Genomic DNA, 288,358 nt, shown 5'->3' with positions numbered 1-288,358 from the left:
AAACACTTAAAGCCATTTGAAGTAGCTAATGAAGTGTAGGCACTTTTTCAAGAAGTCTCATTACTTCTCTTTATGTGTGGTGTGCTCTTTCACTTGTACTCTTTTGTTTCTCTCTCTCTGTGTGTTTCAAATCCACACAAGTTAGTTCCATTATCCCTGGGCATCCATCTGAATCCTGAGTGCTGCTCCAGGTCTTTAGAGGGGAGTAATTCCTCTGACGTGCTCCTGTCCTCCGCTTTGCATGACAAAGGACTGCAAAATCAACCTAGGGATTATGAAAGGGAGAGGACAGTGTTTTATATAGGTGTGTCTGGCTGGGCCGAGGGGCTGGGAATGTATTGAAACGGACTGATGAGAGATTCTGCAGCGCAATCGTTTTTTGGGATGGCGCAGATCACTTTAATAGTCCCACCCACACACACACAGCTTTGTGTGCACTGCACACTCACACACATTGGCACATTAAAGTGCACATCAATCCACACACAATGCACTATCATGCCTAAAGTATCAGGTTAAAAACACACAGACCAGACCATCCTCAAAACCCCAATGTGACGTGCTACCTTGCAACACTCAACATCGATATAACCTTCGATTTCCAGGATGGGGGAAGCCATTTAAAGCTTAGTCTGTACCACCCAGACAAGATTGTTGCTGTGCATCATTGTCTTCTAAGCCAAGCACACAGCTAAAGCGAGTTTGAGGAATTATACCATTAAACATGCTGTCAGGATGTTGCAGCGATACACTTAAACCTACCATCACCACAACACAAGGGTGAAAATCAGAGATCTATCAATCGTACAGGAAGAAATTCAGATACTTTTATGAGTGCAATTAACAGATACAACACGGCGCCCACAACTAATGTCGTTGGCAGAGGAGGTTGAGGGTTTTAGACACTGTAATCCTGACATAATGCATTCAGAATTGAGCCTAAGTGGGTGAAGGCCTGGCGCTGAATCAAACTGCTGTGTGTTTTCTTTACCTTTCACACTGCTAAGACCCGGCACAGCTGCCTCTTTGATGAGGCCATTCCTCTAACACACAAGGACAGGATATCCTTCAGGAGAGTGGGAGTATGGCGGTGTGTATGTGAATGTATGGGGGGTCTGGGGGTCTTTTGCACTCCCTTTTACTACAGTTGGTCGAGCGGATGTAGAACATGGAAGTAAAGACCACGTCCTAAAACCAAATCAGGAAACACTTGACGGTTCCCCGTACTCTGATCTCACAAATGCAATAGTGGTGTAGTGAACCCCTGGATTAGACATCATTTAACAGTATTACTGTATAACAGTAATGAGACAGAAAGCATTAATGGCTCGCAGTAATTTACCAGTACTAGATTGTAAGGTAGCTCTAAGAAAACAAGGAAAGTAAAATGTAATTGTTTAGTCAACGAGGATGTTAGTTTTGTGAGGATGCAAGCGAGTTTATAGGCCGTCAGTGGCCTCAAGGTGATGTGTGTAATAATTAACCTGGAGTAACAACCCCCACCCCCCGCAGCTAATGGCTGTAAATGGACAGTCACCAGAATCAATGCATCATTTTCTGGAGCCTGACCTACTTTCTTTTCTTCACGGAAACCAGCAGATCCAGGGCTATTGATAATACTGTCTTGATTCATTACACCAGAACAAAAAAAAAATATTTCCCCAAGACAACCAGGGGTTTGGAATAAAATGTGGTATGGTCCTTTTATCATCTGGGTTGATGTATAATGTGATTTTGTCTAGCAAGATAAATGGGCAGCAGTGTGCTGTAGTTACTAGGGAGAGGTAAACAAAAAGCTGCATTTTACATTATGCTGGGTCAGCACATTCCCTGAGGGCAAAACTGGATTGAAATAATGTAATTCAAACCAGTGTCTACTGGGATACTAGTCAGTAGGGGTGGTGATGTTGGGAGGCAGTGCAAACAGGTCCTTTTAGCCAGGCTGTCTGGATTGACACAAGCCCCTGATAGAAAGGATAGGACAGGAGACAGGTAGACAACCTCATTGGATCTGACGATAGCGGCAGTAGATGTCTGCTCCCTTTCAGACCCCCAAGTGTCACTTGCTTTATCCTCAATGTGAAGGTGTGTTTTGGTGGCTCAGCTGTGATCTATTTAGCGGATTGACTTGTTGAGCCAACACCCTGTTCCAGCTAAGCTAGACCTGGCCAAGCAAGGGAAGGCCAGCAGCACTGGCCAGAACAAGATAATAATATCATGAGCTGTTATCAAAGAATGGCTCGACTTACCACACACTTTGGGCAATATAACTCCATTTAGCATTGTATGGTTTTTAGTATTTCTCCGTTTAGATCTTGATCTGTAAGGCGAGACGGAGCACGGCAGGGGAAATTCTGTGCGTTATGTTCAGAACTCTAAGCAGTCTGGTGGCAACACAAAGCGTCTTGAACCACTAAAGTCTCGTCAAGCCATCAACACAAAACCACTACCACAGAATGTGCTATAAAATGCCTTATTCCAGCATGACAAAATAGGTTGATAAAGCACCCTGGAGTCTGGCACCATCCAGTCTAGCACCCTTTGGCAGAGCACAGCACTATCAGATACAGTAGCAGAGTAAAAACCACCTTCACTGCGCACATTACAGTGCTATGGTGTGTATTGCATTGACAGCTTGTAAAGCCATTTGGCAACATCTTTACCCGTGTCAGAGTGGCCCTACAGATCAACAGATCTGCAGTAGCCGAGGCCTGTACTGTAAAAAGAGAGTGACGTTGATTGCTGCACTATGTCTCATTAAACAAGATCAAGGATAATACGTTGCGTGTCCCTCACATCCACACCATAACTCCTGTGGGGCTTCTAGAATCCCATCATGGAATGCTATAATGTCACCAACAATGAGGTGCAGATGAAAAGTGTCATCGCCATGGAGATGTCTCAGAAGTGTGCAGATAATAGAACATTTGATTTTCAGCCAGAATAGTTTTTGTTGTCAAGCGCGACATTAAAGACAGGGGGGCCCTGTTATTACAGGCTTAGCAGTCTACACTCGAAGTACAAAGAACCGTAGTGGATTTGAAACAGAGAGAGAGAAACAGAGAGAGAGCTGCTCTGTGTATAACCCACAAGTCTAAGACCTGTCTAAGCTGGGGGTACTACTAAGCTATATGGAATCGTTGCTATTTGATTTGGAATTTTAAGACCCCTTGAAGTATCCCCAAAAATATTTGTAAAAAAAATACCTGATGAAAAATTTTGGGGGGGACTTATTGCTATTAGCCCATACAAATGCATTGAATAACAGATTCACTACATGGAACAACAGATTTTTTGGGGGACTAAAGGAAGTTAGTTCTGAAGTGTCTGTCCTATATCTGAGAGATATAAGAAAGATCAGGAAACATAGTTTGAATTTAAATTTTTACATGTATTTAACCCCTTATTTTGGCACTAAACAAACTCTATATATGCTTCCACATATTTTTTCAACAGGGACCGGGGGACCTCAGATGAGTCTTGTGAGCCCCGTGGACGTCCTAAACTGACGTGTTCGTGAGAGTCTCACCTTTCCACAGATGGTTCATATTAGTGTGTAGGCCAAACAGTTCAGACGATTTTGTGAGAAGACCGATTTTAGGGATGTCTCATGGTCTGACAAACACCGCTCTAGCTCTGTCACCTTCCACCGCAGTTGCGGAAGTGCGACATTGGCGGATGTGGTAGATTGCGATGCATCCAATGCAAAAAGAAGAGATTTCTAGCTTAAACTGACAATTTGTTATTATGCTAATTATATTTCCATGGGGGAGCGCGGACATCGACCTTAGGGGGATAACCTACCATCCACAATGCCTGTAAGATCGCCCCAAAAAGATTCCCATAACACTTAACAAACTAGGTGTATAGCTAGTGAGAAACTAGGTGCATAGCAGCATTAGACCCTCGTGCTATACTGTATACCAGAATATGAACTGATTTACAAGAATGTAAAAAAAACTTTAAATTAATACCGTATCAAAGGGAACCAATTTCAGGCAGTTTGTGTGCCATTATAGCCTGATTTCATGTCATTTTTCATAGAGTAGTGAACTCACATTCAATCAAATTAGCTTTTCACAATTTACCGAATCTATGTGAAATCTGATGTCTTCAGGGAGCAGGCCTATATAAAACACCACACTAGCTATTAATCAATCACATGGGCCAGACGGCGTGTCTCTCAAGGCTCTGACAGACACACAAACCCACATCTCAAAGAATGTGACGATGCTGAGAGAGGGTGTGTGTATATATATATATATATATATGTGTGTGTGAGCGAGACAGAGACCTATGGATATGGAGCAAGAGAGGGCTGAGAGAGAATATATATATCTTTTTTAAAGAGCGAACAAGAAAATGGAAAATAAAAAAATGAAAGGTTTGAGGCAAGTGTTGTCGATAATGTACAGATTGGGAGCTTTGGAATACAGAGGATCTTTCTCATCACTGCTGTGTCTGTTATTACGGTGACGATGGAATCTGTCAAATGTTCAGATGCTAGGCTACTTGCTAATTATAACATTAGAAATACTGTAATGTCTCGTCTCATTTGAGGATGACTTGGCATAGAATTTCTTCACTAGCCGTACTGTAATCAGAACAATGGATGCATCATTTAGATGTAAGTCAGTCTGATGTGCTCCTCCATCAGGCCTTGATCCAAAGAAGAAATGCAAGGGTAGAGAAGGGTCTGTAGATGGTTCCTACAGCCTGGTAAAGGTTGTGTCCATTCCCTGAGAGACATGTTAAATCCTATTAGGAGGATGAGTCTTCTCTACGTGAGACAGCCTCCGCTTAGGCTATAGGCAAAACCCTTGAACCCGATGGCAGTGAGCTCTGGAGAGGTTGTGGTTACGAGGTGAGCCCTGGTTAAATGTTAACTATTACAGGCATCCCAGAGGTGAAGTAGGAGACCGAACCTTCAGCCTGATTGCAGCAGAACCACATGAGTGTGTGTATTTCAGCAGCTTAGACAAATTACAGTATGGGATAAGGACCGTCTTCGCTGCACTTACTATGGTTGTGGCCTACCAACAAGAATGGTTTGAAGTCAAAAGCAAATAGGTTCCTTTCTTTCTGAGAGAAGCAGGTTGATGGTGAGGAGCCTTCGTTGTGTGCAAGGTGTAATTGTAGCCCCAACAAACTGCAGCATTAAATTCTGTGGGCCTCTGTCGTAAACTCTGTACAGTCTAATGAGCCCTCTCTCTGCAAACTATTGACTTCCCACATCCTTGCCCCTGGGGCGAAAAACCTAGGCATTCATACAGCAATTAGTGAGGGGTCTGCTTTGAACACTGCTGCTCAAGCGAGTGACACCCATGTTTACAAGATGTCTGTGTGGAGCAACAAGCAGGCCACTGACATGATGAGAAGAGTGGGGCTGCAAGTGAAGCCGTTATTCAAGGATCTCTGAAAGCGGAGCAGGGGTGAAATTAGTTTCCAAAAGCAATCCCCCATTCCGTCCTCTGTCCAGTAGCCCTGCAAACACACTAAGCACAGTCCTTTGGAGCTCAGGAAATGGAAAGAGAAAAATGTCTGTCCACAGGCAAACCATCTACTGCTAAGACTATAACGCCAGCTTTCCCGCTCTTGTGTTTCTCTGAAACAGAATTGTCTTTTCTGCTTAGGAAACTGCATTTAACTTGCTTATAATTACATTTGCAGTCAGACAAGGTAACCATGGTTCAGAGGTGAGGGAGCAACCGTCCAAAACAGATTAACACACCCCCACATACTGTAGTTTGAAGGGCTTATTGACTGAGAACTTGACTCTTTCCTCTACAGGCCAAACATGGGCGAGGGTTTGTGTGGATACAAACAATAGGCTAACCACAAACACATTCAAAACATGAGGCAGAGGGATAATAAGAGAGGGAGAGGAAGAAGGCGGCCATGTTGTTTGCATGTAAAACGCCTCGCACCCTTTCACTGCTGCTCCAATATTGCTATTAGAGACCTGGCTCTGTCTGGCTGTGTGACAGAGTAGTGACTGAGTGGAACCAGACGAGGCCAGCCAGCACCTCTAATTAAAGTTAAGCAGCACTAAAACATTAAGCTCGTTGAAAAGAAGAGGAAGCGAGGTACAGAAAGGGCCTTGCTTTTTGGTCGATCACTCAAGAGTCTGGGTGTTCCTGGTAACATATCGTTATAGTGAGGTTTCAAATCTCAGAGGTTAATGCAAAGCTAATTAGCCATCAATTAATTAGCCTTAAGCATAAGATCCAGAAGCTATTTGGGATAAGGAAATAAGAAATACTATGTTACTAAATGCTTACCCAGTGGACAAAAAGATGAACAGGGAGAAATTGGCACAATTTCCAAAATCAACTTCTCACTAATGAGCTTCTAAGCGCTAAATACATGCTACATTGTTTACAAAGTACCCTACTCAGAAGTGTTAAAGACAACACTGGGAGGGGGACTAATTACTTTTAATGTTATAACTTACAACATGCAAATAGCAACCAGAAGCCTTCACAAATGACTTATTTTCTAATCTGAAAAAGGAGAAGCTTAGATTTTGGAACAACTGATTGTACAGAATTGGTGTGTCTCCATCTGGACATAGCTTGGCTGTCAGGTAACCTAGTTGCTATCTTCATTTGGTGATAAACAACCTTGCTTGACACTGGCACTTCTGGACCTCCTAATGGAAACCATGTGTTTATCCGAAAATGAAGTGTCCTTGGCAGGAATAGACACAGTGAGCCAAAAACCACACAGATACAAGGACTGTTTGGATTCCTAGCTAGCCTAAATATTATTTGACTACAAACAGATTACTTTTACCACTGTGATGCGGAACTAAACAAAGGTTCTGTACCTAGCAAGAGCTTCACAGGATCCTCTAGCTGCCATCGTATGTCCTTTGATGTGGAGTCAATGCCTTTCTACCTGGTAAAATGTGTTCCTTCTCCCCCTGCGAGTACATCTATATGAGCATGTCAACAGCCACAAACTCCCTGTAGTCACCGAGAGGACCAATAGGGAGACAACCCTGACCAAGATAAAGGTTTAGAGCCAGTGCTTAATTTAAGCCGGATCCTGCCGGATCAGGATCAAACAGGATCCGGCACCTCTCGGATTTTACTTTATTCCGGCACCTATTTGCCTGGATCCGGTACCTCATGATTTATTAATTGTTTGTACTGTAGACATTCTAATGAAAGCAATCAGCGTTAAATCAAGTTGCCTTCTAATTATTTATCCCACCCCCAGAAAGACCATGTAAAAGCACAGTGATCCTATCCTTCTGTGTAATCATCCTCTCCTAACACACTGATTTCAGACCTGCTCTCTTATTTGTACATAGAGGTTATGGGGAGGGCTGGTTGGGTAATTAACTGATCTTGACACAGCAGGTCTTGGTAGTCAACTAGTGAAGAGGTCCCTACGTAATCATATTATGTAGCCGAGGCTAGTCGTCTCTCTACTGAATTTGAATCGTGGGAAAGCCAAATTAAAAACAGATAAGAAAAGGCAATCGAGTTTAATGACATTTTTGTCCAAAAATCCTGAAAAAGATGGTTAAAACGAACCCAGAACGAGTCAGAGTACTGTCAGTGCCAGAGGAGAGGAGCATCACCACTGGCACCTCCACTAGTTAGTAGACCTACTAGCGAGTCAGACTTAGCGGGAGAAGGGGAGCTGTGTGTGTGGGGGGGGGGGTCAGTGCAACCACCGATGAAGTGCTCAGAGCAGGTGCAAATTGCAGTTCAAGAACAAGCAGACGTATAACCCCTGGCTTGTCATGCAGAATTAAAAGTTGGGCTGGACAACATGCAAAAAGGTGGGGAGCTTCTGTCTAGAAATGACTGGAGGGATTGAACTAGCAAAAGAGTGGGTGGAATGTACAGTAAATAAAACAAAAAAACAAAGAGCCATCAGAAAATAGTTTTTTGGACATGCCCGAACCAAGGTGCATTTGGTGGCGACGAGGCTAAAGAGACACCCAGGTTATAGTTAACACTACAGAGTCTTCAGAACAGCCGTAGAAGGAGGCTAAACGTCACAGCCACTGGTTCACTCACGGCTTTGCGCAAGAAATTGACCCTCAGGAGTTAAATGGACTTGGGGAGAGTCATTGTAGGAGGTTTTGAAAACTAAGGTAGGATTTTTTTTCTTCTGTACTATGAAGGTAATCTGAGGCAGGAAGCCTATTTGTGTGTTCTGCTGTAGCCTATATTGATATATTTTATTTGAAGATCTATTCTGAAATTGTGATATTTGTTCTACTGCTACATTGATGTCTTGAAAATGATATGAAAGTCAGGTCTTGTAAGCCCCACAGCTGAGTATGTATGCATATGGAAGGTGTTCTGCAGTGCTTTCTAAAAATGTTGCTGTACATTGATGTCTCAAAAATTAGGACTTGAGTATAGCTGCTGGGCTTACACAAGTACAGTGGGGCAAAAAAGTATTTAGTCAGCCACCAATTGTGCAAGTTCTCCCACTTAAAAAGATGAGAGAGGCCTGTAATTTTCATCATAGGTACACTTCAACTATGACAGACAAAATTAGAAAAAAAATCCAGAAAATCACATTGTAGGATTTTTTATGAATTTATTTGCAAATTATGGTGGAAAATAAGTATTTGGTCACCTACAAACAAGCAAGATTTCTGGCTCTCACAGACCTGTAACTTCTTCTTTAAGAGGCTCCTATGTCCTCCACTCGTTACCTGTATTAATGGCACCTGTTTGTACTTGTTATTAGTATAAAAGACACCTGTCCACAACCTCAAACAGTCACACTCCAAACTCCACTATGGCCAAGACCAAAGAGCTGTCAAAGGACACCAGAAACAAAATTGTAGACCTGCACCAGGCTGGGAAGACTGAATCTGCAATAGGTAAGCAGCTTGGTTTGAAAAAATCAACTGTGGGAGCAATTATTAGGAAATAGAAGACATACAAGACCACTGATAATCTCCCTCGATCTGGGGCTCCACGCAAGATCTCACCCCGTGGGGTCAAAATTATCACAAGCAAAGCAAAGCAAAAGCAAAGCAAAGCAAAAATCCCAGAACCACACGGGGGGACCTAGTGAATGACCTGCAGAGAGCTGGGACCAAAGTAACAAAGCCTACCATCAGTAACACACTACGCCGCCAGGGACTCAAATCCTGCATTGCCAGACGTGTCCCCCTGCTTAAGCCAGTACATGTCCAGGCCCGTCTGAAGTTCGCTAGAGAGCATTTGGATGATCCAGAAGAAGATTGGGAGAATGTCATATGGTCAGATGAAACCAAAATAGAACTTTTTGGTAAAAACTCAACTCGTCGTGTTTGGAGGACAAAGAATGCTGAGTTGCATCCAAAGAACACCATACCTACTGTGAAGCATGGGGGTGGAAACATCATGCTTTGGGGTTGTTTTTCTGCAAAGGAACCAGGACTACTGATCCGTGTAAAGGAAAGAATAAATGGTGCCATGTATCGTGAGATTTTGAGTGAAAACCTCCTTCCATCAGCAAGGGCATTGAAGATGAAACGTGGCTGGGTCTTTCAGCATGACAATGATCCCAAACACACTGCCCGGGCAACAAAGGAGTGGCTTCGTAAGAAGCATTTCAAGGTCCTGGAGTGGCCTAGCCAGTCTCCAGATCTCAACCCCATAGAAAATCTTTGGAGGGAGTTGAAAGTCCGTGTTGCCCAGCAACAGCCCCAAAACATCACTGCTCTAGAGGAGATCTGCATGGAGGAATGGGCCAAAATACCAGCAACAGTGTGTGAAAACCTTGTGAAGACTTACAGAAAACGTTTGACCTCTGTTATATACCCTTTGTTGGCAATGACAAAGTTTTGAGATAAACCTTTGTTATTGACCAAATACTTATTTTCCACCATAATTTGCAAATAAATTCATTAAAAATCCTACAATGTGATTTTCTGGATTTTTTTTTTTCATTTTGTCTGTCATAGTTGAAGTGTACCTATGATGAAAATTACAGGCCTCTCATCTTTTTAAGTGGGAGAACTTGCACAATTGGTGGCTGACTAAATACTTTTTTGCCCCACTGTATGTGGGCATACTGCAGTGACATCTAAAATGCTTTGAATTAAATCAGCACCTTGGAGAGTGCTGTCCGTTTCACCACCGCATACAGTAGGCTACTTGGCTGTTTACTCTGTCTGCTGCGCTGCTACGGTACCTCAGAGCCCCAAGGATAATCAACCCCCCCCCCCCCCCCCTCACTATGTGTTCCGGGACCTCCCGATTTACAAATTAAGCACTGGTTACAGGGGTTAAGTAGTGGTACTGAAACATGAGGACTAAAATGACACGTAGGCACAGGTGACCGACCGGCAGATCAAGTTAGTGGGAGTCACAGAGGTACTGGACACTCCATTGAGAGGTCTTTGAGGAATACTAGATGGGCTGTAGGAATGCATGTCAGGTCTGTCAGTAAGACTTGACTATCAACACCAGACACTGGCTGATTCAATCCGCTGCAACACGAGGGCATTAGAAGGAAATACAAAAAATATCTGACAGCTAGGGTTCTATTTTTCGTTTAAATTATTCATAGATATCGATTCTTCTTCTTCGCTGCTGGAGTTTTTGTTTTCAGGTGGAGGAGGGTTTAGGTGCTCAGTGGGTTGTCAAATCAGATATTTCTGTACCCATACACTGGTAGAGAGCAGAGAGTATATTCATCATAATCCCCCATCATCATCAATAACAAATGTAACCAACATCAACATCATCATCATCAGACCCGTTCAACCCGTAACAGAATGCCCAGGTTCTCAGAAAATAATCTGTTTTCTGCAGCCTGGCAGATCATCTCTCAGTACAGTTGTGTTCTGGAGTTTACAGGCAGTGTGGGAGGACCAGAAGCCAAGGTTTCAGCTTACGCAGCCGGTCAGAATGATGCATGAGGACAAGATGAGGTAAGGTGAAAAACAGAAAGAGAGATGGAAGGGGGGGGGTAGAGAAAGAAGCAGTAGAAGAGACCTAGAATAGTGACTGATCTTGGACAACTTTGAAGTAGATAAAGTACATTCTTTGTGAGCACTGAACTCAAGGGAAAGATGTACAATGAGATGAGGGAATTCAGGGGATTACTATACCTCCCCTAGGGGGTGTTGAGTGGCCTATAGATGCATAAGGGCTGTGGGTGTGGAGGGTGATGAGGGGGTTTGAAAAGAGTGGTAGTGGGATTACATTGGCTTCATCACTCAAGCGATCAAACAGGAGGGGGAAACGGCATCCATTTGGAAATGTGCCGGTGTGGGGGGGCTTTGTCTATGGTGTGTATATTTTGTGGGAGTGTACTACTACACACCTGAGTGGATAAACCTCCTGACAGTACATATGTCTAACCCATCAACTAAGCAGTCACGTAAACGACGTGAAATATCGCCACTGACAGATCTGCTGCAGTCTGCATCAGGTGAGACCCCCGCCGAGCGACCGCCCACTCCTGCTTCCACTGTGTATCCAACCGCCTCGAAAACAAATCTGCTTCATGCCGCGGCTCTCTGTATACAAAGCCGGTTTACTGTTATTGCTGTACTCAGACACTCAGTCCTCCTGACCATGAAAAACAGGGTGCTCTGTAATTACGCCAATCTTATGTTCGTTCTCCCTCTCCGCACTTCCCCTCCATCTCTCCTCACTTGTGTCTGTGCTGTTATGTTCAGTGATTAGGTGAAGAGAATAAGAGAGAAAGGGAGGATATTAAAAGATAAATAAAAAGGGAATGAGAGAACAGGAACCGAGAACTAGCGAGTTACAGCATGAGAAGTAGCGTGAGAGATGGAAGGAGGTGTTAGCGAATACCGAGAAAGATGTGTGAGAAAGAGAGGGAGGGCTGTGACTATGTCAACGGCCATGATGGCACGAATTGTCAGACAAAATGTCCACCATGAGCTCCTATCCCTGAGGAGCGAGAGTTGTAATGTTCCTGCTGTATGAAGCGAGAGGCAGGCAGTTTAACAGCGGCTTGGCCTGCTCCGATTTGCAACTAAAAGAACATGATAATTGCTCATGTTGCTGCCGGCCCGATGAGTTTTTTTTTTTTTTTTTTTTTTTTTTAATTTTATCCCCTTTTCTCCCCAATTTTCGTGGTATCCAATCGCTAGTAATTACTATCTTGTCTCATCGCTACAACTCCCGTACGGGCTCGGGAGAGACGAAGGTCGAAAGCCATGCGTCCTCCGAAGCACAACCCAACCAAGCCGCACTGCTTCTTTAACACAGCGCGCCTCCAACCCGGAAGCCAGCCGCACCAATGTGTCGGAGGAAACACCGTGCACCTGGCCCCCTTGGTTAGCGCGCACTGCGCCCGGCCCGCCACAGGAGTCGCTGGAGCGCGATGAGACAAGGATATCCCTACCGGCCAAACCCACCCTAACCCGGACGACGCTAGCCGAATTGTGCGTCGCCCCACGGACCTCCCGGTCGCGGCCGGCTGCGACAGAGCCTGGGCGCGAACCCAGAGACTCTGGTGGCGCAGTTAGCACTGCGATGCAGTGCCCTAGACCACTGCGCCACCCGGGAGGCCCAGGATTGTCTAATCTTGAGTGGCAGTGTGAGCTTCCAATGACATGAGCATCCAATGACACAATGTAAACGGTTGGAAAACGAGGGCTGAGGCGCTCTGTCAATCCAAAATGCTTTGCTGTCCACCCAGACCCCCAAGAAGACCGATAACTAATAAGCACTCCAACGCCTGAGTGGGTCTCAGCAAACAGACCAGGCCTCATGCAGACAGTCTAATTGGCTATCGGAGCTAAATAAATTGTTAGTTGTAGTGAATGTACATGACAGCACAATCATGCTGGGGGAAATACAGTATGCGTCAAGGACGGCTTGTTTTGCAAATCATACAGGGGAGAAAACAATTCACTTAACCTACAAGATATGCAGGTCATAGGTGAAGATTATTTGGTTTGACAGCATTTGAAATTGAGCTGCTCATGACAACAGCGAAGGGTAGAACAGTTAAGTCTAAATTAATTCATGTGCATAAAAGCAAGCTGACTTGCTTCAAGACAATTAAAAACAGCAGACATTTGAGAAACAGATGCCTGTGCTTAAAATAACACACAATAGCTTTGTCACTTGATCACAGGTGGCGAGCTAACACCTTAATCACAGCGGTGCTCAAAAATGAGACGTCACAGTGGTTCTCGGCGGGCGATTTTAACTATTTTAATGCGCCAGAATGTTTTAAAGGCTTTAGGCTAATGCTAAATGCTGAGCAGATGAATAGTCCTTCTGATACTTTTCATAAACACGTCATTAGCAAAAGCTTGAAAGCATTTACTAGGTTAATCGTATGAGTAACGCAGTAGCTATGTCATCAAGGAAAGGTATGCAGCAGTGGCGCTGAGTTGGACCACTTGAGCATGGGTTACGAAATCTTGCGGAGCGATTTTATCCATGGAAGTGGACCCTAGGGATCTATCACGCTTACCTGATTCTAAAGGTTGTGAGAAGTCATTATTAACCCCTTTAAAAGGCATTAGGTCAGTCTCTAAACCTTCACATAAAACATCGGTAATGTTTTCATCCCTCCATGCCCCATGTCCTCTTGAGTAACAAACAGATCAAACCACATGCAAATCATGCGAGGTTTACATTCTAATCTCTTGGAATCCCCAAGAAATGGTCAAACAATTAGCTAGGCACCAGCCTATCTGTTCATTTGACATGTCAATAAAACGAGTCACTGAAAATACACAGTGAAAGACTTTTCCAATTATTCTCTCCATTAGCCGGTATGATTATATAAAACATAGGCCTACTACAGAAGTGCCTCTAGAAATCAATTGTTACATTAATACATATTCATTTAAGATAGAAATACACCAGAAACCATTCAAAACGGTCTTTGTTTTATGGATTTACATCTACATATGCACCACCACCACCACCATGAAAATCCAGTCCCTGTCGGTTTCTTTCACACTACCCCATTCAGCCATCACGTCTTATGCAAACAGCACCATATCTCTTACTCCCCTTGACAACAGCTACAAAAGAAAGAAGTCAGTCGGCTGCCTCTCAGCTAATTGCCCTTCACCTAGCTCCTCCCTCTTCATAACAGATCAAAGGTAATAATCCTCTGCCAATCCACTGTGGTGCGCCTGCCATCGCTGTTGTTATGCTCATTATGGCCTCCTTGAATTGGCCGGGCTGGATACGCCATTCGTTGTATCCTCCTCCTCGCCCGGCCCTTGTCCGTTCTAAAGAAAAGGGACCTTGCGACGGTCTCTCAAAACGCCAAGGTCTCCTCCAGCCACACTGGCTCCATTTCACAGCAAAACACAAATTTCACGGCTGGGCGGCCACTGGATAATTAGATGAGCCTTGAGTGGACATGGTGATGCTCGCCTCAGCTCTGTGAGAAGAAAACAAGACAGTGTTCTCTAAAGAGAGGCTAGGGAGAGGGCTACTGAGCTCAACACAGGGCTGGCTTTGTTTGGGTCTCACTTGTCGCTTTATTGCATTAAATGAGTACGGGATGTGTGGCAATTCTTGGTGGAAGTTCGTCTTTCTGGTTGTTGCTCCATGCAGTTTTGTGTGTTATTGGAGTCGTTTGATATCGTTTGATAATGAATTCTAGCTTGTGGCTATAGGAACATTGAAAGGAGAGCTTTGTTAAGTACCTGCCTTGCTGCTGTTTTGAAAAACCAGGTACATGTAAATGACATAGCATGTGTACATTTGTGAGAGATGGGCTAAGTGTATGGCTGGATATACAACTGACCCATCATCTTTGACAGCTCCAATTTTCCAATAGACATTGAAGTTTCTGTAGAGAATGTAACTTTTTATGAATTTAAGGTAAAGTGTATTTAGGCTTAAAATGCAAAAAATAGTGCATTCTTTTTCACAAGGAATATAAAACTGCAACACATGTGGAATTACCATTGCCTACCGTACCTCTGCCAACAGTTCTATCTGGGGAACTATTACCATTGCCTACCGTACCTCTGCCAACAGTTCTATCTGGGGAACTATTACCATTGCCTACCGTACCTCTGCCAACAGTTCTATCTGGGGAACTATTACCATTGCCTACCGTACCTCTGCCAACAGTTCTATCTGGGGAACTTCTACCATTTCTTGGTCGTAGTTGGAACAGTGTAGAGAAAGAGTAGTTTGGACCTGAGAGAGGATGTACATTTATAGAACTTGAACAGTTTCATCCAGACCGTATAAAATGGGGCCATACCCTGCTGTTGCTTCCCTATCAAAAATGTCAAACGTGGTTTTGTAGAGTTGACAGTTAGGCTACTTGACTCTGTTACCTTTCATCTGAACTATCTGTTGCGATCGGGAGAGCGGGCCATCAGTTATTGTTTATAGTTATTATCGCGGAGCGCGGCTTGGAGCGAACGCTTCAAACATATTGTGTAATGTGAATTGTAAATGATCGCGGCCATACGGATCCTCATAGGCCAATTATGCAATCGATATGGTTAATATGTAATTCAATTAATTACATGTACACATGAAGACAATTGAAAGGGTGAAACGAGAAACGTCATTGTTTGCTAACTGATCGACTTTGATATCAAACTAAAGGAGATTATAGATTGAATGACCATTCACTGTTTGTATTTATTTCATGATTTATGATAAATAGTTAAGAGCCTAAATGACTCACGGGTGATTACTATTGACTTCTTCATGAACTGGATTGTTGAATTCCCTAATTATGTTAATAATGAATGATTGTTATGATTTGATCTTTGTGATTATGAATTTGATTGGATACATGTTATTTTGTTTCCTTTGTTATGCAGCACAGACTACTCAGTAAATATACCACTTTATGGTTAAAGGAATTCCTGCCTCAGTCTCATCCATTCCTCTGTCACCTGACACGTGACCACCTGTTCACCTTCACTGTCAGTCATCCTACCTGTCCAGCTACCCACACAGATTCCACTAATCTTTCAATGGTAGTTAGTCAAAAGTTAGTTGACAGTTAGGCTACTCACAATGGACCAACTTCAACCAGATATTCAGTTTCTCACAGTCATGAACACTGTCCCTGTGCTCAGACAAAACTGGCATTGTTTGTAGCGACTGTCCCCAGACTTTTTCTGTGGTATAACATGACATCTAAACAATAGCACATGACACGCACATTACATGAAAAAAATTGTTTTTGGGATGTAGGCTGTGGGGACTTACCATGAGTGGGAGACAAAGGCCTCACAGTGAGACGGGTGGGGCAGCGACAGGCTCAAGCCTAAGCCCTTCTCCCATCTCCCAACTGATGCACTCTGGTGTATCTGCAAAAGAGAAAACATCAGTCAGTGATTCAGTGTCAACTGTCAGCATTACAGCCAACCTTTGCATAACCCGCTAACTGAAAAACACAAGTCTCATTTCCGATTAAAGTTTATATTCTCAGACTGCATGGCAGACAACATAGGAGTTTAGGATTTTTAATTAAGACATTCGCTTCATATGAATATGGGGCACAGTAACACATGGTGAAGTCAGCATGTGGACACACACCACAGACTCCTGCATTTCTTGCTGTTTGGTGTTTTAGGCCGGGTTTCTGTATAGCACTTTGAGACATCTGCTGATGTAAAAAAGGGCTTCATAATACATTTGATTGATTGACTCCTCCCCTGGGAGAAGAGAGGGATAGATTCTGCCAAGGCCGAGCTATGAAAAACATCGTAAAGAAAATAAAAACTCAGATCTGTCAGAATCATTTTTCAACATTCTGGCCCCGTTCCTGGACATCCTTCGTTCTTTTACTCTTTCTCCTCCCTCCATTTTGGTGTTCATGTCTTTTTTTCCCTCGAAGGCGCACCTTGACCCCTTACATGCTGACTACACCGCTCGCGTTGCAAAATTAATTTAGAGCTGCATGGTATTAAATTATTGCACCCACATTGCTTGCACGCACCAACAAGCGTCTGCGTTGCCAAGGGCTAAAGTCGAAGTCAGTTCTATTTGTGACGCTGATCGCGCTGCAAGTCCTGCCTCTCCCATCTCCTCATTGGTTTATTGAACCATATACCCACGTGCCATCTCCTCATTGGTTATACCCATGTGGGTGACTGAAAGACGAATGGAGGTCGGTGGTGGTAATACACCTTTTATGAAAGTTAATTGCCAATTGTCATATACAGTTGAAGTCGGGAAGATTACATACACTTAGGTTGGAGTCATTAACTCGTTTTTTCAACCACTCCACAAATTTCTTTTTAACAAACTATAGTTTTGGCAAGTCGGTTAGAACATTTACTTTGTGCATGACACAAGTAATTTTTCCAACAATTGTTTGCAGACAGATTATTTAACTTATAATTCACTGTGTCACAATTGCAGTGGGTCAGAAGTTTACATACACTAAGTTGACTGTGCCTTTAATCAGCTTGGAAAATTACAGAAAATTATGTCATGGCTTTAGAAGCTTCTGATAAATGATGTCAATTAGCCTGAGTCAAATGGAGGTGTACCTGTGGATGTATTTCAAGGCATACCTTCAAACTCAGTGTCTCTTTGCTTGACATCATGGGAAAATCAAAAGAAACCAGTCTGGTTCATCCTTGGGAGCAATTTCCAAACCTCTGAAGGTACGTTCATCTGTACAAACAATAGTACGCAAGTATAAAGACCATGGGACCACGCAGCCGTCATACCACTCAGGAAGGAGACTCGTTCTGTCTCCTAGAGATGAACGTACTTTGGTGCAAAGCAAATCAAAGTGCAAATCAATCCCAGAACAACAGCAAAGGACCTTGTGAAGATGCTGGAGGAAACAGGTACAAACCTGAAAGGCCGCTCAGCAAGGAAGAAGCCACTGCTCCAAAACCATCCTAAAAAAGCCAGACTGCGGTTTGCAACTGCACATGGGGACAAAAGATCATACTTTTTGGAGAAATGTCCTCTGGTCTGATGAAACAAAAATAGAACTGTTAGGCCATAATGACCATCGTTATATTTGGAGTAAAAAGGGGGAGGCTTGCAAGCCGAAGAACACCATCCCAACTGTGAAGCACGGGGGTGGCAGCATCATGTTGTGGGGGTGCTTTGCTGCAGGAGGGACTGGTGCACTTCACAAAATAGATGGCATCATGAGGACGGAAAATTATGTGGAAATATTGAAGCAACATCAAGACATCAGTCAGGAAGTTAAAGCTAGGTCGCAAATGGGTCTTCCAAATGGACAGTGACCCCAAGCATACTTCCAAAGTTGTGGCAAAATGGCTTAAGGACAACAAAGTCAAGGTATTGGAGTGGCCATCACAAAGCCCTGACCTCAATCCTATAGAAAATGTGTGGTCAGAACTGAAAGCAGAGCAAGGAGGCCTACAAACCTGACTCAGTGACACCAGCTCTGTCAGGAGGAATGGGCCAAAATTCACACAACTTATTGTGGGAAGCTTGTGGAAGGCTACCCGGAATGTTTGACCCAGGTTTAATTGTTTAAGGCAATGCTAGCAAATACTAATTGAGTGCATGTAAACTTCAGACCCACTGGGAATGTGATGAAAGAAATAAAAGCTGAAATAAATCAATCATTCTCTCTACTATTATTCTGACATTTCACATTCTCAAAATAAAGTGGTGATCCTTACTGACCTAAGACAGGGAAGTTTTACTAGGATTAAATGTCAGGAATTGTGAAAAACTGAGTTTAAATGTATTTGGCTAAGGTGTATATAAACTTCCGACTTCAACTGTAAGTCCAAACAAGAAAAGGACTGGGAGGAGGAGAGATGACTAGAAACGAGTCGGTTGACCGTTTTATGTGTGGATTAATTGTCGGAGTAGAGGACCTTGTGCATTTCTGGTAAAATAACTCAACGTTTACATCCCAGGACAAATTAGCTAGCAACAGCAAGCTAGGTAAATAAGACAAATTAGCTAGCAACTGCAAGCTAGCTAGCTAAATTGGCATAAATGTTTAACGCTTTTCGACTCTTCCCCAAATTAATATAATTGGTTCAGAGTTTGTTTGATATTTTAACCTGCGTGTCTTGATCGCGTTTGGTGTGGGGGAACAAAATCAACTTGCGCTCGATGGCTCGGGGCCTGTTTGGGTACGGTGTTACAGCGCATGGAAAGTTTCCAAATGTTCCGCACAAGAGGAGACATTCATAAGGGGCCTTACCTCAGGTTTCTAAAAGTGAACTCACGGGCAACGCTAGGCTCCTTTGTGCATGCAACACACAAGCCCCGTACGTTATTGCGGTGTGTGATACAGATACAACTGAGCTATAGCCAAAACACCAGAGATGACAGCTGAGAAGCGGAGGAGCAGCCCAGTAGACTGGAGCGAGTCAAGGGATTTTAAGTAAGCGACACCCGAACCTGCTCAACTGCAAGAAAGTTGCACATCCTCTATGATGTCATGATTTCCCCCAAGGTATCAAAGGTCCCAATCTCTTGCAGCACTGGCTTTTATGATAACAAAAGAAAGGCTGCGTTACACATGTATGGTCGAGTGAAATATAACTACATGTGGAAGACTAACACAATGCTCAGACTCAAGAGGCTTGCACAAACTGTACTGGCTGACATCTCATGTGGAATTGATGTGGTATTTTCGCATTCAGGTACTAGTCGAATTCAAACAATGTTTAGCAGTACTCTTGGCTATTAAACTGGCCAGGAAAGGCAGAGAGCAGAAGGGAGAGAGAGAAGAGTGAGGACAGAGCAAGAGAGGCATGCCTTTGTTATTTATGCTTTATAGCTGTTGACAGTGCAGAGTGATCCAATACTAGTCAAAGTGAAGAGATATTTCCCCCAAGAAATAAGTTACATATAAGGAGACGCACCAACACACATGCACAGGCGAACACAGTGGGATATTATTCAATACCCTGAATCCACTAGGGGAATGGGGTGATTTTCCAGTTAGGTTATTTGTCTTTGGCTGAGGGAGTAAGCTTAGAGCCCCTCCACTCACCCACAAGTTCAGTCATCCAAACCAGAGAATGAAAGTAAGAGGATGCATCTCAATAGTCTAAAGTAGCTCTCTGACTGAATTTAAAAAGCAGAAAAGATTAAAGAATTTAGCCTAAAAGCTACTGGAAATTATCTTTCACCTCCACACATCAGAGCAAAGGAAAGGAAGGTGCTTGGACAATTGAGTTGTATCGAGTTGAAATCTGGACAACGTACAACAGGTTGGCAGCAAAACTTCAAGTAGCCTACACCATCATCCACCCACCACCAGACAATAGCAAGGCCAGAGTTAGCCATATTACAGTGAATGCTTCAACCAATACTCACTCTGACAATGCATACTGATTCTTACTCAAGCCACAAAATGTGTTGGTGGGTTGCGATCCGTGGGTCCCTATTCAGTTGAATGAGAGGGCAACTGAATTGCTGGGGAAGGATTGAGAGGCGATAGAGAGATCATTCACTTTGTTTGAGAGGGCAGCCCTTGACTCCTACATCTTCTGGCGGGTGTTGGCCCCGGGCGTGGAGGAGAGAATATGGGATCTGTCACATATGCAAATCCTGGCTACGAGTCGCTGGGCGCTCTGAACAATACAGACATTATGTGAAGAGTTTATAGGAAAGAGAGCGAGGGAGATTCGGGTGGTGAGAGCAAGGATGAGTGAAGTGGAGATAAATACAAAAAAACGAGGGGAAGTTATAAAACAGGCTGTACATGAAGATGAAAGACCCAGATGAAGGGGCAGACACGCACACACCTGGACACACACACACAAACGCTATGCTCAAAGAAACCACAGAGAATGAGACAAGCCACACACAGCACAATGGACAAAGTCAAAAGGAGAAAAAAAATCTCCACCCACCCATAGACAGATACTCAATCCACACACACACGACAGCATCAGGAATCCAAAACATGTTGTGAGACTGAGCACCCTGGGATTTGGGATTTGAGCAGGGAGCACAACCGCAGGGTCACGCTGCCATTACGACAGGATTGGAAAGAAGGGGGTGAGGGTTTGGAGTCGCTGAGCACAGCACTGGGATTTCCACACTGGAGAAGCTCTGAGGTGTTTGTTTGTCCTGTGTTTAACAGAGCCCCTCTCGACCACAGGGCACCAAAGACCTCCAAGTCAGTGAAGCGTGGCAACTCTAGTCACAGTATCTTCACAACGGAATCAAATAGCTCTTACAAAAGCAGCTTCAACTCGTGCTACATACCAAATGTAGGCCTACTAGCTAATTAACATCACGAGATGGGACATGGCTATAGAAGGCTATCCAGTTCTTGAGTTGTCATCAGCAGTCCTGAGGTAAAGGAGACTAGAGGCTGTTCTAGGGCTGCCACATCCAAACCTCTTTCTGCGTGGGCACCATACTCCTACACAGAGTGATGAAAATAACTTCTAAGCTCCAGACGTTTGGGTGGCAGTGTGTGTATTGCACTTACGGTATGAAAGCCTCGATTGTTGCTTCCTCAGAGTAGAGCTGGCTGAAGTGAGTTGTATAATGGTACGCAGACAGAAGGATAATGAGGTACGGCAAACCAAACCACACAGCCAACAGTGAATAGATTCTCATTCAGATCCTCATTCTTACTGGGGACATTTACTGAAGAATGGAGACGTTAGAGGCAAAGAGTCAATTGTTTCCAGTATCTGGCCTGGTCCCCAGATGTAGCATTATGTGGCCCTCCAGAAGCTGAGCAATGGTTAGCCTACATTTGGATGTCTTTTTTGCAAAAACCTTATCGGTCCATTTGTGTTTTGATACAAAAAACAGCTCAGTAATGAGATGTTACCAGGATTAGATATATTTGTGTTAAAAACATTTTGAAGGTGCTGAAAAACCCAACACCTTGTAGATACAATAGATATCACAGTTTCAGTAGAGCACAATGACTTGGCACTTTGCCAGCTTAAGTTTCCCAAGTGCTCCACTAATTTTAGCACAGCTCGAGTGTTAGATGGATGACCCCAACTCCCTGGTGACTCCAAGGTTCAGTGAAGTGGGGGGGGGGGGGGGGGGGTGAGAGAGGGAGGTGGAGATGGAGGGAAGGTGGGTGTCATTCCGTAAGTCTGGATAACTCTGGTCTAGACACGCACACTAAAGCTCAGGATCGGAGGAAGGGAAGGGGGGAGGGGGCTCTCAGGCAAACCATCTGTCTTCGAGCTGATCAAAATCTTGATTACAAGATGATGTGGAGTGGGAGTCGGATAGCCTGCATCTTTAGGATATTCATCCTAAACACTACTGAATAACCCACAGCGCATGGGTCATAGGATGCATTCAACAGATACATCCTGTGTACCATTCATGTTTGTGAGATGAGAGGATAGTATGCTCTGTAGTGTACACCAAAAACTTGCATCCTTTCTCCAGGAAGTGCACTTCAGATTTTAAATGGCCCTCGATGTGTCCTGTTTGACCATTTTGAAATTTATAGATTTTAGTCTTATCAATAAATGGTCCTGCATCTCCTTAACAGGGGACTTGACCCAATGCCTGCTACCCATAGTATATATATTTAGGCCACTCTTTGTTTGCGTCAAGGGCACTGGGCAACAGAAGGTCAGAGGACAAGCACGACATGGATAAATATATATGGGGATGAAGAATTGAGGGGAGTACAAAAACCCCTCCTTGCTGTCACAATAGCCACATAGGCCAGTGTTTGCAGTCACTTCAGCCAAGTATAATTTCTGTGCAACTTAAAAACAAAACTAAATATTTGTGGTGGACAGAGAGACACTAAGCTTTAATATCTCTGGCGAGATGAGCCATCAGAATATTCTGGTTCCTCATTCTATTTTTCATGTTCTGACTGCATGATTTTCTTTTCAAAAGGGTTTAATTTATTGCTTGCCTTCTTGGCTATCAGACCGGAGGTGACAGCCAGACAAGAAAACAAATAAGAGAAGACTCATTCCACACAGAATGAAACTCAATGAAGCAGATTCTCTTCCTCCTCAGAGCACTGCTGCTATTCAGTACTCACTGCCCCCTTGGCAGACTGCATTTGTCATCCCTTAGTATGAAATAACATTGGTCCCCCCACTCCTACCCCTTATGTTCCCCCTGACACCCCTCTCAGCCATCCAACTTCATCTCTCATTCCCTTAAAAGCAGCCTGATCTGCTCCTATTTCCTGTTGGCCTGCTGTGCCCCTGCCAGGGGGGCTTAGCAGGGTTAACACCCCAGGCAGAGGGGCAAGGGGTCTGTGGCGAGGGAAGGGCTTGGCGAGAAGCAAGCCCGGTTCTTTCTGTGGTCAGTGACAGGTCAGTAAAAAGACCCTGTCAGGGCTGATGCACGAGGACAGGCAGAAAAGAAGGGAAGGAGAGGTGACAGGCAGACACCCAGTCCTCCATCCTCTTAGCATTCTGCCAGGACCCAACACAGAGCCAAGGGTGTGTCAGATGTGTCAGTCAGGACCGACCTTCCTGCGGTCGCTCCACCAGATTTCCTTGTCTGTATGTACCGAGCACATTTAATATCAGTCTTTCCCAGCAGGGGGTTCTTGTTCCTGGGCTTAGACCCACATTTTAGCCATGCCTCCCTTCTCCTGGATCCTTGTCTCTGGCGGCACAGCGTGATCTGTGCATTATATCCATCTGTGCTTTGGTTTCATAAAGACGTAATTAAGAGCTCCTCTCAGAGTCCAATAATAACTACTTAATTTTGCGTAAAGTTATGCATCATATTCTCAAAATGTTTTGTGTTTGGAAAGAACATTACCTAGCTTGCTATTAAAACCATTTTAGTCATTTGACGACTTCCGTATTGAGCGAGTCACTGGCTTGAACTTGCAACTTGCAGACGTGTTGCTGTGCGTTTTGTCGCCAACCTTACTTTGCTACCTGACAACTTTACGATTTTTACTTTTTAATCACCGTTTATATTTTTAGTTTTTCCCTCAACTTTTTTCTTTTCTTTTCCCATTCAACTTTTTCACTCCGGACGCTTTATCTGGACACGGTTCATCAGGACCTCCAACAGCCGAAGCTAAGTAGTAACATTAACATGGTGCCTTCTAATTGCAGTCGCTGTACTCATAATATACAGGAGAACGATCGCCTTACGGCGAGGATAGCTGTGCTGCAAGCCCAGCTTCAGACACAATCGTTAGGCACGGGTAATTTCAGTGTAGGAAAGGATGAAACAGCGTCTGTGCCACCAGTAAGTACAGATAGTAGTATAAATCCCCTCGCACAGTCCCCGCAGCCGGACAACTTTCTCATGGCTTCTGGAGGGAAATGCTGTAGGAATGCTCAACCGGTGTCGCTCATTCAGCCGACAGAAACTTTCAACCGGTTTTCCCCATTAAGCAGCGAGTCGGAGTCTGAGGCCGAGCCTTCTCGTCTCTACTCCTCCCGTTACGGGGTCTGAGACGCCGAAGCTTCCCACCATTAGCTCTGACAAATTGAAAACCCTAGTCATTGGCGACTCCATTGCCCGCAGTATTAGACTTAAAACTAATCATCCAGCGATCATACACTGTTTACCAGGGGGCAGGGCTACCGACGTTAAGGCTAATCTGAAGATGGTGCTGGCTAAGGCTAAAACTGGCGAGTGTAGAGAGTATAGAGATATTGTTATCCACGTCGTCACCAACGATGTTAGGACGAAACAGTCAGAGGTCACCAAGCGCAACATAGCTTCAGCGTGTAAATCAGCTAGAAAGATGTGTCGGCATCGAGTAATTGTCTCTGGCCCCCTCCCAGTTAGGGGGAGTGATGAGCTCTACGGCAGAGTCTCACAACTCAATCGCTGGTTGAAAACTGTTTTCTGCCCCTCCCAAAAGATAGAATTTGTAGATAATTGGCCCTTTCTGGGACTCACCCACAAACAGGACCAAGCCTGGCCTGCTGAGTAGTGACGGACTCCATCCTAGCTGGAGGGGTGCTCTCATCTTATCTACCAACATAGACAGGGCTCTAGCTCCACAATGAAATAGGGTGCAGGCCAGGCAGCAGGCTGTTAGCCAGCCTGCCAGCTTAGTGTAGTCTGCCACTAGCATAGTCAGTGTAGTCAGCTCAGCTATCCCCATTGAGACTGTGTCTGTGCCTCGACCTAGGTTGGGCAAAACTAAACATGGCGGTGTTCGCCTTAGCAATCTCACTAGGATAAAGACCTCCTCCATTCCTGCCATTATTGAAAGAGATCATGATACCTCACATCTCAAAATAGGGCTACTTAATGTTAGATCCCTCACTTCAAAGGCAGTTATAGTCAATGAACTAATCACTGATCATAATCTTGATGTGATTGGCCTGACTGAAACATGGCTTAAGCCTGATGAATTTACTGTGTTAAATGAGGCCTCACCTCCTGGTTACACTAGTGACCATATCCCCCGTGCATCCCGCAAAGGCGGAGATTTTGCTAACATTTACGATAGCAAATTTCAATTTACCAACAAAAAAAATGACGCTTTCGTCTTTTGAGCTTCTAGTCATGAAATCTATGCAGCCTACTCAATCCCTTTTTATAGCTACTGTTTACAGGCCTCCTGGGCCATATACAGCGTTCCTCACTGAGTTCCCTGAATTCCTAATCGGACCTTGTAGTCATAGCAGATAATATTCTAATTTTTGGTGATTTTAATATTCACATGGAAAAGTCCACAGACCCACTCCAAAAGGCTTTTGGAGCCATCATCGACTCAGTGGGTTTTGTCCAACATGTCTCTGGACCTACTGTTACGCACGCCTCTGAGAAGAGGGAACGCAACACCCTGCTACAACTCAACTCTCCGTGAAGCGAAAGAGGTATGGACCGTAGGTGCGAGAAAGGACGACAAAGGCAGAATTTACCGTTTACTAGGATTTATTTTCTACACGGTAATATGGGGAAAAGGGGCTGGACGGAACCAAAGGAAAGAAAGTAAATATCAAAGCTCCCCCTCTCCTATCTAACCTGCCTACCCACTTAACTTACCTAACTTAGCACCACCTGGTGCCCTAACCAAAATACAGGGGGTGGTCCGCCCAGGTCTTACCTAGTGTGCCTAGACAGTAAATATACTACGGGTATATGTATGCCCGCGGGCCTCTTGCCTAAGCACTCCCAAAGTGCCTTCCCCTTCCACCCTGGGAACAAATGAAACAGAATAATTATTAACAATTTCACAAACACTCACAAACACAGGACATAGCAAAGCTGCTACCAACAACAACTAATATAGTACATACCAACACTTTCTGATACACAACCAACACTTTATCACAATCTAATTCTCCAGAAAAAAAATCTCTCTCTCTCTAATCTTTCTCATCATCTTCTTTCTTCTGAACAGAACACTGGTTTTTATATCTTCTGGTGGCAATGGTGATTAGAGTCAGCTGCTTCTTGACGAGGGGGCGGGGTCAGCTCCAATCATCAATTAGCCTGGGGTCGACCAATCAGCTGCTTGGGGAGTTACAGGAATTTCTCCTGAAACACACACACTCAAATACAAACCAGAACACAGAAACTGGGGAACGTAACACCTACTCACTGCCACAGTCATACTCTGGACCTAGTTTTGTACCATGGAATAAATGTTGTAGATCTTAATGTTTTTCCTAATAATCCTGGACTATCGGACCACCATTTTATTACGTTTGCAATCACAACAAATAATCTGCTCAGACCCCAACCAAGGAGCATCAAAAGTCGTGCTATAAATTCTCAGACAACACAAAGATTCCTTGATGCCTTTCCAGACTCCTTCTGCCTACCCAAGGACGTCAGAGGACAAAAATCAGTTAACCACCTAACTGAGGAACTCAATTTAACCTTGCGCAATACCCTAGATGCAGTTGCACCCCTAAAAACATTTGTCATAAGAAACTAGCTCCCTGGTACACAGAAAATACCCGAGCTCTGAAGCAAGCTTCCAGAAAATTGGAACGGAAATGGCGCCACACCAAACTGGAAGTCTTCCGACTAGCTTGGAAAGACAGTACCGTGCAGTATCGAAGAGCCCGCACTGCTGCTTGATCATCCTATTTTTCCAACTTAATTGAGGAAAATAAGAACAATCCTAAATTTATTTTTGATACTGTCGCAAAGCTAACTAAAAAGCAGCATTCCCCAAGAGAGGATGGCTTTCACTTCAGCAGTAATAAATTCATGAACTTCTTTGAGGAAAAGATCATGATCATTAGAAAGCAAATTACGGACTCCTCTTTAAATCTGCGTATTCCTCCAAAGCTCAGCTGTCCTGAGTCTGCACAGCTCTGCCAGGGCCTGGGATCGGGAGACACTTAAGTGTTTTAGTACTATATCTCTTGACACAATGATGAAAATAATCATGGCCTCTAAACCTTCAAGCTGCATACTGGACCCTATTCCAACTAAACTACTTAAAGAGCTGCTTCATGTGCTCGGCCCTCCTATGTTGAACATAATAAACGGCTCTCTATCCACCGGATGTGTACCAAACTCACTAAAAGTTGCAGTAATAAAGCATCTCTTGAAAAAGCCAAACCTTGACCCAGAAAATATTTTAAAAAACTATCTGCCTATATCGAATCATCCATTCCTCTCAAAAAAAAATGAAAAAGCTGTTGCGCAGCAACTCACTGCCTTCCTGAAGACAAACAATATATACGAAATGCTTCAGTCTGGTTTTAGACCCCATCATAGCACTGAGACTGCACTTGTGAAGGTGGTAAATGACCTTTTAATGGCGTCAGATCGAGGCTCTGCATCTGTCCTCGTGCTACTAGACCATCGATCACCACATTCTTTTGGAGAGATTGGAAACCCAAATTGGTCTACACGGACAAGTTCTGGCCTGGTTTAGATCTTATCTGTCGGAAAGATATCAGTTTGTCTCTGTGAATGGTTTGTCCTCTGACAAATCAACTGTACATTTCGGTGTTCCTCAAGGTTCCGTTTTAGGACCACTATTGTTTTCACTATATATTTTACCTCTTGGGGATGTCATTCGAAAACATAATGTTAACTTTCACTGCTATGCGGATGACACACAGCTGTACATTTCAATGAAACATGGTGAAGCCCCAAAATTGCCCTCGCTAGAAGCCTGTGTTTCAGACATAAGGAAGTGGATGGCCGAAAACGTTCTACTTTTAAACTCGGACAAAACAGAGATGCTTGTTCTAGGTCCCAAGAAACAAAGAGATCTTCTGTTAAATCTGACAATTAATCTTGATGGTTCTAAAGTCGTCTCAAATAAAACTGTGAAGGACCTCGGCATTACTCTGGACCCTGAGCTCTCTTTTGACGAACATATCAAGACTGTTTCAAAGACAGCTTTTTTCCATCTACGTAACATTGCAAAAATCAGAAACTTTATGTTCAAAAATGATGCAGAAAAATGTATCCATGCTTTTGTTACTTCTAGCTTAGACTACTGCAATGCTCTACTTTCCGGCTACCCGGATAAAGCACTAAATAAACTTCAGTTAGTGCTAAATACGGCTGCTAGAATCTTGACTAGAACCAAACAATTTGATCATATTACTCCAGTGCTAGCCTCCCTACACTGGCTTCCTGTTAAAGCAAGGGCTGATTTCAAGGTTTTATTGTTAACCTACAAAGCGTTATATGGGCTTGCTCCTACCTATCTTTCCGAGTTGGTCCTGCCGTACATACCTACACGTACGCTACGGTCACAAGACGCAGGCCTCCTAATTGTCCCTAGAATTTCTAAGCAAACAGCTGGAGGCAGGGCTTTCTCCTATAGATCTCAATTTTTATGGAATGGTCTGCCTACCCATGTGAGAGACGCAGACTCGGTCTCAACCTTTAAGTCTTTATTGAAGACTCATCTCTTCAGTAGGTCCTATGATTGAGTGTAGTCTGGCCCAGGAGTGTGAAGGTGAACGGAAAGGCTCTGGAGCAACGAACCGCCCTTGCTGTCTCTGCCTGGCCGGTTCCCCTCTCTCCACTGGGATTATCTGCCTCTAACCCTATTACAGGGGCTGAGTCACTGGCTTACTGGTGCTCTTTCATGCCGTCCCTAGGAGGGGTGTGTCACTTGAGTGGGTTGAGTCACTGACGTGTTCTTCCTGTCTGGGTTGGCGCCCCCCCTTGGGTTGTGCCGTGGCGGAGATCTTTGTGGGCTATACTCGGCCTTGTCTCAGGATGGTAAGTTGGTGGTTGAAGATATCCCTCTAGTGGTGTGGGGGCTGTGCCTTGGCAAAGTGGGTGGGGTTATATCCTTCCTGTTTGGCCCTGTCCGGGGGTATCATCGGATGGGGCCACAGTGTCTCCTGACCCCTCCTGTCTCAGCCTCCAGTATTTATGCTGCATTAGTTTGTGTGTCGGGGGGCTAGGGTCAGTTTGTTATATCTGGAGAACTTGTCCTGTCTTATCCGGTGTCCTGTGTGAATTTAAGTATGCTCTCTCTAATTCTCTCTTTCTCTGCTCCAGTTTCAACTGTTCTGCCTGCTGCTATGGAACCCTGACCTGTTCACCGGACGTGCTACCTGTCCCAGACCTGCTGTTTTCAACTCTCTAGAGACCGCAGGAGCGGTAGAGATACTCTTAATGATCGGCTATGAAAAGCCAACTGACATTTACTCCTGAGGTGCTGCACCCTCGACAACTACTGTGATTATTATTAATTTGACCATGCTGGTCATTTATGAACATTTGAACATCTTGGCCATGTTCTGTTATAATCTCCACCCGGCACAGCCAGAAGAGGACTGACCACCCCTCAGCCTGGTTCCTCTCTAGGTTTCTTCCTAGGTTTTGGCCTTTCTAGGGAGTTTTTCCTAGCCACCGTGCTTCTACACCTGCATTTCTTGCTGTTTGGGGTTTTAGGCTGGGTTTCTGTACAGCACTTCGAGATATCAGCTGATGTACGAAGGGCTATATAAATACATTTGATTTGATTTGATTTAGTGTTACCACGTTTAACTACACTGAGGTTGTAAAGCTAGATGTAGTTTCAAATCCCTAGAGAAAGGCTGTCAGTATAAGAGTTACCACAGCTCAGTCCTGTAAATTTAATCCCACAAAAAAAACACTACATTAAAAAAAAAACTAGTAAGCATCTTTCTCTCACACCCAGCAATAGCAGAATGCAAGTAGCAAACTTAATTACTGTTAACACAGAAAATACCAACCGGGAGCTTGGAGGTACCCATCAGGGCAACAATGATTCTCTCCAGCTCCGATAGCATATGGCACCAGTCATCATAAACAAATCATTTCAGGAGTTGCTGAACAACACATTGTTTGCTCTGAACTAATATAAAGACATTATTTAGATACCTCAAAATCAGTGAATTGCCTCGTGCATATAAGTCTGATGCCTAAGCAGAGACCTGGACCTTCATCTGTGGGGTTCTGAGTTGCTGCCAGTTCTCCAGTGTACAGCAAAAAAAAGATCAGAAAGGCATCTGATATCTCTATAAATCCAGTCTCAAATTTGCAGTGAGGTGTTCAGACCAGAAACGTCCCATGACATTGACGGCATATCCAAACAACACATATCCCTGGTCTATCCTGAGGACTTGGGTCATTCCTTGAGTGATCCTCAAGACCAACAGTCCAAAGATGTCAAGTAGACAATAGGACACTAGAAATGATGTGAGACTACTTTGTGGGTCAGGATGTGCCAGAGAAGGACCAGAGTATGATGAGATAAGAGCCTTCTCTGGGCTGGAGGAGCTCTACTGGCACCTCCTTTAAAATTAGCCATCCCCCATCCTTTACCATCCCTTCCAAAATCCATCTCATTAAGTCAATTACACATCGGCGTGCCACCAGAGCGGAAAATTGCAATTTCACAGTCAGTCCCTTGGGACTGTGAGGAGTAGCACTCTGCCTGGCGAGACTGAAGTCTCTGTGTGAGCAGTCAAGGATGAGGAAAGTCATAGGTGCTGTGTTTAAGACGTCTGAGGAAGCCTGGAGAACTTTGACATGTCTTGCTCTGAATAGCCTGAGGGGATAGTAAGTCAGTGTTGGAAGGTGGCAGAAGACGCCAGTACTGTAGTCAGACGTTGCCACAGGAAGTGTGAGAGGATGGGGATTCACACCTGATGGTCTATGTCTGACAACTGGGTCAGGGAGAAGACTGGCTGCATAAGAAAGGGGAGGCTGCCAAGAAATCTACTGGCCATATAAAGGGAAAGGGAGATACCTAGTCAGTTGTACAACTCAATGCCTTCAACTGAAATGTATCTTCTGCAATTAACCCAACCCCTCTGAATCAGAGAGGTGCGGTGGGCTGCCTTAATCGACATCCACATCTTCGGTGCCCGGGGAACAGTGGGATAACTGCCTTGCTCAGGGGCAGAAAGACAGATTTTTACCTTGTCAGCACAGGGATTCAATCCAGCAACCTTTCGGTTACTGGCCCAACTCTAACCACTAGGCTTAAAGCCACTCAAGCTAAGCCCAAACAAATTAATGATATCCCTCCAACTGGGAGGTGTTAATTTCCTGACATGCAAAGCCCTTAGAGGGGAAAAAGTATATTCTACTGAATAATCTCAAATGTCATTTTTTTCCCCCATGAGGAACAATCTCTCAGTTACTCTAAACTGGAGCGTCATGATATCACTCTATTCCGTGATGTCCTTCTAAACTGAAACTTGAGTGAATGAAATGAGTCATTGCATTTCTCAGATTTTTCTTCATTCCTCGAGGTTGAAGTCATCCAGGTTATTAAAACAGCCTATTGTAATGGTTTTTGGTATCAGTAAACCATGATAGATGTAATTATTTTCATATAGGCTTAGACTGTTACGCCACTAGTGATGGTAATCAATACAGTAACATATCGGGATATTATTTTTGATATTTTGTATCGTTTTGAGAATATCACAATACTATTTTTGCGCTAGTTGGCTGTACCAGCACCAAAACTCCATTATTTTTCCTTCATAGTTTGTTCTCCCTCTTCTTTTTACAATAGGGAGCCAATTTATTTACAGCACTTTTATTTCCATGATTGAGCAAAAATGATTTTTTTCACGGCTCTTGTCCATCTGCAGCAGACAAGGTGTTTGGAATGTTTGGAACATCGAATCACAATAAAATCACAGTACCAAATCGCAATACATATAGAATTGTGAGAATCGCAGTACATATCATGCACCCAAGTATATGAGATAATATCGTACTGTAAGGTCCATGGCAATTCCCAGCCCTATTCTAATGTGATTTTCTGGATTTTGTTTTAGATTCCGTCTCTCACAGTTGAAGTGTACCTATAATAAAAATTACAGACCTCTACATGCTTTGTAAGTAGGAAAACCTGCAAAATCGGCAGTGTATCAAATACTTGTTCTCCCCACTGTATATCGACGGAATTAATCGAACAAAATGACCATTTGTGATGTTTATGGGACATATTGGAGTGCCAACAGAAGAAGCTCGTCAAAGGTAAGGCATGAATTATATCTATATTTCTGCGTTTTGTGTCGCGCCGGGAGTGTTGAAATATGATGGTCTGTGATTGTTAGCTGTGGTGCTATCCTCAGATAATAGCATTGTTTGCTTTCGCCGTAAAGCATTTTTGAAATCTGACACGTTGGCTGGATTCACAACAAGTGTAGCTTTAATTTGGTATATTGAATGTGTGATTTCATGAAAGTTTAACTTTTATAGTAATTTATTTGAATTTGGCGCTCTGCATTTTCACTGGATGTTGGCCAGGTGGGACACTACCGTCCCACATATCCCAGAGAGGTTAACAACAAATGGTGGAGAGTTGACTCCTTGCATGTCGACTACCAGTGTCGACTCCCATTTCGGAGTGTCAAGATTAGATTCCACTAGGAATCGACTCTTAAATTCCATATTTTTGGAAAGGAAGAGACTAGTTGCTGTACTTCCGAGAACAATCAAAGCACTTGCATCTTTCATAGCGAGCTAGCAAGGGACGAGAGAGAGCGGTACAGTATAGGCAGGTCGGCCACCAGGCAGACAGGCCTAGTGCATGGTTCTGACTATCTAGCAGCAAAAAAAAGACAAAAAAAATAAAAGGCTGAAAAAACATGGTGCGCATCCGTCTTGGTAATCTGTCTTGCATGCCTCCCAAATTCACCAAAGTAGCCTAAAGTTCCTCTTCCTCTCTGGTTTTATTTAAATTACACAACTTTCCCCAGCCCTTTATAGCCTATCATCTAGTTAGGCTATAACAAGGAAAATAAAGTTTTGTGATAACTGCACTGATTGTAAGTTTGTGGGGCGATCCTGATTTTGTTTAATCGTTTTAACGTATAAACGTTCACACCCCTAATGTGAGGCCTAACCCACTGAACGAGATAAGGAGGTGCATGAATTTGTTTCTTTAATTTGCATGACAATTTGTTTGCCACCATCCCCAGAAGGCATTGTTCATGCTAGCGCGTACAAACAAACCAAAAATAATGGTGGAAAGATATTCATAATTTTTTCATTTTCCCTTTGATTGCTCAAGCATTTAACTTTTTTTTAATAGACAAGAGAAATAGAATCTACTCTTTTAGGTAAAATAACAATTAAAACCATGAAACACTCACTGTCATTTTTCTCACTGTAAAGGTGAGGATAATGGAGGGAAAGGGAAATGGATGACATCTTCAGAAACATTGACCTTTGTTAACTCTGTGGTAGACAGACACATAGTGAGCTTCAATGATGGTTAAAAATGAGATTGAGCTGGAGCTGAGCTCCAATGTTGCTAAGAGATTTTACTAGGCCTAATTCATCTCCTGGAAACAGTGTCTTATCCATTTCCTTTGCCCCTAAAGCATGGGGATATGGTTGGCATGTCTTCCCTAGGTGCATCTTCCTAATGAAACCCACAGTAACCTCAGGGGGACATCTGCTGAGCGGGCCTCACCAGTGCTCTCCTGGAGATGGCACTAGATTGGAGTGGGAAAGTAGGAGCCATTCCTCTAAAAGTCAATTAAGAACTCATTAGCCCATCCATTAGCAGACATCGGCCCTGAGGCCCCCTCTCTCTATATATACGCTCTGTGTATAAAAAAAATAACCAAATAAAAAAAGGGACCATATACATGATCAGGTAAAATAATAACCCAATGTTCATCTCCCAGGACAAACTGCTAGCAACAGCTATCTAGCTAAATGTCCATAAATGTTTCATGCATTTCAACCTGTCCCGAAATTAATATACAGTATATTCAGAAAGTTTTTCAGACCCCTTCACTTTTTCCAAAATGTCTTACGTTACAGCCCTATTCTAAAATGAAAAAAAAAATGTTTACTTCAACCTACACACAATACCCCATAATGACAAAGCGAAAACCGGTTTTTAGACTTTTTTTATAACAGAAATTAAAAACACAAAAACACCTTATTTACATAACTATTCAGACCCTTTGTTATGAGACACGAAATTGAGATCAGGTACATCCTGTTTCTATTGATCATCATTGAGATGTTTCTACAACTTGCTTGGAGTCCACCTGTGGTAAATTAAATTGATTGGACAAGATTTGGAAAGGCACACACCTGTCTATAAAGAGGTCCCACAGTTGACAGTGCATGTCAGAGCAAAAACCAAACCATGAGGTCAAAGGAATTACCTGTAGAGCTCTGACACAGGATTGTGTCGAGGCACAGATCTGGGGAAGGGTACCAACACATTTCTGCAGCATTGAAGATCCCCAAGAACACAGTGGCCTCTATCATTCTTATAATGGAAGAAGTTTGGAACCACCAAGACTCTTCCTAGAGCTGGCTGCCCAGCCAAACTGAGCAATCGGTGAAGGGCCTTGGTCAGGGAGGTGACCAAGAACCCGATGGTTACTTTGACAGAGCTCCAGAATTCCTCTGTAGAGATGGGAGAACCTTCCAGACAACCATCTCCTCAGCACTCCACCAATCAGGCCTTTATGGTAGAGTGGCCAAACGGAAGCCACTCCTCAGTAAAAGGCACATGACAGGCCGCTTGGAGTTTACCAAAAGGCACCTAAAGACTCTCAGACTAGTGATGTATTGAATACATTTTTGGATGATACTGATAACCGATATATATTTTTTAAGTTGCGGCATTTTAAGCATTCTAGTACAGTTAAACAGTTAACACACACATGGACGCAGCGGTCTAAGGCACCGCATCTCAGTGCAAGAGGCATCACTACAGTCCCTGGTTCGAATCCAGGCTGTATAACATCCGGCCGTGATTGGGAGTCCCATAGGGCGGTGCACAATTGGCCCAGCGTCATCCAGGTTTGGCCGGGGTAGGTCGTCATTGTAAATAAGAATTTGTTCTTAACTGACTTGCCTAGTTAAATAAAGGTGTAGTTGGTTCTGGTATTTGAACCTGTGTACCATGATCACATCTAGTGGGGATAGAAAAAAAATACACACACCCGGTGTAAGGAAGCCTTTTGGTGTAGCCTACTGTACCAACCAGGAAGATCTCAATCAAATAAGATCACCTGGCAGAGCTTTGCTCTAATAGCTGCTGCCGAGTGAGCCATCAAGATCAAAGAACAGGGAGAGCTCAGTTGCAGTGCATCTACCTATTTTCTTGCAATGGTCTGAGGTTTGTTTTAGGACGTGGAAAAGCAGATAAGAGTTCATATTAGTGTGGCAAGAATAACATGAATGACACAAGTTAGTTTTAAATCATTTGTGAAACATCCTTTTGATTGCATGGCTGCACTGAAGTAGCAGCCTGTATCACATCCACAGTGTATACTGACTTGTTCATGGAAGTGGCCAATCCCTTCTCCACTCCCACATCTATAATGACCTGAGCTTCTGGATGACGGAGAGGAGAGCTTTAGCAGAGTAGGCTGTGGAGCTCCTGCGTTGGAGGTGCTTCAGTGTCTCTGTACTCCGGTGCAACCCAGGGCGAAACGCAGCCTACTCCCCCTCCCTCCACCGCACCCTCTTCTATCGCTTCTCTCTACCTCTATCTCTCTTCCTAGTCCCACGCTGAGGATTGGATGCTGGACCAGAGGGGCGGAGGGGTATTTTTAGCCAGCACCGTGTGCTGAAACAGCAGAGAGCCCTGTGCCCTAGCAAGGACAAAATCCACCATCCGGAAGAGGGAGAGAGAGATTGGAATAGAGAGAAAAAAAGATATATTCAGAAGAAAATTACATTTCTGTAGCCCCTGAGGAAAAGGCTTTAAAGAGGGGAGCCGGTGTCACGTCTAGAGACACCGATAAAGATGAAGATACATTTATCTCTAATATTCTGTCCAGGATGATGTTTAACTGCATTTTTTCTAAGAGGAAAATGTAGGCCTAATCCAATTTATATTTATGCCTCCAAAATAGCACACATAAATTGCATTATCTGCCTATGCCTTGATTCTAAGGTTAAACCATTCTGAGAAGAGCCATGAAGTCTGAAATATCTTATGCTAATATGTCTATAAATAAATGGCCTATGAGAGCACACACTTGCGCATCAGCAAGAGTGAAAGCTGCAATATCAGTCTCCAGCAACCCATTTTCTATATTTGAGTGCATCTCGTGTCTGTTCATACACTCCGTACTTATTTGGACAGCGAAGCAAAAACATACATTTTGGATTTGAGAGCAAATGTTTCATATGAGGGTACATAATGTCCCCTTTTATTTTAGGGTATTTTCATACATATGTTTTACCATTTACAAATGAAAGCACTTGACCTTCTGAAGTTGTCATAAATATTTGGAAAAATTCACGTGTATTAAAGTAGTCGAAAGTTTAGTATTTTCTTCCATATTTCTAACACGCAATGACTACTTCAAGCTTGTAACTCTACAAACTTGTTAGATTCATTTGAAGTTAGCTCATTTTGGAGTCACTTTTTTGTGAATAGAATGTTTTTTAACACTTAATGTGGATGCTATAATCATGAATGCAGAGTGGCGCAGCAGTATAAGGCACTGCATCTCAGTGCTAGAGGCGTCAATACAGACCCTGGTTAGATTCCAGGCTGTATCACAACCGGCCGTGATTGGGAGTCCCATAGGGCGGCACACAATTTTCCCAGCGTCGTTAGGGTTTGGCCGGGGTAGGCCGTCATTGTAAATAAGAATTTGTTCTTAACTGACGTGCCTAGTTAAATAAAAGGTTAAATAAATAAATGAGTGAATCCTGACTAATGATGAGTGCAAAAGTTAGAAACGCAAAATTATACCCCCAAGACATGCTAACCTCACCATTAACAATAACAGGGGAGGTTCCATTTTTTTTTGGGGGGGGGGGGTTATGATATTTCTAAAACAGATATACATGAAAATACCCTCACATAAAAAGGTGACATTCTGTACTGTAGCCTCAAAACATTTGATCTCAAATCCAAAATGCTGGAGTACAGAGCCAAATTAAAATGTTTTAGCTTCACTGTCCAAATAAATACGTAGGGGAGTGTGTGTGTCAAGGTAAACAGCCCTCATTGATTGAGTTTATAGCTGAAACGAGGCAAGCCACCAATGTGTGTCAGTGTGCTAATCTCTGCATACAAGAGGAGAGTAGGGATGATAGGATCGAGCCTCTAAGCCTTCTTAGCCTGTGCCCAATGCTAATGGCTGAGGGAACAAAGCAACAGTAATACTAATCTAATACTAGTCTATGTTCCAAAACAGGACAAAACAGTTTTTTTACATATCAATGGAAATAGGCCTAGCTATTATGTATGGCCAGAGAATATCATCAGGGCCCTCTGTGTCTGCCTGGTTGGAAAGCTCCATCCATCTGCCTTCATAACAGATCATTTGTCCTCCTGTATAATTTCATTTTTTGACTCCGAGTCAAACCAAGCTTTAAAATCCCTTGGGTACAACGCTGAACAATCCCTCACTCGTGCTCAGAGAACAGCCAAGAAAATTAGGGATGTAGCCTAAAGCGAGTAAAAACCAAACGAAAAAGCCCTGGCCTCATGTTAGCCTGTCGATTCCCCTGACCAGCACCCTAGCCAGAGCTTCTTAGGAGCCACTGTTTTGAGAGAGAATATAAGGCAGCCTTTGAGTGGTGACTTGAGCCACTACAGATGTTATCTGCCCTGGGGCTAATGTTGCTTGTAAGCCTTGGTAAGAAACTCCAGTTTTACCATCTTGTTAAAGTGCACTCTCGCATACACACACAAAGATATGCTGCTCGCCATGTCTCTGCTCTGCTTCTATCGGAGAAATGTGTCTGAGGGCCAACAGGGTGTTGTTTGTAGTGCTGGCTTCAGACACTGCATGTCTGTATTTTTCTTGTCGTACCAGTAAAACACATTACACACAGCTACGAAAAAGCCAAAACAAATGTACCCCCATAACGCACATAAGCCTAAGGGTGTTTGCACTATATCAAAAAATATGTTGTTCCTACAACAGAAAGCCATCAAAGACTCCTAGTGACAGCTTGCGGTAGAGCCCTCCGTTTCTATATTCTAGTTATGATAAATGCATACTCTCAAAGTTAATGTATTGTCATATCAAAGAGGTCCAATGCGGGCTGGCAAAGACATCTTCGTATCAGAGATTGGTCAGCTGTTTGACTACAGTGTTGATGAAGTGCGCACGCTGCAGAATCAGCAAATTCACCAAGGTTTGACACAGCCAGCACCATAAAGCAGAGATTAAATAAATATTGGGAGATCAATTCCAGTACAGGCTGCAGAGGCTCCATGCTAGTGCCTTCCAGGTCCCTTCTGGCTATTACCCTACTGATTCCAGTCCAGGCAGAAGGATCAGCCCGTGACTGGCGGTGTCCTCTCTGTCTACCTCTCCTCTCTAATCTTAATTTCATCCCCATCTCTCTGTTTGGAGGTGGTTTTAAACCGGAGTTGTTTAAAACCAGGTTATGACAAATCAGGTTACGTGTTGTGAAGCTAGCCACAATAAGGATTAGGCACAATAGTGGAATTTGAGGATTGCCTTCAAAATAAAAGTATGTCATTGACAGTGATGCAAATGAACACAAATAGTAGAATTATTGGTGCAACCTAGTTTCGGATGCCTCAAAAGGAGTATTGTTCTCGCTTCATCCAAAACAATAACATGCAGCCTGTTTCAGCTGAATTGACCATACCTCATTTACATAATGGTTTTGGGAAAATATCCCTTCAAACTGTAGTTCAGATGCTGCTGACCTACATCTTAAGCTCAGCCTCAGGCCTCCAAGACCAGGATCTGATAAACACCAGCAGGATATTCATTGGTTGTACCTTTCATAACAACAGTAGTGGCCATATTGATCCAGAAGAGAAGGAAATGCACCAGGGCACTCTGTAGCCCAGAGTTACAAAACCTGGTGATTCAGAGCTGATTGGGCAGACCGGCCGCGGGCCAGTTGATTGAGAAATTATCGAAAACCACCCTGGAGATGAATGAAGGGTAATTCAGAGCTGATTCCTAAAGCCATTGCCATCATCCCACCAGGCTGAGAAACAAGAATCAGAGATGAGGCAAGTTGAAGAAGAGCTTTCATCGTGGTCGTGCATTACACTGCTGCTGTAGCTCTTTCTGGACTGGTACAAACCTGCTGGCAGCAGCCTCCATATATATATATATATATATATATATATATATATATATACATACATACACACACACACACACACACAGTTGAAGTCGGAAGTTTACATACACTTAGGTTGGAAAAAGGGGGATGCTTGCAGGCTGAAGAACACCATCCCAACTGTGAAGCACGGGGGTGGCAGCATCATGTTGTGGGGGTGCTTTGCTGCAGGAGGGACTGGTGCACTTCACAAAATAGATGGCATCATCAGGATGGAAAATGATGTGGATATATTGAAGCAACATCTCAAGACATCAGTCAGGAAGTTAAAGCTTGGTCTCAAATGGGTCTTCCAAATGGATAATGACCCCAAGCATACTTCCAAAGTTGTGGCAAAATGTCTTAAGGACAACAAAGTCAAGGTATTGGAGTGGTCATCACAAAGCCCTGACCTCAATCCCATAGAACATTTGTGGGCAGAACTGAAAAGGTGTGTGGGAGCAAGGAGGCATACAAACCTGACTCAGTTACACCAGCTCTGTCAGGAGGAATGGGCCAAAATTCACCCAACTTATTGTGGGAAGCTTGTGGAAGACTCCCCAAAACGTTTGACCCAAGTTAAACAATTTAAAGGCAATGCTACCAAATACTAATTGAGTGTATGTCAACTTCTGACCCACTTGGAATGTAATAAAATAAATAAAAGCTGAAATGAATCATTCTCTGTACTAGTATTCTGACATTTCACATTCTTAAAATAAAGTGGTGATCCTAACTGACCTAAGACAGGGACTTTTTACCAGGATTAAATGTCAGGAATTGTGATAAACTGAGTTTAAAATGTATTTGGCTAAGGTGTATTTCTAACTTCTGACTACAACTGTATATAGCAACGTAATCAAGGTATGAAATTACTTTTATTTCAAATACAACCTCTTTTTGGACTTAGTTGTGGTGAATTTGCAGTGTACAAATATTATAATCATGTCCTGGACCCCTGAACAGCCGCACCGACCAAAATTGTCCCGTGGTTCAATCTAGTAGCCTACCCCTGGTCTATACTGTAAGTTGGCCAATCTCCACAGTCTTTACTGTAGTACTGTTAATATTCATACAATGGTAGTATGGTACATACTATGATGTTTCTTTGAAAATCTGTATGTTTCTTTCCAAGTAGGCTATAGGCTATTGCAGGGAATAAATTAGATAAATGACTGATAAAGCAGCAGCTGTTACGTAAACAGTAGAAGAAGTGCACCAGAAGCCGGTTTTAGGAACAGGTCGAGTAAACAGAGGGCATAGTCTACATCTGTCTATTCTCCTACTGTAGGAGGGCCACACCCTAAAACAGAAACAGGTGACACACACAGAATGGTGTCTTCTTGTATAAACACCTGGAGAATACTTTAAGATAGTGTTCTGCCTATGGGGCTGGCTGTGGTCAGACCTGCCTGCAGTCTATGGAGGAGAAGTCTCCACTGTTTAAAGAGCTATGTAGTGTAGGCCAATTGTAACTCAGCCCATGAACCTCCATTACAGCACTAAGCTCTCCATCTCCTCCACCATGTTTTTGGGACTGTTTTCGTTTTACCCTCCCATTCTTTTCAGTACATATTTGCCAGCGTTCTCTCTGTCCCTCTCTGTTCTGTATCTCTGTCTGGGTATTGTATGTTGGCCCCCTCCCTGTCCCTGCCCTTTCTCTGCTACAATCTCATTAATTATACAGCAGAGTGCAGGAATCCACCAGCCCCAGTGGGAGGTCACTGCTCCACTCCACCAGTAGGAGATACAGAACTGGCTGGCTTTCCTCCGTTCATATAGACAAACGGTGGAGACGCTACATACGTTAGCTATAGCAGTTATATAGCCTAGATTAAAATCAGCACTCCTCTGTAATCTAGTGTTAGGTATAGATGGTATGAAGAGAGAAATGCAGCAATAAAAACAAAGGCTTCTGAAAGAGCCCAGATTCTCCCTCTACTCTGAATTTCAGTAGATTGTCTCCTTTTTTCCTTCCCCGTCTCCAGCGGAAGCAACAGAATGGGGATGTGGTGGAGCTCACCCCCCCTATAAACCTGCATAATAAACAGGCCCGTGCTGATCACATGGGCTCGTTGGAGGTAGTTCAAAGTCAATGATCACTGGAGGCTTATGGAAGGCTTGGTGGGAATGAGCTGATGAGAAACATATGGAAAGCTGTGTGCTCAGGGGACAGAGGCTGATGCTATTACCTCTGTAATGAGGGGAGGGAATGGGGAGCAGTGGTCACTGCGGGTTGCCAGTGTATATGGACAATGGCCATCTCCTAGCACCACGCACAAATGGTCACATTATGTAGATGTGGGAGGAAAGATAGGAGGCAAAAATCAACCATTCTATGCAGGGTAATGGGCTAAAAGTGGTGGCCGCTTTCGCAAGGCCAGCAATTAGGTTCCATGCCCATGTGAGGCATTAAACCTTAAAACAGCATGGCTCGGTGGCGCATCCACTCACTGAACCTGACTTGAAGACATTTTATCTCTATCCAGTCTTCAGCACTATGATATGGTTTTCCTTCATGGAACAGACAAGAATCCCATGTGTGCACTGTGTCTAGCATAGTGCAGCGTATGCCGTAATATAGAGATGTATCGTCCAGCCCTGCTCTTTACAACTCAATCCTGCAGGGGACCACTAAAGCAGATACCCGGACGGTGCTACCGAAAACTATAACAGCTGTCTGTTTGGGGATCATGTCAGTTTCTGATTATCTGCAAAAGGAAACAGATGTCTAGTGGTAAAACGCTCATCCTATATAACTACTGCCGTACACACCTTTTCTACTCATATACTGTCCATACACACCATTATCTACATATACACTGAGTGTACAAAACAGGAACACCTTCCTATTATTGAGTTGCACCCCCTTTTGCCCTGGCACCTACTACCGAATCCCTTTCAAAAGCACTTAAATATTTTGTCTTGTCCATTCACCCTCTGAATGGCACACATACACAATCCATGTCTCAATTGTCTCAAGGTTTAAAAATCATTCTTTAACCTGTCTACCCCCCTTCATCTACACGGATTTAACAGGTGACATCAATAAAGGGAGACAGTGTTTTGAGACAGTGTCTATTGTTTTGTATTGTTAGATATTACTTCACTGTTGGAGCTAGAAACATAAGCATTTCACTGCACCTGCAATAATATCTGGAAAATGTGTACGCGACCAATAAAATTTGATTTGAAAACAGATATTCAGGGTCTACTCTATAAAACTGGAGGGGAAAATAAATCATGGCCACCTTGAAGTTTTTTTTAATTTTGTTGTTACTTCAAAGTCGGGTGAAGGACGAAAAGCTCAGATTTCGAAGACCGCAAACACCAACAAACATGGGCTAGATGCTTGCTGTTTAGGCCTATCCATCAGAGAGAATTAGAGAGGTGCAGATGAAAGAAACAATACATGAGCTCATAATTACCCATTTGGAGAACATATTTACAAATTGAGATATTAGAGATTGAAACTTACACCCAAAAGAGAAATAGCCTATTGGATTAGATGTTTCTCTAGAACAATCAAAACGGATTGTGTTCTCATACTGAGTACGACCAATCATCACAGATTAGTGTAGCCTCCAGATGCACCACAGATAGCCTTCCACAGGAATGCACAAGATTGCTCTTTAATGGTCAGTCTTGATTGGTTCTACCAGGAAGCGGAGCGTCTGACTAGGCTCTTTTAAAAAACAACCATACAAAAGCACACACATAAAATGTGCGCACACACACAGCCTTACCTGGTGCATGATGTTCTGAAATCAATAACAGATTATCTATAAATCAGCTTTTCAAATGGAAGTAATTCCGAGCCATGGAGAGGCTGTATTTTCAAGTGCAGGGGGAAAGGAAGGCACTGAAGTGCTTCAGTTCAAATGTAGGCTAGGCCAATATACATCTAGAAGCAAATTCTATGCACTCCAGTAATTTTAGAAATAATATCCAACATATAAAAATATGTCGCTTGACCAGATTGACTATGTCAATGCCAACCACCATGCAAACCACAATCTGTACCCCCTCGGGCAAAGGTGTTTAGAGGTGACAGCAATATGTCTGGTAAAAAAAAAAAAAAAGAGGTTACTGTCCAATGTAACAACTTAGAAAGACCGATGAGAACAGGTGATCAAATACTTATGTCATGCAATAAAATGCAAATTAATTACTTAAAAATCATACAATGTGATTTTCTGGATTTTTGGATGTTTTAGATTCCGTCTCTCACAGTTGAAGTGTACCTATGATAAAAATTACAGACCTCTACATGCTTTGTAAGTAGGAAAACCTGCAAAATCGGCAGTGTATCAAATACTTGTTCTCCCCACTGTACATGAATAGTATTTCAATTGACTGATTTCCTTATATAAGATGTAACTCAGTAAAATCATTGAAATTGTTGCAATCATATTTTTGTTCAGTACATGTACGAGGTCTCTGAAGACGAGGTGGCACCATGGCATGGATGGCGGGAACGAGATGATGGCCTCAGGAGAGGGGAATAGAAGAGGGAGGAATGGGATCAAAACAGCCATCTGATCAGATCAGAAGGCCCTGGTGGCACGCTCCATTGGAGACGACATGTACTGGGACTTCAGTGGAGTCCTGGAAGTCTGAGCTAGAGACTGAATAAACCTGGGGGTGAGGTTGCCAGAAAGGATCTGTAAGATACTCCTCTTCAGTCTACCTGCAGTGCTAGGTGCAACATACGCCAGATGACACTACCAATCCTGAGCTTGAGTCGGCTTCATTTTAACATGGAAAAAAGACAAAAAGGAGAACAATTATGGCTTTGTTAATGAGGAGACTTGAATTAAATTGGTCTCAAAAAGTAGAATATAAGCAAACGGATAATTTGTGAAACTGAAAGATGTGAATGTTTGAGCTGATGTAAATTAGGCTAATTCCATGATGGAGCCGGCAGCCGTGTCACCTTGACATGGTTGAATCACACTGGCCTCCTGATGATGAGCGGTGACAAGTGCCGCTTCCTGGAGTGACTGCAGTCATCCCTCACCGATAACATTTATGAGAATTTACAAATCTATTCCATTAGGCAAACGCTGTGGTCCAGTGAAAACGGCTGCATTCACAGCTGTTTTTCTCCTCTGCATAGCAGGTGACACATTGCTTGCTGTAGTGTAGACAGTATTGTTCAGTGGTCCATTTAAATTAAACTGCTGTGCGACAGAAAAATAAATAGAGGGATGTATTTCTTTAACTCTTTCTAAAAACAAATTGCACTGCACCAGAGACTTGGTTGTCTGACGCTAGCTGAATTATTTCCCCCCCATCATTCAGCTGAGCTCTTATGGTGCAAGTCAACACTTCTTCAAATCAAGTTGTTTTGAAATTGCTTACTGAGGAAGGAGAGGATACAATGGAACCACTTATATGTCAACATGCAAGGTAACTCAGCATTCTCTTGAAGTCCACAACATGACCCCCAAGTAAAATTTGTGCATACAATGTGACTATCAATTAGCAGGGTTCAGTGGTGTAAAGTACTTAAGTAAAAAAAAAAAAAAAAAAACTTTAAAGTACTACTTAACCTCTCTGGTACAAGTGGGACACTAGCGTCCCACCTCGACAACAGCCAGTGAAATTGCAGGGCGCCAAATTCAAAACAACAGAAATCCCATAATTAAAATTCCTCAAAGATACAAGTATTATACACCATTTTAAAAATAAACTTCTTGTAAGTCCAACCACAGTGTCCGATTTCAAAAAGGCTTTACTGCGAAAGCACACTGCGATTATGTTAGGTCAGCACCTAATCACAGAAAACCATACAGCCATTTTTCCAGCCAAAAAGAAGAGTCACAAAAAGCAGAAATAGAGATCAAATTCATCACTAACCTTTGATGATCTTCATCAGATGGCACTCATAGGACTTCATGTTACACAATACATGTATGTTTTGTTCGATAAAGTTCATATTTATATCCAAAAATGTCAGTTTACATTGGCGCGTTATGGTCAGAAATGCATTGTCTCAAACAAACATCCGGTGAAAGTGCAGAGCCACATCAAATTACAGAAATACTCATCATAAACATCGATAAACGATACAAGTGTTAAAAATACGAATAAAGATAAACTTCTCCTTAATGCAACCGCTGTGTCAGATTTCAAAAAGGCTTAACGGCGAAAGCACACTTTGCGATTATGTTAGGTCTGCACCTAGCCACAGAAACCCATACAGCCATTTTCCAGCCAAGGAGTGTCAAAAGTCAGAAATAGCATTAAAATTAATCACTTACCTTTGATGATCTTCATCTGGTGGCACTCCCAGGTCTCCATGTTAGACAATAAATGTTTGTTTTGTTCGATAACGTCCCTCTTTATGACCAAATACCTCCTTTTTGTTCAGGCGTTTTGTCCAGTAATCCGAATGCTTAAGGCGCGTGCATTAATAAGTCCAGACTAAAAGTTTTTTTTAAGTACAATAAAGGTTAGTAGAAACATGCCAAACGATGTTTAAAATCAATCCTCCGGTTGTTTTTGTCATAAATAATCAATAATATTTCAACCGGACAAAAGCTTCGTCAATAGGAAAGGACAAACAAGAAAGGCGCGTTCCCGAACAGGCACATGGCTGATGAATGGAAATTTCCATTGGCCACTGATTGAAAGTGCTGTATCTCCCTCATTTTTCAGAGTAAAAGCCTGAAACAATGCCTAAAGACTGGCCGCGTGTAGAGGAAGCCATAGAGACCGTGAACTGGGTCCTAAGTCTTTGTATGGTGGATAGGCTTTCAATGGAAAAACAGCCTTTCAAAATAATAGTACTTCCTGGTTGAATTTTCCTCTGGTTTTTGCCTGCCATATCAGTTCTGTTATACTCACAGACATTATTTTACCAGTTTTGGAAACTTTAGAGTGTTTTCTATCCAAATCTACTAATTATATGCATATCCTATCTTCTGGGCCTGAGTAGCAGGCAGTTTAATTTGGGCACGCATTTAATCCAAAATTCCGAATGCTGCCCCCTACCCTAGTGAAGTTAAGTAGTTTTTGGGGGTACCTGTACATTACTATTTATAATTTTGACAACTTTTACTTCACTACATTCCTAAAGAAAATAATGTACTTTTTACTCCATACATTTTCCCTGACACCCAAAAGTACTCTTTACATTTTGAATGCTTAGCAGGACAGAAAATGGTCCAATTCACGCACTTATAAAGAGAACGTCCCTGGTCATCTCTACTACTGTGAAATGCCACCTTAACTGTGTGGCAACACAAAAATCTTTGGCAATTGAAACAAGAAACCGAGTTTGATTGACTAGGGCCAGTTCTTATCATTATTATAAGGGAGGGGTATTGGTCTGTGCTTTAGTAACCCCAAATAATCCAAACATTCTCTCTCTCTCACTCAGGATGGTGACTCAGGATTCGATATCAGGAAATAATCAGCATTGTAACCAAAAGTCTTGTCTGCTGGTATCTTGGAACCAGATTGACGTTGGCCCACATAGAAGAAACAACAAAACCACAGAGCCAAAGCAAACAAAGCATTACTGACCCTGATGTGTGGTCTCAACAGGAACTTTTAGCCTCCTCGATATTATTAGCGCTAGTTGAGTGGCACTGACAATTAAATCTAGCCCACAGGACTGCATGCTGCATAGCCCTAGACGAGAGAGAAAAAAAGTGCCTGACCTCAAAAACCTCCCTCCTCCCACTCTGTCTATGGGGCCAGCTGAATTGTGTCCTGTAGGAAGTCAAATTGGGCATGGAGATAAGAGCCAGGCGACAGCAGAGAGCCCACCTGTAGGAGGTTGTGGGTAATTGAGAGTCAGGGGGTCAGGCTCTCTCACAAGTTGGCCTGGATTCAACTACAAAAAACGGTCACTTACAACAACTTCCTGCTTTTTGAACTTGAAGGACCTCTTTAGGTTATGTTGATGGTTACAGTCGGTTACAATCCTTTTATTGTGATTCCACACAAAAAAAATTAAGGAGAGATGTCAATTGTCTTTCCATAGTTTGGATGCATAGGCACCCAATTCCGTAATAACATTATGTAATAAATGACATAAATGGGAAAACTTCTGAGAAAGACTGTCCTTTCACAGTATTCAGCCAAATGTATTGAAAGCCCATTTCGGAAGAGTAGGACAAGCCAAACCTGCTGCTCGAACATACAGTCCGTCATACTGCGCTGATCACAGCAATATGCCATCTCCAAATGTGACTCAAGAGGAAAATCTACTTGCATGTCAGATTCTCAACCATCTTATCGCTGCAGCAAACACCAAAAGGTGAAACAGCTGTGACCATTGATAATCTCATCCCAATCAAAGCAAAGGGAGAAAGGTGTGCGTGAGTCTAACAAACAGGCAGCCAGTAAGATAAACCTGAAGTGGGAGGCTTGGGAGCAAAGGGATGAATTGAGATGGTGTTAGTGGATACAGCTTCACTTCATGGCATGGCCTTTAATGACCCTGCAGTAAAGGCATGGCAGCAGCTCAAGTTTTCCTCTAAGCATTGGAGGTGTGGCAGTTATGGGGACTTACTACATGCGAGAGTCACAGTAGCTCACCAGGCACGCAGCACAGACTTAAATGTACATATCTGACTGCAGACAGACAACGCTGTGTGACTGTGTTTAATAATCAAGGTTCCCCTAAACAAAGAATAGCAGCCGTGACAAATCCATAACAATGCCCCCCTTTATAATGTTGTGCAAAGAATCCATTTATCAGTCAAATACTCTACTAGGCTATATGATTGGGCTGCAACTGAGGTATAAAAAAACATCTAAATCAATCTTACATTGTTTCATAACATTCTACTGGAAAATGGTTTCAGACATTTTTAAAAGGATGCATTAAATTGCTTGGCACAACAGTCTTAGTTGTGTTGACTTTACTTTCCCATCATAGCGGTATATCTTGGTAGCAGCCAGGTGTTAGTGGTAGTGCACTCTTCACAGGAGAGGTGCTTCCTGAGACTGCATTCTCTTCAGACATTTAAGGAAAACCCATTTAACCTCAGTCAGAAGAGCTTATTAGAGCAATAAGCTTAGGGAGAAAAAAAAATCTGTGTATTCAACATAACTAAGGTAACCTTGTAAACCTGTAAGTATACAAGTAGGAGGGCCTCCCGAGTGGTGCAGTGGTCTAAGGCTGTACCACTAGAGATCCTGGTTCGAGTCCAGGCTCTGGACACTCATGGGGCAGCGCACAATTGGCCCAGCATCGTCCGGGTTAGGGGAGGGTTTGGCCGGCAGGGATGTCCTTGTCCCATCGTGCACTAGCAACTCCTGTGGCGGGCCGGGCGCAGTGCACGCTGACACGGTTGCCAGGTGCACGGCGTTTCCTTCGACACATTGGTGCGGCTGGCTTCCGGGTTAAGTGGGCATTGTGTCAAGAAGCTTGGGTTGGGTTGTGTTTCGGAGGACGCACGGCTCTCGACCTTCACCTCTCCCGTATGGGAGTTGCAGCGATGAGACAAGACTGTAACTACCAATTGGATACCACAAAATTGGTGAGAAAACATGATAAAATATATAAGAAGAAAGAAAGAAAGAACACAAGTAGGCCTATGGCATCAAGACTAGCAACTTTGAGAAATTACACTGCTCAGGACTGCTATTTATTGTACATCAGATCTAATTGGCTTCCCTCAGCAGCCTGTACAAAATCTTTTCACTCATTGCATGTTAAAAGGGTACTATTAATAAAAGTAAGTCAATGTCATAAAACCTTTCACTTGGTCTAGTGGGGTCCCAGTTCACTATTGTTTTGCTAAGGCCCTTCCATACTCATTCATCATAAAGATCCAAGCAGCCACTCCAGCCGGTAAATCAATTGGCTGAACTGAATTATGATTTTGTCATTTCCTCAACAGACACCCCAATCTGGGACAATTTCATCATTGCTGCTGTCTGCTGCGACAGCTGGCCCTATTTCTGTGAAGTACCTTGCTAAAGCCCCCAACCCTAGACCCCAAACTGCACATCCATTTCCCTAATCACTTTTCCACAGCCGCCCTCCGGCACGTGAATGAAAGTTAAAGAAATTGCTATGCGTCAGTCATAAAAAATATCACCCTGGAGGCACTGGCCAACTGTAATTATTTAATCTGGGTTGTGTTTTAGTTAAGATAGCCTAGCCAGTAGGCTGTCTGACAGTATTTGATTCATGGCCCAACAATGTTTATAAGTAGGAGAAAGGGGGCTTTAGCTGTTTAGAGGGATGGTTCACCCAAAACACAAACTCACTTTATCTTATTGATTTTAGGCTACCTCATTTTATGGCGTCACCATGAGGCAATTTGAGCATGCTGTTGGAGACTGCTGTTAGGAAACTGGATTAGCAGAATAAGTAAACAAACCCAAATAGTGGGTCCCTGTGTCAGTGTCCATGGACTACTCTACTGTAGGTAGCCTATCCATAACGGTCACTTCAAGAAAGATTGAGGAGTGATTGAGGAAAAGTTGTGACGAGTGATTGAGGAAAAGTTTTGGGAATAAAGGAGGTCGCATAGAGTCGTTTGAGTGAATAATTGATCACTGAACGTCAAAGAATGATTGTACAGTAGCCTACTGAAGCAGTCTCAGCTGCTAGGTCTATTCACACGGTCAAGCCATCAAGCATGTGCGCAGGTGAATTCACTGTTGAGCGTGCATTCCACCTGTCAATCATTTGAACCACTCTGTCACCTGCAAGCATAGACATTAAAACCAGTAGATAGTGATAGATCTGACATCATCCGCGTATTGCTATGCAAAACTCCCGATGACGCATGAAGCCAGAAGTATTTGAAGTGGGCCATACTGCTGAATTGGGCTGAATGGCAACAACAACAAAAACGCTAAGGATTATGGTGAAAGTGGCAGTAACTAGCAAAGGATCATGGTCGATGTAGTCGATTTCATCCTGCCTGAGAGAGTCAACCCAACGCTGCTGGGTGCACATGCAAAGAGCGTGCATGGGGGCGTGAGCCTCCCCGTAGCCTGCCAGTCCGTAATAGTTCTGTGTCAGCACGTGGTCCTGTGTGACGACAAATGTAGTAGTCAGAACAATTCAATATTTCATTGAATATCTCGATTTGTAGCGAAATATAAAATAATTCACTGCGGGGATCAAACTAATTTTAGAGCCCAAAACGGCAGTCCAATATATTTTTTTAAAAGACCGCTCTGGCGATCGTAATTTACATAGGCTTTCTAAATTGCCATAAATGTTTAATGCTTTTCGACCTGTCCCCAAATTAATATAATTGGTTCAGAGTTTGTTTTGATATTTCAACTTGCTTGTCCTGATCATGTCTGGTATGGGGGGCAAAATCAACATGCGTGCGATGGCGCAGACACACGTTCGGTCTGGTCAGCGTGTTAGATTACGCATTTTCAAGTGCAACGTTAATAATGATGGTTTTGGGAAACAGCTCAGAGATTTAACTATGCTCCTACGAAGGTTCTAACGATGAACTTAGCCTTAAAGGGACATTTATAAATTGTTCGACTTCATAATCTCCAGCACAATCCCAACATCAACAAAACATAGAAATGTGCCATTTGACATATATTGATGTTGGAGTGGTGCTGGAGATGATGACTATGAAGTATTTTTTTTAAACATTCCTCTTTAAGATGCTTTTGGGAAACGCCTAGCTTCTTGAAACGGGTCACATACGGGTCACATATGATTGAAATAAGCTTATAGCCTACTGTATGTATGTATTTATATATATATTATTATTTTTATTTTTTTAAATAAATTTTACCCCCTTTTCGTGGTATCCAATTGCTAGTAATTACTATCTTGTCTCATCGCTACAACTCCTGTACGGGCTCGGGAGAGACAAAGGTCGAAAGCCATGCGTCCTCCGAAGCACAACCCAACCAACCCGCACTAACCCGGAAGCCAGCCGCACCAATGTGTCGGAGGAAACACCGTGCACCTGGCCCCCTCGGTTAGCGCGCACTGCGCCCGGCCCACCACAGGAGTCGCTGGAGCGCGATGAGACAAGGATATCCCTACCGGCCAAACCCTCCCTAACCCGGACGACGCTAGGCCAATTGTGCATCGCCCCACGGACCTCCCGGTCGCGGCCGGCTGCGACAGAGCCTGGGCGCGAAGCCAGAGACTCTGGTGGCGCAGTTAGCGCTGCGATGCAGTGCCCTAGACCACTGCGCCACCCGGGAGGCCCTGTATTTATATTTTAATGCAGTCAACTCGGTTTTCATCTTAAGTATATATATTTTTAGGAACATATACCCACGTGGGTGATTGAAAGATGAACTAAGGTCCACACTCCAGTCCAGTTGGTAGTGCAAAGTTGGTAGTGGTAATGCACCTTAAAGTTGGTTGCCAACCAGCCTAGTGGTTAGAGCGTTGGACTTGTAACCTAAGGGATGCAAGATCGAATCCCCGAGCTGACAAGGTAAAAATCTGTCGTTCTGCCCCTGAACAAGGCAGTTAACCCAGTGTTCCTAGGCCGTCATTGAAAATAAGAATATTTTCTTAACTGACTAGTTAGATAAAGGTAAAATATTTATTACATTTTTTTATTTTTTATTAGGTTAAACTCAATGTTTATATTCCAGGTCAAATTAGCTAGCAATAGCAAGCTAGCTAAATTGCCGTACATGTTTAATGCTTTTCGACCTGTCCCCAAATTAATAGTTGGTTCAAAGTTTGTTTTGATATTTCAACTTGCTTGTCCAGATCGCATCTGGTGTGGAGGGACAAAACCAACATGCGCGCGATGGCGCAAACACACATGCGGTGTGTTAGATTAATCGTTTTCAAGTGCAACGGGAAATAGCTCAGAGATTTAACTATGCTCCTACGAAGGTTCTAACGACGAATTTCGCCTTAAAGTGCCATTTCTAAATTGTTATTCATAATCTCCAGCACCACAACAACATCAACAAAACCTAGAAACACGCCATTTGACATATATTGATGTTGGTGTGGTGCTAGAGATTACATTTCTCTTTAAGATGCTTTTGGGAAACCAGACCCAGTTCTGTCACCACTGGAAATGTAATTAACACATAACCCATAATGGCAGTAATGCATTCACAACCCCCATGCATTTTAAAGTAAACTGGCGCTAGGACATTGAATGCACTAAGATTAAGCATTTATACATTTGGTTTACAGAGCCATTCAGCAAATGCCATGGTATAATTCACCAAGGGTATAATGACTCTTAATACACAGCTTCTCTATTTAACTAACGTTAGCCAGGGAGGTAGCTGTCATTCTAAATTCAAAGATGTTCAGCAAGCCAGTTTGAGGCGTATGGCGAAGGGATATTCGTCAATAAAAAATACACAAAAGGGGTTTCTTTGTGTAACTGAATGGCCACATTGTTCACTGTGTGGCTTTAGGTTGTACAGCTAAATATAACTACAGTAAAATACATGTTCGAAAATTACATGGTTGTCAAATAGCGAATGCTAACTATGTTAGTTTGCTAGCTACCTGCAATACAATAGATGATTGGGACACTTCGATGCGGATATATAACAAGCGCTAGCTAGCTAAGACAGTGCAGCACAGCAGACACCGAACGCTAAAGAACATCACATTATTTGGCTAGGAATAACGTTATTCAGCCAACTCATTCGAATTTCGTGTTTCAAATGTAGCATTGTCATTCGCTGTCACGTACCTTGATTTTTTTCACCTCCTCCACTGTCAAATAAGCCGAGGCAAGAACGTCCCACTGACCATTAAACCCGTGTCAGTATCGTAGATAAACGTCAGTGCAATGGCTAGCTAACGTTTCAGCAAGATTTCCAGTAAGCAGCTGGACCACAACACAGCCTACGCGAGGGTGCGTAAAGATTCGACGTGTTCGATCGTTCCGTCCTTCTCCCACTGAGGCACCTCCTACTCCAGATTTTGAGGGAGGATAAAATCCCGGAATTGCGCTCAATTTGCCTCCAATAATAAGTGAAGAAGAACGATATACCATTCATTATGCGACTGCATTAGAAGGACCAAACATTGCTACGAAGATGTTTGTGTGTGTTGAAAACGCTCTCATAATGTCGCATGAGGCTCGAGGGGCTGCTGAATTATTCATGAGGGGGCGGGTGCTCAGATCCTGCGTTCAAAAACAAGTGGGAAGGTGGTATTTTCGAGAGGGTGCAATTGCAGCCCACAATGTGGGGGCGTTCCTGCACGTGGGAATTCCTGAATCTGCAGGAACTCCTCCCTATACTTTTATTGGTCCATTTTTAAGTTAGGACAGGTGGAAGGCAGTAGGTGGCGTTAATGCACAATAACTTTGGATATCAGCTGCCGATAAACCCCACAGAAGAAGGGGCGGGGGCGACAATGGTAGCTAGCTAGCCGTACACCAGTGGTAGACAGCGTCCTTCGCCCCCCCCCCCCCGTCGGGCACTGTTTTCTTCGCAGTTCTGTTGACGAAACGAGGGCAGGTGTTCGGGAGGCGGGAGTGAAGGACACTGTGTGCTAGCTTAGCCAGCTAGTCCTAAGGAGGACTCCGGTACACAGCAGGCGGGAGGCGAGGGCAACACCGTGTGCTAGCTAACTAGCAAGCTAGCACATGGTGTCGCTAACTATCAAGTTAGCTTGTTAGCTAGCACACGGTGTCGCCCTAGCCTCCCTTATGCTGTGCTTTAGACAGTGTCCTTCGCCCCCCTGTCGCACACAGTTTTCTCCAGTACACAGCAGGCGGGAGGCAGGGGCAACTCCGTGCGCTAGCTAACTAACTAGCAAGCTAGCTAGCACATACTGTCACCCTAGCTTCCCATCTGCTGTGCTAGCGGGAGGCGGGGACGACCGGTAGACAGTGTCCTTCGCCCCCGCCTGTCACGCACAGTTTTCTCCGGTACACAGCAGGCGGGAGTGACACTGTGTGCTAGCTAACTAGTAAGCTAGCACATGGTGTTCTGTTTGGCAGGCGGGAGCGAAGGACACTGTTTACCCGCTAGCTAGGAAGGAGGACTCCAGTAGGCGGGGGTGATGCTCGGGGGGGGGTGCGTTCCTGATGGAAAGCCCACATGGAAAGCCCACATGCAGGAACGTCCCATATTGCGGGCTGCAGTTGCCCACTATTGGTATTTACCACATACTGACTGGGAAAAATCCCACTTGAACGCCCCTCCAACTCTATCATCCCTGAGCTACAACTTTTCCCACATGCTGACCTCTCACGTCACCTACTAAGAAAATTAGGATACCTCGATAACAGCATTTTTGGCAGTTAAATGCAACAACAAAATATTATTTATTAAAAGCAATCTATTAATATGGTTTTTGAACACTATACTTTGTTTACAAGCATGATAGTTGTGCTTTTAGTTTATGCTTGACGTAGCTTGTTGGCCATTAGTCAATCGGCGTATCTCAATGAGTTCAAAGCATGTGCACGCATCCAACTAGTATTTACAACTTCATAACTGGTAATTTCCACCTTCCCACTTGGTTATGAATGCAGCATTGTCAAAGTAGCATTCTGTAAAATGCAAGGTCATGTCAATCAAATGTACATTATTTACGGAATAACTCTGTAGTAACAACATTGTAGGTACATAGGTCCTGCTATGTAATTGCAATTGAGGTTATTTACACAAGTGGAGGGAGGTCTTGTGGGTTACGTAGCCAGTGTCTCCAATCTCGGAATGAGTCATGCTGGCTTCGTCTGACACACACACACTGCTGCAATCTCAGAGTTTTGTTTTGTCTAGGAAAGTTTTCTCATAGCGAAGATGATGATATCTGTCTGAGATCCACATACCTTGCTTACTCCTGCTTTACATGTGTGTAATCTCTGTGAATCTTTGTGTGGGAAATACTATAATACTCACATATCGCAATACCCACATACTATAGAGATGGAACACTACAATGTACAATCTAACAAATTAACATCCTCTCACCCATCAAATCAAACTTTATTTGTCACATGCGCCGAATACAACAGGTGTAGATCTTACCGTGAAATGCTTACTTTGCCAGTCACAAGTTGGAACATTAAGCTAACTATTTCCTAACTATTTCCTTTTTCTTTTGATTCAACTACCTCTTACCTATTGTATATTACCAGAATGAATGTGATAAGATAATGAGGGTGTCACGACTTCCGCCGAGGTCGGTCCCTCTCCTTGTGGCGTTCGGCGGTCGACATCACCGGTCTTCTAGCCATCGCTGATCCATCTTTCATTTTCCATTGGTTTTGCGACGTCACCGGTCTTCGAGCCATCGCTGATCCATCTTTCATTTTCCATTGGTTTTGTCTTTATTTTCTACACACCTGGTTTTCATTATCCAATTACATGTTCATGTATTTAACCCTCTGTTTCCCCCATGTTTGTTGTGCGTGATTATTTCTATGTTCAGTTCGGTTCATTATGGCTGGTTTTTCGACGGGTGCTGTGTTCACCCGTGCGTAATATTTACCGTTGGTTTTTGGTCAAGTGTATTTGTTTACCTTGTGCCTTCATTGTTTGAGTAAAGTACGTTGCTCACTCATTTTGCTCTCCTGCGCCTGACTTCATGCACCAGCTACACTCACCTTCTGACAGAATCACACACCAAACCATATGGAGTCAGCAGGAGCAGACAACCCCGGATTAGGGGTCGAGGAGCGCGTCCAGCAGCATGCGGCCATATTACAACATCTCGGCATCGCCATGGATCGCGTCCTGCAGAATCTGGACCACTGGGAGAGAAGAGGAGTTCCTCCAGTGCCTCCACCATCACCACCAAGGACACCACTACTCACCCCTCCTCACCCGGTCCCAGTGGGATTTAGCTCGATCTTCCGAAGGAGTATGATGGGACGGCTGCGGGATGTCAGGGGTTCCTACTCCAGCTGGAGCTCTACCTAGCAACCGTCCACCCGGCTCCTTCGGGCTGAGAGAGTGTGTCCGCCCTCGTCTCCTGTCTCTCGGAGAACGCCCTGGAGTGGGCCAATGTTGTATGGGAGGAAGGAGAAGCGGTGTTGGACCAATTCGAAGATTTCACCCATCGCTTCCGGGCAGTTTTTGACCACCCGCCTGAGGGTAGAGCGGCAGGTGAACGGCTCGTCCAACTTAGGCAGGGGACGAGGAGCGCACAGGAGTTCTCTCTGGACTTTCGGACCCTGGCCGCCAGCGCGGGATGGAATGACCCTGATCGATCACTACCGTTGTAGTTTGAGCGAGGACGTCCGTCGGCAATTGGCCTGCAGGGACACCACTCTCACCTTTGACCAGCTGGTGGACCTGTCCATCCGGTTGGATAACCTGCTGGCTACCCGCGGATGTCCAGATCGGGGTCTGTCGATTCCATCCCCCAGCACCACAGCTCCTACGCCCATGGAGCTGGGAGGTGCTGCACGTAGGGCGATCGGAGGAGGGGCCGGTCCATGCACCATCTGTGGCCGCAGAGGGCACACTGCCGGTCGGTGCTGGAGAGGTTCCTCTGGGAGTCGAGGCAGCAGGCAGGGCACTCTTGTGTCACCCCAGGTGAGTCGGCACCAGGCTCACCTAGAGCCCTCAAACACATGTTTGTGTATATTAATTTTCCTGAGTTTTCCCCGCATTCCCAGCATAAGGCGCTCGTACATTCAGGCGCAGCTGGGAACTTTATTGACAGATCATTTGCCCATAGTTTAGGGATCCCTATTGTTCCAGTGGATATGCCCTTCCCAGTTCACGTCCTAGATAGTCGACCATTGGGGTCGGGGCTATTTAGGGAGGCCACCGCTCCACTGGGCATGGTGACGCGGGAGGATCACAAGGAGAAAATCAGTTTTTTCCTTATTGATTCTCCCGCGTTTCCCGTGGTGCTGGGTATACCCTGGTTGGCATGTCATGACCCCACTATTTCGTGGCAACAGAGTGCCCTCACGGGGTGGTCACGAGAGTGCTCGGGGAGGTGTTTAGGGGTTTCCGTCGGTGCGACTACGGTGGAAAGTCCAGACCAGGTCTCCACCGTGCGCTTCCCCTCTGAATATGCCGATTTGGCTCTCGACTCAATTACCACCACGGGGAAGATTATGCGATAAATCTCCTGGTTGACGCAGCACTTCCCAGGAGTCAAGTGTATCCCCTGTCAGAAGAGGAGATGGCGGCTATGGAAATATATGTCTCCGAATCCCTGGAGCAGGGGTACATTCGGCCCTCCACTTCACCTGCCTCCTCGAGTTTCTTTTTTGTGAAGAAGAAGGATGGAGGTCTGCGCCCGTGTATTGACTATCGAGGCATCAACCAGATCACGGTGAGGGACAGTTACTCCCTACCTCTCATAGCCAGTGCGATTGAGTCAATGCACGGGGCGCACTTCTTTACAAAATTTAATCTCAGGAGCGCTTACAACCTGGTGCGTATCCGGGAGGGAGACGAGTGGAAGACGGCATTTAGTACCACCTCAGAGCACTATGAGTACCTCATCATGCCGTACGGGTTGATGAATGCTCCATCAGTCTTCCAGGCCTTTGTAGACAAGATTTTCCGGGACCTGCACGGGCAGGGTGTAGTGGTGTATATCGACGACATTCTGATATACTCCGCTACACGCGCCGAGCATGTGACCCTGGTGCGCAGGGTGCTTGGTCGACTGTTGGAGCATGACCTGTACGTCAAGGCTGAGAAATGCCTGTTTTCCCAACAGTCCGTCTCCTTCCTAGGGTACCGCATTTCCACTTCAGGGGTGGAGATGGAGAGTGACCGCATTACAGCCATGCGTAATTGTGACGTCCTGACCATAGTAAGCTTTTATTTTCTATGGTAGAGTAGGTCAGGGTGTGACTGGGGGGTTGTTCTAGTTTATAATTTCTATGCAGGGTTCTATGTTTGATTTTCTATGTTGGTGATTTGTATGATTCCCAATTAGAGGCAGCTGGTTATCGTTGTCTCTAATTGGGGATCATACTTAAGTAGCATTTTTTCCACCTGTGGGTTATGGATATTATTTAGGTTTCTGTGTAGTTGCCTGTTTAGCACTGCATTGTCGTCACGGTTTGTTTATTCTTTATTTTGTTTTTGTATTTGCTTAAGTTTCACTTTCATTAAAATTATGTGGAACTCAACGTACGCTGCGCCTTGGTCCGACCTTCATTATTACGAACATCGTGACAGTAATTGGCCAACTCCCACCACGGTAAAGGAAGTGCAGCGGTTTCTAGGGATTGCCAACTACTACCGGAGGTTTATCCGGGGCTTTGGTGAGGTAGCGGCTCCCATTACCTCACTGCTGAAGGGAGGACCGGTGCGTTTGCAGTGGTCAGCTGAGGCGGACAGGGCTTTTGGTCAGCTGAGGGCTCTGTTTACCTCGGCTCCCGTGCTGGCTCATCCGGATCCCTCTTTGGCGTTCATAGTGGAGGTGGACACGTCCGAGGCTGGGATAGGAGCCGTGCTCTCTCAATGCTCGGGCACACCACCAAAGCTCCGCCCCTGTGCCTTCTTTTCGAAGAAGCTCAGCCCGGTGGAGCGAAACAATGACGTGGGGGACCGGGAGTTGTTGGCTGTCGTCAAGGCTTTGAAGGCGTGGAGACATTGGCTTGAGGGGGCTAAACACCCTTTTCTCATCTGGACTGACCACCGCAATCTGGAGTACATCCGGGCGGCGAGGAGACTGAATCCTCGCCAGGCAAGGTGGGCCATATTTTTTACCCGTTTTGTTTTCACCCTATCCTACAGACCAGGTTCCCAGAACGCGAAGGCAGACGCACTGTCCCGGATGTATGACACAGAGGAGCGGCCCATGGATCCCACTCTCATACTCCCGGCCTCTTTCCTGGTGGCACCGGTAGTGTGGGAGCTGGACGCGGACATCGAGCGGGCATTACGTACAGAGCCCACTCCCCCCCCAATGGACGTCTGTACGTTCTGTCTGCTGTCCGCGACTGTTTGATCTATTGAGCCCATACGTCACCATCCTCTGGTCATCCGGGCATCGGTCGGACAGTGCGCTGTCTTAGTGGGAAGTACTGGTGGTCCACTTTAGCTAAGGACGTGAGGGTTTATGTCTCCTCCTGCTCGGTGTGCGCCCAGTGCAAGGCCCCTAGGCACTTGCCCAGAGGGAAGTTACAACCCTTACCCATTCCACAATGGCCGTGGTCGCACCTGTCGGTGGATTTCCTAACGGATCTTCCTCCATCACAGGGTAACACCACGATCCTGGTCGTTGTGGATCGTTTCTCTAAGTCTGTCGTCTCCTCTCTTTGCCCGGTCTCCCTACGGCCCTACAGACTGCGGAGGCCCTGTTTACACACGTCTTCCGGCACTACGGGGTGCCTGATGACATAGTATCTGATCGAGGTCCCCAGTTCACGTCAAGGGTCTGGAGGGCGTTCATGGAACGTCTGGGGTCTCGGTCAGCCTTAGCTCGGGTTTTCACCCTGAGAGTAACGGGCAGGTGGAGAGAGTGAACCGGGATGTGGGTAGGTTTCTGTGGTCCTATTGCCAGGACCGGCCGGGGGAGTGGGCGGCGTTCGTGCCCTGGGCAGAGATGGCCCAGAACTCGTTCCGCCACTCCTCCACTAACCTCTCCCCCTTCCAGTGCATACTCGGGTACCAGCCGGTTCTGGCGCCTTGGCATCAGAGCCAGATCGAGGCTCCTGCGGTGGATGACTGATTTAGGCGCGCTGAGGAGACCTGAGACCTTCAGCGGGCCATGAGGCGCCAGAAAACCTGTGCAGATTGCCACCGCAGTGAGGCCTGGCTCTCGACCCGAAACCTGCCCCTCCGCCTGCCCTGCCGGAAGCTGGGCCTGCGGTTTGTGGGGCCATTCAAAGTGCTGAGGAGACTGAACGAGGTATGTTACAGGTTACAGCTTCCCCCCGATTATCGAATTAACCCCTCGTTCCATGTGTCTCTCCTCAGGCCGGTGGTGGCTGGTCCACTCCAGGAGTCTGAGGTGCGGAAGGTTCCTCTGCCCCCTCTGGACATCGAGGGGGCCCCGGCGTATGCAGTTCAATCCATACTGGATTCGAGGCGTCGGGCGAGGGGCCTTCAGTACCTCGTGGAGTGGGAGGGGTACGGTCCGGAGGAGAGATGCTGGGTGCCGGTGGAGGATGTGTTGGACCCATCGATGCTGTGGGAGTTCCACCGTCTCTATCTGGATCGCCCTGCGCCTCGCCCTCCGGGTCGCCCCCGAGGCCGGTGTCGGCGCGCGTCAAGGGGGGGTACTGTCACGACTTCCCCCGAGGTCGGTCACTCTCCATGTACGGGCGGCATTCGGCGGTCGACGTCACCGGTCTTCGAGCCATCGCTGATCCATCTTTCATTTTCCATTGGTTTTGTCTTTATTTTCTACACACCTGGTTTTCGTTATCCAATTACATGTTCATGTATTTAACCCTCTGTTTCCCCCATGTTTGTTGTGCGTGATTATTTCTATGTTCAGTTCGGTTCATTATGGCTGGTTTTTCGACGGGTGCTGTGTTCACCCGTGCGTAATATTTACCGTTGGTTTTTGGTAAAGTGTATTTGTTTACCTTGTGCCTTCATTGTTTGAGTAAAGTACGTTGCTCACTCATTTTGCTCTCCTGCGCCTGACTTCATGCACCAGCTACACTCACCTTCTGACAGAGGGTAGAGAAATGATCCTTGCCCTGCTGCCAAGTGTAGCCTACAGATCTAAAAGACATAAATCAAATTATTTTAATTTTGGAAAGAATGTAAACATCTGGATCAGTCCTAGGGGTTGATCAAACAACAACGGTTTCTGAAGGCCTGCACCTGGAGGTAAGGTGAAGAGAGACATGCAGACGAGGCTGGGATGCATTTCTGTGCTATCTTCTCATCATAATGCAAATGTATGATTCCCTTATCACAAACCAGAGATAGGAATGCCATTTCTCTTGGTCTCTGGACTATGTTTGAGAGATGCCAATCGTTCATGGGAACACAGTGTACGAAATACATCTGGGGTTGGACATTAATTACCTAACAATGGCCTATTCCCTCTCAGTGGACTCAAACAAAAGATAGTTATGTTCTAGAATGTATTTATTCTATTTTTGTAAGTCCTCCAAGGACCACACACATGCCATGCTGTCCCAAAAAATAGATACTATAGCTTACTGAAGCCATTTTTGCAAACCCACTGAACCAGTTCTTCAGCACACAAATTAACCGTCAACAATACCGTGGCCTACATACTTACTCTTTATGTAAATCAAGTGAATCATGTGACAACATGTCTGGTCAAAGTATCCACACACATCCTTTCATCTGTGATTTACATGCATACACAGACTAACAAAGAAAGACACATTCCTTTTGAAATGCAATGTGTTGAGTCAAAAGACTGTGCCAGGCCAAAGTAATGGACAAAGTAAGGAAAAAGCCTAACGCAAAATAGATTAGATTCCCAGTTGTTCAGTGCCAATGCTTAATTGAATAAAACGGCGGTGATTGATAAGTCGGGTTTGCTGGCTGAGGCTTTGAACTGGCCTGAAAGAATGGATGGGATTTTAATGCTTTACCGCAGTGTTTCCAAACCATTTCTTGCTTAAGACTGATGACCAGTTCCTCTTTGTGAAAGTCCCAAATCAGCTCTTAGCGCCTTCAAATTGTGTCAATGATTACCAAGCTGTGCTGTTTGTTAGCTGCCTACACTAATATATCTTAACATTTCTATACACCCAAAACATTGTATTGAATGTGTCAAATTCTGTTTATTACGATGTCAATGCATGATTTGCATCTCTGCTCTATAACCTGGAGTATAGCCAAGTACAGAGAGGTTATAGAAAAGAGGAACGCATTAAATATGACAGTGGAGCCAGGCAGGCAGATAATTACAATAAATAAATAAAAACACCCATAACATGGTAGTGACTTAAATAGAAAGAACAGGGAATGAACCGTGCTTACTTAAATATTATTTGTTGGATATGTTAAACATTGTGTATTTCCCTGTAGATTTCAATAGATTGTTCTCCGTTTTACTGTATAAGGTCCACAATTCAACCTATCTTGATTTGAAATTGATACTGGAAATTCCTGGAGTCCAACTCCGCTCAACAGACAATGCCTGCCAGCATGCAGTAGGCAGCCGTTCCATCAACGTCAGTCGGTTGACATTGACTTACTGGTTTAAGTTGCTTCTCTTAATAAAAGTAATACCTGAGAAGGTCACGAGCCCCATATATCTAGTTAAGGGAGCCCTAACAAAATGTCACTTCCCACCTGCCTGGGATGAAAAGGCAAACTCTGATGAAAAATTGAATGGGCTGTTTAAGGAATCTTCGACCCATCCTCCCACATCAATACAACCTGAGGCCAAATTGAATTACATGTAAGTCTCCTCACACATACACACACACACACAGTAGGCCTCTTCATTCCTCTGAGACATATCTGCAACACACAAAATGATTAAGTTGTTTACGTTTGTTGGTTCCTTTGATCACAGGATAGATTACACATGCTCCAGACCCCCAGTCCCATTACACACACGTTATTAAGGTCTATTCTTTTTTTCAGCATTTCCATTTTTAGTGCCATTAGGTCCCCCAGGTGGGTATCGGGGACTGCTGCAATAATCTAAATTGGATTTCCTTTCCTCAAGGCTGCACGTTTCATACCCTCCAAGTCAGATCTCCCTGGGTGTCTGACTATCTATTAATCTAGCCCGCCCAGTTCATTTATTTTGCCCTGGCCCCTGGAGAGGAAACCCTGCCAGCCCTCCCTGGCAAAGCAGGTTGCTGCTGTTTACTTCCTGTCCCCTGTTGAACCTCTCCTGAGTCCATGATTAAACAGTACGGTAGCCTTAGTAACAGGCTCAAAATATAAACAAACCTTAAGGCTCACTCAAGCACAGTTGGATTCATTATTTGTCAATGATTTGTCATGTGTCTAACATCATCTGTCATGTTTCTATGTCAGATTTGAGGGCTATGAATATAAATCTTAAAACAATTATATAAACATTCCCATAAACTATTGATCTTATGCCAATATCTAGTTAGGGGATTTAAGACATGTCTATCAGATGAGTAGAGGAACAAGAGGTCTCCTAGCTTCTAGGAGCAAGTTAGTAAATGCTTATGATTACTTTTGCTCACTGTATTGAGGCTGTGTGCCCTTAATCAGGAAAATTCAATCAGTTCAATTCAATCAGGTTGAATCTTCATGACAACATTACCCTTCATGTTGAACTGAGTGGGTTTTACAACATGTTGCAGCATTAGACACAAGATAGCAGAAGGAAGGTTGAATATTTTGGGGAGTTTCGGATGTTGCTTATCCTGTTGATATTCTCTTTCTTCCTTGGAAGAACCAACCTCAGGGGTGGTTGAGATGACATTGGTGGAGCCCCCCTTTGTGGGTGCTGGAGATAGAAGGCTTATTTTGAGCTCCAGGCAGCATCCTTCCTATTGGTCCATGCCAGCTAAGCACCATCAGAGACGGAGCACATGCCAATTGATCCTGCTAATCATTTTATCCCACTCTGGTATATCTGTTTTGGAGGAATTTGGGCCAGCCATCAGTGTCACATCAAAAGTTGTGATTGAAATGGGTATAACTGCTAAATTATCTCTCTTCAGCAGGAACTGTCTTGTAATTTAAAAAAAATATTGTCCTTCAATTCATATTCATTTGTATGGTATGCACTATGTAGCCTGTGTATGCATATGACTTTGCCGTTGTGAAGGTCATTGTGAATGCAGTTATTGACTATATGATTTATTTATTTACTACGGTTTTCATCATGACAATCTTGTGTCATTTCACAGTGTGAATGGAGAGGAGGCTAGATTTCTCCCCAAATCATCAAATCAAATCAAATGTATTTATATAGTCCTTCTTACATCAGCTGATATATCAAAGTGCTGTACAGAAACCCAGCCTAAAAACCCCAAACAGCAATGCAGGTGTAGAAGCATGGTGGCTAGGAAAAACTCCCTAGAAAGTCCAAAACCTAGGAAGAAACCTAGAGAGGAACCAGGCAATGAGGGGTGGCCAGTCCTCTTCTGGCTGTGCCGGGTGGAGATTATAACAGAACATGGCCAAGATGTTCAAATGTTCATAAATGACCAGCATGGTCAAATAATAATAATCACAGTAGTTGTCGAGGGTGCAACAAGTCAGCACCTCAGGGGTAAATGTCAGTTGGCTTTTCATAGCCGATCATTGAGAGTATCTCTACCGCTCCTGCTGTCTCTAGAGAGTTGAAAACAGCAGGTCTGGGACAGGTAGCACGTCCGGTGAACAGGTCAGGGTTCCATAGCCGCAGGCAGAACAGTTGAAACTGGAGCAGCAGCACGGCCAGGTGGACTGGGGACAGCAAGGAGTCATCATGCCAGGTAGTCCTGAGGCATGGTCCTAGGGCTCAGGTCCTCCGAGAGAGAGAAAGAAAGAAAGAGAGAGAATTAGAGAGAGCATACTTAAATGCACACAGGACACCGGATAAGACAGGAGAAATACTCCAGATATAACAGACTGACCCTAGCCCCCCGACACATAAACTACTGCAGCATAAATACTGGAGGCTGAGACAGGAGGGGTCAGGAGACACTGTGGCCCCATCCGATGATACCCCCGGACAGGGCCAAACAGGCAGGATATAACCCCACCCACTTTGCCAAAGCACAGCCCCCACACCACTAGAGGGATATCTTCAACCACCAACATCCTGAGACAAGGCCGAGTATAGCCCACAAAGATCTCCGCCACGGCACAACCCAAGGGGGGGCGCCAACCCAGACAGGAAGACCACGTCAACAACTCAACCCACTCAAGTGACGCACCCCTCTTAGGGATGGCATGGAAGAGCACCAGTAAGCCAGTGATTCAGCCCCTGTAATAGGGTTAGAGGCAGATAATCCCAGTGGAGAGAGGGGAACCGGCCAGGCAGAGACAGCAAGGGCGGTTCGTTGCTCCAGAGCCTTTCCGTTCACCTTCACACTCCTGGGCCAGACTACACTCAATCATATGACCTACTGAAGAGATGAGTCTTCAGTAAAGACTTAAAGGTTGAGACCGAGTCTGCGTCTCTCACATGGGTAGGCAGACCATTCCATAAAAATGGAGCTCTATTGGAGAAAGCCCTGCCTTCAGCTGTTTGCTTAGAAATTCTAGGGACAACAAGGAGTCCTGCATCTTGTGACCATAGCGTACGTGTAGGTATGTACGGCAGGACCAAATTGGAAAGATAGGTAGGAGCAAGCCCATTTAATGCTTTGTAGGTTAGCAGTAAAACCTTGAAATCAGCCCTTGCCTTAACAGGAAGCCAGTGTAGGGAGGCTAGCACTGGAGTAATATGATCACATTTTTTGGTTCTAGTCAGGATTCTAGCAGCCGTATTTAGCACTAACTGAAGTTTATTTAGTGCTTTATCCGGGTAGCCGGAAAGTGGAGCATTGCAGTAGTCTAACCTAGAAGTAACAAAAGCATGGATTAATTTTTCTGCATCATTTTTGGACAGAAAGTTTCAGATTTTTGCAATGTTACGTAGATGGAAAAAAGCTGTCCTTGAAACAGTCTTGATATGTTCGTCAAAAGAGAGATCAGGGTCCAGAGTACCGCCGAGGTCCTTCACAGTTTTATTTGAGACGACTGTACAACCATCAAGATTAATTGTCAGATTCAACAGAAGATCTCTTTGTTTCTTGGGACATAGAACAAGCATCTCTGTTTTGTCCGAGTTTACATCATCATCCAATAAGGCATGCAAAAATGGTTTCATTTGAAGAGTGTTCGGTCAGGTCATACTGTACGCTGGTCCATAAGTCTCTCACAGTCACTTTGTGTCTTCTCAACTTGATCAGTGGAACTTTAGTTGCTGTCTTGCTACTGTGACACAAGAATAAAGAGGGACAAGGTGTCTTCTCTATGAATGGTATGCAATAGTGACGGTGTGTGTGGTCACTGTGTGTGTGATTCTGTGTGTTGGAGAGGTGATCATCACCAACTGTTAAAAAAACATGGCACTCTCTGCATGGCAACGGGGTAGCATAGCAACCAGTTGCTAGGGACTGGGGCTAAGGCGAGCCCCCCCCCCCCCCCCCCCGTGGTGTTGACGTGAGTCTCTGGCAAGTGAACCGTTAAAAGGAGGAATTCCCCTGTGACAGTGGGCTATCGCATGCCACAAACCTGTTGCCATGGTGACCAGTATGTGGAGGTTGACGGTACAGACGACGGGGACCATTAGCTTCAGTGGAAGAGGGTCCTGGAGGGGGGCAGGATGTGGGCGTCTGTCTCATTGAAGGGCGAGATGCCAACACACACAAGTGAGGGTCAACACACACAAGTGAGGGTGTGGTAATTGTGACACCCTTTCTAGGTACCACCCAGTCTCCATTGGCACATCTGACTTCACACTGATAACAATTATTGTGCAAATGTCAGGACAGCAGCCGGGTGGATATGGGTTTATTTTTGGATCAACACTGAGAATAGTGAATTATCTACAGGGCTGTACTTTCTGAATCAAATCAAATCAAATCAAATGTATTTATAAAGCCCTTCGTACATCAGCTGATATCTCAAAGTGCTGTACAGAAACCCAGCCTAAAACCCCAAACAGCAAGCAATGCAGGTGTAGAAGCACGGTGGCTAGGAAAAACTCCCTAGAAAGGCCAAAACCTAGGAAGAAACCTAGAGAGGAACCAGGCTATGAGGGGTGGCCAGTCCCCCTTGGTGTTTTCCCTCTAAACATACAGTAGTGTCTGTGTATATGCATCTATTAGACAGGTTCAAACCACTGATTGTTTGGTGGTACAGTACATTTACCATTGAAGTCTTGTTTCAGTTTTGACTACAGTCAGTGGTAGGAAGGTAAGAGGACAATTGTCATCACTATATCAGAACAGGAGGAGAGAAGTGGTGACCCTTTGCTGGCCTCCACTGGCAAGAAGAGGAACAGGTGCCGAAAACTTCACCACATTCAACCAACCATATGTGAGTCAGTCAGGTACATGAAAAGGCTCTTGTAAAAGCCTATCTGGACATCAAGCTCCACATCCAAACATGGGGTTCTGTTTGAGAGGGAAAATCATGGATGGAGCTATTTTTTGATTGTGTAGAGAGATCAAAAAAATAAAGAATACAAAAAAGAAACATTGATTACCTTACTGGGGAAGAATGTTGCTTTTGGCCGGTGAGCAGGTAATTGATTTAGTTGTGAACGAATTGCCTCTTCAGACGAAGAGGAAGGACTGCATGAGGACTCTATCAGCACAGTAGAGTGATGACCTGACCTGGCATAACAAAACAATAGGTGCCAAATTTAGCTCCACACCACACCTCTAAATATCTACAGTATCTACATACTGGATCTCTAACTGGATCGGTGCCTAGCACCGGGTCAATCCAGGCGGGTGTTTTTATATAAGAACCTTCCCAGCTGGTAACCCAGACTCCGCGGTAAAATGCAACACGCCTGGTACTCCAAAGTATCTTGGGAATGTGCGATGTTAAAAATAGTTGGTACTTGATGCAAAGCAGAACATTTCTGCCCTATAAAAAGCTCCCACAGAGGATATGTGAAAGATACAGGCCATGGCAGATAGCCCTTCTAGCATGCCTTTCTCTGTCATCACAATGTGTGTGGGATATCTAAGAAGGGCGTGGTTAATAGAGAGATGTGTGTGTGTGTATGTGTGTGTATGTGCGTGTGTGCTTGCTTGCTTGCGTGTATGATTGCTTTGCCTAAATGAGCCCAGATTGTAGATCAGAGGAAAATATAATGTTTTCATAACCTCAATATTGTAAAAACTATCTTAATATTGACTTTAGAGGGCAGTGAGTATCATTGTGTCTGAATTAACTATACTGTAAAATCTATAAAGTATTATAACAGTCTATAAAGTATTATTAACCCTTATTAACTATTTACATTTATAAATCCCTCATAAAGGCTTCTTTAAAATAAATGTCAACTCTTTTTTTTCTTTTTGTAACTCAAGAGAAATGAACAAATGTATATATTTTAAATATTTTTCAATACAATTTAACATTTTGTAACAATTTCTGTAGTATCATGTTATGAACCATAAATGTTAGTTAAGTTCGACTCACTTTTGATGATGTATTGATTTTTTAGGAATGTCGGTCTACGTGAAGTCCACTGAGGTTTAAGAACGGTTAAATCAGCACACTGAACAAAAGATGAGATATAAATACATATTTTAAACTAACAGGTTAAACCCAGATTTTCACTCTTCATTCAATATGTGTGATTTCTGCTAAATGTCTTAAACCAAATGAGCTTACAAACATTGAGCCATGTATCATTAATATTTTATAAAATAAGATTACAAAACGTAGAAAAGCATTGTGACATGTACTGTATGGAGAACATTCCTTTTCAAGGCTGTTACTAGCTGTTGTAAACTCTCAAAAGGAAATGTGGATGTAACCTCCGTGGCCTCTGCAGGCTTCTATAGCATGTTGCTGGGTCAGGGGGTTGAACAACGGAGCTAGGAATTCTTTAGGTTTGGTCAGGTATAAAAGAAAGGGTTAAACCAGGTAGGAATCAGTTCAGGAGCAGCACAGTGAGCAAACATGTCCACCAGCATGAACATGGGCAGGGTAAGTTTAAAACCAAAATATATACTTACATTTTCATAAATTGTTATGCAAAATACCTCTAGTGTTCTAGCACCCCTAACTACAACATTAAAGTTCTTTAAAGTTCCTACATTTCTCAAAAATGTTTGTTCATAAAATATTTTAGTTCATAGAAATTATCCCTTTTTATTTTCAGATCGTCTTCTACGAGGACAGGAACTTCCAGGGTCGTTCCTATGAGTGCAGCAGCGACTGCGCTGACATGTCCTCCTACCTGAGCAGGTGCCACTCCTGTAGGGTTCAGAGCGGCTGCTTCATGGTCTATGACCGCAACAACTACATGGGAAACCAGTACTTCATGAGGAGGGGAGAGTACTCTGACTTCCAGAGTATGATGGGAATGACTGATATCAGGTCCTGCCGCACGATCCCCATGGTAGGCCATATGATATTTAGTCTGCTGTTAACAGCCCCACTCCAAGTAGCTTTGTGATGTCCATAATCACACTAATCATATTGGCTCTGTGACGCTTTTCAACAGTCTGATGTATTCAGTAATTCATTCAACATCTTCTTATTTCCTCCTAACAGCACAGAGGATCCTACAGAATGAGGATCTACGAGAGAGATAACTTCGGAGGTCAGATGCACGAGATGATGGACGACTGTGACTCCATCATGGACCGTTACCGTATGTCCGACTGCCAGTCCTGCAACGTGATGGATGGCCACTGGCTGATGTACGAGCAGCCCCACTTCAGAGGCAGGATGATTTACATGAGGCCCGGAGAGTACAGGAACTTCAGGGATATGGGCATGAGTGGCATGAGGTTCATGAGCATGAGGCGTATCACTGATATGTGCTAGATATGTTATGTTGACCAAATAAAAGTGATTGGTAATTCGTAAAAATTGAGTGTGCTACATCATTTCAATATTTGTTGTTTTGTGTTTCCATCTGTAGGTATGATATAATTCAGAACTATTATATAATAGAACTGACACCTGACATTTGATAATTGATGTTAAGGGGGCATTCATCATCATCATTCAGACATTTCTATTTCCCAATAGTTGTTTTCATTTTTACCTGAAAGATATGCGTAACATTTAACTTCTACCCTATACCAGGGTATCCCAAACTCGGTACTGGGACCCACATGGGTGCACGTTTTGGTTTTTGCATTACGTATTTACTGTCAAAAAGCATTGAAATGAATGTCCTTTAGATGATAAAAAGAGATTTTGATGTTAACACTAAAGCATTAGTCAACTTGTAGAGCTAACAAACTTAGCTAATCATACACGTTGTGCTACTCCACAAACACTACTCTAATTCATTGGCCAACATCGAGCCAGTGTACAATAAACGCTAATACATATTGATACAATTTACGAAAGCTTTTCTCTCTACATCATTATACAACTCCAATTACAAAGGTGCCACGGTAATTGTCGATAAACAAAGTAAGAAAGTGTCAAGTAATTGCATATAAAAGTAAAGCCAATCATCAGTGAAAAATACAGTCAAATCAAGACAAAGTAAATAAATAAATGTAAATGAAGCAACAAAAGACTAATATAGAGACTTCAGTTTGATAAATTACCCTCCAGCTATATTATTGGTCCTGTGTGGTTCAGTTGGAAATAGTGTGGCGCTAGGTTGGTTTCCCTCAGGGATTACATATACTGAAGTGTATGGACTCACTGTAGCGTACATCACTTGGGATAAAAGTGTCTGCTAAATGGCATTTTATTATTAATATTAAAATATGTAACATTAGCAATATTGGTGTGATTTCTATGACGCTCATGTTGTAAGTCATAGAACGATAATTGTTCATGGAGAACATCCCCCTCTGTATGTTTTCAACATAATCCTTATGACAGCCTTTGTTTGTGGTTGCACTACATGTTTCATATTTTAGATTTTCTGTTTACATTTCATGAAGACTTCCAAAAGCTCTCAGTGGCAATTTCATTGTTTTTGTGTTCACATACAAAACACAAGGACGTGCTCCATTAGTTGAAATCACCACCGTGCAATTGATTGTGGGTCCAAGCAGCACTCATTGTGGGTCCAACGCAGCAATATGCTGATGTTTAATGGCCTTGCCTCATTGGAAAACTGTGTACTTCTTCTCAGTCCAAGTAAAGAAAAAGCCTTAAATCAATTTAGCTCAAAATAGAGCTCATTTCAATCCACAAAAAAACTTGGTGTTAGGTAGATAACCTAAAAATTGGCGGATGACCTCGTGTCAACAGATATAATAGTTGGTACTTGATGCAAAGCAGAACATTTCTGCCCTATAAAAAGCTCCCACAGAGAATATGTGAAAGATACAGGCCATGGCAGATAGCCCTTCTAGCATGCCTTTCTCTGTCATCACAATGTGTGTGGGATATCTAAGAAGGGCGTGGTTAATAGAGAAATGTGTGTGTGTGTGTGTGTGTGTGTGTGTGTGTGTGTGTGTGTGTGTGTGTGTGTGTGTGTGTGTGTGTGTGTGTGTGTGTGTGTGTGTGTGTGTGTGTGGGATATCTAAGAAGGGAGCGGTTAATAGAGAGGTGGATTAGTAGAGAGGTGTGTGTGTGTATGTGTGTGATTGCTTTGCCTAAATAAACCCAGACTGTTTCATCACATTGTTTGCTGTAGATCAGGGGAAGATATTATGTTTTCATAACTTCAATATTGTAAAAACTATCCTAATATGGACTTTTGGGGGCAGAGAATAAAAAAGTTGGACTTAGAATTGTCACTCACGTTAAATATGAGTGAATTAACTATTTTACTATAAAGTCTATAAAGTATTACAACAGTCTATAAAGTATTATTAACTGTTATTAACTATTTACAGATCATTTTATAAACCCTTTATAAAGGGTCCTTTAAATAAGTGTTAACTCTTTTCTTTTTAGGTTTTGTAACTCAAGAGAAATTAACAAATTTATGGATTATTGATGTATTTGAAATATTTTTCAAACACAATTGAACGTTTTGAAACAATTTCTGTAGTATCGTGTTATGAACCATATATGTTAGTTAAGTAACAACTAATTTTTTATGATATATTGACTTGTTAGGAATGTCGGTCTACGTGAAGTCCACTGAGGTTTACGAACGGTTAAATCAGCACACTGAACAAAAGATGAGATATAAATACATATTTTAAACTAACAGGTTAAACCCAGATTTTCACTCTTCATTCAATATGTGTGATTTCTGCTGTCTTAAATCAAATGAGCTTACAATATAACATTGAGCCATGTATCACCAATATTTTATCAAATGTATCTTTCAAATAAGATTACAAAATGTAGGAAAGTATTGTGCAATGTACTGTATGGAGAACATTCAATTTCAAGGCTATTACTAGATGTTGTAAACTCTCAAAAGGCTTTATGTTACTTTGTTTGAGAAACAGACAATTGAGAAACAGTCTTTCTAAAGACACTGAGGGATCCAGTCACTGGAAATGTGGATGTAACCTCCGTGGCCTCTGCAGGCTTCTATAGCATGTTGCTGGGTCAGGAGGTTGAACAATGGAGCTAGGAATTCTTTAGGTTTGGTCAGGTATAAAAGAGGGTTAAACCAGGTAGGAATCAGTTCAGGAGCAGCAACCAGCAGCACAGTGAGCAAACATGTCCACCAGCATGAACATGGGCAGGGTAAGTTTAAAACCAAAATATATACTTTAATTTTCATAAATTGTTATGCAAAAGTCCTCTTGTGCTCTAGCACCACCAACTACAACATTACAGTTGAAGTGTGACTGAATATCATTGCAAATGTCTCAAACATGTTTGTTTCATAGAACATTTTAATTCATAGATATTATCCTTTTTTATTTTCAGGTCGTCTTCTACGAGGACAGGAACTTCCAGGGTCGTTCCTATGAGTGCAGCAGCGACTGCGCTGACATGTCCTCCTACCTGAGCAGGTGCCACTCCTGTAGGGTTCAGAGCGGCTGCTTCATGGTCTATGACCGCAACAACTACATGGGAAACCAGTACTTCATGAGGAGGGGAGAGTACTCTGACTTCCAGAGTATGATGGGAATGACTGATATCAGGTCCTGCCGCACGATCCCCATGGTAGGCCATATGATATTTAGTCTGCTGTTAACAGCCCCACTCCAAGTAGCTTTGTGATGTCCATAATCACACTAATCATATTGGCTCTGTGACGCTTTTCAACAGTCTGATGTACTCAGTAATTCATTCAACATCTTCTTATTTCCTCCTAACAGCACAGAGGATCCTACAGAATGAGGATCTACGAGAGAGATAACTTCGGAGGTCAGATGCACGAGATGATGGACGACTGTGACTCCATCATGGACCGTTACCGTATGTCCGACTGCCAGTCCTGCAACGTGATGGATGGCCACTGGCTGATGTACGAGCAGCCCCACTTCAGAGGCAGGATGATTTACATGAGGCCCGGAGAGTACAGAAACTTCAGGGATATGGGCATGAGTGGCATGAGGTTCATGAGCATGAGGCGTATCACTGATATGTGCTAGATATGTTATGTTGACCAAATAAAAGTGATTGGTAATTCGTAAAAATTGAGTGTGCTACATCATTTCAATATTTGTTGTTTTGTGTTTCCATCTGTAGGTATGATATAATATAGGCCAATTATATATACTACTGGTCAAAAGTTTTAGAACACCTACTCATTCAAGGGTTTTTCTTATTTTTACTATTTTCTACATTGTAGAATAATAGTGAAGACATCAAAACTATGAAATTGTCACGGACGTCAAAGGAACAGGACCAAGGTGCGGCGTGGTCAGCGTACATTTTCTTTTATTTAGGTGAATACGCCAACAAAACAATAAACACTACAAAACAAACCGTGAAGCTTAAGGCTATGTGCCACAAACAAAGTCAACTTCCCACAAAGACAGGTGGAAAAAAGGGCTACCTAAGTATGGTTCTCAATCAGAGACAACTATAGACAGCTGCCTCTGATTGAGAACCACACCCGGCCAAACACAAAGAAATAGAAAACATAGAAATAAAGAAACTAGAATGCCCACCCTAGTCACACCCTGGCCTAACAAAGATAGAGAATAAAAGCCTCTCTATGGCCAGGGCGTGATAGTACCCCCCCCCCCCCCAAAGAAGGTGCGGACTCCGGCCGCAAAATCTGACTCTAAAGGGGAGTGTCCGGGTGGGCTTCCTTTACGGCGGCAGCTCTGGTGCGGGAGCTCTTCCGCCTCTGGCTCCCCCCACTTTGGTGGCGCCTCTGGTGAAAGGAACCCTCACCGCCAACCCCGGACTGGGCACCCTCGTTGCGGACCCCGGACTGGGCACCCTCGTTGCGGACCCTGGACCGAGGCTCCGGACTGGAGGCCGTCGCTGGAGGCTCCAGGCACCCTCGCTGGGGGCTCCGGACTGGAGGCCGTCGCTGGAGGCTCCGGACCGGAGGCCTTCGTTCCATGACTCCTCACTGGAGGCTTCGTGCCATGGATCATCACGGGAGGCTTCTTGCCATGGATCATCACTGGAGGCTTCGTGCCATGGATCATCACTGGAGGCTTCTTGCCATGGATCATCACTGGAGGCTTCGTGCCATGGATCATCACTGGAGGCTTCTTGCCATGGATCATCACTGGAGGCTTCGTGCCATGGATCATCACTGGAGGCTTCGTGCCATGGATCATCACTGGAGGCTTCTTGCCATGGATCATCACTGGAGGCTTCGTGCCATGGATCATCACTGGATGCTTCTTGCCATGGATCATCACTGGAGGCTTCGTGCCATGGATCATCACTGGAGGCTTCTTGCTATGGATCATCACTGGAGGCTTCTTGCCATGGATCATCACTGGAGGCTTCGTGCCATGGATCATCACTGGAGGGAGGAGACGTGTGGGCAGTCTGGTACGTTGAGCTGCCACAGGGCTCACCAGGCTGGGGAGACATACGGGAGGATTAGTTCTAGGCGCAGGCACAGGATACACTGGGCCGTGGAGGCGCACTGGAGGTCTCGAGCTAGGAGCCTGCACAACCCGTCCTGGCTGGATGGTTACTTTCGCCCTGCAGATGCGGGGCGCAGGCACAGGACGCACTGGGCTGTGCAGACGCACCGGAGACACAGTGCGCAGAGCCGGCGCAGGATATCCCGGGCCGTAGAGACGTACTGGCGGCCAGATGCGCTGAGCCGGCATCCTCCGACCTGGCTGGATGCCCACTCTAGCCTGGCTGATTCGGGGAGCTGGAAGGTAGCGCACCGGGCTGTGCACGCGCACTGGAGACACCGTGCGCTCCACCGCATAACATGGTGCCTGACCAGTACGATGCTCGCCACGGTAAGCACGGGGAGTTGGCTCAGGTCTCCAACCTGACTCAGCCACACTCCCCGTGTGCCCACCCTAGTCACACCCTGGCCTAACCAAAATAGAGAATAAAAGCCTCTCTGTGGCCAGGGCGTGACAGAAATAACACATATGGAAACCAAAAAGGTGTTAAACAAATCAAAATATATTTTATATTTGAGATTCTTCAAATAGTCACCCTCTGCCTTGATGACAGCTTTGCACACTCTTGGCATTCTCTCAACCAGCTTCACCTGGAATGCTTTTCCAACAGTCTTGAAGGAGTTCCCACATATGCTGAGCACTTGTTGGCTGCTTTTCCTTCACTCTGCGGTCCGACTCATCCCAAACCCTCTCAATCTGGTTGAGGTCGGGGGATTGTGGAGGCCAGGTCATCTGATGCAGCACTCCATCACTCTTTTTCTTGGTAAAATAGCCTTTACACAGACTGGAGATGTGTTGGGTCATTGTCCTGTCGAAAAACAAATGATAGTCCCACTAAGCCCAAACCAGATGGGATGGCGTATCTCTGCAGAATGCTGTGGTAGCCATGCTGGTTAAGTGTGCCTTTAATTCTAAATAAATCACTGACAGTGTCATTAGCAAAGCACCTCCACACCATAACACCTCCTCCTCCATGCTTTACGGTGGGAAATACACATGCGGAGATCATCCATTCACCCACACCGCATCTCACAAAGACACGGCGGTTGGAACCAAAAATATCCAATTTGGACTCTAGACCAAAGGACAAATTTCCACTGGTCTAAGGTCCATTGCTCGTGTTTCTTGGCCCAAGCAAGTCTCTTCTTCTTATTGGTGTCCTTTAGTAGTGGTTTCTTTGCAGCAACTCAACAATGAAGGCCTGATTCACGCAGTCTCCTCTGAACAGTTGATGTTGAGATGTCTATGTTACTTGAACTCTGTGAAGCATTTATTTGGGCTACAATTTCTGAGGCTGCTAACTCTAATGAAGAGATAACTGCAGCAAAGGTAACTCTGGGTCTTCCATTCCTGTGGCGGTCCTCATGAGAGCCAGTTTCATCATAGCGCTTGATTGTTTTTGCGACTGCACTTGAAGAAACGTTCAAAGTTCTTGAAGTGTTCCGTATTGACTGACCTTCATGTCTTAAAGTAACGATGGGCCATTGTTTCTCTTTGGTTATTTGAGCTGTTCTTGCCATTATATGGACTTGGACTTTTACCAAATATGGATATCTTCTGTATACCCACCCTACCTTGTCACAACACAACTGATTGGCTTAACTTTTAAGAAGGTACACCTGTTAATTGAAATGCATTCCTGGTGACTACCTCATGAAGCTGGTTGAGAGAATGCCAAGAGCATGCAAAGCTGTCATCAAGGCAAAGGGTGGCTATTTGAAGAATCTCAAATATATTTTGATTGTTTAACACTTGTTTGGTTACTACATGATTCCATATGTGTTATTTCATCGTTTTGATGTCTTCACTATTATTCTACAATGTTGAAAATAGTAAAAATAAAGAAAAACCCTTGAATGAGTAGGTGTTCTAAAACTTTTGATCGGTACTATAATATAATTGTAACGCTAGGAGAATGATGGGTGTAGAGTCAGGCGCAGAGAGAGCAGAAGTTTACGGGAACAAAACGCTTTAATGTCCACAGTGAAAACAGGAACAGGTACAAAAGGGGTGACGCCAAAACACAGGCGCAAACACAACCCACAGACCAACTGTTTAAAATAAACTGGACAGCGAAAAACCCACAATCAAATAATCCACTCCTGACGTAACATGAACACACAATAAGCCCGCACAAACACTAGCGGGCGAAACTAACCTAAATAGTACACCTCCCAAAACCCCAACAAGAAACAGGTGAAAACAATTAGACAGACATAAACGAAAAGGAAAAAGGGATCGGTGGCAGCTAGTAGACCGGCGACGACGACCGCCGAGCGCCACCCGAACGGGAAGGGGAGTCACCTTCGGTAGTATTCGTGACAGTACCCCCCTCCTGACGCGCGGCCCCCGCAGCGCGCCGACACCGGCCTCGGGGACGACCCCGGGGGCGAGGTGCAGGGCGATCCGGATGGAGGCGATGGAATTCCCTTAGTAGACTTGGATCCAATATATCCCCCACCGGGACCCAGCACCTCTCCTCCGGCCCGTACCCCTCCCAGTCCACGAGGTACTGCAGGCCCCTCACCCGGCGTCTGGAGTCCAGTATGGACCTTATCGTGTACGCCGGGGACCCCTCTATGTCCAGAGGGGGCGGAGGGACCTCCGGAACCTCACCTTCCTGCATGGGACCAGCTACCACCGGCCTGAGGAGAGACACATGAAACGAGGGCTTAATACGATAATACGAAGGAAGTAACAATCGATAACACACCTCGTTTATTCTCCTCAGGACTTTAAATGGCCCTACACACTGCGGACCCAGCTTCCGGCAGGGCAGGCGGAGGGGCAGGTTTCGGGTCGAGAGCCAGACCCTGTCCCCCGGTGCAAACACGGGGGCCTCACTGCGGTGACGGTCAGCGCTCTTCTTCTGCCGTCCACTCGCCTGACGCAAAGACTCCTGGACGGCTCTCCAGGTCTCCTTAGAGCGCTGCACCCACTCCTCCACCGCAGGAGCCTCGGTCTGGCTCTGATGCCATGGTGCCAGAACTGGCTGGTACCCCAACACACACTCAAATGGTGACATGTTGGTAGAGGAGTGGCTTAGTGAGTTCTGGGCAATCTCTGCCCAGGGGATGTATCTTGACCACTCCCCTGGCCGGTCCTGGCAATACGACCGCAGAAACCTACCCACCTCCTGGTTCACTCTCTCCACCTGCCCATTACTCTCCGGGTGATACCCCGAGGTCAGGCTGACCGAGACCCCCAGATGCTCCATAAACGCCTTCCATATTCTGGACGTGAACTGGGGACCCCGATCAGAAACGATATCCTCGGGCACCCCGTAGTGCCGGAAGACATGGGTAAATAGTGCCTCCGCAGTCTGCAGGGCCGTAGGGAGACCGGGCAACGGGATAAGATGGCAGGACTTAGAGAACCGATCCACAACGACCAGGATCGTGGTGTTCCCCTGAGACAAGGGAAGATCAGTAAGAAAATCTACCGATAGATGGGACCACGGCCGTTGTGGAACGGGGAGGGGTTGTAATTTCCCTCGTGGCAAATGTCTAGGAGCCTTACTCTGGGCGCACACCGAACAGGAGGAGACATAGAATCGCACGTCTCTCACCAAGGTAGGCCACCAGTACTTCCCTCTAAGACTTCGCACTGTCCTTGAAATACCCGGGTGACCTGACGAGGGTAGACTATGAGCCCATCGAATCAATTGGTCACGAACAGCGAGCGGCACATACCTACGACCCTCCGGGCACTGTGGAGGCGCAGGTTCCGCCCTTAGTGCCCGCTCAATGTCCGTATCCACCTCCCATACTACCGGTGCTACCAGCTTAGCCGCCGGAATGATGGGAGTAGGATCGATGGACCGGTCATCAGTGTCGTATAGTCGGGACAGCGCGTCGGCCTTAGTATTAAGGGAACCTGGTCGATACGAAATCGTAAAACGAAATCGGGTAAAGTACATGGCCCACCTTGCCTGACGAGGATTCAGTCTCCTAGCTGATCGGATATACTCCAGATTCTGGTGGTCGGTCCAGATGAGAAAAGGGTGCTTAGCCCCCTCAAGCCAGGGTCTCCACACCTTCAGAGCCTTGACCATGGCCAACAACTCCCTATCCCCCACATCATAATTCCGCTCCGCTGGCCCGAGCTTCTTAGAAAAAAAAGCACAGGGGCGGAGCTTCGGTGGCGTACCCGAGCGCTGAGAGAGCACAGCCCCAACCCCAGCCTCGGATGCGTCCACCTCAACTATGAACGCCAAAGAGGGGTCAGGATGCGCCAACACTGGCGCGTCGGTGAACAGCGCCTTCAAACGACAGAAAGCTCTCTCCGCCTCTGCGGACCACTGCAAGCGCACCGGGCCCCCCTTCAGCAGTGAGGTAATAGGGGCCGCCACCTGACCAAAACCCCGGATAAACCTCCGGTAGTAATTGGCAAACCCTAAGAACCGCTGCACCTCCTTTACCGTGGTCGGAGTCGGCCAATTACGCACGGCTTTTACACGGTCATCCTCCATTACCATCCCCGAGGTGGAAATGCGATAACCCAGGAATGAAACGGCTCGTTTGGAAAACTCACATTTCTCTGCCTTCACGTACAGGTCATGCTCCAGCAGTCGCCCAAGAACCTTGCGCACCAGAGACACATGCTCGGCGCGTGTAGCGGAGTAGATCAAGATGTCGTCAATATACACCACTACACCCTGTCCGTGCAGGTCTCTGAGAATCTCATCAACGAAGGATTGAAAGATGGCTGGAGCATTCTTCAACCCGTACGGCATGACGAGGTACTCATAATGGCCAGATGTGGTACTAAACGCGGTTTTCCACTCATCTCCCTCCCGAATACGCACCAGATTATATGCGCTCCTGAGGTCCAATTTTGTGAAGAATCGCGCCCCGTGAAATGATTCCACCGCCGTAGCGATGAGAGGTAGTGGGTAACTAAAACCCACAGTGATGGAATTTAGACCTTGATAATCAATACACGGACGCAAACCACCCTCCTTTTTCTTCACAAAAAAGAAACTCGAGGAGGCGGGTGACATGGAGGGCCGAATGTACCCCTGTCCCAGAGCCTCCGTGATGTATGTCTCCATAGCCAACGTCTCCTCCTGGGACAACGGATACACGTGACTCCTGGGGAGTGCAGCGTTTACCTGGAGGTTTATCACGCAATCCCCCTGTCGATGGGGAGGTAATAGGGTCGCCTTCCTCTTACTAAAGGCGATAGCCAAATCGGCATACTCAGCAGGAATGCGCACGGTGGAAACCTGGTCTGGACTCTCCACCGTTGTCGCACCGATGGAAACTCCTAAACACCTGCCTGAACACTCATCAGACCACCCCTGGAGAGCTCCCTGTCTCCACGAAATCGTAGGATTGTGAATAGCCAGCCAGGGAATCCCTAACACCACCGGAAACGCAGGTGAATCAATAAGGAACAGACTAATCCGCTCCTTATGATTTCCCTGCGTCATCATATCCAGAGGTATCGTGGCCTCCCTGACCAGCCCTGACCCTAATGGTCGACTATCTAAGGAGTGCACGGGGAAAGGGGGGTCTACCTTGACGAGCGGAATCCTCAACCTCTGGGCGAGTCCGCGATCAATAAAATTCCCCGCTGCGCCTGAATCGACTAGCGCCTTATGCTGGAGAGATGGGAAAAACCTTAGAAAATAGATTAACAAAAACATGTGACCAACAGGAAGCTCTGGGAGAGTGTGGTGCTGACTCACCTGAGGTGACCGAGGAGTGTTCTGCCTGCCCTCTCAACTCCCAGATGGATTCCTCCAGCACCGACCGGAAGTGTGCCCTCTCCGGCCACAATGGGTACAGGAGGAGCCTCCTCCTCCGGTCTCCCTAGACGCAGCCCCTCCTAGCTCCATAGGAATGGGAGCGGGGGGGGGCAGGAGGTGGAACTGACAGGACCCTCTCAGAACGTCCGCGAGCAGCCAGCAGATGGTCTAGCCGGATTGACATGTCGATCAGCTCATCCAAGCTGAGCGTAGCGTCCCGACAAGCCAGCTCTCTGCGGACGTCCTCCCTTAGGCTACACCTGTAGTGGTCTATCAGGGCCCTGTCGTTCCACCCTGCTCCAGCAGCCAAAGTACGGAAATCCAGCGCAAAATCCTGCGCGCTCCTCGTCCCCTGCCGGAGATGGAACAACCTCTCACCCGCCGCTCGGCCATCCGGGGGATGATCAAACACAGCCCGGAAACGGAGGGTGAACTCCAGGTAGTGACCCCTCGCTGAGTCGGGTCCATTCCATACGGCGTTGGCCCACTCCAGGGCCCTACCCGACAGGCAGGAAACGAGGACACTCACGCTCTCCTCATCCGAGGGAGCAGGCCGAATGGTGGCCAGGTAGAGATCAAGTTGGAGGAGAAATCCCTGGCACCCGGCCGCTGCTCCATCGTACTCCCTCGGAGGCGTGATGCGCAGGACGCTGGCACCGGCTCCCGCTGGAGGAGATGGTAAAGTTGCTGGTGGGAGGGTAGGTGGGGTAGTAGGGAGACCACTCCTCTCCCAACGGTCCATCCTCTCCATCATCTGATCCATTGCCGAACCAATGCGATGTAGGATGGACGTATGATGCAGGACTCTCTCCTCCATCGTGGGGAGAGGGGTGGTCGCTGCTCCTGCTGACTCCATCAGTTGGTGCGGGCTTCTGTAACGCCAGGAGAATGATGGGTGTAGAGTCAGGCGCAGAGAGAGCAGAAGTTTACGGGAACAAAACGCTTTAATGTCCACAGTGAAAACAGGAACAGGTACAAAAGGGGTGACGCCAAAACACAGGCGCAAACACAACCCACAGACCAACTGTTTAAAATAAACTGGACAGCGAAAAACCCACAATCAAATAATCCACTCCTGACGTAACATGAACACACAATAAGCCCGCACAAACACTAGCGGGCGAAACTAACCTAAATAGTACACCTCCCAAAACCCCAACAAGAAACAGGTGAAAACAATTAGACAGACATAAACGAAAAGGAAAAAGGGATCGGTGGCAGCTAGTAGACCGGCGACGACGACCGCCGAGCGCCACCCGAACGGGAAGGGGAGTCACCTTCGGTAGTATTCGTGACAATAATTGACACCTGCCATTTGATAATTGATGTTAAGGGGGCATTCATCATCATCATTCAGACATAGTTGTTTTCATTCCCAATAGTTGTTCCCAATAGTTGTTTTCATTTTTACCTGAAAGATATGCGTAACATTTAACTTCTACCCTATACCAGGGTATCCCAAACTCGGTACTGGGACCCACCTGGGTGCACGTTTTGGTTTTTGCATTACGTATTTACTGTCAAAAAGCATTGAAATGAATGTCCTTTAGATGATAATCCAAGATGGCGCCATCCAAGATGGCGTAGCAGTCAGATGTCCTTTGTCCTCGTCCTGTCCCGTGTATATATATTTTATATATTTTCTTCGCATTTCTTTTTATATATATATTTTTTCTTCTTAAAAACTCAACTTCAAAACACTCTCCGGCAACCCACCTCACCAAATGTGGTGCGGATCTGTTTTTTTCCTCAAAGGTATTATTCACCTCGTATCCGAAATCTACAACAGAAGCTAGCCAGAAGTTAGCCAGCTCACAAGCTAACGTGAGTAGTTCAGCTAACCACAGCTAGCGCTCATCAGCTATCCTTTAGCTCGGAAAACTATTGCCAGTTTCGTACAACGCGACTCAGACCAGAGCATACCAGACCTATTTTCTCTCCATATCCCCGGATTTTTTACCGCAAGCTCTGGACATTTACACCGGGATCTTGCAGCTAACTAGCTGCTATCCCGAGTGACTATTGGCTAACATCAATTCCGGAGCAAACACCAATTATCCCGGAGCTAGCCAGCTGAAGAGTTCCATCAGCCACTCCCGGGCTACAATCACCTATCCGGACCCGTTTTACTGCCGATGCGGAGCCCCACCGGGCCTTCACGACTGGGATACCGACGTTATCTGCCCGAGGGAGTTATTCAACTGGCCCCTCCATCGCGACGTAACCTGAACGCCCATATGCTAACTGCGGCCCGCTAATCGTTAGCTGTCCTGAGCATATCGGCTGTTATCTGAACAGGTCTATCGAACAATCTTCTTAGGCCACTATAACTATTTTGACAATTGGATTGGTCCCCTCTACCACACGGAACCCCACTAATCTACCGACGGAAATGCACGGCGTGGCTAAAAACAGACCTCCATCTTCTGCTAGCTTGCTACCCATGACTAGCTGTCTGAATCACGAAGCTAGCACCAGTTAGCAAACACTATTCTACAATTCACAACCTCTCTTTCGCCATCCGGCTTGGATTCTCTGTCGACACGACCACGTCTGGTCTGCAGACGATTACCCCATCCGCTGTGCCCTCAACCGGCCTCCGTCTGAGCAGACCCCCTCCGTCTGAGCAGACCACCCCCCGGGCTACTAACTTTAAACGCCGCGGGCTAGCTTAGTGGAGGCCTCACTGCTCCATCTACGGCTGCCCCCTGGACACTATGATCACTTGGCTACATAGCTGATGCCTGCTTGACTGTCCATTAATTCATGGTACTCCATTCCGTTTATTTGTGTTTTATCTGTCGGCTCTGTGCTTTAACTCAGGATCTGTGTGTAGTTAATCCGACCCTCTCTGCCTAGCCGTCGCCATTTTTACCTGCTGTTGCTGTGTTAGCAGACTAGCTGCTGTTATCTCACCTGTTGTTTTAGCTAGCTCTCCCAATCAAGACCTGCAATCACTTTATGCCTTATTGTATGTCTCCCTCAAATATCAATATGCCTTGCATACTGTTGTTCAGGCTAGTTATCATTGTTTTGGTTTACAATGGACCCCGTAGTTCCACTCTCCGTACCTCTGATACCTCCTTTGTCCCACCCCCCACACATGCGGTGACCTCACCCATTGAGACCAGCATGTCCAGAGATACAACCTCTCTTATCATCACCCAGTGCCTGGGCTTGCCTCCACTGTACCCGTGCCCCACCATACCCTGGTCTGCACATTATGCCCAGAATCTATTCTACCACGCCCATAAATCTGCTCCTTTTATTCCTTGTCCCCAACGCTCTAGGCGACCAGTTTTGATAGCCTTTAGCCGCACCCTCATCCTACTACTCCTCTGTTCCTCGGGTGATGTGGAGGTAAACCCAGGCCCTGCATGTCCCCAGTCACCCTCATTTGTTGACTTCTGTGATCGAAAAAGCCTTGGCCTCATGCATGTCAACATCAGAAGCCTCCTCCCTAAGTTTGCCTTACTCACCGCTTTAGCACACTCTGCCAACCCTGATGTCCTTGCCGTGTCCGAATCCTGGCTTAGGAAGGCCACCAAAAATTCTGAGATTTCCATACCCAACTATAACACTTTCCGTCAAGATAGAACTGCCAAAGGGGGAGGAGTTGCAATCTACTGCAGAGATAGCCTGCAAAGTTCTGTCATACTTTCCAGGTCTATGCCCAAACAGTTCGAACTTCTAATTTTAAAAATTAATCTCTCCAGAAATAAGTCTCTCACTGTTGCCGCCTGCTACCGACCCCCCTCAGCTCCCAGCTGTGCCCTGGACACCATCTGTGAATTGATCGCTCCCCATCTAGCTTCAGAGTTTGTTCTGTTAGGTGACCTAAACTGGGATATGCTTAACACCCCGGCAGTCCTACAATCTAAGCTTGATGCCCTCAATCTCACACAAATCATCAAGGAACCCACCAGGTACAACCCTAAATCCGTAAACATGGGCACCCTAATTGACATTATCCTAACCAACTTGCCCTCCAAATACACCTCTGCTGTCTTCAATCAAGATCTCAGCGATCACTGCCTCATTGCCTGTATCCGCCACGGGTCCGCGGCCAAACGACCACCCCTCATCACTGTCAAACGCTCCCTAAAACACTTCTGCGAGCAGGCCTTTCTAATCGACCTGGCCCGGGTACCCTGGAAGGATATTGACCTCATCCCGTCAGTTGAGGATGCCTGGTCATTCTTTAAAAGTTACTTCCTCACCATATTAGACAAGCATGCTCCGTTCAAAAAATGCAGAACCAAGAACAGATATAGCCCTTGGTTCACTCCAGACCTGACTGCCCTCGACCAGCACAAAAACATCCTGTGGCGAACTGCAATAGCATCGAAGAGCCCCCGCGATATGCAACTGTTCAGGGAAGTCAGGAACCAATACACGCAGTCAGTCAGGAAAGCAAAGGCCAGCTTTTTCAAGCAGAAATTTGCATCCTGTAGCTCTAACTCCAAAAAGTTCTGGGATACTGTAAAGTCCATGGAAAACAAGAGCACCTCCTCCCAGCTGCCCACTTCACTGAGGCTAGGTAACACGGTCACCACCGATAAGTCCATGATAATCGAAAACTTCAACAAACATTTCTCAATGGCTGGCCATGCCTTCCTCCTGGCGACTCCAACCTTGGCCAACAGCCCCGCCCCCCCCGCTGCTACTCGCCCAAGCCTCCCCAGCTTCTCCTTTACCCATATCCAGATAGCAGATGTTCTGAAAGAGCTGGAAAACCTGGACCCATACAAATCAGCTGGGCTTGACAATCTGGACCCCCTATTTCTGAAACTGTCCGCCGCCATTGTCGCACCCCCTATTACCAGCCTGTTCAACCTCTCCTTCGTATCATCTGAGATCCCCAAGGATTGGAAAGCTGCCGCGGTCATCCCCCTCTTCAAAGGGGGAGACACCCTGGACCCAAACTGTTACAGACCTATATCCATCCTGCCCTGCCTATCTAAGGTCTTCGAAAGCCAAGTCAACAAACAGATCACTGACCATCTCGAATCCCACCGTACCTTCTCCGCTGTGCAATCCGGTTTCCGAGCCGGTCACGGGTGCACCTCAGCCACGCTCAAGGTACTAAACGATGTCATAACCGCCATCGATAAAAGACATTACTGTGCAGCCGTCTTCATCGACCTGGCCAAGGCTTTCGACTCTGTCAATCACCATATTCTTATCGGCAGACTCAGTAGCCTCGGTTTTTCTAATGACTGCCTTGCCTGGTTCACCAACTACTTTGCAGACAGAGTTCAGTGTGTCAAATCGGAGGGCATGTTGTCCGGTCCTCTGGCAGTCTCTATGGGGGTACCACAGGGTTCAATTCTCGGGCCGACTCTTTTCTCTGTATATATCAATGATGTTGCTCTTGCTGCGGGCGATTCCCTGATCCACCTCTATGCAGACGACACCATTCTGTATACTTCCGGCCCTTCCATGGACACTGTGCTATCTAACCTCCAAACGAGCTTCAATGCCATACAACACTCCCTCCGTGGCCTCCAACTGCTCTTAAACGCTAGTAAAACCAAATGCATGCTTTTCAACCGTTCGCTGCCTGCACCCGCACGCCCGACTAGCATCACCACCCTGGACGGTTCCGACCTAGAATATGTGGACATCTATAAGTACCTAGGTGTCTGGCTAGACTGCAAACTCTCCTTCCAGACTCATATCAAACATCTCCAATCCAAAATCAAATCTAGAGTCGGCTTTCTATTCCGCAACAAAGCCTCCTTCACTCACGCCGCCAAACTTACCCTAGTAAAACTGACTATCCTACCGATCCTCGACTTCGGCGATGTCATCTACAAAATAGCTTCCAATACTCTACTCAGCAAACTGGATGCAGTTTATCACAGTGCCATCCGTTTTGTTACTAAAGCACCTTATACGACCCACCACTGCGACCTGTATGCCCTAGTCGGCTGGCCCTCGCTACATGTTCGTCGTCAGACCCACTGGCTCCAGGTCATCTACAAGGCTATGCTAGGTAAAGTGCCGCCTTATCTCAGTTCACTGGTCACGATGGCTACACCCACCCGTAGCACGCGCTCCAGCAGGTGTATCTCACTGATCATCCCTAAAGCCAAAACCTCATTTGGACGCCTTTCCTTCCAGTTCTCTGCTGCCTGCGACTGGAACGAATTGCAAAAATCTCTGAAGTTGGAGACTTTTATCTCCCTCAACAACTTTAAAAATCTGCTATCCGAGCAGCTAACCGATCGCTGCAGCTGTACATAGTCCATCTGTAAACTACCCACCCAATTTACCTACCTCACCCCCCATACTGCTTTTATTTATTTACTTTTCTGCTCTTTTGCACACCAGTATCTCTGCTAAATTGTAATTACTCGATTTATTGCCTACCTCATGCCTTTTGCACACATTGCATATAGAGTGTATATAGATTCTCTTTTTTTCTACCATGTTTTGACTTGTTTATTGTTTACTCCATGTGTAACTCTGTGTTGTTGTCTGTTCACACTGCTATGCTTTATCTTGGCCAGGTCGCAGTTGCAAATGAGAACTTGTTCTCAACTAGCCTACCTGGTTAAATAAAGGTGAAATAAAAATAAATAAAAAAAAATAAAGAGAGATTTTGATGTTAACACTAAAGCATTAGTCAACTTGTAGAGCTAACAAACTTAGCTAATCATACACGTTGTGCTACTCCACAAACACTACTCTAATTCATTGGCCAACATTGAGCCAGTGTACAATAAACACTAATACATATTGATACAATTTACGAAAGCTTTTCTCTCTACATCATTATACAACTCCAATTACAAAGGTGCCACGGTAATTGTCGATAAACAAAGTAAGAAAGTGTCAAGTAATTGCATATAAAAGTAAAGCCAATCATCAGTGAAAAATACAGTCAAATCAAGACAAAGTAAATAAATAAATGTAAATGAAGCAACAAAAGACTAATATAGAGACTTCAGTTTGATAAATTACCCTCCAGCTATATTATTGGTCCTGTGTGGTTCAGTTGGAAATAGTGTGGCGCTAGTTTGGTTTCCCTCAGGGATTACATATACTGAAGTGTATGCATCTCCAATCCAAAATTAAATCTAGGATTGGCTTCCTATTTCGCAACAAAGCCATCTTCACTCATGCTGCCAAACATACTCTCGTAAAACTGACCATCCTACTGATCCTTGACTTCGGCGATGTCATTTACAAAATAGCCTCCAACACTCTACTCAACAAATTGGATGCACTCTATCACAGTGCCATCCGTTTTGTCACCAAAGCCCCATATACTACCCACCACTGCAACCTGTATGCTCTCGTTGGCTGGCCCTCACTTCATACTCGTCGCCAAACCCACTGGCTCCAGGTCATCTACAAGTCTCTGCTAGGTAAAGCCCCACCTTATCTCAGGTCACTGGTCACCATAGCAGCACCCACCGGTAGCACGCGCTCCAGCAGGTATATCTCACTGGTCACCCCCAAAGCCAATTCTTCCTTTGGCCGCCTCTCCTTCCAGTTCTCTGCTGCCAATGACTGGAACGAACTGCAAAAATCTCTGAAGCTGGAGATTCTTACCTCCCTCACTAGCTTTAAGCACCAGCTGTCAGAGCAGCTCACGTATCACTGCACCTGTACATAGCTCATCTGTAAATAGCCCATCCAATCTACCTCATCCCCATACTGTATTTATTTATTTTGCTTCTTTGCACCCCAGTATCTCTACTTGCAAATTCATCTTCTGCACATCCTACCATTCCAGTGTTTAATTGCTATATTGTAATTACTTCACCTCCCTGACCTATTTATTGCCTTACCTCTCTTATCCTAACTCATTTGCACATGCTGTATATAGATTTTTCTACTATATTATTGATTGTATGTTTGTTTATTCCATGTGTAACTCTGTGTTGTTGTATGTGTCGAACTGCTTTGCTTTATCTTGGCCAGGTCGCAGTTGCAAATGAGAACTTGTTCTCAACTGGCCTACCTGGTTAAATAAAGGTGAAATAAAATAAAAAACTCACTGTAGCGTACATCACTTTGGATAAAAGTGTCTGCTAAATGGCATTTTATTATTAATATTAAAATATGTAACATTAGCAATATTGGTGTGATTTCTATGACGCTCATGTTGTAAGTCATAGAACGATAATTGTTTATGGAGAACATCCCCCTCTGTATGTTTTCAACATAATCCTTATGACAGCCTTTGTTTGTGGTTGCACTACATGTTTCATATTTTAGATTTTCTGTTTACATTTCATGAAGACTTCCAAAAGCTCTCAGTGGCAATTTCATTGTTTTTGTGTTCACATACAAAACACAAGGACGTGCTCCATTAGTTGAAATCACCACCGTGCAATTGATTGTGGGTCCAAAGCAGCAATCATTGTGGGTCCAAAGCAGCAATATGCTGATGTTTAATTGCCTTGCCTCATTGGAAAACTGTGTACTTCTTCTCAGTCCAAGTAAAGAAAAAGCATTTAATGAATTTAGCTCAAAATAGAGCTTATTTCAATCCACAAAAATGTGCATGTTATGTAGATAACCTAAAAAATGGGCAGAATAACAAGCTTTTGCTGCATCGATATCAGGCACACCATTTGCAAAAACTCAACAAGCCAAGAAGTATCTCTGATAAGACTGAAAGGCAGAAGCTCAACAGCATTCAGAGCAGTCTTCCAAGATTTTTACATAGTAAAAACTTGTCATCCCAACCCAAATGCTATTGTCACTGACAAATATGAAGTATTCTTGTACACATTTTTACAATGGCCTTCCCATTGAGCTTACATATTACAGTAAAGGTCTGTGAAATATGTATCGTTTTAAGAGTAAATTGAAAATCCATTATTAATGTGTGCTCCTTACTTTTTAATGACTGGCTCAACAACAGTTCCCTTGGCAAATAGTCTGGGTAGCCATTTGAGGTCTCCTTGGCAACCACTTCATTTATTCACCTGTTGCCATTTCAAACTTGGGCTCTTGAGTGGCACAGTGATCTAAGACACTCCATCTCAGTGTAAGAGGTATCACTGCAATAACTGGTTCAAATCCAGGCTGCATCACATCTGGCTGTGAATGGGAGTCCCATAGGGCAGTGCACAATTAGCCCAGTGTTGTCTGGGTTAGGCCATCATTGTAAATAAGAATTTGATCTTAACTGACTTTCCTATTTACATTTAAGTCATTTAGCAGACGCTCTTAACCAGAGCGACTTACAAATTGGTTAAATAAAAAAACTGTGGAACGCCTCCAAGCAATTTTCCCCTCATAATTTTCAAACATGAACCTTTTCAAACGCACATTGCCCTTTATAAGTGTCAATTGTAAGTCGTATACCAGCTACAGACTTCCTTGTCTGACTTGCATACATCACTAAGGTACCTCCAGTGAAAATGCCATTCAGCATCATCCCCAACTGCATCAATATGCATTGGATAAACCATCAGAAGTTAAATAATATTTTCTTGACCTTAAAAAGCACTCAAAAAGCATCAAGAGAACTCCATACGTGGTGATATGAATGTAAAATAACATCAATTGCACTTTGCACAACAACCATCACGATTACATGACAATGCAAAATAGTATTCAGTGATTTTTAAATATGTTGTAAAATATTTTTTTAACACTTATAGTGATGTATAGGCAATATTGAATTCAGTCCACCCAGTAATAAATAAAATGTAATTGAGAGCCATAAACCAACCAGTGCTCCCGCACATTGGCTAACCGGGATATCTGCAGTGTCCTGCCACCCACCACCCGCCAACCCCTCTTTTACGCTACTGCTACTCTCTGTTCATCATATATGAATAGTCACTTCAACCATATCTACATGTACATACTACCTCAATCAGCCTGACTAACCGGTGTCTGTATGTAGCCTCGCCACTGTATATAGCCTGTATTTTTACTGTTATTCTATTTCTTTACTTACCTATTGTTCACCTAATACCTTTTTTTGCACTATTGGTTCGAGCCTGTAAGTAAGCATTTCACTGTAAGGTCTACACCTGTTGTATTCGGCACACGTGACAAATAAACTTTGATTTGAAATGTACACCCAAGTGTGCCCGGTTGTTAGCCAGTGCAGCACTGCCCTCTAGTGGATAAATGGCCTCCTGACAAATGTTCAAAATGTAGAAGACCACTTCTCTTTAAAAAAAAGTCTATTTTAACATACTTTATACACAAACCAGGAAGAATACATTACAATGCATTTGGTACATTTAATAGTCCATTACATACAGGCCAAACAGCATGAGAAGCACTGTGGATAGTATGCTGCTTGCGCTATACTAGACCTTTATTCAACAGCATTATCTGCTCTACAGCCTTCATACTGAGGCAACTCCTCTTTTTATTGAACACATCTCCAGCTTTGGTGAATATGCGCTCGCATGGCACAGACGAAGCGGGAACGCTGAGGTATTTCCGAGCCAGCTGGAACAGGTGCGGGTACACCTTGGAGTGCTTCTCCCAGTAGTGCATGGGGTTCTCCACTCGGTTCAGGTACGGGTCACTGAGGTAGTGTTGTACCTCCACCGCTGCGTCTGCCGTGCTGCTCTGAACACTCTGTGTCTCGCCCACTTTACTGTCAAACATCTCCCACAGACCCCCATCGTGGGACTTAGACGGAGATGTTGCCATGGAGAGGGAAGCGGTTTCCATTGCCCAGGAGGTGTGGGGTGATGTCGTGGAGGGCGTCGTCGACCCGGTGGTGGACGGCGGCAGAGTGTCGTCCTTGTCCGGATTTATCCGGATTAACGAGGCGCACTCGGAGGTGAGGAGCTTCACCGCCTCCTGAGCGTAGCCTTGGTTCCCGAAGGCCAACATTTTAAAGCGCGGGTCTAGGAGAGCAGAGAGAGCCAGGATTGGCTCGGTCTCCACCATACTGCAGCTCATCTGAAGCTCCCTCTGTAGGTTAGACGCCAGCTGTGTAGCCGTAGGGTGTATGATGGCACCGTGCTTCTTCTCAAGTGTTATCTTCAGCATCCGGACAAGAGGAATTACCTTGGAGGCCGAGACGCGTTTCTCTGAGGCGAGCTCAGCTGTGGCCTGGTTGAAGGAACCCAGCACTCCGAGACACTGGTGGATGACCTCGTAGTCAGCAGATCCCAGAGGGATGATGTCCGTGTCCAGGGTGCTGAGAGCAGCAGCCACAGACTCCCTCTGATCAAAGACACGTTCCAGCATAGAAAAGCTACTGTTCCATCTCGAGTCCACTTCCTGGATCAGCTTCTGCTCCGGCCTGCCTAGCTGCCCCTGCACCTCGGCTAACCTCATCTCTGCGTTCTGATTCGACTTGAAGAAAGCCACGATAGCTCGCGCTTGGGAGCGGATGTCCTGCAGCTCCAAAGTAGCCTCCATGGACCTCTTAATCACAAGGTTCAGGACGTGTGCAAAAGAGGGCAACTGGAGGATTCCTAGTTTCTGAACCGTGGCTACCATATTTTCGCTGTTCTCTGTGACAAATGCAGCAACCCTGCTGTGGAGACCCCAGCTCGCCACCAGTTGGTTTTTGGCCTCCTCAATGTGGATCACTTTGTGGTTTTCAGGCAGCTTAGAAATCCCAAGGAGGAAAGTGGATAACTGGGCATTTTCTGCTACCAAATGCCCTGTCACTGAAATGTAACTGTGCTTGTCTATAGATGTCCACATGTCCGAAGTCAGGCTGACAAAGTCAGAAATTACCATCTGAGAAACAACATTATCATTGATGAATTCACACCGAGACCCCACCATTTTCTTCAGCGCTTGCTTGTTTGGAAGATTGTAGCTTGGGTCTAGCTTTTGGACGAAAGCAGCGAATCCCTCTTCCTCGACTACTGAAAATGGCTGGGTGTCTTTAACCAACATGTTGACTAGGGCATCATCCAGGTCCTCTTGTCTGGTGGTCCTGACTGTGAAATAAAACAGTATAATCAATTCAAATTGAATTAGATGTACAATGAATGCTAATCTAAATATAATAATTGATTGAAACAGGATGAAACCATCAATCCTAAAGGAAACATACCTTGGATGTGGTGTCCAGCAGCAGCATTGTTTGTAAACATTGAGTTTAGTCCTGTAGTACCAGAGAACGATGAGTGGACTCCAGAACTACTAATTATTGAGTTAGAGAACGTTGAGTGGACTCCAGATGTTGAGTTGCTTGTGCTTGAGTGGGCTCCAGATGTTGAGTTGCTGTACCAAGCCTCGCTTGGGTGCCTTGATCGTAGGTGCCTTAACATGGCAGAGGTGTTTTTGTTGAAGCTAAGCCGTTGTGAACAGAGGGCGCACTGGACCTTATTGGGTGTCACTAGAGTGAAGTGGTCCCACACCAGTGAGAAGGCTCTCTTAAACTCAGTCATCGTCTGGCCTGCAAAATAAAATAAACAACTTCATCAATCATCTTGCCGCAGCAATGTAGTAAACAGATCGAAATTATTTTGGTTGCTGATGGGAAACAACTGTTACTAGGTGTAAATAATTAGGCTTGTGTGGGCTACGTGTAACGTTATTAGAAAATGTGTAGTGGGCTTGATTTACAATACGAAGGAAAAGCTGGAAATCTAGCTAACGTTACATTTCTACTAATCTGAACAGCGCTTGTTTGTAGCTAGCTCAAACATGACAAACATAAACCTCAAACATGGCAGAAAATGAAATAAAAGGATCAGGATTGGAAGTCACAACGTTACACCTTCAGCTGACATGATGGGGTTCACACGTTTAGGTCTGTACTAGCCATAGAGATCCATTCTAATGCTATGGTGCTAGTAACTAGTTAACGTTAGCTAACTGTGTGGGTATGTTGAGCAAGGCTTAGGTCTGCTGGACAAGGTAAATGTCGGACAAGTAGCTAGCGTTGTGTCTGTGTTTGGCATCGTCATTTTATTTTAAAACAACAGGAGTGCGTGGTTGCAAATATTAACTTACCTTCTTTGATTATTCGTATGAATGTAAAATATAGTCATTGAGCGCTGTGTGCTTCTGAGCGCGCGATTTGATGATGTACGTCGCAGAATTACGTCACCTCCGATTTTCGAACCGCTTACTGCCAGTTGTGCTAGCCAGCTGTTTTGTCCGATTGAGTGGGTGCGTGCGAGTTTATGTCAAGTCCGATGGTCACCGCCTTTCAAAGTGAGTTACATTATGGGGATAACATTGTCCGTCTAGCGCCTACATGTCGACTGCATTAACTTTACAGAAATCATGTGATCAAAGATCATTAAGTTTTGACTGCAGTCGACAGCAAGTTTCTGCAGTTGCTCTTCACCAACTTCATCCTGCAGCCATCGCCTGAATTATGGCAGGCTCTAGTGTCAACCAGTCATTACAGTGTTGTTTGACCCACCTGAATGTGACCAAAGACATGACTGGAACAGTAATTGATTGTACAATGAACACACATATGATTTCAGTTTGTGAGTGTGTAATATGGGGTTTGGAACCATATTTATTTCGACATTGTAATGAAAACTTTCTTTATCAACACTTCCATGTTGATCTGAGCCTTGCTGTTGGAATACCACATTAGTGTCCAACTTTCGGATGTCACAGATGCACCGACTTCACTCCTTGACTTGTCTTTTGCCTTACTACTCAAACGTGTCCCATGTCTTTTCTGACATTAGAAAAAGTTGTTTCAAATCTTAGTTTCAAGTATATTAATTTTCATTAATCTATTGACAGTCTGTATTGTAAACTTTTGTCACAGTTAGTCTATGTGCTGGGACTGCTCAAACCAGACCCTATAGGCTGGGAATTCCACGATAAGGGAATTAGGCTTTGACTAAGATTTTTCACTTTAAAATGTATTCCTAACAAAAAACATTGCTTTCAAAGTTTAACAAACCATACAATTCTTTGCACAATGACTACTTTTAACAATTTACACAGAACATTTCACAAAAGCACATTCACTGGAAGAACTGTGCAGATGCAAAGTCTCCCTCAGTTTTTTATGCGACCATGTTTAAAAAATATATATCTGCTCCGAATTAAAATTCAAAGATGTCTGTAGAAAGAATGGGATGTCAGCTATGACATGACACCTTGAGTTTGAATACATTTAATTTGGTTATTGAATTACAATAGGTGAAGTGGATTTACATCCGGTAACGGAATTAAGGTAGCAGAATTACATCATGGGTTCCTGATCTGTACAATACAGAAAAGCATTATTATGGAAAGGGAAATCTTAATGCTACAGCATGCATTGACATTCTAGATTATTCTGTGCTTCCAACGTTGTGGCAACAGTTTGGAGAAGGCCCTCTCCTGTTTCAGCATGACAATGCCCCCGTGCATAAAGCGAGGTCCATACAGAAATTGTTTGTCGAGATCGATGTGGAAGAAATTGACTGGCCTGCACAGAGCCCTGACCTCAACCCCATCGAAAACCTTTGGGATGAATTGTCGTGAAGAGGGCACGACAAAACCTATTCCCCCTTAGGAGACTGAAAGGATTTGGCATGGGTCCTCAGATCCTCAAAAGGTTCTACAGCTGCACCATCGTGAGCATCCTGACTGGTTGCATCACTGCCTGGTATGGCAACTGCTCGGCCTCCGACCGCAAGGCACTACAGAGGGTAGTGCGAACGGCCCAGTACATCACTGGGGCCAAGCTTCCTGCCACCCAGGACCTCTACACCAGGCGGTGTCAGAGGAAGGCCCTAAAAATTGTCAAAGACTCCAGCCACCCTAGTCATAGACTGTTCTCTCTGCTACCGCACAGCAAGCGGTACCGGAGCGTCAAGTCAAGGTCCAAGAGGCTTCTAAACAGCTTCTACCCCCAAGCCGTAAGACTCCTGAACACCTAATCAAATGGCTACCCAGACTATTTGCATTGCCCCCCATCCCCCTCTTTTACACCGCTGCTACTCTCTGTTGTTATAATCTATGAATGTCACTTTAATAACTCTACCCACATGTACATATTACCTCAAGTAACCGGTGCCCCCGCACATTGTCTCGCTATTGTTATTTTACTGCTGCTCTTTAATTACTTGTTACTTTTATTTCTTATTCTTATCCGTATTTTTTTAAACTGCATTGTTGGTTAGGGGCTCGTAAGTAAGCATTTCACTGTAAGGTCTACGTTGTATTCAGTGCATGTGACTAATAAAATGTGATTTGATTTGAAAGCTGACTGCGAGCCAGGCCTAATCGCCCAACATCAGTGCCTGACCTCACTAATGCTCTTGTGGCTGAATGGAAGCAAGTCCCCACAGCAATGTTCCAACATCTTGTGGAAAGCCTTCCCAGAAGACTGGAGGCTGTTATAGCACCAAAGGGCGGACCAACTCCATATTAACGCCCATGATTTTGGAATGAGATGTTCGACGGGCAGGTGTCCACATACATTTGGCCATGTAGTGTAGCTTTCATTTGACACACAATTTGATATGCTCCTATGAACTTCACATGTTGGTGCTCATGGGTCCTTTTAGATGGATATGCCCTAAAGCTACGCCTTGTAAGGCCGATATATGATGGCTCTATAGTCAACGTTACAGATTGGCTAATGGAAAACGCTGCCCTATATTTTTCTACTAACCTGGGCCGTTTCGCAAAAGCATCTTAAGGCTAAGTTCGGGAGGCAGCGCTCAGGATTCCCTCTGAGGACCAATCTCCCCCACCCTCACTGCGCTATCAAAATCCTATTTTTTTTATTGCATACTCTAATAACCTATGAGATACACCTACACAGTGCTATTCCATACATAACTCACTTGAGCACAGTACACAACTCTTCAAACAAGGTTTTAACCTATTAGAGTCAAGTGCTTCATTCTATATCTAGAGGACTCCTGATATCTCCAGGAGTGATAAGTATATTTATTTTTTGTCTTTATCTGTTGTGGTCTAGTACTGTCTTTTTGCTAGTTATTTACAGATGATCTCATTTTGCTCTTTAGTAGCTTTGCCAACTATGTGTGTGTTTTCAAAACCTGTTCGCACCTATCTCTGTAGACGTTAAAGACTCTCCCCACCCCTTGGCTTCAACCCTTCTAATTTAGTGTACCCTGCGTGCACAACACATGTAAAATTCTGGGTCTCTGGCAGCGTTTGGAACTGCCGATCTGCGGTCAAGAACACCGAGTTCATCTCAGCCTATGCTGCCCTTCTTTCCCCTCCTTGCCTCTTTTCACCTCACCCTTTCCCAATCCCCTCCAACTCACAAGGCAGGCAATACGCTTGACTTCATCTTTACTAGAGGCCGCTCGCCTACTAATCTCACTGCAACCCCCCTCCAGGTCTCTGATCACTACTTTGTTTCCTTTTCTGTCACCCTTTTCTTCAACCCTAACCACTCAGCCCCTACCCAGATGGTCATGCACCATCGCAATCTTTGCTCTCTCTCTCTGCCACTACTCTGTCCTCTTCTAACCTATCATGTCTCCCTTCTGCTCCATCCTTCTCCCTCCTGTCTCCTGATTCTGCCTCTTCGACCCTACTTTCTTCCCTTTCTGCATCCTATGACTCGCACTGTCCCCTTTTCTTCCTGCCAGTTCTGCCCTCCCCTCCTGCTCTGTGGCTGAGTGACTCATTGTGAGGGTACAGAACAGGGCTGCGGGCAGCTGAGCGAGGAAAACGAAACTTCCAGAGGACCTGATTCAGAGGACCATCCTACCCATGCTAGATTACGGAGACGTAATTTATAGATTGTCAGGTAAGGGTGCTCTCGAGCAGCTAGATGTTCTTAACCATTCGGACATCAGATTTGTTACCAATGCTCCTTATAGGACATATCACTGCACTCTATACTCTTCTGTAAACCGGTCATCTCTGTATACCTGTCGCAAGACCCACTGGTTGATGCTTATTTATAAAACCCTCTTAGGCCTCACCCCCCCCCCCATCTGAGATTTCTTCTGCAGCCCTCATCCTCCACATACAACACCCGTTCTGCCAGTCACATTCTGTTAAAGGTCCCCAAAGCACACACATCCCTGGGTTGCTCGTCTTTTCATTTCGCTGCAGCTAGCGACTGGAACGAGCTGCAACAAACACTTAAACTTAAACTGGACAGTTTTATCTCAATTTATTCATTCAAAGACTCAATCATGGACACTCTTACTGACAGTTGTGGCTGCTTTGCGTCATGTATTGTTGTCTCTACCTTCTTGCCCCTTGTGCTGTTGTCTGTGCCCAATAATGTTTATACCATGTTAGGTGCTGCTACCATGTTGTGTTGCTACCATGCTGTGTTGTCATGTGTTTCTGTCATGCTATGTTGTTGTCTTAGGTCTCTCTTTATGTGTTGTGTTCTCTTGTCATGATGTGTGTTTTGTCCTATATATTTTTTTTAATGTATTTGTATTTTTAATCCCAGCCCCTGTCCCCACAGGAGGCCTTTTGCCTTTTGGTAGGCTGCCATTGTAATTATAAATTTGTTCTTAACTGACTTGCCTAGTTAAATAAAGGTTAAATAGATAAAATAAATAAAAATAATCCTTTAACTCCCTCCTCTTTACGTTCTCTTCCTCTGTATCCGCTGCTAAAGCCACTTTCTACCACTCTAATTTTCAAGCTTCTGCCTCTAACCCTAGGAAACTCTTTTCCACCTTCTCCTCCCACCTTAATCCTCCACCCTCTCTGCGGACGACTTTGTCAACCACAACCAAAAAGGTTGACGACATCCGCTACTCATTCACTCAGCCTATTGAGTCCCCTGGTCTCCCTCACACAGAACTATCCTACGCCTTGACCTCGTTCTCCCCTATCTCTCCAGATGACATCCTGCGACTAGTGAGGTCTGGCCCCCCGACAACCTGCCCGCTCAACCCCATCCCCTCCTCCTTCCTCCAGACCATCTCTGGAGACCTTCTCACGTCCCTCATCAACTCATCCCTGACCCCTCTGACTTCAAAACGGCCCGAGTTGCTCCCTTCCTCAAGGAACCAACACTCGACTCTTCTGACGTCAACAACTATAGACCTCTATCCCTTCTTTCTTTTCTTTCCAAAACACTTGAGCATGCTGTCTCTGATCAACTTTCTCGTTATCTCTCTCAGAACGATCTTCTTGGCCCTAACCAGTCAGGCTTCAAGACGGGTCACTCAACTGAGACTGCTCTTCTGTGTCACGGAGGCTCTCCGCACTGCCAAAGCTGACTATCTCTCCTCTGTTCTCATCCTCCTTGATCTATCCGCTGCCTTTGACACCGTGAACCATCACATCATCCACTCCACCATCTCAGGGCCGGGCGTCTCAGGCTTTGCACACTCTTGGATTGCATCCTACCTTGCAGGCCACTCCTACCAGGTGACGTGGAGAGGATCTGTGTCTGCACCACGTACTCTCTCTCACTACTGTGTCCCACAGGCCTCGGTTCTAGGCCCTCTCCTCTTCTCTCTATACACCAAGTCACACGGCTCCATCATATCCTCACATGGTCTCTCCTATCATTGCTATGAGGATAACACTCAACTACTTTTCTCCTTCCCCCCTTCTGACACTCAGGTGGCGACATGCATTTCTGCGTGCCTGGCAGATATCTCAACCTCGACAAGACAGAACTGCCCGCTCAAAGAACTCTCCATCATGGTTGACAACTCCACAGTGTTGCCCTCCCAGAGTGCAAAGAACCTTGGTGTGACCCTGGACAACCCTCTGTCTTTCTCTGCAAAGCAGTGACCCGCTCCTGCAGGTTCATGCTCTACAACATCCGTAGAGTACGACCCTACCTCACACAGGAAGCGGCGCAGGTCCTAATCCAAGCACTTGTCCTCTCCCGTCTGGACTACTGCAACTCGCTGTTTGCTGGGCTCCCCGCGTGTGCCATTAAACCCCCGCAACTTATCCAGAACGCTGCAGCCCGCCTGGTGTTCAACCTTTCCAAGTTCTCTCATGTCACCCCACTCCTCCACACACTACACTGGCTTCCAGTCGAAGCTCGCATCCACTACAAGACCATGGTGCTTACCTACAGAACAGCAAGAGGAACTGCCACTCCCTACCTTCAGGCTATGCTCAAACCCTACACCCCAATCCAAGCACTTCTGCCACCTCAGGTCTTTTGCAATTCCCGCTTAGCCCACTCTTAGCTTCTATCTCAAGGCCATCAGACTGTTAAACAGCCACCACTAACATTGAGTGGCTGCTGCCAACATACTGACTCAACTCCAGCTCACTGTAATAATGGAAATTGATGGAAATTGATCAAAAATGTATCACTAGCCACTTTAAACAATGCCATTTAATATAATGTATATGTATATACTGTACTCTATATCATCTACTGCATCTTGCCATCTTTATGTAATACATGTATCACTAGCCACTTTAAACTATGCACTTTTATGTTTACATACCCTACATTACTCATCTCATATGTATATACTGTACTCGATACCATCTACTGCATCTTGCCTATGCCGTTCTGTACCATCACTCATTCATATATCTTTATGTACATATTCTTTATCCCTTTACACTTGTGTGTATAAGGTAGTAGTTGTGGAATTGTTAGGTTAGATTACTCGTTGGTTATTACTGCATTGTCGGAACTAGAAGCACAAGCATTTCGCTACACTCGCATTAACATCTGCTAACCATGTGTATGTGACAAATAAAATTTGATTTGATTTGATTCTCTGTCCTGGCACCCCAATGGTGGAACCAGCTTCCCCCTGAAGCTAGGACAGCAGAGTCCCTGCCCATCTTCTGAAAACATCTGAAACCCTACCTCTTCAAACAGTATCTTAAATAATCCTCCTCCTCACCTCGACCCACCACCCCAAAATTAAGTATTAAAATGAAACAGCACTTTTACTTGACCCCGCCCCTTTCTAGCTCTCTACTGATAGCTACATTATTGAGGAAAAATGTACTTTCTATGCCTGTGCTGTGATATGTGGTTGTCCCTCCTAGCTATCTGAAGATGAATGCACTAACTGCTGCTCTGGATAAGAGCGTCTGCTGAATGACTAAAATGTAAGTACTTCCCTCTGGACAGTGGCCCTGACAGTAGCCTACATTTACAATCACCTGTGTCAGGGTCCTGGTATAAATCAAATGTATTTATATAGCCCTTTGTACATCAGCTGATATCTCAAAGTGCTGTACAGAAACCCAGCCTAAAACCCCAAACAGCAAGCAATGCAGGTGTAGAAGCACGGTGGCTAGGAAAAACTCCCTAGAAAGGCCAAAACCTAGGAAGAAACCTAGAGAGGAACCAGGCTATGAGGGGTGGCCAGTCCTCTTCTGACTGTGCCGGGTGGAGATTATAACAGAACATGGCCAAGATGTTCAGATGGCCATGTTCAAGATGGTAAGTTGGTAACCCTTGACTCTGGCTCACATTTTGCCCTGAAAGCCACTGTGATGGCTCCCTAATGTATGCCAAGAGTCTTGAAGTTGAAGTGTGTAAGCCTACTGAAAACAACACACAATGACGGCCTCCCAAGAGATTGACACAAAATAGTGCTTCATACAGACTCAAAGCAGGCACTGACAGAAATCACCAGTGAGACATGTGTTTACTGTCTATCTAACAATATTGTGATCAAATATGACTTGTTTGCCATGTTCGCTTGTCAGCTGATTATTTTGTCAACATCAAGTTAGGCAAAAGCTAATCAGAATAACAAAACAGAATAACAATTTCCCTCCTTTGAATGTGGGTTTGTTCCTGTCTCATTAGAAAGGGAACCATTATCCAAAATAGTCACAATCTGGATGGAGTCTTGTGAATTTCTGCCTCCACAAAAACATACTTATTATTTTCACACATTTGATATATTTTCCCTAGGAACATAAGCACACTTTTACTAACTTAAACTCACTGCTTAATTTGTAAATTGCGCAACGTTGTAGCCCAAGAACGCATGAAAAGAAAAATCACTTTTATAATAAAGCATTGCATGCACTATCATCGCCTTTGCGTACTGGCATAGAGCAGTAGAGTATAGAGGCGATTGCAGAAGTTACACACTTGGGGAAATGTTTAGTGGCCTAGGGTCCGGGAAAAATGGCCTTCATAAACGCATTTCATACAATTCTACATGATTTTAGATGACTGGAGACTTTAGCCGAATATTTTTTAATACCTCACAAATTATCGAAATGACAGGCTGTACTTTGACACTGACAAACTGAGAATCTGAAATCAATGACAACGACCTTGTCTTGAATCCATCACATCTAGCCCAGGCCTAGGTGTGTGGAGACACACACACATATTGTACAAAATACATTTGTCCTAAAAAAGCTTTCGTTTCACTGACTCACTCAACGATACGCAGCTCACTCACCGGTGATGGCCGATGCGCTCGTGCCAAAAGCTTACCTCTCTCTTGTTTTACTTTGTAAAACAATGCTGTTCGCTCAATAGGTCTATTTGGAAGTTGATAACTTGCTAGTCTACAGACAGAATAGTCTTCTCTATTCATCAGGATCTGTGTTGTCCCGCGATTGTATTTGAAATATCGTGAAAAGCCTGTTTTGGCTGACAGCAGTAACTCTATAACTTTGGCAAAATGTATTTAAATGTATCAGGGGGTCTGTGATACCTCCAGCATCCTTCCCGCGGCTATGATTCTATAAGGAAATAAATTATTAAGTGTAAAGCTGGAGAGATGAGAGTTGCATGCTGATATATATCAGAGCAGGGAAAGAGATAATAGAAAGTGACTCTCATTCTAGTTCTGTGAGGCGCACTTCTCTCTCTCATCACAGCAATGGCCACGCGTTGGTCTATTTGGGCTACAACGTTGCGCAAACCATCCGGCTCAAATGAAGCACTGCTTAAACTCAGTATAAAACATTGGTTAATAGGGCTTAATGGTTAGTTCATACATCAGTGAAAGCAAACAACAAAGCCACCTAGCCCTGTTGTTGTAGCTCCAGAGTTGACACACTCCCACATGCTGATGTGTGACTTGTTGACTGTAAAGAGAAGAGTTGTAGATGTGACCCTACTCCATTTTTCATTTTGTTCTGTCAGAGCAGTGTAGGCAGACTTTGAGATGCAGCCTTACAACATGGGTCTGTGTTGTTCCAGATAAGCCCACTAGGTGGCAACATCAATGCACTCCAAGTACAAGTGTAGTTCTACATTACAGTACTATGTCATTACATACTTTAACAAGAGCCGGGAACATATGTCCTTAATTTACCACATGAGTAGGTTAGGTGGGAATTTCACAGTATTGCTGTCACATACTCAGTTTTATTGGAGCGTTGGTGACCTACAGTAGGAGGCGAGGCAAGGATAGGGAGCCATTTATGAGTATTGGGACACAGCATTGGACACCTTAGGCTGCGTTTAGACAGGCAGCCCAATTATGATATTTTTTTCACTGATTGGTATTTTGACCAATCACACCAGATTTTTTCTCATCAGATCTTTTTCAGAGCTGATCTAATTGGTTCATCTAATTGGTCAAAAGACCAATTAGATCAGCTCTGAAAAAGATCTGATGAGAAACGAGCTGATGAATACCAGTTAGTGGAAAAAATATTGGAATTGGCCAGGGATAATATAGGGTATGTGCATAGTGATGGTCATTAGCATCCAACGAAAGGCGGCCTCTCTAAAAAGCCCACTCACTTTGAATGTATTTATCCCTCTTCTGTCTGAAAGAGCCATAGCTTTTGTACTTGCATGCGGGCCCTGCTTGAGAAATTGTATGACCGGCGTGCTACTTGTCCATGTTTATTGAGTATGTTAACAACCTGGCAATATTCACCCAATGCCTTGTTTACAACTGGATTATTGTGGTATTACTAGGCTACATATTATCATCCCACCTAAATGCTCACTTTAATATTCTGTTCACACTCAACAGTTCACGTTGCTTTCCAACTGGTGAGCTTCCCTCTGTGTATGTTGGAATAACCTTTCACAGACTTATGGCAGGCATTTATGAGGATTGCTAAAGCCCTTGGAAAAGTTGCAAAAGCCACTAAGCTTTTAATGTCATATCATATCAATTTCCTTGACCTTCAAAAAATAGGACCTCTGTTTATTATTCCCCTGTCAAGGCCCTGCCCCCTGCCCCGTGTCAGCTAAAGCAGAAAAGAACAGAGTGTATTGCACTGCCCGCCTCATGACGGGAGATAAACAAACCATACAACAGCAGAGACAGCAGACAGAGAAGGGAGGACGATGCGCTGCTTTTTAGCTGGAATTGTGAAGAGCGCTGCGATTAGCACGTCGTCTACCGTGTGACCCATTTCCATGCTGTTTCATGGGGATTTCTGTGCTACTCTTCTTTTCTGGAAAGATGACTCTGCAGAAGCTCTCATCAAACATGAGTGATTAGCATTCGTGGGTGGCCGTCTGCTGCCATAGGAGCAATGTGTTCCTGCAGATAAGCTCCCCCTCTGACTGCTCCTCTCCCCTGATCCACACAGCCTCTCTGTGAAGCTCATGTGACAGGTGGGGGACGGCTAGTTTAAGTCTCCTGGCAGTGGTTGTGAGGGCTATATCAGGTGCTGGGACTTGAGCTATCTATCTCCACGGTGCAATCTCTTACACACACAAACACACACACACACATAGGCGTACACGCACACACTCATGAGGAGGGGATAAACAAAGAGTCACTGGCCCTCTGTCTGTCTGTCTGTCGGGCTGTTTGTGTTTTACAGCGGCAGGCTGAGCACCTTCATCAGTGTCTGTGTCAGGGATTGTAAGCATATGGCAACACACCCCGGTCTACCCAGGAATCAAAGCCGTAGCACATGCTCTCACTGGCTGGGGAGACACTGACTGGAACTTCCCTGGCTAGAATCCTTAGTGTGAAGGGAATGGGGTCAGTATATCGCACAAGTCAACAGTAAGGTGTGTGTGGCACTCGGCTAATGTGACCTGAAATCACTTGGCCACACAACGCTAAGCCGCTCCTTCCTCTTCGTCCCAGAAACCTGCTAAGATGAGGCCTCGGTCCGTGTCAGGGTGCTCACGTTAACCCTGGAATGGCCTGACACGCTAAACCTGGAATGGAGGAAATGTGTGTGTCTGTGGTGGAGAGTGACTGATGACGATAATGTACCTACTGGGTGTGTTTTACATATCTATTCTTAAGCTTTGAGTGATATGCTACTACTGTGTTATATCACAAGTAACTGATGAGAATTTGTGAGATGTGTCAAACAGACATGAATAAACACCCTTTCCTATAACCACTATGCTATTACCCTTCCTTGACTAAATCTGCACACAACCCAACCCCCTATTACTGAGTTCATCATCAGACAAAAATACATGACTGATGAGGACACTGTTGTAAACCTATTTTATAAGACAGTGAAACCTCTTTCAGCTTATCTGTATTGCTTTTGTCTCTGTGATTTAATTTCCTATTGAAGAGATTAGGTAGGTATAGCCTAGATTTAGATGGTCAGCTATCTTTGTCTTTGGCTTAATCCAGACTTCTTGATGAAGCCTATTTCTACAGTGCCAGGATGGCAGGCTGCCAGACAATTTTAGTCTGTTGCAACTTGACGTTAAGATGGATTCATTCGTTTTGCTGTAGTCATTATCTCCATTTGTATCCTACCCACTATTTCAAGTAGTTCACAGTGCAACATTATGTAATATTGCTAAAGATCACCACAGTCAACACCACAGATAAGTGGATAGCTCCTGTCCTGGGAGCAATTACCTCAGTAAAACAGTTATTATTATTAAGTTAATATACGTTTTGATGACTCTTGTCCTCTGTTATCGTAATAATTACCTTACAGTAGGCATACTGGTACCTTACAGGCGCCTTATGGTAGAGAAATTAAAATGTAATTATCTGGCAACAGCTTTGTTGGACATTCCTGCAGGCAGCATGCCAATTGCACGCTCCCTCAAAACTTGAGACAACTGCACATTTCAGGGAGGCCTTTTATTGTCCCCAGCACAAGGTGCACCTGTGTAATGAGCATGCTGTTCAATCAGCTTGTTGATATGCCACACCTGTCAGGTGGTTAGATTATTTTAACAAAGGAGAAATGCTCACTAACATGGATGTAAACACATTTGTGTACAAAATATGAGAGAAATAAGCTTTTTGTGGAATGGAAAATAAACGTTTTGTGTGTATGGAAACTTTCTGGTATCTTTTATTTCAGCTCGTGAAACATGGGATCGACACTTTACATGTTGCGTTTATATTTTTGTTCAGTGTACATTCAAGGGAACGATAGCTTCACAACCTATAATAGTCTATGGTTGCAGGCAAAACACAGATCCGAAATGTGGTTTTGGGGGTGGAGCCCATTGAGCGTTCACTGTGCGCTCGAGAAGTCTACCCGTTGTTTAACAGCGTTAATCAACATTGGGAGCGGACAGTTTGAAGACGTGCGACCAGAGACACGGTTTGAGGAATACTCGGATTGATGTGATTTATTTTTCGTCTGTCTATGAGCAAGAACACGACCAAGTAAATTATATTTGGCGGATTTAAACATGCACTTTTTACTAGGGAGAACTCGAGAACGACCTTCATTCAGGTTGAGGTGAAGAGACTTGTCAGCACACTTGTTGATTTGTTAAATATTTTTTTGTATTATTAGCCAATAGTCTAATAGCCTATAGTTGAATTGAACATACAAAATCGAATGTATAAGCCAAATATGTAGACACTTTATCTGTAGCCTGTACTTATTTTTGTCTCATTTGGATTTTTGTAGCTTTTTGCCAGTTTTTATTTTTCGACATAATTCACATTCCCTGCAACCTATGATGTTCCCTTGTCCCGTTTATGTTTTTGAATAGCCTTCGTTCGGATTTGCACTATCCACAAGTTGGGACACAAGACCCACCTGTTGCATTTCGCGGCAAAACTCATAAAACAGACATGTCACAGCTTGAGGTCGACATGGCCGGACTGGGTTTCTCCAAATTACCTGCTGGGTTCGACGCCAACTCCTGTTTCCCTGGCCGAATACCACCAAGGCGGAGGAGACACTCGGCAAACTCCAGGAGAAACTCGTACAGGTTGAGCAAAATAAATACCTTGGATTTGGAGCTTGAAGTTTACGATGATGCCCCTCTCTCCAAAACTCACTCCTGGTCTGCTGATGATATTTTAGCAGAAACAGCGGCAGAGGAGAAAAAGGTGGACTCATCAGTACCAGCCTCACCTGTCTCAAGCCCGGGAACGAGCACGTGCTCACCTCCTGGTACCCAAGCATCAGACCCCAAACCACCTTTTGATACCTGGGACGCGCCACAGCCCAGCTCGCAAGCACAGCCCAGCTCGCAAGCACAGGGCACAAGTTCAGATTCCGAGGAAGAAATCACTGACAAAAAGGTAACTTTATCTCGAGCTCCATTTGAAAGCAAACGGGAGCAAGAGGAAAAGGATGAAATTGAAACCAAAGCCGTGGCGACGTCACCTGATGGAAGGTTCCTCAAATTCAACATTGAAATTGGGAGAGGGTCGTTTAAGACGGTGTACAAAGGCCTGGATACGGAGACAACAGTAGAAGTGGCATGGTGTGAGCTACAGGTAAATAATGAATTTGCTATGTTTTGTGTACAGATGGGGAAAACTCAAAAGAACACACATCATTCTCTTAAAATCTTATTTGGGCCACCGCAAAAAATAGTTTACAAAGGCTTTCGCTCAGCCAAACAAAGTTATCTCTAAATTGTGGAGTGGGTACCATGTGTGCTGTCTTGCTTAATTATCTGGGTTCTCTGCTACATGTGACAATGACATCAAATGAAATCCCAAGTTCAAGAACATTGGTAAACTGAGACACTAGAAAACATTTAAAAAAGAAGGTCAAATGAAAAAAAGGACAAAAAGACATCTGCTCATTTCACTTCTTTATTGTCGGGGAAGGCTAATGTGTTTAGGCAGTTATGCCTTCATCAGATCAAGAAGTGTGCCAAATCCATCGTTTTTTTATACAAGTGTTTAGGTGATAATTACAATTGCCCACACCTTCTCTCGACATTATCAGCCACTCAGATAAGATGCCATACATGACTTCATTTATAATCTCTATGCTATTTTGGTTTCGGCCTATCAGTTTTTGTCTGCTGTTTTTGAGAACCTGTGTGGACCTACTGAGTTTAAAGCTCTCAAAGTAATCATACAAATAGCCCTATAAAGGACACTGCGTTTCAACACATGGGTGTCTTACATACAGTGGGTTTTGATCAGAGGCGCTTGCTCTTGAAAATGCTTCGCTCCAGTGCATCGCTTCGCTTGAAATTTGCATGAAGTAGAGGAGAGCAAAAATGTTTCTACCACTCCGCTAGCAGAGTTCTCGCCGCTCACCTTCCCACAATCCCCTGCATATTTCTCTGAGTACCCTCGTTGAAAATTAATAGGGGCGGAACTTCTCCTGCTGAATTCGTTGTTGGTGAAAACAGCAGGAGAAGTTCCACCCCATACGTTTTCAACGAGTACACACAGAGAAATGTGCGGGGGATTGTGGGAAGGAGAGCGGCGAGAACCTAGCTAGTCGTGCGAAAGAAAAAGTTGAGTTGTGCTCTACTTTATGCAAATTTCAAGCGAAGCGAAGTGTTGGAGCGAAGCTTTGGAGCGCAGCGTTGTTAAGAGGAGGCGCCAACTCTGGTCAAAACCCAGTGCTAGGTGGTTACAATTCCGGAGGCCAAAAAAATAACTGGCGAAAGATTCTAAGGGGGGGTACTTCTTTCCCAAAATCATGTTACTGACGGCAAATAAACAATCCACAACTCTTCGTCTGCATTGTATAATGTGTGAATATCTGTACTTCTCCAAACTGGCACCTATAACTCGGCTGTGATATAGAGAGTGGTAGGAAGCGCATCTTGCGAGCTGTATACCACAGCAGAGTTATCAAGTGATTTGAAATGTGTCTTTCAAACCACTTGATAGTTGATAATTGCAGACAGAATACCCACATCATTTCATTGAAAGGATGTGGAAACAACATTGATTCTATCAGTGTGTGCCCAGTGGGTAGGAAACAGTTGCCCCACTTAGCTTTCATATGCAGATCACCTGCCATCAATTGAGGCTTCAGGAGTTTTGTAGTAAGGAAATGTTATGATGTCTGATAATCGAAAACAAACATTGTATGATTTTAGTTGCATTTTAAACAGTTATCCACAACTGAGTATCAACACTGACGTTGAAGCAATTGAAAAATTGCAAAATCAGTTATAGGCCTATTTTCAACTGGGAAGCATATTATAAGTGTCTTTACTTACTTTAACCCCTTCATGAAGGGCACTGTGCTGTCACTGTTAATGCATATAAAGCCTATGACAAGGGGTGAGGTTGGAATGTTTTTCTATCATTGTTTCGCTGAATGCACACTAACAATTGACACAAGGGATTTTAGTCCAGACCAGATGCGGGGTGAGAATGGTCTTAATGATCATAAAATGCTTGCATTGTCTTAATGATCGTTTCTCGCTAATTGTCACAATCCCCATGACAAGTAGTATCCTAGCAGCTGTCCTATGACTAAGAAGTGTGGGCAATGGGGTAAAGTGGGAGGTTTGGGGGGGGGGGGGGGGGGGGTGCATTACAAATTTTGACAAATACAGATGAAACACAGCAATAATTAAAACAAAGTCTACACTCAACAGAACAGACTTGGTTTGCTTCTATGAAATCCCCTCCTTGCGCCAAATTCCATGGCCATATAAAATCCGTAACTCAGTGCATGATATAGAGAGGATATCTGGTTTACCTGTCCATGGCAAGGCTTGCTTGCATGTTAAAGCCTTCACTAATCAATCAAAACCTTTAGACACTCATTCAAATGACACAGTTAAAGAAGAATAGATATTGCTTGGGAGATCTTGTTCTCAAGAACACACACTCATACAGCTGTGTTTCCTTTTTCAAAATGTCAAGATGTCAGTGGGAATCAGACCCATATTTTTTGCAGTACACATCTAGTTCGCATTAAAAAAAAATTAACCGTTATTTAACTAGGCAAGTCAGTTAAGAACAAATTATTATTTACAATGACAGCCGAACCCGGACAATTGCGCGCCACCCTATGGGACTCCCAATCACGGCCGGTTATGATACAGCCTGGAATTGAACCAGGGTCTGTAGTGATGCCTATAGCACTGAGATGCAGTGCCTTAGACCACTGCGCCACTCGGGAGCCATATTGAGTGACCTTTTACCATGGCCAATGATTCCTAGATACTGTTTCCATGTACTGTACTGAGGAAAAGCCCTTTTCATGCTGAGAGTACCAGTACATTCTGTAATCTATCTATGTGTGACCTCATAGTGGGAAAGCTGAACCTTTTGGTGGTGCTTGGGACAGAGAGATGAGTGGTAGTGTGACACTCAGGGCCTGACTGTCATCCTGCCTGGCCATTTCTCTTTTCATTGAGAACCACTGGCGCCAGCCAGCACTCAACCAGAGCTGCTTCTCACACCCAAATTTGAGCAATACTAGTTTAGAACAGATACACAGCAAGCAACTTGTTATTACATGTGTTTGTAAAATTTGCAACACATTCATTCATTCACAGAAATGCTTATTACTGAGACTGACTGCCTGGCCTCCCGTTTATCTTCTAACACCTGCCACTTGCCCAAGATCAAGATTACTCACACCAAAGTGACAATCAAGATCAAGATTACTCACACCAAAGTGACAATCATTCATTTTCAAGTTTCAAGTTTTTATTGTCACATGCACAAGTACAGTAAAATGCCTTTCTTGCAAACGCAAAACTAATATCAGCATAGCTGTGCCCAGGAGTTCCACCACCCTAGAAGACAGATTTAATATATTTATGTTTCACTCGGAAATTATTATGGTAAAGCAATCAGTGTTCAGGACAGATCCACCATCTTTAAAATGCCTATAACTCATCTTAATCTCTCCCAATGTCCCTCAGCAGAGCCTCCACTGACAGCTTGCAGAAAGTTGTTTATAGCAGCAGCAGACTCCCTGGCCAGGCAGCAGCCATTGTAACAGGAGCCGCCCCCAACCCTCCAGGGGGCAGCTGGGAAGCTGGAGGGAATAGCAGGGACCAGGAGGCGTCATTCTAAAACAAGCCACATGATATAGTACAGGGGAGTGAAAGACGGCAGAGACTGGTGTGTCTTTATGAAACAGGTTTTGTGCACTGAAAGACAAAGTTGGTGGTGCTGCACTGACCTGTTGAGTGTCGATGTTTGTTGGCTACAGGGTTTGCAAGCAGGATGAGCAAGGTGCAGGGAGTCAGTCAACTCGGTTGAACAACCTCCTCAGCAATCAATCCAATTTCAATCAAATATATTTTATAAAGCCCTTTCTACATCAGCAGTTGTCACAAAGTGCTATACAGGTACTCAGCCTCAAACCATAAAGAGCAAACAATGCAGATGTAGGCGGAAAAACTCCCTAGAAAGGCAGGAACCTAGGAAGAAACCTAGAGAGGAACCAGGCTCCTAGGAGTGGTCAGTCCTCTTCTGTCTGTGTCAGGTGGAGATTATAAGAGCACATGGAAATTAAGGCCAGATTGTTCTTCAAGATGTTAAAATGTTCATAGATGACCACCAGGGTCAAATAATAACCACAGTCGTTATAGAAGGTGAAGCAGTTCAACACCTCAGGAGTAAATGTCAGTTGGCTTTTCATAGCCGAGCATTCAGAGGTCGAGACAACAGGTCCAAGAGAGAGAGAGAGAGTCGAAACAGCAGGTTCGGGACGAATTAGCACGTCCGGTGAAACCGGTCAGGGTTTGATAGTGGCAGCACGACCGGGTGGTTTGGGGACAGGGACAGGTAGTCCTGAGGCATGGTCCTAGGGCTCATAGAGAAAGATCGAAGTTGCAAGAGAGTTCTTCTGACTCCCTGGCCTAAAACAAATCACACTGTGCATAATTACAAGGTCTCTCTCTCTCCCTCTCTTGGGAGTTCTGTAATGGCCCTTGAGTTCCTACCTCCAGAGTAACTAACTACATGAGTAAACCAGAACAACAACCTGCCCAGGCCATGTATAGTTACTGTGTGTGTGTGTGTGTGTGTGTGTGTGTGTGTGTGTGTGTGTGTGTGTGTGTGTGTGTGTGTGTGTGTGTGTGTGTGTGTGTGTGTGTGTGTGTGTGTGTGGTGTGTGTGTGTGTGTGGTGTCCTTCTTTATCTGTCCTATGTTTGTTGGGCTTTTCTGTTCTCCTTTGTTTGCTGTACACTTCACACACTGGGAGTTTCAAGGAGAAGCCCTGCACTGTGGAATGTCACCACAAGATTGATTGTAGCAGCACCTGGGTTAGGGTTAGGGTTGTGTTGTTGTTGTTTTTTGGGGGAGGTGAGAGGGTAAATCACACGAGGCCTGCCATGAATATGTTCTATGTTGTTGTGATGCATTTGATTTGTCATAGCAGTTGTTTATGATTCCCAATGACATCTGTTATGTAAGTATTAAGACAGCGCTGGCCTTCTGACCGAGGCTTTAGGTCAAATGTTGACATAATGTCCCCTTATGAGGTATGATTACATCAAAAATAGACCAATGCTTATTTAGGCAACACTGCCTAGAAATATAAAATCCGTATCTCTTGGATTTTTCCTTTCTTTGTCTTATCTCTGTGCACTGATTGAACTTCATGCTGTCTGTTCCTGTGTAAGAGTAACTCAGTGCATGATATAGAGAGGATATCTGGTTTACCTGTCCATGGCAAGGCTTGCTTGCATGTTAAAGCCTTCACTAATCAATCAAAACCTTTAGACACTCATTCAAATGACACAGTTAAAGAAGAATAGATATTGCTTGGGAGATCTTGTTCTCAAGAATACACACTCATACAGCTGTGTTTCCTTTTTCAAAATGTCAAGATGTCAGTGGGAATCAGACCCATGGGGAGAGAGAGAGAGAGAGAGAGAGAGAGAGGCCGCTTATACAAAGTATGAGCTGAACTAACTGAACCCTCCCTTACCCCACCTCTAGAAGAAAACAAGGAGGGTTTTAGGCCAGAACTGACATTAGCTGTAAAAGCATTTGCCATACTAAACATGGGACTAGGATTTACAAACCCCAGACTGAGGCCAGGAGTCCATTGAAGTGTCTCTCAGTCCCTCCGTCACTTGAATAAGCGTATTCCTGTGCCACACTAGGTGACAAGAGACTTGGTGACTAGTCTGGAACTTCCCTGGCTGGTAGCCCCTAATAATAAGCGTCCTTTACCCCTATATATTTCCCAAACAAAGATTTTTTTCCCTCCCGTGGTGTTACTGTTCTCCAGGGGACACATTCTTCTGCTGCTCCAGCTGGAACCTTTTTTTTCCGTCAGCCTTTTCCACTTCAGAATGTCGCTCTTAACGCCTGTGGAGTGATTGAGCTAATCCGACTTTCCCTCTTCATTTATTTTACCCACAATACCCAGTTTAATTAGCCCTGATAAATTGCTGACGGTCTCTACAAGGGCTACCATGGTGATGGTGGTCTGCTCTGACCCCCCACACCCCATCCCTAAACGTGTGTAAGCGAGACAAACACTACCGTACTCATGGGCCTTCAGCGCAGCTAATGAGACTGCCCAAGGCTACCGGTAGTGATGCCACCGTGGCCACTGCTGACTACGTGGCTCTTATCAAGGATAACACCGACTGGCTGGCTGAGTGACTCAGCCTCTCAGCAGGCTTGCCCCCACACCCCCTGTCCATTCATTACCATGCAGTTTAGGGCTCATAATGTTTCATTGCCTTCACTGAGTGTGAAGGAAAACAGAGGGGAGCACTGCACACACTCAAGCAGCACTACATCCGTTTGGCTCTGGTTCATAAGCCGTGCTAACTGTGAAAAAAAGCAAACACCATTTAATTAAAACTGTCTATATTTAGGGGTCAACTGGTTTAATGGGAGTGCTGGCCAACATGTCCAGATGACTTGAATGGAGCCTGCTAGCAGGAAAGCAAATCATCTCTCCTTCACCTGGGGCAGATTCAGTTTGCACAATGTTACATAACACTGCAGCCATGGAGGTAGAAATTGATTATAAATGCGTATTACTTCTATGATATCTATCATGCAGTGCTCTTAGTACTGAATATAGTCCTCATTCATCTCAGACTGCTTGATTGGTTGTGGCTGGGTTAGGGGTGGGAGGTGGGGCAATTTTGGTGGGACAAAGTAGGTGGGAACTAGCTTTATCTTTATGTGATGTCTGTGTTTTATGTACGTGTTGACGACAGTCCCCCTTACACAAGACATTCTCTGTTACGTTTTGGGAAATGGGGCTTGGACGCCAGTTCTCATGGGGAACGATAATGGACACTGATCCTGTCCGATACAACTCATCCAATACATTCATAAATACAGTGCCTTCGGAAAGTATTCAGACCCCTTGACTTTTTCCACATTTTATTTCGTTACAGCCTTATTCTAAAATGGATTTTTTTTTAATCCTCAGCAACCTACACACAGTACCTCATAATAACAAAGTGAAAACAGGTTTTTTGAAATTTTAGCAAATTGATTCAATATAAAAACCAGAAATACATTATTTACATAAGTATTCAGACCCTTTGCTATGAGACTCAAAATTGATCTCAAGTGCATCCTGTTTCCATTGATCATCCTTGAGATGTTTCTACAACTTGATTGGAGTCCACCTGTGGTAAATTCAATTGATTGGACATGATTTGGAAAGTCACACAACTGTCTATAAAAGGTCCCACAGTTGACAGTGCATGTCAGCAAAAACCTAGCAGAGACCGGTCGAAGGAATTGTCCGTAGAGCTCAGAGACAGGATTGTATCTAGGCACAGATCTGGGGAAGGGTACCAAAACATTTCTGCAGCATTGAAGGTCCCCAAGAACACAGTGGCATCCATCATTCTTAAATGAAGAAGTTTGGAACCACCAAGACTCTTCCTAGAGCTGGCCGCCCGGCCAAACTGGACCTCAGACTGGGGCGAAGGTTCACCTTCCAACAGGACAACGACCCAGAGAACACAGCCAAGACAACGCAGGAGTGGCTTTGGAACAAGTCTGAATGTCCTTGAGTGGCCCACCCAGAGCCCAGACTTGAACCCGATCAAACATCTCTGGAGAGACCTGAAAGTAGCTGTGCAGCAACGCTCCCCATCCAACCCGACAGAGCTTGAGAGGATCTGCAGAGAAGAATGGGAGAAACTCCCCAAATACAGGTGTGCCAAGCTTGTAGCGTCATACACAAGAAGACTCAAGGCTGTAGTCGCTGCCAAAGGTGCTTCAACAAAGTACTGAATAAAGGGTCTGAATACTTATATTTTTTTATAAATGAGCAAAAATGTATATAAACCTGTTTTTGCTTTGTCAGTATGGGTTATTATGTGTAGATTGATGAGGGAAAAAATAACTTTAGTCAACATTTAGAATAAGGCTGTAACGTAACACAATGTGGAAAAAGTAAAGGGGGTTTAATACTTTCCGAAGGCATTGTACATGTTTCTTTTGTTACAAAGAAATTGTTCACTATAGATAAAATGCAGTAGTTGGTGGACAACAAGTTGCCTTAAAGGGACCTCGTCATAGCTCTCTTGTGTAATTCAAACTCAGCATTGCACCACTCCTGTCCCTCCCATGCCTCGGGTTGGTCTCTCTCAGAATCCTTGGAATGGCCCTTGAGGAGGGGCGGGTGAAACCGTTACTACCTCCAGAGTAACTAACCCTAAACCTGATTGAACCATAACAACGATGTGCCCAGGCCATGTATAGTTTGTGTGTGTGTGTGTGTGTGTGTGTGTGTGTGTGTGTGTGTGTGTGTGTGTGTGTGTGTGTGTGTGTGTGTGTGTGTGTGTGTGTGTGTGTGTGTGTGTTGTGTGTGTGTTGTGTGTGTGTGTGTGGTGTCCTTCTTTATCTGTCCTATGTTTGTTGGGCTTTTCTGATCTCTTTTGTTTCCTGTACACTTCACATACTGGGAGTTTCAAGGAGAAGCCCTGCACTGTGGAATGTCACCACAAGATTGATTGTAGCAGCACCTGGGTTAGGGTTAGGGTTGTGTTGTTGTTGTTTTTTGGGGGAGGTGAGAGGGTAAAGCACACGAGGCCTGCCATGAATATGTTCTATGTTGTTGTGATGCATTTGATTTGTCATAGCAGTTGTTTATGATTCCCAATGACATCTGTTATGTAAGTATTAAGACAGCGCTGGCCTTCTGACCGAGGCTTTAGGTCAAGTGTTGACATAATGTCCCCTTATGAGGTATGATCACATCAAAAATAGACCAATGCTTATTTAGGCAACACTACCTTTTGTTGATTATACAGTGCCTTGCAAAAGTATTCATATCCCTTGGATTTCTTCACATTTTATTGTGTTGTGGGATTGAAATGGATTTAATTGTAACTTTTTGTCAACATCCTACACAAAATACTTGAATGTCAAAGTGGAAGATTATTATTATTTCTTTTTTAAGATGAATAGAAATATAGTTGTTGCATAAGTGTTCAGTCAATACATGTCAGAAACCCCTTTGGTAGTGATTACAGCTGCGAGTCTTCTTGGAGCTTTACACACCTGGATTGTGCAATATTAACCCATTATTCATTCCATAATTCTTCAACTCTGTCAAGATGTTGATGATCATGGCTAGACAGCAATTTTCATGTCTTGCCATAGATTTTCAAGCAGATTTAAGTCTAAACTGTAACTTGGCCTTGTGTTGTAGCTTATTGATCTGCTGAAAGGTGAATTGGTCTCCCAATGTCTGGTGTAAAGCAGACTGAAGTAGGTTTTCCTCTAGGATTTTGACTGTGCTTAGCTTCATCCCGTTTCTTTTTATCCTGAAAAACTCCCCGGTATTTGCGGATGTCAAGCATAGCCATACCATGATGCAACCACCACCATGCCTAAAAATAAGGAGGCAGTTACTCAGTGATGTGTTTTGTTGGATTTTGCTCCAAACATAAGTCTTTGCATTTAGGCCAAAAAGCATATTAATTTGCTATATTTTTGTGCTGTATTAGTTTAGTGCCTTGTTGCATGTTTTAGAATATTTCTGTTCTGTTTCTGTCATTATTGTTGAGTAACTATTTTTTATTTTTTATTTATCCCTTATTTTAACAGGTAAGTTGATTGAGAACACATTCTCAGGAACGACCCGGGGAATAGTTACAAGGGAGAGAGATGAATGAGCCAATTGAAGCTGGGGATGATTAGGTGACTGTTGGTATGAGGGCCAGAATGGGAATTTAGCCAGGACACCAGGGTTAACACCCCTACTCTTACAATAAGTGCCATGGGATCTTTAGTGACCACAGAGAGTCAGGACACCCATTTAACATCCCATCTGAAAGATAGCACCCTACACAAGGCAATATCCCCAATCACTGCCTTGATGCTTTGGGATATATTTTTTAGACCAGAGGAAAGGGTTCCTCCTACTGGCCCTCCAACACCATCTGGTCTCCCATTCAGGACCAACCCTGCTTAGCTTCAGAAGCAAGCCAGCAGTGGGATGCAGGGTGGTATGCTGCTATGTTGATTCAGCTTCAGTTTTCTCTTATCACCTTCAGTTTTCTCTTATCACAGCCATTGAACTCTGTAACTGTTTTAAAATCACCAATGGCCTCATGGTAATGTCCCTGAGCAGTTTAATTATTTTCCTGCAGCTCAGTTCAGAAGGATGACTGTATTTTGATGTGTCTGGGTGGTTTAATACATAATCTAAAGCATAGTTATTAACTTGATCATGCTTAAAGAGACATCAATGTTTGATTTGTTATTGTTACCCATCAATCACAGCCAACAAGTGCTCAGCATATGTGGGAACTCCTTCAAGACTGTTGGAAAAGCATTCCAGGTGAAGCTGGTTGAGAGAATGCCAAGAGTGTGCAAAGTTGTCATCAAGGCAAAGGGTGGCTACTTTGAAGAATCTCAAATATAAATATATTTTGAATTGTTTACCATGTTTTTGGTTACTACATGATTCCATGTGTGTTATTTCATAGTTTTGATGTCTTCACTACTATTCTACAATGTAGAGAATAGTAAAAATAAAGAAAAACCCTTGAATGAGTAGGTGTGTCCAAACTTTTGACTGGTCCTGTATAATTTTTCTTCCACTTTGACATTACAGAGTACTTTCAGTAGATTATTGACAAAAAATGTAAATTAAATCAATTTGAATTCCACTTTGTAACAAAATAAAAGAAATACAAGAAAGAAATACAAGGGGTATGAATACTTTTGTAAGGCACTGTAGAGGCATGAATGGGTTTTTGTAGTATTTCTTTGTAAACTCGTGTAGAAAATATCAACCCCTCCCATTGTGGTCTCTTAAACCGTGAACCAGGTGTCCCGTCAACACGTATCCATTATGTAGAAGAAGAGCAACAGTGCCTCAGCTCTGTACTTTTCCTTTTGTTGTCTGACTGAAACCTGCTAAACATACCGGCTAAAACCACGAGTAGTTCTGTTCCTCAACCAACCAATATAACCCATTGCATGTGTAAAACTAGCCTAAATATATGCTGTGATCAGTTTTGTTTTTACTTGTAGTTCCTAATTGACTATAAGACGAATTTGAAACATGTTCTGATTCTGTTTTCAGGTCAAAATCAGTGCCCCTGAACCTCATTGTCTATGAAGTTACAAAGACGATTTGCATTGGTACAGACCAAGGCACACATAACTTTAGGAACAGAGTTCATGCCCGCTTTGTGCTGATAAACTATTATTTTAAGCCTCAAAGTGGACAGGGATAATTGACAAATTACCATGGCAGATGTAGGCTTCTATTTTATTTATTTTATTTTTTATTTTACATTTATTTAACCAGGTAGGCCAGTTGAGAACAAATTCTCATTTACAACTGCGACATGGCCAAGATAAAGCAAAGCAGTGCGACAAAAACAACAACACAGAGTTACACATGGGATAAACAAACATACAGTCAAAAACACAATAGAAACATCTATATACAGTGTGTGCAAATGTAGTAAGGTTAGGGAGGTAAGCCAATAAATAGGCCATAGTGGCAAAATAATTACAATTTAGCATTACATTGGAGTGATGGATGTGCAGATGATGATGTGCAAGTAGAGATACTGGGGTGCAAAAGAGCAAAAAAACAAAAACAATATGGGGATGAGGTAGTTGGGTGTGCTATTTACAGATGGGCTGTGTACAGGTACAGTGATCGGTAAGCTGCTCTGACAGCTGATGCTTAAAGTTAATGAGGGAAATATAAGACTCCAGCTTCAGTGATTTTTGCAATTCGTTCCAGTCATTGGCAGCAGAGAACTGGAAGGAACGGCGGCCAAAGGAGGTGTTGGCTTTGGGGATGACCAGTGAAATATACCTGCTGGAGCGCGTGCTACGGGTGGGTGTTGCTATGGAGACCAGTGAGCTGAGATAAGGTGGGGCTTTACCTAGCAAAGACTTATAGATGACCTGGAGCCAGTGGGTTTTGGCGACGAATATGTAGCGAGGGCCAGCCAACGAGAGCATACAGGTCACAGTGATGGGTAGTATATGGGGCTTTGGTGACAAAACGGATGGCACTGTGATAGACTACATCCAATTTTCTGAGTAGAGTGTTGGAGGCTATTTTGTAAATGACATCGCCAAAGTCAAGGATTGGTAGGATAGTCAGTTTTACGAGGGTATGTTTGGCAGCATGAGTGAAGGTGGCTTTGTTGCGAAATAGGAAGCCGATTCTAGATTTCATTTTGGATTGGAGATGCTTAATGTGAGTCTGGAAGTAGAGTTTGCAGTCTAACCAGACACCTAGGTATTTGTAGTTGTCCACATATTCTAAGTTAAAACTGTCCAGAGTAGTGATGCTAGGCGGGCTGGCAGGTGCAGGCAGCAATCGGTTGAAGAGCATGCATTTAGTTTTACTAGCATTTAAGAGCAGTTGGAGGCCACGGAAGGAGCATTCAAGCTTGTTTGGAGGTTTGTTAAGACAGTGTATACAGAATGGTGTCGTCTGCGTAGAGGTGGATCAGAGAATCACCAGCAGCAAGAGCGATATCATTGATATATACAGAGAAAGGAGTAGGCCCGAGAATTGAACCCTGTGGCACCCCCATAGAGACTGCCAGAGGTCCTGACAACAGGCCCTCCGATTTGACACACTGAACTCTATCTGAGAAGTAGTTGGTGAACCAGGCGAGGCAGTCATTTGAGAAACCAAGGCTGTTGAGTCTGCCGATAAGAATGCGGTGATTGACAGAGTCAAAAGCCTTGGCCAGGTCGATGAAAACGGCTGCACAGTACTGTCTTTTATCGATGGCGGTTATGATATCGTTTAGGACCTTGAGCGTGGTTGAGGTGCACCCATGACCAGCTCGGAAACGAGACTGCATAGTGGAGAAGGTACGGTGGGATTCGAAATGGTCGGTGATCTGTTTGTTAACTTGGCTTTCGAAGACTTTAGAAAGGCAGGGCAGGATGGATATAGGTCTGTAACAGTTTGGGTCTAGAGTGTCTCCCCCTTTGAAGAGGGGGGATGACCGCGGCAGCTTTCCAATCTTTGGGGATCTCAGACAATACGAAAGAGAGGTTGAACAGGCTAGTAATAGGGGTTGCAACAATTTTGGCGGATCATTTTAGAAAGAGAGGGTCCAGATTGTCTAGCCCAGCTGATTTGTAGGGAATTCCGATTTTGCAACTCTTCCAGAACATCAGCTATCTGGATTTGGGTGAAGGAGAAGCGGGGGGTGGGGCAAGTTGCTGCGGGGGGGGGAGCAGAGCTGTTGGCCGGGGTAGGAGTAGCCAGATGGAAAGCATGGCCAGCCGTAGAAAAATGCTCATTGAAATTCTCGATTATCGTAAATTTATCGGTGGTGACAGTATTTCCTAGCCTCAGTGCAGTGGGCAGCTGGGAGGAGGTGCTCTTATTCTCCATGGACTTTACGGTGTCCCAAAACTTTTTGGGAATTAGTGCTACAGGATGCAAATATCTGTTTGAAAAAGCTAGCCTTAGCTTTCCTAACTGACTGTGTATATTGGTTCCTGACTTCCCTGAAAAGTTGCATATTGCGGGGGCTATTCGATGCTAATGCAGTACGCCACAGGATGTTTTTGTGTTGGTCAAGGGCAGTCAAGTCTGGAGTGAACCAAAGGCTATATCTGTTCTTAGTTCTACATTTTTTTGAATGGGGCTTACTTATTTAAGATGGTGAGGAAAGCACTTTTAAAGAACAACCAGGCAACCTCTACTGACGGGATGAGGTCAATATCCTTCCAGGATACCCGGGCCAGGTCAATTAGAAAGGCCTGTTCGCTGAAGTGTTTTAGGGAGCGTTTGACAGTGATGAGGGGTGATTGTTTGACCGCGGGCCTCTTACGGATGCAGGCAATGAGGCAGTGATCGCTGAGATCCTGGTTGAAGACAGCAGAGGTGTATTTAGAGGGCAAGTTGGTCAGGATGATATCTATGAGGGTGCCCATGTTTACTGATATAGGGTTGTACCTGGTAGGTTCCTTGATAATTTGTGTGAGATTGAAGGCATCTAGCTTAGATTGTAGGACAGCCGGGGTGCTAAACATATCTCAGTTTAGGTCACCTAACAGTACGAACTCTGAAGATAGATGGGGGGCAATCAATTCACATATGGTGTCCAGGGCACAGCTGGGGGCTGAAGGGGGTCTATAACAAACGGCAACAGTGAGAGACTTATTTCTGGAAAGGTGGATTTTTAAAAGTAGAAGCTAGAACAGACCTGGATAGTATGACAGAACGCTGCAGGCTATCTCTGCAGTAGATTGCAACTCCGCCCCCTTTGGCAGTTCTATCTTGATGGAAAATGTTGTAGATGGGGATGGAAATTTCAGAATTTTTGGTGGCCTTCCTAAGCCAGGATTCAGTACATCAGGGTTGGCGGAGAGTACTAAAGCAGTGAATAAAACAAATTTAGGGAGGAGGCTTCTGATGTTAACATGCATGAAACCAAGGCTTTTACGGTTACAGAAGTCAACAAATGAGGGTGCCTGGGGAATAGGTGTGATGCTGGGGGCTACAGGGCCAAGGTTAACCTCTACATCACCAGAGGAACAGAGGAGGAGTAGGATAAAGGTATGGCTAAAGGCTATAAGAACTGGTCGTCTAGTGTGTTGGGAACAGAGAATAAAAGGGGCAGATTTCTGGGCGTGGTAGAATAAATTCAGGGCATAATGTACAGACAAGGGTATGGTAGGATGTGAGTACAGTGGGGGTAAACCTAGGCTTTGAGTGACGATGAGAGAGCTTGCATCTCTGGAGACACCAGCGAAGCCAGGTGAGGTCTCCCCATGTGTGGGGTGTGTGACAAAAGAGCTATCTAAGGCATGTTGAGCTGGACTAGGCGCTCTACAGTGAAATAAAATGATAACTAACCGAAACAGCAGAAGACAAGGCATATTGACATTAGAGAGAGGCATGTCTAGCTGAGTGATCATAGGGTCCAATGAGCAGCAATAGGTGAGTCCGGGAGCCGTTCGGTAGTCGCTACTATGCTAGGCGAGCGGGAGGCACGGCGTTCAGAAAGCTAGCAGGCCGGGGCTAGCTGAAGGGTCTTCGGTGACAACGCAATGGAAAAGCCTGTTGAAACCACATCGGACGATTACGTCGGCAGACCAGTCGTGGTGGATCGGTGGGGCTCCGTGTCGGCAATAAAGGGTCCAGGCCAATTGGCAAAAGAGGTATTGTAGCTCACGAATTAGCGGGTATACCTCTTCGGCTAGCCGGGAGATGGGCCTAGCTCGAGGCTAGCTCAAGGCTAACTGGTGCTTGCTTCGGGACAGAGGCGTTAGCCAGCGATAGCCACTCGATTGCAGCTAGCTAGTTGCGATAATCCGGTGTAATGGCCCAGTGCTTGCGGCAGGAATCCGGTGATGTGGTGGAGAAAAGCAGTCCGATATCGTGCTGTGCAGACTGGCAGGTATTGACCGAGCTAAAGCTGGCTGGTGACCGAGCTAAAGGTAAAGTCCGCTAGCCGTGGCTAACAGTGACTACTAGCTAGTAGCTAGTTAGCTGGCTAGCTTCTGATAGAGGTTCCAGTTAGAACGTATAAAACTAGCAGATCCGTACCACATTGGGTGGGGCGGGTTGCAGGAAAGTATATTTAGATCGTAGGTGGAAAGTGAGATTAAAATCTAAAAAATATATACAAAAAAAAACGATGAGACTTACTAGACAAACACACGACCGACTGCTATGACATCTTGGATTCTAAAACATTCTATAAATGTGCTTGGGATAATGGGTGAGATTCTGTTTAGTATGCTTTGCTAATCCTCCACTGGCACCTTTGCCAATTGAATAACATTATCATATTCCCTTAGCATTTTTTAAATTCACAAACATCACTTTTTCCCTCCTTTCATATTCTTACAGAGCAGCATGGATCAGAGGAAAGTTTTTCAGAGCTTGTTTTTTTCAGGCAGTGGAAACTAAGCGCTTGCTGAAACTCTTTAAATGCTGTTCAAACTGTATATAACCTGTCACAGTGTGTATCACGACTCGTGAAATTTGCAACTCAGCATTGTATGTACTGTGGATTGCACCCTTCAACATGGCTCTTCCTCTTCTTATCTATCTAACTACCAGTAGAGAGAGCGAGATAGAGACTGAGAAGTAGCCAGTAAGATAAACGTGAGGTGGGAAGGAGAGAGAGAGCAGAGTTTAATAATTTTAACTGAACTTAGAAGTCCCTGTGTGTCTTTTTTAATCACCTCAGCTTCGCTATGAATGACGATTGGGTTCTGAAAGCCTCCATTCCCATAGCTGTCAGAGTCTCCGAATTGAACGTGACAGTATTAGTACTACGAATGTAGAGCTGAAAAGTGACAATCTAGTCTCTGAGTTGAAGGCTATTAGCAGTACAAAATGTTAATAGAAGTCAAGTTGCGATTTCCATGGTTACCTTAAGAGATTTCACCTGTTCCTTAAACAAACAGTGAACAACTGCCATGATTCAAGAGCTGCGTTAGCAGACCAGAGAGAGAGAGAGAGAGAGAGAGAGAGAGAGATAACTTCCACAAAGCTGTGAACGATCTGAGAGACAAGGCAAGAAGGGCATTCTATGCCATCAAAAGGAACATAAAATTCAACATACCAATTAGGATCTGTCTAAAAATACTTGAATCAGTTATAGAAACCATTGCCCTTTGTGGTTGTGAGGTCTGGGGTCCGCTCACCAACCAAGAATTCACAAAATGGGACAAACACCAAATTGAGACTCTGCATGCAGAATTCTGCAAAAATATCCTCTGTGTACAACGTAGAACACCAAATAATGCATGCAGAGCAGAATTAGGACGATACCCGCTAATTATCAAAATCCAGAAAAGAGCTGTTAAATTCTACAACTACCTAAAAGGAAGCGATTCCTTAACCTTCCATAACAAAGCCATCATCTACAGAGAGATGAACCTGGAGAAGAGTCCCCTAAGCAAACTCGTCCTGGGGTTCTGTTCACAAACACACCCCACAGAGCCCCAGGACAGCAACACAATTAGACCCAACCAAATCATGAGAAAACAAAAAGATAATTACTTGACACATTGGAAAGAATTAACAAAAAAACTGAGCAAACTAGAATGCTATTTGGCCCTAAACAGAGAGTACACAGTGGCAGAATACCTGACCACTGTGACTGACCCAAACTTAAAGAAAGCTTTGACTATGTACAGATTCAGTGAGCATAGCCTTGCTATTGAGAAAGGTCGTCATAGACAGACCTGGCTCTCAAGAGAAGACAGGCTATGTGCACACTGCCCACAAAATGAGGTGGAAACTGAGCTGAACTTCCTAACCTCCTGCCCAATGTATGACCATATTAGAGACACATCAGATTACACAGATCCACAAAGAATTTGAAAACAAACCCGATTTTGATAAACTCCCATATCTGCTGGGTGAAATACCACAGTGTGCCATCACTGCAGCAAGATTTGTGACCTGTTGCCACAAGAAAAGGTCAACCAGTGAAGAACAAACACCATTGTAAATACAACCCATATTTCTGCTTATTTATTTTCCCTTTTGTACTTTAACCATTTGTACATCGTTACAACACTGTATATATACATAATATGACATTTGTAATGTCTTTATTCTTTTGAAACTTCTGTGAGTGTAATGTTTACTGTTCATTTTTATTGTTTATTTCACTTTTGTATATTATCTACCTCACTTGCTTTGGCAATGTTAACATATGTTTCCCATGCCAATAAAGCCCCTTGAATTGAATTGAATTGAATTGAATTGAGAGAGAGAGAGAGAGAGCACATAAAACACATTGTGAAACACATTGTGAAACACTATCATAATATGTTCCTTGTCCTCCTGGTTCCCCAGCCACCCTGTCTAATTACCAGTTAGGCAACAGGTAAATGGCAGACCATACATGAAAGTCACAATCTCCTTTGAGCTGTACTCCTTTGAGATAATTTTCTGCCGGTCGGATGACAAAAACATTTAGCTTATTGAAAAAAACTACAGCAGTTCCCCAAGATAAAGTGTACTTTACTCTCTCTCTCTGTCACGGTATAGGCCATTGGGAAACCCACACAAAAAACTAGATGGAGAATACGATGGATTGACATTACGTCAAATTCATATTTTAGTTTATACTGGGCTATATTGTGTTCTTTGCATCCTGCCATTCGGAGTTTGTTTGATTCTCTCACAAGGAGATACCACTAGCTCTATGTCATTACCGGCCATATCATGTTCAATGAGACAGTCCAGTTTTTTCAAGTTCTCTACTGGAATTTGGAACTTTGGAACTGCTGGAACTTTATCAATTCATAGTACATCTTTTTTTGGTTTATATTGTGCTCCAGATGGACAAAGGTTACTTGCTTCAAAGAACAAGAGCCACAGAGGTTTGACAACTCATTTTGAATCGGCCTGTTTTAACACCTCGGATGATGCCTTGTCCGTCGGTTGTAAATGTTTTTCATATTTCTCGTTATCTCGTCACATTTTTTAGCTAGACATTAATTACCTTTGCCTTCAGAAATATATAATTCATGTTTCTCTGATCTGCTGTCTTTTAGAGTATTTTACCTCCTTCAGTATCTTCTCAATAGGGATCCAAAATTCACTATAACTTAATATGGATGGTAAAAGCTATTTGTGTTACCCATAGTGTCATGCCCTGGCCATAGAGAGGCTTTCATTCTCTATTTTGGTTAGGCCAAGGTGTGACTAGGGTGGGCATTCTAGTTTCTTTATTTCTATGTTTTCTATTTCTTTGTGTTTGGCCAGGTGCGGTTCTCAATCAGAGGCAGCTGTCTATCGTTGTCTCTGATTGGGAATCATACTTAGGCAGCCTTTTTTCCTTTCGCATTTGTGGGTAGTTATCTTTGTTAGTGGCACTAATGCCCTGTTAAGCTTCACGGTCGTTTCTTTGTTTTCTTGTTTTGTTGGCGACATTTACTATAATAAAAGTAAATGTACGCTCAACACGCTGCACCTTGGTCCACTTCTTCCGACGGGCGTGACACATAGACCCTTATGACATCTCTTCCTAAAAACAACGACTGGACGTAGACCAGTTATTTTCCAACCCACCATCCATCTTTCTTGTACTCTGTCCTCCCCTCTCCTCCTCTCTCATGGTCTTTGTCGCTGTCTCTTTTCCCTCTCCTCCCATGGTATCTATCTCTTTACTGCATTTATTGCCTATACTGTTATTACCTCCCAAATCATATAGTGTAAGGGGAACAATCTTGTACAATATATTCATCGTCACATGTGAGCCTGGCTATATACCTGTATAGTGTGTGGATAGCAACAGTTCCAACGGTACTGTCATCATCCTTACATGTCCCTGACCTTAACACCCTATTGGTTAAACAGGCTCAGGGGTCCTTATACACTTACAGTTGAACATGTGTACATGGATGTATCATGTTCTGTCTAGACATTGACATACTCAGAAGGGAGTTGTAACAGACCATTCCATCTAGATGTTCCTGGCAGTCGACACTCGACAGATTGAGCAAGAGCGACGCATATCGGAAATATCATGTGTCAGTACAGTAATGGGCTACATACATATGAGCGAGATATTCAGGTATAATAAATATGTGACAAAAGATATTGCAGTTTAATCATTTTATGACCTCACTAAACTCAAAGAAATGGGTCACTTTACTTCGTATCATTCTGAGCTCCTCTAGGTTATCTGTGAATGACCCGGGGTCGTAGTTCCACAACTCAAACCATTAATTTTAACTGCTGAGTATTTTCTTCTATAGTTCCACCCTTTACTTTCCAAGTGAACTGCATTAAAGGTGTCTCCACGTGTCACAAAAGGTATAATGAAATAATAATTGAATTGTCATTGAGCTTTGTTTTGTGCTATTATAAGAGTGGGCATGCTTTTGCAGTGCTACTAGCATGTAGTGTTCTTTACTTGAGTGGCAGACGGTTGGTTCTTGCCAGTTGCCATCACCTGTATATGTAATGACTCATCAAACCTCCCAGTTTTACATTCAACACACCTGGACATTTTATCACAAACACCTATGAGCTGTCATGACGTTTACAATGATGTTTACAAACAACAGAATATCTCAAACGTCATTCATATTCATGATTCACTCCAATTACAGGCCTGAAAGTCCCATTGTTTTTAGCATGGAAGCGCGCCTGAAATATGCCCATTGTTTACTTCAGTGTAATGAAAAGAAACAGCTGTTTGTGGGATTGGGATCTGGTCCACGCTCAGCATTATTAACCTATTAAACCATGTGACTGTCCCGGCAGAAGCCCAATATACAATTAAGAGTGTACTTATTTCCTGGTTACACGCACGCACACACACACACACACACACACACACACACACACACACACACACACACACACACACACACACACACACACACAGATTGGCACTGTAGAGAAAGCTTGAAAGCAGAGACACTCAGATACTGACACACAGGGTCGGCTCTAGCCTTTTAGGGGCCCTAAGCGAGATTTGGCCCCCCCCTTTTTTAAAGTGAATTTCCTGCAATTGTACACATTTTACCATTGGGCAGAGATTTTTTTTTGCAATTTTATGACAAATTTCATGCAATTCTACTCATTTTGCCATGGGGCAGAGAGAAATAAATTGCAGTTTTACAGCTAATTTCTTGCAATTCTACACATTTTGCCAGGACTTATGCCATGTTAATAATATCTGAGTGAAAGTGACTAACAAAATCAATGGGGCCCCTGGGCACATGCCCTGCGTGCCTCATGCCCTGTGTGCCTGGTCGATATTTGGCCATGATTAATACAATTTTAGATGGCTGGCTATAATTGACCAATCAAGGAATTGTTAGCTGACATGGCTAATTGACTGACTGTCAAGTGACTGACATAACAAGAGAAAAATTGCTGATCCACAACCAAATATCGAACTTGTGCCTTGTATATTCTGCTATTTTAACTCTCAACAATAAGTTGAGACCCCAACTGAGGTCCTAAGAAATGTTTTATGATGTATGTGTATGTTGGGGGCCCCCTAGCGGCTTGAAGCCCAAAGCGACCGCTTATGTTGCTAATGCCTGGAGCCGGCTCTGCTGACACATCATGCACATCCTCTGTTTCAGATCATCATGCTCCATTACTCATTGACAGGACAGGACGGATAGACTGCACCGTTACCACTGCTGGTGTGGTTCCTGTTGCACTTGTGGATCTGTTTAGATGCAAATATCCATCTGAGGGTATTTCTGTCTGATTTATAGTAGCGGAAGGAAGTCTTATACGACAGTTGCCAAGAAATAACTCCTAGTGAATCAAAATCGTAGGAGCTAAGGACTCTTTATATTAGCTGTGAGTGTTATCAGCTTAGCCAAGCTGCTTTATCAAGCCAAGGCTCTTATTTTGAGGGTCTGCAGTGCATATACAAACAGCCCAGGATTGGGAGTGTTACACGGAATCCAAACCGGCTGCGTGTGTGCGCCATCGTGGATACATTTATTTTGTCCCTGTAAGGATTTGGGTGTAGCTGGTGCAGAGGAGTCAGGCGCAGGACAGCAGAGATGAGTAACACAAGGAACTTTACTCAAAATATCAAAATACGTGAAGTAACACCAGGCCCACAAACAACGGACCGAACTTACAATAAACAAACACCCACAAAAACCATGGGGAAAACAGAGGGTTAAATAATGAACATGTAATTGGGGAATTGAAAACAGGTGTGTAAAACAAAGACAAAACAAATGGAAAATGAAAAGTGGATCGGCGATGGCTAGAAGGCCAGTGACGTCGACCGCCGAACGCCGCCCGAACAAGGAGAGGGACCGACTTCGGCGGAAGTCGTGACAGTCCCCCCAGACCAAACGCGATCACACGCAGGTTAAAATATCAAAACAAACTCTGAACCAATTACATTCATTTGGGGACAGGTCGAAAAGCATTTAACATTTATGGCAATTTAGCTAGCTAGCTTGCACTTGCTAGCTAATTTGTCCTATTTAGATAGCTTGCTGTTGCTAGCTAATTTGTCCTGGGATATAAACATTGAGTTGTTATTTTACCTGAAATGCACAAGGTCCTCTACTCCGACAATTAATCCCGTGTGGCTCAGTTGGTAGAGCATGGCGCTTGCAATGCCAGGGTTGTGGGTTCGATTCCCACGGGGGACCAGTACAAAAAAAGTATGAATGTATGTACTTGTAAGTCGCTCTGGATAAGAGCGTCTGCTAAATGACTTAAATGTTAAATGTAATCCACACATAAAACGGTCAACCGAATCGTTTCTAGTCATCTCTCCTCCTTCCTGGCTTTTTCTTCTCTTGACTTTATATTGCGATTGGCAACTTTCATAAATTAGGTGCTTTACCACCACTGACCTCGTTCGTCTTTCAGTCACCGACATGGGTATAACCAATGAGGAGATGGCACATGAGTACCTGCTTCTATAAACCAATGAGGAGATGGGAGAGGCAGGACTTGCAGCGCGATCTTTGTCACAAATAGAACTGACTTCTATTTTAGCCCTTGGCAACGCAGATGCTCGTTGGCGCGCGCGAGCAGTGCAAGTGCAATAACTGAATAATATAGATTTCTAAATTTATTTTGCAACGCTCACGCACGCGACGCGAGCGGTGTAGTCAGCCTGTTACTGTGTGGTGGAGTGGAACTTGACTATGAGTGTCACGTTCCTGACCTGTTTTCTTTTGTCTTGTATTTATTTAGTTGGTCAGGGCGTGAGTTGGGTGGGTTTGTCTATGTGTGATTTTCTATGTTGGGATTTTGTGTTCGGCCTGGTATGATTCTCAATCAGAGGCAGCTGTCAATCGTTGTCCCTGATTGAGAATCATACTAAGGCAGCCGGGGTTTCACGTGTGTTTTTTTGGGTGTTTGTTCTTGTGTCAGTGTTCCGCCACACAGGACTGTCACGGTAGTTATTTTGTATCGCATGTTGTCGTTGTTAATTATTAAATCACTATGGAAACTAGCCACTCTGCGTATTGGTCCGATCCGTCTCGCCTCTCCTCGTCCGAGGAGGAGGATTACGACTGCCGTTACAATGAGTGTATCTCTTTCACCCTGAATTAGGATACTAGGTGCTAAATGTATATTCCCAAGTTTCCAATGTAGGTGCACAGGTCGAGAGAAAAATGTGAGTAATCAGACAGTGACACGTTCAATACCGCCTTTCACACTCTTGTCTGCATCTAGCTGATCTAGGGTGTAATCATTAGTCCAACAGTTGCAAAATATACTTTATTTTGGACGAATTCAAAAATGTTTATCCCTGTTTCGTTCCAGTTGCTTACATTTTTAAGAAAAGTTTTTGGATAGAATCGGCGGAATGAATACACCCGTGATCACACGCAAACACAGTTCACTTTCATAGTAGCCACATAAAAACAGCATGATCATTTTGCTCGTTGTAAAATTCCTTCTCGCATCTACGCGCTCTCCTCCTCTCACATTTTCCCTTTGCTTGTGGACTTCAGTGCACAACTCATTAGTTGTCTGTGACCAGGCAAAAAAACCTTTCCAAGCCAAACCTTCATATCATAACCATTAACTGCTACACACAGCCTACATCGTTGTCACCATATTAGCTAATGTCATAGCTAGTCAACATAGCTACTAGAACTAACATGTTAGTAAACCCGCTACAATCATGCAGTACAGTGTACAGTCAGCCAGCAGTTTAGCAATTACCCCGGCGGGCCCAGTGGCAATAAATTAATAAAATCAAAAGCTTATCTTGAATTGGAAGAGTTCCAGTATTGGATAGCCATAGCCAGCTAGCTAACATAACATCCCTCTCTGAGCCGGGTGTTTGAGTTGGCTAACCTAGCTAGCTGCATTCACTAACTAAGGGAAAGTGGAAGAAAAAAAATACAACAAAATATAGCTATCTCTCTCTCTCTCTTGCTTCTCCTTAATTTGTAAATAAATACATTTGTTAAAAAATGTGTTCAACTACTCACCACATTTTATGCACTGCAGTGCTAGCTATCTGTAGCGTATGCTTTCAGTACTAGATTAATTATCTGATCATTTGATTGGATGGACAACATGTCAGTTCATGCTGCAAGAGCTCTCATAGGTTGGAGGGCATCCTCCGGAAGTTATCATAATTAGTCTATGGAAGGGGGTGAGAACCATGAGCCTCCTAGGTTTTGTATTGAAGTCAATGTACCCAGAAGAAGACAGAAGCTAGCTGTCCTCCGGCTACACCATGGTGCTACCATACAGAGTGATGTTGAGGCTACTGTAGACCTTCATTGCAAAACAGTGTTTTAATCAATTATTTGGTGACATGTGAATATATTTAGTATAGTTTTATCTAAAAAGGATAACTTTTTAAATGTTTCACTTAATGTTTCACTAAATTGATGTTAATGTTTCACTTAATGTTTCACTAAAGAGCCTCCACTGTCCCACATGTATTTTGTGTTTCTCAGTGTAGCTTCACTCCTGTGACCAGAGGTTGACTTAACATTTAGCACAAATTGATCTCCTTTAAAAAATCTGCAGATGGGGAATCTGGTAATTTTTTTACTTATTTTTGTGACTTGATTTTCAACATCCTTCTTGCAGTGACAGTGTTATGTTTGATGAGGCATAATTGTAATTGGAGATGGCCTCTGGCTCCATCCATTTGGGATTACCTGAGGTCAGAGTGACACCAAACCAGTAAACAAGGAGGAGGATAATTGTAATGGGATTTAACGAGCAGAGCTCCTGGTAAGACGATTCAGGAGGGTGGTCACGTGTGCTAGCAAGGCAGAGGTCCCTGGGTTTGAGCCTCGGTGTGAGCCGAACAGGAGGAAGTGGTACTCGCTAAGCAGGCAGCGTGACATCCTTTACACCAGCATGATCCCATTCATATCATACACCCTTTAGTTCTGACGCTAAATGGCTTATCTAGGATCAAACTCTGCGATCAATAGTTCTTAACCTCAGACTTATCATAACACATTTACTATTAGTTGCTAGTTGTTAACCTATTTCTAGTTTAGTTCAACTGATTCAAAGTGGCAGGTGTGAAATTATCTGAAAATTCTATCTGCTACAAACTACCTATCAAAGTAAAGCCCTACAATATTTACAGTATCAGTGTTCAATAACTCCTGGATCTGGTAGTTCAAAGCGAATCTTATCACCCTGTGTTTTAGTGTTTAACAGACACATTCTTGTTTCTCTGGTTTTTCTTTCTTCTCCTGGTGGACATAGTAATCCTGTAGCTCTGACAGGCTCTGCTTCCGTACCTCCAAAGGCACTAGTTAAAGCCCTTGACGGGGAACATCTGTAGGGTAAAGATGCACCAGGCTTTTCCAGAGAACCCGGAGGCTTTACGAGACAGAGGCCGGTTTAATGAGACATTCTCCACTGCTCTGGCCAGGGCTTTGGAATTGCCCGTCCCTGACGCACCCTCGCACGGCTTGATTTTCTATGGAGAAACTTGGGGGGGGGCTTCAGGCCTTCACCTTTTACAGGCCCGCTTTATTGTCATTTACTGTTTACTTCTTCCTTGGATACAGTTCAGTCTTTGTCTCTGTATTGATTTGTACAAAGAATGGTCTGGTGTGACAGTATACGGAAAGTGTTGTTGAATCAACTTAATGGTGACATTTATTGGTGAAGACACATGTGCACTGGTCTATGCCTGGTACCATTTGTGTCAAGTTAATAAGAGACCAGTGATGTATTGATTTTTCTTTCAATGTGTCACTCATTCTTATCATTTTCATACATAGTCATTCCGAAACCTTTTATTCATCAACCTGTTTGGTTCATGTCAGGTTCTAAGCAAATACATAACTTTGTGAAAACATTAGTCTGTCCTAGTGACATGGTTTATTATCAACATAGCCGTTTACAGATACACATTGTCAGGGTTAAAACAGAAGATCCTACACCTCCTCCAGTCCCTCCACCCTGCAGATCTTTTCTGTGCTCAGAGACAAGGAGCGAGCCAAGGAGCAAGCAAGGCATGCTGTGAGTTGGCCCCAGCCCCCAAGGTCGATGAGGGAGATATGTCAGTTTCCTTATCAAATCAGCTGTGACTCGCTTTCTCTCATTGTTTGTTTTTTCCACCACTGATGTTTTCCAACAGTCGAAACATGCAACGTCAGTGCTTCCTTGGAGTGTGAGTTGAGTAGTGTTAGTAGTGTTTTTTGAATCAGTTAGCCCCTATGACATCAGTTTCACTTGTCTTAGTCAGTGATATCCTCTTCACTACGTCTTAGCTGCCCCCCAATTAGGAACCTGAATGGCTTTAACAAATCAAATCAAATGTATTTATATAGCCCTTCTTACATCAGCTGATATCTCAAAGTGCTGTACAGAAACCCAGCCTAAAACCCCAAACAGCAAGCAATGCAGGTGTAGAAGCACGGTGGCTAGGAAAAACTCCCTAGAAAGGCCAAAACCTAGGAAGAAACCTAGAGAGGAACCAGGCTATGAGGGGTGGCCAGTCCTCTTCTGGCTGTGCCGGGTGGAGATTATAACAGAACATGGCCAAGATGTTCAAATGTTCATAAATGACCAGCATGGTCAAATAATAATAATCACAGTAGTTGTCAAGGGTACAACAAGTCAGCACCTCAGGAGTAAATGTCAGTTGGCTTTTCATAGCCGATCATTGAGAGTATCTCTACCGCTCTTGCTGTCTCTAGAGAGTTGAAAACAGCAGGTCTGGGACAGGTAGCACGTCCGGTGAACAGGTCAGGGTTCCATAGCCGCAGGCAGAACAGTTGAAATTAACAGAGGTTCAAGTTTTCAGTCTGGCAGATATCTCTCTCTCCTCCCTTGGATATTTATACCCCAGTGTGTGTCCCTCCAGCTGTTATTTACCTGAACAAACACCACAGCCACAGGGACTCAGTTAACCCTAAATGGTTTGTGTGGGTCATCAGAGCCACAGAGAAGCACCAGTATACCTTGTCTCTGTTTGGCTCTTGAGATTCAGGAAGGAGAAAAGTGGCTGTAGGTTAAAGACGTACCCTGAGGCACTCCGCACAAAAAGACCCAAACACAGAATCTTATGTCTGTTTCATGGCCTTTCACTGTCAATAGCGAATGTCTGTCAGTTTGAACTGCAATCAAGTGCAAATCACTACAGTAGTGCAGCAGGTTTCTCAGCAAATCTCTGCAGGTGGATTTGACTGGTTTGTTTTCATGGGAATTAAGATTTGTAATTTACCGGTAGTTAAATAGTTTAATACTATTAGCTCACGAGTCTCTGATCTCTACCAGCCCCTAACCTCTAGTTAGTAGTCCATGTATGATGAATTGCCTAATAACCTGCGAACACATTCATTCCCATGATGGCTTCATAGCTAATTAGCTGCTAATAGGCTACATACAATGTGCCTTATTCTAAAGTGTTACTTATCAGGATCTTTGACAACAACCCTTCCCACTCCCACCACACTCTCTCCCTTCCCAGCTGGTTGTGGGTTGCCAGGCCCTGCAAACCACCAAACAGTGCTTATGTAAGGGTGAGGTGGCATTCGCCGGCCAAATACCTCCTGGCTTTGCGGCGCATGCCGACATCCTCTGGGACTAATAATATCCCCCTTCAGCGTCCCACAAAAGGGGGCCAGGTCCCTCCCCTCTCTGGGTTAGTTTTTGGAGGCTGACGCCTCATGTGATTTGAGGACACTCGGCCCAGAAGTTAAGTTTGACCACCCTAGCATGGAGAATGTAGGGAGTGTATGCAGTTCAGACAGCAAGCAAAGTGACCCTATGTTTCCTTGGGATTACATAGTGGCAACTAGCTGTCCAGAACTGTCTGGATTTGGAGATTCACTTTGAATCTTCTGGGATACATCCAGGCTGAATCACATCCGTCCGTGATTGGGAGTCCCATAGGGTGGCACACAATTGGCCCGGCGTCGTCCAGGTTTGGCCAGGGTAGGCTGTCATTGTAAATAAGAATTTGTTCTTATCTGACTTGCCTAGTTAAGTAAAGGTTAAATAATAAAAATCTGATTGTCTGTAAATATAAGTTAGTACATAAATGTTATGATATTAGTTAGATTAAAGAAGATATGCAAACATGTTTTTGGACAGTTAGTTGTTTAGTAGTTTCTTGTGCTCCTCCCTGAAGCTATGGTGGTCTTATACAGATTCTTACAGTAACTGACTGCACTACTGCTCAATCAGTAATCCTGCCTAGAAAATAGCTAAATGTTCTCCTGCCTCAGAGGCAAACCTAAAGCACAGTCATCTGAAGTAAATACATTTTTCCTAATTGTAACGTAATGTACAATAAAGCATTGTTTCTCTACTAATTTCAAAAAGACTGCAGTGTTTAACTATAAATGTTTCACAGAGTCTCATCTGTAACTGCTGGAGTTCTTAAAAGAACCTGACGGTTCCGACTGGACTCGCTGAACAGACGTTTGGTATTTTAGATAAATCTTTGTACCTCCAATAAGTATGAAATGTTACGTTTGGTATGGTTACCAAAGACAGAAGGTTCCTTAAGACAGAAACGATAGGAGAGAGGTTGGTCAGGGAGTATGGGTGGACGTATACTTCAACCATCTAGCAATCCAAAGGTTGCGTGTTCGAGTCGTGTCGGGGACAACTGTAGCATTTAGCTAACTCTTCCCCTAACCCTTATTCTAACCTTAACCCAATAAACCTTTTCTGTAAATTCTCCTAACCTTTGTCTTTAGTTCTCAAAACCACCAACATAAATTCTCGCTATAATTCTCCTTTGTTATTCCGATGCAACCTGGTCTCAGAGAAATAGGTATAATACAAGATCATCAGAGATGTATAATAAGTTACATCATCCAATTTGTATGCTATTGTACAACTGGGAATGACGTATGATATTGTACGACCGCTATTCCATTCATAATGTAACCTAACCTAACATAAAGTATCATACTAAATGGGAGGACAGAGTTACGTACCAAATCTTACGAATTGCCCTGAGGTCAGGTTGCATGGTTGAAGAAAAGGGGCATTGGTGTCACTGTGACACGGTGTCAACTCCCTCAGGTTAAAATCAGTGTGTCCTCGAGAAAAAACAGGTTGTTCCTGATAAAGATTAAAACGTCCACTCCTTCACTCTCTCACATACATTGCACACAAACATGCACAGGCTTCACGGTGCTGCATTTTTGTTTCTGGTATTACTTTTCTGCTGCAGTCTCTACCTCAGGAAAGAAGGCATTAACAGTTAAAGGGCTGTTTTTTTCTGCTGCCTTGCCAGGGTTTTTTCTGGATCAAACTGGGGCTTAGGTGGTGATGGGTGTGGCGAGTGCGTGGCCATGGTCATGGCCAATGGTGAGGTCATCAACCGAAAATCTTCGAGGCACTCCTGTTGGCCATAGTGACACATTTTTTCATGTGGCGGAGATAAAATGTTGCAGTTTTAAAGCAAATTTTCTGCAGTTCTACATTTTGTATAACTGTTATTTATTGTTTTGCTCCTTTGCACCCCAGTATCTCTACTTGCACATTCATCTTGTGCACATCTATCACTCCAGTGTTTAATTGCTAAATTGTAATTATTTCGCCATTATGGCCTATTTATTGCCTTACCTCCCTTATCTTTCCTCATTTGCACATACTGCATATAGACTTTTTTTCTATTGTGTTATTGACTGTATGTTTGTTTATTCCATGTGTAACTCTGTGTTGTTGTTTGTGTCGCACTGCTTTGCTTTATCTTGGCCAGGTTGCAGTTGTAAATGAGAACTTGTTCTCAACTAGCCTACCTGGTTAAATAAAGGTTAAATATTATTTTTTTGCCATGGCTTATGCTTTCTGAGTGACTGAAATATTATAACAAAATCAATGGGAGTCCCATGTCATGACAAAAATACTCCTGAATGCATAGTTTGGGAAGTTTTTATTCTCCCTGATTGTCTAGCTTTTATTTTGGTGATTGTAAGTTGTCACAGATGATCTTATTAAAACATGTAAAGGTTCATTATATTTTCTACATAGTTTTTATCTGGTTTTAGTCATTTAAGTTTACACTAAAAAACGTTTTTCCATACGGAAAATTACTGTTTGGACATAGGCGGCCCGTCAAGACTTTTCTATGCAGAAAAAACCCTGTGTGCTCTTGGCATCTTTCTGCCAGAATGTGTTCAACAGCACCGTCATCCAAGAAAAAACGACTGAGAAACCACAGCCACTTGGACTGATCTCCTGCTAATGATTCAGACATAGACCCTTTATCCACTCTGTATGCATTGACAGAAAACATTCCCCAAAGCTACTGTTAATCCAGCAAGCATTCTCCTTAGTATTGGTTCCTTTGGTGGACACTAGCCAGTGTCTATAGCCAGGGCACAGAGCCACTTACTGTAAGGCACATTCTCATAGTGCTATTACCTATTTTGGGCTGAATTCTGACGTTCTCTCATAGCTCCTGGGCACTGTTCTCGTTCTTAAAGATCTTTCCCTCCTAAAAGCTTGACTTTGTCCTGGTCAAGTTTGGCACAGCAGGACGTAGGTATATTAAACCACAACTTTGAAAGGCCTAATCAAATGTGAGCAGTATTTTATTTGAGTTATGGAGCCAGTGAGCTCCCCTCGCTCCCATTCACTTTCAACAGAAAATAAAGCTCAGTTTCCTGTTAGATAAGTCATACTCAAACTAGCAGGTCCAGGAACAGGCGCGGAGTGCACCTCTTTCTATAGGCAGATAAGACCCAATGTTGTTTGGCTAGTCTGTGGTCAGATCGTCATAGCAGCCCACAAGCTACAGTATACTCTACATATCTCTATTTGGAGCCGAACAGTGATTTGACACTATTACAGAAATAGCATTTTCTGATGAATACAGCCATTCATTTTTTTCTTAGACAGCGACCCAACATTTTTACATTACAATGTTGACAGCCAACTCCATGGAAAACAACTGACAGAAGAGGATCTGTACAATTTCTCCTAAGAAGTGAGCCATCCTGTATGTATATATAGTGGGGCCCGAAATGATTGACACCCTTGATAAAGATCAGCAATAATTATATTATTTTATACTAATACAATACTCAGATAAATGCATTTTGTTGAACAAGTAATTGTTTATTTTCTCAAAAAGTTAGGGGTCAAAACTATTGACACCCCTAAAGATTCTTATAAATGAAGTAGTCAAATGTTTGGTCCCATATTCCTAACAAACAATGAATACATCAAGCTTGTGACTCTACAAACTTGGATGCATTTGCAGTTAGCTTTGGCTGTGTTTTAGATTATTTTGTGCCCAATAGAAATGAATGGTAAATAATGTATTGTGTCATATCGGAGTCACTTTTATTATAAATTAGAATATGCTACCATGATTACGGATAATCCTGAATGAATCGTGACTAATGATGAGTGAGAAAGTTACAGACACACACACTCAAACACACTCTTACACATGATCTTCATGAACTTTGCCGATGGAGCCAGATCAAAGTTGCAGCAAATCAAAGTACCCGTCTTTTACTAGAATTGGTGGCAGAGAGCTAGAGCTGGTAAGTTCACTGCTTCTGATGGCTCCCTACTAAATAATTTCACTGGCTGGTGTTTGATCACCAAATCCGTTCCTGGTGGGTTGAAAGAGATCTAGAGAGATGGGGAGAGTGAGATGAAGTGATTGAGTGAGGAGCCTCACACAGCTGTTTTTCTTTATGTGGGGTTCATTCCTGGAGGCGGCAAACCCAAAAATAGGTTGTCCAGTGAAGGAAGAAATCAACCCCCTGCTCTCTACCCCCATCACCCCTCCATCCCCCCACCAGCCAGTCATGACCTGCTCCCACTGCCACTCTTACATAAGCCAGGTGGCATCGTTGGACATCCCGCATCATCTTGGCTCTCTGTGAACTTAGTAAAATGGCCCTAGTGTGTGCTGTAAACAGGACAGCCCTCATTCAGGTTGACTTTGGCACCCACTTTGCACTGTCACTGTGCGTTAGTGTCACGATGCCCGGGTGCCAAATTCTACCAATAGTGCTCCTTGTTGTTGTGAGCTTGGCTCCTGGATCAGGACACTTGACAGAAAATGACAGCTTGGTGTTTGTGGACAGAGCAGGCATGCAGTAGGACAGCCTGTGTTCTGAGTGGGACAGCAGAGGGCAGTGAGAACTACTGCCCTGATATCCCCGCCTTATTGTTGCGTAATCTTTAGAGTGAGTGTGGACAGTTGGTCTCCTACAGCACTTGTCTCCTGGGAGAGAGAGTGAGAGAGAGGCGTCTGTCGCTTTGTGCTGAAAACAACCGGCGGGGCTGTTGTCGTGTGTAAAAACCCCATCCATCATTTTGGAAACACAAACAAACACACGCTGCTAAACCTCTCTGAAACAATCACTTTCCTTTTCTCTATAATTGATGCATTGATTTCTGAAAACTCTGCTCTAACCCCCTCCAACAACATTGAAGCTAGAGAACACTTGGTGCCATTAGAGAACTGTTACGCGTCAGTGTTTCCAAGCCCCTGGTAGAGTAATGCGTGCCTCATGAAAGGGCTGGGGATGGCAGGTTTCTGGCTTGGCACAGCTCTTCCTCTTTGGTCTCTGGCACTGGTCTTTTACGTCTCCTCCCACCACAGGCTGATAGTTAGAGTACTGGCTACTGTATCAATACCGTCATCTATTCACATCTAGATTTTTGTATATATATTTAAAGCTATATCTGTTAATCTGCAAGTATTATGCAGTAACCTTATGCAATGAAACCCAGCCCCCTATAATTACATTGAGGGGCCTAGATACATTTGCATCGTTGCATAATAGATGACTTAGCATTGGCCTGTACATTGTGTATTATATACTGTATGTTTGTGTCTCGTCCATTTAACCTCTATTTTCAATACTTCTGTATATAACAATGTATTCCCTTCTTCCCTCTCTTAATGCTATATTTGTGTCTACTCTATTGTACCTCTATAACCTACTATGTGTACAGTCTCACCACTATAATAATGTATTCTCCTCTTCCTTCTCCAGACGCGGAGGCTGACGAAGGTGGAGCGCCAGCGTTTCAGTGAGGAGGTGGAGATGCTGAAGGGGCTGCAGCACCCCAATATCGTCCGCTTCTACGACTCCTGGAAGGACAACTGCAAGGGCCACAAGTGCATCCTTCTGGTCACCGAGCTCATGACGTCAGGCACCCTCAAGACGTGAGAAAAAGGGATACAATTTGTATGTATCTACGTCCAGTTTGAAGGAAGTTAGAGGTAGTTTCACAAGCCAATGCTAACTAGCTTAGCACCAAGACTGAAAGTATGCTAGCTGTACCCAAAGACTTAAAGTCTTTGTGCTAAGCTAGTTAGCATTGGCTCACAAAACTACCTTTAACTTCCTTCATACTGGAGGAATATACATACAAATGGTTTCCATGAGTTCATCTGACTCTCGGAAAATAGATAAAGCTCTTCATTGCCAAAATCCCAAACTATCCCTTTAAGTCCATCCCCACTGCCTGAGTAAATAGCAAATGGGGAAAAGTATGTGCCATTTTCCTACGTCATCTCCTTGTAAAAGGGTGTGCAAAAGACTCAAAGCAGATATGCTTTCTTCTGTTCATGTTAGTGAATCTACTGAATTGGTGTGGCTAACATCTGTCGAAATTAAGTGTCACTCTCAATTTGAGCATGACAGGAGAAAATTGTTTCCAGAGACAGATGGAATGGAAAATGCTACCTCATCCACAGGCTCTCAGATTCAGTGTGAGCACCCCTGGTCTGTGGTGCTCTGTAACTTAGTAACACTTGTACTGTTGTACCCCATGGGTCCAATCTCTTTGTTGGTTGGACACCAGGGTTGCGGGTTTGAGTCCTGCATAGGCCGCATGTATACCTCATATCAGCCTCACCCTGCAGGTACCTGAAGAGGTTCAAGGAGATGAAGCTGAAGCTGCTGCAGCGCTGGAGCCACCAGATCCTGAAGGGCCTCCACTTCCTCCACACCCGCAACCCGCCCATCATCCACAGGGACCTCAAGTGTGACAACATCTTCATCACCGGCCCCACAGGCTCCGTCAAGATCGGCGATCTGGGCCTGGCCACACTAAAGAGTGCCTCGTTCGCCAAGAGTGTCATTGGTGAGTCTCCCAACTATCCACATCCACTTCAACTGACACTCAGCATGATGGAGTGCATCAGGGCTCTATTCTAGACCTTGTGACTATTAAATATTTCTACTAAAGTTTTAAAGTGAGACGTACGTAATAGTTGAAACCTCATATAGGATGTTAAAACGTTTTGCCACCTACAACACTTACTCTTTGCTATTTGCTTTAATGTCTTTTTAAAATGTTATTACAGAGATGCAGTATTGTGTGAAACGGTTATTCAATATTTCAATGAATAAATCATACCTTCCAGTGGCAATCACTCAGTGTCAAATAGAGTCCCAGTCTCACTGCTACCTGTGTACTGCTGTCCCTTTAGTGTGGTGTGACCTTAAACTGGAGCAACTGTAAATAAAGCCTTCAATGCCATGTTTTAGGCTGGCCACTGTGTTTATTTATTTGGCTAGGTGTTTATATTTATACTGTCATGGTGCATGACGGCTAGTCTTTGTAGTGACGTCAGCACGGCTGCCCAACATGTTCTAATCTATCTCACTGCTATCACAGTGTTTGGTCTCAGTGACTTTTTAATAGTGTGGGTCATCTAAGTCCCATTTGGGAACCTTCAAACCTACAGACGTTTAACATTTGTTTTACATTATCACGCTAGTATAAGATTTTGTGTTGTATCAATAAATAACTTATCTTTTGATTACCTCTGCATTGTTTCTGTACTGCTGTAACGCACTTTAGGCGTAGTGGGTGCGGAGTCAGGCGCAGGAAGCAGAAGGTACAGAACAATGTTTTATTCCGGCACAGAGAAGAATGTTCACGCCAATACCGGGCGCACATACAAGACCGGCCCAAAACCAGGACCCAACCAGTCCGGAGGAAAAACAAAGGGAAACACACTACCACAAACATACACAGAGGAAAAATAAGCCCGCACAAAGAGTAGGCGGGCCTTACCGGCTTAAATAGCCCAACTAAAAACCTAAACAAGAAACAGGTGTAACCAATAAGACAAAACCAACAGAAAAGGGAAAAGGGATCGGCGGCAGCTAGTAGACCGATGACGACGACCGCCGAGCGCCGCCCGAACAGGAAGAGGAGCCACCTTCGGTGGGAGTCGTGACAACTGCCTTGATTATTTTTTTCCATTTGAATACACTTGTACTGTAAATGAATACCAGAACAGTTTGTTGCCAATACACATTTTCCGCACTGTATTACAAGGCACACAGTTGGCTACTTGTTCCAAAGTGGTCAAAGGGAGAATGAATAAAGCCACTGTATTGTGAAGTGTAACTGCAGTTGTCAGTGAAGTAGGACCAGATTTTGCGCCATTCACATAACCACTACCATTAAACCCTCTCCTCACCTCACTCTACCCCCCATCTCTGTAGGGACTCCTGAGTTCATGGCTCCAGAGATGTACGAGGAGAAGTATGATGAGGCGGTGGATGTCTATGCCTTTGGGATGTGCATGCTTGAGATGACCACGTCTGAGTACCCCTACTCTGAGTGCCAGAACGCTGCCCAGATCTACCGTAAAGTCACCAGCGTGAGTGGATTTCTCTGTCTCTGGTGGATTCTGTGTCCAGTCCATGTTGTTCAGTTTGTCTGTTGTTTCGCTAGATGTCGGTCAGATCTGAAGAGAAATTTGACCATCTTTCTGGTTGCAGTTTGCAGTTTGACAGCACCACTTGTTCAGTGTAGTGCTGCTTGCCTCTGGGAAGAGGTAAGCAGGAAAGAGGCATTCAAAAGGCGTGCAACATGTGCAAGGATCATCATCTCTTGTTCCTTTCAACTAACTGCTGTTCTCTCTTTCTCTATCCACCCCCCTCTCAGTCTTTCTTTTGAAGTTGCTTGCTCTGCATCACTAATGTGACACAAAAACACTCTCAATTACATACTCTCAATTGAGCATTTTGTAGGTCTCTCTTCATTGTGAATGCCACACTTCCATCCCATCCGGTCTCCTAAAATAGAAACCCCCACGTTGTACCCAACCCTGTTATCTCTGTTACTGAGTGTTTATCACACCACTAATGCTAATCTACCATCTCTCATTCTATGCAATGTTGCTGTGACATTTCTCCTCAGCAGAGTCAATTACAGGGTCTCTGTGGAGCTATAATGGTATTTACCAAATGGACGCCTCTCTTTCACTGCTATAATCAGTTGTTGCACCGTAACGACCAGATTTGGAAGAGCTGAAGGGCTCGGACTTGATTGCTAATTACTGGAATTGGAATTATGCTTTAAGTCTTTTACTCCACTCCACAATTCTGGATTTCTTTGCGGTCATTTGGCCAAACAAACTGAAATCCCCAAGGACGATCATGCACGTCGTGGATTAATTTACATGCAGCTCTTCCAACTTGATTGACGCAGTAAGAACCCACGTATTAGCTGTGTGTATGTGTGTGTGTGTGTCTGAGCACGCTACAGCCCTGGAACAACATAAGCAGTATTTAGTGCTAGAGTCCAAAGGAGTGTTATAGCTTTGAGGAAGCAAGGCTCTCACTCCGTTATGGGTTTTCTGCCAGAACCACAAAAGCAGTTCTCCAGCCAGCCTCTGTATTCAGACGTTCTCCCCAGCCAGCCTCTGTATTCAGACGTTCTCCCCAGCCAGCCTCTGTATTCAGACATTCTCTAGCCAGCCTCTGTATTCAGACGTTCTCCAGCCAGCCTCTGATTTCAGACATTCTCCAGCCAGCCTCTGATTTCAGACGTTCTCCAGCCAGCCTCTGTATTCAGACATTCTCCCCAGCCAGCCTCTGTATACAGCCGTTCCCCAGCCAGCCTCTGTATTCAGATGTTCTCCCCAGCCTCTAAATTCAGACGTTCTCCCCAGCCAGCCTCTGTATTCAGACGTTCTCCCCAGCCAGCCTCTGTATTCAGACGTTCTCCCCAGCCAGCCTTTGTATTCAGACGTTCTCCAGCCAGCCTCTGTATTCAGACGTTCTCCAGCCACCCTCTGTATTCAGACGTTCTCCCCAGCCAGCCTCTGTATTCAGACGTTCTCCAGCCAGCCTCTGTATTCAGACGTTCTCCAGCCACCCTCTGTATTCAGACGTTCTCCAGCCAGCCTCTGTATTCAGACGTTCTCCAGCCAGCCTCTGTATTCAGACGTTCTCCAGCCAGCCTCTGTATTCAGACTTACATGCTTACTTGCACTGTTGTTTCTTATTTGTGTTGACCTCAGCAGATAAGGATCTCCATGCTTCGTACATATCACAGTTCTAATTCAGCCATGGGGCTTGACCTATAAAGGAAATGAATAGCAGATTATTACTGAGACTACAGCAAATGGCCACCATTCTGCTCCTACACTTGGCCACTGACTGACATCATTTTATGACAATGTCTGTGTCATCAAATGATCTTGTTCCCTTTCTCAGAGCTATATATTTATGCTATGATAGGAGAGCTGTATATCTTTGTTTACCTGATGGTGAAAGAGGAACAAAGTGGTCTATTGCTGGAATGATATCACTGTCATGTTTAGTAGCCTTCACCAACAGGACAAACAGTGGATATTATATATGGCTCAAGTTTCCCCTGTGCTGTGTGACGTGTGAGATGAGATATTATATGGTGTCTGCACAGAAAGACCTATTTGCTTTTCCTTCAGGTGAGATACATTGCCTTTTCAAGTAGGTGTAAAAGCTTTGTCCTCCCTCATTCCTGTGTGTGTGTGTGTGTGTGTGTGTGTGTGTGTGTGTGTGTGTGTGTGTTTTGCATGTGTACGAGTGTGTATTGTGTGTGTTTGCGCATTCTCAGACACATTCGTTGAAATGTGTGTGTGTCTGTGTGTGTGTCTGTGTGTGTGTGTGTGTGTGTGTGTGTGTGTGTGTGTGTGTGTGTGTGTGTGTGTGTGTGTGTGTGTGTGTGTGTGTGTGTGTGTGTATTTGTGTCTGTGTGTGTGTGTATTTGTGTCTGTGTGTGAACGTGTATCAGTATGAGCATGTGTGTGGGCGGCGGAATGACGCCAGTGTGTGGGTGCACAAAAGCCAAGACAGTGCCCCCAAGTAACTTTCAAAAACAACAGAGTAAATCCTTTAGCCAATACACCTACAGCAAGTTAACTTGGACAGTAACACTGTCTTGTCTGGAAGTTTACAGAAGTTCTTACAGAAGCAGAACATTACCCAGTGCGTCAGCTGACGAGGGGTTGCCGCCGCTGACAAAGGACATTGATACGGTGAGCAGAACTGGCCCAGCATCACTCCTCCAACTCTTCAAAGCCGTCTCTGTGCTGTGGTCTGACTGAGTGTGTGAGGAGACAGACACAGCCTTGTGACCAAGGCGTTAGCGGATGCCCGCTGCGCCTCTTAAAAAGTAGGTACTACCAGTTTACTGCGGTGTATCTATGGAGGTTACTGGCCTGTTAAAAGTCGTCATAAAATCGATGATTGTAAGGTGGTCCTCATAAGAATGTACTCTAATTGGCTAAGGATATGTACCTGTAAAGCCACCTAGGGACTTCCTAGGATAGGATAGCTGGTGCCAGCTATATACAGTACAGTACCAATTGGATACACAGGACCTTCCCTAAGACAACAGTACTAAGGCAGGTGTTTAAAGAGGTATACTCAAGGAGTGGCATACAGGTTACAGTAATCCTTTCTGGGGGGAATCCCAATTTTAAAGGTTAATGTACACAAACTTAAGTCACTCACTGAAGTTTTATTTCCAAATGTGCCCCTTTGTTATCTTGAAAAAGAGGCATGTATTGACTGTGTACTATCTACTCAATAATAGATACACTACATGACCAAAAGTATGTGGACACCTGCTCATCGAACATCTCATTCCAAAATCATGGGTATTAATATGAAGTTGGTCCCCCTTTTGCTGCTATAACATCCAGAACCTCTTCTGGGAAGGCTTTCCACTAGATGTTGGAACATTCCTGCAGGGACTTGCTTCCATTCAGCCACAAAAGCATTAGTGAGGTTGGGCACTGATGTTGGGCGATTAGGCCTGGCTTGCTGTTGGCATTCCAATTCATCCCAAAAGGTGTTTGATGGGGTTGAGGTCAGGGCTCTGTACAGGCCAGTCAAGTTCTTCCACACTGATCTTGACAAACCATTTCTGTATGGACCTCGCTTTGCGCACGAGGGCATTGTCCAAACTGTTGCCACAAAGTTAGAAGCACAGAATCGTCTAGAATGTCATTGTATGCTGTAACGTTAAGATTTACTTTCACTGGAACTAAGGGGCCTAGCCCGACCCATGAAAAACAGCCTCAAACCATTATTCCTCCTCCACCAAACTTTACAGTTGGCACTAGGCATTCGCCAAACCCAGAATCGTCCGTCGTACTGCCAGATGGTGAAGTGTTTCATCACAGAGAACGCATTTCCACTGCTCCAGAGTCCAGTGACGGCAAGTTTTACACCACTCCAGCCGACGCTTGGTATTGCGCATGGTGATCTTAGGCTTGTGTGCTGCTGCTCAGCCATGGAAACCCATTTCATGAAGCTCCCGATGAACAATTATTGTGCTGACGTTGCTTCCAGAGGCAGTTTGGAACTCGGTAGTGAGTGTTGCAACCGAGGACATACGATTTTTACACACTTCAGCACTCGGCGGTCCCGTTCTTTGAGCTTATGTGGCCTACCACTTCGTGGCTGAGCCGGTGTTGCTCCTAGATGTTTCCACTTCACAATAACAACAGTTACAGTTGACAGGGCAGCTCTAGCAGGGTAGAAATTTGACAAACTGATTTGTTGGAAAGGTGGCATCCTATGACAGTGCCAGGTTGAAAGTCACTTAACTCTTCAGGAAGGCCATTCAACTGCAAATGTTTCCAAAGGAGATTGCATGGCTATGTGCTCGGTTTTATATACCTGTCAGCAATGGGTGTGGCTGAAATAGCCGAATCCACTAATTTGAAGTGGTGTGTCCACATATGGTGGTGTGTCCACATATTCAATGTGCAGAATACAGAATATTATACATTCCCATTGATCCTACCAACAACCTCAAGACATTCGTGATTTCACATGGTAAGGAGAAAATTGCATTGTAGGATTCTAGGAATTCCAGGAACCTTTGTCGTTCCCCCACACAACATATTACCATTAAACAAGAAGTCACCAGGGTTTAATGAAGGCTTCAACGAACAGGAGTTCCTGGAGGCTTACCAGAGTGTGTAGTTAACATGGCTACCAGCCGTCTAACCCTCCCTCCTCTATCAATTGTCCAATGAGTAACAAATGACTGAATGGCGAGAGTCACCTCTGTGATGAATCTTGTTGAATCAAATGAGTAGATCTCAAGCGCCACTGAGCCATTCATTCACCTTTCTGGAACAATTGCTAAGAGGATAAAGCTAAGAGGCTTGTGTGATTTCAGTAGGTCTGTGTGGTATGGTGACGTTTACATCACAGTAATGGGAGGTGTGATTGAAAGTCATTGCCTGAAGCCCCATACCTAAGCGCACAGTCTTCACTGAGTGGCAGTCATATTGTTTTCAACATGGGGTCCAACTATGGGGTGAACAAGGTCTTACCATGCCTTGATTCAGACGGGTTGGGTTAAATGCAGAAGACACATTTCAGTTGAATGCATTCAGTTGTACAACTGATTAGGTATCCCCCTTTCCCCTTATTGAACATGATCTGACTCCATGCAATGACATCTTGAGGGCCAATTAAAGGCAATGGGAGAGTCAGACTAATCCGTACATTGCCAACTTCCTACGTACTGCCCACAACACCAAAACCCTCCTGTGCTGCTATGGGGGTACATTGCCTGTTTCCCTTTTTAGTTAGAAAGTGAGGGTGTGAGGGAACAGACACCCCTGGCCATGCCCTCTCTCCACCACCCCTGGGCTGGCCCTCTCTCCACCACCCCTGCGCTGGCCCTCTCTCCACCACCCCTGGGCTGGCCCTCTCTAGCCTCTACTATTTTCTGCCTCCCAACCAGCCAGTGTTGTGTAGATTTTGTAACTCCACAGCCCCACCTCTATCCCTCTACTCCACTGCTGGGTTATAATTAGCTAGCAGAGCCATGGACGCCACCACACCATCACTGTCCCTCCTTTCTGCCCACACACACCGAACACACATCAGGCAATAAGGAGCTCTGACGCACTTCCTTTCTCTGTGTGTGTGTTTGTGGTGTGGGGGTGTTAAAGGATCTGCCGCTGATCCAGAAATGTTCTATTCATGCTGATTGTGTTTGAAATCAAATCAAATCAAATTGTATTTGTCAAATGCGCCGAATACAACAGGTGTAGACCTTACAGTTAAATGCTTACTTACTTAATCAACAATGCAGTTTTAAGAAAATAATAAGTGTCAAGTAAAAAATAGATAAGTCAAAAATTCAAAAATTCAAAAAAATAATAATTAAAGAGCAGCAGTAAAATATAAATAGCGAGGCTATGTACTGGAGGTACCGGTACAGAGTCAATGTGTGGGGCACCGGTTAGTCGTTTATTATGTTTCAGCGCTTGTTTCCAGTGACAAAGAGAGGGAGGAGGGAGATTGGTGAGATGAAGAGAGACATAAAGAATAGAGAACTTAATTAGGGTGTTATAATTGACATAGATATCCCTGTTTTAGTGGTCATCTCCCAAAGCAAACCATACTAACACACGTACTCTACACACACGTACATTGTAAAAATGTTGTACTGTTTTATCTTTTGTTTTATATGTAATGTAAGTGCCTTAATGTGTTTGGACCCCAGGAAGAGTAACTGCTGCGTTGGCAACAGCTAATGGGGATCCCTAATAAATACAAATTCAAAATACAAAGACCCCTCTCAAAGAGAAAAGAATAAGATTGTGAGAAACAAACATAGACGGAGCTCTCTCTGTCTGTCTTGCCGTCTCTCTCTCTCTGTCTTGCTGTTTCACTCTCTGTTTCACTGTCTCTCTCTCTGTTTCGCTGTTTCTCTCTCTGTCTCGCTGTTTCTCACTCTGTCTCGCTGTCACTCTCTGTCTGTCTCGCTGTCTCTCTCTGTGTCTCGCTGTCTCTCTTGGTCTCGTTCTCTGTCTCGCTGTCTCTCTCTCTCTCTGTCTCGCTGGCTCTCTCTGTCTGTCTCGCTGTCTCTCTCTGTCTGTCTCGCTGTCTCTCTCTTTGTCTCACTGTCTCTCTCTCTCTGTCTCGCTGTCTCTCTCTGTCTGTCTCGCTGTCTCTCTCTTTGTCTCACTGTCTCTCTCTCTCTGTCTCGCTGGCTCTCTCTGCCTGTCTCGCTGTCTCTCTCTTTGTCTCACTGTCTCTCTCTCTCTGTATCGCTGTCTCTCTCTTTCTGTCTCGCTATCTCTCTCTTTGTCTCGCTGTCTCTCTCTGTCTCGCTGTCTCTCTCTCTCTGTCTTGCTGTCTCTCTCTTTCTCACTGTTTCTCCCTCTGTCTCGCTGTCTCTCACTGTAATATCTAAGTAATCTAACCTAACAATTTCACAACAACTACCTTATACACATACATTTTTCCATTATTCAAGTGGCTAGAGTTGAGTCAGTAGTTGGCAGCAGCCACTTAATGTTAGTGATGGCTGTTTAACAGTCTGATGGCCTTGAGATAGAAGCTGTTTTTCAGTCTCTCGGTCCCAGCTTTGATGCACCTGTACTGACCTCATCTTCTGGATGATAGCGGGGTGAACAGGCAGTGGCTCGGGTGGTTGTTGTCCTTGATGATATTTTTGGCCTTCCTGTGACATCGGGTGGTGTAGGTGTCCTGGAGGGCTGGTAGTTTGCCCCCAGTGATGCGTTGTGCAGACCTCACTACCCTCTGCAGAACCTTGCGTTTGTGGGCGGAGCAGTTGCCGTACCAGGCGGTGATACAGCCCGACAGGATGCTCTCGATTGTGCATCTGTAAAAGTTTGTGAGTGTTTTTGGTGACAAACCGAATTTCTTCAGCCTCCTGAGGTTGAAGAGGCACTGCTGCGCCTTCTTCACCACGCTGTCTGTGTGGGTGGACCATTTCAGTTTGTCCGTGATGTGTACGCCGAGGGACTTAAAACTTTCCACCTTCTCCACTATTGTCCCATCGATGTGGATAGGGGGCTGCTCCCTCTGCTGTTTCCTGAAGTCCACAATCATCTCCTTTGTTTTGTTGACATTGAGTGTGAGGTTATTTTCCTGACACCACACTCCGTGGGCCCTCACCTCCTCCCTGTAGGCCGTCTCGTCGTTGTTGGTAATCAAGCCTACCACTGTAGTGTCGTCTGCAAACTTGATGATTGAGTTGGAAGCGTGCATGGCCACGCAGTCGTAGGTGAACAGGGAGTACAGGAGAGGACTGAGAACGCACCCTTGTGGAGCCCCAGTGTTGAGGATCAGCGGGGTGGAGATGTTGTTACCTACCCTCACCACCTGGGGGCAGCCCGTCAGGAAGTCCAGGACCCAGTTGCACAGGGCGGGGTCGAGACCCAGGGTCTCGAGCTTAATGACGAGTTTGGTGTTAAATGCTGAGCTGTAGTCGATGAACAGCATTCTTACATAGGTATTCCTCTTGTCCAGATGGGTTAGGGCAGTGTGCAGTGTGATTGAGATTGCGTCGTCTGTGGACTTATTGGGGCGGTAAGCAAATTGGAGTGCGTCTAGGGTGTGAGGTAGGGTGGAGGTGATATGGTCCTTGACTGTCTCGCTGTCTCTCTCTCGCTGTCTTGCTGTCTCTCTCTGTCTCGCTGTCTCTCACTTTGTCTCGCTGTCTCTCTCTGTCTCGCTGTCTCTCTCTTTCTGTCTCGCTATCTCTCTCTTTGTCTCATTGTCTCTCTCTCTGTCTTGCTGTCTCTCTCTCTGTCTTGATGTCTCTCTCTGTCTCGCTGTCTCTTACTCGATGTCTTTCTCTTTGTCGCTGTCTCTCTATGTCTGTCTCGCTCTCTCTGTCTGTCTTCGCTGTCTCTCTCTCTGTCTCGCCTGCTCTCTCGCTGTCTCTGTCTCGCTGTCTCTCTCTCTGTCTCGCTGTCTCTTACTCGCTGTCTCTGTCTCGCTGTCTCTCTCTCTCTCTCTCTGTCTCGCTGTCCCTCTCTCTCTGTCTCGCTGTCTCTTACTCACTGTCTCTCTTTCTCTGTCTCCCTGTTTCTTTCTGTCTCACTGTCTCTGTCTGTCTCGCTGTCTCTCTCTCTCGCTGTCTCTCTCTCTGTGTTTCGCTGTCTCTCTCTGTCTCACTGTTTCTCACTCTGTCTCGCTCTCTCTCTCTGTCTGTCTCGCTGTCTCTCTCTCTGTCTCTCTCTCTGTCTTGCTGTCTCTCTCTGTCTCTCTCTGTCTCGCTGTCTCTCTCTCTGTCTCACTGTCTCTATCTGTCTGTCTCGCTGTCTCTCTCTTTGTCTGTCTCGCTGTCTCTCTCTGTCTTGCTGTCTCACTCTGTCTCTCTGTCTCACTCTGTCTCTCTGTCTGTCTTGCTGTCTCTCTCTGTCTGTCTCGCTGTCTCTCTCTCTGTCTCGCTGTCTCTCTGTCTCGCTGTCTCTCTCTTTGTCTCGCTGTCTCTCTCTTTGTCTCGCTGTCACTCTCTCTATCTCGCTGTCTCTCTCTCTGTCTCACTGTCTCTGTCTGTCTCACTGTCTCTGTCTGTCTCGCTGTCCCTCTCTGTCTCGCTGTTTCTCTCTGTCTCGCTGTTTCTCTCTGTCTCGCTGTCTCTCTCTGTCTCGCTGTCTCTCTCTCTGTCTCGCTGTCTCTCTCTCTGTCTCGCTGTCTCTCTCTGTCTCGCTGTCTCTCTCTGTCTCGCTGTCTCTTTCTCTGTCTCGCTGTCTCTGTCTCGCTGTCTCTCTGTCTCTGTTTCGCTGTCTCTCTCGCTGTCTCTCTTGCTGTCTCTCTCTCTGTCTTGCTGTCTCTGTCTCACTGTCTCTCTTTCTGTCTTGCTGTTTCTCACTCTGTCTCCCTGTTTCTTTCTGTCTCGCTATCTCTCTCTCTGTCTCGCTGTCTCTCTCTCTGTCTCGCTGTCTCTCTCTCTGTCTCGCTGTCTCTGTCTGTCTCGCTGTCTCTCTCTGTCAGTCTCGCTGTCTCTCTCACTGTCTCTCTCGCTGTCTCTTTCTCTCTCGCTGTCTTTCTGTCTCTCTCTTTCTGTCTCGCTGTCTCTCTCTGTCTCACTGTCTCTCTCTGTCTGTCTCGCTGTCTCTCTCTCTGTCACGCCATCTCTCTCTTTTTCAGTTTAGCTGTCTCACTCTCTCTCGCTTTCTCTCTCTCTCTCTGTCTCTCTCACTCTCTCTCGCTTTCTCTCTCTCTCTCTGTCTCTCTCACTCTCTCTCGCTTTCTCTCTCACTGTCTCTCTCTGTCACGTTCCTGACCTTATTTCCTTTGTTTAGTCTTTGTTTAGTTGGTCAGGACGTGAGCTGGGTGGGCATTCTATGTTTTGTGTTTCTATGTTGGGTTTGTTGTTTGGCCTAATATGGTTCTCAATCAGAGGCAGGTGTTTGTCATTGTCTCTGATTGGGAACCATATTAAGGTAGCCTGTTTGCACTGTTGGTTTGTGGGTGATTGTTTCCTGTCTTTGTGTTCTGCACCAGATAGGACTGTTTTCGGTTTTCACATTTATTGTTTTGTAGCTTGTAGTGTTCACGTTATTATTCTTTATTAATCATGTTGAACACTAGCCGCGCTGCGTTTTGGTCCTCTCCTTCATCCCAGGAAGAAAGCCGTTACACTCTCACTGTCTCTCTGTCTCTGTCTCTCTCTGTCTCTCTCTGTCTCAGTCTCTACGTTTATCTCTCTCAAATTCAGATTGCTTTATTGGCATGAAATACAATTGGTAGGTATTGCCAAAGCAGTATAGTGGTACAGCATTTCAGTAAATACAGTGCAATGCAATGAGGATAATAAAATACAGTTAATTTCAGTAGTAATAATAATAGTACATATAATTAATGGTCATGGGATGTCCCTCAGACTATGGCAGTCATATACATATCTGGCAGTAATATTTGCGGTTTCTCCCTCAACCGGAATAATTCCCAGCTATATGTTGTTGGTAAATGCACAGAGGTTGGGAATTGATTGAGATTTTTTTTTAAAGATACTCTTATTTGGGAGTATTTCTCACAGTAGAGGAAAAAGTGCATCTCTGTCTCTACCTCCCCTGTCTCACTCTCTCTCTCTCTCTCTCTCTCTGTCTCTCTCTATCTCTCTATCTATGTCTCTCTCTGTCTCTGTCTCTCTCTCTGTCTCTCTCTCTCTGTCTGTTTCTCTCTCTCTGTCTGTCTCTCTCTCTCTCTCCCTGTCTCTCTCTCTTTCTGTCTCTCTCTATCTCTCTCTTTCTGTCTGTCAGTCTCGGTCTATCTCTCTCTCTGTCTCTGTGTGTGCACATTTATGCATGTGTGCATAATTAGAGTAGCCGTGTAGTTCACACAATTAATGCTTTCCGTCTCAGGCAAACTCGCTGTTTTAGTGGTCTCTCTGTCTGTCTCGCTCTCTTGCTATCCCTGTCTCTCTCTCTTTGTCTCTCTCTCTCTGTCTCTCTCTCTGTCTCTCTGTCTCTCTCTGTCTCTCTCTGTCTCTCTCTCTGTTTCTGTCTCTTTCTCTCTTGCTCTCCCTGTCTCTCTCTCTCTGTCTCTCTCTGTCTCTCTCTGTCTCTCTCTGTCTCTTTCGCTCTCTCTCTCTTGCTCTCCCCGTCTCTTTCTCTCTCTCTCTGTCTCTCTCTTTGTCTATCTCTCTTTCTGTCTCTCTCTCTCTGTCTCATTTCTATCCGTCTGTGTGATTGAATCATGTTATAAGGAACATGCGTGTACACGTGTACACAGACCTGTGGCCCATATCCTCACACACATGTTTCATACATGTACATACGTTTCCCTGACTGAGATAGATTATGGTTCTACTCTAGTTTTGATCTCAGAACCACTAGCATTATACCCTTGTTTTAGCAGCAGGGAGCCAGCCTGTAAGCTTTGTATTAAAAAGGCCAGTAGCGCAATAACTTTTGCAGTGGTCTGCTCATAAAACTTCAGTCATCAAGTCATAGTATTTCCATGGGAAACATTTTCAATTTGATCGTCATTTATTTATTTTACGTGAGAAGATTAAAGCATCCACATCAAGCTATTTTTCAAAGGGCTTTCTGAGTGCTAGAAGTCAAGAAGCTATAGCACAATGGAAAATGGAGTCTTTTCATCTCATTACACAAGGTCACTGTTTGTTTGTGTTAGAGGCTGATGTCACCGACCAACAAAAGCCACTGTACAGAGCAGGCTCTGTGACTCCTCCCTAAGCCTCTCTAAAGACTGAAGGGTTTATTCATGTCTTCAGATGGTTTTCATATCAGCCATTAAGACGGACATCATTTAGCTTTTTTTTCTCTACATTTTTGTTGCTTAGATTGTCTTGTTTGTTTTGTTATTATGTATTTTCCCTTCCCTTTTCTCTTACGCTGCAATTATCTGCTCGGATAACACCAGAGAATTCGATAGAGTCCATTTTCCGTTAGTAAGTCCCGCTGCCTCCCCTCACTTTAGTGGGAAAAGAGGGCATTTCGTCACCACCGGGAAAAAAACACATTTTTCAAATCACACTGGTCCTCTCCAATATTTTATTTTTACTGCTACGTATTTCACCCTATTCGTCACATGGAACCGGTTGAGCAACTTAAAGTTCCTCCACAAATTTGCCACTGTGTTCTTTAATCCAATATAATGTCACATGGTTTTTATAGTCTTTTTTTGAGGAGTTATGTAATAAAAACAAGCTGCATTACATCACTCACTTTGTGCAGACAGGTTCCTTTTGCTGAAAACCTTGTGATCAACTCCGCTCACCCTCTGTGCTCTGTGTTAAACGATTTATGTGTGTGTGTGTGTGTGTGTGTGTGTGTGTGTGTGTGTGTGTGTGTGTGTGTGTGTGTGTGTGTGTGTGTGTGTGTGTGTGTGTGTGTGTGTGTGTGTGTGTGTGTGTGTGTGTGTGTGTGATAAACGCGGACCAGGCTTCCCATTTCGTATCTCGTTGCCATCATCTTGTTGTTTCCGCCTCGTACATTTTACATGGAGGAGGTTTACCTTGCTTTTCCGCTCAGTAACTCCAGACCTTGACCCTCCAGGCCTTGTTTAATCTGTGGAGGCCATGGAGGCGACAGACTGTGAAATAGTGGTATTTTCCTCTGTCGGGGAGACTTATCACCTCAATGAAATGTGTTAATCTCCTCCGCTAGACTTGCGTGTTCTGTTCATGAAGCTTCAAAGGGGAGAATGACTCAATCGTTTCTTGTGGTAAAACCTCTTCTTGAAGCGTTTATCCTCTTTCCACCCACACCATGTTTCCCATCCTTTCACAGAAAAGACCTGTGGTCTAGTGATGTGGCCGTGTCTGTATACGCGTGTGGTTCTGTGTGTGACATTGGCTTTATAGTGTGTGAATGTGTTTGTTCATGCATATTGTTCAGTAGGACACAGCCCTGTTGGTTGTTTCTCTCACCCTACCGGAACTCCCTGCGCTGTGTCTGGTGATAGTTACCTCATAAACCTAAAGAGCATATTGGCCATGCATCACCTCTAAGCATTAACACACAGCATTACAGGAAGTATCCCATTTACCTGTGTAACCCAGTCATTGTATTCACCGCCACACATGCTAAGGCTACTATGTAGTGAGTATCTGACTGCTGCTTGGTATTCATGCTCACGCTACGTTAGCTATTAGCTAACAGCCCCATAGGAAGTCTCGCTCTATTTGTATCCGGTCACGACAGCTACTGTATGGACACCTGTTATACCCATCACTATCCTCTAGATGGTTTTGTACATTTTGTATTATGTCACTGAACATTTGTGTCTAAACCAAATAAACATGAGCTATGAGCTGACTGCCCTTTAGGAAACCACATGGTAGTTAGTACTCAGTGCTCTGCACCCACACAGACCTGCATGCTCTCGATGGGTTTGGACATTATGTATCATGACCTGAGTGTTTGTGTACAAAACCATTAGCTAACAGGCTAGCACCGCAATACTCTTACACACACCACCACTCTCTCACCACATTTGAACTTTAGTTCTAACTGGCCGTAGAACTCAGAGAGAAACTTAACAGTGAACGAGTTGGGACACAGTCAAACCCTCCTCTTTGTGTGTGCGTTGGTGCGTGCGTTTGTTCGTGTTTGTTTGTGTGCATAGCCATGCTCCATTATGTCTGAACTCTATGACGATGGCCCACAGAGAATGTCTCTGACGGGAACACCCTGTTTTTTGACATTGTGCCCCTGGGCAGGGTGTCCGGGCAACTGTTACCAATGACATCACGACCTAAAGTTATTGATAACAACGAAACCTTTAACTCCATTTAGACATTTATAATATATATATTTCATATTTAAAGGTATTCTCCCCAGGAGATCTACCAATGTGAATAGAGGATGTACATCTACTGTGTCTCTGAAGCATAGAGACACACTTATAAAGTATTCCATCCATCATAGTGGTGTAGGGAAGGCTAGGGAATAATCTCCACATTGTCCCTCACTCCTCACTCCCGTATCACCCTGGCTCCTTTAGGACAGAGTAGGTGAGCGGAGTTGAGCGGTTGGCTATCCCGCTCATCGCTCATGGAGCAGTGCTTGTCCACCACTTCGGCACTCCACGTCCTTTCCAACCGCTCCACTAAAAACCTCTTTTTCTCACAGAAAAAAAAACTGCCTCTCCAAATTCGCTCCATTCATTAAAATCACAATTTAACCAACACCCATCTATTTTTGTGGCTACCTGAACCTACCATTTGGTTTTGAAGTATTGAAACCAAACCATATACAAGCATTTCGCTACACCCGCAATAACATCTGCTAAACAAGTGTATGTGAGCAATACATTTGTCACGATCGTCGTAATGAGGCAGAAGAGTGGACCAAGGCGCAGCGTGAGAGAAATACATATTTTATTTTCAGAAGACGAAACACGAAAACGAACACTTTTACAAAACAAAACAACAAACGACCGTGAAGCTACAAACGTTAGTGCATACACCAGCTACAAACGTTAAACATAGACAATTACCCACAACAGCCCAATGCCTATGGCTGCCTTAAATATGGCTCCCAATCAGAGACAAATGAATGACAGCTGTCTCTGATTGAGAACCAGTCAGGCAACCATAGACATACCTAGAAACCTACACTCAACACAAACCCATACACTCTAACAAAACCCCCTAGACACTACAACCACCCAAGACAAGACAAAAACACAAACATCCCCCCTGTCACACCCTGACCTAACCAAAATATTACAGAAAATAAAGATAACTAAGGCCAGGGCGTGACAGTACCCCCCCCCAAAGGTGCGGACTCCGGCCGCAAAACCTGACACAGAAGGGGAGGGTCCAGGTGGGCCTTCCTACGGCGGCGGCTCGGGTGCGGGACGTGGCCCCCACTCCACCATAGTTAATACCCGCTTTGGTGGCTCTGGCAGATCCTGGCTGGCTGACGGCTCTGGCTGGTCATGGCTGGCTGACGGCCCTGGCTGGTCATGGCTGGCGGACGGCCCTGGCTGGTCATGGCTGGCGGACGGCCCTGGCTGGTCATAGCTGGCGGACGGCCCTGGCTGGTCATGGCTGGCGGACGGCCCTGGCTGGTCATGGCTGGCGGACGGCCCTGGCTGGTCATGGCTGGCGGACGGCCCTGGCTGGTCATGGCTGGCGGACGGCCCTGGCTGCTCATGGCTGGCGGACGGCCCTGGCTGCTCCTGTCTGGCGGACGGCCCTGGCTGCTCCTGTCTGGCGGACGGCTCTGGCTGCTCCTGTCTGGCGGACGGCTCTGGCTGCTCCTGTCTGGCGGACGGCTCTGGCTGCTCCTGACTGGCGGACGGCTCTGGCTGCTCCTGACTGGCGGACGGCTCTGGCTGCTCCTGACTGGCGGGCGGCTCTGGCTGCTCCTGACTGGCGGGCGGCTCTGGCTGCTCCTGACTGGCGGGCGGGTCTGGCTGCTCCTGACTGGCGGGCGGCTCGGGACAGACGGGCAGCTCTGACGGCTCGGGACAGACGGGCAGCTCTGACGGCTCGGGACAGACGGGCAGCTCTGACGGCTCGGTACAGACGGGCAGCTCTGACGGCTCGGTACAGACGGGCAGCTCTGACGGCTCGGTACAGACGGGCAGCTCTGACGGTTCGGTACAGATGGGCAGCTCTGACGGCTCTGGGCAGACGGGCAGCTCTGACGGCTCTGGGCAGACGGGCAGCTCTGACGGCTCTGGGCAGACGGACAGCGCAGGCGGCGCCGGATATACCGGACCATGCAGGCGTACTGGCTCCCTTGAGCACTGAGCCTGCCCAACCTTACCTGGTTGTATGCTCCCCGTAGCCCGACCAGTGCGGGGAGGTGGAATAACCTGCACTGGGCTGTGTAGGCGAACCGGGGACACCATGCGTAAGGCTGGTGCCATGTATGCCGGCCCGAGGAGACGCACTGGAGACCAGACGCGTTGAGCCGGCTTCATGGCACCTGGCTCAATGCCCAATCTAGCCCTGCCAGTGCGGGGAGGTGGAATAACCCGCACCGGGCTATGCACACGTACAGGAGACACCATGCGCTCTACTGCATAACACGGTGTCTGCCCGTACTCTCGCACTCCACGGTAAGCATAGGGAGTTGGCGCAGGTCTCCTACCTGACTTCGCCACACTCCGTTGTAGCCCCCCCAAGAAATTTTTGGGTTTTACTCGCGGGCTTCCAGCCTTGCTTCCGTGCTGCCTCCTCATATCGCCTCCTCTCGGCTTTAGCTGCCTCCAGCTCTTCACGAGGGAGGCGATATTCTCCCGGTTGTGCCCAAGGTCCCTTACCTTCCAGTATCTCCTCCCAAGTCCAAGAATCCTTTATGCGCTGCTCCTGCTGCTGCTTATCACGCTGCTTGGTCCGAGTTTGGTGGGTAATTCTGTCACGATCGTCGTAATGAGGCAGAAGAGTGGACCAAGGCGCAGCGTGAGAGAAATACATCTTCTTTTATTTTCAGAAGACGAAACACGAAAACGAACACTTTTACAAAACAAAACAACAAACGACCGTGAAGCTACAAACGTTAGTGCATACACCAGCTACAAACGTTAAACATAGACAATTACCCACAACAGCCCAATGCCTATGGCTGCCTTAAATATGGCTCCCAATCAGAGACAAATGAATGACAGCTGTCTCTGATTGAGAACCAGTCAGGCAACCATAGACATACCTAGAAACCTACACTCAACACAAACCCATACACTCTAACAAAACCCCCTAGACACTACAACCACCCAAGACAAGACAAAAAAAAAAAACATCCCCCCTGTCACACCCTGACCTAACCAAAATATTACAGAAAATAAAGATAACTAAGGCCAGGGCGTGACAACATTTGATATGATTTGATATGATTTGAATGAAAAGTATTTTAATAAACATGAAAAGGTGAATGTAAGAAGCGCTCATCATTTCAAATAGGCAACATGTCATATTAAACAGCATATTAACACTCTAAATAGGTCAGGCGCCAGGCAGAGACTAAGAAGGAACAAAAATTATTATTTAGGCTGTATTATTTCAAGGCTATAGCTACAAAGAAATAAATTGTGAAGCATTTGCGAATGTGACACACAAGGCTGGTAGGGAGTCAGGGACATTAAGCGCTCAGCATTTAAACAACATTTCGTTGTACTAAATAATTATAGTCTATAAATTGCCTACATAGGCTGTGACTTACTTAAGCAATAAGGCACGAGGAGGTGTGGTATATGGCAAATATTCCACGGCTAAGGACTTTTCTTATGCATGACTGTCACGCCCTGACCTTAGAGATCCTTTTAATTCTCTATTTGGTTAGGTCAAGGTGTGACTAGGGTGGGCAATCTATGTTTTCTATTTCTTTGTTGGCCGGGTATGGTTCCCAATCAGAGGCAGCTGTCTATCGTTGTCTCTGATTGGGGATCATACTTAGGCAGCCTTTTTCCACCTGTAGTTTGTGGGATCTTGTTTTTGGTACTGTGCTGTTTAGCTCTACTAGACGTTACGTTTCTGTTGTTTTTTCGGGATTCATTTAATAAATTAAAATGTATGCCTACCACGCTGTACCTTGGTCCGATCCTTCCATCGACGATCGTGACAGAAAATCCCACCTCAACTGGACCAAGCAGCGTGCCCGGGAGGAGATGGCATTCTGGTCTTTGGAGGAGGTTGAGGAGAGAATAGCCTGGACTTGGGAGGAAGTATTGGAGAGATACAAGACCCTGCCATGGAAGCAGGCGGAGGCAGCGAAGGAGGATCAACGACAACTCCAGGGTTCGCAACCACGACGCAAGCACGAGAGGCAGCGCCCAGATTTTTGCGGGTGAGGGCACACGGGGTGGTTGGCGGAGCCATGTTTCAGACCAGAGCCAACTCCCCGCACTCCTTTAAGGAGCGTGTGACCGTTCAGGCACCATGTTATGCGGTGATACGCACTGTGTCTCCAGTGCGCATTCACAGCCTGGTGCGCTCGGTGCCAGCTCTCCGCACTTGCCGTGCGAAAATGAGCATCCAGCCAGGACGGGTTGTGCCGGCTCAGCGCTCCTGGTCTCCAGTATGCCTCCTCGGACCACGATATCCTGCGCCGGCTCTACGCACTGTGTTTCCAGTGCGCCTTCACAGCCCAGTGCGTCCTGTGCCAGCGCCCCGCACTTGCCAGGCTAAAGTGAACATCCAGCCAGGACGGGTTGTGCAAGCTCTACGCTCTAGACCTCCAGTGCGCCTCCACAGTCCAGTACGTCCTGTGCCTGCTCCTCATGCTCGTCCTGAGGTGTGTGTCACCAGCCCGGTACCACCAGTGCCGGCCCCACGCACCAAGCTTCCGGCGACAGTTCCCAGTCCAGAGCTTCCGGCGACAGTTCCCAGTCCAGAGCTTCCGGCGACAGTTCCCAGTCCAGAGCTTCCGGCGACAGTTCCCTGTCCAGAGCCTCCGGCGACAGTTCCCAGTCCAGAGCCTCCGGCGACAGTTCCCAGTCCAGAGCCTCCGGCGACAGTTCCCAGTCCAAAGCTTCCGGCGACAGTTCCCAGTCCAGAGCTTCCGTCGACAGTTCCCAGTCCAGAGCTTCCAGCGACGTTTCACAGTCCAGAGCTTCCGGCGACGTTTCACAGTCCGGAACCTCCTGTGACGGTCCACAGTCTGGAACCTCCTGAGACGTTCCGCAGTCCGGAACCTCCTGAGACGGTCCACAGTCCGGAACCTCCTGAGACGATCTACGGTCCAGAGTCCCCGGCGATGATCCACGGTCCGGTGCCTCCGGCGACAATCCACGGTCCGGTTCCTCCGATGACGTATCCACGAGCGGAGTGGGTACTTCGCCCCGCACCGGAGCCGCCCCCGACGGTAGATGCCCACCCGGACCCTCCCCTATTGAGTCAGGTTTTGCGGTCGGAGTCCGCACCTTTGGGGGGGGGGGGGGGGGGGGGGGGGTACTGTCGCGCCCTGACCATAGAGAGCTGTTTATTCTCTATGTTGGTTAGGTCGGGGTGTGATTAAGGGTAGGTTATCTAGGGGAATTATATATCTATGTTGGCCTGGTATGGTTCCCAATCAGAGGCAGCTGGTTATCGTTGTCTCTGATTGGGGATCATATTTAGGTAGCCATTTCCCCATTGTGATTTGTGGGATCTTGACTATGGATACTCTTGCCTGGCTGGGCAGGGATGTTTTTATGCAAAATAACCCAATCAAAACAGAAAGTTCCTTGAAAGTTGGAATATGCCAGGCCTATTGGGCCAAAATCAATTATGGCCTATTGTATAGATAATGGAACAAAAATGAAAGAATCCTTTAAGAGATCAGATTATTATTTTAGAAATACTTTGCTACAGTGACACACTTAATTAGCTATCCACCTCATTCCTTTCTTTTAGCATATGCATGTAATAATTAGCCTACACCATCATGCTTTCGGGAAATTTGTATTTTCAGATTCCACAATGATTCTTTAGTTGTGGACACTACATCACCACACTCCCTCTCTTGCTCTTGGTCCTCATCTTTGTAAGTCACCTTGATTTTGCACCTGTGTGTTTCTTTATTAAAATATTTAGGGAACTCCATGACAGTAGCTAAAGCAAGGGGTTATAGCAGCACCCAAGTAGACTACAAATGCATGCTGGGCCGGGCATGCCCTGAGCTCGTGAAGTGAGCTCTACTGGAACGGGCGCGAAGGCCGACGCTCCAGCCTTTGGGAATCTCGCTCCTCACTCCAGTCAAATTGGGCACGCTCCACTCCCTGCTCTGCTCCAACTCCACTCTGCTCACATACTCTGCTTCAGGGGTCCTTCTGCCTGCGTCAGTCCTCTCCTCTCCCAAATGGTGGAGTGATTGACGTCGGTGACATATTTAACCGTTCCTCTTTTCCCCTCCTTCTTTCTCCTCACAGGGAATTAAGCCGGACAGCTTCTTCAAAGTAAAAGTCCCTGAGTTGAAAGAGATCATAGAGGGATGCATCCGCATAAATACAGACCAGAGGTAGAGTAATCAGATAGGAATTCTCTTTACTCACCTTACCTCAGACATCCGCATTCAGTCTGTCACTGCGGGGGTGTGGTATCAAATGTTGGATAGATTCTAGGTCGAAGTGTGTGTGTGTGTGTATTCTTAATGTGTGAAAAACATTAGACAGACAGTTTTGTTCCTCCTAGACAAAGGATATTATACCTGTCAGGCTAGTTTGTCTAGACTCTTTGTCGCTCTCTCTCCAACATTAATCTAAGGGCACTGACATTGGAACAAAATAAATTGTATCAGTCTCAGCCAACAACTGTGTAAATGCCCTGACGAGAACAGTTTTATGATTAAATTAGTTTTATGATTAAATTTTCTAATTTCTCATTCTCTTTCAAAGCATTGATCGAATGATGTTGTGAGCTAAAAATAACAGTGAGAAACGACTTCAGACATACATAATTCAAATGTTGCCACATTACTATGGCGAGGGAACTGGGTGACACACACATCGACCATCGTTAATGGTGTCAGGTTTCAGGCCCCCTGGGGTTCTAATGAGATGATACCTGACCTGCTGTTAAATAGGGGGGCACATTACATTACACACCTATCCATCTCTCTCCTTTGGCTGTGTGTCAATAGTCTAAAGTGGCACAGAGTCTAACTCACCACATCCACCCACCTATAGTTAAATACTGTTGTTTTTATGTTTAGTTAATGACTATAAAAAGAACAGACTGCGAAAATACAGTAATATCCAATGGATTATAGAACTAAGAAAACAGTGGCCTCTCCAGGTACACCATCCAAGACCTGCTGGAACACACCTTCTTCAAGGAGAACAATGGCGTCCATGTTGAGCTGGCTGAGGAGGACGACACGGTGAAGTCTGGCCTGAAGCTGTGGCTGCGTATGGACGACACCAAGAAGCTGCATGGGAAGTACAAGGACAACAACGCCATCGAGTTCCTGTTTGAACTCTACAAGGATGTACCCGAGGAGGTGGCCCAGGAGATGGTGGGTTGTTGATGGATTTCCGTACCCCTTTCACATTTTGTGGATCTCAAGTTCACTGATTGCTCTCACCCTCCCCCCTCCCTCTTCCTAATCTTCTCCCTCACCCCCCTTTCCTTCCCTATCCCTCATCCTCTCCCCCCTCTCCCTAGGTGGTGCTGGGCTTCGTCTGTGAGGCAGACTACAAGCTGGTGGCCAAAGCCATCCGGGACCGCGCCACCGCCATCAAGCGGCAGCGGGAGAAGCAGCGCCGGATAGCCGAGGAGGCCTTGCGCCAACAACAGGAAACTGTCATTGAGGAAGAACCAGAGTCGGCCCCCGAGCCAGAACCGCCCACCCCCAAACCTCAAATAGGCCTTCCCATCAAACCGCCCAACCCCGCCCTTGTCTCGTCACCCCCTGACCAGAGTCCGCCCACTCCGACGGTGTCGAGGCCGGTGATGTCCGTGGCTAACGGCTCGGTGGATTCGGGGATAAACGCCAGCTTCACAGCAGAGACGGAGGAGCAGGAGGCAGACCAGCGGCTGCACTACAACATCAGACACGCCAGCTACTCCTCTGCCACATGTGAGGATACACTCACTATACCAGTGGTTCTCAAACCTCTCCTTCGGGGACCCTCGGACGTGAACTAGCTCAACTGATTAATCTATTCAAGGGCTTGATGATTTGTTAACAAGTTGAATCAGGTGTGCTAGCTCTGGATTGGCTGGTCGTCCCCGAGGAGAGGTTTGAGAACCGCTGCACTATAGTGCAATCACATGGTTATATATAGCAGAGACATTTATCCCAACCTTGTGTCGTTTCGTAGCTGAGCTCCTGAAGCTACACATTTGCCCACAGACAGCATGTACAGTCGAGCTTCTCACACAACCTTCAAGATTAGTACCTGAGGCACATACTCGCTGATATATGTGGAAGGTTTAGCCAAAACATGCTTCAAACATTCATTGCTGACATGCTCATGCCCTGGATTCGGTATTACAGTATCACAGCTGCACTGTGTGTGCATGGGCCCACGTGTTTCCTTATATCTGTACAGCTAAAGGGGTATCAGTGGAGGGTGTATTGGAAACTGTTGGCTCAACAGACTTTGCCTAGGGCACGTGCTACATAGCCCTGTGTAGATCCCATGTGTTTTTTATATATCTCTTAAGTAGACTAATCTTTTGCAGTTGTGCCTCTGTCCATTTGTTGTGGTTACTCTCGAGCCCTGCTAATCCATGTAGCCGTCCCTCACGGTGCCTGTTAGTGGAGCCCAAAAAGGACCCCTCCCTCAGGACATGTTAGGATTTTTCTTTCATTATCAAATAACAAGAAACATTGAGTATATTATTATTAATTAATAATATTATTATTATTATTATTTCCAGACAAGACATATCCTTTACAGTATATGTTGAACACAGTCAGGGGTACATGACATAAAGAAGAGATTGATAACATGTTAACGCCTGTATGTCTCTTCCCTCCCACTTCCCTTCCTTTAACCATGATGTCTCCATGGCAGCCGACTGCGAGATGGACGGCTACCTGAGCTCCTCTGGCTTCCAGGATCCCGGGGATTCCCCTCTCCAGCCTCCTGTTAACTCCGCCCCTTCCTCCATCACTCCTGTTCCGTTGCCCCTGGAGATCCCTCGCATCGAGGCCCTGGCCATCAAGGCTCCTCCCCCTGACGCTCCACCAATCCCGAATCTCTGCTTTCCCTCGGTAGGTAGCATGTATGAAGGTCTTGAAGTTTATATTTCTATGTATGTAGAGCTCAACAGTCCAAATATTAATTATCATGACTTCTTATAACTGTTATATTTAAGCAATAAGGCCCGAGGGGGTGTGGCATATGGCCAATATACCACGGCTAAGGGCTGTTCTTACGCACAACGCAACGCGGCGTGACTGGACATCGCCCTTAGCCGTAGTATATTGGCTATGTATCATAAACCACTGAGGTGCCTTATTGCTATTATAAACTGGTTACCAATGTAATTAAAGCAGTAAAAATAAATGTTTTGTCATACACATGGTATACGGTCTGATATACCATGGCTGTCAGCCAATCAGCATTCACGGCTCGAACCAGCCAGTTTATAAAATGTGTTATATCCAGTTAGGACTCTTAAACAACACCTTACCAGGAAGGTTTCTGGGCCCTACTAGTTATATAGCGGGGATATGTGTTTATGATTAGAGTGATGAGTGGATAAGCCATTAATACCCAGAATAGCCATGAGTGTGTAATTTTAGCACCCTACCTCAACAGACAATTCTGACCCTCTGTCCCTCCCCCAGAGTATCGCTGTATCCAACACTATCATGCCCCAGTCAGGAAACGCCAGTGGTTTCTCTTCTCCTGTCGACAGGTAACCCAAACACATGTAGAACCCCTCTGCCATGATGAGGGTATAAAGAAAGGGTATAAAGAAAGGCAAAGGCCTGCACCACACACCTTATTGCCATTATCTAAGTATAATGTGATGTGTGTATGGCAGTGTTGCATTCAAGACAACAAAGGCCCAACAAAGGAACAAACATTTCAAATGTACTATAGAAGTATACAACCACTATACAAGCACTTTGCTGCTTTTAACTAGTTAAATAAAGGTTAAATTAAATAAATAAATGGTGACCTTTAGTTAACACACAATTCCAGTAGTATCCATTAAAACAGGACAGGTGTGTGTGAACTTGAAGGCGATCTTTTATAGAGCATGTTCTCTATCCCCATGGGAAATAGCCAGTGAGTCTGACATGGCGAACAACACTTTGATGAATGATGCCACGTGAATGTCTGTTTAAAGCGCTCCATTGGAGTGTGCTTCCCTTTCTCCTGTGACTCACCTAACACACACACACACACACTCTCTCTCCCCCATCCTCCCCCTGCCCTCGTCCCCCAATCACCCCATTTCCTGTGTGCAATTAGAACGAGAATGGAGCAAGAGGCATCAGAGCACTTCCTTCCCTTCAGGTGCCTTTCTGACTGTAATCCATAATGGTCTCGGGGGAGAAGGTCAATGGTCTTAATAGGCTTTTCCTTCTGGGAGCTGGGTGGGATGGAAATAACCTTTTAATAGGAGTTAGAAGACTCTCAGTGGTTTGTTTGGTCATACACTACAGCCTCATTAATAACCAGTTCATTATTAGTTGTGTAGTATAAATAAGACTAGAAGTAGACATTAGTAGTAGTAGTTGTTGTTGTTGTTGTACTTTCAGTAGTAGTAGTAGTTGTATTGGTACTGCAAGTGCTAGTAGTTAACATTTTTGTAGTGGTGGTAGTAGTGTAGGTGTTCTTATAGCAATAGTTAGTATTATCAATAATAAAAGGACAGTGTTACATCTCCTGGTCAGTTGTTATAACCCACTTCCTGATTATCCCCACAGCTATGCCTCTGATGTGACGTCAGGCTTGAGTGATGGCAATGAGGGCCTATCAGAAAAGAGTGCCAACAAACGTACCGGTACCAAGCTCTTCAGGAGGAGAGCCCGCTCACGCTTACGAATCACTGGGGTATGGAATGTCTGTCTGTCTGTTTCTCTGTCTCTGTCTGTCTGTCAGTTAGCAGTTGTCATGAATTAATCACATACAAAGAGGATTGCAATCCAAGTCATCCTTGGTCTTGTCAAGTGGCTACGTGTTCTGAGTGGATAAACACTTGTTTTTCTCCTTGTCCTTCCAGTTGTCTGACAAAGTGGACCGTGTGGTGGAGTGTCAGCTCCAGACTCACAACGGTAAGATGGTGACCTTTAAGTTTGACCTGGACGGAGACAACCCGGAGGATATTGCTGCTGTCATGGTGAGTGCACTGTGTGTTTGTGCGTGCATGCGCGTATCTTCAACTCAACTAATTCTTATCCACTGAGCTACTGTAAGCTCATCCAGTGTTACAAAACATCAGGCTTTTTTCAAGCAGAACTGTAACTTCCCAGAGAACACAGAAGAACACTGTGCTTGCTCCTTGAGAATATAACATCTAATTATCCAATCAATGAAATAGTGTTTACTGTGTAAGAAAGTGAAACTGACCATGGATTCCAGCAAGATCTCTCACAGTTTTGGAAAGAATGTTGTTTGGCCTGGGAAAGCATGGTTAACGTTTTTGATTGAATATGCCTCAGTCATGGGGGAACATTTCCCTAGTTCTTAAAACTTCATAGCAGTTGCTCACATCATGGAGTTGATGGGATTAAAACAAGCTGAAAATGACCGGAGAGAACAATTTTGCATTGGTGCACTGCAAAAAGTGAAATCTAAACAAGCCGAAATATCTTATATTGAGTGATAATTCATACCTGTGACGCCCTGACCATAGAGAGCCCTTGTTTCTCTATGGTGTAGTAGGTCAGGCGTGACTAGGCGGTATTCTAGTTTTTAATTTCTATGTTGTGTTCTAGTTTATATTTTCTATGTTGGTGTTTTGTATGATTCCCAATTAGAGGCAGCTGGTAATTGTTGTCTCTAATTGGGGATCATATTTAAGTAGCTATTTTTTCCCACCTGTGTTTGTGGGATATTATTTTGTGTTCGTGCATGTGCACCACGAAGTCACGTTCCGTTGTTCGTTTATTTGATTTATTGTTTTTGGCTTATGTTTCACTTTGGAATAAATATGTGGAACTCAATATCCGATGCGCCTTGGTCCCGTTCTTATGACAACCGTGACAATACCAAGAGAAATTATTGGCAGATTGCTTATTTTAACCTATAAAAGGCTTAATACAAGTAATTTATCTTGTTTCAAGATATTTTCCAAGATATTTTACCTTAATATGAAATAGTATAACATATCTTGAAAAATGTCTTGAAATGAGATAAATTACTTGTATTATACCTTTTTTTGGTTCCATAAGCAAAATTAACTGCCAAAATAATGGAAACACTTCAAATGAGGGATACAAAGTATACTAAAAGTAGGTGCTTCCACACAGGTGTGGGTCTTGAGTTAATTAAGCAATTAACATCCCAAAAATGCTGGGCAGGCCATTATTTTGACTAGCATGGCTATGCCTCATAGGATGACAATGCCCCCATCCACAGGGCACGAGTGGTCACTGAATGGTTTGATGAGCATGAAAACACTGTAAACCATATGCCATGGCTGTCTCATTCACCAGATCTCATGTCACGACTCGAGGTCGAGGCCCCCATTGTTCGGGCGGCGCTCGGCGTCGCCGGTCTTCTAGCCATCATCGATCCATTTTCCATGTGTTTTGTCTTGTTTTTCCTCACACCTGGTTTCAATTCCCTCAATTATTTGTTGTATATTTAACCCTCTGTTCCCCCCATGTCTTTGTGTGGGATTGTTTATTGTAAGTGCATGTGCACGTTTTCTCTGGTACGCAACGGGTTTTGTACCCATTTGTTTGTTTTTCTGGTTTCCGGTGGTTTTATGAATAAAACTGCTCTGTTGATTACTCAGTTTTGCTCTCCTGCGCCTGACTTTCCTGCCGCCAGTTACGCACTCCCTTACATCTCAACCCAATTGAACACTTATGGGAGATTCTGGCGCGGTGCCCGAGAGTGTTTTCCACTACCATCAACAAAACACCAAATTATGAAATTTCTTATGGCAGAATGGTGGCCCAACACCCTATTAAGACACTTTATTTTGATGTTCCACTTTATTTTGGCAGTTACCTGTACAATGCACTTGGAATTTCAAGACCTGCGAAACTAGTATCAAAACTAGTTGAAAGCTATCGACTCACTGCTCCAATAGCCATCTGCCTAAGTGGTAGCCCTGACACATGGCTATAGACTCCTATAGCGGCTAGGAGTCTACAGCCATGTTTCAGGGCTAGCTAAGTGGGTGTCTGTTATGAAATCCTGTCAACAACAAGCGAAGATGATTGTTTACTCACGTTCAAAATATTCCTCTCTTTCTTCCCTAACTTAGTCCATCTGTGTCCGTGTTTGTCTCAATCGTCAAATCTGTCAAATCTAACTGTTCCTTCACTCATATCTGTTTTATTGATTGAATGATTAATTTACTGATTGATTGACTGATTGATTTAACTCCCTCAGGTCCACAATGAGTTCATCCTTCCCTCTGAGCAGGAGGGCTTCATCTACCGCATGCGTGACATCATCAAGCGTGCAGAGGCCCTGATGAGGAGGGGCGAGCCCCTGAGTCTGGGGGACGCTGCCCACCAGCTCTACCCCTACCTCAGCGAAGTGGGCACCCTTTCCGCCTCGCAGGTCAGTGCCATAGAAATATACATAATTGGTCAGTGCCACGATGCCAGGTTTTTATTTAACCAAGTAGGTTCTCATTTACAACTGCGACCTGGCCAAGATAAAGTAAAGCAGTGCGACACAAACAACAACACAGAGTACACATGGAATAAACAAACGTACAGTCAATAACACAATAGAAAAAGTCTATATACAGTGTGTGCAAATGGCGTGAAAAGGCAATAAATAGTCCATAGTAGCGAAGTAATTACAATTTAGCAAATTAACACTGGAGTGATAGATGTGCATATGATGATGTGCAAGTAGAAATACTGTTAATACAGCAGCGGTTAACCACTGCTGCCCATTGTTGGCATGGTCCACACGTGCATACAGCTATACACAGACCAAACACAACACAATACAGTGTGTTAAAAACCTGTACTATTACCACCAGTAGAACCTGCTTATCAATCATTTGTGAAGCATCTATGTAGGGTTCATGAAAACTTAAGCGTTAAAAGTCTTATATTTTAGTTACAAAACCAATAGTTACAAAACCAACCATCTATACTGAACAAAACTATAAATGCAACATGAATGCAACAATTTCTAAGATTTTACTGAGTTTGGGTTCATATAAGGAAATCAGTCACTAGAAATAAATTCATTAGGACTTAATCTATTGATTTCACATGACTGGGCAGTGGTGGGCCTGGGAGGGCATAGGGCCACCCACTTGGGAGCCAGTCCCAGCCAATCAGAATGACTTTTTCCCAACAAAAGGGCTTTGTTACAGACAGAAATAGTCCTCAGCACCCACCCCTCCCCCTCCTCAGATGATCCCGCAGGTGAAGAAGCCGGATGTGGTGGTCCTGGGCTGGCGTGGTTACTTGTGGTCTGTGGTTGTGAGGCCGGTTGGATGTACAGCCAAATTCTCTAAAACAACGTTGGAGGAGGCTTATGGTAGAGAAATGAACATGAAATTCTCTGGCAACAGCTCTGTTGGACATTCCTGCAGTCAGCATGCCAACTGCACGCTCCCTCAAAACTTGAGACATCTGTGGCATTGTGTTGTGTGACCAAACTGCACATTTTAGAGTGGCCGTTTAATGTCCCCAGCACAAGGTGCACCTGTGTAATGATCATGTTGTTTAATCAGCTTCTTGATACGCCACACCTGTCAGGTGGATGGATTATCTTGGCAAAGGAAAAATGCTCACTAACAGGGAAATGAACAAATTTGAGCACAACATTTTAGAGAAATAAGCTTTTTGTGCATATGGAACATTTCTGGGATCTTTTATTTCAGCTCATGAAACATGGGACCAACACTTTACATGTTGCATTTATATTTTTGTTCAGTGTATATAAGTGGTGCACACCTCCAGTCCTTGAGGGCCACAGTCCTGTGTTGGCCACAGTCACAATTTAACAATGGGATTGATTTCTACCTGGGAAAGGAGGTATTGGCACTCTCCAGCTAATCAGTAACATCAATCAACTGCCTGGTGAAAAATCGAATCAGCACGACTGGAGAACTCAAAGACCAGAGATATGCACCCCTGAGACAGATGGTTGGTTTTGTCTGTTGTTGTTTTGTAAGTTGTGCACTTGTTGGTCCCACTTACAATGAACAACAACTTTAAGGCCCTGGGTTATTTGCCCCTGATCTTTAGAACAACTTAACAACAAAAGCAAGTGCATGGCAATCCTCTGCAGCAAGACAGCATATGACATGGAGTGATTTTAACGGTTGATTGGTTGACTTGCTTTGTGATTGTATTTCAGCCAAACTTACACGCACATGGACTGGAACGGACACATTCCTCTTCATCTTTGCCCGGTAAGGAAGATTCCCTGTGTGCGTGTGCAATATATGTATAGATGTATGTTTCTATAGTGCCTATAGAAAGTTCTGCACCCCCTTGAACTTCTTTCACATTTTGTTGCGTTACAAGGTGGGATTGAAATATATTTAATTGTATGTTTTTGTCATTGATCTACACAAAATACTCTAATGTCAAAGCGAAAAGAAAATTCTACTCATTTTTACAAATTAGTAAAAGTTTAATAACTAAAATGTAGTCGTTGCATAAGTATATACCCCCTTAGTTTAGACTACCCCTTCCTCTGTCCCCCATACATACAACATCTGTAAGGTCCCTCAGTCTGGTATTGAATTTCAACCACAGATTGAACTACAAAGACCAGGGAGCTTTTGGAACGCCTCATAAAGAAGGGCAGTGATTGGTAGATGGGTAGCAATAACAAATCAGACATTGATGATTTTACAGCTACACCTACAGTTCAATGGCTGTGTTGGGAGAAAACTGAAGATGGATCAACAACGTTGTAGTGACTCTACAATAATGACCTAAATGACAGAGTGAAAAGAAGAATACAAATATACAGAATACAAATATTCCAAAACATGCAGATGTATGCAACGAGGCACTAAAGTAATACTGCAAAAAAAACACAGCAAAGGGCTACAATTTTTGGCCTAAATGCAAAGCCTTATGTTTGGGGCATATCCAACACAACACATCACTGAGTAACTGCCTCCTTATTTTCAAGTATGGTGGTGGCTGCATCATGGTATGGGTATGCTTGACATCGGCAAAGACTGGGGAGTTCTTCAGGATGAAAAAAATGGGATGGAGCTAAGCACAGGAAAACCTGCTTTACAGGACAATAACCTACAACACACACAAAATCTACACTAGAGTTGCTTACAAAGAAGACAGTGAATGTTCCTGAGTGGCCAAGTTACAGTCTTGACTTAAATCTGCTTGAAAATCTATGGCAAAACTTGAACATTGCTGTCTAGCCATGATCCTTGACAGAGCTTGAAGAATTTTGAGAATAATAATTGGCAAATATTTCACAATACATGTGTGCAAAGCTCTTATGAGACTTACCCATGAAGACTCACAGCTGTAATCATTGCCAAAGGTGTTTCTAACATGTAGCAACACTCAGGGGAGTGAATACTAATCAAGGTATATGAGTGTTTTATATTTCATTAATCTTTGACAAATGTTAGAATTTTTCTTCCACTTTGACATTACAGAGTATTTTGTGTAGATCGTTGACAACAAATTACAATAAAATCCTTTTTAATCCCACTTTGTAACACAATAGAATGTAAAGAAATCCAAGGGGATGTATACTTTCTTTTTTTTTTTAAATTTTTTATCCTCTTTTCTCCCCAATTTTCATGGTATCCAATCGCTAGTAATTACTATCTTGTCTCATCGCTACAACTCCCGTACGGGCTCGGGAGAGACGAAGGTCGAAAGCCACGCGTCCTCCGAAGCACAACCCAACCAAGCCGCACTGCTTCTTAACACAGCGCGCCTCCAACCCGGAAGCCAGCCGCACCAATGTGTCGGAGGAAACACCGTGCACCTGGCCCCCTTGGTTAGCGCGCACTGCGCCCGGCCCGCCACAGGAGTCGCTGGAGCGCGATGAGACAAGGATATCCCTACCGGCCAGACCGTCGCGGCCGGCTGCGACAGAGCCTGGGCGCGAACCCAGAGACTCTGGTGGCGCAGCTAGCACTGCGATGCAGTTCCCTAGACCACTGCGCCACCCGGGAGGCCGGGATGTATACTTTCTATAGGCACTGTATGTCTGTAACTATAATGTTTTTGCACATTGTACTTTAGGGACCATAATGGAAATAATTATCTGACTTTATTGCTCTATCCCTGTCACGTTTGTAAATGTATGTACTGTGTGTATATGTACTTTTTTAACCGGCTAATAAAATCAATCAATCAATCAACTGAGATGAATTGGTAACCGAAGCAGCACAGTGACGTCCATCACATATAGATTTGTCATCAGTCCCCACAAACACATCGATATGGTATGATCAATGTCACTTTGGTGTATCTGCGCATGTTTAAGGGTTTATTTGTCTCTTTGGGCCAGACTTTGCTGAGGGCAGTGTTGCTCAGCTCCGAGGCTCGTCTCCTGTGGCGCCTGTTGGAGACTTCTACATCGACCCAAAGGCGGTCCCTTCTGTTCGTCCCCTCCGCTCTCAGTCCTTCCAGACCACGTCAAGTACGTACCACACTCCAACCCCAGAAAAACTGTCTGGCTGCTCACCATCAACCACAGAAACAAAAACCTTTCATTTATAGCTGGAATCCTTAATAGGTGAAACTGCCATGTCAGTTTGGGATGTTAAAATAACAAAAAAGTTACTGCAAACAGTAACTCGGACATCAGACTTTGAGTCTTAGACTTTGAATGATTATTACAGTAGTAGTCTGAGTAGCGGTGTTGATATACTTTGATATTGCCAAAGTATACTGTATATTTGTTTACCAATCGGGCATTGAGATAGGCAGAATAAGAAGGAAAGAAGATTTCCATTAGAAACAATAGGCCGTCTGGCAATTGGAGACAAAACATGTGATACTCTATACGGGCATATATGGGCATAAGGTTATTCGAAGAACTGGTATCCCCACTCAGACACACCCACTCACCTCTAGTGTTCAGGTTTACTGTAGAGCAGAATGCTATCAGCCAGCGCTGTGCGTCACTTCCTCCTCTCAGGCAACTCAGAGTCTGAGTTCGCCCCACAGCAGGGTCCCCTGGGTATTTACCTCAACCACCCAGAGGAGGGACGGTTCAGGCCTGAATGCCCTCTCTTATTCTCTCTCTCTCTCTCCCCCCCCCTCTCCAGTTGCTCTCTCAGAATGTTTACTGACCGATCCAGTGGGGATTTTCCCACTCTGTCTCAGCTCTACTTAGAGTTGCCATTCAGTCTCTTTTAACAGGTGTGAGGTTTATGTGCAGCTGCAATGTGAAAGAGGAGTTAAGTGAGTTACATAATCCATCCATCATTGACATGTTTTAGCTTTTGTTTATTTTTGTGGTCTGTAATTACTTTTGACACTCTGGGCGAGTCAAATTTCCTTTTGACTGACATGCCTTGATTTCATGGGAACCTGTGCTTAACTTCTTGCCGCATGGATCCCTTTAGCGGGATCATTTTCGTAAACAACCACTGAATTGCAGAGCGCCAAATTCAAAAATAATACTAAAAATATTTATAATCATGAAATCACAAGTGAAATATACCAAAACACAGTTTAGCTTGTTGTTAATCCACATATTGTGTCAGATTTTGAAAATATGCTTTACAGCGAAAGCAATCCAAGCGTTTGTGAGTTTATCAATCACTAGACAAAACAGTAAGAACAGCTAGCCCCAAATTAGCTTGGTCACGAAAGTCAGAAAAGCAATAAAATTAATCGCTTACCTTTGATAATCTTCGGATGTTTGCACTCATGAGACTCCCAGTTACACAATAAATGTTATTTTTGTTCGATAAAGATTAGTTTTATTACCAAAAACTGCCATTTGGTTTGCGCGTTATGTTCAGAAAACCACAGGCTCGTTCCGGTCCTGAAAGGCAGACAAATTCCAAAAAGTATCCGTAATGTTCGTAGAAACATGTCAAACGTTTTTTATAATCAATCCTCAGGTTGTTTTTAACATACATAATCGATAATATTTCAACCGGACGGTAACCTATTTAATACTACAGAGAAAGAAAATGTCGAGCAACATCTCTCGCACGCAGGAACTAATCAAAGGATCAAATCAAAGGACACCTGACGCGTTTTGAAAGATCTCGCTCATTTTTCAAAATAAAAGCTTGAAACTATGTCTAAAGCCTGGTCACAGCCTGAGGAAGCCATTGGAAAATGAATCTGGTTGATACCCCTTTAAAATAGAGGGGCAGGCAACGGAACAGTCATTTTTCCAAATAAAAAACACTTCCGGGTTGGATTTCCTCAGGTTTTCGCCTGCAAAATCAGTTCTGTTATACTCACAGACAATATTTTGACAGTTTTGGAAACTTTAGAGTGTTTTCTATCCTAATTTATCCCAATTAATTTATCCCAATTATATGCATATTCTAGCATCTGGACCTGAGAAATAGTCTGTTTACCTTGGGAACGTTATTTTTCCAAACATAAAAATTCTGCCCCCTAGCTGAAAGAAGTTAACTGAGCTGAAGTTGTGCTGCAGAATGATATCTCTGTCCATTGGTAAGATTGAAAAAGGAAGGAAGTATCTACATTTGTGAGAGGAAAAGCGAATGTAACCAATACTGTGTCACTGTATCTGTATCTGAGTGAAAGTAGGTCTTTCCTCAGGTGGTCCAGTTTGATTTATGTTGTAAATAACTGATTGGTTACTTTAGATGTGGTGCTAGGCAGAAGGGAATGCTGTCTATTTAACATGAACTCTTTAGAACAGGTCTTTATTCTGTTTGTGGATGGAACCCATTCAACCAGTCATAAGTCAGATTGTTCCCCTACTTATGAGTCTAACCCCAATATTCCTTATGCGTCTTGCAGATTCTTCCCAGACCTTCCACCCGTCTGCTTCCCATTACTCCCAGTATTCCCACCCCGAGGCCGTGCCCCCCATGATGCCCCTCAATCAGCTGCCTCCCCTGCCCCAGCAGTACCCCAAGCCCCCCTATGTCCCCAACACCCACTTCCCCTTCCCTTACCCTGTCACCCATAACTCCTCAAAGCCCACCAGCGCCACCTTCACCCCCGAGACCCTCCACCGGGTCCTAAGCAACTCCAACCTCTCCTCCTCTTCCCCATCCCCTTCCTCCTCCCCGGCCAAGCCGGCCACCCCAGGGCAGCAGCAGAGGGGTGAAACGTTACCTCTGAGCGGTGAGGTAGTGGGCAGTACCCCCCAGTCTACCCCTCCAGCTCAACAGCAGCAGAACCCAGGCATGTGGCCCCCAAACAGCCACAACCAGCCCCTCTTTTCCCTGGCCAACGTGTTGTCCCTGGCCATGAGCGTGGCCCAGTCCTTCATGCCCCCCACCTCCATGCCCAGCGGTCTGAACCCAGCCCAGTCTGGCTCCTATCACCCCTCCATGTTTGGCCCTCCCCAGCTGATGCCAGGGGAGGGCCCCTACCAACCCCAGGGCAAGATAACAGCAGGCCAGTATCTGGACATGTGCCAGCAGTATGCAGACACCCAGGCTCTGCACCAACAGAGCCTGTTGAAAGCCAACGTAGTCCCAGGGTCACCCCAGCCTGGCGGACTAGTGGATGGGACTGCTTTCAGGCAAGCTGGCTCCAGCCTCTCTCCTCCAGGATCCAGGGCGAGTCCCCAGATGTATTGCCAGCTGGGGCCCAGGGTGGGGTTCCAGGAGCAGACAGACAGCTCAGCCTCCACCTCTATCACCAGCTCCCCCTCCTCCTCAGCTCCAGACAGCCCACAGAGCACCGTGAGTCACTTAATAAATATGTGCTCATATACATGAAGAAGAAGTGTATACTGTAGGATATGAATTTGCTTCAACCTGTGTTGCCTTACCTTTAAAACCTCAAACCTGTTCCTCTACAGTGTTGTATAGATTAGACACGCCTGTAACATGTTTTGGCATAGTGTATTATTACAGTACTGAGCTGGTAAAGCTGAAAAAATGTTGTTGTTATTTTACCCTGCAGGTGTCTTCACCCAGGCTAAGAACCTCTTCACCCCTGGTGGTGTCAGAGTCGGGAGCAAACGCTGCCAAAAACAGACTGTCACCTATCTCTGAGGGTAAGCTCTCTCTCTCCATGCCATACACCTTTTCATTGTGTATGCATTTGGCATGATGAGCTAATAATAGTCAATCACGTCAATTCATTTTTAATTCATGTACATTTTTAAGCACTGTCTGTTTCCAAGGTAGCCGATATGTCAGGAAAAACCACATTGTATTTTTGCACCTGCTGTGTCCATGGCAACTTAATATACGATACTGTGGATCATTAATTTATCAATTAACTTTTTACTGTGTACTTGTATGACCCCAAGGTACTCTCTCAAGCAACATGACTTAAATCATTGTACAGTTAAGTCTGCCCCCCATGTGCCCAACCTGTAGTATGAACTTTGATGAGAAATACTTTGTTGTGTAGATGAGTAGGTTGGCTTAATGTCAATGACTTTCTAGACACCATTATAATGGGTGTCAATTACGTAACGGGACATAACTCTCACTCTCCCCCACTCTCTTCTTCTCTCTTTCTCTCTCCCTCCAACAGAGAAAAAGCCTACAGTTACCGTCGGCCGTTTCCAGGTCACACCCAGCAGAGAGATCCCTGCAGCCTCCGCTAGCCCTGCCCAGGATCCTCCCCAAACCCACCCACAACACCAAACCCCGCCCACAGTCACCGTTAGCACCACCCCTTCCTCCCGGGACAGTGAATCTGATACCAGCACCGAGGAGCAGGGGGGCGAATCAGAAAGCAGCATTAGCACTGTAACCGTGTCCCCTCCCCAGCGATCCCCCGGCGGGCCCCTGTGTAACATAGACATCGCCCACTCCTTGTCTGGAGGCCCTAAGCAGACAGAGCAGGAGGACCAGCAGGAGAGTGAGGAGGAGCCCGACAAAGAGCCCGACAAGGAGCCCGACAAGGAGCAAAAGGAGGGAGAGGAGGATGAGGAGGAGGAGCTGAGGAGAAGGGGGGGCCGGAGGCTGAGCCTGAGCCTGTGGGAGGGTACAGCGGGGAGCCCCCAGTTTAGCGGGAGCAACCTGAACCAGCCCTGGATGAGCTACACACGCAGCGCCTCGTATGTCAGCAGTGACGAGACAGAGAGCGAGGACGAGAATATGTGCGAGGAGCTACAGGAACTCAGGGAAAGGTGAGTGGAGGAGAGGAGGCGCACCATTTCTGTTTTTGAAGTTAAGTCTCTGAGGTTGTGAACAAACACACAGTCAAAGTAGAAAACGTTGTTCCACCAATCAAGGTCACCGGTTCCTCCCCAGTCCTCCAAAACAAAACAAACGAGTTATGGCCACACTGTTGATAGGAAGTAGAAGTGTGTCTTTATCACTCTAGTTGAATTAAAAAGACTTCAAAGAACTGTTGACATCAACATGTGTAATAAGGTCATAAGCATTGTCATTCAGTGGAGGCTGGTGGGAGGAGCTATAGGAGGATGGGCTCATTGTAATGGTTGAAATGGAATCAATGGAACGGAGTCAAACGTGGTTTCCATATGTTTGATACCGTTCCATTCCAGTTATTACAATGAGCCTGTCCTCCTATAGCTCCTTCCACCAGCCTCCACTGTCATCATTAGAGCATGACATAAGGTTTTGAACATTCTTAGAACTTGGTTTTTCAACACCAAATGGTCATTAAACCAAAATGATCTTCCAAACTCACGACCTGACTGTGAAAACACCAATTCAAGCTAACTTAATAAAACTCTTCTTACCCCTGACCTTGACCATCTTCTCCTTTCTCAACTCTTTCTCTGTCCCATTCACTCTCTCTTGTATTCTCTCCTCCTTGTCCTATATTCATGTTCTGTGCCCTCTCTTTCTTCTTCTTCTCCCCTCCCTCTCTCTGTCCTTCCTCCCTTCCCCCTCTCTGTTCTCTCTCTCTCTCAGGCACCTGTCAGAGGTGCAGGCCCTCCAGCTCACTCAGAAGAGGGAGATTGAGGCACTGTATGAGCGGATGGGAAAGGTGCCTCCCCTTGGCATCATGTCCCCCGCCGCCATGCTCAACAACCGCCAGAGGCGCCTCTCCAAGAGCGGCAACTATCCCGGCTCGCGTAGGAACAGCCTGCAGAGACTGGATATACTGCCCCCTGCAGGTCAGTTGGTATTGTAGTAGTTATGTTGCTGTCTGGTTGGGAGTTCGTTATGACTTAGCTATTCCCTCCATGTCTTACAAACACAGGGATCATGCGTAAAAACTCAGTCAGTGGCAGCAGCAGTGGCTCTCAGGAGAGGTCCAGTAAAGGGGTGACCTTTGCCCCCGACTACAACCGGATGGTGAGCAAGCACCCTGTCTGACCCATGATCCCTGAACCCTGACCGTGTCAGTCTGAACAATAACGTAGAACATTTTGACAGGTGTAATCCTTCTAAAAACCTGTGCAGTGATGAAAATAATATGTTAACGTAGTCACCTTGGTTTTTCTTTGTTAACCTGCTTGGTTACTTGAATACACTACGCCCTCTGACCTCTAACCTCTCTCCTACTAGTGAGACTCGTCTCCCTATGTGATCCAGAGGACAGGGGGTTGGGGCAGGTGATACTGTGGCCAGCCGCCTCCCCTCCCAACCACCAACCAGGAAGAGAGGGAGCCCAATGATGACCAATAAGTTGCCAAGCCCAGTGCTGAACAGATAGCTCCCAGCCTGAGCCTTGGGATGGGGAAACCGGATGGCCAGAAGACATGGGCCTTTTCTCAATTGGATTTGCTCAACTCCTGCATCCTCTGTCCTCTCTCCTCTGTCCTCTCCTGCCTCCTTTTGAAAAGGGTAATTGAGGAGAGGTAGCAAGGAGAGTGAACGAGGACGAAAATGCGCTTGTAAGAAATTAGACTTCTTCTCCACTCAGGCAAATGATGTTTACAGGGGTGGATCCCAAAACAAATGTGTAGAGTGATAAAAACAAATGAAGTTAGTTGTTCAAGACATTTTATAGATACAACTATACGTAGCATATTGTTTGTAAACATGTGCATGCTTTTCTCCATCAAAAAAACAAAAGCTGATTCAAAGGGGGTGTGGCAGATTTCAAAATTATTCCGTGAAGGACTCAGGTAGGACACACATGACTATCATCCATGAAAGATGGCTAACAAGGAGGAAGAATACACTTCTGTTTGCCTCGACCACTTAACAGTTTCTGAGTCACGGAAGAGAGAGGACGAAGGAGAGGTTGGAGGACGGACTTTATCCCAAATGAGAAAAGGCCATGGTCATCCACACAATGGGCCTCACTAAACACTCCTAACGACGATAGATAAGGATCTCATTGTCAGAGCACCAAAGCACCCTATCTGCCATCTGGTTCATGTGCAATACCATGAGTTAGTATTGTGACACCAAGCCAAGGAAGTCCCCCTCCCGATCTTAAGGATGCTAAGCTTTTATAGCTGTGTGTAGCGTCAGGTCAAATGGAAAGTGAGGATAGGAAGGCTAAAGGTGTGTGTTCCTGCGTGTGCTAGCCCTGGAAAACACACATCCCAGAAGCCCTGCTCTCTCCTGCACCTCGTCATCCAACTGCTGCAAGCAGGAACTCCCCTTAATACAATATGACCCTATTCAATCCGAAGTGCTGAAGTTCTGCTTAATGTTGCGATTGACAACTAAAGGCAATGTTCCTGCGGTCACGGAGACTATTCACGGTAAACGCTGCATGTCTGCTCAATCTGAAAAAAACGTAACATTTTTACGCGGGTCATCTGCAATACTTCGACGATATGCATTGAATCCAGCCCTAGCTAGACAGTGTTTTACTGTCCAGATGTTATGAATCAGGAGATAAGATAGCTTTAGCAGGATGAGATGTAATCATTGCCTTCAAAACAGTGTATTTGTAGGGTTTATAATATTGCGTAAGGAATGAGATGAACAAATATGCATCTATCTAATGTATTGACCGGCAAGTCAGGTAAGCAGTTTTCCATTTTGTAGCCCCGCTTACTTGGTGTGCCTGGCGAACTAAATCAAGTACACCTAAATAAGAGTCAATCCAAGCTGCCTGCAAGTATCAGCAAAACATCAGAGCTGTCTTTGGTGTAAACAAATGTTAATGAAGCAACACAAATCACACATGGTGCATGAAAAACTAAATGTCACTTTATTGAACGTACACTGAACAAAAATATAAACGCAACATGTAAAGTGTTTGTCCCATGTTTCATGAGCTGAAGTAAAAGATCCCAGAAATGTTCCATATGCACAAAAAGCTTAGTTCTCTAAAATGACATTTGTTTACATCCCGGTGAGTGAGCATTTCTCCTTTGCCAAGATATTCAACCCTCCTGACGGGTGTGGCATATCAAGAAGCTGATTAAACAGCATGATCATTACACAGGTGCACCTTGTGCTGGGAACAATAAAAGGTCACTCTAAAATGTGCAGTTTTGTCACACAACACAATGCTACAGATGTCTCAAGTTTTGAAGGCATGTGCAATTGGCATGCTGACTGCAGGAATGTCCACCAGACCTGTTGCCAGAGCATTTAACGTTAATTTCTCTGCCATAAACCGACTCCAACTTCGTTTTAGACAATGTGGCAGTACATCCAACCAGCCTCACAACCACATACCACATGTATGGCGTTGTGGGGTGAGTGGTTTGCTGATTACAACGTTGTGAACAGAGTGTCCCATGGTGGCGGTTGGGTTATGGTATGGGCAGGCATAAGCTACGGACAACGAACACAATTGCATTTTATCGATGGCAATTTGAATGCACAGAAATACCGTGACGAGATCGTGAGGCCCATTGCGAGACCCATTTTTTGTTAAGGTATCTGGGACCAACAGATGCATATCTGTATTCCCTGTGAAATGAAATCCAAAGATTAGGGCCGAATGAATTTATTTAATTTGACTGATTTCCTTATATGAACTGTAAAATCTTTGAAATTGTTGCATGTTGCGTTTATATTTTTGTTCAGTATACAAACACTCCAGGTCTTATAATATACTACACGTTGTTCATTTGTTACTCACTCTCTATGACCTAGTAGTAAAGATACTGGGTGTCACTTATCAGCCTTCATTTTTTTTAAGCATAGAGTGGACACTTATGCTTTAAAAACGTATTTTATCTTTTTAATCTATGGATTGATACAATGCACTTTCCATAGGGGTCGTTCACTATTGCTATTGAACAATTGCGTCCCTATAAATAATAGCGGGGTAAAGATGTATAGTTATATATTTTAAATCGGTATGCGTGCCTATGCATTTAGTGTTGGTAATTATTTGATTAATGACAAAGATCTGAAGCTGTGAAGAATTCTGAGCTATTTGCCTTAAAGTATGCACATGGGGAACGATTATATTACAACACATGAAATATATTACCCAGATTGTGTTCTTCTAAATCAAGACATCAACAGCAAATATACAATATATATTTAGGATGTCATGAGCTCTATTTTGTTGTCAATCATGTTTCTAGAAAACATACTGCCATGCAGATTCTGTGCCTTTACCATTTTTTTTACCTTTCAAGCGTGATTGTTTCCTAAATCATATTTGTAAATATTGCTAATAAATGACTATTCAACATCCTGCACTGTTTTGAGTTTTCTTTCCCTGTAGGTTGATGTCCAAAATCATCACGCATTGACTTTAAAAACTCAAAACGGATACACCGTCAAGTAAGTAAATAATTTATTACACACGAATCATCTGATTGCAGCTTTACGTTTCATTTCATTCTATAACATCATCCGAATATCATGGAATAGCCCAACACGTAAGCTTTCTCCTATATTACGAGGCCAATTAGTTGCACAATACACAAACCATGTAATATTCTTAAACAACCTCTTATTATATAACAAGTTATATTATATTCAGAAACCAGTTTGCAGGGTATCCAGGTCTAGAGCATGTGCATGGTTACATCTATCTCTACAATGCATATTGAAATAACAGAAATTGATAGGAGCCTCCACCTTTCAAAAACAAGTGTGTATCTTTTGGCCACAGTTGCTTATGGCAGATTGACAGTCCAGTCCCGTGTGAGCTCAGCTTCCACTGTTCCTGTGCAGGTGAGGGAGCTGGGAACATCACTAAGAGTTGGTCCCGGTCCTGGGGCCTCTGATGTAATTGATCTTTGCCTCGTTATCAATGTCCTCCATGATCCTCTCCTGCTTCACTGAGAGGATAGTGTAGCTGACTGAAGACAAGAAATGGTTAAGGCCACAAAACAGGCAGGAGTAACCTTTGCCTTTTTCCTCTCAAAGAGCATTTCAGTATATTTCTGAGAGTTGTGGTTTTCATTACAGTGCCATATTGAGTGCTGTGGATCATTTTAGAGCAGTGAGAAATGATAAGACACACACCACACGCAAACTAGCTAGGAACCTATTTGGTGACCATGACATGCTAACATTAGCAGTTAGCTAGTTAGTAGCTATGAAAAATATTACCTAGTCTCAGACCATTAACACTGGCAAGAAAGGCGTTACTTAGATCATGTAAAGCGTAGACCAGATCATTTTCGACCAGGGCTATAAAGTGCAACCATTTTGGTTGCATATGCTCCTAAATTTTTTGTTGTGCGACCTGCCATTTTATTTTGGGAGCACCGTGCACCTAGAAAAATAATCACACAGACAATAATTGTTGTAATGATTAAGCTTCGCTGTACCGTTGTATAAGTGCCCTAGAGATAAAAGTGGGCGTAGATTCGTTACTGTCATGACTGCACCATTACTACAGCAAAAAATGTCATGAATTGACTATACATTCATAAACCATTTCGCTCTTAGAGACCGTGTACAATTTTCAATGTAATGTACCCAGTGGTGTAAAGTACTTAAGTAAAAATACTTTAAAGTACTGCTTAAGTTGATTTTTTTTTGGTATCTGTACTTTACTATTTATATTTTTGACAAGTTGTACTTTTTACTCCATACATTTTCTGTGATACTCAAAAGTACTTGTTACATTTTGAATGCTTATTCCAATTCACACACTTATCAAGAGAACATCCCATGTCACCTCTACTGCCTCTGATCTAGCGGACTCACTAAACACAAATGCTTCATTTGTAAATGATGTCTAAGTGTAGGAGTGTGCCCCTAGCTATCTGTAAATGTAAAAAAACAATATAAGGAATCTGGAATCTATTTTAGCAATACTTCCTCAATTCCTGACTTGGAAGACAGCGCATGTCTTCTAAACGTCAATGGCTAGTTGCAGGTGGTTTGTTAGAATTTATTTAAAAAAATGTTTTGCTCCAATAAGTAATCCAGCAATGTGTATGCTGTCATCTTGTCTATTTAAAATCTTCTCTCATTGATTGAGACAGCTGGATGTCCACCCCAAAGGCCCTATATCTGGGTCGCAACTTTGGTTTTAGAAGTGGGGGGGACAATTATTTAATTTTTTTATCCAGTGGGATACACACTCCAAACAGCCTACCTGACCGCACGGAGGCGTCCGCATGGTCCTAAAGCACACCATTGCTTTGTTCTGTATCACATTTCAATGATAAAACTGGGGGACAAAAATGCAATTTCAGTATGTGGCCCCCCCTTCCCCTGTGAAAGTTGCGCCCCTGCAATATTGACCAGATACTCAGTAGCCGCTCTAACAATTAAAATAAATGTCTTGAAAAATGAAAGGCAGTCAGGAGGCGGCAAATCAGGTGGGCCCATTTTAGCCAATGAGAGAGCATATGCAAGTGAACAACAGGTACAACTCCGATATAGTCTTTTTTTCTCTGAGTTGGCAGGATGTCATGTCCTCCTTATATCAGTACACTTGTACCAACCTATGCTTTACAAAACTTATTTTCAATGAGCCAGATGTAGCAAATAAGCCACTACATTTTTTGTTAACCAAATTTGACACACATTGACCTCCATACAAAAACTCCTCAGGTAGTGAGCAGAAAAAAAGGAAAACACCACCTGCTGGAGAAGACAGATTTGGGCCCAGTAATCCATCTTGCTTCACCTCTTCCTCTCTGACACTCACCTGTCTCGATCAATGACTGTTCGTGCTAACTTGGATCCTTAGGATGTCCCTACCCTTTATATTCACTTTAATGGGGGGGTGGTGACTTCCAAGGAATCCAGATTGCAAGGATCATCAATGAGAAGATTTGAAATAGACAAGATGGTGTACACATTTATGCTTTACTTCATGGAGAACATTTATTATTTAATAAGAGCATAATCTAAATTGAATGGTTCGAGCCCTGAATGCTGATTTGCTAACAGCCGTGGAATATCAGACGGGTATGACAGAACATTTATTTTTACTGCTCTAATTACGTTGGTAACCAGTTTAATAGCAATAAGGGTTTGTGATATATGGCCAATATACCACGGCTAAGGTGCCTATTGGCCATATACCACACCTCCTCGGGACTTATTGCGTAAACAAACCACTTGCAACTAGCCAAGGAAGTTTAGAAGCATGCGTTGTCTTCCAAGTCAGGAATTGAGGAAGTATTGTCAAGTAAATGTTTGTCAAATTCTCTGTGTTATGCTTTACACTAAGTAATAACCGCTATCATCCAGCTGGAACAGTTGTAACGTTAAAGGTCCGACTGAGATATGTATGACACCCTAGATGGAAGGATACACATGCCGATGACAAACGCCCCGATAGCTAGTCCAGTTATGCGGTTGCGACTACGTATTTTTAGCGCGTTTTTCTTCCAATAGTCGAGATCTTGTCTTTTCCTGAGAAGTTGTTTCTGTGCCGCTGTAAGTTGCTCCTTAGAAGCAATCTCTTCAACTCCTTCAGCCGCCATTTCAGTGTTGTTATGTGTCTGATAGAAGTGACGTACGTTTTTTTTACATTCTTTGGTTTGTGACTACTGGACAGCCCAACAACTGGTGCATTTCCGCCCTCTATCGTTTTGGAGTAGCCTACAAAGCCCACACATTCTGGCTGCGTTCCAGCACGTTTTTATTGCAGTCGCGCTGCGCAGATCACCAATTAGTGGAAAGTAGACTTTACTCCAGCCATTCACAATTCATTCAAATTATATTATTCTATCTAAACGTTGTCTTCAAAATCAAATCAAATGTAATTGATCACATAAACATGTTTAGCAGATTATATTATGGGTGTAGTGAAATGCTTTGCAAATACTTTCAAAACCTTTGGGTAATGATTTGCAGGGTGTTATAGGCTAATTATTGTCATCACGTTGTCAATTTCATTCATCCTCAATCATTTTCAAGGTAAAATAAATAATTGTAAGTGAGGACTTGGTGGACTGTATATTCTTTAGGTTAGGTTTTACTTCATGTGTTCATTCCCGTGTGCTGGTAGGGCACAGATGACAGACAGGTAGGATTCCAGTTGAGGCAGTTTAATAATGCTGAAGATGCACCGCACAGTGTATGTAGTATGAATGGGCTAAGGCACTTAGTGGTCTGGCGACTTGCTTTAACCAAAGTGTGTGTGTGTGTGTGTGTGTGTGTGTGTGGTATATGAACAAGGACACACACTGGTCTTGGCTAACACAATGAAAGCTAACTGGTGGGAAAACACAAGGATGGCTGTAACTTTCTCTCACTTGACTACTGATCTTCTTCTCTGAGCTGTAGATCGCCCAGCATGCTCTGCTCCACTTCATCGGTGGGCAGAGCTACAGCTACATTTGATGAACTAACATTACTGATATGATTAACTACAAATACTTCACAGCCTTTTGGACAGAAACATTGACAGAAATGACATTCTTTTATTAGAAGAACATTCATTTATAAGATGAACTCTTATGTACAGAGAAAAAAGTTGTTCAAAATATCTTGATATATTGTTCTTATCCTTGTTCTGTAATAACAATAATACTATAAAACAGCCATAAGGTACAGTTATGCTCTATCATAATATATTTTCATATATACTGCCCATAATGTACAGCCACGTTATGCATAATGAACCACAATATAGTCGCAAGTGGTATTCCTTGATAAATTCGCAGCCTTTTTCTAAATTAGGAAGTAATCAAATAACTGTACAGTCAAGGCAGTGGTATGTTATTTGGATGGCTCGCCAAAAGGAAAGCAACAACAACCATTTTAATTGGTTTGATAAACAATATCTCATAGTTGTATTGTTGATAAGGTAACATTTGGGAAGGTATACAATATTTAAGCTTTTTCAAAGACTTTATCATATAGTTAAGAGGTCATCCACTAAAAAGACCAATCTGTCTCAGATATGTCAATCCAAACCATGGATACAACATCAGAATATTCCCCCAAATACATGTACACCTACATGTAATATATATTTTATTTGTAAAACTAAACATGATGCCTATTGCCAGGTATTGTCAACGGATCCATGGTAAACTTTGGTATGTCAACATGTTCATCCATTTTCCCTTTTTCTCTCAACTTCCTTTTTTGTCAATGTTCTTGTGAGTGGAAGTACCAAAACAGATGGATGACTGGATGGGTAGACAGCACGAGTTTGAAACTTGGGATGAAAGTTGAAGACTTGGAGCTACCACAGTTAAAGGCTAGTTCACTGACAGAAAAAAAACTCCCTTTACCAAATCTAGCAACCCATGTAACCATCAGTCTTTTCCCAGGACTTAGCAACCCCCATTGTCTCCGTCCCTCTTGACTCATGGATGTCATAGAAAATGTCTCAGCTGGGGGCAAATACTGTCTCAAACTCTTTGAGGATGAGCTCCACAATCTGGTTCTGGAAGACCATGTAAACGGTGATGTTGGCCGACTCAGTCTGGGGTCTGAGTAACGTAGGGCCAAACACGATGGCCACATTCTGGACTGACATACGGTTCTTTTCCCCAAACTCAATCACTCTGGAAGAGAGGAAGAGGGGATGAGGAGAAGAGGGAGTGAGAGGAAGTATGAGGAGGTTGGAAAGTGTTTAGTATATCAGTTATTTATATCATTTGTATAGTTTTATATAAAACATAGAATTGTATATATACAGTTGAAGCCGGAAGTTTACTTAGACTGGAGTCATTAAAACTTGTTTTTCAACTATTCCACAAATTTCTTGTTAACAAACTATAGTTTTGGCAAGTTGGTTAGGACATCTACTTAGTGCATGACACAAGTAAATTTTCCAACAATTGTTTACAGACATGTTATTTAATTTCTAATTTACTATATCACAATTCCAGTGGGTCAGAAGTTTACATACACTAAGTTGACTGTGCCTTTAAACAGCTTGGAAAATTCCCAAAAATGATGTCTTGGCTTTAGAAGCTTCTATTAGGCTAATTGACATCATTTGAGTCAATTAGAGGTGAACCTGTGGATGTATTTCAAGGCCTGCCTTCAAACTCAGTGCCTCTTTGCTTGACATCATGGGAAAATCAAAAGAAATCAGCCAAGACCTCAGAAAAAAAATTGTAGATCTCCACAAGTCTGGTTCATCCTTGGAAGTAATTTCCAAACGCCTGAAGATACCACGTTCATCTGTACAAACAATGCTACGCAAGTATAAACATCGTGGGACCACGCAGCCATCATACCGCTCAGGAAGGAGACTCGTTCTGTCTCCTAGAGATGAACGTATTTTGGTGCGAAAAGTGCTAATCAATCCCAGAACAACAGCAAAAGACCTTGTGAAGATGCTGGAGGAAACGGGTACAAAAATATCTATATCCACAGTAAAACGAGTCCTATATCAACATAACCTGAAAGGCCGCTCAGCAAGGAAGAAGCCACTGCTCCAAAACCGCCATAAAAAAGCCAGACTATGGTTTGCAACTTCACATGGGTGACAAAGATCGTACTTTTTGGAGAAATGTCCTCTGGTCTGATGAAACATAAATAGAACTGTTTGGCCATAATGACCATCGTTATGTTTGGAGGAAAAAGGGTGGGACTTGCAAGCCGCAGAACACCATCCCAACAGTGAAGCACGGGGGTGGCAGCATCATATTGTGGAGGTGCTTTGCTGCAGGAGGGACTGGTGCACTTCACAAAATAGATGGCATCTCAAGACATCAGTCAGGAAGTTAAAGCTTGGTCGCAAATGGACAGTGACCCCAAGCATACTTCCAAAGTTGTGGTAAAATGGCTTTAGGACAAGAGTCAAGGTATTGGAGTGGCCATCACAAAGCCCTGACCTCAATCCTATAGAATATTTGTGGCAGGAACTGAAAGAGCGTGTGTGAGCAAGGAGGCCTACAAACCTGACTCAGTTACACCAGCTCTGTCAGGAAGAATGAGCCAAAATTCACTCAACTTATTGTTGGAAGCTTGTGGAAGGCTACCCAAAACGTTTGACCCAAGTTAAAGGCAATGCTACCAAATACTAATTGTGTGGGAATACTAACTTCTGGGAATGTGATTTTTTATTTTACCCCTTTTTTCCTCCCCAATTTCATGGTATCCAATTGGTAGTAGTTACAGTCTTGTCTCATTGCTGCAACTCCTGTATGGAGTCAGGAAAGGCAAAGATCGAGAGTCATGCATCCTCCGAAACACAACCCAACCTAGCCGCACATCCAACCTGGAAGCCAGCCGCACCAATGTGTCGGAGGAAACACCATACACCTGGTCAGCCACAGGAGTCGCTGGTGCGCGATGAGACAAGGATATCCCTGCCAGCCAAACCCTCCCTAACCCGGACGATGCTGGGCCAATTGTGCATCACCCCATGGACCTCCCGGTCGAGGCCAGCTGCGACAGAACCTGGGCTCGAACCCAGAATCTCTGGTGGCACAGCTAGCACTGTGATGCAGTGCCTTAGACCACTGCACCACCCGGGAGGCCCATAAGACAGGGAATTTTTACTAGGATTAAATGTCATGAATTGTAAAAAAAAACTGAGTTGAAATGTATTTGGCTAAGGTGTATGCAAACTTCAACTGTATATAAAAAAATGCCAGTTTCTACCACAACACGCACTCACTTGAGGAGGTGTTTGAAAAGGAGGTGCATGGTATCGTGGTTGGGCAGAGGAAGGGACCTCACCAGGTCACGGAAGTACGACACCTTCTGAGGATAGTCCTGGATTTCTACCAGAGAAAGAGTCATCCCAAATGTCAATTTATTCACATCCTTTCATGCTATTTAGGTCAGACTATGTCAGTTCATTACTATCATGTAATTTGAGTCTGACTATTGAGATGCATCCAGAATGTTTTATTAGGGCCTGGCCTAGACTTACTGATGGCAGCGATAAACTTGTCGAAGAAGCTGAAAGGGAAGAGAGGTTCAGGCAGCTCCCTCAGGAAGAGCTTTAGCGCCCCCGTGATCACATGGATCTCCTCCCACTGACCATCCTCTAGGTCCAGATTTTCCTCTGGAGGGAGGGAGGGAGGGAGGGAGGGAGGGAGAGAGAGAGAGAGCATGAGGACAGATAATATGGTTGATAATACTGCAAGATGCTCCATCTACAAATGAATTACTAGTCCTTGAAACTTGCTTTACCATGATCCGCTTTGTGGCGTAGTCTCTGAATGACAGCTAGATTCCCACTAACTCTGTAGATCCCATCAATGTCCAGACCTAAGGGGAATGTACAATTCAATTGTGTTACCTCTTTAGAGGTGGTAAAGGTAAAGGTTGATATTACGGTCTCATGATAAAGAAGGAATACCTACCTCTAATCTCCACTGCCCTGATGCACTTCTCCACAAACCTGGGCACAGTGCTGTTCTCTCGATGGCACAGCGTGTCCAGATGACAACCAAATACATTATCTAGAGAACCACGATGAAAAACATTCTGAGTGCCGTAAAGGTATCATAAGGTACAATAAGGTTACTCTGCTATGTCATTTAACCATGTTATAAAGCTCAGTCTCACCTCTTATGTAGCCCTTCTCCTTCACTGACTGCAGTGTGGGCCTCTTCTGGAGGAACTTGCGTAGTTTGGTGCGGACACGCCCCTGATCTGATGACTCGGCACTGATGCCTGGCGAAATTTTAGTGGCTGCTGGAGGGGGCAATTAATGATGGGTGCAGCTTTCGTTAACTACCTGATCTAATGCCCAGTTATCAAATATTGAAATTTTCCACCTATTTCCACCTCAAAAGCATTGAAAGACCTGGTGGTTCGTAATAGTAGGTTGTAGGACATTCATACTTACAGCTGATCCTCTTGTCTCTGTCTGAAGCAAGTGGAGATTTCTCCATAGGCTCCTCCTCTTCCTCTTCCGACAAGTGATCTTGGTCCTGAGAGAGGAGAGGTTATAATGAAGACCGACGCCCCCTTGGCCTACTCTAATTAGAACTTGTTACATAGATACCTCCTGGATACTCACCAGCTGTCTGACGGTGTCCAGTATGATCCTGTGCCAGTCACAAATGATGCTCTCTGTGTCATACTGGACCAGGTACTCACACCCATGACGCGTTTTCAACTGGAGCGGGAGCGGGAGAGGGAAAAAGCCATACCAAGAGTTAAATTAAATTCATTTTGATTCAGTTCCTGAATTGAATGAAATAGAACTGACTTCAACCCTGATAGACCTTAAACAGAGCCCATACCTCCAGAACGTTCTTCTTGCTGGACTTGTCCTTGGGGGCCCAACCCACAGTGGCTCCCCGCAGCTCCACTGTGTACTCTGGGGTGATCTGATTGGTCTTGTTCTGAGGAATCACGGACCAATGACAATCATTCAACAGACCTAGTGGTTCGTAATAGTAGGTTGTAGGACACCCAATCCTGACAAGCAAGCAAATCATTCTTTATGAATACAATGACCTTATTTTCTAAAGTGGTGGCTGTGAGTGGTTATTGTAGCAAAATGTTCTTACTGAGTTTCCCGAGGGTGCATATTTTGGGTCTTTGTGAAACGTGAGAATGCCTCCATGCAGCACTGTCCATGACGGACTCCAATTTTTCCTATTAGAAAAACAGAAAATAAGGAATCATTGGTCCATTGCGCAAATCACAATGTGTTGTAATTTTTGCGGTTGACTTGACATTACCTAATTCTTTTCCCATTGTCAGCCACCTTGGTTTTGTTTAGGATCCCTGCCTTCTCTAGTAGATGTGTCTAAAACAAGCAAAATAGAGACAAATGTTAACAAAATATCACAAATGACAGAGGGAGAGTGTATGAACATTTCTACTAATGGTGATTACCAGGAACCCACAGACCCCAGATCAGGTTTAAAGATTTTGTTAGTTATATTGTACTGTACGTACATCAGTGGAGGCTGCTGAGGGAAGGCCGGCTCATTATAATGTCCTCAATAGAGTGAATGGAATGGTATCAAACACATGGTTCTCATGGTGTTCACTGACATACATAGGTAAATGAGTTAAGCAGTTAGTACCCACATTGGGCCATATGCTACTGGACATTGCCCATTGGCCTACTGGCTGATATGAACATTGAACTGTTCATGTTAGCAGATTATTGTAATTGCGGGCTATAATTTTAGCCCTAGATAAAGTATTGTTGTGACTTTAGGCCACTAGGTGGCAGCAACAAATGTTTGTGTTGGCAGTGTTCCAGGTTATGCTGAATTCTTGGGCTATGAGTTCACAGGTAAAGATCAAAGAGTATAAGTAGCAGATTCTTTACAGCTTTGAAATGTGAGTCAGCTATCAACATGGGAGTGGTCAATCTTTGTGTGTGTGTGTGTGTGTGTGTGTGTGTGTGTGTGTGTGTGTGTGTGTGTGTGTGTGTGTGTGTGTGTGTGTGTGTGTGTGTGTGTGTGTGGTGTGTGTGCATCTTTGTGCATGAGTGCACAATTATACATGCTTGGGCGTGAGTGTGTTTGTTGGCATGGATTCATAAAATGGGAAATAGTCCTTTGGGGTTGACTTTGCTTATAGCACTGACATTCAGCACTTTGACATTACTGTGCCTACTACATAAGACAGTGCCATATGTACATTCAGCACAATGCTTTGAAAGGCAATGCAATAAAATATGGTGTCAATCAGATCTGAAAGTACTACCCAACAAGCCACCACTTGGACCACAAGGTCCAACAAAAACAACTACAAACGCTCCCTCTCCCCACTAGGGTTTGTGTCAATGGTGGTCTATCATGACACGATCATTTAGTACAGGGTTGATTCAAATAATCAAAGCTTGATGATGAGTTGTTTATTTGAATCAGCTGTGTAGTGCTAGGGCAAAAACCAAAATGTGCACCCAGTGGGGGCCCCAGGACGAGTTTGTAAAACCCTGATTTAGCAGATGCTTGTATTCCAGATCGCTTTCTCATCCACACACGAAGCAAAGAGAGAGAACAACCCATTCAAAGTTAGTAGTTTCACTTAAACACCACATAAGAAACTCTTAATCAGCCCTTTTAAGAGCATACATGTATATAGTATGTACTGTAACCAATATCTAATCCATTAGCTCCCCTTCCCAAGCACCGTTAGTTTTCCTATCCAATTCTATATCATAGTATGTTAGTTAGATCAGAACACCCACACACCACCAGAATGCAATACCTGTCTGGCAAACTACACTATGCATCTATCAGGCCTGACGTGGGCCGTAAGAACCTACGTGCTCATGATGTGAGTCTGTGCTCAGATGTGACAGTCTACTCCGTGCTCCCAACCTATCAGTCTTTATGGAGAAAACAATACAAGTCTTCAATGAATGGGATAATGGGTCTTCAGGCTCTTTGTCATTTAGAAGTCTATGTGTGCTGTCTGTACAGTAGAGTACATTTTATTGAGTTAGTAGAAGGGTTGGGAAATTAATTAATTAAATTCATAAAATTAACAATAAAATCATTGTTGAAAAATAATGCAATTTCCAATTCAATTATTTTGTGTACTAGTCCAACACATATAATTTATTATTGAGGGCCAGTAGAAAATGACCTGACAAAGATCCCTATCGATTCAAAACCTTATCGTGTCGTACGTTCTTACTGTACTTACATGGTGTGGCATCTCGGGGGAGTTGCCTGAGCTGGATGCTTCACTGGTGACGTCCGAAACGTTTCTACTATGTGTTGGAAAGAACCTCTGCCAAACGCAAGGGAGGGAATTGGGTTCAGGTTGGTTAGTCAACAGTAGTCGATAGGGCCTTATTGTTCGAACAGAGCAGAAATCCTGTCAAATTTTATGAGTCATAATTCTATCCGCTTTCTCCCCTGCCCCCTCCATTCTTGTTGTAGTTTCTCCCATTTCGGTTTGTAAGTGACCTCCTGAGGGGAAATCAACTAGGGCAGGTGTTTCCATCTCCTGTTGAGGGGGCCGACAACGACACATACACAACGACATCCTTCCACAAGGGCATTGTGCATAAAGCTGTGAGGGCCAGGTGTCTCATGTCAGGGACTAGTCCTAATGGCTTGTTTGCTTGGGACTACCAGAACGGCAAATGCTGCAGTTTCTATGTTCCTATACCGTAGTGCCAAATTCAGTCTAGATTCCAAAAAGAGATTCTAATGGCCTATAAACGTCTGTTGCTATACCAACGGTGTGAAACCTCCTTCAACGTCTCTGTCCATGCTCTGGGCTCCCCAGCTACTCACGTTGTCTTCTTGTGAGGGGCCAAACTGATGGTGGTCTATGGTGTGTCTCCAGTTCTTCAGAACCAGCGGGCTGTCCTGGTCCACTCCATTCCCCACCTTGGACAGACTGGCTGCACCTGGGAGCTGAGAGGGTTAACAGAAACAAACAGTGTAAAGGCCCTGGCCTATTTAATCAAACCCAGTAACTGGTTATCAGAGGTAAGGACATATTTTTTTCACCTACAGTTGAAGTCGGAAGTTTACATACACTTAGGTTGGAGTCATTAAAACTTGTTTTTCAACCATCTCACAAAGTTCTTGTCAACAAACTATAGTTTTGGCAAGTTGGTTAGGACATCTACTTTGTGCATGACACAAGTCATTTTTCCAACAATTGTTTACAGACAGATTATTTCACTGTATCACAATTCCAGTGGGTCAGACGTTTACATACACTAAGTTGACTGTGCCTTTAAACAGCTTGGAAAATTCCAGAAAATTATGTCATGGCTTTAGAAGATTCTGATAGGCTAATTGACATCATTTGAGTCAATTGGAGGTGTACCTGTGGATGTATTTCAAGGCCTACCTTCAAACTCAGTGCCTCTTTGCTTGACATCATGGGAAAATCAAAAGAAATCAGCCAAGACCTCAGAAAAATTTGGAGACGTCCACAAGTCTGGTTCATCCTTGGGAGCAATTTCCAAATGCCTGAAGGTACCACATTCATCTATACAAACAATAGTACGCAAGTATAAACACCATGGGACCATGCAGCCATCATACTGCTCAGAAAGGAGACGCGTTCTGTCTCCTACAGATGAATGTACTTTGGTGCGAAAAGTGCAAATCAATCCCAGAACAACAGCAAAGGACCTTGTGAAGATGCTGGAGGAAACAGGTACAAAGTATCTATATCCACAGTAAAACGACCAGTAAAATAACCTGAAAGGCCACTCAGCAAGGAGGAAGGGGACAAAAGATTGTACTTTTTGGAGAAATGTCCTCTGGTCTGATGAAACAAAATAGAACTGTTTGGTCATAATGACCATTGTTATGTTTGGAGAAAAAAGGGGGTGGCTTGCAAGCCGAAGAACACCATCGCAACCGTGAAGCACAGGGGTGGCAGCATCATGTTGTGGGGGTGCTTTGCTGCAGGAGGGATTGGTGCACTTCACAAAATGGATGGCATCACGAGGGAGGAAAATGATGTGGATATATTGAAGCAACATCTCAAGACATCAGTCAGGAAGTTAAAGCTTGGTTGCAAATGGGTCTTCCAAATGGACAATGACCCCAAGCATACTTCCAAAGTCGTGGCAAAATGGCTTAAGGACAAGAAAGTCAAGGTATTGGAGTGGCCATCACAAAGCCCTGACCTCAATCCTATAGCGTTTGCGAGCAAAGAGGCATACAAACCTGACTCAGTTACACCAGCTCTGTCAGGAGGAATGGGCCAAAATTCACCCAACTTATTGTGGGAAGCTTGTGGAAGGCTACCGTAAACGTTTGACCCAAGTTAAACAATTTAAAGGCAATGCTACCAAATGCTAATTGAGTGTATGTAAACTTCTGACCCACTGGGAATATGATGAAATAAATAAAAGCTGAAATAAATAATTCTCTCTACTATTATTTTGACATTTAACATTCTTAAAATAAAGTGGTGAACCTAACTGACCTAAGACAGAGAATTTTTACTATGATTAAATGTCAGGAATTGTGAAAAACCGAGTTTAAATGTATTTGGCTAAGGTGTATGTAAACTTCCGACTTTAACTGTATGTGCAGTACAGAGTTACCCCATACAATGTCAAGCTCTTTGAGACCTGGTAAAAAGCCACTCAACCATTCCTTGAAATTACAATATTGCTTCTCTTCACCTCTGTTGGAAGGTTCCACTGGGATCTGGAGCCGTCTCTCAGGTAGTAGTACGTCTTTCCTTCTTGATCCACAGACTTGAGCCACTGCCAGGATACACACACACAGGACAAAACAGCATATGACACACACTGCATGGTTTCTCAAACCGCTACCCTTTCAAAGCACTGGACCTCCATTCAATACACTTACCTGCTCCTGTGTGCGTTCGCTGGTGAATACGGTCTTCCCATCTGCATCTATGGAGCGCTTCCAGCCCGCCGGGACACTGTCTAGAATGGCCCGGGGTATGACGGCCAGTTTAGCCTGCGGCACGGGCAGGAGGTCTTTGGGGAACACCGAGGAGGAGGTGTCTGGAGCTTCGTGGTCTTCTGTCAGGTAGTCTTCCTTTGGGAGAGGAGGCTGAGGAACAGAAGATTTGCAAATGCTTTTAAGATGGAACTCAAACTGAGTGGCCTATTTATAAAAAGTTTATGACATGGTTCATAACATGCTAGCGATTCTGCTCAAATGGCAAATGTTCTTAATAACTTCACTAGTAACACTTTGAGAATAAACAGCAAAAAGCATGTGTATGCCATAACAGGCTTTAGACATAACTAGCTAATGAACTAACAAAACAAGACCCCCTCAAGACCATGAAGCAGATGTTAATGCGCTGGTGTCTGACAGAGACTGCTTTAGCAGTCAACAATCCAACAACACTTTCCACAGTTCTGTATTTTAGAAGCCTTATCTGTTGATGAGCTTGAAACAATGGCCATATTAGTCAAATAAAGCATAAGCTAACCCCTACCGGTCCTCTGTCTGGGAGTTTCAGCATAGGAGGCTCAGTAACAGGAGAGGAGGGGGCGATGGGCTCCGGAGCGCCCCAGGACGTGGCCCCAGAGGTGGGGTTATAGAAGTAGTTTCGACCGGTGGTCTCATCCAACACCTGTTCCCAGTTGGAACCCTGGGATGAGGCCGGTGAGAGGGCCGGGGACAGGGCCGGGGACAGGGCAGGGGAAAGGGCCATGGACAGGGCTGGGATAGCCAACGCCTCCTTGGGCAGCTCCATGTCTGTGGAGGGGAGGGTGCTGCGGGGGTCGGCCCAAGTGGTTTGGCCCGTGGCTGGGCGGTAATAGAACTCTTTCCCGCTGTCCTTGTCAGTGTGCACATGCCATCCCTCCTGGGTAAGGGGCACGTCAGGACTCAGAGCTACTAACGGAGGGGATTGTGGGATGTTTTTCTTCAGCTCGGTGACGTTGGCGTAAACAGCAGTGTTGGGGCTGGCATTCTCCACCTGGAGACAGAGATGAAAGAAAAGTCAGGTCAGTCATCAGGAATAACATGAGGATGAAGAAACATTTCACCCCCAGTCCTAAATGGCCACGAGCCACCAGTCAATAATATCTTGTGCTCTATATGAACAGAGTAGACTGCCTGTGTAGTACTCCCCAACCTCACCTTATTTGCAGTGAAGCCAATGGCCCCATCAGCCCCTATGAGAACAATCTGCGAGAATCTCCACAACACAAAAGACAGACGGGGAAAAAGTTCTCTACCTGCACCTCCCTTTACTCCCATCAAGTAAGCACTGACTTGGGATCAAATATCATTCTCCCAACCCCTTTGTTTGAATAGGCTGTTACCCAACTCATCACAATATGCCCATTCTTACAAAGTGCATGCATTTAAAGAGCTATATGTGGATCTCGCTTTTTAGTGGGTTTTTTTCTTTCTTTAAAGAGTACAGACATCAACATTCTATTGTAAGCCTTTTTTCAGTTTTAGTGGAAATGGTCATACGTCAGTAATATTTGCATCCAAAAAAGTGATCTGTCCTATTAATGTCTTTCCCGAACCCTACATACATCTCAGGGGTGTGGAAGTGAAGAGCAAAACATCCCATCTCAAACAGAGGAGATTTCCACCACGTGGAGTGGAGTAGACCACAGGGAGCTGTGTGGCAGACCGTCACTTCATAGACAAACACAAGCACATTTCAACATGAGCCAGACATGATAAGAAGCTATAAAGACTGGGGAAGTTTGAACGACAACGCAGATGATGTCACAGCTAAATACAGTACTACAGGCTACATTTACATTTCAGTAATTTAGCAGACACTCTTATCCAGAGCGACTTACAGGAGCAATTAAGGTTAAGTACAGACAGATCTTTCACCTAGTTGACCTTTCGGTTACTGGCCCAATGCTCTTAACCTCTAGGGTACTGTACCTGCCGCCCTCACATGTAGGCTAAGTACTGCAGGCATAGAATTGAACATGTAATTCAATTGGCACAGACACAAAAAATTAGGACAGGCTGAGTGAAATGACCATAAAGTCTTAGATTAGTGGTCATGAAGGAAAATACCATAATTGGGACGCACACTCTTAGGTACTTACCTGGGAGACACCCAGAAAAGTCACAAGCCTGTGCCTGAAGCTACGGCAAGCCTTGAAGATCATGTCGGTCATATTCCCTGAAAAAGGCACCTCTTCGGACAACGTAATGATCAAATATGTTGCATCCCATCAGGGGATATAACATTTTAACTAGTAGATCCAAAAGCAGAACTATTGGCAAGGACATACCACAGGTTTTTCAGACCATGTACCAGTTCCTTCTTTTGATTACTACCTGGCTTGAAGAGGGGCTTTTTTTTTTAGGTTTGAATACATTTTTAAGAAACACTGAAAAAGCCAGAGACCAGGGAATAACTGTCTTCGGGTTGCCCAATTCGCACCTTGTAAAACAGACATTCTTCATGAAAAAAATAGCTTTAAAAGAAAAGCCTGGCTCAGAGGTAAGGTTTCTTTGGTATCGGCAAGACTCTTCTGTGTACCACACATGGACGTACACTGGCCTGAACACACAGACAGACTATACCGACCTAAATACTTGCAAGAAAAACACAAATAAGATACATGGCTGGGTGGGTGGAGGGAGGGAGTCGACTGTCCAACTGTCATTTCCTCTCAAAATGGGCTAATGGAAGTTTTGAACAAACACACATCCCAATTGGGTTGTTTTGTTGTATACTGCTTACAACATCTCGGCCGTAAAGTACCTGCGTAATACTTATGCAAGTATAAAGTAAAACACCAGAACACATTGATACACACTTACCTCTATGCCTGAAGGTACTCTAACATCTAAAATACACATGTGCACAATGAGAGAATTAGTTCTGTGCTGGAATGAGGCTGTAGCAGATAGTGTGGATAGTGTTTCCTTGTTCTGTGACATCACCTTCTCTGCGACCTGAGGTGTCTGTCAGAAGCTGTGGTTCCCCGGTTTGGTGGTACCTAAAGGTCAACCTGTGATACGCGAGTCAGCCCACTGTTCATGTCCTATGAACAGCTGGCATTGATTGTACAAAACATTAGGAAATCCTGCGATTTCCATGATATAGACTGACCAGGTGAATCCAGGTGAAAGCTATGATCTCTTATTGATGTCACCTGTTAAATCCACTTCAATCAGTGTAGATGAAGGGGAGGATACAGGTTAAATAATGATTTTTAAGCCCTGAGACAATTGAGAAATGGATTGTATATGTGTGCCATTCAGAGGGTGAATGGACAAGACAAAATACTTAAGTGTCTGAATGGGGTATGGTAGTAGGTGCCTGGTAGGTGCAAGAACTGCAACGCTGCTGGGTTTTCATGCTCAACAGTTTCCTGTGTGTCAAGAATGGTCCACCACCCAAAGGACATCGAGCCATCTTGACACAACTGTGGGAAACATTGGAGTCAACATGGGCCAGCATCCCTGTGAAACGCTTTCGACACCTTGTCTTCCATTTCCCAACGAATTGAGTCTGTTCTGGGCAAAGAGGGGTGCAAATCAATATTAGGAAGGTGGGTATGTGTGTGCATGACGCAACAGATGACAACATCATAAAAAGAACTCCAGACTCTTGTACCAACATAATTGTTTTGTTATTCAAATGGTACCTGCGATAGACACACCCTAGAAACCACCTGGGTTACAAAGCTGCAGGCTAGAGGTTGATAGGCACAATCCTAGAATCATTATTTAATAATCACTATACAGTTCTGCTTCATTAGACCTAGTAATAAACGCGCCTTACAAATTAATAAACATGCCTTGGGCAACGCAGAGCATGGGCAGCAGTAAATATGCAAGCAAAACTAAAAACAAACACTCACTCACTTTCAGGTTTCGGTTAACACCACCTGATAAGTTCTTCTTTGTGGTGGGAGAGTTGTCTTTGGAATGTGGCAGTGACTACTGGCTACACATTCAGGTTAAAACATCAAAACCTGGCTGTGGAAAGCCCCAGTTTTTCTAAAGAAGATATTAATGAAGCTTAGCCTACCCCTCTTCCTTTACAGTAGCAACACAACAATAAGCTACAAGTGCAGGTGCGTGTAGCAGAAGAATCTAAAATGATATTAATAACAGATGCGTAATAGTAATAAAAGTGATTGTGGTGATGATTATCTTTCAATCAACCGGAAGCACATTGTTTCTTATGCGCTAAAGCCTCCAAGCTAAATAGCATACCAGCCTCCTTAAACCAAACTAAATGGAAAGGATACCAGAATGACTGGTTCACACACAGCAACATGAACATTTTCTGCCAGTCAGCAATACCTGTCATGCCAACCATTTGTTTGGAGTCAAAGTAGATAGTGGCAATATAGTGACTTTTTGTAATCTCTCTAGGAAAGGACTACTGTCACAGAAGGAGAAGAGATAACACACCTTTACATCAGATTATGTTCCTGGCTGCGTGTATCCAAGCAGGTTATGGTCAAGTATTAACTTTCTGCTTGTGACTCATTGTCAATGATTTTTATCTACAAGCAATGAAAACCAAGATGGCATTCCTCCCTTGTAGTTTGACCCCTTCTCCCTGGCAGGGCTGGGGCAAACCTTGTCATGCCCATCATCATAATATTATCACACTTACAATTACATTAAGCTTTTTGACACTGCATAAACAGGACCAAGGAAGTCAAAGACAATTACAGATGTACATACTGTACCCAATGTGTCATTTATGATAACGTAATTGCGTATAATGTGCCAGAATATTCGAGAAATTACAACTGATTGACACTTCACAGTTTAAAATGAACTACAACTGATTGACACTTGATGGTTTAAAATGTACTATTGTAAAATCACTGTAGTGGAATAGAGATACACTGAGTGTACAAAATATTAGGAACACCTGCTCTTTCCATGACATAGACTGACCAGGTGAAAGCTATGATCCCTTATTGACGTCACTTGTTAAATCCACTACAATCAATATAGATGAAGGGGAGGAGATAGGTTAAAGAATGATTTTTAAGCCTTGAGACAATTGAGAGATGGATTGTGTATGTGTGCCATTCAGAGGGTGAATGGGCAAGATAAAATATTGAAGTGCCTTTGAACGGGGTATGGCAGTATGTGCCAGGAGAACCGGTTTGAGTGTGTCAAGAACTGCAACGCTGCTGGGTTTTTCCACTCACATCAGTTTCTTATGTGTATCAAGACTGGTCCACCACCCAAAGGACATCCAGCCAACTTGACACAACTGTGGGAAGCATTGGAGTCAACATGTTGGGGCGGCAGGTCGCCTAGTGGTTAGAGTGTTGGGCCAGTAACTGAAAGGTTGCTGGATCGAATCCCCGAGCTGACAAGGTAAAAATCTGTCGTTCTGCCCCTGAACAAGGCACTGTTCCCCGGTAGGCCGTCATTGTAAATAAGAATTTGTTCTTAACTGACTTGACTAGTTAAATAAAGGTTAACAAATAAATAAAACATGGGCCAGCATCCCTGTGGAACGGTCTCGACACCTTGTAGTCCATGCCCCGATGAATTGAGGCTGTTCTGAGGGCAAAAGGGGATGCAACTCAAAATTAGGAAGGTGATCCTAATGTTTTGTACACTCAGTGTATATGGACAGATTGGAACTATATAAGAGCATAATCTCAGTCTCGCTTTATACTGTCTTCATCTTAACTCTTCGAACGCTCACTCAGTATTAACCCTAGAAATCAGATGAGGTGACTGAATGCTGCATGGCAGTGAGTGCCACATGGTTTACTGGTTGATGTCCCTTTCCATTCAATCAACAGTGGACTGACTCATCAATTCCTCATATTGATAAACTGAAGGAAAAACAGCTGACACTATCAAGATCTAAATAGACAAGAGTTATGGACCCATATTCAGCCTGTAGATATTTAGAGTAATAGTAAGTAGCCTATAGAGCATGACATAAATATCCCCTTACAGAACAAGAACATAATAGTCTGGGCTAATGCATAATCACAATCTATACCTGAGCTATTTTGCATCTGAGGGTCAAACACTGTGTATGTCAGAGGTCATTGACCGGCACTGTGGTCTATGTCATTTACATGTACAAATATACAGTATATTGACAAGATAAGTCAACTGGAGGAAGGTAATGTTTTCAAAAATGTAATGTGTGCTCAAATAATACCAGGCTATTGCCAGTGACCAAAATGAAATTTGATAGAAATTAATGCTTACTCTGAATCACTGTAATTTACACCACATGTATAATACATGTATTAAAACTGTTACAGTTAGTAGCTATTAATGCGCATAAAATCCTATTTAAACAGACCAAAACCTCAATCCAAATCTAAACAACAAATGGAGCCATCATGACCATAAAAAGGGCAAATTACCTGTTTAAAGTTTGTTTGGTTAATCTCAGGCTCAATGTAGAGTAGACTATCCTTCAAAGATATCATTTAGAAGTTATAGACTTCAGCTTTCCCTTAATCCAGTTTTAAAGTACAGTATTCACCTCACTATTCCACACTGTACACTCACACACTCCATGCCTTGTCAGGTACGCTACAGTACAGGTAAAGCCACTGCCTAGCAGCAGCAAGTCTTGGGAGTGGTTGCGATGTTCCTCAGTTTAACCCTCTCTTGCCTGCATAGATTGCGAGCACACATAATGCACAGAATGCAGCCAACACAACACTGATACCTTGCATAACTAAATAATAACGTTTCAGAATTGAGAAACACTGAAGTAATGAAGTAATGAAGAAACACTGAAGGGAGTATCTTTACTCAATCGCCTGTTTACATTTTGCTAATTAAATAATTATGTCATGAGAACATTTCAGGATTCAGGAGCTCTGCAAACAGTTCTGCTCAAAAACTTGAGTGTGTGTGTGTGTCAGTGTTTGTGTGCGGCCTGGCGTGGCATGGGGGCTAGCCTATTGGAGCGGAGTATGGAAACGTGTTTGTGTGTGTTTGTTTCCAGTTGTTTGGGGCAAGGCTTGCAGCCCTACAGTACAGGAAAGGGCTCCTCATTTGTTTTGTAAACACACAGCACAGTGGCCCGGGGGTGCTGCTAACTGGGTACTACGGCTGGGTGGGTGTACCTAATTTCTACCAGCATATCACATGTGCAACCTTACTCCACACACAGAGATGTGTACAAAGCTCTTCCCCACCCCCCATTTCGCCAATCTGACCATAATTATATCCTCCTGATTCCTGCTTACAAGCAAAAACTCAAGCAGGAAGTACCAGTGACTCGCTCAATATGTGGCAGGGCTTGCAAACTATTACGGATTACAAAGGGAAACCCAACCGCTAGATGCCCAACGATGAAAGCCTACCAGACGAGCTTAATGCCTTCTATGCTCGCTCTGAGGCAAGCAACCCTGAACCATGCATTAGAGCACCAGCTGTTCCGGTGACTGTGTGATCACACTCTCCTTAGCCGATGTGAGTAAGACCTTTTAAACAGGTCAATATTCACAAGGCCGCAGGGCCAGATGGATTATCAGGATGCGTACTCAACGCATGTGCTGACCAACTGGCAAGTGTCTTCACTGACATTTTACACCTCTCCCTGACCGAGTCTGTAATACCTACATGTTTCAAGCAGACCACCATAGTCCCTGTGCCCAAGAAGGCCAAGGTAACCTGCCTAAATGACTACCGCCCCGTAGCACTCACTTCTGTAGCCATGAAGTGCTTTGAAAGGCTGGTCATGGCTCATATGAACTCCATCATCCCAGAAACCCTAGACCCACTACAATTCGCACACTGCACCAACAGATCCACAGATGACGCAATCTCTATTGCACTCCACATTGCCCTTTCCCACCTGGACAAAAGAAACACCTACAGGAGAATGCTGTTCGGCATTCATCACCATAGTGCCCTCAAAGCTCATCACTAAGCTAAGGACCCTGAGACTAAACACCTCCCTCTGCAACTGGATCCGGGACTTCCTGACGGACTGCCCCCAGATGGTAAGGGTAGGCAACAACACATCTGCCACGCTGATCCTCAACACAGGGGCCCCTCAGGGATGCGTGCTTAGTCCACTCCTTTACTCCCTGTTCACCCACGGCTTCGTGGCCACGCACGACTCCAACACCACCATTAAGTTTGCCAATGACACAATGGTGGTAGGCCTGATCACCGACAACGATGAGACAGCCTATAGGGAGGGGATCACAGACCTGGCAGTGTGGTGCTAGGACAACAACCTCTCCCTCAACATGAGAAAGACAAAGGAGCTGATTGTGGACTACAGGAAAAGGAGGGCCCATTCACATCAACAGGGTTGTAATGGAGCGAGTCGAGTGCTTCAAGTTCCTTGATGTCCACATCACTAACAAACTATCATGGTCCAAACACACCAAGACAGTCATGAAGGGCACACAACAATGCCTATTCCCCCTCAGGAGACTGAAAAGATTTGGCTTGGGTCCTCAAAACGTTCTACAGGTGCACCGTCGAGAGCCTCCTGACTGGTTACATCACCGCTTGGTATGGCAACTGCTCAGCATCCGACTGCAAGGCGCTACAGAGTGTAGTGTGTACAGCCCAGTACATCACTGGGGCCAAGCTTCCTGCCATCCAGGATCTCTATACCAGGTGATTTTTATTTTTTTAAATTATTTTACCTTTATTTAACTAGGCTAGTCAGTTAAGAACAAATTCTTATTTTCAATGACAGCCTAGTGGGTTAACTGCCTTGTTCAGGGGCAAAACTCCAGACATTTTACCTTGTCAGCTCAAGGATTCAATCTTGCAACCTTTTGGTTACTAGTCCAACGCTCTAACCACTAGGCTACCTGCCGCAATGTCAGAGGAAGGCCCTAAAAATGACCAAAGACTCCAGCCACCCAAGTCATAGACTTGAATTCAGCGCATGTGACAAATACAATTTCATTTGATTTGTATCCAATACACTCACTGACAGAAACAGAGAAGAGTGCATTTATTGCTTAAGAGCTACAGAAAATGTTATGGTACTGTGAGTGAGACATGATCAGATGATCGAAAGCTCATTGAGGCATACTGCATGTTACATCCTGTCCAATATGTATGTTGCTAATTATACCTCTACCACAAAGCATCTAGCAGTTATTTATTCTCATGTTGCAGTCAGACACAGGCTACATTTAGAATTACTTAGCTATTAAGGCAAGAAAAAAAGTTCACGCTCTCATGACTGTTTACACTTGAAGAGTTTATTTACAAAATGCTATATCCACCCATTTTTCACATTTGGTTGCTTATGGGTACCTTCATGTGTGTGTAAAATATTACTGGTCTCAGATTTTTTATTAAAAGATTTTAGATGTGTATGAAAATGTATTTTTTTGCTAAATGTTATACAGTATATCCATTCTTTAGCCGGAATGGAATGTTCGTATCCTATATATTTGACTGTGATATCTGGTTGTCTCACCTAGCAATCTTAAGATGAATGCACTTACTGCAAGTCGCTCTGAATAAGCAATGACTAAACAATGTTTGTATATATTGATGTCACAAATGTATCATTTGTACATTTCTTTATACAACATGTAGTTATTTGTTATATTTAACTGTGTAAAACCTTGCAGTACTACTTATTTATCTGAGAGTGAGGTGGATATATAATATTTAGCAAAAAATATGATTATTTGTCTCTCTGAAATTAAACCATCAAGTGATAGATTTTAAACAAATACATGTCTGTCATTGAACAACCCCATGCCATGATTAGATAGTGAAAAAACAGACCAATCTCTTTCATAATTTCTTCAAACAATAAATGCTAATTTACCGACATTTCTGAAAATGGATATAGAGCGTAAAGTTTTTAACTCATACAGCTTGGGTGGTTTACAATAGTGAGTTATCAGGTTAAGGGGTGCATACCTTAAATTATTTGGATGGGATACAGTCTTTATAAATGATGAATGGATTCTTCCTTATGTAGCTGCTTACAGAAGTTGACCACATTGGCTGTCAAGTTCTAAATATAATATCCACTACTCCAAATGTAATTGAATGATTCCATGTTTCTCAACCATGATAAATGATAGTGTAATTCTACATGTCACCTACAGTTCGGCTTCCATATAACAAACATTATTGTTTATTGTTTATTGCTGTAAGTAGAACCTATATCGAGTCACTTGACGAAAGGCCACAGAATCAAAAGCCGAAACCGAGGAATCACACAATGTTTCTTTTGTGTCAAACGCAAAGAGGTGAACAGACACAAAATGAGGCTGAAATCAAATCGATTGTTATTGTGCAGACATGCATAGAGTCCTTTTTAGTGAGTGGCCATGTTTTAAAGAGACTTCCGTTTGTTTCTTACTGGAACTCAACCTGATTAAATATAACAGAAATCAAACTGTGCAGGTGAGAATGAAGCAAACACCTCTAAAATAGTGGAGGCTGCTAATAATGGCCAGAATGGAGTGAACAGAATGGTATCAAATACATGGTTTTCATGTGTTTAATACCATTCAATTAACTCCATTCCAGACATTATTAGGAGCCATCCTCCCCTCAGCAGCCTCCACTGCAGTCTAAAAGTATTACTATGTTGACTAAAATGTAACCCAAGGTTACTAATCTTTGTGCAGGTTCAGATATTCCCCAGCAGTCTATAGGTGCGTGGTGACTTGTCTCAGTTCTGCTCAAAATGTATTCAGTGTCAACCAGTTTTGTAACAAGAAGTGTCAAAAGTTGAGTAGTCAATAAAAAGATAAGATATTGAATACATAGAATGGTTACATGTGAATTACTTTACACAGATAGTAGGCAGGACAAAGAGCGTTACACACATTCAATTGTTAACTTAACACTGGTGCAGCAGGTTAAACATAAATTGCAGATTACATTTTTTTAAATTATCATCAGAGAATTTAAAACAGGCAGGCAATAATGACTCGAAAGTCAAACATTAAACTAATTTTTATTATATTTAAACTACATTAGTACAGCATGAACTTTGAACTTACCCTGGCTCTATCTATCTCATTCTCAGTGTCACCAGATCACAAACTTCTGACATAAATGCCTGTCAATTGTAATCCAAACTCAACAAAACCATGGGACTCCACTTTTGACACCTGAATAAGTTTGTCTCTTTGCGCCTATGAGAGATCTGAAGCCTTTGACCCTCCTCTCTGCACAACATACTTGTGTCTGAGCGTTGTAATTGCATGGTTCCTGCATCATAACATATCTCCCTTCCCAGTCAGATCCAAGCCTGATAAAGCTCCTTTGGGAGAAGAAGTTCAGGCTTTCTGAGGAAAATGTGTATTTCAAAGTATCTTGCCCCATAAGTGAATGTGTTGTTTGACGGTGTGTCTTTTGTCATGTTGTTTCAAGTACAACATTAGACTGCGGTGTAATGCATATCATCTCTGCAGTTCATGTAAAGCGGTGATTCAGGATAGCTTATAAATTATTTTAATGAACAAATTAATGTGAACATTTTTATTTCAGAATCTAGACATACTCCATATGTTAGAGCACACTATAAAGGAGGATAATGACACCAAGATGTTGTCTGTATCATGTACAGTTCACAGATCATAGGGTCTAACAGGAGGCATGTAAGGTCTAAAAGGGCCTAAAATGGCCACTTTCATCATGATTTTCAAAAAAATAGTTTGTGATACAAATGTAAAAAGCATGTTAAACATCCTTTCTCTGAAGTTTCTATGCGAGATCTGTCAAAACAATCTCTTTGCAAGATCACCCCCACTGGCGTGGAATCGCCCACTGAACAACCCTGATCTAAATCCTCCCTAATCCCTCTCGTCTCTCCTATAATTTTTCTATTACTCTATCTGACCTAAAAACATGTCCATGCACTTTTTACAGCTCTTTAAATCACTGTGAGCGTGAGTGGTATAACCAGAGAACTTTTACATTTTAATATTGTTTGAAAAGTTGAAAAGCATCCTGGATTGATTCCCCTCTTCCCCTGGAGTCAAACTCACCACTTCCTGCCGCCACGGCTCAAAAAAGCATACTCTCCGGTGACGTTACCTCAGCAGTGCCGCCCTGTAACTGACCCTCTTTTCCTTTGTCTTCCATGGTTTCCTCTGTCCTTCCTATTTCATTATCGCTGTGGCCAAAGCATTAAACGGACTGGCCACAACCTCATGACTAACGCTAGCAGACAGAACCTCATGTGTTTCTCCTGACTATTGTGTGTGGTGTCATTGACAGCAGTGGTCATGCTGATCACCATTGTATTCCTGCTCTTTTCTTTTGAACACACTTCCTTCACCACTATTGGCAATTGAGGAGTCACAGATTCAAGATTGAACTATAGCTATAGTCTCCTGAGAAGTTGAACTTGTTCAACGAATCAGTTGACTGCAACTTTCAGTGAAAAAGTCAAGTTACCAGACAGAAATACGGTAAACAAATCTCTTCCTGAAGTTTTAACTTGAATATTTAATTGCATTCGTCACATGCTTCGTAAACAACAGGTTTAGACTAACAGTGAAATGCTTACTTACGGGCCCTTCCCAACAATGCAGAGAGAAAGAAAATAGAGAAATAATAGAAAAGTAAAACACTTAATAATAAAAGTAATAATAAATACATAATGAGTAACAATAACTTGCCTATATACACAGGGTGCCAGTACCGAGCTGTCGGGAGCTTCATGAAATGGGTTTCCATGGCAGAGAAGCCTAAGATCACCATGCGCAATGCCAACCATCGGCTGGAGTGGTGTAAAGGTCGCCGCCATTGGACTGTGGAGGAGTGGAAACGCGTTCTCTGGAGTGATGAATCACGTTTCACCATCTGGCAGTCTAACGGACAAATCTGGGTTTGGCGGATGCCAGGAGAACGCTACCTGCCCCAATGCATAGTGCCAACTGTAAAGTTTGGTGGAAAAGGAATAATGGTCTGGGGCTATGCCCCTTAGCTCCATGGTTTGGGCTAGGCCCTTTAGCTCCAGTGAAGGGAAATCTTAACGATACAGCATTCAATGACATTCTAGATGATTCTGTGCTTCCAACTTTGTGGCAACAGTTCAGGGGAGGCCCTTTCCTGTTTCAGCATGAAAATGCCCCCGTGTACAAAGCGAGGTCCATACAGAAATGGTTTGTCGAGATCGGTGTGGAAGAACTTGACTGGCCTACACAGAGCCCTGACCTCAACCCCATCAAACACCTTTGGGATGTATTGGAACACTAACTGCGAGCCAGGACTAATCAGTGCCCGACCTCACTAATGCTCTTGCGGCTGAATGGAAGCAAGTCCCTGCAGCAATATTCCATCATCATCTAGTGGAAAGCGTTCCCAGAAGAGTGGAAGCTGTTATAGCAGCAAAGGGGGGACCAACCACATATTATTGCCCATAATTTTCCAATGAGTTACCACATACTTTTGATCATGTACTGTGTGTACATATAACTAGGAATATTATGCCCGATAAAAACTGTAGTAGCAGCGCATGTGATGAGCCAAAAGGTTTGTGCAAAAAGGGTCAATGCGGATAGTCCGGGTAGCTATTTGGTTAACTATTTAGCAAACAATTTAGCAGTCTTATGGCTTGGGGGTAGAAGCTGAATATGTGGATGTTGCCTGGAACTACCTTGATTTCCTCAACAACATTTAGTTGCAGACAGTGCCTCCCTGTGGTATCTTAAGCAATGGAGGAAAGAAAATGTCCACCATCTGTGAACAGGTTCTTCTGCACCCTGCCCACTGTGTTAACTGTCTGACTTGATATGCAATTCCAACTATTTGCTTGGTATTTGTAATTGCTATGTACAAAGCCAATGAGTGTCTGTTTATCTGCCTGCCTTGCTGTATAGCTCGATGGACAACTCCCCCACCCTTCCTCCCATTCTTACTTCCTTGAGACAGATGGTACGGAGTATTTGTCACAAAAGGAGGTCATATTGTTCATTTTCATGTTTGACCGTTAGAGCCTCGCAATATAAAAACATGATCTCTTCTAAACAATGTATTCATAAAACAGCTGCATTTTACCATACAGACTAATCCAACATGTATCCTATAATAGCTAGCCACTTCCTGTGGAAGGGCCTCCCAGATATTAAACTTCATGGGATACTATTACTCTATTAACTGTAAAAGGCCCCGTAAAGGCCCCATGTAATGAAGTGCTTCACCTTTAATCAACAGTCATCCCTTCATAGGCACATACATAGCGTGAGGGAAAGACTGTGGCCCCAATGCGATCAAATAGGCAAGTCGCACTGCAGGGTCACTACTTACAAACACTTTACAGATAATACTTTTACCTGTGTCTGTGTTGGAGATGGAGAAGTGAGAGCGATAACAGGTGTAGGTTCAGCCACAGCAGCAGGACTCACTGTCGGGGCCTTCTCCACTATTATAGGGGACTCATCCAGCTTCAGGTCCAATATGGATTCATAAATATTCTCAGAGTCCTCCTTTGATTCATCCTCAGCCTCCACACTAGATTTCTCATTTTCTCCCTCCTCCAGCTCCAGAGGACATTCCGGCTCTTTCAGAGGTTCCTGATGGGGAATCCCGTCACCGGTGACCTCGGCATCAGGAATGATGGGCCTCTCCACTGGGACGGCCTGGGAGGGCCGTTGGAGGGGGTCAGCTGGGCTGAAGCTGGGGGCTCGGGGGTTCAGGGAGAGAGGCTCCTCCACCGACAGGGAGTAGCCGAAGAGCACACCGGAACTCAGGCTTAATTGCTTCTTGTGTTTGGCACTACTGTTGGCTTGAGGCGAGGGCACTGTTAAGGGAACCTCAAGGGCAACGTTGGAGTGAAGGCCCGGCAGAGAGTCGTTCAGTCCACTGCGCTTCAATGCCCCGGGAGACGGGTCGTGGAATTCTAAGGGTACGCCAAATGTGGACATGCGGTGCTCAGTCTTCTGATGTCTCTTCGGGGAGCGGAGACGGATAGTCACCTCATCTCCTGCCCTCGTTTCTGCCCGGTCTGGTACGGAGTGCTTTGGGACTGGCACTGGCACCGGCGCAGGAACCGGGACCAAATCGGGACTGGGTGGGTCAGCAAAGTCCAGCGGGGATGGGAACTCTGCGGGGAGCTCCTTGACGTATTTAGCAGGTATATAGAAGGGCCTTGCTTGCTCGTTCTTCCTCACGTGCCACCAGTGGTCGTTGGTCTTGGCCAGCAGGATGTATCGTTCGTTGGGCTTGATGGACACCAGGCCCCCGTCGCGGCCCGTGTACTCGTACTCAAACTCTACCAGCACCAGCCCCATGTTGCACACCAAGGAGGACATTGTGGCAGCGTGGTGGCCGTGGCAGTGTCTGTTGTGGCCACCCACCCCCTCCCTTTCCCCAAGGACGGTCAAGGCTCCACTACAGCCCTCCTAAAGGGAACAAAAAAATATAAAAATTGTTACATTACTCATACTTTTCAAAGGTATTGCATTACCTTACTGTTCTTGTAAATATACAGTATGTTCTATACATATACAGTTGAAGTCGAAAGTTGACATACACCTTAGCCAAAAACATTTAAACTCAGTTTTTCACAATTCCTGACATTTAATCCTAGTAAAAATTCCCTGTCTTAGGTCAGTTAGGATCACCACTTTATTTTAAGAATGTGAAATGTCAGAATAATAGTAGAGAGAATGATTTATTTCAGCTTTTATTGCTTTCATCACATTCCCAGTGGGTCAGAAGTTTACATACACTCAATTAGTATTTGGTAGCATTGCCTTTAAATTGTTTATCTTGGGTCAAACGTTTTGGGTAGCCTTCCACAAGCTACCCACAATAAGTTGGGTGAATTTTGGCCCATTCCTCCTGACAGAGCTGGTGTAACTGAGTCAGGTTTGCATGCCTCCTTGCTCGCACACGCTTTTTCAGTTCTGCCCACAAATATTCTATTGGATTGAGGTCAGGGCTTTGTGATGGCCACTCCAATATCTTGACTTTCTTGTCCTTAAGCCATTTTGCCACGGCTTTGGAAGTATTCTTGGGGTCATTGTCCATTTGGAAGACCCATATGCGACCAAGCTTTAACTTCCTGACTGATGTCTTGAGATATTGCTTCAATATATCCACATAATTTTCCCGCCTCATGATGCCATCTATTTGGTGAAGTGCACCAGTCCCTCTTGCAGCAAAGCACCCCCACAACATGATGCTGCCACCCCCGTGCTTCACTGTTGGGATGTTCTTCAGCTTGCAAGCCTCCCCCTTTTTCCTCCAAACATAACGATGGTCATTATGGCCAAACAGTTCTATTTTTGTTTCATCAGACCAGAGGACATTTCTCCAAAAAGTACGATATTTGTCCCCATGTGCAGTTGCAAACCGTAGTCTAGCTTTTTTTATGGCAGTTTTGGAGCAGTGGCTTCTTCCTTGCTGAGCAGCCTTTCAGGTTATGTTGATATAGCACTCGTTTTACTGTGAATATAGACACTTTTGTACCTGTTTCCGCCAGCATCGTCACAAGGTCCTTTGCTGTTGTTTTGGGATTGATTTGCACTTTTCGCACCAAAGTACGTTCATCTCTAGGAGACAAAACGCGTCTCCTTCCTGAGCGGTATGATGGCTGCGTGGTCTCGTAGTGTTTATACCTGCGTACCTTTGTTTGTACAGATGAACGTGGTACCTTCAGGCGTTTGGAAATTTCTCCCAAGGATGAACCAGACTTGTGAAGGTCTACAATTTTTGGCTGATTTATTTTGATTTCCCATGATGTCAAGCAAAGAGGCCCTGAGTTTGAAGGTAGGCCATGAAATACATCCACAGGTACACCTCCAACTGACTCAAATTATGTCGATTTGCCTATCAGAAGTTTCTAAAGCCATGACATAATTTTCCAAGCTGTTTAAAGGCACAGTCAACTTAGTGTATGTAAACTTCTGACCCACTGGAATTGTGATAGAGTGAATTATAAGGGAAATAATCTGTCTGTAAACAATTGTTGGAAAAATGACTTGTGTCATGCACAAAGTAGATGTCCTAACCGACTTGCCAACACTATAGTTTGTTAACAAGAAATTTGTGGAGTGGGTGAAAAACTAGTTTTAATGACTCCAACCTAAGTGTATGTAAACATCCGACTTCAACTGTACATCTTCATGTTTTTAAATATACATATACATATTGCAGTACACATGATCTTGTCACTATCAAATGGTAGTATATAAGTATATATGTACATGGGAATGTGTACATTAGGTCATTCCAGTTGAAGCACCAACACTACAAAATATGTGTTCAGCAAACACGGCAGATCTCTCGATGGCCACGACCCACGCCCATTGTCAACAGATACTGTTTAACTTCAAAGATTACCCAGCTGCCAAGTGGTCACACACACACTACCAGTAGATATAATAGTCAACCCCCTATAGCTCTATATCATGACAGCACATAGATCACTGCTTGTGACACATCTGGACATCTGTCAATCCAGCAAATGTGGAAATGACATGTCATGATAATGCTGTTCTCCATTTAGAAGTTTCATATAAGTCCTTTCAGGAAGTTGATTGGAATGAATTTGATTTGGTTGATATGCATGTCCATTTTAGGGCTTAAAATGTACTGTTTCAAGCCCTAAAATGGACAAGTGTTATGTCATGAAAAAAGCAGAACATGTCATATGTTCCCTTTTAGCTTTCCTAAATGATTTTTCTGACTATGCATGTCACCAGATTGTGTTAGCCCAGGGGTGTCAAACTCATTCCACGGAGGGCCTAGTGTCTGCAGGTTTTTGGTTTTTCCTTTCAATAAAGCCCTAGACAACCAGGTGTGGGGAGTTCCTAACTAATTAGTGATGTTAATTCATCAATCAAGTACAAGGGAGGAGCGAAAACCCGCAGACACTCGGCCCCCCGTGGAATGAGTTTGACACCTGTGTGTTAGCCTGTTAAGCTAAACCCTAGGTATTATCTTGGGGAGCCAATGCAAGTATTCAGGTCTCTGGCAAGGTTACTCATCACACAAGCGTAGTCACCTCTTGTTGCACTGACTAACTAGTTTGGTAGAGTATAATGTAATTTGGTAGAGGATGATATTTTCATGGTGTTTTTCATGGTCATTGTAAATATTACAGATTTTCCCTGACTGGTGAAAAATCACAGCACCGGAAGCCTTTCCTAAGCTTTAAACATCCTATAAATACCTTCTGTCTCGCCTCTCCTCTGCGTGTTTGTTTGTCCCAGTCAATCATTTGGCTAACCCTTATTTTCAGGATTTTAATGAATATCTGCATTGCTTGATTTGCGAGTGTGACAGTTTAGTGGTAGTTCCATCCTCTCTTTGGGCTGGCTGGGATGGGGCGTACACAAAGAGAGAAGCAGGAAAAAGTAGTGTCGTTCTCAGCAACATGACAAAATATATCATAACACCGACCAATCCGTGGCGGGCCAGACATCATGAAACAGGATGTGCTTGCGATGGAAATCGTTCCTCATCACAGATCTGGGAGCAGCATACCCTACACTAATACCCTTGTACTAACTGTAATCCTTAGGGGTCAAAACTGACCTTAGATCAGCTGAAAGGTCACATGCATGCACATACAATGCACGCCCACACATGTCCATAAACAGACCTCACACACAATAGAAAAATTCCATATCCATTTTGACATCATAGCCTGTTTTGGTCTTGTTTAAGAGTAGCTTACCGTGATGTGTCAAAGTGAGAACAAGTTGACCTCTCTCCTCAATGCCAATTTAGACCAGTCAAAACATGTTGTCATAGAAACCAAGTGAACCCTCTTTCTCTCACATTTTGAGAATATCACACAGACACACACCCACACACATATATGTCTCTCTTATCTCATACCACAGCGCTAAACCACACACTGTCTACCACTCAAGGAAACACAACTCTATTTAACCTAAGGGAAAGGGTGGTTTTTGCCTATTTCAACACTGAAAATTAAAATACATTGCATTTGTATGCTTGTTCTATGTTTTTATATCAGTATTCTCAATTGCAGGTAGATTGAACGGCTTTCTTCATTATTACTAATGACTGATACTCTGCATACTGCTTGCCATTGTGTGCAGGCCCAAATACCAGTAGTCAAACACAGTGACAGTGTATTTTAACACTACATAGCATACAGCATGTTCTTGTACAGGTGTCTCATCTCAATAGATTTGTCTTATGCACCAATATTCTCTTAGAATAACACAGTGCAGCTTGAGCAATTCCCATAGACCAGTAGAACAGCCCACGGAGCACGTCTGCCAATGCTACAATGTGTCTGGCTTGTATTTCTGGTCTAACCTGATTCTGCTACGTGATCAGATGTGCTCACTGCTCAGGTAATTAACCAGTGACGAAGGACTGACAATCAAAAATAACTCTGGGGAGGGAGAGGGGACAAGGCAGGACTAGTCATGTGATATATCCTTTCTGTGTCTGTCGCTGCAGTGGGATGAAAGAGAGATGAGAGAGAATTTAGAGAAAGAGAAAATGAGAGAAAGAGGGTTTAGAGATAAAGAGAGAGAGGAGAAAGATAGAGAAGGGGAAAAGAGAAAAAAATCATTGGCCAGCTATTCCCTTTATCCCTCTCTACTTTGTTTACACTGTAAACACTGGCCCCTTCCAGCTCCACCTCTGCATGGAACCTGGAAGCCACTCCCATCATTCACTCCAACCTAACAACAAAACTGGTTAACAGACTGGATGACATATTAGATGGGACTCCAGTGCAAGGCAGTGCATTTCAATTGAATAACCTACACCATTCCATAGTCATTTTTAGGCCTTGGGGATGTTTTGTGGATTATCTGTTCAGAGTCAGACCTACATCTGTAGCAGCCGAGCCATCCTCCCTATATCACTGACAACCTGCTCCAGCATGCCTGAATAGCAGAGTGGGTCCTCTGCAGAGGTCAGAACCACCACAGCCTGAGAGAGCAGAGGGTGGAGACGGAGAGAGCGGAACAGCCCAACCACTGCTTCTACACTGAACAGAGGGAGGGAGTTGGCCCAACGGAATGGCAATCCTGTGGTTTACCAAAGGAACAGAAACCCAAGAAGGGAGCGCCTAGCCCGGCTCCAGAGATAAAGCCACACAAACTCTCAGTGCCAAGCTCACTGCTCATGTATCCATATCTCGTAACATGACATAACAAATAGGGCTTTGTGAAAATTCAGAGTTTCATAGGATTGAACTAGGGCGCTTCTAGTAGAGAAAAGTAACCTGTTTGACGACTTAATAACATTTCAGTGACTCCCTCCCTCTGGGAAAGAACAGAAAGGGAGAAGAATGATCGATATGCTCAATGCAGTGATTCATCATGTCAGTGCAAGTCAGAAAAGAGTGCCCGTCCCAGCAAACTTTTTCTGGGTCTCAAAACGTTCCCAAAATGTTTATAAAATGTTTTCAGAACAGATTCTGTACATTGTTCTTGCCTTTCACTGTACCATTTCAATCACACACATGCATTTATTTCTTACAATGCACAATGTTTTCATAACTTTATCAAGTGTGATTGTAGACTTTTTGTGTTCAGAAAGTGTCTGTTGTAGCATTAATGTCTTAACATTGGCTCAAAATAACAAATACAGTATCTAACACTCAACGAACATCCTTGCTGGGTTGGTATCTACGCTGTTGAGGAACACCCTCCAACTCAAAAAGGCTGATGAAAAGGGAGAACAATTGGAGGAGGCAGATCCCATTCAGCCTGTGTTTAAATACGGAAACCTCTCTTTTTCCTCTGGTTGGGCTCCCTTTGACCTCGCTCAGTGTCTCTGGTTCCTGGCCGGATGTCTAGGATGGAAAAGAGTAAGGCTGCACTGCTTAGCTTACCCCTGCAAATATGGGACACCTCTGAACTGTGGCGCTCCACACTCCCAGGCCTCGACACTAAACCTTGCTCCAAATTTAGCACTGCTCTCTATTCTCTAATTTTGTTAACCTTTCAAATAAGGCTATGCAGAGCTCAAGGCAGAACAATGGCACATAATCTTAGAGCTTTAAAGATTCAAGAGAAAAGCAGTGATGGTGGTTAATGCAACCACATTAAATGGGTAGCTGAGTGGGTAGAGCGGTGGGCCAGTAACCGAATGGTTGCTAGATCGAATCCCTGAGCTGACAAGGTAAAACAAATTGTCGTTCTGCCCCTGAACAAGGCAGTTAACCCACTGTTCCTAGGCTGTCATTGTAAATAAGAATTTGTTCTTAACTGACTTGCCTAGTTAAATAAAGAAAAGTAGTCACATAACCAATATGAACCAATGGTTCATTTCTGCCATTCAAAAATTAACCAAAACACCTGAACAAGGTGATGTTGGTTTGTGGGACACAGAAGTGTCTCAATAGGAGGGAGGGTGGACTTGCTGGAATGTGTCCTGTACAGATGTAGGATCTATATTGTCGCAGCAAATTAATCCTGTAGCAACAGGACTTGAAAGTTTAGTCCATAATGTTGCTTGATCGGTGGTTATGGTATTAGCTGGCCAAAAGTAGGCTACATGAAAAGTCTAATACTGTTAAAACAACCTTATGTGAGAGTGTGTGTTTTCAGTGGATGTATGTAAAGCTCATCTGCATTTCCTGCGGTGCAGGAACACTCTCAGCAACAAAAAAGGGATCTAATTAAGATCCTACACCTATATGTTTATAACCGAGCCCGCGGCACTACCCTCTTTCCATCCACACCCACCCCAACCAGGCAGGGGCAGGAATGTAGTGTGAGCGCTCCAGGGACACATACACTCAATATGTTCCTGTCCTGTAAACACACCCAACAACGCACTCAACAACACACTCAAAACAGAGAAAGAGAGGAATATAAAGGGACACCCATACTATCTCTGAATTTATGGCTGTCATAAAATCAAATGCTGAGATTAGCCACAGAAAGCGATGAAAGATTTAACCTGAAGGTGAAGGTTTAGATATGTATATGAATCATGACCACTGGGGTGTTGACCAAACACCACAAGATCATTCTCAGAGATCAACATGTGACACAATCGTAATTTTCCTGAGTGATTCGCATGTGACAGAATCACAACAACATCCATGGTGAACTTTCACCCTTTCACTAAGTATGTGATTGGTCAAACACAGACAACAACAGCCAAACAGCAGTCACACACTGGGCATCTAGCGTTAAACATGTGTTGTTTTCATACATTTGAATAAGAGCCCTCGCCCCTGGCTTGTTAAAAAAAGGTCCCACTTCCCAACAGAACCCTCAAACAACATTTCTGCCATGGCAACAAAAAAACAAAAAAAGCATACACTTCTGAGTAACAAGGTGTGATAAGGTACAACAATCACCACATAAATAAGTCTATTAAAAGATTTTTGCAGAAAATGTACCTGGAGCAAGAGGACAGCAAAACCATCCTATAGCCTGTGTTCCCAGCTCCCACGGTTTCTTCAGCAGAGTCCCAGATCTCACTAACAGGTTGCTCTGTTCTGTTTTTCACTCTTTTCTTCTCACTGATCCCCCCCTGCCCTCTCCTTCTTCTTCCTCTGGCCAGCCTCCACTCCCCTCCTCCGCTTTCTGTCTTTTCACCTGGGGCTGAAAGGTTCCAGCTCTGGTTGGAGGAGCTCTGGGCAGTGTGTGTGTGAGAGAGAGAATGTGTGTATGTGTGTGTGTGTGTGTGTGTGTGTGTGTGTATGTGTGTGAGGGAGGGAGAGTGCTCTTTGCGTGTGTGCCGGTCGCAGCTTGCCTGCTTCTTCTGTCTGCATTCATTTCCTGTTCTAGCGCGCACATCCCCGCTTCAGAGAAGTGAGAGGCAGAGCGACAGGAAGAAAGAGTGAGACAGAGAGAGAGAGAGAACAAACACCATTGTAAATACAACCCATATTTATGTTTATTTATTTTCCCTTTTGCACTTTAACTATTTGCACATTGTTACACACTGTATATAGACATAATATAACATTTGAAATTTCTTTATTCTTTTGGAACTTCTGTGAGTGTAAGGTTTACTGTTAATTTGTATTGTTTATTTCATTTTTGTTTATTATCTACTTCACTTGCTTTGGCAATGTTAACATATGTGTCCCATACCAATAAAGCCCTTAAATTGAATTGAAATGTAATTTAATTGAGAGAGAGAGAGAGAGAGAGAGAGAGAGAGAGAGAGAGAGAGAGAGAGAGCACTAGGTTGGGGTCTATGTGTGGGCATTATGAGGGCAGCTAGTCTCTCATTCACAGGTCTTTGAAAGATTCTGATGAATAGATAGAGGAAGCCATATGACTGGCTGCAATGAGCTATTATTCGACAACAGCATTTAAATGATTGAAAAATGGCAAAGTTGATTTGGTCAAAATGATTTTAGGATGTAGACAAAAGGGAGTTAGTTGTCTTTATGAAGTTGTAGAGTGAGGGCTAAAAAGCATTAAACAACAGATTTTGTCTATCCAATAAGTTCTTTAATGATAAGTTAATAATAATTAAATTCTGTGTCAGTTGGCAAAACAGAAACGCCCTTTTAAATGCCCTATTTTATCCTGGGGGAAACATTAATTTAGTGTGTGAGCCAAATAAAGTGATTTGGGTTATAAGTGAACATATAATGTAGCCAACTTAGTTATTTTTCCTGTGGGAGGCAGCAAAAATCATGTCAAAAAATGATTCTGCATCATCTGACTGAGTTTGCATTGTGTGCATAGCTGGGGGAAGTAGGGGCAATAAAAAAAATGTTATGTACATATATATATATATAATATGTTTTTATTTTAGAAAAATAGATTATTTCACAAAAGTAGTGCACTCACTCGGGCCTTTAATAGTCCCAAACGAATTCCAGCAGCTATGGTTGTGTGACATCAGACTAGGCAGTGTAGTAAGACACATGACTAATGGACAAGAGCCTATACACACACAGTCAGCAACTCTGGCTTGATGACTGGGATGCCCATCAAAAATAGAAACCTTGCAGATGGACCATGGAGCTAAAAAATTATAAATGTAGTTTCCAGGGGTGAAATTAATTCATACCAACCAACGACTCACACCCATAAGGGCTCCATTGGAACCGCCATAGAACCGCTATCATTACGTTTTTATTTACTATTGAAGAAAGCATTGGCGCTATCTAGTGGCCGTTTTTGTCATCGCATGAAAGTGGTCCATGATGACGTAGGTGAACGAAACAGTAACAAATGTATCAAGCAAACAAGCTTCCTCTAAAAACTGCAACAATATCACCCCTGTAAACTCCTCTATGCCTTGCTAAGCATTAGTCTTGTAGCTAGTTAAGTAAAAGCAGAATATTGTTGTATGTTAGCAACTATGTATTTACTCTTTCTGTAATTATTATTATTAATTAACTATTATTATTATTTATTCTTTCTGGCCAGGTCGCAGTTGTAAATGAGAACTTGTTCTCAACTTGCCTACCTGGTTAAATAAAGGTGAAATAAAAAATTTATAAAATTAACTGAGCCGATGTTTATATAAACAATAACTTTCTGCAAGATGCTAGCTAGCTAGTCTGTCTAGCAAGTAACTGTCTGTTTTGATTAATGTTAGCGTAGCTCCATCATGGAGATTGTTCTGTAATTATGTTTAAGCAAAGCATTGTTTTTCTCTGTAATGTTTTCACAGTTCACAAATTTGACAGTTCGCAAACTTTTGTGGATTTTATTGGGTTTAGCGGACTGTCTAACTTTTAAGAAACACAGTGAGGACAGAGCAGGTATATTTTTCCACAGTTTCACAACTGCTAGATTTAACACATAAATATGCCAACTTTGATTCATTATTTTTCAATTATGCTTTTAGATACCAGTGTCATATGTCCACAATCCTTCCTCTGAAGGACTATTCTATGGATCACATTTTGTGAAAATCACCAAAATATTGGTTTCTCTGGGTTTCGTGAGGAATCACTATTTCACCCTAGCCAAAACCTCCCTCCTTAGGTAACATCATCCACTCCCTCCATGTCTCCCTCCTACATGATGTCTTCCCCAGCCTCACTCCTTTCCTACTGTTAGACTATTCCTCCAACTCCATTATCCTTTTCCCCCCTCACACAGACCACATCCTTATTCTTCCTATCAACACCTGCTATAATTATCATCCCTATCACAAAGATAAAATACTTGCATGAAATGGCTTCAAAGACAAGCAGGCAATATCGCTTTTTCTCATAATATACTTTTTGATCGCAAGTGTCTAATGAATTGTGCGCCTTATGTCTAGTTCTGTTCTCTTGAATTTTGTTCTCAACAAAGATAAGCTTCGCCTCTTCCCATCTGTCTTCACCAATGATGTACACTACATGACTAAAAGTATGTGTACACCTGCTTGTCAACACATCTCTTTCAAAAATCATGGGCATTAATATGGATTTGGTACCTTTGCTGCTATTACAGCCTCCACTTTTCTGAGAAGGCTTTCTCTTATATGTTGGAACATTTCTGCAGGGACTTGCTTCCATTCAGGCACAAGAGCATTAGTGAGGTTGGGCACTGATGTTGGGCGATTAGGCCTGGCTCACAGTCAGCGTTCCACTTCATCCCAAAGGTGTTCAATGGGGTTGAGGTCAGGGCTCTGTGCAGGCCAGTCAAATTCTTCCACACTGAACTCGACAAAACATTTCTGTATGGACCTCGCTTTGTGCACGGGGGCATTGTCATAATGAAACAGGAAAGGGCCTTCCCCAAACTGTTGCCACAAAGTTGGAAGCACAGAATCATCTAAATGTCAATTGTATGCTGTAGTGTTTAGATTTCCCTTGACTGGAACAGCCCCAGACCATTATTTCTCCTCCACCAAACTTTACAGTTGGCACTATGCATTCGGGCAGTTAGCATTCTCCTGGCATCCGCTAAACCCATATTCGTCCGTTGGACTGCCAGATGGTGAAGCATGATTCATCACTCCAGAGAACGCGTTTCGACTGTTCCAGAGTCCAATCAAATCAAATTGTATTTGTCACATGCGCTGAATAAACATGCATTATTCAAGGTCTGACAACACGGCATCTTTTTTGTTATTTTGACCAGTTGTCAGTTTCTGCAAATAAATGCTCTAAATTACATAATTTTTATTTGGAATTTGGGAGAAATGTTGTCAGTAGTTTATAGAATAAAACAAAAATGTTAATTTTACCCAAACACATACCTATCAATAGTAAAACCAGAGAAACTGCTAATTTTGCAGTGGTCTCTTAATTTTTTCCAGAGCAGTATATAGTGTATATAAACCATGGATTGCTAATTCTATGTATTGGCCATTGAGTTCCTTGAAGCCATATTGGCACTCACTAGTAGGCGCAGTCCTCCAGGAATTAATGGAATTCTACAGTATTTCAATTAAATGTTTCAAGGACAAAATTGCATTTATTTAAGTATTTACATGTTTTCAAGTAAAATGTTTTTATATATATTTTTTATGTTTAGATCACTTAAATGTAATGTAAAAGTATGCATTAAGGTGTCTGTAATATGTGTCTGTAAAATGTCAAAAACTAATGTAGACATCAACAAATGCTTTTATATAGCTCCCAAAAATATTATTTTTTACAATTGAGGAGTATCAAGGGGGCTTCAATACAGTGTCCCCTGTCAGTCACCAAGGGTTTATACACACAATTGTTCTTCACTCACCTCATTTTTTCTTTACTGTCTTCAATGTTCCACGTGTGACCCCTGCCATTCATGACTGGACAATTAGTAAATAATTGCACATGAAGTTGCACAATTTTTACTTTGTTTTTATTTTGAAAGCAGAGGCGCTCTGGTAGTTGTTTATGACCGCCACCTGTAGGCTGTTGTAGCCAACACCAGAGGGCGATATAGGCTTAATCTACCGGACGTGAAATATCTGGTATGTCTGCGGAACTTTATATCCCATGATTCCTTTTTCCGTCTTCCTCTTTCCCTTTTGCAGCAATGTCTAAGAGAGGTAAGAGACTTGCTAAGAAAAATCCACATTCATCTACCCGTTTGCAGAATGTCTAACATAGGAACATAATGTTATTTGGATAATGGACGTTTTATGAATAATTGTCATTCATATTGGCTTGAAAATGTGAAGTACTGAGCATTATTCAGAGGGATGATTTTAGGCGCTTGTTACGGAAACCATGTTTGCTGTCATTTAGCTGATTAGCTTTTGGCGTGTTAGCTAAAATACATGAATTGGTGAGCGTATGTTCTAACGTTAATCCGTCTCACGTATAAGCACAGTTGCCATTCCAGTACAATGTCCAACAAATGAGTGGCAGGTGAACTACTTATTTGAGAGTGTTATAGTCAGTGCGTGGTAGCATAGCGTCTCTGACTAAAAGCAAGGCATGACTGCAAATCATCGACACCGCTGAAGCCCTAGGCTGACTAGCTACTGTAGCTACGTGTGCAGAGTAAGCAATGATTTCCCCGGCTAGCCAAGTTGGGCCACGGTGTATTGTTTTAACTTTTAAAAAGGGAGACTCTTCCCCCAAAACATTCAACCAAAGGCACTGATTTCATCTGTGATTGAATGTTATTTTCCTTGCCAACTAGCTAGTTTCCTCCAACTCTTCTCCCAGGCCATGCAAGTAATTGCTAACTAGCTAACTATCACCTTACAGCAGTCTACTCACAACTAGCTGGCCAATTACTTTGCAAGCTACCCTAGTTGGGTGCATTAGACAAGGTGTAGAACTGTCAACATGGACTGCCTTTTTGTAGTGCAAGCAGTAATGTTAGCCAGTGTTAAGTCACTTCTAATCTTGAGGCCTTATGGGTTGGTTGTATGGTGACATTACCATGCCTCCCACAGTGCTGTGGCTGCATGTTCTTGGCAGTAGTTTAAATCTGAAAAGAAAATTACGAAATGTGAAGTTGAACCCCTTTCAAAAAGCACTTGCTTTGTCTGGTCAGTAGCTGGGTGAGTTGTCGAAGAAGGGTATAGTAATCATCACTGGTGGGTGAGATGGCAGTCACCTATACTGAACAATCTCAATCCGTGATGGAACAACTTGGATAATATTTGCTTGATTTAAGTAGTGTGCTTTCAGTCTGCACCATGCAAAGTTTACTTCAATGGAATCTCTTCTCTTAAGGACGTGGTGGGTCATCTGGGGCGAAGTTTCGCATCTCGCTGGGTCTCCCAGTGGGCGCCGTCATAAACTGCGCTGACAACACAGGTATGTTACATTCAGATCTGTTAGAATATTTTTATCCCTTCAAAAAGCACTTGCTTTGTCTGGTCAATAGCTCGGCGAGTTGTCGAGAAAGGGAATAGAAAGATCATCACTGTGGGTGAGATTGCAGTCTCATTTTGGCTGAGCAGTCTCAATCAGTGATGGAACATGTCATGTATTTCAACCTTGTCTTGAAATGGCCTACAAGGATCTGTACCTTGAACCAAGCCTGGGCAGTGGAACCATCTTCCCCCTTTCTCACCAGGTGCCAAGAACCTGTACATCATCTCTGTCAAGGGCATCAAGGGACGTCTGAACCGTCTGCCCGCTGCTGGTGTGGGTGACATGGTCATGGCCACTGTCAAGAAAGGCAAACCAGAACTCAGAAAAAAGGGTGAGTGTTCTGCATTATGTATTCAATTACTAGAATAGGATGAACTGGGACTAGCTAATCAAGAGATTATGGTGGTTTGCTAATGGTGGTTGGCATAGTAATTTGATTGGTCTTTAAAATGACTTGTAGTTTTCACCACAGTACAGTAGTAGTCCCAGACCAATCGTTTAACTGAATGGTGAAAATCAACAGTGTAGCGATGTGAGTTATGTCAGGTTGCTGGATTCTGATAGTCTTCCTCTTTCCCACAGTGCATCCTGCGGTTGTGATACGGCAGCGGAAGTCGTATCGGCGAAAGGATGGCGTGTTTCTCTATTTTGAAGACAATGCGGGGGTCATAGTGAATGTCAAAGGAGAAATGAAAGGTGAGTTGGGATTTTGTGTCTTTGGTCCCCCATCCCAGGTCATGAAGGTTCTTCATACGGATGTTTGGCTGGGCTTTGAGTGCTTCTCAAATTCTGGATGTGGATTTTGAGTAGTACATTTTATTTTCTAATATTCTGTTGCTAAATATAAATGACACCCCTTCATAAAGCACTTGCTTTGTCTGGTCAGTAGCTCGGTGAGTTGTCGAAGAAGGGTATAGTAAGATCATCACTGTGGGTGAGATGGCAGTCTCATTTTGGCTGACCAATCTCAATCAGTGATGAAACATTTGTTCACTGGATAGTGGTCATCCTTTGAATACATTTAGATGTAGTGAAATAATGGAGGCAGTGTGATTCACTACCTTTCTCCTGTAAGTGTGTACGTCCTCACTCAGTCATTGATTTAAAAACATTAGATTGGTATGCACACCTGTCCATTCCTTTCAAGTTCACTTGGGGAGATGGGTAGAGAATCTCACTGCTACATGTCATATTTTGATATTACAATGCCAAGTGGGGTTATTTTCTAGGTAACATTATAGGAATTGACCTTGAAACGGTAGTGAGTTGTTCGTCAGCAACCAAAGTAAAGTGTGGATGTTCAAATCAAGACGATAGTCAAATTGAGTCTAGTTTTCTTGTGGATGCATGAGCTCCATAACTATGTTTTTGTTCACATAGTAAGTGGCAGGTCTGCAAAGAGTGAAATGTTACTGCTCTGATGCAAGGCCAAAGGCATCTTGTCCACTATTTTATCTAATTTTTGTCTTCTGTGTTACAGGTTCGGCCATCACAGGTCCGGTGGCCAAGGAATGTGCAGACCTGTGGCCCAGGATTGCTTCAAATGCTGGCAGCATAGCGTGATCCTTGACCCTGGCTTGTTGTTTTCAATAAAAACCGTTGTAAAGTACGTGTCCTGTTTGCAAGATCCCAAGGCAGTGTCAAACTACACAGTATCTACTGTATACATCTGTTTAGTCTCACTGGGTATAAGAACAGGAGCACATTCAACAATATTGACACAGCTTTTCTTTTTTTTACCTTTTATTTATCTAGGTAAGTCGGGTAAGAACAAATTGTTATTTTACATTGACTGCCTACCCCGGCCAAACCCTCCCCTAACGACACTGGGTAAACTGCGCCGCCCTATGGGACTCTCAGTCACGGATGGTTGTTATACAGCCTGTGATTGAACCAGGGTCTGTGGTGGCGTGTCTAGCACTGAGATGCAGTCTCTTAGACTGCTGTACAATTCGGGAGCCCAAAAATTGTCGGAAGGGGCCAGTAAATTGTGGTTCACGTCAGGATGTATTTGATAACTTGTCCATGTTAATGGATGACTAAATTATGGATAGCAGAGGTAAATTATTTATGGAGAATTTATCTTCACGGCTTAAAATGCAAATCTATTTTGCAGGAGGTTGCTCATCTAAGAGCCTAAATTAAGTTTCCATTGAGGGATATGATGAATGGGCCACCTTGTTAAGAGTATAGAACAAGAAGGCCCGTACAAAAACAAATTGTATTTAATTATGAGATGGGTACATGTACCAGAAAATAATATATATTCACAAAATGACCAAGTGGGTAACCTAGGAGGCAAGACAAATAAATGTAAGAAACCTTGCCAAGAGCCCTGAGATCCGATAGAATCCTTGTCCAGGGAAAAGTGTAGGGTGGGGTAGGCAGTCCTGGTCCTGTAGTGCCGCAGCCACTTCATGTTTTTGATTTAACTAACCTGGAAGACCAGGTGTGTTGAATTTAGGCAATCACTGATCAATTGGTCATTTGGTGCCTAGTTGGAACAAAACCCTGCAGTACTTCTGGCACTCCAGGAACAGGGTTACCTACCCCTGGTGTAGGAGCTTGCCTGCATGTAAACAAGTATAAGGATGGGACGTTGTCATTCATTCAACTGGGTCTGTATCAAGCATCTGTAGGAGTGTTGATCTGGGGTCAGGGCCCCTTATCCATGTAATCTTATATTCATTGTAATCTATTAAAGGCAAAACTGATCCTAAATTGTCACTTAAATCTGAGACGCTTGATACATACGGTTCCTGGCGTTTATTTGAAAATATGCCCATTAAAGCTACACTTCATAGAACCACAAGTCAATTTACATACAGAAAAAGGAACATTTCCATTTCAGCATTAGAACAATTCTAAGATGGATATCTTTAAGTTATTAAAGAAACAACAGTAGTCAAAGAGAAATATACAGAGCAACGTTAATGTGCACTAGTGTAAACCTGAGATTAATAAAAGGGTGAATGTTGCAACCATCTATTAAGTGTCCACTTACACCAGCCCTTTGATGACAAAACCAGACTACTGCAAGTGAAGGAAAATTAAGACAAATTAATTTCAACAAACTATATGTTATAGTTGTGTATTGTCTTGAATCTGCACCATATATTGTCCCTGTGTGCAAAGTTTTACATAATGTTGCACAAACACTACTAGCTAGTAATGTTATCGTGGTTGTATAATGTGGTGTAGTAGGTCATCCCTGGCCCTAAGCCCTATGCAGACTGCACTCAGCAGGGCACGGAAATCAACCTGCCCCATCATCTCCCCGTTTCCCCTTGGCGCACTATTACCCTCTCACACCCACCCTCCTGCCTGCTCATGGGATCCAGTCCAGCCTGGGGCGGAAGTCCCTGTCCATCTGCTTGGTCTCGTCTTCCTCGGGGGGCTCAGAGGGGCTGGGGTTGAGATCGGGGTCCGGCAGCGGGCGCTGCTCGCAGGTGGCATGGGGGTGCATCTGCCAGGTGCCGTCCCGGTAGGTGCAGTAACACACAGTTTGCTTGTCTATCTCTACCCACTCCCCTGCCGAGATCACTCTGTCGCCCACAAAACAATTGGGCCCTGTAAGCAGGATGCAGAAAAATTATGTAGAATAAATAGATATTATATCAGATGTCACCATAAATGTGAATTGCATACATTTTTGACAGTTAACTGTGTACTTAATGTGCTCTTTTTTATCAGCATTGCAATGAGAAACTTCTGTAGTCTTATTAAAATCATCCTACTGTCATTTGCAGCACCAATATGCTATACTTTGTAGAGTTACTTACACATCCATAAAGGCAGACATACAGTTGTGGCTAAATAAATTGGCCCCCTGCACTTTTCTTAAATAATTCCCTACACAAGAAACGCCTATTGAACTTTGCAAAAACCCACTTAAACAACCCTAAATTCTGGGAAAAATGTTCTGTGGACCAATACAATACAAATCAGCACTACTGATGACCAAATTAAGCATTCAAAGAGACACTTCCTACAATCAAACATGGGGGAGTTTCAATAATGCTGTGGGATTGCTTTGCTGCCTCTGGTACTGGGGGCCTTGAACATGTGCAAGGCATCATGAAATCTGCAGATTATCAGTCCAATGTTACAACCTAGTGTACAAAAACTGGGTCTCTGTCGAAGGTTATAGGTCTTCCAGCAGGACAACAAACCCAAACACGCATCAAAAAGCACCCAGGAATCATTCAAGAAGAAACACTAGACTGTTCTGGAGTGGCCATTGAGTTCAGATCTGATTCCATCTAAAACATATGGTGAGATCTGAAAACAGCAGTTGGTGGAAGGCACCCCTCAAACATTGTAGAATTGGAGCAGTTTGCAGCTGAAGAGTGGGCCAAACTTCCAGTAGAAAAGAGCTAATTGAAGGCTTCAAGAAGCGTTTGTCAGCAGTTACTGTCTCTTGGCCAAAGGCTGTGCAACCAAGTATTAGCTGCCTTTCTAAGGTCTTCGAAAGCCAAATTAACAAACAGATCACCGACCATTTAGAATCCCACCGTACCTTCTCCGCTATGCAATCTGGTTTCCGAGCTGGCCACGCTCAAGGTCCTAAACGATATCATAACCGCCATCGATAAAAGACAATACTGTGCAGCCGTATTCATTGACCTGGCCAAGGCTTTCGACTCTGTCAATCACCACATTCTTATCGGCAGACTCAACAGCCTTGGTTTCTCAAATGACTGCCTCGCCTGGTTCGCCAACTACTTCTCAGACAGAGTTCAGTGTGTCAAATCGGAGGGCCTGTTGTCCGGACCTCTGGCAGTCTCTATGGGGGTGCCACAGGGTTCAATTCTCGGGCCGACTCTTTTCTCTGTATACATCAATGATGTCGCTCTTGCTGCTGGTGATTCTCTGATCCACCTCTACGCAGACGACACCATTCTGTATACTTCTGGCCCTTCTTTGGACACTGTGTTAACTAACCTCCAGACGAGCTTCAATGCCATACAACTCTCCTTCCGTGGCCTCCAACTGCTCTTAAATGCAAGTATAACTAAATATATGCTCTTCAACTGATCACTGCCCGCCCGTCCAGCATCACTACTCTGGACGGTTCTGACTTAGAATATGTGGACAATTACAAATACCTAGGTGTCTGGTTAGACTGTAAACTCTCCTTCCAGACTCACATTAAGCATCTCCAATCCAAAATTAAATCTAGAATCGGCTTCCTATTTCGCAACAAAGCATCCTTCACTCATGCTGCCAAACATACCCTCGTAAAACTGACTATCCTACCGATTATTGACTTTGGCGATGTCATTTATAAAATAGCCTCCAACACTCTACTCAGCAAATTGGATGCAGTCTATCACAGTGCCATCCGTTTTGTCACCAAAGCACCATATACTATCCACCACTGCGACCTGCATGCTCTCGTTGGCTGGCCCTCGCTTTATATTCGTTGCCAAACCCACTGGCTCCAATTAATTTATAAGTCTTTGCTAGGTAAAGCCCCGCCTTATCTCAGCTCACTGGTCACAATAGCAGCACCCACCCGTAGCACTCGCTCCAGCAGGTATATTTCACTGGTCACCTCCAAAGCCTATTCCTCCTTTGGCCGCCTTTACTTCCAGTTCTCTGCTGCCAATGACTGGAACGAATTGCAAAAATCACTGAAGCTGGAGACTCATATCTCCCTCACTACCTTTAAGCATCAGCTGTCAGAGCAGCTCACAGATCACTGCACCTATACATAGCCCATCTGTAAATAGCCCATCCAACTACCTCATCCCCATACTGTTATTTATTTATTTTTGCTCCTTTGCACCCCAGTATCTCTACTTGCACATTCATTTTCTGCACATCTATCACTCCAGTGTTTAATTGCTAAATTGTAATTACTTCACCACTAAGGCCTATTTTATTGCCTTACCTCCCTAGTCTTACCTCATTTGCACACACTGTATATAGATTTTTTTCTAGCACTGCTTTGCTTTATCTTGGCCAGGTCGCAGTTGTAAATGAGAACTTGTTCTCAACTGGCCTACCAGGTTAAATATAGGTGAAAAAAAAACAATTATAATAAAAAGCTCATGGGTGCTAATAATTGAGTCCATGACATTTGTTTTCATTTTCTCAATTAAAATTGTAAACTTAAGTTTCAAAAAACAAAATTGCTTCTTCAATGTTGAAAATTCAATGTGTGGAGACCAAACTTTTTTTTTTTTTAATTCCAATTTATTATAGAAGAAAAAGGGAATTATTTAAGAAAAGTGGAAGGGTGCCAATATATACTGAAAAAATATATAAACGCAACATGGAACAATTTCAAAGATTTTACTGAGTTACAGTACATATAAGGAAAGCAGTCAATTGAAATAAATTCATTGGGCCCTAATCTACGAATTTCATGACTGGGAATACAGATATGCATCTGTTGGTCACAGATACATAAAAAAAGGTGGGAGAGTGGATCAGAAAACCGTTCAGTATCTGACCACCATTTTCCTCATGCAGCGCGACACATCTCCTTCGCATAAAGTTGATCAGGCTGTTGATTGTGGCCTGTGGAATGTTGTCCCACTCCTCTTCAATGGGTTTGCGAAGTAGCTGGATATTGTAGTGTTGTGTTGTGTTATGTAGTGTTATTTAGTGTTGTGGTGTCTTTCTTGTTGTGATGTGTGTTTTGTCCTATATTTTTATTTTATTTCAGCTCATGAAACATGGAATCAACACTTTAGATGTTGTGTTTATATTTGTGTTCAGTCTACATCTGCATTGCTTGCTCTTTGGGGTTTTAGACTGGGTTTCTGTATAAGCACTTTGTGATAACTGTTGATGTAAAAAGGGCTTTATAAATAAATGTGATTGATTTACTGATTGAACTATATACAGCACACACACAAGCTGTTCCTTTACTGCCTGCTGTTGGATGGCTAGCCCCATGCCCCACTATCCCACCAGGCTGGGGGCTAGTGACTATTACTGTGTTGGACAGAGCACTATCGAGCTGTTTGATTACATCCCTCTTTATCCAGTATCTAAATTCAGTTATGTAATCTGTGCAATGCTGAATTCCATAGTTTAGTTCTAAGAATGGTTGGATCACACATCAGTGACTAAATATTTGAAATATTTCCAAAACTCCTTGGCTTGACTCTAACTAATAATTGAGCTTGATATAAATATGATGTACATATCATGTTGAACGCACAGTACAGATGGTACCAGTGCAGTGGAGCAGTGATTAAAGAAACATTGAAGATATTGACGACTTTAGACTCCAACTGGGGGCAGCAGCCAACTACTGCCATCGTAAACATTACATAAGAAGAGCTGCAGCTGTGTCAAAGCTAATTATTAATGGTTGACATCAAATCAATGTTTATTGGTCGCATACACAGTTAAGCAGATGTTATAGCAGGTGCAGCGAAATGCTTGAGTTACATACAGTTGAAGTCGGAAGTTTACATACACTTAGGTTGGAGTCATTAAAACTTGTTTTTCAACCACACCACAAATTTCTTGTTATCATGCTAAGGTTTTGGCAAGTCGGTTAGGACATCTACTTTGTGCATGACACAAGTAATTTTTCCAACAATTGTTTACAGACAGATTATTTCACTTATAATTCACTGTATCACAATTCCAGTGGGTCAGAAGTTTACATACACTAAGTTGACCCCAAGCATACTTCCAAAGTTGTGGCAAAATGGCTTAAGGACAACAAAGTCAAGGTATTGGAGTGGCCATCACAAAGCCCTGACCTCAATCCTATAGAAAATTTGTGGGTGAAACTGAAAAAGTGTGTGTGAGCAAGGAGGCCTATAAACCTGACTCAGTTACACCAACTCTGTCAGGAGGAATGGGCCAAAATTCACCCAACTTATTGTGGGAAGCGTTTGACCCAAGCTAAACAATTTAAAGGCAATGCTACCAAATACTAATTGAGTGTATATAAACTTCTGACCCATTGGGAATGTGATTAAATAAAAGCTGAAATAAATCATTCTCTCTACTATTATTCTGACATTTCACATTCTTAAAATAAAGTGGTGATCCTAACTGACCTAAGACAGGGAATTCTTACTAGGATTAAATGTCAGGAATTGTGAAAAACTGAGTTTAAATGTATTTGGCTAAGGTGTATGTAAACCTCAGACTTCAACTGTATGACCAGGCTTATGGATTCTGTATATTTGCGTTGTATGTTCAGGTCAAATTATACAGAACACATCTGTGTGTGTGTGTGTATGTCCACCCTATCATTATAGCATGCAAACTAGTGTGCAAGAAATTGTGTTTCTGAGGGTAGAGACCATTAATTGTGTTGGAAAGTTGTGTGTTTGTAGAAGTGAACTCACCAGTGTAGCAGACAGGACAGCAGTGGTTGGGCTCATATGTAGGGTTGACACAGTGTGGTGCAGGACAGTCAGAGATGGAACAATACACCTCCCTGTTGGGCTCGCAACGACATCTCTCACAGCGTGACAACTGAAACAGCAGGTTAGACACACCTTTAGACATATTTTCTACCACACTCACTTTCATTCTCTCTAATGTTAAACTCTGTGTTCTCCTGTCATTTGGAAGGAAGCATAATACTTGAGAAACCTATGAAGCATGCATCAATGTAATACCTGAATACTGTTTTCAATTGCCATCTCAACTGCTGACCCCCACATGACCCCTTGTTGATGGAGAGTAGTTATGATTACACTTGACAATAGGCCTACATCTCTCATGCAATAGAGGATAAATCAATAACCAATGTACCTGTCTTCACCATCAGGCTAGACACACAAAAAACACTGCTTTGACATTATGAGTATAATAAACAAATTCAAAGATCCAACCTTGGATAATGTACACAGTCACTTAAAGTAGATGGAACATATTGTCATGTTTCTTTAAAAAATAAATCTCACCCTGAATTCCTCGAATATTCTGTACATTTTGCCACCATATACACACACTTTGCTAACTGCCTCACACACTGGACAGCAGGACTTGTATTTAATCCGCGTACATCGAGGATGAATGCGAGGACACTTGGGTCGTATGCACACGGGTCCGTCTTCAGTGCAGGTGCACGGACAAGCAGATGGACTGGGATAGTACACCTCCCCGATGCTATACACAAATCCGTGGTCGTCTAAGCACCACTTGCCCCGGTAATCCCCAAACTCGTACTCCGAATCAGTATTGGTTGAGTATTCCGTCAATGTTTTGGGAATCGGGTAGAGGAGCGCGATGTAGAGGCAAAGCGCGCGGCTGTTCATCATTCCTGATATCTACACTGTGGCCGTCTGGTGCTCCCTCGTGCTCTTTTCAAGAGGTATGACGACGCATGGATGGTAGAGAAGGCGATGAGGCAAGAAAAGAGGGCATGCAACCACATTCCCCAATGGTCAACGAGATTTTACTCACAGCAGTTGTCCAAAAGTCAGACATTTTTTTTCTTCAATTTGAAATAATTGTAAAATAATTAAGGAATGTTTGATAATACATTCTCGATTTATCAAAATTACAATGCTGAGTTATTGACTAGGCAGTCTAAGCAATCAGTAGGCCTACATCTAGAGAAAGCCAATAAACCATTTGAAATAAGCCACTGGTCAGAAAGACAGAAATTACTTTTATTTGGGCAGAGGCTTGACAGTACAAAAAAAGATGCAAATCGCAGAGGCATACTAAAATCATTCAAATTCAAGTAAAAACAGTCATTTGAATGTGTGAGGTTTTATCTGAGGTTCATCATGACCATTTCTCTAGTGGTGTAACACAGCAACAGGGTTTGACACAGCGGTGCAGTTGCAAACAGCTCATGTAAAACAGTTCACAAATCATCCATTTGCTGTGATATAATAGGTGATATTCAAGGACTGGCCATTTCATATGAATTCTGAATTTAATCGATCACTAACAGTCCACACCATATTGATTACTAACTAAAAGTTAGATAAAAATAGGCAACAAAAATAGCATGTAAAAACCATTGTCAATTGGGTATGGAATAAATTAGGCCAAGGCCCTTCCCTGTTCTATCAACGCTATCAATCAACTTTAGCAAATAGCTAAAGAGGAACGGTTGGCTTGTGGTATGAATCCAGAGGTCTATAAGATCAATAGAAAACACACAAACTGAGTGTGGAAATGGTGGAAGAACATCACAGGGTCATATTTAAATGGGCACAGGGTTGCACGACATCGCAAATAACATACAGAATGTACAAAACTATGGACATCTCTACCCATGAAATCACTTCTATACATTTCAATATTTTTGATATGCAGCACTGTGCCCACAAAACATGACCCTAGTCTACAGGTTGGAGGTTGTGCTCAGAGAGAGGTGTGCCCTTCTACAGAGATGTTATTGGGAGGGCTGGCTGGCTGGGCTTTCCTCTGGGGCAGGCTCAGCTGAAGCAGGGGGGTCTGCAGGGGGTCCGGTGCTGCTCTCGGATGGGGCGGTGCTGTCACTGGTGCCCTCGTCCGTGACGCTCTCCACCGGCGGGCCCTGCTGCTTCTCTGCAGCAGGTGTGCCCTCCTCAGCCTCAGGCTGGGTCTCAGATGTATCTGATGCAGGAGTCTCTTCTGAAGGAAAGGAGGAAAGTGTGTAGGTCAGGTGTCTTTGTGTAGATTGTAATGATCATTGATCACAATGCTCAGTCTGAATGCCACAATGGTTAACATGTTACTGCAATAAAAGCACTACTTTTATCATGCTTTTTCTTACTCCAAACAGCAAGTTACTGAAATAACAAGAGAGAAAATGCTGTAGTTAGTGTTAGTGAGATGTTGGTATGACTGACCTGTCTCCATAGGGGTTGGCTTGTCCTGGTCCTCCTTGGTCTCTGTGGTTGGTGGGGTGGTGTTGTTCTGTTCAGTGATGGGCAGGGTAGATGAAGGGGAGGCTGCTGCTGCCTGCTGCTGTTCCTGGGCCTGGGTAGCCTTCTCTGCCTGCTCCGCCGCTTCCTTTTCCCTCTCCTCCGCCCGCCGCCTAGCAGCCTCCTCTGCCGCAGCAATCTCTGCTGCCAGCTTCTCCATGTCTACCTCCACCTTCTGACCGCACAGCTGCACACAGACAAACACATCTAGTTTTAGACACTGCAGCTTTGAGCAGTAACGACAAATCCGACTTTAGTACAACACACCAGCGCTACAAAGACAAACTTGAACAGCTACAGAGTGGTACAGAATACAAACCTATCATCTCAGCACGGCTGCTGATAATTTGTTTACTTTTATCTTCACTAGTACAAAAAAAGACTAAGGCTATCAGCTGTTGCACTTTGTATGAGGTGATTCTCACGTTGGACACTGTGGGGTGGGGGCACATACCCGTTTGAGCTCACTGTTGAAGGAGTCTGTAGTCTCCAGGAATCTCCTCTTCTTGTCCTGGTGCCGGTCCTCTATTTGCAGCAACTCTGCTTCCAGCTTCCTCTGTGGAAAGGAACAGTGTCAAACCAGACTATTATGTGATTGCAGTCCAGTGTGTGTTTTCCACTAGCTTTGCTTACCTGGTGCACCATGAGGGACTGGACCTGGCGCTTGAGGACCTGCATGCGTGCAGTGGTGACGACAGAGCGCACATCTGGCACCACAATCTCACTAAGGATGTCACTGATGAGCCGGTGGTTCCTCTGGAAGCGAGCGGTGGCCGTGTGCTTCATGGAGAACCCATCGTCATAGTCTACGGAAAGGACACAAACGTTGGCTTTCAATACACACAATATGGATAAACAAAAAAAGGTACAGGAGACAGAATTTCTAGCCCCCAGGCCATTACCATCTGGGTCTTCAGCAGGCTGGATGCTCATGTAAGGTTCTCCCTTCTCAACGCGGGTCTGCCGCTGTCTGCTCTCCTCCTCCAGAGCCGCCTCGGCACGGTTCTTGGCATTGATGTAGGCCAGGTAAGCCGGTGAGTTGTGGTAGGCCTTCAGGGAGTCGTTGTACTCAATCTATAGAGAGGCAGTAGTTAAATCTCAGTGAAAAGACTTGACTCATTTACCCAAGGCAAAATAGCTAGGGCATTGGAAAACTGAAGCTCCCAACTGCAAACTGTCCTCACCTTTTCCGCTTCATATTCATTCAAGTAGTCCTGCTTCTCCTCTTCAGTGAGGTCCCTCCACATGCCACCAATAATCTTTCCAATCTCCCATAACTTCAGATCCGGATTAGAGGCTTTGACTTGGTCCCAGACCTGGCAAAAAGGAGGCACCGTGGTCAAAACAGAGCAGCAACTAAACCGGAAAATGTATAATATATAAATACACAAGAAGAAGAAAGAGGGAGAGAAAGATTTGATTTGGAGGAGACAAAGGGAAAGCAAGCACAATAGGTCACACAGAAACAAGGACAGACAGAATCAACAATGAAGACAGGTGTTGAAGAGGAGTGGATCCGGATGGTGGTGTAACTCAGCTGTCTCCGACCTCCAATCCAGAGGGGGTAAAATGTGAGGAACATACCACCAGGGGTCATCAACAGTGGGGTCCCCGGCCATCCAGACGGTTGGCTGGGTGACCCCCTGTACAAGCAGTAAAAGTAGACACCGTGGGTGTCTTACCTTCCTGCTTACCTTCCGGCTGTACCGCATGTAGGGCATCAGCGGCTTGTCTGGCGGTTTGGGCGGCTTGGGAACAGTGATTCCTGAGGAATTCTGGGAAAGAGAGCCAAAGAAAAGATCAACAGGTCAAACCAACAGACATAGTGATTACAGAAAGCACTTATGTACTACTATGAAAAAGGGGCAGGGCCACAACTGAAAATGACACAATCTGCTTTAAGTGAAGCTCTTAAGTAGACTCATTCCAAAATGTTGCACCTTATTTTTTGGATAGTGTTTCATGCATAGCTGGTATGTAGAGGACACATTATTGCCCTCTCAGTGTTAAGGGCTATAATTCAAATGAATAGTGCTATCAGTTTTGGCTGCCTTGTGATTAAAACACCAACCAGTATGAACATCTGACATGCCAAGTCATGAGCCTTGGATGGACGGGGCAACATGCTGCTGCTCCCTAGCAGGATGTACAAGCAGGGGAGGGGCATGTCAGAGGGGCAACTGCTCTAACATGAAATGCTTTTGCATCAAGGAGTGGGACAAGATGAGGGGAGCTGGTGACACTTCAAACAAACAATCACATGTGGTTGGTGGGTCATCAAGCGGAGCATCAAATCAGTTGGAGTAAGATGATCGTGTCTGTTTTACAGAAGATTATAGGAGGACTTTGGGGCAATTACTGACCTCACTTGACCACGGCCAGCAGCTGTTTTTGTTGTACCATTTATCCCCCCCCCAAAAGTATCCTTTCCTGCATGTTGAATATATATATATATATTTTTTTTTTCACCCTTCTATTGTTGTACCAAACACTCATTTCTCCCAATTATCCTTGTCTCACTCAGGGAATAGCCAGCCTTACTCCTTGGGCTCTAGCCCTGGATGGCATTGGTCCTACCATTACCCTGTTGTTGCTGCCGGTATTCCCTCCCAGCCTGTAGTTGTTGTAGGCCAGATGGCTGTATGGGTTGTACCCCACAAACCCAGGGGTGTTGGGCACTTGCTGATGGAGACAAATGAGACAAAACACAAATGAGAAATGACACAAACAAGGGGGAGGGACAACAAAAAATGAAAAGGAGAGTTTTGGGGGTAATGATTTACATAGCATAGTCATGCGAAAGCAGCGCATAGTCATTGGCTTGTTTCTGTCATAGGAGCATCACAAAATAAAAAGATAGCAAAGAGGGAGGTAAACAGCTGGTAACTGGCCAGTTCTACTTCCATCTATTGATGTTCAAAATGTATAGCAGCATGTGATTTAGATGAAGGGAAAATGTTTGTCTGTGAGCCACATACTTGGAAATGTATTGACAGAACATCCTGAGCTAATATGTCTGTGCAGTCCTGCAGCCCAACCGTACATTACTGAGCTCATGTTGATTGTATAGAAGACCCACTCCCCTGGCAATGGGAGAAAATGGGAGGACTGATGTTGGATGGTGTGTGATACTTACAGTTGTGGGGGCTGGGGTGGGGGGAGGTGCATATGATGGCCTTTCTGTGTAAAATAAATGTTAAGACAAAGTTTAGACATACAAAACAAAAAGAGTAAATTGGACTCCCTGTGTCAATTAAGTTCTATAATGCAGTTAGCGTTTAACCTGCATCTAAACCTACATGTTTTTACAATACAGGTCACAGATTTCTTTAAACTGGTGAAAATTCTCAACCCTTGTCGCTTTTTAGTCTATTTGTACGCTTGAGGTGAATCCGTGCAATATTTTCAATTGGACCCCTTTCGTTTTTCGGGGTTGTCATTTAGCAGATGCTCTTATCTAGAGCATTAGGTTTAAGTGCCTTGCTTAAGGGCACATAGACATATTTTTCACCTAGTCGGCGCAGGTATTTTAACCAGAGACTTTAATGGCCCAACGCCCTTAACCGCTAGGCTACCTGCCACCCCAAATCAAAACAAATTGACATAAATATCTACTTACTTGACATCTTGGCTGAGGAATTGTGGATTTCAAGCTATTCTCGTCATTGGCGCTGTAATAAAAACATTGAGCTTGTTATAGGCAAATAATAATAATATCAATGCCAAAAATGGCTAGTGCTGCAAGAGATTGAAAGATTATGGCATCTGGAAAACAGACCGTAGGATTCACACTGTTGTTGGCTCCATAAATACAATGTAACCAGTAGGCTGCATACAAAACATGGTGTAATTTCCTTAAAATACGAAATAAACTAATTTAAAGCACTTTCTATACTAACAGACTAGCTCTCGCCCACGCATGCATCTTGGCAGATCCGACGTAAACTCATGGACCGGACCTAGTGTGGAGGTATAGAAAATACAAAAAAAAATATTTCGTATTTGGGATTAATGGCACCCTACGCATACATAAACACGTTCTCTAGAACCCTAGCAACATCTTTACTTCCATAAATTAATAAAGTATAGTGAAGCTAGTCATGAACGCAGAGCCCCAATTTACTGAGCCAAGTAAAATAACGTTAACTTTAGTTGTCATCACCGCGATGTGAACAGAGCAAACTAGCAACTGGAGGGAGGCGGTAGACCCCACGTTGGTTGAAACTGGCCTATCAAACTTTTTTTGTTTACGTCAAAATTGCGTCAGGTGTTTAACACTTAGATTGATTTTAATAACCAATTGCAATGCTAAGATATTAGCAATTGACTAGAGACAGATGCAAATACAAGATACCAGTGTGTGAGAATCTACCCGACAGTGCCAATGTGATGACGCAATGGTTGGAAAATGTCGAGAAGTGGCTAGTAAGAGAGCTAGCCGCATAGTGAGATAGCTACAGTAACTATAGTTAAATAATTATAGGTTGTAACTACCTACGTGAAGGACGTGATCTCAAAACATACGCTAACGTTGGTTAAACATCCAAACTAGCAAAGTTACAAAATGTAGCTAGTTAGCTAATCTAGTAAGCAGAGTTAACGATAACAGCTAACAGTTACTGTTAGCTAGCTCTTAAACCCTTTTCCATATGTAGGGTTTTCAGCGGTTACATTCGCCCACATTTGGTTCCATGTGAACTACAATTCCGACGCTGTGTTTTAACTTTTAGATAAAGTCAATAGCCACTCCTTCCAAACCGATTTTCTAAACATATGCTGATATGCCCCTTATCTTTCATATCAGTGAGAAATCAACTATACAAATACAAAATATACACTTACAGTATTGCACAGAAGTTGTGTTTCTCCAGTTGAAGAACTACACTTCCTCCCCACTGTTGCATACACAGCCAGGTGTTCGAAGCAAGCTAGATAGCTCATTAGCACAGGTGGCCGCCTATGTTTTCTGTCTGGCTTCCGTAAACAAGAGATTGAGATATGGCCTTGTGGGAACACCAACCCTATAAAAAGGTGTAGTCATTTAACCTTTAGTTCTTCAATTATTTATCGCTGATATGAAAGACAAGTTTCCAAAAACGTACCGCAGGCGATGCGTGTTAATGTTTAGAGCAGGCGCCGGGGCTCTTAACAAAACCCACCCTGGTCAGAAGCTATCGTTAATATGCGCTAAAGCAGTTAGCGTCTATGAATGGAGTCACAGTTAGCTAGCGAATGTAAGCTAAGCCTTGCTTGCAAGTAAATGCAGATTGTATTTAGTTTGAATGAAAATACAATTCTATTCAGTTGATCTCCACCTTCATCTGACCTTTTCGAAAAGTAAAATGCAAAACTATCGAAAGGATATACACTTGAAAATGAACTCACCCCGAGCTCTTTTCTTTGTTCCCTCAAAAGCGCGTTTGTAATTTTTTTCGCTGGTGAATAACTGCGGATTAAAACACGATTTCGTAGAACACGCCGTCTACTGTTTCGGCGAGGAACCGCTGATTTGCACCCAGTGAGTTAATATGCTTAATCTTTGCTTACCGCTAGGTGGCTGCAGAACACCGCTACTGATTTTATGCAGACTGCTTTTAGGTATTGCATGGCTGCCCTCCTTGCTCATGGCTTGAGCAAAGATAAAACAAAACTGATATTGGGTCAGCTCTCAATCCCGTACCGTTATTGTTGAAGTTCAAGCACAGACAGATAGATACCTTGTCCCAATTGTCCTCCCCTCCTTAAGATGTTTCACACAAATGTTTCACCTCTTGTCTTTCTTACACTTCTGTGCACACAGATGCACAGAACACATAAAAATGGTATGTTTGAGATTCAAGCTCAATTATAGTTATTTAGCCCCTACAACGCCCTGTAAACTTAAAGTACAGTTTCAGTTCACTTGTATAACACCACCACTTCTTGACCAGATTGAGGGCGAGATGTGTGGTAGTACGTCACCAGAGCTTCCATGTTGCTGTGAGTGACCTGGATATGTATTAGTCTTCTCCGTTCATTCAAAGTATTGCTGCTAGAGTGCATCCCCAGAAAGAAGCAGACAGGACTGTGAAGTAAGCCCTAATAATAAAGGGGAGCTTTTCTCCTGAAGACCAGACATCTAGGCTAAACCTTGTGTGTATGTTGCCCAACACCAAGGCGCAAAATGTCCCCATGAGTGTTTACTTATGTCTTTTTACATTCTTACTGTCCTGTGAGCTTAATGAAGATGTAATATGTATGAGTGCTATATTATGTTTCTGCTCAAGGTTTGAATGGTGCCACTTGTGTGTGTGCGTGATGAGTCTGTGGAAGAGGGGGAACTGGGATTTGTCTTCATTTGACATAGTTGAACAGACAGATGGATGCTGTCAGATGTTGAAACATGTATTTCCAATATGGAGTGTCCTTTCCCAGGGGTGTTTAACCTCCTTTCCCACTCCCACTCCCACTTCTCCATTCTGGCTAGACTGCATTGAGAGAATGTGCTGTTCTTGCTCTGTCTGTACTTTTACAAACTGCTCCAAATGGAAACGTCCCCAAAGTAACATAGCAGAGAGCAGAATGCAATACTTTTTTCAATGATTCTGTGCTTATTTTTCAAGCCAGCAGCTGCATCATTTATTTTCAGTCAATCATGAAACCAACAATATCCTTCAGGATTGTCAAGTCATTGAAACATAGCTTCAAGATGAGGACTTGATACCATAGTACAATTATACTAAAATGTAGATCTACTTGCAGTGCATATAACTAATATGGTCCAAAGATAGCGACAAGATATGACTTGAACATAAATCTGAATGATGAATATCTCTGTCTGAGATTAATATCTCTGTTGTCTGAGGAATGTCATAGTAACCGTGAACACCAATCACCTGCACACAGACATGCGTGTTGAAGAATAATGAATATTCATTTCCGGGGGCACAGATGGTGTAGTAAAATAGGTTGCTAGGTAACGCTAGCTGACCAAGGCTGGGGCTCCTGCAGATAATACATCCGATGAATGCTTATAAGATTTCTCTTTGAGAGAGAACATATACACCGAACAAAAATATAAAACGCAACATGCAACAATTTCAAATATTTTACAGAGTTACAGTTCATTTAAGGAAATCAGTCAATTGAATTACATTTACTAGGCCCTAATCTATGGATTTCACATGACTGGGAATACAGATATGCTTGTTAATCAGATACCTTAAGGTCACAGATACCTTAAAAAAAAGGTAGGGGTATGGATCAGAAAATCAGTCAGTATCTGGTGTGACCACCATTTGCCTCGGCTCCCGAGTGGCACAGTGGTCTAAGGCACTGCATCTCAGTGCTACAGGCGTCACTACAGACCCTGGTTCGATTCCAGGCTGTATCACAACCGGCCGTGATTGGGAGTCCCATAGGGCAGCGCACAGTTGGCCCAGCGTCGTCCGGGTTTGGCTGGGGTAGGCCGTCATTGTAAATAAGAATTTGTTCTTAACTGGCTTGCCTAGTTAAATAAACGTTAAATAAATATTAAATAAATGCAGTACGACACATCTCCTTCACATAGAGTTGATCAGGCTGTTGATTGTGGCCTGTGGAATGTTGTTCCACTCCTCTTCAATGGCTGTGCGAAGTTGCTTGATAATGGCGGGAACTGGAACACGCTGTCGTACACGTCGATCCCAAACATGCTCAATGGGTGACATGTCTGGTTAGTATGCAGGCCATGGAAGAACTGGCACATTTTCAGCTTCCAGGAATTGGGTAGAGATCCTTGCGACATGGTGCTGTGCGTTCTCATGCTGAAACATGAGGTGATGGCGGTGGACAATGGGCCTCAGGATCTTGTCAGGGTATCTCTGCATTCAAATTGCCATTAATAAAATGCAATTGTGTTCATTGTCCATAGTTTATGCCTACTGGGACATAATCCCACCGCCACCAAAGGAGCACTCTGTTCACAACGTTGACATCCGCACTCGTGCACACGACACCATACGGTGTCTGCCGTCTACCCGGTAGAGTTGAAACCGGGATTCATCCATGAAGAGCACACTTCTCCAGCGTGCCAGTGGCCATCGAAGGTGAGCATTTGCCCTCTGAAGTCGGTTATGACGCTGAACTGCAGTCAGGTCAAGAACCTGGTGAGTACGAGCATGCAGATGAGCTTCCCTGAGACGGTTTTGGACAGTTTTTGCAGAAATTCTTCTGTTGTGCAAACCCGGTTTTGGACAGTTTGTGCAGAAATTCTTCTGTTTTGCAAACCCATAGTTTCATGGGGCTGGCCGGGATGGCCGGTCTCAGACGATCCCACATGTGAAGAAGCCGGATGTGGAGGTCCTGGGCTGACGTGGTTGCACGTGGTCTGCGGTTGTGAGGCCGGTTGGAAGTACTGCCAAATTCTCTAAAACAACGTTGGAGGCGGCTTATGGCAGATAAATTAGCATTAAATTCTCTGGCAACAGCTCTGGTGGACATTCCTGCAGTCAGCATGCTAATTGCACGCTCCCTCAAAACTTGAGGCATCTGCAGCATTGTGTTGTGTGACAAAATTGCAAATTTTAGAGTGGCCTTATACTGTCCCCAGTACAAGGTGCACCTGTGCAATGATCATGTGGTTTAATCAGCTTCTTGATATGCCACACCTGTCAGGTGGATGGATTATCTTAGCAAAGGAGAAAAGCTCACTAACAGGGATGTAAACACATTTGTGCATAACATTTGAGAAAAAAGCTTTTTTTGTACATTAAGAACATTTCTGGGATCTTTTATTTCAGCTCATGAAACATGGGACCAACACTTTACATGTTGTGTTTATATTTGTGTTCAGTATACAGTTGAAGTCGGAAGTTTACATAATTTTAGGTTGGAGTCATTAAAACTAGTTTTTCAACCACTTCTTGTTAACAAACTATAGTTTTGGAAGTTGGTTAGGACATCTACTTTGTGCATGACACAAGTAATTTTTCCAACAATTGTTTACAGACAGATTATTTCACTTATAATTTAAAACAGCTTTAAACAGCTTGGAAAATTCCTGAAAATGTCACGGCTTTAGAAGCTTCTGATAGGCTAATTGACATAATTTGAGTCAATTGGAAGTGTACCTGTGGATGTATTTCAAGGCCTACCTTCAAACTCAGTGCCTCTTTGCTTGACATCTATGGAAAATCAAAAGAAATCAGCCAAGACCTCAGAAAAAATTGTAGACCTCTACAAGTCTGGTTCATCCTTGGGAGCAATTTCTAAACGTCCGACGGTACCAAGTTCATCTGTACAAACAATAGTACGCAAGGAAAAACACTATGGGACCATACAGCCGTCATACCGCTCAGGTAGGAGACGCGTTCTGTCTCCTAGAGATGACAGTGTTTTGGTGCGAAAAGTGCAAATCAATCCCAGAACAGCAAAGAACCCTGTGAAGACGCTGAAGGAAACAGGTACAAAAGTATCTATATCCACAGTAAAACGAGTCCTATATCAACATAACCTGAAAGGCCGCTCAGCAAGGAAGAAGCCACTGCTCCAAAACCGCCATAAAAAAGCCAGACTACGGTTTGCAACTGCACATGGGGACAAAGATTGTACTTTTTGGAGAAATGTCCTCTGATCTGTTGAAACAAAAATAGAACTGTTTGGCCATAATGACCATCGTTATGTTTGGAGGAAAAATGCTGGCAAGCTGAAGAACACCGTCCCAACCGTGACGCACGGGGGTGGCAACATCATGTTGTGGGGGTGCTTTGCTGCAGGAGGGAGTGGTGCACTTCACAAAATAGATGGCATCATGAGGACGGAAAATTATCTGGATATATTGAAGCAACATCTCAAGACATCAGTCAGGAAGTTAAAGTTTGGTCACAAATGGGTCTTCCAAATGGACAATGGCCCCAAGCATACTTCCAAAGTTGTGGCAAAATGGCTTAAGGACAACAAAGTCAAGGTATTGGAGTGGCCATCACAAAGCCCTGACCTCAATCCTATAGAAAATTTGTGGGCAGAACTGAAAAAGCTTTTGCAAGCAAGGAGGCATACAAACCTGACTCAGTGACACCAGCTCTGTCAGGAGGAATGGGCCAGAATTCACCCAACTTATTGTGGGAAGCTTGTGGAAGGCTACCGTAAACGTTTGACCCAAGTTAAACAATTTAAAGGCAATGCTACCAAATACTAATTGAGTGTATGTAAACTTCTGACCCACTGGGAATGTGATGAAAGAAATAAAAGCTGAAATAAATCATTCTCTCTATTATTCTGACATTTCACATTCTTAAAATAAAGTGGTGATCCTAACTGACCTAAGACAGGGAATTTTTACTAGGATTAAATGTCAGGAATTGTAAAAAACTAAGTTTAAATGTATTTGGCTAAGGTGTATGTAAACTTCCGACTTCAACTCTATATATATATATATATATCTCTTTAGGCATAGTGGTATTATCATACAGAAACAGTACATGTATGATATTGTGTTTAGACAAAGACTTCAGCCACCCAAACCATGGATGGTCTGTCTGCTACCGTCCAGCAAGCGGTACCAGAGAATCTGGTCTTGGACCAACAGGCTCAGAGACAGCTTCTACAGTGCCTTCGGAAAGTATTCAGAACCCTTGACCTTTCCCAAATTTTGTTACGTTATGGCCTTATTCTTAAATGGATTCAATATTTTTTTCTCAGCAATCTACACACAATGACAAAGTGAAAACAGGTTTAGACATTTTTCATAATTTATTAAAAATAAAAAACAAATACCTTATTTACATATGTATTCAGCCCCTTTGCTATGAGACTGAAATTGAACTCAGGTGCATCCTGTTTCCACTGATCATCCTTGAGATGTTTCTACAACTTGATTGTTGTCCATATGTGGTAAATTCAATTGATTGGACATGATTTGGAAAGGCACACATCTGTCTATATAATGTCCCACAGTTGACAGTGCATGTCAGAGCAAAAACCAAGCCATGAGGTTAAAGGAATTGTCCGTGGAGCTCCGAGAAAGGATTGTAAAGTCTGTAACGTAACAAAACGTGGAAAAAGTCAAGGGGTCTGAATACTTTCCGAAGGCACACGCATACTGACGCCCCAAGAATAAGACAGTTGAATAGCTATCCAATGGTTACCCGGACTATCTGCACTGCACTATTTTGCACTCTCACGTGACTTGATCCTGACACTCTCACACAAACACGCACACATACACACGCATACTGACGCCACACAAACACACACTTTCACACATGTACACATACACTCTGAAAAAAAGGTGCTAAGTAGAACCATATAGAGTTCTTCAGTTTGTCCCCATAGGGTTATTCAAATAAACCCCTGTGTAGGGTTCTACCTAGAACCCCTATAAACAATTCCACCAACCTTATTAGCCTTCCAAATCAAATGATCTATGGCAATACATTACATTTCACAAGGCCTTTCTTTGAGGGCCTAGTTATACCCCAAAAGTAGTGTTAGGAAACTCCTGGTTACAGGCCACATCAGGCCTGCAAGTAACATTATGCTGGCTTGCAAAGTGATGTGTAATTCCTATTGGAATCCAGCCAGTTAGTATATCCAACAAGTGGAATTGTTCAATCACCCGCAACCTGCATTCAGAATGACTGTCAGTCTCAGTATTCAATCTTCCATAACCTATCTTAATCATCTAAACTGGAACAGCCATCTCAGTAATAGGTGCAATAAATCCAATTACTATCAGATTGGATTATTTTAGAAAACTGTATGTTATTTATCTTTGTGTAGCATGAAATTAATCAACCATTCAATGTACTTGCAAAAACACAGATAATACAGTAAAACAAACAATTCTTAATCTCCCTGCAATAGAGCATACTGGGAAATATTATGTATGGTTTCATGTAGAACTCTTCTTGCCTTCCAAAGAATCCTTCTCATCTTCCAAAGAATCATCAAATAACCCTTTCTTCCCAAAACGGTTCTCAGGATGTTAAAGGTTCTAGGTAGAACCCTTTGCCTTACAAATAATCCTTGTCTTCCAAATAGGGTTCTTTAGATCAGAACGGTTCTTGGTAGAACCCTATCCCTCCGCAAATAACCCCTTTGTAACCCTTTTTTCTAAGAGTGTACACTCATCATATACGCTGCTACTACTTTGTTTTTTTACTCTTATTATTATCTATCCTGATGCCTAGTGACTTTAACCCTGCCTACATGTACAGTGCATTCAGAAAGTATTCACACCCACTGATATACACACACAATACCCCATAATGTCAGTGGAATTATGTTTTTATAAATTTTTACAAATTAAGAAAAAATGAAAAGCTGAAGTCACTTCAATATAAGTATTCAACCCCTTTGTTATGGCTAGCCTAAATAAGTTCAGGAGTACAAATTTGCTTAACAAGTCACATAATAAGTCGCATGGACTCGGTGTGCTATAATGGTGTTTAACATGATTTTTTTAATGACTACTTCATCTCTGTAACCCACAATTATCTGGGTCCCCCAGTCGAGCAGTGACTTTCAAGCACAGATTCAACCACAAAGATCATGTAGGTTTTCCAATACCACACAAAGAAGGGCACCTAAATGAGTAAAAATAAAAAGCAGACATTGAATATCCCTTTGAGCATGGTGAAGTTATTAATTACAGTTTTGATGGGTATTAATACACCCAGTCACTACAAAGATACTGGCTTCCTTCCCAACTCAGTTTCCGGAGAGGACGGAAACCGCTCAGGGATTTCTCCATGAGGCCAATGGGGATTTTAAAACAGAGTTTAATGGCTGTGATGGGAGAAAACTGAGGATGTATCAACAATATTGTAGTTACTCCTCAATACTAACCTAAATGACAGAGTGAAAAGAAGGAAGCCTGTACAGAATACACATATTCCAAAACATGCATCCTGTTTGCAATAAGGCACTAAAGTAATACTGCAAAAAATGTGGCAAAGAAATTAACTTTTTGTCCTGAATACAAAGCATCACTGACTAACACTCTTCTTATTTTCAAGCATGAAGTTGGCTGCATCATGTTATGGGTATGGTTGTCATTGGCAAGGACTAAGGAGTTAAGCACAGGCAAAATCGTCAGTCGGCTTTCCAACAGACACTGGGATACAAATTCACCTTTCAGCCGCACAATAGCCTAAACACTAGGCCAATTATACACTGGAGTTGCTCACCAAGACGACATTCAAATGTTTCTGAGTGCCCTAGTTAAAGTTGGCTTAAATTGGCAAAAAACATCCATGGCAAGACTTGAAAATGGCTGTCTAGCAAAGACCAATAACCAGAGCTTGAAGAATTGTAAAAAGAATAAAGGGCAAATATTGTACAATTCAGGTGTGCAAAGCTCTTAGAGACTTACCCAGAAAGACTCACAGCTGTAATCACTGCCAAAGGTGATTCTAACATGTATTGACTCAAGGGGTTGAATACTTAGTGTTTTATTTTCCATTTAATTAAAAATAAAAATGATAATTTTTCTTCCATTTTGACAGACTATTTTGTTTAGATTGTTGCCAAAAAAATGACAATTCAATTCATATAAATCCTACTTTGTCAAGGGGTGTGAATCTTTTCTGAAGGCACTGTATATACTTACCTCAACTACCTCGTACCCCTGCAAATTGACATGGTATATTGGTACTCCCTGTATTTAGCTTCATTCTTGTGTGTTATTTCTCTTGTGGTTTTTATCTTCTTGTTTTACTCTGCATCGGTGGGAAAGAGCTCGTTAGTAAGCATATCACTCTAGGCCTGTTGTTGTATTTGACGCATGTGACAAATACAATTGTATTTGTTTCGTTGCCACAAAACGAGGAGATTTACCCTATTTAATGAGACATTCAATGCTCAGCAGAGAGCGCACACACACACACACACACATACAGTCATGTACACATGCGTGCACACACACACACACACACACACAAACCCACATTGCCTGTAACGCCATACACAGCTCTGAATTTAAAATGAGGATAAATAATTGATAAGGAATGCCTTGTGACTGCGTAAAGAATTTGCAGACAAATCACGTCCCATGCTCTATTCAGTGCTAGACAATATACAATTCTTAAACAGCATATACTATATAGGCCTTATGTAAAGTGTGATTTTATCTTAGATAATTATCTGAAACATGTTAATTGGGCTGCTTTCATTGAAATAAACAGAGTGAATGGAATTGTAAACAATTAAACAGAGAAAAGGCAAATGGCCCAAAATGGCTAGAAAAGTTTAGCAAATACAGTATAAAATACTGGATCTCCCAAGTCTATGGCTAGGAGTGTTTCCTGACTATGTGGCCTGAACAGGAAAATCTCTTGCCCTGGTGTTTTACTGGGGCCCAGAATTTTTCCTGGTTAGGTCACATGGTCAGGAAATGTTTCTGCATTTGTGACATTTATTCAGTACACCTTTTGCTTGTGACGTGGTTATGTAGAAGCTTTCATCACCAGAAGAGCACCCATCATATTTAGATTCTTAGCTTGTTGTTAGATCTGATGGAATGCTGTTGGTATCAAAACACATTATGGTTGTATCTGTGATTACATTTAGCTAATTTCAAGAAGTGTTGGTCCTTTGGGATCTTTGGGTACTCAAGTGAATCTGATGATGATGATGTCATGAAAGAGGTCCTCATTGTCTCCACTGCAGAGGTCAGTAAATGGCGGAGCCTGCTGAATTTCCTTACAGTCCATTTCCATAAACTCTGTAGAAGAATTACATTTGTGCATCCTTAAAAGTTACACCTTTCAATCTTTCCTTGTCTTACTTTGCAATCTCAAACACATAAAAAAAACAGCCTCTGCTGATAATGTAGTATTTCCACATTCAAATAAAGTCTTGAGAATCAGGATCCCATATTTAGTTTTTATCCTGTTGTATTGTACAGCATGTTCATCTTTTTCCTACTTCAGAAGCCACTGGTTTACTGGAAAGAGAACAAAGAGATGTGGAGGTTAGCATGAACTGCTTGAACTGGAAACACAAAGGCAATGCTTGAGACATAGAACCTACAAAGAACCTGTTCATTTTGATGGACGAGGCATTTCTCTATAGACATCTCAGAACTATAGAAAACAGAAAACATACATTCAGTGGGCAGTTTATTAGATACACCCATCTAGTACTGGGTTGGATCCCCCTTTGCCTCCAGAACAGCCTGAATTCCCCAAGGCATGGAAACATCGCTCAATTGGTATCAAGGGACCTAATGTGTGCCAGGAAAACCTTCCCCACACCATACACCACCGCCACCAACCTGTATCGTTGACACCAGGCAGGATGGGGCCATGGACTCATGCTGCTTACGCCAAAGCCTGACTCTGCCATCAGCATGACACAACAGAAACCAGGATTTGTCGGACCAGGCAATGTTTTCCCACTCCTCAATTGTCCAGTGTTTGTGGTCGCATGCCCATTGGAGACATTTCTTCTTGTTTTTAGCTGATCGGAGTGGAACCCGGTGTGGTCATCTGGTGCAATGCCTTTCTGCACACGACTGTTGAACTGCAACATTATTTACCTATTTGTGGCCAGCCTGTTAGCTTGCACGATTCTTGCCATTATCCTTCGACCTCTCTCCTCAACAAGCTATTTTCGCCCACAGTACTTCCACTGACTGGATGTTTTTTGTGTGTTGCACCATTCTCGGTAAACCCTAGACACTATCAAGCGTGAAAAGCCCAGGAGGCCGGATGTTTCTGAGATACTGGAACCGGCGCACCTGGCACCGACGATCATACCACGCTCAGTCGCTTAGGTCACTGGTTTTGCCCATTCTAACGTTCAATCGAACATTAACTGAATGCCTCGATGCCACGGTCTGTAGGAGGGAACAATTTTTCGTGAATGGGGTAGTGTACCTAATAAACTGGTCACTGAGTGTATATCGAATTTCTAAAAACACAAACCGGTTTCTGAATACAGTATGTGCAGTTTATATTACTATGACAAACTTCTTTCTCACAGTCTGTTTTTACCAATACCTGAATTTAACGGAAAGTTTCAAGTAACCTTGTTGATTGAATAAAGATCCTAAACACATGCGTTCAGACACACCTCGATACTGGGGCCTCAGGGCACGGTTGTTGGGGCAGTCTCGGCCCTGCTTGCTAAAGTTGATGTTGGTGCGGATACAGCGCTGTAGGAGAGGCTGGGCGGGCCGCGTGTTGTCACTCATACTGAGGAATATCTTATATGGCTCATTCTGACTTAGCAGTCGCAGGGAATGCATCTAAAAGAGACGGCGTGAGAGAAAGTTGGACAGATAAGGTTTATGGTAAAAAATCTACAGTCTCAAATACGGCCAACTATTAAGTAACTTCTGGCAAACATGAGTTAATGTTATTATTGAGTCTATGATCGAGGGTGAGTTACCTGCATCTGTGTGACGTACACAGGTTTGTTCATGAGGATCCAGGTGGCTGTCTCGAAGCAGGGCGGGATAGTCATGGAGCCCTCGTATGTTATAAAATGTAGAGTGTCTGGATATAGATCTGCTATGTTGAGCCCCATGAGTAAGAATGCGTCATCTGGAGGTGGACCAAAACAGAGGTAATCAGATTCATACGGTACCATCCTCAACACTTTATACACTGTATTACAGAATAATAATAACACATTTAATTTTTTATAGCGCTTTTCATTACAGTGTTATCCCAAAGCTCTACATAGGCAAAAATATATGATAAAATAAAAACTACAATAAAAACAAATCAAGGCAGGAAATAGCAATAGTAGACTAGTTGCTAAAAGGACTTTCCAGATTAGGACTCTGTAGAAATGTGTTTAAAGACCCATTTTAAAAGCGCTGATTGATGGAGCGGCTCTCAAATGGCCAGGGAGAGTATTCCATAGGCGAGGGGCAAAGGAGCAGAAGGCTCGGTCCCCCATAGTACTGAGACGTGTCTTGGGGTCCTGAAGCAGTGGTGAGTTGCTGGAGTGGAGAGTGCGAGGTGGCTCATTGATATAAATTATATTGTTGATGTAGGTGGGACTCAATCCATTCAAGGCGTTAAACACTAGGAGGAGGATTTTAAAGTCAATCTTATAGTTGACCGGTACCCAGTGGAGTTCAGCAAGGATGGGGGTGATGTGGGCTGACTTCTTGGTCCTGGCAGGACTCTTCTGGAGAAGTAGCCTCTGAAGTGATTTGGTTTAAAGGCCCCCGAACAGAGCATTGCCATAGTCGATCTGGGAGAAGATGAAGGCGTGGGCGAGTTTCTCTGCATCTGGCTGGGAGAGCGATGGTTTGAGCCAGGCAATGTTTCTTAGATGGAAAGATTATGTTTTGCAGATATGTTTTATATGGGCATCAAAGGACAGAGAAGGATCAAACTTAACTTCCAGGTTAGAGATGACAGAGGACATATGGATGACTTGACCGTCACTAGTAGGGAAGATGTTTCCAGCACTAGTGATCTGCTTGTGTGTCCCAATAAGCATAGCCTCAGTCTTGCTGCTGTTCAGCCGGAGGAAGTTCTCTTTCATCCATGCCCTGATGTCATCTAGGCAGCTGCCAAGTTTTGCTAGGGCTGAGATGTGTCCGGATTGATGTAAATATATACTTGGGTATCGTCAGTGCAGCAGTGGAAGTTGATGTTATAGACTCTGAAGATTTGGCTGAGAGGGAGCATGTAAATTAGGAACAGAATAGGATGCAAAACTGACCCCTGTGGGACGCCGCATGTGACTGTAGACTCCACCGATCTGGACTCTCCAATCGGGATGTATTGCTTCCTATTGGAGAGGTAAGAGGAGAACCAGTTCAGAGCAGTTCCAGAGACTGAAGTGTGCTCTCTGATGGCGCAGGAGGATGTTGTGGTCAGCAGTGTCAAAAGAGCACTGAGATCTAAGAGAAGTGGGAGGCTAGGTGATCCAGATTCTGCAGCCATCAGTAGGTCATTGGTAACTTTCACCATAGCTGTTTCAGTGCTGTGCAAGGACTGGAAACCTCACTGGAAAAATTTGTTCAGCTAATTGGAAGACAGATGGGATTGAAGCTGGTTTGCAATCACTTTTTCCAGTACTTTTGATAGGAAGAGGTTGGAGATGGGCCTGTAGTTGGATAAGAGGTCAAGGTTGGGTTTCTTCAGTAAGGGGGTGACTGCATCTGTTTTGACGAATGATAGTACCTCCCTGGTCAGCAGGGACTTGTAATACAGTATAACATCCTATTATTATAGTAATGGGATACAAATAAAAGGATGATTAGTGATTTATTTAATGTAATTCGTTTAATTTAATTTCATTAATGAAAAAGGAATGACAATTAAATTAACCAGACTTAATGAAGAGCATAAAACTGAAAGAAAAGAGAGTTTGGGTAGAGGCTGTTAATACTAACTATAGCAATGTTACATAATTGTTGTCTTTAAAGGAATGCCAATTTTCGATCAGCTTAGAACATTCTGAAAGTGCCACAGAGTTATTTCTGTCAGTTAGAAACAGGAGATGACTCAAACATCTCTCAGGGTTGGGGGCAGTTTCTATTGTTACACATCTTATATATTGAACCAGGAGCATCACATTGGTAATGTAGCTGATTAATTCAGAAGTTGGAATGAATTTCACTCAATCTCTGATTAAGTCCATCTCTGGCAACCTTCCAATTAGCCAAATGAATTCAGTTGCTAGATATTATTTTTTATGACGGATCCAGAAATGGAACTGACTACTATTCTATCTGTGACTACTGTAGATTTGACAACGTGTGTGCATAAACCCACACATCTTAAATGCCCGAGGGTGCTTACGTTTGTATGTTATTCTCGTGATGGTGTCTCTGTTCAGCATGCGATTCAGGAATACATTTGGAGACTCGGATATCTGAGAGGGAAGAGATTTAAAAGAACATGAAATATTCAGCATCCGCAGCACAGTCCCATGGGATTCTGAATATAAAGACCACTGTCACTACAATAGAACACCACAGAGAAGGAGATTGTCTGCATCAAGCACAAACTGACCTTTATGAATATGGACACAATTGCTATGCCATTGGGGCTCTTGGCTGCCTCACTGTAGTTGGCATAGAGTTCCTGGTTGTAGTGTATAAGTTGCACCTGTAAGTGAGGCGAGATAAAGACAAAACAAACAGTGAGTCCTTCATTTCCTGGTGTTAGACCATGTGAGATAGAAATGTGAATTTGTCTTGCACATGAAAGCATTATGTCAGATTAAACTAATCTTACCCATCCAACCCTCACTCGAAGACAAACTCAAGAAATTCAGGAATATTTTACTTTGACACTTATCTGCTCAGTAGAGTTCCAATTTAGAACAGGATTCAGCTCTAATTATCTGGGCAGCCACTTACTTTTGGCAACATATCTTCCTCACTTAAAAATGGTGATTAAGGACTGGAAAGTGTTTGCCAATTCTCATTTAAATCGTGACAGACAAACTCAGTTTGGCACCTGATAAGTTTACTGTTTTTCCTTTCTTGTCATTATAATATCGCCCTCCTCCACTGAAAAAACCCACTGCCACTAAAAACTTACTGCCATTTATCGATCCAGCCTTTGCTGTTGCTCTTCTACCCCACCCTTCAAAGGCCCTGTGCATGTGATTAGTGGACTGAGTGATAGAGGTAGTTCAGCATATTTGATCATTGTCCATTGTTTGAGGAAATCTTAAGCCTTAACTGTAATGCACGTTTGATTGAATTGAGCTCTTAGTCTAATGAAAGCAACTTGCAGTGGATTGGATTGTTTATAGACACAACAAAGATAAAGATAATCCCTCTCGGCTCATTGGCTCGTTCCCTCTCACCTCTGCAGGGAAGGACTGTCCATTGAGCAGGTGCTCCGAGCCCTGGCCGTCCTCGCTACCGAAGTGCAGGCGGATCTCCTCCAGCCGGTGACTGTAACCCAGAGGCCCACCGGAGATGTTCACCAGGTGAGCCTTGTCTGGCCGCAGCGACACGTGGCGCCCTGTGTTGTACATGGTGCCTCCCATCTGCACAGAGAGGAGTCAAGTGAGGTGTGGTGGATGTGTGGTAAAAGAGAAGGGGGGCAAGTTTCTCACCTGAGAGACCTCTACAGAAGAGGAAATGGAGATAACTAATGTTAATACACTGAACTAAAATATAAACGCAACATGCAACAATTTCTAAGATTTTACCGAGTTACAGTTCACATAAGGAAAATCAGTAAATTAAAATAAATAAATTAGGCCCTAATCTATGGATTTTACATGACAGCAAATACAGGTATGCATCTGTTGGTCACAGATACCTTAAAAATAGGTAGGGTTGTGGATCAGAAAACCAGTCAGTATCTGGTGTGACCACCATTTGCCTCATGAAGCGCGACACATCTCCTTCGCATAGAGTTGATCAGGCTGTTGATTGTGGCATGTGAAATGTTGTCCCACTCCTCTTCAATGACTGTTTGAAGTTGCTGGTTATTGCGGGAACTGGAATACGCTGTAGTACACGTCGATCCAGAGCATCCCAAACATGCTCAATGGGTGATATGTCTGGTGAGTATGCAGGCCATGGAAGAACTGGGACATTTTCAGCTTCCAGGAATTGTGTACAGATCCTTGCAACATGGGGCTGTGCATTACAATGCTGAAACATGAGGTGATGGCACCGGATGAACGGTCTCACCACAGTATCTCTGTGCATTAAAATTGCCATTGATAAAATGCAATTATGTTCGTAGCTTATGCCTGCCCATACCATCACCACCATGGGGCACTCTGTTCACAACGTTGACATTGCAAACCGCTCGCCCACAGGATGCCATACACACGGTCTGCCATCTGCCCGAAACAGTTGAAACCGGGACTAATCCGTGAAGTGTGCCAGTGGCCATCAAAGGTGAGTATTTGCCTACTGAAGTCTGTTACAATGCTGAACTGCAGTCAGGTCAAGACCCTGGTGAGGATGACGAGCATGCAGATGAGCTTCCCTGAGACGGTTTCTGCACATTTTAGAGTGGTCCTTTATTTTCCCCAGCACAAGGTGCACCTGTATAATGACCATGCTGTTTTATCAGCTTCTTGATATTTCACACCTGTCAGGTCGATGGATTATCTTGGCAAAGGATAAATGCTCAGTAACAGGAATGTAAACAAAATTATTTTATTTCAGCTCATGAAACCTTACATGTTGCGTTTATATTTTTGTTCAGTGTAATTCTTTATCATTTCCATTATGGGTAGAAAAAGAAAAAAAATCACGCTCCAATTGCACTTTCCCATTACTGCGATGTAAAATTATAATATTCCGCAGGCTCATAATCACAGAATAATCCTTTGGGATTGGCTGTAGGCCTGCAGTAAATGAGGTTTTTAAAAGGTGGATGGCTGCAAGCCCGAAGCCGGGCACAATATGACAACAGCCACTTCAAGTGCAGGGCGCGAAATTCAAAAAAATATTTTTTTTAAATATTTAACTTTCACACATTAACAAGTCCAATACAGCATATGAAAGGTACACATCTTGTGAATCAAGCCAACATGTCCGATTTTTAAAATGTTTTACAGGGAAGACAAAATATGTAAATCTATTAGCTAACCACGTTAGCAAAAGACACCACTTTTCTAACTCCATCAGTTTCTTACTCCATCAGGTGCTATCACCAATTCGGCCAAATAAAGATATTGATAGCCACTAACCAAGAAAAAACCTCATCAGATGACAGTCTGATAACATATTTATTGTATAGGATAGGTTTTGTTAGAAAAATGTGCATATTTCAGGTATAAATCATAGTTTGCCATTGCAGCCACCATCACAAATCTCACCAAAGCGACTAGAATTACTACACAGAGCAACGTGTATTACCAATTTACTCATCATAAAACATTTCTTAAAAATAGACAGCGCATAGCAATGGAAAGACACAGATCTTGTGAATTCAGACAACATTTCAGATTTTCTAAGTGTTTTACAGCGAAAACACAATAAATCGTTATATTAGCATACCACATGTGCAAACGTTACCCGAGCATTGATTCAAGCCAAAGAGAGCGATAACGTAATCATCGCCAAAATATATTAATTTTTTCACTAACCTTCTCAGAATTCTTCCGATGACACTCCTGTAACATCATATTACAACATACATATAGAGTTTGTTCGAAAATGTGCATATTTAGCCACAAAAAAACGTGGTTATACAATGACAATACTAGCAAAACTAGCCTGAAAATGTCGGGCGCCATCTTTAACAGTGATCTTGTCTCATGCATAACTATTCATAAACTTGACTAAAAAAATATAAGTTGGACAGCTATCGAAAGACAAATTAGTTCTTAATGCAATCGCTGAATTACATTTCTAAAATTATCCTTACTGTGCAATACAGGGTTCGCCAAGCGAAGCTATACCAAAAAAAATGGCGGAATATGCGTTTAAAATTTTTCGACAGAACAACGATTTATCATCTTAAATATTTCTTACTATGAGGTGATCTTCCATCAGAATCTTGGGCAATGTATCCTTTCTTGGGTCTAATCTTCTTTTGGTCGAAAGATGTCCTCTTGTCCGTCGAAATGCCCACTAACGTTCGACCGGGACCCCGAAACGTGCCCGGCGCTTCAAAGTGCAACACAAAGCAATGCCTCAAAATCGCACTAAACGGATATAAATTGCTATAAAACGGTTTAAATTAACTACCTTATGATGTTTTTAACACCTATAACGAGTAAAAACATGACCGGCGATATATTACTGGCTAAACCCAAGCTTGGAAAGAGAGCAGGTCCGACGTCCATCGTGCGTCAGGCGCAGCAGGAAAAGAACGGTACATCCGGTCTTTGGCCTTTTATACAGGCCCTGATTGCGCAATCGACTCCATTCAAATTGTCACCTCTTACTGACATCTAGAGGAAGGCGTGGGCAGTGTTTGTATCCTCATAGCATTTACAGGGACATTAAAACTGACCTGGGACCAGAGGCCAAGATTTCTGAAATCTCACTCCCTGTCAGGAAAAGTGCTGTAGAATGAGTTCTGTTCCACTCAGAGACATAATTCAAACGGCTATAGAAACTAGAGAGTGTTTTCTATCCAATAATAACAATAATATGCATATTGTACGAGCAAGAATTGAGTACGAGGCCGTTTGAAATGGGCACCTTAAACAGAGCTACTCAATACTGCCCCTGCAGCCATAAAAAGTTAAAATTAAAAAAATAGAAAATCATCTTCCAAATCTCATCTCATTAAGGCAGCAGGTGAAATGAATAATAAACTGAGAAACCAACTCTCACGTTGTTTGAAGTGACCAACAGGTAAAGGAAGACCTTCAAAGCTTTGTTCCATTCTTTCATATAAAACTAGGATAACATCAAGACTTATAATGAAATGAGAGGGAGGTAAGGAGAAAAAGTGAAGGGAGGGAGTTCAGTGATATGCCTGTGTAGATCGTGATGGAGTCATTCATCATAGGGTGATCCACTTAGTTAATTTATTCAGAGACAAAAAAATACAGAAAAATATATACAACAAATACTGCCGATGGTTAAATGAAGTAGGAAAAGCAATATATTTCACTTGACATGTTTTTTAATGGCCCTTTAAACAGGGGCCCTTTCTACTCCCTCTTAGTGCATAATGCATGTAATCAAATGAGCAAAATGGTGAGAGCTGAACATTAATTCAATTCCTCAACAGTGTTATGTATTAGACCAAATCTTCCACTGACACCTATTCTAATTACTAGGCAAAATAAGCACTCAGCAGGCACTGAGCTGGCACTGAGCTGGCACTGAGCTGGCACTGAGCTGGCACTGGGGCCAATACTTTGTGCATGAGAAGACGGCAATATGGGTTCGGAGTTGTAGGTTCTGTTTTGGGGATGATATAATCTCTACTGGCTAGTAAGCAAAGAAATGTGATGAGGCCATTTGGGATGTGATAATGTAGCTGGCTTGCTTTGTCATAAAAACATGTTTTCACTAAATCCACCTACTGTTCACCCACACAGCCTTCAAAATCCTTCTGATAACAGTGGTGCATTAAAATCTGATAGACAAAGATATAATAACAACATTTAGAGTACCCACTTAACAGTGCATTTAAGGTACAGAATGAGTACCTTGAATGAGTAAGTGTGTCCACATTTTTGACTGGTACTGTATATATATATATATATATATTTTTTTTTTTCTTTTTAAATAGTTTGCAGACAGATTTTAGGTCATATTAAATTTTTTCACAGGGTATAGATTTTTTTTTTATAGCAGCAGATGTTTAAAGTTTTTCAGTTACTGTATTCATCTTGTGTAGCGACCGACTATACTCTAAATCAGTGCTTTTATACTGGCCGGGTATGGTCACATGGTCATTCAATCAAACCAAATCAAATCTCTTAACATAACTTCAATTTATTAACCTATTTAATCCCATCAGTCACAATAGTGACCGTAAAAAATGTTTCCTTATAAGGCTCTAAAAGTTTTACTGAATCATATATCAATGCATTTCCAGCAAATATTGGAATAAAAAAAGGGTCTCAATGAAATATGTGCAGTGTCACATGTTTAGTGTAAATTGCCACATGACCAGAGCTGTTTACTTCCTGGTTGCACCATGAGAAGACGATGGCTGCATTAAAGCTCCGAAACAAAAGGTTAGTAAAGTATGTTAACATTCAGATAGGACAAATATTTTTGGTACACGTAATCTTTAAGGTGTCTAGTATTGATATATGCATTTGCAATTACTCAACTTTGTTCAGTGTGGTCATAGAATGAGTAAACATGTTGACGGCAACAATAGTGACCGGCGGGATAACACAGTGCATCTAGGTATACACATACTTATACACATACATAGGTCTTGTTCTACCTAACTTTCTACTCTGTTCTTTCTGTTAGTTTCACTTTGAGTCAAGTTCTGGATATGCTGGATCTATGTGACTGCTCAGACAAGGCGTGCAACATTGCAGTTATCCCTCAGAGATTGTGATAGCGATGGGTCAGATATGGACTATTAGGGGGAGACAGGCCGTTTGCCAGCCAGGCTGTTGAATGTATATGCTGAACCTATGCAAACTGATCATGACAGGAACAATGTTATCAGTGATGATGACCTACCCCTCACCACCCCACACTCTCCTCCCTGAGACTGGGTTGGGTCATGGACCCAGTGTCGTTCTTGGTGTTGCAGAGCAATCTCAGGTGCCTCAAGGTTGCAAGTTCCTTCATGACAACCTCTTCACTTCGCTTGCACTCCTCGATGAAATGACAAAAAGAGGATATGGGAGCTCTAGAACGATGAGGCAAAATCGTCTGTTTGATGTCCCATTTAAGCCACAGAAGAACTTCATGAAGTTACCCCGTGGAATCTCTGAAGTTCTGACCCAAGGAGACAAGTTGCTGGTCCATTAGAAAGACAATAACATTGTCACAGTGGCAACAAACACGAAGGGAAAATACAGTAGTGAGACCTCTGTCAAGAGATGGAACAAGGAGCGACGTGCCTTTGACAAAGTCCCACAACCAAAATGCATCAACCGATACAATGAGCACATAGGTGGTGTTGAACTTCACAACCTACAGGTTTCAAGATAGCATATCTCCGTCAGGTCTAAGAAGTGGTGGTGGCCCATCTTTGCATGGTCTCTCAACAGTGCACTCGTAAAACAGCCATTTATTTTACAGAGATGTCATGGGAGGGACCATCAACCTGCTCACCTTCTCATGGATAGTGGGCCAGTCTCTTATGCAAAAGTTTGGCACGAAACCACTGGGCCAACGAAGGAAAACTCTACTGGCTGCTACTATTGAAGATCAGGCAAGATATGACAAAGCTTTTCACTGGCCAATCAACACGATGCACCGGTTCCATAGATGTCGTCATTGTGACAAACGCACTACATATGCATGTGAGAAATGCAAAGCGCCACTGCACATTGAGTGCTTCAAGATATACCATGGACAGTAGAAAAGGAGATAAGAGCGAATGAAAAAGGGCCGAAAAAGCCAATATAAGAAAAATAGAAAAGTCAATAAAGGGTGAGGAGAAGCAGTACAACGGACTCTAGGAAGAAAAGAAAAGTCGACGAAAAAGACAATCAAAATGACTGAAATGTTTTTGGAAAAGAGGATCAATTGATTCAAGACATACTGTATTGTATTACAGTATCTGACTGATCGTAGTTCAAAATAGTGATGCACAAACTAATCGTGCACTTGGTTCTGAAGCCTACTGTAATACAAACATTTAAAAATATATATATTATACACCTACATATATACACACATGTATGTGTATAATATATATATTTGATTTTTTTATTTGATTTTGTTCAGTGTAGGCCTCTACTTGAATGCATGTTCTACAGGCTACCTCTATCCTAAATGTTACCTTTATGTTCAATGTGAATGAATGACACGACTGCTATACAGTTGTTAGTGAATTTTGCACTAAAATGTCACAATGACAATGTTACAATGAATATTACACTAAAGTACAAGTTAAAATGTTACAATAAAGTTACAATATTAATGTTTCAATACATGTTACAATAAAGTAACAGTGTTGAAATACGTTGATGGTTGTTGTTTTTTGTTTTTGCTCTCAGTATTCATATCGGTGTTGTAAAAGGGTTTTTGATATGTAAAATAGTCACACTAGAATGTGATGGGGCATTCTAGTAGCAATGTTGGGGACTGCCAGTGACAGAGTTTTAAATGTGTTAATAACTGGGCTGGGATATATAAGAATTTTCATGACTGCATAGGATAAATATGTTAATTCAGTATACATCACATTATCCCACCGGTCACAAGTGTGAACGACCATAAAACACACTTTTTTACCTACTTTTCCATGAAAACTTTTAAAAAATGGATTCATTATTTTAAAGGCTTACTAATGACACAAGATTTGGATATTTTCATGTCTGGAAAAATTCAGGATTAAATTGGTTAGGAGTAGCATGGACAATCAATTGGATATTCTATCACAAAGTGTCTTTCAAATGCTCTCCATTCAGTGCGGTCTCATTGACACCACAGACTAGGCCTACCTAACAGGCAGAAATTCTGCAGATGAACCTCAATTCCATTCAAATTCACAATGATCATTGATTATGACAACGCACAATGCTCTAGCTACCTTGAATGCAATGTATTTGAACGTAAAGTCATGCTAGAGGAGGAGCTGACACAACAATCCTGTTGAGGGATTTACCGATTTTGCTGTCCGCTTTAAGCATTTCCAAACAGAGCATAAAAGCTGCTTACCATGACCAAAAATTCCCCCACGCTTCATTGAGTTAAAAAGGCTTGGGACTAATTGCTGTTCTGCTTCAGTGAATTGAGTCCAAATATTGAGGGCTTACATTTTGGGGACATTTGATTTTAATTTGAAATTTGTTTTGTATCAGGTTAGGTGAAACTTTTCCCCTCTGCTGTACAGTGGACTGTCCCTCGGGCTTGAGAGATAGGTTCTATAGTGCCTTCAGAAAGTACTCACACCCCTTGACTTTCCACATTTTGTTGTGTTACTAAGTGGGATTCAAATGGATGTAATTATCCTTTTCTTTGTCAATGATCAACACAAAATACTCTGTCAAAGTAGAAGAAAAATTCTAACATTTGTAAAAAAAGAAATCCCACAGTGTCTTGTGGAAAGCAGACTGAACCAGGTTTTCCTCTAGGATTTTGCCTGTGCTTAGCTCCATTCTGTTCATTTTCCATCCTGAAAAACTCCCCAGTCCTTAACGATTACAAGCATACCCATAATATGATGCAGCCATCACTGTGCTTCAACATATGGAGAATGGTACTCAGTAATGCGTTGCATCGGATTTGCCCCAAACATAACACTTTGTATTCAGGACAAAAAATTGCTTCGCAGTATTTCTTTAGTGCCTTGTTGCAAACAGGATGCATGTTTTGGAATATTTTTTATTCTGTACAGGCTTCCTTCTTTTCACTCTGTCAATTAGGTTAGTATTATGGATTAACTACAATGTTGTGGATCCATCCTTAGTTCTCTCTTATCACAGCCATTAAACTCTTTAACTGTTTTAAAGTCACCATTGGCCTCATGGTGAAATCCCTGAGCAGTTTCCTTCCTCTCCAGCAACTGAGTTAAGAAGGACGCTTGCATCTTTGTAGAGACACCATCCAAAGTGTAATTAATAACTTCAGCATGCTCAAAGGGATATTCAATGTCTGCTTTTTTTTTTTACCCATCTACCAATAGGTGCCCTTCTTTCCGAGGCATTGGAAAACCTCCCTGATCTTTGTGGTTGAATCTGTGTTTGAAATTCACTGCTTGACTGAGGGACCTTACAGATAATTGTATGTGTGGGGTACAGAGATGAAGTAGCCATTCAAATATTAAATTAAACACTTATTTCCCATAGAGTGAGTCTATGCAACTTATTATGTGACTTGTTAAGCCAATTTTTACTCCTGAACTTATTTAGGCTAGCCAATAGAAAGGGGTTGAATACTCACTGACTTAATTTTTTATTAATTTGTAAAAATGTCTAAAAACATAATTCCACTCTGACATTATGGGGTATTGTGTGTGAGGCCAGTGACAAAAAAATCTAAATGTAAACAATTTTAAATTCAAGCTGTAACAGAACAAAATGTGGAAATAGTAAAGGGGTGTGAATACTTTCTGAAGGCACTGTACATGTCATACCTCACTTTTATGCAGAACGCAAGACTCTCCCATTATTATATCAATGAAAAGTAAATTGCAGTGACTGCCCTCAAAACAGTGAGAACAGGAGGTAGTTTTGGTTTTCCACCATGTTTTGAGAAGAGAAGAGACTAGCTTTGATTAGATTATTAAATCCCCGATCAGTTCTCTCTCGGTTCCCTGGAGGCCCTCTACTGTCTCTGCCTGAAAAATACACATTTTACATTTACATAATTTAGCAGGAGCAATTAGGGGTAAGTGCCTTGCTCAAGGGCACAGCACAGATTATTCACTTAGTCGGCTCGGGGATTCTAACCAGTGACCTTTCAGTTACTGGCCCAACACTCTTAACCGCTAGGCTACCTGCCGCCCTCTAACTGTGGCCTTCGCACTCTGAAGTGAGCTCCTCTCTGTGGGGAAACTCATTCTATGCATTGAGGCACGTCTACTGGCTCTGTTTCAAAGTTGGGATTTTACTGAACTTCACACACACACTCAGCATGAGATCCACAATAGTAGTATAATGGAGAGAATTTTGTCTGGGGCTCAACCCGAGCAGCAGAGAGAATCTCCAGTAAACACACGTTGACAGAAACACTGCCTGTTCCTGGCAGTTCAATGCAGTTGGGGTGGTAAAGCAACAGAAGGCATGTTATTTGTTCCGCCAACACAGTAAGGTTACAATATGCAAAATAGAAATCCTCACAAAATCGTGCACGAGAAGCGCACCCGTAGCTCCCTCTTTGGCTGGTTAACCATCATTTTGCAACATGAAAGACAAAATATTCTAAAACATCGCCAATAAAGTGTGTTTGCTAAATTCCCTTTTCATGGTGTCTGTTTGAATGTTGTGTGGACCTCAGACAACCCCTAAACATCTTTGTTAAAGAGACTCTCAGTACTTTTGTATACTGTTTAGCCAGTGGTTCTGAAAGTAGCACTCACGAGGCAAAAGAGGACTCCGAAAATGGTGTACTGCAGATACGTGCACCACGTCATTGCTCTTGCTCTAGCTCTGCTGTGTGGCATCAAGCGCATCTTGCTAGCTGTCACTCATATGGCGAGGGGCTGAAGCGCATTGGTTGAACTCAAATTGCTTAGGGGGCAAATGTAGGGAAAATGGTGCAGCACAGCTCCCAGAAAAACAGTTGCTTTCAACTATGGATTTCGTGGCTAATTAAGGTAAAACGGTAATTCTGCTCATAGATTATGCATGTATGAACTACATATTGACACATCCAAACCAAAGATGTAGGTTTAAAAAATAATTCCTACTATGCGGTGCATTTTCTGTCCCCAGGAAATATCACTTCTTATTTAGTTTAAAATGTGGATTCCAAAGACTTGAAATATAAGGTCAGGTATCCTTTACCTTAAAAACACAAACATTTGGATCTTGAAAGGAAATGCCTTTTGAACACTTTTTTAGTGTGGATGTAGGCGTTTTTGCCGTGTCCCCGGGTGTTATTCATCAACTTCCAGGAGAAATATAAGCCATAAAATAACGGAATGCATGTTACTTGCTCCGCCAACACAGTAAGGTTCCAACACGCGAAATAAGTACACAGAAATCCTCACAAAATCATGCACAAGAAGCACACCAGGAGCTCCCCTTTTGGCTGGTTAACCATCATTTTGCAACATGAAAGACAAAATATGCTAAAACATCTCTGCCAATAAAGTGTGTTTTCTAAATTCCCTTTTCATGGTGTCTGTTTGAATGTTGTGTGGACCTCAGACAACCCCTAAACATCTTTGTTAAAGAGACTCTCAGTACTTTTGTATAATAATATATTTTTTTATTATTTTTATAGTCCTAGTTAAATTCTCTCTCAATCATTTTCTTCCATGATTATTGTATTTATTATATTTTTATTTAATCCTGTTCAAGTGTTCACCATTACGATATGATATACTTTATTGTACAATTAAATGTAAATTCATTCTGTGACGCCAGAATATAAATACACAAACACAACACAATAAACTACATGCAGTACAAAAAACTGGAAAGTTAGTACACAAGTCACACATTTACATTTCCACATATTCAAAGTCTCTGCGGCCTACTGACCGGCCGTGTATTAGGCCTGCATCTGTCCTATGTCCCACTGTTCAGCATCCTGCATCTGTCCTATGTCCCACTGTTCAGCATCCTGCATCTGTCCTATGTCCCACTGTTCAGCATCCTGCATCTGTCCTATGTCCCACTGTTCAGCATCCTGCATCTGTCCTATGTCCCACTGTTCAGCATCCTGCATCTGTCCTATGTCCCACTGTTCAGCATCCTGCATCTGTCCTATGTCCCACTGTTCAGCATCCTGCATCTGTCCTATGTCCCACTGTTCAGCATCCTGCATCTGTCCTATGTCCCACTGTTCAGCATCTTGCATCTGTCCTATGTCCCACTGTTCAGCAGCCCTATGGCTGATGGAATGAAACTTGCCTTGCTCCTATTCTTACTGAACAGTGAGACCCTTAATCTCTTTATGCTAACTCAATCTTGCTCACTCACAGAGCTATGGCTAATTTAGGCTCCAAATTTCCACCCTGTTAGGTTCCACCCTGGTAGGATTATGCATGTCTTTAAGTGGTGACACTCCATGTGAAGCCTGTCAGAATGATGAATCCTCCTGTTATTTGACCCAACACTCATCTCACCCACCTTACTTCTCCTTTAGTCTCTGTCACTCCTAAACCACTTTGCAATCCCTCCCTTCCTTGAGGCTTCAAAGTCTGGGATTTGAACAGATTGAGGACATTGAAGTCCTTCAACCTTTGAAAGGAACTAAGGTATCTTTTTTTATCTTATCTCAAACTTGTCTCTTGGTAATAGCAGGCTGTTTTCTGGATAAACAAAAAAATAAGGATATTCTAGCCCAGGATTACATTACATGAAATAGGTTATACTGTAAAATTGCACCAATATGTTCAAAGGACCGACATTTCCCGACTGACAGTTTTCCTCATGGGTGCTTTGCAAAATGCCAACTTGTTTCCTACTAAATGTTTTCTATGAGCAACTGTTTGTGCTTTACTAGGGTAAGTTAATGAGAAACTACATCTTCATGAGTGAATTTGGTGACAGTGTGTGCGAGTGAGTATGGCTTTGTGGACAACATGGGAGCAAGTGAGATAGGAAATGACTAATGTCCTGCTATTGACTGTCGCAGCATCCAAATTATTACTAAATGTCAACACGTTGAAGTCAATTCAAAGATGCTGTGAACAGAACCATTTATCAAGCAAAGGCTTATCACCACTGTTTCATGTTGTATTTTTTCATGACAAAGATTGCCACACTAAATCACTTCTTAGGATTAATTGTCTGTATCAAGTATCTAAAATGAAAATTGCTATTCAGTCGCTGCCTGAGCATTCAAGTTGAAAATATTTCCCTAATATTCAAGTGAAGTGAACAAATACACTTCTGTAAAAGTGCAGTTTTTGGAGTGCAGCAACTGCATCTTATCGTTTGATCTTTGACCATAACAAGTCTATTTCACACTTTCTCTAACAGTTAAATGTCTTTACAAAACAGGTTCCTCAGAATCTCAGCATCCCCTCCACCTGAGCATCTCTCTCCATCTGAAGTTTTCTGTGGTAAAGTAAGACTCCTCCACAAGGTCTAACATCCCAAGTGCTTAATAACAAGACGGAAATTCATTTACACAACCACCTTTTTCAAGCAACCGCCTTTCATCAAGCTGTAAATCAAAGCTCAATGTTAATCAGGAATAACATGTATTCTACTTGTGTGTGAGCTGAGTTTGTTTGTGTGTGGTGCAGTATGTGTGTGTAAATGGCAATATTTAAAACTAAAATGGTATATACATCTCAATAAATAGCTGCAGGAAAAGAGGCAATTAACTGGGAGAGTAAACATGTCCATCTGTTGATGGACATATATCTGGGAGTATCGAGTAGACGAGCTGTGGCGAATGTAAAAACATCCTGGCTAACTTCATTTATCCCCTCTCCCACAGTCCTCCCACAGACACACGCCAGCACAGATGGCCCAGCTCTCTGCGCTCTCGCTCAGCAGATGCACACTAGCATTAATCATAAAACAAGACTTACAAAGAGAATTTAACCCTCTCTTACATGTACTGTTCTTTGCCAATCCTCCCTGGCTCCTTGTGGTATTTTTCTGATTCTAACAAAATTAGCGTACTATTCATGGGACCCAAATGCTGGGGGAGGTGGACTATCTTAATCAAAGGTTTTTGTCCTCTGAAAAATGGTCACCACATATCTTACAGTAAGTCAATTTTCATTCTTACACAACACCGCTAAGAACCAAAAGATATGTCAATAAAATGTAATTGCATCAAATAGTTTCGGTAATAGTTAAATTGTCACCATTTGAACCATAGTACTGGGTGTAATTCTGTTGTCATTCTCATTTTACATGATTAGTGATTTCCCCTATTCCCTAGTGGACTTTATGCCCTGTGGTGAACAATGGTCATGCCCCCTTGTCCCCAGCTTGCAGCTTGAGCTTGGGGCATCCTGCCAACACCCTTTGATAATGTTAGTGAAATCCTACAATAAATACTATCTGCTATATGGGTCATTTGATGGGATCGGGATGGGAGAGATTCAGAAGGCAACTGTGAAAGCAGAGCATGATGTACAACTAAAGGAGAGCCATGGGGCTAGATAGCGGGGGTGTTGCTAGAGGCATTTAGAAAATTCACCCTGTCAGTGTAGTCGAAAGAATTCTGAGAGAAGATTTTTTAATTTGATGTTACTTCATACTATAAATCTAGAAACGTTTATTCTGTAAACAGAATTTTTCCCACCTACACCTCGTTTTGATGATGGCTGAGCATACTAGTCCTCATTACGCATTGTAAATGTAATATGAACACAAACAACTGGAATCCAATAATAGCCTCCAGATGATCAACATCTCCTGAAGTTTAAGTCCTGATGCCCTTCAGATCTACAAGCTCAAGAGTCATCAGGCTTTCCACAATCTCCTTACCTTGCTGCGTCCGCCTGTGTTGAGACGTAGAGGGTTGAGGAAGGGGTCAAAGATCATGTGACTGGTCTCGACGTTGACCGGTGACTGCCTCTTTCCCATGGCACACAGGTTCCAGGCGGAATTCACTAGCCCCCAGAAGGATGGTACTGTGGACAACAAGCACAGTTCAATGTCCTTTATCATGTCTAATGTCTAATATCATGTTGATGTGTGAGATGAGTAAGTTCTTAAACAGCACTTGGACTATAAAAACTTTGACCGGAACACACTGAGGAAGAAACACTGAGTAAGGAAACGAAGTAAAGATATCCCTTTAAAGTCCTTGCCTTACTGTAACCAAACAGCAGCAGTTAGAGTATGGAGTATGCCATCAGCACAACATTCCATATTATGATTGTACAGTACTAGGAAGAGCTATTTTGAGAGAAGGGCACGAGAGTAATGCCAAAGTTGATTATGTATGTATGTAGATCCTACTATGGATTTAGATAGAATCCCTCTATATCAGAATCAGTTTAAATTCTTCCAGAATCTGATTTAAGATCAGCTGAAATAATCTTAGTTATCCGTCCCTCGTTACTTGCACATGACAGAAGGGACTGAGGAGAACCCCTCCTCTCCTCTTAGTATGGCTCAGAGCCTGGCAGTGGCACAGGAGCAGGGCAGCTGTGACAGATGTGGCAGGCCTCAAGAGTGCCATCACTACCCCTTTCTGACACGTGTGACATCACCCAGCCGTGATTACATCACGTGGGTCGGCTTGAATGGAGTGGGCCGTCCAGCTGTGAAACAGATGAGGGTTCAGGACTATTACGTTCTCTCCCTTAGCATAGGGATTAGAGACTGATACTCATCTGAACTGCCGGACGGAGACTCCTGGGACAACCAGTACTTTTTCATTGCTCTTAATTCATGGGCAAGGGGCATGCCTTCATGGGCAAAGCCCAATGGTGGTTAAGGACAATCAGATCAATGCCACAACCTCTTATAGATGTTTCTACAATAAGAGAAAATCATAAATAGGAGTCAATTTCAGAATTAAGAATCAGCTAATGAATCAGCTAGTGAATCTGCTAAGTAGGTAAATCTCAAAATAATCTGAATAAAGATTCAACTAGCAAATAAGCAATGGATTAGCCACCCTAAAATGATCAGTGACCTATATTACATGCCTATCTTGGCCAAACTACTCTTAATGCATAATAATGAAATACAGTAGAGGAGGATCTGGAATGATGTTGGAATTTCTGAATGTCAACAAAGCTCCTGTTGCATATCTTCCTGCTTTCTGAGCCACCACATTGTTTACCAGTTGTAGCTGCACGTATAGTGGGTTCAATATAGTGTTTATCAAAAAAGCACAATGTTTAGTAAAATTATCACAAAATGAAGCCTAGGCATTTTTAACTAAACTATCATTGTTTTAACGAACTGATCCAGGGAAAAATTGACACTGTTGTTGATAGTTTCGATGGCAGTATTTTGGCAACAATTATTACTTTTGCCAAAAGAATTTGGTAATGTCACATACATAAAAGCCTTTGTGTCCTAAAACAGTGATGTAACTGTGTTGTAATCCCACTCAGTGACATTTGGTGAGCACAACAGTCGCAAGAAAGAGAGGATATGTCAAACTGTTGAGAACCATGCTCAAAGGGAAAAAAAGATAGATTGCCATGAGTTGAGTGTAATGCTAACTGTTGTATTAACTTTTTAACCACTTTAATTGATTGTTGATTTGGTGGAGCAAGAGCGATAAAAACGTCTAAATAAATGACGAGGCATTCATTGTTAAGGATGCTTCATAGGGCAGATTCAAACAAACACTATTGTTTTGGCAGCGAAAGGTGCTTAGAGATGCACCTGGACATTACTGAGGCTGAGCAGGAAAGACAACAATTTCCATTAGAAAACTCAGCTAGAAAAGTATAAGTATGTCTAAACCCTCACGTGTGAACTCTCACCCCCTTTACCCATGCTGCATAGTGTTCATGATCTCTATTCCAGTACAGGTATATTATTGGATCAGGTAGCAGGTGCATGCAGCAGGTGCAATGCAGTATGTCCCAGCCAAGAGCTGAAAACCAGACCCTACAGTACAACTACCTCTAGGGAGACTTCACAACACGTGTTGGGATATGCAGCTAATTGAGGTCTAGAGGTTTTTTCCAGAGCAAAATAGTCAGGATATAAACATAACATTAAAGAGAACAAACTAAAATGAGAACATAAATGTCAATGGGTCTGGAGAGACCACTAGGACTGAGGACTGGCCAATTCACAGCAATCACAATTCACAAAATTCACTCTGATTTTATATCAAAATGACCAGGGAAATCCTCCCCTCAGATCGTAGGGATTACATTTCCAATTTTCGAAGCAGCATAAACAAAGAAGACAAAATTGGGACAGGTTGCCATCTATTGAACCTGCTGAACTGTGCAGAGACACTCCCGACTCCAGTGTAATGCTTTCCTAAGGTCCTGTGGATATAATTAAAGTGGAGGAATAGCTGATGATCCATCATGCAGTTAACATCAGAGAGCAGATGTCTTGGGATGTGAGAGAACTACAGATGGAACTACAATTAGTTCAAATAACTGTGTTGCAACTGCAATATTGTTTGCCAAATACTAGGACACGGTAGACCTTTTCACACTCAGACAACCGACTCATGAAAACTATAGGCTATGGAGTGTGAGACAATCAGAGAGTAATGATGAAGGGAGAATTGTTCTTCAATAAACAGTGCTTAAAAGGGTGCTGTAAGCCAAGGGGTAATTCCATGGAGCAATTTATTTAAAAGGCAGGCGGGTGTTTTGGGTATTGGTGGGCAGGTAGCAATACCAATTCCAAAGGAGGAGCCTGACAATGTAGAACAACTAGCTAGGTTTCCATCCAGTTGGTGACAGATTTTCATGCGAATATTCTAAAATCTGCATAAAAACAACATACACATTTTCTTACCAGAAATGTTTCCATCAAGTAACAGACTTGTTTGAGGATAAAAGGCTGTGTGTGATGATGTAATGCACATAAAAATAAATGTCCATGTACTGAATAAAAAAAATACAAGTGAGATGGGTTTCCATCACATTTTCAACTCTAGCGATGGAAAAGGTTGAATGTAAAGCTGGTTACTGACAAGCTTCTGGTTTAACAGGATACTATTCCTAGGTCTAGACCTTCTCATCATAGAGGATTTAACACCATCTGCTGTAGGAGGTTATTTTGCTCAGCCCTCAAACAAATCAAATCTTACTTTGACATGGCAAGGAGGAATAAGCCACTGTTTTTCTGACCTTTCTTTTGAGAATCTTCCTTTATCACAGCTGTAAATGATTTGGCTGGCTCGCCTATAAATGATTTGGTTGTTAACAGTCTTAAATGTCAGCCATAATCTAGCACCTTCACACAATCTTTTAGCTTTGAGGATAATGTTGTAGCTAATGTTGCTCCAATACCAAACCTATCCGCTCATCCTCCAGGCCGCCATACCCGCAGGTAGAAATACAGCAGCAATATGCTAGAACATATGAGGATGTTCATCACATTAGTCGGTGAGTGGGAAAAGGAGGAAGAGGGCCTTAACATTATTATAGCTCTGAGTGAGAGTGAAAATGTAAAGTGTCCTGTGAATATGGCCTTTTAATACCATTAGAAGATTATTGAGAGCATAGTAATCATAATTCTATTCTAGCCTCTTCCCATTCCATTTAAATTCCCTCATAACCCTTTGCGTGGGAGGGATTCTGTTTCTTCCTTCCGCACTTCTTTTTTGCCCCTCAGTCTTTGCAAGGGCATCTGTGTATGTGTGTGTGTGTGTGTGAGAGAGAGAGAGATAGTTGGCTGTGATCACTAACTTGGTGACCTACTTTCCAAGACTGCAGCACATACAAATAATAATACAGAGTTATGCTCCTGTAAGAATATACAGAAGGAAGATGATACCTTTGTTTCTGACAAAAGGTTCAGTTGAATTGAAATCTGTATCAAAAAGTTAATGGGCCAAGGCATAATTGCACTCTTCTTGAGCCTGTTTAGATCAATTCGATTTCCTTTCTATTTCAAAAAGTAAAGTCTTTAATTAGATGGCTACAAATGTACATTCTAGCTGTAGAGTTTCACGTTTTCATCAAAAAGGGCTTAAGGCGAATGAATGTACAATAGCAAAAACATCCCACCAACTTGGTTTCCACCCATATGACACACAGCACATACACAGAGTCACTGTCACTTGCTGTGTGTGGATGTCTCCTCTCCTGTGTAAAGGTCTCTGTGGTGATAGACAGGAAGCTTCCCTGTTGCTAGGCTGAGAGGCTGAAAGGGCTCACCCCCTGAGTCCACACACTGATACACTAGCAGCAGACATAAAGTAAAAGGTCAGGGAGCATCCCACAACCTTCTACAAAAGACTTCCAAAGACCTCTGTGTCACCTGCTGTGCTTATCTGTCACAGCTAATAAATAGGCCTTTCTCCTAAGGTAATCCAATGACAGGGTTACACATGGACCAGTTGAGAACAGCGCTGGCCCTCGAGGCAGCGGTTTCTGCTGGTGTCACATATCCTTATAGGAGCCCATTGGCTCATCCAAATGTGCACCATTCCTTGAGGCCCACATTGACATTTGGGGTGGGATGATACCAATATTGTGATACTCGTTAGTATCGTGGCAAAGGAAACAAAACACAAAGCGGATTTAACTTCTTTAGGAAAACAGCGCTAATGTTGGAAACAAACATCATTAGGTAGTCATCCAGAGCAGAACCGGCGCCAGGATAAAGTGACTAAGGGGGCAGTGGAAATCGGTGAGGGGGCTACATTTTGGGGTGTTCTTGCATTGGAATTATATTGAATTCTGCTTATCACGCTATACCAAAATAAACATAAAGTTCAAATGCAGAGACCACGAGATCATTGAGTGCTTTTGAAGTGACAGGTTGGCGCAAAATCTCTAATCTATCTCCGCTACGCTGTATCAGTGTAAAATAGGGTCCTTCTAGCAGTCATAAGGACACATATTCAGCAGTCATAAGGACACATATTCAGCAGTCATAAGGACACATATTCAGCAGTCATAAGGACACATATTCAGCAGGAGGCGGCAGGTAGTGATGCAAATGAGTTGGATTTATTTTACACAGCACTGGGGTTTCAAAGATGACGGCGATATTTATATTGATATTTAAACGAGCACTGGGTACATGATACACATTGACCAACATGGTATTTGGTGAACGTAGATTAACAGAGCAAATAAAGGACCATCATAGCAGTTGCCCCAAGGCAGATGAACACCACCGTCCAATAACCTTTTGGCAATGCAGGGGTACAAACTTCCCCACATGGGCCTTTTTTCTAGCAGGTAAGAGAGAATTCTCTCCTGAACAATGCACAGTGGATACTGGGGTTGTTTCCAGACTCCCCAGCAGACAACTTCCGTGCCACTCCCAGGAAAAATTTTGCGGTGCAGTCCTTTTCTCTCCAAGCCCAGGGAAAGGGTCAGAGTACACCCTGTCACCCTCTCCAGGCTCCGGAGAGAGCTAGGTCATCATCAAGTTAGTGTCAGTCAATGTCGGGATGAAAACCTCACACACCCAATCATAGGGCAGACACTCTTGCAGAGCAACCCCTCATAGGAAGAGCGGAGGAGCAGGAAGGAGACAATTGGGCCTCCAACACTTAAACTGGTAAACTTGACCCCGTCCTTATAAATCAAAATCAAATATTACATGCCGAGGTGTATAACGTTATTCACTAAGCCTACCACAGAGATGAGACGCATTCTTCCCCCGCTTTTTATGGAAACTCAAAGGAGTCATACCTAACTGCCCCAGTGGCTTTCCATAGCCCCCCTACACACACACAGTGGCGCGCCCTGTCCATTGTGCTGACAGCGAAGATAGATTTTTTTGCTCTTTTTAAAACTAAAACTGAGGGGGGCTAGGCCCCCTTTAGCCCCCTCGTGGAGCCAGGTACGATCCAGAGTCACATGTATTTATTTCCCAAGCTATAGCACATACTGTTTTACATAGAGCAGGTTTCTAAAGGACCACAGAGTTTGGTCTGCTTCATGTTCATTTTTGCTATGGAAAAAATATTGACATACTGGTATCGCCCTGACCCTATTGACAATAGTGTAAGTCTTGGCAATTGATTCCTGCAAAACAGGAAGTTGATTCCTGCAAACAGGAAGTCACCTTTCTGTGTATGATATAATAGTGATGTCAAATGTACCTTTTAACGAATAACAGCCTCAAACAAGAAATGTCGCCAGAATTTGGGCTTATGTTGTATTACTGAAATGTTACCAGACTCCACAGTTATATTGGTCATTCGATCCTTCCTCCTTGAAAAGGTCTGAGACCTCTATTTTATTCATTGTGCTGCCATTCTTCTTCTGTATACTTGTATGTCTGTGCTCCCCTTGATTATGGAGTAAAGAAGCACAGGGAGGGAGGAAGATGGAGAGAGGGCTGTGATAAAAATGTCATAAGACCTGCAGTCAGAACAGTAGTGAACCTGAAGCTCCTGCTGCAGAGACAGAGAGCGGAGGAAGAAACCAGCCCATGTCAAGAACACTGCCCAAGAGCAAGAAAGTTGGTAACAAGCGAACCCTCCTGGTTAACAAGAAATGTTCCCTTCCCAAAACAGAAAGGAATGTTTGGTCTGGCTTTCTGTTACAAAACAACCCACTGGACAAAAACTGGTTGAATCAACATTGTTTCCATGTCATTTCAACAAAAATGATTCAGTGTGATGACATTGAATCAATGTGGAAAACTGATTGGACCATCTCCGAATTTAATAGTGGGCCATGGGACACCAAGGCTTTGAGTTCATGTGATGTCAGTGTTTGTTCAACATTTAAAATAATTACCTGGAACAAAGCTCCCTTGGACAGCATCTTTGTATGCCCACCAACCGTCATGAATCTTTGGTGAAATTAGCTGTGCTGCAGTAGGAAAAAAACAAAACCACAGTAACTATCGTGTCGCTGAAAATGATCATCAACTCACTTGTTAGAACACTATTTACTTTCACTTCTTCTTAAGTCTAATATTACCTTTAAAGAGACAATGAGAGAGATTAGAGATAAAAACTGAATTGAGGCCCTGGCTTTTGTGGTCAGCCTGACCACATTAAAGAGACATAGGGTTTGGAATGATCAAGTGGATACCTCCATTTAATAAGATATGTTACGTTACGGTACAAATAATAATGGTCTGGTTACTTAAGACAGAAATGAAAAGTAGGGAGGTTGGTCCATAACCAAGGGAAGTAGGGTGCACAAGCATTTCACTACACTCACAATAACATCTACTAACCATGTGTATGTGACCAATAAAATGTGATTTGATTTTGATTAGGGGTGCTGAGGGTCCGGCAGCACCCCCTGAAAAATCTGAAAAAAGTATAAAAATAAAGCAACCAAAGGTTGTGTGTTCGAGTTGGGTCGGGGACAACTGTAGCATTTAAGCTAACACGTTCCCTAACCTCAACCTAATTCTACTAACCTGCAACGTACATTCTCCTAACCTTTGTCCTTACCACAAATGAACAAGCAGCCTGGAATCAGAGCAAGATGTATAGTACTTCCTTTTTTTAACCTTTATTTAACTAGGCAAGTCAGTTAAGAACAAATTCTTATTTACATTGAAGGCCTACCGGTGAACAGTGGGTTAACTGCCTTGTTCAGGGGAAGAACGACAGATTTTTACCTTGTCAGCTCAGGGATTCGATCCAGCAACCTTTCGGTGACTGGCCCAACGCTCTAACCACTAGGTTACTGCCACCCAATATGTCCTCCAAGATGCATTATACATTTCATCATCCAATTCGTATGATATTGTTCGGCCGGGTAAGACGTGATACTACACGTCCTCCAATTCATATGATATTGTACAACAGCTATTCCATTCATAACATAACATTTCATACTTAATGGAGGGAAACAAATTTAGATCCCAAATCCTATGAATTGCCCCGAGGCCAACTTGTTGTGGTACAGGTGGTAGAGCACCTGCCTCTGCACCACACAGGATCTGAGGATCGTGCCCCCTGTCAGTTTTCCTCTCTCGCTACATTGGTGGCAGGCAGCAATGGGATCATTCCGGAGGTTTCTAGGGCACTGGTTTGCAGATGGTGCTCTGTGCGAATGGACAAGTCTCGAAGGGAGAGAATACTGAAACACTGAGTGAGTGTTCTCCTCCTGTCTCAGCCTCCAGTATTTATGCTGCAGTAGTTTATGTGTCGGGGGGCTGGGGTCAGTTGATTATATCTGGAGTACTTCTCCTGTCTTATCCGGTGTCCTGTGTGAATTTAAGTATGCTCTCTCTAATTCTCTCCTTCTCTCTTTCTTTCTCTCTCTCTGAGGACCTGAGCCCTAGGACCATGCGTCAGGACTACCGGGCATGATGACTCCTTGCTGTCCCCAGTCCACCTGGCCTTGCTGCTGGTCCAGTTTCAACTGTTCTGCCTGCGGCTATGGAACCCTGACCTGTCCACCGGACGTGCTACCTGTCCCAAACCTGCTGTTTTCAACTCTCTAGAGACCGCAGGAGCGGTAGAGATACTCTTAATGATCGGCTATGAAAAGCCAACTGACATTTACTCCTAATTATTATTTGACCATGCTGGTCATTTATGAACATTTGAACATCTTGGCCATGTTCTGTTATAATCTCCACCCGGCACAGCCAGAAGAGGACTGGCCACCCCTCATAGCCTGGTTCCTCTCTAGGTTTCTTCCTAGGTTTTGGCCTTTCTAGGGAGTTTTTCCTAGCCACCGTGCTTCTACACCTGCATTGCTTGCTGTTTGGGGTTTTAGGCTGGGTTTCTGTACAGCACTTCGAGATATTAGCTGATGTACGAAGGGCTATATAAAATAAACTTGATTTGATTTGTTCTACTGCCTCTATCCCAGGCCCAGGGTTTTGTGGTACATCACTTGCCCTCTGCACTTCTGGATCTTGGGGTCAAGCCCCACGGTCAGCTGTTCTTCCTACTAAACATCATGTCAGTGGTCATGATGGTAAGAACATGAGATACAATTTATTGCTGTCTGGCAGATGTAAATAAGAACAGAAATTAAACATACTTGAAAAGTTCCATCTATTGACAAATGGGTCTCTGTCATAGCTTATTTTGGGAAAGAGGCCTCCTAGGATGCAGACAAGATATTCGATGTGTTTGCGATGATGTAAGATGTGGGTAATAATGATATCCATGCAACATGTAAAGAGCATCTGTATGTGGAACACGCCTAATGTTGAATCTAATCTCAGCATTACAAATATGACAGGCACAAAGAGATTTTGTAAAATGTTCTCTCATTTGTACCAAATTGGGGGCGGGACAAAACAAATCTATAATCCTAAACACAAATAGCCTATTATACAATATTATGACTAAGATTCACGAGAATGGCTAGATAATCAACGATTACAGTAATTGTGTTGCCAACTCACGCGCAAGTGGAGCAAATATTTGCTTTAAGGACCTTTAAAGACTTGTCATGCTTAAACTTACATTGAAACAATTATTGGTAGACAGCTGCAACACCCGTGCCCTACATTGCACGGTTTACAGATGCAACCGTATCATCAACAGAAGACTATTCTGTATTTCTTTATCCAAATACATTTAAATGTGCCACAATATTCTGGGGTTTGTTCAAACCCTGCAGTTGAGCTCATCACTTCATCTCATGTATTCCATTTAATAACCACAGGCTTCAAGGCTTACCTGATGTACAGATGAAATATGCTTGAAAAATCAAAAATATTTCCCAAACGATATGCATTCTTCATTCATTCCAAGTTAATTTTGCAAAAGCTTAAATATATTAATTGTAAAGTTTGAGTTCTTAACGATGACAAACTTTGATGAGGCATTTTCCCCAATCCGTCAACTATCCAAGGTGTCACATTCAGAGTGGTGCGCGCTCTGCCAAAATGGTATGCCAAAAGAAAGCGCATCAAAAACCACTACCACTCAAAACACGTTGTAATGTGAGCCATAAAAAAATATATTCTATAATTACGACACGATGCCGTCGTTCGCTTCGCCATTGAATGTGTTTGAAGACCGAGTACGAACTAAAGCTACATGACTGGCTATCTTTGAGTGGACTCAACTTGTCACTGCGTGCCGCAGACCATCACCATGGGCAGACTGGTCTCGTGGACTAGACGTAGCATAGTAGACGTTAGTACGTGACACGTGGATGAGTCGTGGTGGATGAGTGACATAACGCGAAAGTCTTGCAACTCAAAGGTTACATGGTCAAGTCTTATCACAGACAGCTTTTGCATTTGAGCTAATTAGCAACTTTGCAACTACTTACTTATTTTTAGTTACTTTGCAACTACTTACTTATTTTTAGTTACTTTGCAACTACTCTGTAGCGGTGCATGGGTAATATCACTGAGGAAGCCAAGGCAGTACAAAAGCCATATTACAACCTATGTTGTGATAATTGCGTTATTTGCTTTATAAGCTATTAGTTCATACGCCACCGTGATATACAATAAGGCAGTGACAACAAAAAGACAACAGTCACACAGTGGCGGAATAAATTCAAATACACATATGTTAGTTTCGTCACAAAACCAGAGAGCAACATCTGTCCAGTGAAGTCCACAGAGCAAATATTGCATGTCACAAGCAGTTATATGACCTGCAGCATGGTCAAGCGTGTTAATGTTTTCAACAGTTTACTAAAACAACTACTGATTTAGAACCACAGAGTTACAGCAAGCACCATTTCAATTTAAACATCATCAAATCAGCAAGGCTATATATGCTTAGTTTAATTCACTGAAAACAAACTTAAAGATACCAAAAACAATTTAGCCTAATCAATGTTGCTAAATATCATATGGCTGTCCATGGTACCGATTTGTGTCTGTGTGTGTGCTCAAGTAAAAAAAAAAAATAATAACATTGGATTTCACCCTACTTGTATAGTTGAACGCAAATGCCATCCTCTTCTATTTCATGTTGGCAAAAACGGTCTATGGCTCTGTCATACAGTAGTACGCTTTTCATTTTTGTTGTCATTGGCTACCTAGCTAAAGTGCTTGCTAGTCTAACTTCCTCATATGGTCAACAATGAACCAGCTAGTTAACGTGAGCCTACTAGGCTACATCTAGGCTACATTATTGAACTTCAATCGTCTCAGGCACAATATATGAATTTGTTTTTTTACTAGATTACTTGTAGTTTTTCATGTTGTCTATCTGTAATTGTGTAATGACTTGGTGCTGCTATCTTGGCCAGGATGCTCTTGAAAAATAGATTTCACATCTCATTGAGCCCTTCCTGGTTAAATAAAGGTTAAATAAAATCAAAAAAATGGTTAGAATTTTTTAGATTGCTGTCATAATCATTGGCCTGTACAGAGAATTAAGTCAAAACCACAAGTCCAAATCCCCATCTCCATTCACGGCTTAGGAAAGGGCCGATTTAGCAAGATAGCTACTGCAGGACATCAACACAAGCAGACCAAAAACAGACACGTTTTTCTGACAATGATGTTTTGCTTAGGATGTGACTTGATTGGTGTGAAGCCAAATCCAAACGGGCCTCCCATGGGGGGTATTTTGCTGTGCCAGGATAACCCACAGTTTCGCTCAGCTCAATGCTGATTGGCTAATTATTATTATTATTTTTTATCAAGGGAGAACAAATGCTTGCTGGCATCAATCAATCAAATGCTACGGCGGCAACATGTCATACTCATTTGTTCCAGACAGAATCAGATACATGGGCTCGGATAATTTCTCCCGTGAGATTATGAAAACACAGAGACAAAATAGACATTTTATAATTGTTATTTTTTATTGGTCAAATATTTTGGGAAGCCTGGCTTCCCTTGGCAACCATGACTACACGCAATTGCAACTACTTAGCATGTTAGCTAACCCTTCCCCTAACCTTTTTTTGCTAATCCTTCCCTTAACCCTAACCTTTACCGGAACCCTTAGAGCTAGCTAACGTTAGCCACAACAAATTGGAATTCGTAACATATCATACGTTTTGCTACTTCATAATATCATATTGTATAAATTGCTATTCGTAACATATTGTATGAATTGCAATTCGTAACATATCATACAAATTGTAATTTGTAACATATCATACAAAATGGATGATGGACATCCACAAATTAATACATACCATACAAAAGGAAACATATCATACTAAATGTAGTGTCTTGGTTTTTGTATAGAATAATACGAAATGCTCTGAGACCTTGTTGCCATGAGACAGTGACATGCCAGCAAGGTATGAAAAAAGAATGATGATCATCAGTCAATAGATAAGCTACTCTGAATCTGTATTCTTTACTTTTATTAATTCATGTAGTAATGCATCTTAACAGGAAGGGCATGTACCCTACGTTTTGGCAGTTTGTAATGTATTGCCCAATGGCCATATTCATAAGGCTACAAGTATAAATTTGTGTTATTAAATCTGTGCTTATGATACCCACAAACCATGACAGGCCTACACAATACAACAATATAACTTAACCCCTACCTAGCCCATAATATTGGGAAAAATGTAGATACATTTCATAATTTCCCACATAGCTAGAAAATACAAGTTCAATGCAAATTAATGGATAATGTGAACACTTAGAGACATCTGGTGGTTGTACTTAACTAGTACATCTTCAGGAAAAATGTTAGCCGATATACAAACATGGAGGTATTCCACCCATTGTAGACTATACTGTACATAGTCCCACTGCAACACGTATAGGGCTTGGATATAATTGAGTTGAGAAAACAATTATTGTTGGGAACCTATAATTGGTAGTCAGCTTTCTCCTGGATCAGGTGTTGGACTAAGGGGTAGGCCTATGCTGTATGACAGACTGGAATTTGGGGCCACTGGCAACTATGGGTTCCAATGAGAACTCATGTTGCTCATGTTGCCACTAATGTCAATACTAATATTCTAACTGCAGGCTAGTAATTCAATAGCCATTTCATTGTTACATATGAAATTCACTTATTTTCTTGCCTGCGCTTGATAGCCTTCTCAATCTCCCTGAGGATTTTCCCCTTATTGTTTCTCATGTTTGCAGATGCCTTTTCTAGAAGGTGATACATCTTCCCTACAATGTAAGACAGTACGAATGTGGTGTACCCAACCATCTCCTTCTTTATTTCCTCCTCACCTAGAGACATGATAAGAAACATCAGGATCAGACACATCAAGCAACCAAGGATACACAAAGAGAAGGAAAGCATAGAATGAGATGAAATACATTTACAATTATGGATATCGAAGAGGGACATGTATATGATGGTGGGGTCACTCGGTTGCCCTCAAACACGTTGCAGTCCTTTGGATGGTCTATTTCCTTTGTCACACTGTCGCCTATTTTGGGGAAAGGATTTGCCATCTTTTTTTAATAGTCCCGGAGTGCATCACAATCTGTGGGTAAAGAAGGTGTTAGTGTGCGTCCCAAATGGCACCCTACTCCCTATAGTGCTTTACTTTAGACCGAGACCAGGGGCTCTGTTCAGAAGTAGTGCACTACATAGGGGAATACTGTGCCATTTCGGACGCAGACTTGAATGTGGCTGAACCATCTAGGCCGCGGGTGTCACATTTGGATAGAAATATAGTATAATACGTCAAAGGAGATTTCTAAGTGAGAATTAAGGTTAGATTTGCCTCAAATATTTCCACTGCGCTGAACATCACATCTCCAAACACTTCACCAGGTCATTTTCAAGCTCTCTGGCTCCAGTGTAAAATGTGTCTTGGTTTAATTTGGTTTGTCCGCAAAGTAGACAGATGGAATATTGCTATAGTAATGATACTCTCACAGAGTAACAGAGTAATACCTTTAATCCAGTTGGTTGTGATCTCCTTTTCATCTGCCAAAGCACATCCCAAGATATCTGTAATTAGTGACATCACCATTGAAGAACATACAGTTTGTGTGTCTCAAACTGATTCAATTAATCACAGGTGTTCATGTATCTGTTACATAGTATTTATAACAGGGCCAACACTAACTATAACATGTAAAAGTGCAACATACTGTATCTATGTACCATCTGTTAGAGATGGGCACCAATATGGAAAATCTATCGATCAGTTAGATTTTTCGATACGATTTTGATATCGGTTTACAAAAAAAGATTGCAAATGTCTCTGGGCAGAGAACTGCTCGCTAATTGCCACCTGGGCCAGGAGTGAATGTTCTAGGAGCGTAAACCTACGGTGCACAGACCATTTGGGGAGCAGGTGCTCAAACCAAAAAATCTGCAACCGCGGTCACAGACTCGTTGAAAAAACCTGACTGATTATTTAGTTACATAGAAGCAATAGATGGCCACATCGTAAGGGCTAATTAAATGACACATATTTAACACGAATTTAACGACGACTTGCGAGATGTGGGTTCAGAACAACAAGGACAAAAACTGTATAGATGGTGTTTTTTTGAAGGGGCGTGTGCTCTGTACAGGCCCTATTTAGAAGTTCTGTGGGAGGAATTTGTGCATGCAGAACAGTCATGTGTTGTTGTTTTTTGTTGCATAATAGTGTAGGTTAACAGAAAGGATCAACTGATATCATGATATTCTTTGCTTATATTGATATCAAACAATATTGATATCGTGGGATATCGTCATTGTAAATAAGAATTTGTTCTTAACTGACTTGCCTAGTTAAATAAAGGTTACATGAAAAAATATATCAATTTTTTTTTAAATAAAAAATGTAGCGATATTGGTGCTCACCACTTGTCTATATGTATATAATGTAAACATTTACAACATGTTATTTAACATTTTTACATTTTACTATGCAAGATAAACACTAGCCCCATTGACAGATTCAGTTGAAGTCGGAAGTTTACATACACTTAGGTTGGAGTCATTAAAACTAGTTTTTCAACCACTCCACAAATTTCTTGTTAACAAACTAGAGTTTTGACAAGTTGGTTAGGACATCTACTTTGTGCATGACACAAGTCATTTTTCCAACAATTGTTTACAGACAGATTATTTCCCTTATAATTCACTCTATCACAATTCCAGTGGGTCAGAAGTTTACATACACTAAGTTGACTGTGCCTTTAAACAGCTTGGAAAATTCCCGAAAATGATGTCATGGCTTTAGAAGCTTCTGATAGGCTAATTGCCATCATTTGAGTCAATTGGAGGTGTACCTGTGGATGTATTTCAAGGCCTACCTTCAAACTCAGTGCCTCTTTGCTTGACATTATGGGAAAATCAAAAGAAATCAGCCAAGACCTCAGGAAAAAAATTGTGGACCTCCACAAGTCTGGTTTATCCTTTGGAGCAATTTCCAAACACCTGAAGGTACCATGTTCATCTGTACAAACAATAGTATGCAAGTATAAACACCATGGGACCACGCAGCCATCATACCGCTCAGGAAGGAGACGCGTTCTGTCTCCTAGAGATGAACGTACTTTGGTGCAAAGCAAATCAAAGTGCAAATCAATCCCAGAACAACAGCAAATAACCCTGTGAAGATGCTGGAGGAAACAGGTACAAAAGTTTCAATATCCACAGTAAAACGAGTCCTATATCGACATAACCTGAAAGGCCGCTCAGCAAGGAAGAAGCCACTGCTCCAAAACCGCCATAAAAAAGCGGTTTGCACGGTTTGCAACTGCACATGGGGACAAAGATCATACTTTTTGGAGAAATGTCCTCTGGTCTGATGAAACAAAAATAGAACTGTTTGGCCATAATGACCATCGTTATGTTTGGAGGAAAAAAGGGGAGGCTTGCAAGCCGAAGAACACCATCCCAACCGTGAAGCACGGGGGTGGCAGAATAATGTTGTGGGGGTGCTATGCTGCAGGAGGGACTGGTGCACTTCACAAAATAGATGACATCATGAGGCAGGAAAAGTATGTGGATATATTGAAGCAACATCTCAAGACATCAGTCAGGAAGTTAAAGCTTGGTCACAAATGGGTCTTCCAAATGGACAATGACCCCAAGCATACTTCCAAAGTTGTGGCAAAATGGCTTAAGGACAACAAAGTCAAGGTATTGGAGTGACCATCACAAAGCCCTGACCTCAATCCCATATAAAATTTGTGGGCAGAACTGAAAAAGTGTATGCGAGCAAGGAGGCCTACAAACCTGACTCAGTTACACCAGCTCTGTCAGGAGGAATGGGCCAGAATTCACCCAATTTATTGTGGGAAGCTTGTGGAAGGCTACCTGAAACGTTTGACCCAAGTTAAACAATTTAAAGGCAATGCTACCAAATAATAATTGAGTGCATGTAAACTTCTGACCCACTGGTAATGTGATGAAATAAATAAAATCTGAAAAAAATCATTCTCTCTACTATTATTCTGACATTTCACATTCTTAAAATAAAGTGGTGATCCTAACGGACCTAAGACAGGGAATTGTCTCCTAGGGAGTTTTTTCTAGCCACCGTGCTTCTACACCTGCATTGCTTGCTGTTTGGGGTTTTAGGCTGGGTTTCTGTACAGCACTTTGTGACATCAGCTGATGTTAGAAGGGCTTTATAAATACATTTGAGTGATTGATTGATTGATATGCCTTTTAATGGGGTAGTAGGTGCCAGGAGCACCGGTTTGAGTGTGTCAAGAACTGCAATGCTGCTGGATTTTTCACACTCAACAGTTTCCTGTGTGTATCAAGAATGGTCCACCACCCAAAGGACATCTAGCCTTGACACAACTGTGGGACACTTTGGAGTCAACATGGGCCAGCATCCCTGTGGAACACTTTCACCACCTTGTAGAGTCCATGCCCAGACAAATTGAGGCTGCTCTGAGGGCAAAGGGGGGTGCAACTCAATGTTCCCAATGTTTTGTACACTCAGTGTATATTTGCCTTCACAAAAAGCAATTAAATTAATCAAGTAGTTAATGACTGTCATGTGTCAACTTGCACTAAGTTCAGTACCTTCCATAGGTTCATTTATGAAGCAGTATTTTTCTATGACACTGTAGATGGGGTAGGGATTGGTCGCATCTCTCTGTGACTCCTCAGAAAGACGCCGTTTGTCAATCTGATCAAAGACAAAGGAAAAGATACAAGAAACAGAGGTTGTAACGAGTAATGCAATAATGCACAAACAATGGCAAAATTATTTCTGAGCATAGGAATTAATACAGGATTTTTTATTTTTTATTTCACCTTTATTTAACCAGGTAGGCAAGTTGAGAACAAGTTCTCATTTACAATTGCGACCTGGCCAAGATAAAGCAAAGCAGTTCGACACATACAACAACACAGAGTTACACATGGAGTAAAACAAACATACAGTAAATAATACAGTAGAAAAATAAGTCTATATACAATGTGAGCAAGTGAGGTGAGATAAGGGAGGTGAAGGCAAAAAAAGGCCATGGTGGCAAAGTAAATACAATATAGCAAGTAAAACACTGGAATGGTTGATTTGCAGTGGAAGAATGTGCAAAGTAGATAGAAATAATGGGGTGCAAAGGAGCAAAATAAAGAAAGAAAGAAATACAGTAGGGAAAGAGGTAGTTGTTTGGGCTAAATTATAGATGGGCTATGTACAGGTGCATTAATCTGTGAGCTGCTCTGACAGCTGGTGCTTAAAGCTAGTGAGGGAGATAAGTGTTTCCAGTTTCAGAGATTTTTGTAGTTCGTTCCAGTCATTGGCAGCAGAGAACTGGAAGGAGAGGCGGCCAAAGGAAGAAGTGGTTTTGGGGGTGACCAGAGAGATATACCTGCTGGAGCGCGTGCTACAGGTGGTACAGGTGGGTGCTGCTATGGTGACCAGCGAGCTGAGATAAGGGGGGACTTTACCTAGCAGGGTCTTGTAGATGACCTGGAGCCAGTGGGTTTGGCGACGAGTATGAAGTGAGGGCCAGCCAACGAGAGTGTACAGGTCGCAGTGGTGGGTAGTATATGGGGCTTTGGTGACAAAACGGATGGCACTGTGATAGACTGCATCCAATTTGTTGAGTAGGGTGTTGGAGCCTATTTTGTAAATGACATCGCCAAAGTCGAGGATCGGTAAGATGGTCAGTTTTACGAGGGTATGTTTGGCAGCATGAGTGAAGGATGCTTTGTTGCGAAATAGGAAGCCAATTCTAGATTTAACTTTGGATTGGAGATGTTTTATGTGAGTCTGGAAGGAGAGTTTAACCAGACACCTAGGTATTTGTAGTTGTCCACATATTCTAAGTCAGAGCCGTCCAGAGTAGAGGTCGACCGATTATGATTTTTCAACGCCGATACCGATACCGATTATTGGAGGACCAAAAAAGCCGATACCGATTAATCGGACGATTTTTATTTATTTATTTGTAATAATGACAATTACAACAATACTGAATGAACACTTATTTTAACTTAATATAATACATCAATAAAATCAATTTAGCTTCAAGTAAATAATGAAACATGTTCAATTTGGTTTAAATAATGCAAAAACAAAGTGTTGGAGAAGAAAGTAAAAGTGCAATATGTGCTATGTAAGAAAGCTAACGTTTCAATTCCTTGCTCAGAACATGAGAACATATGAAAGCTGGTGGTTCCTTTTAACATGAGTCTTCAATATTCCCAGGTAAGAAGTTTTAGGTTGTAGTTATTATAGGAATTATAGGACTATTTCCCTCTATACCATTTGTATTTCATTAACCTTTGACTATTGGATGTTCTTATAGGCACTTTAGTATTGCAAGTGTAACAGTATAGCTTTCCGTCCCTCTCCTCGCTCCTCCCTGGGCTCGAACCAGCAACACAACGACAACAGCCACCATCGAAGCAGCGTTACCCATGCAGAGCAAGGGGAACAACTACTAGAAGGCTCAGAGCGAGTGATGTTTGAAACGCTATTAGCGTGCGCTAGCTAGCTAGCCATTTCACTTCGGTTACACCAGCCTCATCTCGGGAGTTGATAGGCTTGAAGTCATAAACAGCGCAATGCTTGACGCACAATGAAGAGCTGCTGGCAAAACGCACGAAAGTGTTGTTTGAATGAATGTTTACGCGCCTGCTTCTGCGCAATCAGATTATATACTCATATTGTATGCTCAGTCAGATTATATGCAACGCAGGACACGCTAGATAATATCTAGTAATATCATCAACCATGTGTAGTTAACTAGTGGTTATGATTGATTGTTTTTTATAAGATAAATTTAATGCTAGCTAGCAATTTACCTTGGCTTACTGCATTCGCGTAACAGGCAGTCTCCTTGTGGAGTGCAACGAGAGAGAGGCAGGTCGTTATTGCGTTGGACTAGTTAACTGTAAGGTTGAAAGATTGGATCCCCCGAGCTGA

General features: G+C 43.5%; 11 protein-coding genes across 19 annotated transcripts in view; 4 read left to right on the top strand and 7 right to left on the bottom strand.

Moving 5' to 3' along the window:
- LOC120037537 (protein TANC2-like) overlaps positions 1 to 53,041 on the bottom strand; it is a 134,695-nt gene extending 81,654 nt beyond the window's left edge. The window contains exons 1-2 of the mRNA XM_038983572.1: positions 52,964 to 53,041; positions 16,164 to 16,264 (exon numbers count right to left, since the gene is read on the bottom strand). The gene's annotated coding sequence lies outside the window, so the exon portion shown is untranslated. The remainder of the gene's footprint in view (positions 1 to 16,163; positions 16,265 to 52,963) is intronic.
- Positions 53,042 to 68,765: 15,724 nt separating this feature from the next.
- On the top strand, positions 68,766 to 69,638 carry LOC120044570 (gamma-crystallin M3-like). The gene is made up of 3 exons (XM_038989235.1): positions 68,766 to 68,792; positions 68,968 to 69,207; positions 69,363 to 69,638. Exons 1-3 carry the CDS (start codon positions 68,766 to 68,768, stop codon positions 69,636 to 69,638), a joined length of 543 nt encoding a protein of 180 aa, XP_038845163.1.
- A 2,772-nt stretch (positions 69,639 to 72,410) lies between these two features.
- Positions 72,411 to 73,294, top strand: LOC120044569 (gamma-crystallin M3-like). The gene is made up of 3 exons (XM_038989233.1): positions 72,411 to 72,437; positions 72,624 to 72,863; positions 73,019 to 73,294. The coding sequence occupies exons 1-3, from the start codon at positions 72,411 to 72,413 to the stop codon at positions 73,292 to 73,294; spliced, it is 543 nt and encodes a 180-aa protein (XP_038845161.1).
- Positions 73,295 to 90,528: 17,234 nt separating this feature from the next.
- LOC120044568 (zinc finger BED domain-containing protein 6-like) lies at positions 90,529 to 93,503 on the bottom strand. The gene is made up of 3 exons (XM_038989232.1): positions 93,432 to 93,503; positions 92,527 to 92,871; positions 90,529 to 92,410 (listed from the first exon to the last, which is right to left on the bottom strand). Exons 2-3 carry the CDS (start codon positions 92,861 to 92,863, stop codon positions 90,801 to 90,803), a joined length of 1,947 nt encoding a protein of 648 aa, XP_038845160.1. The 5' UTR covers positions 92,864 to 92,871; positions 93,432 to 93,503; the 3' UTR covers positions 90,529 to 90,800.
- Positions 93,504 to 105,790: 12,287 nt separating this feature from the next.
- LOC120037298 (serine/threonine-protein kinase WNK4-like) lies at positions 105,791 to 181,132 on the top strand. Its single transcript, XM_038983467.1, has 21 exons — positions 105,791 to 105,956; positions 106,216 to 106,951; positions 139,755 to 139,927; positions 140,630 to 140,850; positions 142,227 to 142,384; positions 162,117 to 162,205; positions 162,982 to 163,201; positions 163,351 to 163,765; positions 164,709 to 164,908; positions 165,488 to 165,558; positions 166,580 to 166,706; positions 166,876 to 166,992; positions 169,221 to 169,394; positions 171,162 to 171,216; positions 173,313 to 173,444; positions 175,763 to 176,658; positions 176,882 to 176,975; positions 177,464 to 178,064; positions 178,819 to 179,024; positions 179,111 to 179,205; positions 179,419 to 181,132. The coding sequence occupies exons 1-21, from the start codon at positions 105,907 to 105,909 to the stop codon at positions 179,419 to 179,421; spliced, it is 4,833 nt and encodes a 1,610-aa protein (XP_038839395.1). The 5' UTR covers positions 105,791 to 105,906; the 3' UTR covers positions 179,422 to 181,132.
- Positions 181,133 to 182,558: 1,426 nt separating this feature from the next.
- Positions 182,559 to 185,737, bottom strand: LOC120037529 (cytochrome c oxidase assembly factor 3 homolog, mitochondrial-like). Its single transcript, XM_038983568.1, has 2 exons — positions 185,507 to 185,737; positions 182,559 to 183,086 (listed from the first exon to the last, which is right to left on the bottom strand). The coding sequence occupies exons 1-2, from the start codon at positions 185,676 to 185,678 to the stop codon at positions 182,980 to 182,982; spliced, it is 279 nt and encodes a 92-aa protein (XP_038839496.1). The 5' UTR covers positions 185,679 to 185,737; the 3' UTR covers positions 182,559 to 182,979.
- Positions 185,738 to 186,604: 867 nt separating this feature from the next.
- On the bottom strand, positions 186,605 to 219,114 carry LOC120037310 (rho GTPase-activating protein 27-like). Of its 2 annotated transcripts, none has more exons than XM_038983475.1 (18): positions 218,770 to 219,114; positions 210,749 to 211,816; positions 196,996 to 197,481; positions 196,392 to 196,601; positions 196,202 to 196,285; positions 194,340 to 194,462; positions 193,741 to 193,827; positions 191,811 to 191,878; positions 191,637 to 191,724; positions 191,367 to 191,468; positions 191,141 to 191,239; positions 190,967 to 191,051; positions 190,684 to 190,812; positions 190,479 to 190,577; positions 190,306 to 190,383; positions 190,043 to 190,177; positions 189,785 to 189,890; positions 186,605 to 187,715 (listed from the first exon to the last, which is right to left on the bottom strand). In XM_038983475.1, exons 2-18 carry the CDS (start codon positions 211,724 to 211,726, stop codon positions 187,538 to 187,540), a joined length of 3,135 nt encoding a protein of 1,044 aa, XP_038839403.1. In that variant the 5' UTR covers positions 211,727 to 211,816; positions 218,770 to 219,114; the 3' UTR covers positions 186,605 to 187,537. The 2 variants fall into 2 exon arrangements, with proteins under 2 accessions (XP_038839403.1, XP_038839410.1); XM_038983482.1 differs by having other exon boundaries at positions 190,684 to 190,809.
- A 4,099-nt stretch (positions 219,115 to 223,213) lies between these two features.
- Positions 223,214 to 226,213, top strand: rpl23 (ribosomal protein L23). The gene is made up of 5 exons (XM_038983555.1): positions 223,214 to 223,319; positions 224,461 to 224,544; positions 224,807 to 224,935; positions 225,187 to 225,300; positions 226,085 to 226,213. The coding sequence occupies exons 1-5, from the start codon at positions 223,307 to 223,309 to the stop codon at positions 226,165 to 226,167; spliced, it is 423 nt and encodes a 140-aa protein (XP_038839483.1). The 5' UTR covers positions 223,214 to 223,306; the 3' UTR covers positions 226,168 to 226,213.
- A 1,660-nt stretch (positions 226,214 to 227,873) lies between these two features.
- si:dkey-283b1.7 (von Willebrand factor C domain-containing protein 2-like) lies at positions 227,874 to 233,849 on the bottom strand. Its single transcript, XM_038988615.1, has 3 exons — positions 233,496 to 233,849; positions 232,932 to 233,061; positions 227,874 to 228,174 (listed from the first exon to the last, which is right to left on the bottom strand). Exons 1-3 carry the CDS (start codon positions 233,847 to 233,849, stop codon positions 227,933 to 227,935), a joined length of 726 nt encoding a protein of 241 aa, XP_038844543.1. The 3' UTR covers positions 227,874 to 227,932.
- A 336-nt stretch (positions 233,850 to 234,185) lies between these two features.
- On the bottom strand, positions 234,186 to 240,904 carry LOC120037372 (SWI/SNF-related matrix-associated actin-dependent regulator of chromatin subfamily E member 1-like). Of its 8 annotated transcripts, none has more exons than XM_038983507.1 (12): positions 240,843 to 240,896; positions 240,300 to 240,478; positions 239,077 to 239,128; positions 238,594 to 238,637; positions 238,035 to 238,139; positions 237,140 to 237,232; positions 236,642 to 236,773; positions 236,360 to 236,531; positions 236,091 to 236,263; positions 235,912 to 236,013; positions 235,383 to 235,644; positions 234,186 to 235,164 (listed from the first exon to the last, which is right to left on the bottom strand). In XM_038983507.1, the coding sequence occupies exons 3-12, from the start codon at positions 239,081 to 239,083 to the stop codon at positions 234,944 to 234,946; spliced, it is 1,311 nt and encodes a 436-aa protein (XP_038839435.1). In that variant the 5' UTR covers positions 239,084 to 239,128; positions 240,300 to 240,478; positions 240,843 to 240,896; the 3' UTR covers positions 234,186 to 234,943. The 8 variants fall into 8 exon arrangements, with proteins under 8 accessions (XP_038839435.1, XP_038839436.1, XP_038839434.1 ...); XM_038983508.1 differs by lacking the exon at positions 240,843 to 240,896 and adding an exon at positions 240,560 to 240,730; XM_038983506.1 differs by lacking the exon at positions 240,300 to 240,478 and having other exon boundaries at positions 240,843 to 240,904.
- A 9,435-nt stretch (positions 240,905 to 250,339) lies between these two features.
- Positions 250,340 to 278,851, bottom strand: LOC120037493 (carbonic anhydrase-related protein 10-like). The gene is made up of 9 exons (XM_038983523.1): positions 278,794 to 278,851; positions 275,927 to 276,001; positions 269,046 to 269,191; positions 255,207 to 255,392; positions 254,402 to 254,497; positions 254,189 to 254,261; positions 251,811 to 251,965; positions 251,493 to 251,667; positions 250,340 to 250,362 (listed from the first exon to the last, which is right to left on the bottom strand). Exons 1-9 carry the CDS (start codon positions 278,849 to 278,851, stop codon positions 250,340 to 250,342), a joined length of 987 nt encoding a protein of 328 aa, XP_038839451.1.
- Between the last annotated feature and the right edge of the window lie 9,507 nt (positions 278,852 to 288,358).

The sequence above is a fragment of the Salvelinus namaycush genome, chromosome 3 (genome assembly GCF_016432855.1).
Source record: "Salvelinus namaycush isolate Seneca chromosome 3, SaNama_1.0, whole genome shotgun sequence".
Taxonomy (NCBI): Eukaryota; Metazoa; Chordata; class Actinopteri; order Salmoniformes; family Salmonidae; genus Salvelinus; species Salvelinus namaycush.
This window is presented reverse-complemented; position numbering and strand designations above follow the sequence as displayed.

Bases quoted from the DNA above. Each gene is read 5' to 3' on its own strand.
- LOC120044570 (XM_038989235.1), top strand. From the start codon at position 68,766: ATGTCCACCAGCATGAACATGGGCAGG. The intron at 68,793-68,967 runs GTAAGTTTAAAA...TTTTATTTTCAG, and splicing joins CCAGCATGAACATGGGCAGG to ATCGTCTTCTACGAGGACAG. The intron at 69,208-69,362 runs GTAGGCCATATG...TCCTCCTAACAG, and splicing joins CCTGCCGCACGATCCCCATG to CACAGAGGATCCTACAGAAT.
- LOC120044569 (XM_038989233.1), top strand. From the start codon at position 72,411: ATGTCCACCAGCATGAACATGGGCAGG. The intron at 72,438-72,623 runs GTAAGTTTAAAA...TTTTATTTTCAG, and splicing joins CCAGCATGAACATGGGCAGG to GTCGTCTTCTACGAGGACAG. The intron at 72,864-73,018 runs GTAGGCCATATG...TCCTCCTAACAG, and splicing joins CCTGCCGCACGATCCCCATG to CACAGAGGATCCTACAGAAT.
- LOC120044568 (XM_038989232.1), bottom strand. From the start codon at position 92,863: ATGACTGAGTTTAAGAGAGCCTTCTCACTGGTGTGGGACCACTTCACT. The intron at 92,411-92,526 runs GTATGTTTCCTT...TTTATTTCACAG, and splicing joins TGCTGGACACCACATCCAAG to TCAGGACCACCAGACAAGAG.
- LOC120037298 (XM_038983467.1), top strand. From the start codon at position 105,907: ATGCACTTTTTACTAGGGAGAACTCGAGAACGACCTTCATTCAGGTTG. The intron at 106,952-139,754 runs GTAAATAATGAA...TTCCTTCTCCAG, and splicing joins TGGCATGGTGTGAGCTACAG to ACGCGGAGGCTGACGAAGGT. The intron at 176,976-177,463 runs GTAAGCTCTCTC...TCCCTCCAACAG, and splicing joins ACTGTCACCTATCTCTGAGG to AGAAAAAGCCTACAGTTACC.
- LOC120037529 (XM_038983568.1), bottom strand. From the start codon at position 185,678: ATGGCGGCTGAAGGAGTTGAAGAGATTGCTTCTAAGGAGCAACTTACA. The intron at 183,087-185,506 runs GTATCCTTCCAT...TCTTGTCTTCAG, and splicing joins GGCGTTTGTCATCGGCATGT to TCAGCTACACTATCCTCTCA.
- LOC120037310 (XM_038983475.1), bottom strand. From the start codon at position 211,726: ATGTCCTCCTTGGTGTGCAACATGGGGCTGGTGCTGGTAGAGTTTGAG. The intron at 197,482-210,748 runs GTAAAAGTATTA...CTCTGTCTCCAG, and splicing joins CATCTCCAACACAGACACAG to GTGGAGAATGCCAGCCCCAA. The intron at 190,578-190,683 runs GTGAGACTGAGC...GTGGTTCTCTAG, and splicing joins GGAGAAGGGCTACATAAGAG to ATAATGTATTTGGTTGTCAT.
- rpl23 (XM_038983555.1), top strand. The intron at 224,936-225,186 runs GTGAGTGTTCTG...TCTTTCCCACAG, and splicing joins ACCAGAACTCAGAAAAAAGG to TGCATCCTGCGGTTGTGATA. The intron at 225,301-226,084 runs GTGAGTTGGGAT...TCTGTGTTACAG, and splicing joins TGTCAAAGGAGAAATGAAAG to GTTCGGCCATCACAGGTCCG.
- si:dkey-283b1.7 (XM_038988615.1), bottom strand. From the start codon at position 233,849: ATGAACAGCCGCGCGCTTTGCCTCTACATCGCGCTCCTCTACCCGATT. The intron at 233,062-233,495 runs GTGAGATTTATT...CTGCTGTTTCAG, and splicing joins GAATATTCGAGGAATTCAGG to TTGTCACGCTGTGAGAGATG. The intron at 228,175-232,931 runs GTGAGTTCACTT...TCCTGCTTACAG, and splicing joins CTGTCCTGTCTGCTACACTG to GGCCCAATTGTTTTGTGGGC.
- LOC120037372 (XM_038983506.1), bottom strand. The intron at 238,140-238,593 runs GTAAGTATCACA...TGTCTCCATCAG, and splicing joins CCACCCCAGCCCCCACAACT to CAAGTGCCCAACACCCCTGG. The intron at 236,774-237,139 runs GTAAGACACCCA...CCTTTTTGCCAG, and splicing joins GCCGGAAGGTAAGCAGGAAG to GTCTGGGACCAAGTCAAAGC.
- LOC120037493 (XM_038983523.1), bottom strand. From the start codon at position 278,851: ATGCATATCGTTTGGGAAATATTTTTGATTTTTCAAGCATATTTCATC. The intron at 276,002-278,793 runs GTAAGCCTTGAA...TTCCTACTGCAG, and splicing joins ATATTTCATCTGTACATCAG to CACAGCTAATTTCACCAAAG. The intron at 269,192-275,926 runs GTAATTATTTTA...TGTTGTCCACAG, and splicing joins CCAAGGGAGCTTTGTTCCAG to TACCATCCTTCTGGGGGCTA.